At 48.2% G+C, this 288,358-nt stretch overlaps 4 protein-coding genes and 1 pseudogene across 12 annotated transcripts; all 5 read left to right on the top strand.

Moving 5' to 3' along the window:
• Nucleotides 1-13,156: 13,156 nt before the first annotated feature.
• LOC142588805 (uncharacterized) lies at nucleotides 13,157-15,533 on the top strand (annotated as a pseudogene).
• Nucleotides 15,534-50,344: 34,811 nt separating this feature from the next.
• On the top strand, nucleotides 50,345-174,386 carry LOC142587806 (kelch domain-containing protein 3). 7 transcript variants are annotated; one of them, XM_075699079.1, is made up of 12 exons: nucleotides 50,345-50,462; nucleotides 56,773-56,960; nucleotides 94,578-94,631; nucleotides 141,002-141,191; nucleotides 144,170-144,328; nucleotides 145,415-145,602; nucleotides 147,654-147,867; nucleotides 151,539-151,625; nucleotides 152,264-152,372; nucleotides 154,496-154,593; nucleotides 157,199-157,277; nucleotides 158,312-174,386. In XM_075699079.1, exons 1-12 carry the CDS (start codon nucleotides 50,348-50,350, stop codon nucleotides 158,373-158,375), a joined length of 1,545 nt encoding a protein of 514 aa, XP_075555194.1. In that variant the 5' UTR covers nucleotides 50,345-50,347; the 3' UTR covers nucleotides 158,376-174,386. The 7 variants fall into 7 exon arrangements, with proteins under 7 accessions (XP_075555194.1, XP_075555198.1, XP_075555197.1 ...); XM_075699083.1 differs by lacking the exon at nucleotides 56,773-56,960 and having other exon boundaries at nucleotides 50,411-50,462; XM_075699082.1 differs by lacking the exons at nucleotides 50,345-50,462; nucleotides 56,773-56,960; nucleotides 94,578-94,631 and adding an exon at nucleotides 129,220-129,518.
• A 4,281-nt stretch (nucleotides 174,387-178,667) lies between these two features.
• Nucleotides 178,668-198,460, top strand: LOC142587805 (kelch domain-containing protein 3-like). Of its 2 annotated transcripts, XM_075699077.1 has the most exons (10): nucleotides 178,668-181,084; nucleotides 181,350-181,533; nucleotides 184,343-184,501; nucleotides 186,739-186,926; nucleotides 189,773-189,980; nucleotides 191,471-191,557; nucleotides 192,278-192,386; nucleotides 193,976-194,073; nucleotides 196,612-196,690; nucleotides 197,900-198,460. In XM_075699077.1, exons 2-10 carry the CDS (start codon nucleotides 181,386-181,388, stop codon nucleotides 197,958-197,960), a joined length of 1,137 nt encoding a protein of 378 aa, XP_075555192.1. In that variant the 5' UTR covers nucleotides 178,668-181,084; nucleotides 181,350-181,385; the 3' UTR covers nucleotides 197,961-198,460. The 2 variants fall into 2 exon arrangements, with proteins under 2 accessions (XP_075555192.1, XP_075555191.1); XM_075699076.1 differs by having other exon boundaries at nucleotides 178,668-181,533.
• An 8,732-nt stretch (nucleotides 198,461-207,192) lies between these two features.
• LOC142587804 (uncharacterized) lies at nucleotides 207,193-279,902 on the top strand. 2 transcript variants are annotated; one of them, XM_075699075.1, is made up of 16 exons: nucleotides 207,193-207,391; nucleotides 216,294-216,572; nucleotides 225,222-225,357; nucleotides 235,935-236,219; nucleotides 237,414-237,638; nucleotides 237,915-238,149; nucleotides 253,236-253,636; nucleotides 257,847-258,219; nucleotides 258,634-258,692; nucleotides 262,112-262,173; nucleotides 265,124-265,250; nucleotides 269,333-269,455; nucleotides 272,608-272,791; nucleotides 275,930-276,297; nucleotides 277,081-277,296; nucleotides 278,546-279,902. In XM_075699075.1, the coding sequence occupies exons 2-16, from the start codon at nucleotides 216,313-216,315 to the stop codon at nucleotides 279,071-279,073; spliced, it is 3,582 nt and encodes a 1,193-aa protein (XP_075555190.1). In that variant the 5' UTR covers nucleotides 207,193-207,391; nucleotides 216,294-216,312; the 3' UTR covers nucleotides 279,074-279,902. The 2 variants fall into 2 exon arrangements, with proteins under 2 accessions (XP_075555190.1, XP_075555189.1); XM_075699074.1 differs by having other exon boundaries at nucleotides 257,784-258,219.
• A 5,791-nt stretch (nucleotides 279,903-285,693) lies between these two features.
• LOC142587046 (uncharacterized) lies at nucleotides 285,694-286,995 on the top strand. Its single transcript, XM_075697930.1, has one exon. It carries the CDS (start codon nucleotides 285,708-285,710, stop codon nucleotides 286,881-286,883), a length of 1,176 nt encoding a protein of 391 aa, XP_075554045.1. The 5' UTR covers nucleotides 285,694-285,707; the 3' UTR covers nucleotides 286,884-286,995.
• Nucleotides 286,996-288,358: the final 1,363 nt, after the last annotated feature.

The raw sequence follows: 288,358 nt of genomic DNA, 5'->3' as shown, positions 1-288,358 counted from the left end.
CATCCTGGACCCCACCAAAACCAAAGGAGAAGGACACAGGGCTCTGGAACGGTTGCTACACACCTACCCAGGTAGCCAACAAGACCTCATCGATGCCATCAAGACCAAGTGCTATGGAGATCCCACTCCCACACAAGCATGTGGAACACCCTACACAGGACAACCCAACCCGCTAATGGACGAACCTATCACCGAAAACGAAGTGAGAGCGGTCATCGCAGCCACCACCCGTAACACAGCGGCGGGCACGGACCAGATCACGAATTCGATGATCAGAAACATGAGCGACAAGTCTATCTCCGCGCTCACGGCCTTTGTCAACCAACACTGGGAACAAGGTACGGTGCCGGCGATGTGGAAACACGCACGAATAATCATGATCCCCAAACCGGGCAAGAAATTGGCAATTGAAAACTTTAGGCCCATATCGCTCACGTCCTGCCTTGGCAAGGTGTACGAAAAAGTTATAAACGCGAGACTACAGAGACACTTGGAAGATAACAAACACCTGCCGGACACCATGTTCGGTTTCCGCGCAGGCCTGTCCACACAAGATGTGCTACTCCAAATCAAGGAAGAAGTCCTCAGTAACGTTTCCCGCAGTGGCGAACACGTCCTCCTAGCAATCGACATCAAAGGGGCTTTCGACAACGTCAGCCACCAAGGAATCCTAGAAGGGCTGGCCAACACCAACTGCGGCGAGCGAACGTACAAGTATGTTGAGAGCTTCCTGAGCCACCGCACGGCGGAGCTGAAGATGGGAGAGATCCAGACTCCAGTGTACCACCCTCCCAACAAGGGCACACCACAAGGTGCTGTCATCTCTCCCACGCTGTTCAACGTCGCCATGATCGGTCTCGCAAGCAAACTGCAGAACGTAGCAGGTCTTCGGCACGCAATCTACGCAGATGATATAACACTCTGGGCCAGAACAGGGTCCCTCGTTGAAAAAGAAGAACGGCTGCAAACTGCAGCAGATATCATCCAGCAATACGTCAGCCAACGGGGACTACAATGCTCCCCCGAGAAATCTGAGCTCCTACGAGTCTGGCGAGCCCGGGGTAACCACACAGTCCCCACAGACCCAATAAGAAGACTAGAGGTACGCCTCAATGGGGGCCTCATACCAGAGAAGCCATTGCTGAGGGTGCTGGGCATGTGGCTGCAGTCCAACCAGCGGGCCACACACACCCTTACACTCCTCAAAACCAGTGTCAAGGCGATATCACGCATGATCTCCCGCGTAACATCCAAGAACAGAGGCATGAAGGAAAGCGACACCCTGCGACTGGTCAGTAGCCTGGTGGTGAGCAGAATCACATACAGCCTGCCTTACTACCACCTCACACAGTCCGAGACGAAGCAGGCCGACACACTTTTAAGGATGGCTTTGAAGACCGCTCTCCGCCTGCCGATGAGTACATCGACTGAAAAATTATTGGCGCTAGGGTTGCACAACACCCTCAGCGAACTGGCAGAAGCCCATTACGTCTCGCAACAACAGAGACTTGCGCGGACTCGCACGGGCCGGCAGGTCCTACAAACCTTGGGGTTCCCAGCAATAACAACACGAACCCAAGAAACCTGTTCCATACCTCGTCACGTCCAGGACAGGTTTCACGTTGCCCCGATACCACGCAACATGGACCCTAACCTACACTCCGGCAGGAGGAGAGCAAGGGCCCAGTACATGGAGAAAGCGTTCAGATTCAATACCACGGCCCGTTTTACGGACGCTGCCATGTATGGTACGAACAACAAGGGCGCAGTTTCAGTGGCATGCGACTACCGAGGCCACGTTACCTCCGCTGCATCGACCCGCCCCTGCACGATTACGGAAGCCGAGGAGCTGGCCATCGCGTTAGCCATCCGCGAGGGCCTACACGCAAACCAACCACTGACGATCGTCACGGATTCCCAGCAGGACTGCCGCAACTTCCTACAGGGAAGAATTGGAAGACCTGCTGCACAAGTCCTAGCCGGAATACTCAAGGAGGACCCTGAGGACTTCGCCACCCAAACCATCATCTGGATACCGGGCCACACTGGCATCACGGGCAACCTGCACGCCGACAGAGCAGCTCGAGGATTCGTACATAACCGAGCACTCAACACGCCGGCTGCAGAAGACCTGGACCCTGTCGACCTCGAGTATTCAGCCATCGTGAACTACCACAGAGGGCGTCGCTTGCGATATCCACCACCCCATCGAAATCTAAACACAGAAGATGCCGCTGCCTGGCGTAGGCTCCAGACAGGCACTTACACGAACTTACACATATTACATAGGATACACCCCACAGCCTACAGGGACGAATGCCCAGCTCCGCCCCCCTTTCATCCCCCCAGCGCTAGCAGCGACCGACTGATACCGCTGGATGCCGCTGACGCCGCTAGAGAGTCAAGATAACGTGACTGCATAGAACACCGTCGCCGCCATGCAGAAAGAGGAGGAAAGGGTCCCCCCCCCCTGTTCTTGTGTGGCGGATAGGGTGCTCTTCAGTTGCCGACGCGCCGGTTATTCGTTGTCTCTGAAACCAACTCCGCAGCTGGGGTTGACTCACTATCGGCGTCAGCGGCATCAGTCAGTCGCTGCTATCTCTTCCCTCCTCCCTTTATCGTGTTGTCCGCTTGCTGCGCGCGCTTCTGCCCCCATCGTTTGCCGCTGGGTGTACACGCCGCCCCCCTCCCCCCTCTTCCTGCGAGTCTCCGGTTGTCAAAGCGCCGGCTCGAACTTAATTCCTTTCTTCGCTCCTCCTCCAATGCAACCCCTGTGCGGTGGCAATCAGAGAGCCAGATCGGTGGCGGCGGATCTGTATATGTGCACCGCCCGAGCCGAAATTGCCGCTGCCGTTCGCCCTGTGCGGTGGCAATCGGAGAGCCAGATCGGTGGCGGCTTGACATAAAGACAAACAGCAATTTCCTAACACTTATGCGGGAGAACATCCCGTTCCTCTCGCTCGTAACGCGTCCCACGGCTGTGACAACCTCGCGAGGCACTTGTATAGATCTCGTCTTTGAGAATCAAGCATTGGCGTACCAAGTCGAACATATATCACTCTATTTCTCCGACCACAAAGCTTCCTTCATGACTGTCAAGAACTGTTAGTGGAGTCTTTGTTAAAGGAATACGTGTGAAAAATAAAAAAAAAATTCTGTGATAGCGCATACATGTGTTGCTCGATTTCTTTGCTTCAATCTATCGAAAACGGGAAACAGCTTATTTGCTGCGCTCAAATTTCGCATTAGGAAGTAACGTAATCGTCGGCAATTTTTTTTATTATTATTTTAATAAAGTTTATCTATCTATCTATCTATCTTAGCACACGCCACAGAGGGTGAAGGCGAAAGCCTGCGCGCTGAAGAGACATTCACTAAATTACTTGACATACTCATTCGAATGCGTTGTTACATTTTATTACCTGTTTTTCTCCCACCAGAGGTCGTGGGTTCGAGTACGTATATTAACTATACATTAATTAACTGTGCCTTAATCACCTTCATCCTAATTAACACAAGGCACGTGGCTTCGGCTCCCACCAAACGTCGTGGGTTCGAGTGTCTTTATCTTAATTACCTTTGCCTTTTTTTTTGCATGATGAGCGACGTCGCAGATAGCAGCGGAAGAAGACGACGAACGCGAGAGCAGGGGCACGAGTGCGTGACTGCGCGAGATCCCGAGCGAGCGTTCGGTGAACAAGGTCGGCTCCCGTCGGATGACGGCGAAAATGCATGCTGCTGGCCGAGCGGTGTCGATGCGATAAACAACGCCCTGCCGATTCCCCGTCGCCAGTCACGATGCAGCCGACCTTGTTCGCCGAACGTACGCTTGAGAGCAGCACAATACCACTGCGCCCAAACGCCCTGTCACGTGGCTTTCTTTTTCTTTATTTCTTTTTTCATATTTCGCGGGCTTTCTCTGCAACCCGGAAAAAAGGGCTGCGTGAGACTTGTCGTAATGGAAACAACTCGATCGATGGTTTCTGAAGGTGCTCTACAAATTTGCGTATCATATACCTGGGGTCCTCAAGCAATAATTAGAAAGTTGGGTAATTAAATTTAATTAGTGAGTTATGGTGAAAACAAAAGGAATGTCTGAGTTAATATAGGCTATTGCGAATACCGTGCGTTCGGTTCAATTCGCTACCGACACTCCTTTCCTTTTTAAATTCTTGGCTCAAGTTATGTGGGACACCCTGTGCGTGTGTGCGTATATATATATATATATATATATATATATATATATATATATATATATATATAGTCATATCATGAGAAGCCAACAAACACTGACACCAAGGACAACATAGGGGAAACTACTTGTGCTTAATAAATGAGATAAAGAAACGATAAACTAATGGAAATTAATGTGGAGGAAAAAACAACTAATGCGAAGGCTGTGGGTTCGGTGCCCACCTGCGGTAAGTTGTTTATTCATCCACTTTAATTTCCATTAATTTATCGTTTCTTTGTCTCATTTATTAAGCACAAGTAATTTCCCCTATGTTGTCCTTGGTGTCAGTGTTTGTTGGCTTCTCATGATATGACTAATAAAAATCGGGACCCTCGGTTAACCCCCTCTATTCTCATATATATATATATATATATATATACATATATATATATATCGGTCAGTTAGCTGAGACTATCCTGATAACGAGAAAGGAATTTCCAGAATAAAAAAGGATTGGAGCCCGTACGGCAGGCATTGCCAAGTCATGACCGGCGGGTTACCGATATCATTGAAAACAGAAGTGAACATGATGATCGCATTCTACCGGTGCTGTCACATTGGGCAGAAACTTGGAGGTCAACAAAGAAGCTCGAGAGCGAGTGGAGGACCGCGCAAGGAGCGATGCAACGAAAAATGTTCGGTGCTACGTAAAAGGGACTGACAACTGGCCAGAACATGCTGTGAAACGCTTATGGAAATTAAATGACATTGATTTATATTTATAGAATCCAGCACGCTGTTCACGATTTAAGTAGGAATTAAAATTTTAAGTTCGAAATCAAAGTCTCAGAAACCACTGTCGACTGTTATTAAGTACAGCATAGTTATCGCTTAGAATTGCATTTGGTGTATTATTAGACACTCGCGCTTTATTCTATGCTTCGGAAACTAAAAGCGCACGCGTGACTACGGCAACACGCTGAACTGCGTATCACCTGTAAAAGCGTCGTTTCGTTTTCAATGCGATTGGTTTCTTTTTGACAGGTTTTATACCAAAGCTGTTGGACAGGAAGCCATGAAAACACGTATTCTATTATCGCATAAACACTTTACCAATTCGAAAAACATGAATCACAGGAACATCGACTTGATAAACAAAATCATACTTACACATTCAAATCACAAACACAAACAAATACACAAAAAAAATCACATGGTCACAGTTGTCGTCTGCCTCCCACTAATGCCGGCGTATAATTGTTATCGCGCTCACCTATCACCGTTTTCACCATGCTTCCAGTGAACGAATACATCCTCGCTGCAGATAAAACAATCTTGATAAAAAAATGTTCCACGGCGTTTTCCGCGTTACCACTCATGATTAGACACTCTGACTGGTAAGCTTTCCATTGCACTTAAAGAAAAAGAAATGGGTGCCATGAAAATTGGTTGTCAGCGCTTTTAAGCGACAGGAAAGGTGGATCAGCGAGCAAACGGGGATAATCAATATTCCAGTTGACATCGAGAGAAAAAAGCTGTCAGCCCAAGCACTTCGTACAGATGGTTATAACCAGCAAAGCTGAAAATTGCGGCCCCAGTGTTTATCAGTGGGTAAATCCCGACGCTTCATTAATGTTTTTCTCAATTATTGTTTACGTGTTTGTGTTTCTAAATTAATTAATAGCGACGACGAACGCGAGACCAGTGGTATGAGCGCGTTCGCGCAGTAACGCTGAGAGGAGCCAACGAGCCAGCTGTGGAAGAAGGCGGAGCCAATGCTGCTGATGATAGCTTTTTACACGCGTACACGACAGTGGGGAAAGTAGCCTTTAACAGCTTCGCTGTAGAAATGAAGCTGGGCAGGTGATAACCGGCGGACGAACAAAGTTACAGAACCGGTGCCAAGGGAAGGGAAGCGCAGTCGAGGATGATAAGAAGCTAGGCGGGGTGATGAAATTGGAAAATTTGCATGCGCCGGTTGGAATCAGCTAGAGCAAGACACGGGTAATTGGAGATCGCCTTCGTCCTGCAGTGGACATAAATATGATGATAATGATAATGATGATGATCTGTAACTGGTGCTTCTCCTACCTTAAAGGATTACGCTTGCCAAGTATGAATGACGGGAAACACTATATAGTATTGTCACGAGGCGCTAGAGCAGCACAGCTGAGGATTAGAAGAAAGAGGAGGGCCGCACAAGGGCATTATAACCGCTGGCTACACGGGGTCGTCTCTAACCTTTGTCTTTACAATTATTTTACCGTTCACCCCTGTAAATCACTCCCTTCCACATCCGTAACAATATTGTTACGTGTGGAAAGACACAGACAAAAGATGCTGTTTACACGCTACTTACACTGGAGCCAGGCAGCCAGGCTGACACTCGCTCGTGCCAAGGGCACCGACCAACTTCTTCGTCGTTCTCGCGGCGGCTCGTCTCTTGAGCATCGCTCAATGATATTGTAATATTACCCCCCGGCGGCAAAAGCACCGTCACGGTGCTGTGAAATATCCAAGGTGCATAAAGAGTTGTAGGGCTTGAGTCGGGCAACGTGGACAATGTCACTGGTTGTCACAGCGGAGGACGTAGTGGGCGTGGCTAGAACGATTTCATATGTGACATCGGTCACTTTGCGTATCACGCGATATGGGCCTGTGTAACAGGAAAGTAGTTTTTCACAAAGGCCGACTTTGCGCGATGGTGACCAAAGCAACACGAGGGTGCCGGGCACAAAATGGACATCACGGTGACGGAGGTCGTAGCGTTGCTTCTGTTTGTCTTGAGACACTTGTAGACGAACGCGCGCAAGTTGACGAGCATGGTCAGCATGGGCGATTGCATCACGGTCATAATCGCTAGTTGAAGCTGTGGCGGACGGAAGCACAGTGTCCAGTGGTAGCGTCAGTTCGCGGCCATACTGGAGGTAAAACGGGGAAAAGCCAGCAGTTTCGAGACGGGAAGAGTTGTATGCGAAGGTAATGTAAGGTATACAGCCAGGTCCCAGTCACGGTGGTCGTCTGAAACGTATTTGGATAGCATGTCTGTAAGGGTGCGGTCCAAACGCTCAGTGAGGCCGTTCGTTTGGGGGTGGTAGGAGGTGGTAAATTTATGCTGTATTGAGCAGGCACGCATGATGTCGTCAATGACTTTGGCCAAAAAGGTGCGGCCGTGGTCTGTAAGCAATTGACGCGGAGCACCATGCATCAAAATTATATCATGTAGGAGGAAGTCCGCAACATCAGTTGCACAACCGGTCAGAAGAGCACGGGTTATGGCGTAGCGGGTCGCGTAGTCCGCCGCGACTGCAACCCACTTGTTTCCTCATGTAGATTCCGGATATGGGCCGAGAAGGTCCAAGCCGACACGATGGAAGGGCTCGGAAGGGATGTCGAGCGGCTGCAGGTAACCAGCGGGGAGCTGGGAAGGCTTCTTGCGTCGTTGGCAAAGTTCACAAGCGGCGACGTAACGTCGTACGGAACGGGCAAGGCCCGGCCAGAAAAAACGCCGACGTACATGGTCACAGGTTCGAGATAGGCCGAGGTGTCCTGCCGTTGGTGCGTCGTGAAGCTCTTCTAGAACGGTGGAGCGGAGGTGTTTAGGTACTACAAGCAGGAACTCAGAACCGTCCTGATGAAGGTTACGACGGTACAGAGTACCGCCGCGGAGGACGAAGAGGCGTATAGCAGCATCGGCCGGAGAGTGTTCAAAACGGTCGATGAGTGCTCTGATGTAGGCGTCACGGCGTTGCTCGTCGGCGAAATGAAGCAGCTGGGATACAGAGAATACGCAAGAAGCACTGGCAATATTGGAGGAGTCAGAGTCGTCAACAGGGTAACGCGACAAAGAGTCAGCGTCTTGGTGCAGGCGGCCAGACTTGTACACCACGGAATATGAAAATTCCTGTAGCCTCAAAACCCATCGACCAAGCCGGCCTGTAGGATCGTTTAGCGATGAGAGCCAGCAGAGAGCATGATGGTCAGTGACTACGGAAAAAGGGCGACCGTAAAGGTAAGGACGGAACTTCGCAACCGCCCAGACAACAGCAAGGCATTCGCGTTCCGTAATGGAATAGTTGCGCTCCGACGGTCCTAGGAGGCGGCTCGCATAAGCAATAACGCGATCCTTGCCACGCTGACGCTGGGCTACCTACGCCATGACCGCTGGCATCTGTACGTAATTCTGTAGGGGCATCAGGTCGAAGTGGGCGAGAATGGGTGGTGAGGTTAGAAGAATGACGAGACGAGAGAAGGCGACGGCTTCTGCAGTACCCCACGAGAATTGTACGCCTTTCTTCAAAAGATTAGTTAGGGGCCTAGCAGTTGTCGCAAAATCTGGAACAAAACGACGAAAGTACGAGCACAGCCCTAAAAAACTTGGAACGTCTGCGGCTGTCTTCGGAACCGGAAACTCTCGGAAAGTGCGAGTTTTGTCGGGATCAGGCTGTACTCCGGAAGCGTCAATGAGACGGCCCAGAAAAGTAATTTGTCGGTGGCCAAAACGACATTTGGATGAGTTAAGTTGCAGCTCCGCCTTTCGAAATACATGAAGTATAGTTGTGAGACGCTCAAGGTGAGTGTCGAACGTTGGCGAGAAGACGATGACGTCGTCGAGGTAGCAGAGGCATGTGGACCATTTGAATCCTAGGAGCAAGGAGTCCATCATAAGCTGAAAGGTGGCAGGGGCGTTATAATCCAAACGGCATTACTTTAAATTGGTATAGGCCATAAGGTGTGATGAACGCGGTTTTTTCTCTGTCCATATCATCAACAGCAATCTGCCAATATCCCGCACGAAGATCAATAGACGAGAAATAGCTGGAACCGTGCAGGCAGTCAAGGGCGTCGTCTATACGTGGGAGCGGGTAGACGTCCTTTTTAGTAATGCTGTTCAGATGACGGTAGTCCACACAGAAGCGCCACGTGCCGTCCTTCTTCACCAACACCACAGGTGACGCCCAGGGACTCGATGAAGGCTCAATGATGTTTTTATCGAGCATTTTGTGCACTTCATCTTGAATTACTCGGCGTTCCGACACAGAAACCCGATACGGTCGTCGGTGAATAGGCGCAGCATCGCCAGTAAGAATTCGATGCTTGACCGCGAGCGTCTGGCCTAAAGGGCGATCGTCGAAGTCGAAAATATCGCGGTAGGACGATAATACTTCGCAAAGGTCTTCAGCCTGGGTAGAGGACAGGTCCGTCGCAACCATTTTCTTTATGTTGGGATCGACGCCTGAGGCTGGCGCGAGGGGCATGCTAAGCTCGCGAAAACCATCGGTCGATAACGCTGCCACGTATTGGTCGCTGAGACAATCAATGGTGGCAAGGCAGATAGCTTGCGGTAGAATTTGCTTTGCCAATCTAAAGTTACAGACAGGCATGCGAGTGTGGTTCGCAGTAATAGTAAGGATACTGTGAGGCACGGTGACGTCATACTGCATTGGGATGTCGGGCAGAGGAGTGACGAGGTACTCGCCATCAGGAACTGGTGGGAAAGACAACAGTTCAATGTAGGCTATGGACTTTGGCGGCAGGCGAAGAAAGCCAGTGGAGCGTAAGCGGCAGTGGGGTGCGTCAGAAGGTTCTGCGAGCATCGGCAACTCAAGGCGAAGGGTACTGGAAGAGCAGTCAATAAGAGCAGAATGGGCGGAGAGAAAATCGAGGCCGAAAATAAGGTAGTGGGGGCAATGAGCAATTACGGTGAAGAGGACAGCAGTGTGGCGGTCGGCGATGCTGACACGTGCCGTGCACATGCCGACGATAGGCACAGTACCGCCATCCGCAACGCGGACGACGCGTGCCGACGCTGGGGTGAGGAGCTTGTTCAGTCGTCGTCGGAAGGCAGCACTCATAATAGAAAGATGTGCTCCTGTATCGATGAGTGCCGTGACAGGATAGCCGTCAACGTCAACGTCAAGAAGGTTTCGGTTCGTGTGTAACGTTAGCAGAGGATTTGAGGGCAGGGTCGACAACGCAGCTTCACCTCCAGAAGCTGCAGTGCCTAGTTTTCCGGCTGGGTCCGGGAGGCGATAGGCTGCGAAGAAAAGCGGCGGGGTTGGGGTGAACGAGACTGGTGGCGTCGAGGTGAGGGCGAGCGGCTGTAGCGAAGGTTGGGAGCAGGGGCATCAGCGGTAGTGGGTGCATGGCAGGTGGCAAGGGTACAGAAGGTCCGAAGGTGCGGGAATAAGTGGCGGCGTAAGTCCGAGGAGGTGGTGGCCATCGGTTGCGGCAGTGACGGGCGACGTGGCCGATGCGACAGCAGTGGAAGCAGATCGGCCTGTCATCAGGGGTACGCCATTCGGACGGGTTGCGGCGAGATGTGGCAGAAAAGGACTGTCGGGGACGAGGAGGGCCGCTAGATAACTGGGAAACGCTGGATCGAGACGTGGAACACACGGTGTTCAGACCCATGTTTTCAAATTCCTTTCTGACGATGGCCTGAATCATCGCAATGGTGGTTGCTGGCGGATCGGGAGGCGTCGTGGAGAAGGCTGGCGAACAGGCGGCCTCGAGTTCGCGGCGAACAATACGGGTGACGTCGTCACAGGTGGTGGTCTGATGCGGTCGACCCTCACATGTCGACGTAGCGGCAGTGTTGGGTAGCCGCGCAATGTGGTGTGAGATACGGCGGCTCTTAGCCTGGTCAAGGCGACGGCATTCTTTTATAATGGCGTCGATAGCCGAGACGTTGCCGAAAACAAGCAAATTGAAAGCGTCGTCGGCGATGCCTTTTAGCACATGTGCCACTTTATCTGCTTCGGACATATTATCGTCAGCTTTACGGCATAGAGCCAAGACGCCGAGGATGTAGGAAACGTATGGCTCTGTAGATGACTGAACACGAGACGCAAGAGCCTTTCTCGCGGCAGCCTTGCGCCCAATGGGGTCGCCGAACAGTTCCCCTAGCTTCTCTTTAAAACTGTCCCAACTGGTTATCTCGTCGTCATGCGTTTGGTGCCACACGCGTGGGGTGCCGCCGAGATAAAAGATGACACTGGCGAGCATAATCGTTGGGTCCCAACTGTTATTAGCGCTCGCATGTTCATAGAGCTTGATCCAGTCGTCGACATCCTGTCCCTCCAGGTCAGAGAACACACCTAGGTCACGGTGTGGGGCAACCGTGACGATTGGAGCAGTCGGACAAGCCGAAGCCGTTGCAGAGGCGGGCTCGTCACCGGGAGGCATGGCGACAAGCTCGGTGTGCCGACCCCTTCGGAGTTCCGTGGTGAGTACGGGGATCGCTGACCTCCACCAGAAATGTTACGTGTGGAAAAACACAGGCGAAAGATGCTATTTACATGCTATTTACACTGGAGCCAGGCAGCCAGGCTGACACTCGCTCGTGCCAAGGGAACCGACCAACTTCTTCATCGTTCTCGCGGCGGCTCGTCTCTTGAGCATCGCTCAATGATATCGTAATAATATGTTAACTCGATGCTGAAGTCTTCTCGCAGTGCCGGACCAAGTACCATCGACATTGTCGTGGTGCCATGACACGGACAAACGTTTGCTTACGTCTTGTCGAGCAGTAAGGCTGCGTATGATGACGTTGCTAATAATAATAATAATTGTAAGGTCGCTCTGATTGTTCGTGTTCTTAAGTGTCACGAATCGGCCACGTGCTTTGTGTATAGAGAGGGGGTTCACTTCCCCCCATGTCAGCCGGGCGACAGTTGCTGTGTTATGTGGGGTCACAGGCACCGTGCGGTGTTGGGTGACGCGTCGCGGCAGGTGCCAGGAGGGCGAGTGCCGATTCCGGGAAGTCGGCATTGTGCGCACGGTGTTGGCAGTCCGCCGACGGTCACACGAGTCCACACAGACCAGCCTTGAAAGGGACCGCTGTACAAGGTATTGTGGGTGTGGCTCCCGAGTGCCTGCCTAATTGGAGGCGCCGCCGAGGTTAAGAAGGGCTTAGCAACTCTGACCCCGTTCCGCATGCAGTGAGCATGGACCTAATCTTCTACGCGTCCGGAACGCAATCGCCAGCCTTGTTGTTGGGTGCGACTGCCTGTGTGGTGTCGAAGGCCAGCTTACAGTGCACGCTGTAGGAATGCGGTGCACACGTAAAGAGTGCATTCGGACGACGGCGTCTTGGAAACACGCACTCGGAGAACTTTGTCTTGTAGACAATAAGTTTGAAGGACAAGGAGGGCCATCAGTCTCCCACGCGGACAAACTTTGAGTACGGCCGCACTACGTGGTATCGATGCCCCTGCTTCCGAGACAGTTGCGGCCCAGAGACGCCCTTGGGATTTGAGGCGGTCTAGCGATAACTTGTTCGGGCCTGGCGTGTTTTGCTGAGCCCGTCACTAACTACGAAGAAATGAGAGGGCATCGGAGTTTTAGGGAAGAAGGAAAAGAGCTTTGTTTTCCAATATGTTTATTTTGAAGAGTAAGCCCATCCCTGTGGGTTGTGGCTTAACAAACGGTTGACTCTGATTGGCAACGGAACCTGTGGGACGGGCCAACGGCCCTACCGCCTTTTTTTTCTTTGTGTAATTGGGCTATAAAAACCGGGACGACATGCTGTCCCTCAGACTTGGCTGAAATCAGGATTGCTGATAGATCAGTGAGCCTCCGTGCTATGTACGTTAAAACGAGTCTGGGCTCTAACAGTCATTGAGACAGTCGAAGAGTGAGACTTTGTTTCTCAATTGCTCAAATTTGTAATGTATTTGTTTTACCTGCCATGTATATAGAAAAGTTTACGTATAAATATTTCTTGTACATCTGATCTCATCGCTTCCTGCCTGCGTTTGATCAACAACTGCCGATCATCGTCCGAGAAGCTTCAAGTTCCAATGGTGAAGCGAGGACAGAGAGCGAACGAAACTTTACTGGCGCAGCCGACAGGATCGGCAAGCCCCACAACGAGCAACGAGCAGCGAGCCAGGCGCAAGGCATCAGAGGGCCACCAGCCAATTCCGCAAGGGTTGCACTATATCTGGACGAGGACGTCAGGCGGCGCCCCCAGCAGCAACGGGTGAGCGGGATTCCTTGCGTTTTGTCTAGGTTGGCATGGCTGTTGTTCAGTGAGGTTAATGGTGTTCACGCGCAGAACAGCAAATGCGATTGAGGCTAACATAAACATTGATACTGCATCTGAACAAACAGAGGGTCAGAGACGGCAGGAGCTGCAACGCGTCGGAGAGACCGAGTCTGAGACGTCGGATACTGAAATGGATAGTGAGGCGCAAGGCGCTGCGCAGGCTCCGAGCACGACGGATCCAGAAGCCATGGCGGTGAGACGCCTGGAGCTGGAGCTGGAAAAGGTGCGCCTACAGCTAGAGTGCGAGCGCATTGCTCTACGGAAAGTGGAGCTTGAGCAGTCGGGCAGGCCGCCTTCGGTGTCGGAAGGAAGCGATCTCCGCCGTGCCAGCACGGATGGAATATCACAATGTGCTAAAGTGCTTAAGGCATACTGGTTGCCGTGTGACGCTGACGTTCCGATATGATTTGATGAGGTTGAAAAGTTGTTTTCATCTTTTCAAGTACCAGAACACAGCCGTGTACATTTGATCATGCCTGCGCTGACTGAGCGGGTCCGTTATCTGTTGCGTAGCCTCAATGATGAGGAATGTACGGATTACTAGACTGTAAAGAAGGCGGTACTAGATGAACTTAAGCTCATGCCAGCTGAATACTTGGGGAGGTTTGAAAAGGCATCTAAACGAAAGGAGGAAACTTGGGCTCAGTTCGCGTCCCGCGCTAGAACTTATTGGGCCTATTACCTTCAATCTCGCCATGCAAACACAAAAGAAGCTATGACGGAGCTTATGGTCGCTGACCGTATGAAAGCCAGTCTAAGCTCAGAAGCCCTTGAATATGTTCTTTTGCGGGAGGGCGAAGAGTGGTTTAAGCCAGTGGAGGTGGCGAAAGTGCTGGAGACTTTCGAACAAGCTAAAGGGAAAGGACGAGCAACTAAGCCAGCCGCAACAGCCTCATTGACACAGCAAGCAAAACTAGCTAGTCCGCAGAGGACAAAGTTAAAATGCCACGTGTGTCATATACAGGGACACCTAGCCAGAGACTGCCCAAAAGCTTCAAATAAAGAACAACAGGGGAAGGCACCGACTGTGCAAAAACAAAGGGTACAGAAGGTTGCTGTTGTAAGTGAAGAACCTCTACCAGAGCAAGAAAGGGTGCTTAGCGCTAGAGTAGAAATCTTAGCTCAACATGCTAGCTCAGGGAGGTCAAAGCTGGACCTAATCCCTATCATGTGCGGGGATATAGCAACGGAAGCTGTGTTGGACACAGGTAGTGAGATAACGGTCGTCCGTAAAAGCATGTTGCCCGTCGTTTTACAGGAGCCATCGGGAACAGTAAGGCTCGAGTCGGCATTCGGAAAGACCATTCGAGCTAACCTAGCTACGCTGCCCGTGGGCATGCATCGCCCGGGCGCTGTGATACAACTGCAGAGGATCGATCTGGTGTGCGCGGTTACAGACGAACTTGCAAAGGGGGTTGACTGCCTGTTGTCAAAGGAAGATTGGGAACTACTACAGGCGCAGGAAAAAGACGAGTTTGGACGAGAAAGTATTCCGCGGGTAGCCAATTCCGTTGGAGTTCGATCAGTCGAAATAGTTGATAACACTGAGCCAGACTGCGGCCTAAGTTGTGAAGAAACGACAGACAACATACCGGTATTGCAAGAGAATAGTTTCATACAAGATGTCACTGGGGTGCCCAGTCAGCGGGAGAAATTTCGAGCTGCTCAGCTTGCCGATGAAAGCCTGAAAAAGGCCTGGAATGATGCGAGAAACGGTAAAGCTGGCATGTTCGTGTCAGATGGACTTTTGTATCATTGGGATTCCTTAGCGGGAGTCAAGGTCAGACAACTGGTCCTACCAGAAGAAAAGCGCAATGAGGTATTGCAGCTCGCGCATGAGTCATTGTGGGGTGGACACTTAGGGTCGAAAAAGACCAAGCTCCGGATAAAGTACAGTTTCTTCTGGCCAGGAATGGAGAAGGAAATCGCTGGGCATTGTCAGACGTGCCACCAATGTCAAACACGTTCAGATAGCCGTCAGAGCGATAAAGTCCCCATCACGCCGCTGACGCGACCGGAGCATCCATTTCAGGTGGTCAATGTGGACATCATTAGGCCTATTGAGGTGCCATCTGCGAGGGGCCACAAATATGCTTTGTGTCTTGTCGATCTTTGCACGAGATGGCCTGAGGTAGTGCTGCTCCTATCCCTGACAACGAGGGCCACATGCGAGGCTTTACTGGAGATTTTCAGCCGTACTGGAGTGCCGGAAACGATCTGTTCAGACCAAGGCACGAACTTTAAAGCTCAACTGACACAGCTAATGTTGGAAAAACTGGGTTGCTCACCCAGGTTCTCCACTGCTGAACACCCTGAGAGCAATGGAGTGGTTGAGAGATGGAACAGAGTCCTCAAAAATATGTTGTATCATGTAATGGAGCGGGACCGAAGAAACTGGGACAAGCTCATCCCATTTGTTCTGTGGGCTTATCGCGAAGTGCCGCATGATACTACCGGGGTGGCGCCGTTCAGGCTATTGTACGGTAGAAACCCAAATGGGCCCCTATCAATATTGCAGCAAACTTGGACGGGTGAGATCGCGGTGCCCTCAACTCTGAGAGAGAAACCTGCCAAGTATTTGCAGCAGCTGCGGGAGCAACTAGAACTAGCCGCGAGTGTAGCTGAATTGACAAGCACCGGGCGCCAGAGCAAATATGCTGAAGTTTACAATAGGAGGGCACGGACTAAAGAATTTAAGGTCGGGGACCAAGTACTCCTCTTTGACACAGATCGGGCAACCAAGATGGCTGCCAGGTGGTTGGGTCCTTTCACAGTTATTGGGAGAGAGAGAGAACACTCGTATCGCTTGCAAATAAATGACAGAAAGACTTCGGTAGTGCACGCTAACCGACTCAGGCCGTACTACGCTAGAGTGAGTCATGTGGGGGTAGTGTTCGAGGAAGACGGAGAATTTGGTGAGGTGGAATACGCGCCGCAAGCTCTATGCACTTCAGTGAGCAAGCACCCAATAACTGAAGACAAGCTAGCTCATTTGGGTTCAGATGCGCGCACGGAAATCGAGGCGGTATTTGAGAAACATCGCTGCGTCTTTGACGGAAAGCCTGGGAGGGCACAAGTAGGGCGGCACCGCATCGAACTGGAGGAAGGATGTAAACCAAAGAGGACGTTTCCTTACAGAGTCCCTGAACTATTAAAGAAAGAGGTTAGTAGGCAAGTGAAAGAGCTTCTTGAGTTGGGCCTGATATATCCGGTGGAGAGCGAATTTGCACACCCGGTTGTGTGTGTTGGTAAGAAGGACGGGTCAGTGCGCATGTGCGTCGATTATAGAACGCTTAATGCCGTGACCAGAATAGATGCCTTTCCAATGACCAATCCACGGGAGCTGATCTTCAGAGTTGGTCACTGGAATTTTATAACAGTCGTTGATCTGAGGAGAGGATACTGGCAGGTACCGATGGAACCCCAAAGCGAACATCTCACGGCATTCGTGACACATGATGGGCACTACGCATGGAAGGTAATGCCATTTGGGCTGAAAAACTCTGCGGCTACCTTTCAACGGATGGTTAATTCATTGCTGGCTGCACACCAAGCTTATGCGTCAGCATACCTAGATGACATTGCAATCTTTTCAAATACCTGGAAAGAACACCTGCAGCATGTAGACATAGTGCTTAAACTGCTAAGTGATGCTGGGCTGAAAGCCAGCTCTGAAAAATGCCAGGTAGCGCAAACTCATATCCGCTATTTGGGACACATAGTTGGCTCTGGAACTCATGCACCAGACCCTGAGAAGATAGCTGCCATAGAAGGCCTTGTGCCACCTCACACAAAGAAGGAGTTGCGAAGTCTGTTGGGGCTTTGCGGATATTATCGGGACTATGTCTCAAACTACGCCGACGTGGCTAGCCCGCTTACAGCTTTGACAAGGCGAGGGGTTCCTAATTCAATTCCATGGTCGGAAGAAGCGCAGTGCGCGTTCGAAAGTCTGAAATTAGCTCTCTGTCAGGCTGTCGCCATGAACACTCCTGAGCCTCATCAGCCGTACTGGCTATTCACTGATGCGTCGGCGACGGCGGCCGGTGCCTGTTTAGCTCAAATGTCAGCGGACGGAAAAGAAAAGCCGATCGCTTTTGCTAGCCATCGCTTTAACCCGACACAGGCGCGCTGGTCGACTATAGAGAGAGAAGCCTTTGCTATTATTTGGGCACTCAAGAAATTTGACTACTGGCTTTTCGGAGCAGTGGTGAATGTTGTCTCTGACCATAACCCATTGTCATATTTGACAACCAGCACCCCGCAGGGGGCCAAGTTAGCAAGATGGGCGCTTTCACTACAGCGCTACAATGTAACGGTGCGTCACCGGAAAGGAACAAGTAACGCCAACGCTGATGCATTGTCAAGGCTCTCGAATCGTTCATGGGAGCCAACCGAGTAAAGAGCAGAAAAGAAAGGATAGACAGAAACAGCCATGCCAGCTACGACAGGCGTGAATGTTCCCGTTCACCCGAAGGACGTGTGCGTGGGACAGTTCAGCCTTGATGGAACTTTCGGTGGTTGTCGTCGTCCATGTGTGTGAGGGTTATAAGATTGTGTACATACTATGTATATACCCTGTATATGTCACTTTTCTGCTGTTGTGCAGTGCAGTGCGTTGGAAAGTGTTCCTGTACTTACATGAGTATTTCTTTTGCATGCCCACTGCCATGAATGTGTTGTGCCTTCGCCCTTTTCTTTTATCACTGTGAGAAAATTGTTTTTTTTTTTCGTGGTCCTTTTAGTTCATTTTCCTGTTCCTCACGGGCTCCGCAGCACCCGTGTTGGGCAGCGTATGTCAATTTTCTTTGACGGAACCTTCAGAGCCTAAATTTTACGATACAGCGCCCTTTGGCTCTTGTAGTATAGCTGGGCACATTGTGAGCCCAGTATACTCTTTAGGAGAGACGTGTAAGGTCGCTCTGATTGTTCGTGTTCTTAAGTGTCACGAATCGGCCACGTGCTTTGTGTATAGAGAGGGGGTTCACTTCCCCCCATGTCAGCCGGGCGACAGTTGCTGTGTTATGTGGGGTCACAGGCACCGTGCGGTGTTGGGTGACGCGTCGCGGCAGGTGCCAGGAGGGCGAGTGCCGATTCCGGGAAGTCGGCATTGTGCGCACGGTGTTGGCAGTCCGCCGACGGTCACACGAGTCCACACAGACCAGCCTTGAAAGGGACCGCTGTACAAGGTATTGTGGGTGTGGCTCCCGAGTGCCTGCCTAATTGGAGGCGCCGCCGAGGTTAAGAAGGGCTTAGCAACTCTGACCCCGTTCCGCATGCAGTGAGCATGGACCTAATCTTCTACGCGTCCGGAACGCAATCGCCAGCCTTGTTGTTGGGTGCGACTGCCTGTGTGGTGTCGAAGGCCAGCTTGCAGTGCACGCTGTAGGAATGCGGTGCACACGTAAAGAGTGCATTCGGACGACGGCGTCTTGGAAACACGCACTCGGAGAACTTTGTCTTGTAGACAATAAGTTTGAAGGACAAGGAGGGCCATCAGTCTCCCACGCGGACAAACTTTGAGTACGGCCGCACTACGTGGTATCGATGCCCCTGCTTCCGAGACAGTTGCGGCCCAGAGACGCCCTTGGGATTTGAGGCGGTCTAGCGATAACTTGTTCGGGCCTGGCGTGTTTTGCTGAGCCCGTCACTAACTACGAAGAAATGAGAGGGCATCGGAGTTTTAGGGAAGAAGGAACAGAGCTTTGTTTTCCAATATGTTTATTTTGAAGAGTAAGCCCATCCCTGTGGGTTGTGGCTTAACAAACGGTTGACTCTGATTGGCAACGGAACCTGTGGGACGGGCCAACGGCCCTACCGCCTTTTTTTTCTTTGTGTAATTGGGCTATAAAAACCGGGACGACATGCTGTCCCTCAGACTTGGCTGAAATCAGGATTGCTGATAGATCAGTGAGCCTCCGTGCTATGTACGTTAAAACGAGTCTGGGCTCTAACAGTCATTGAGACAGTCGAAGAGTGAGACTTTGTTTCTCAATTGCTCAAATTTGTAATGTATTTGTTTTACCTGCCATGTATATAGAAAAGTTTACGTATAAATATTTCTTGTACATCTGATCTCATCGCTTCCTGCCTGCGTTTGATCAACAACTGCCGATCATCGTCCGAGAAGCTGCAAGTTCCAACAGTGAAGCGAGGACAGAGAACGAACGAAACTTAACTATAATAATAATAGTAATAATAATAATAATAATAATAATAATAAAAATAAAAAAGCTAAAGGACTGTGCTCGTCGTGTTTCTTCAGTATGTACTCGTACACGTGGCAGACGCAGCGACAGCAGGAATGGACGAAGTCACTGTGTCATGACATCATGACCGTGCACAGCCTCCCTGGTTAAAAAATAAAAAAATAAAAAAATCTGGAGTTTTACGTGCCAAAGACAGGATCTGATTGTGAGGCACCCTGTACATGTATTGACATATCCCGAATTAATTTCGACCATCTGGTGTTCCTCAACGCACGCGCACCGGATGCACGTGGACGCAGGATAGGTTATTCCACTCCGCCCTCGCCAGAACGCTGCCACCGCAAACCTCGTGGGCACCGTAAGAGAATGTGGTTCGTAGAAACGAGAGTTGCCGCAAATTATAAAGTGTGCTCTAACACGTGTCATTATTTTTTTTTCGCTGTTTAAAGGATTCGCGCACCTTCACTTAACATCTAATAATAATAATAATAATGCCAAGCCCATAAGGCCCCGCAAGTGCTCCTGGTCGCAAATCGCATCTCCACGGTTTATCAATGTGAAGCATTCGCGCGAGCCTTGATTATCCAATGGCTCATCGCGCGCCGCACCAAGGCGAGCCAAGGCGATCCGCGAGCCGCCTTCGCACATGCATGCACGACGTTCTTGAAGGGTCCGTGGCGTCGATCCAACGCCTTCACCACTCCGTCCTCCCATGCGGACAGAGATAAAAAAGAAATAAAAAGAAAGAAAGGTTATGAAAACGAAAACGAAGCAGACGACAAACAAAACGAAACAAAGAAACGGGTACACTCGGAACGAGGACTACATAGCGGTAACCCTGACGTAACCGCGGTGCTCTTGCGCGCGACTTCGCCCCATCGCACTCGATCGCGCCGCGTGGAACGTCGGCTGAGGCCGCGTGCAGGCGTTCTCGGTGTCGACCTCGAGGCGGGAGGGTTCAATGGCGACCGCCTGCAGACGGCCACGGCTGCGTTCGGTCAGATCTTCCGGCGCGATATGCAAAGCCGCGAACTCACGCAGATCAGCCTCGACGCGTCCTCCCTCTATATATACGTATACGTGTGTCAAGTAGAGGAAATTTCGTTAGTTTTCATTTCCTCGGCGCGCTTGAGAGATAGAGCGTCGATCGTCCTTGTTGTTCCCGCTTCGTTTTTCCCGCTTCGTTTTTCTTTTCTGTAGCTAACCTTTAATATTATATAACGATACGAGGCCCGCGTTGATCCTGTCTGGAAGTTTCGCCTTCTTTATATTACCGCGCCCGCAGGCCGCTAGAATAACCCGTGGTCGCTGATAAATCAACATCGCTGGCCCTGCACTACGTGTAACAGGCGTTGTCCTTGCCGGAGAGCAGAATGAGCTGGTTTGTGCTTCCTGTTATTACGAGGCCAAGCCGACGGGTTCGTAACATTTCCTCGGCTGTATTTCAAGGCTCACTTATGCTATGGCTTCCGATTCCGATTCTGGCATGGTAAGCTTCTAAAACGCATATATAGTCTAAAACGCATATAGTCTAATAGACACCGTCGTTGATGAATACTGCTGTGAAATTTCAGTTGTGGATAGTTCACAAATCTTGTTACAAATTGATTCCTGTATGCTAAATAAATTGTAACTAAAATAACATATCAGTATTGTTTTTCACAAGGGTTTGCTCTCGAAATCCACAGGTACTCAAAAGCGAACAAGTTCTAATTTGTCGTGCTGCGTAAACGTGTTTGCGAATTACAGGGTTAAGAACATTTAAGCAGGGGCGCTATAACGTAAAACTATTCCAAACGTTTCTATTCCAATTCTAGTTATCAGCCCTCCACGATCGGTCACACACTTTTTTCGACCACCCCCACTTCACCTGTCTCTCACGCGACGTCACGAAAACCGCGATAGCTCCCCATATGATATGACGTGTCCACACTGATTATGCATGATTTGACAGAAAAAAGAAAAACAGTTATTTCTGATTCGACCCCTTTTCGCCATTAGTCCTCGGCTATTGGTAATAAGTTTTCGGGCTGCACCCACTTCACCTGCCTGTCACGCGACATCACAAAACCGCACCACCTCACCGCGTCAAAGTGACGTGTACGCGATAAAGATGCATTAATATGCCGAACGAAACTGAATTTTCTTCGGAATAGCCGCAGGCTGCCCCTTTCCGGAAGGAATAGAAGATGGCTGCCGCCGATCGCTGAGACGCTGGTTACTCGCACCTGCTGGAGAGCATGGGTGTATTTGCGTATAATAAAACTTCTTGCGTGGCCGTGTAACGTTTTCGAGCACTTTAGGCACGTTTACCACCTCATTCTTCCAACTATTCTTTGCTGAGGGTCAGCTTTAGCGTCATTCTTAAGCTTCCGTTGCATGCCGCCGCGATTTTCGACCAGCCAACACAAGCTAAGTAAGAGAAAGCTGACCAATCGCAGGCGCCGGCACCACCCTCTTCATCCGGTTATCGATTTTCAGTGCACTGGCTCTGCCCCAGCGGATCCCTCTCCACTTGAGCGTTCTCCTCGCCTCTTGTCAGCCAATTAGATACGACAAGCCGCTCAGTGTAGGCAATGTTATTCGTTTTTCAAGCAAACAGAAGTGACCGCCTATGAACGAGGAGAGTGTTTGATTGGTCTGTACAACAACCCTGCGGGTGACCGCCTGGTGCTTGCGTCGGTGGTTACGCAAATTTGACGTCAGGAGATTGGAATAGAAATATATTGGAATAGTTTTACGTTATAGGGCCCCAGGTTTCTTTTATTTAAAGCTTGCCTTGAGCACACGTAGACGTTTTCTGGAATACGTATGAATGTTAGTAACCGGGGTTTATAGACTGACAAGCAGGCATTGTTATTATTATTTTTTCATGTCACACTAATTCTTTTAACGACATTGCTGTTACGAATTTCGCCCGCTTCAGGTACTTCGTTTTGTCGAGTTGTTCGAAGCAGGCGCCCAATTTGCAACGTTTCACCATAGGAAAACTTCCGACTCAAGGTACGGAGTCTCGCTAGTGAAACTGTTTCTTGAACAGGATTTTTTCGTGAAACTTGAAGCAATATTTAAGAAATCGTAAAACGATTCCAAATTGGTAAACTTTTACGAAAAATTCGGTAGTGGCGGCAGGTACGCATTGTGCAGTAAATGCCGATGAGGTATATATTTCGATGTGTCGTAAAGTGGACTGCAACTTCTGCCGCTTGACATATTCCAGCTGCTTGTTGCCACGTGACAGTTACGAGGTAAAGAATTACTCCTGCTACCGCATCATATGTGAATTATACTGCCACGATGTTGATTATTCGGCGATACTCCTTTGCTGCAACTCACCCTTTCCGTTTATTTTATTTGTATAGTGACTGTTCAGGGCAGGAATTTGTTATCACATCATTAGCCTATCTTTACATCCACTCCAGGATGAAGGTATCTCCATGCGACATCCAATTATTTCTGTCTTGCGCTAGCTGATTCCAACTTGCGCAAATTTTATCATTTCGAACATCAGCCCACCTAGTTTTCTGCCGCCCTCCACTGCGCTTCCCTTCGCTTGGTACCCATGCTGTAACCACCAGTTACCTGCCCTGTATACGCATGCCATGGCTGTCCAGCTCCATTTTTTTTTCTCTTCATGTCAATTAAAATGCCGGCTATTCTTTTCATTGATAATGCCGGCTACACCTTTCTTTTCATTGATAGTGGTAAGCTTACAGTCAGGATCTGGCAATGTCTGCCGCATGCGCTCCAGCCCATTTTTATTCTTCTGTAAGTTTCCTTATCATGATCAGGGTCCCATGTGAGTAATTGACCTAGGTAAACGTACTCATTCGCAAACTTTAGAGGCTGACTGCAGATCTTGAGTTCTTGTTCCCTTGCCAGGATATTGAACATTAACTTTGTCTTTTGCATGTTAATCTTCAACCCCACGCTTACACTTTGTCGGTTAAGGTCCTGAATAATTCGTTGCACTTAGTCCCTAGTGTTGTCGAACAGGACAATGTCATGTGCAAACCGAAGGTTGCTGGGATATTCGCCATTGATCCTCACTCCTAAGCCTTCCCAGTCTAATAGCTTGAACACTTCTTCCAAGCATGCAGTGAATAGCCCTGGGAAGATTGTGTCTCCTTATCTAATCTCTTTCTTGATAAACAACTTTCTACTTTACTTTTCTTGTGGAGAACCAAGCTAGCTGTGGTATCTCTGTAGACATTTCCCAAGAGCATTAATTAATTAATTAATTCAGGCCCTTGGGTCCAAACAGGTGGGCAGTTCCAAAGTTACAGCCATAATACAAAACGCAACAATGGAAACTGTTTTAGAGATTCGAGTAATAACTTAGATAATAAAACACAAAATAACAGTGCACTCTCTTTCAAGATTAGTGTAATAAGATGTAATATAATAGAAATAAATACAAAACAACAACGAAATCTGCTGCTAGATTAGTGCAATAATAGTGCTACAATAACCGAGATGTGAAATGGCGCAACCGGGCTACATTGGTGTGGTAGGAGATGCTAAAAAGATGCCTGGATAAATTCGTTCCAATCTAAGACCGTGCGAGAAAAATAGGAACATTTATAAGTGTCAGTTCTAGCGAGATTAGGTGTGAGAGAGTTAGCCTGATGGTGTCTTATGGCTGCAGTTAGTTAAGGTGATAGACACGGTGATGGAGCTATCGCAAGCTCGTGATTAAGAAGCAGTTAAATGAAGTCAATTCTGAACTCATTTCGACGCGTTTTAAGGAGGGGAATATCATTGGCCATTATTATTTCCTACGGAGAGTCAGTTCGTGAGAATTTTCGTAAGTAAACCGGATGGCTTTCCTCTCTATTTTTTCAAGGCTCTTAATGTTTAGTTGCGTATACGGGTCACATGCTGCACTGGCGTATTCTAATTTTGGTCTCATTAAGGATAGCATAGTAAATTAAAATTGCTTGGGGAGGTTTGAAGTTTATGCTTTAGAAAGCAGAGCTTCCGAAATATGCAGATGAGCAAATACTATCAACATGTGTATTCCAGGATAAGTTAGTTGTTAATGTAACACATAAGTATTTGAAATTATCGACTTTTTCACAGACGATGGACCAAGTCTGTAAGTAAAAGACAAAGGTGCTTTTTACGTGTGATAGGGAGGAATGCAGTTTTGTCGGTGTTAATAACCAGCCCCCATTTGTTGCAGCACTTCAATATGTTATTCAGGTTGTTATTTAGCTACAGGGTTGAGTCAGTGTCTGTGATCCGGACTGAGTGACTGAACGATATCCCCAGTGGACTTTCTCTTCTTCTTTTAATCTTTCCGTCCCCTTTTCTCTTTCCCCTGTGTAGGGTAGCCAACCGGGCCCAGTCCTGGTTAACCTGATGAAGTGGTTCTTGAAGGGGTAAGGAAAGGTTGTCGCTGTTTTCTGCAGCCCTTGCGGGAGCACGGCTCAGCGCCAACGGGGGTGAGGGGGGATAGTGGGAGCAAAGGAGATAGGAGAGTAGAGGGTTAAAGGGTCGCCATGGCAGCGGATGAGTAGTCCGGCAGGAAGGGCCCAGTGGGTCCGGTAGGATTGGTGATCTGGTGAAAGGCCAGGGAGCGGTGATCCAGCAGGAGCCAGATGATTGGGGCAGTTCGAGTAGCCTAGAGTGGTTTGGGTAGCCGTGAGGCTATGCGTCTTTGGAGAAAATCCTAGAGTCTCGCCGAGAGCCCCGACGAGTCGAGGTACTCGACGACACTCAGGAGGGCTGGTAGCTCGCTACGACCAGGGAAGAGGATGTCTTCCTGTCGTGTAGAAGGAAGCCCCAGTCGTCGGAACTCCTGCAGGAGACGGTCACGCTGCTGCAGGTAGGCAGGGCAGGCCAGCAGGAGGTGCTCCAGGGTCTCGGGCTCCCCACAGGAGGCACAGGCTGGAGAGGCGACGAGGCCGTGCCGGTGGCGGCGAGCACCCGTCCAACAGCAGCCAATCCTCAGTCGCAGAAGGAGGGAGGTCTCCCTGCGTGCGAGGCCGCGCTGTGGAAGTGGTCGCGGAGGGCGGCCCAAGGACATCCGCTTGTCCGGATGGCAGGCCAGCAGATGGCGCCGAAGCCTGTGGCATGTGAAATCACTGGCTGTCACTGCCAGGCTGGGCGGGACCACGCAGTGGTGGGCACGCTTTGCCAGTGCATCTGCTTCCTCGTTGCCCGGTATCCCTACGTGGGCTGGAAGCCAGTGCAGGGATACTGAGCAGCCCGCCTCCTGGAGCGCCATCAGCCTTGACGAGAGCAGGGCAACCCCGAGGCTGGCCCTTTCTGGCCTCTGCAGGCTGAGGAGTGCCGCCTTGGAGTCGCAGTAGATGGTCACTGGGGTCACTGGCAGCTCCTCTGCGAGTAAGTCCACAGCCAGGTGAAGGCCTGCAACCTCTGCTGCTGTTGACGTCGCATGGTTGGGGAGGCGACACTGCTTGCTCTTCCCCAAAGCGGGCACCACGCAGGCCGCAGTCGACGAGCCTGTGTCCGGCATTACCGAGCCGTCAACGTAGATCTGCAGGTTTCCACCGTGGTCCTCATGCAGGAGGGAAGCAGCCGTCTGTTGAAGGGCACGTTGGGGAGCGCCGTTTGGAAACGCCGGGCAGCTCTGTGGTGATGGGTATGGGTGGTCTCTGGGGAGGAGGCAGTTGTGCGTTGTTCGCTGGAGGCCTCCCAATCACCTCTTCGTACAGCCCACAGAGTCTGCCCATCTGTGAATGGGGCCGTGAGCGCAGTCGGGAGAGCAGGGCACTGCCGTCTGGTCCATGGTGGAGGCGGTCAACATGGCGTAGCCCTTGCTGTAGGAGGAGGAGTGACAGGGGCCATGCTCCCGCCTCGGCCAAGGTTGCAGCGACTTGGGAGCTGCGGGGAGCGCCCAGGCAGAGCCTAATCGCGGCCCGATGCTGCAGCTCTAGCTTCTTGAGACGGGCTGGTGGTAGTGCCACGAGTGGGAGGGCGTACCGCAGGCGTGAGGTGGCTGCTGCATCGTACAGCCGTAGTGCCCACCCAGTGGTACAGCCCTGTCCTCGGGAAAGAAGCTGGGAGACTGCCTTGCGGACACGGAGGACCTGGACATGCAGGGTCTTGACAGCAGGCAGCCAGGACAGTCGGTGATCAATGCGCAGCCCCAGGTACGTCACTGCAGTGCTCCAGGGTAACTGGACGCCTTCCAGGTGCAGCCGGGGTGCTGTGCGGCGGGCAGCTGCTCTTGGGTGGAGCAGCATGGCCTCCGTCTTCCTTGCCGAGATGGCAAGGCCAATGCTGCTCAGGTAAGCAGCGGCGGTGTCAAGAGCTCTTTGCAGGGCTGAGCGCGCGCTGCGGTGGTTGTGTGGTGGGCTTCGCACCCACAGGGCGATGTCGTCCGCGTAGATGGAGGCACTCACCGGATAGTCGGGGTCGATCGGCAGGGCAGCAGGAAGCCGGGCCAGGGCCAGGTTGAACAGGAAAGGGCTCACCACTGACCCTTGTGGCACGCCCGCTGCCACCGGACGAGGGGAGCTCTTCGATCGGCCCACTCGTACCCTGAGGGTGCGTTCCTCTAGGAACGACGAGATGAACCGCCGCAGATTCCCGTTGATGCCAAGTAGGTCCAGGGCCTGCTGAACGACTGGGTGGGGCAGGCCGTCGAAGGCCCCCTTGATGTCGATAAGCACCAGGAGCACGGCGTCACCGCAGGCCTTGGCCTCTTCCAGCGTGGAGACCACATCCGCGATGGAGTCCGCGGTGCATCGGCGCCGCCGGAACCCCGTCTGCTCATCGGCCAGGAAGCCACGGGCACGGGCCACCCAGTCCAGTCGGACCAAAGCAATGGCCTCCATCACCTTACAGGAGGCGGAAGTGAGGGAGACCGGCCGGTAGGAGCTCACGTTTCCAACCGGCTTTCCGGCCTTCAGGATGGGGGCCACGATGGCTGTGCGCCACTGCTCCGGCACCTGCCCTGACCTCCAGATGTCGTTATAGCAGTCGAGCAGGCGCTGCTGCTCGCTGGCGGCCAGGTTGCGGAGCATTTGGGTCGTCACTCCGTCGGCTCCTGGTGCGCTGCGGCGCTTCCCCCTCTTCAGGGCCACTTGGAGCTCGTGCAGCGTCAGGGGGTCCTGGCAGATAGCAGTGATCTGGCTCGATGTCCACCCCGGGTGATGGTTGTGTAAGCAGCTAGGCAGGCTGAGGGAAGGCTGTCCTACCGGCAGGATGGCTGCAGTGCGTGGTACAGCCGGCGCGAACTGGTCGGCGAGGAGCTCCGCAAGGGCCTCTTCGCTGATGCCCAGCGTGATGGCAGCGGCGAGGACAGGTTGTAGGTTTGTTCTCCTGCCGGTGAGAGATTTGAGGAGTCTCCAAGCCAGGGGTCCCCTGGATCTGTCCTCGATGGCAGAGCAGAGGCTCCTCCAGCTCTGGCTCCTCCTGCGCCGGGCCTGGCGCCTGCAGCGGGCATCCGCGCGTCTGTACTCGGTCCAATGCTCTGCCTTGCCCGTCCGGATTGCTCTGCGCTCCATACGGCGCCTGGAGGCGCGGAGGTTGAGCAGGTGGAGGTCCGGAGCGGGGGTATCTGGTTGGGCAGAGCACTGAACGGTGGCAGCCTGAGCACAATCCGCAATGGCGCTGAGGAAGTCACGGCCATCGTCCAAATTGCTGCAGTGCTTCCGGAACAGGGACCAGTCTGTGACGTGGTAAGTTCTTGTCCTAGGCCTTCTCCCAGACACGGGGCTGATCACGATAGGGAAGTGGTCAGACCCCCATGTGTCCGGAGTTGTGGCCCAGGAGTAGCACTGCTCGGTGGTGAGGGAGAGGTCGATGGCCGTGCGAGCTCCGCGGCGGACGTAGGTAGGCTCCCCAGTGTTCAACATCAGCAGGCCAGCTCGGCTGATGGCGTCTGTGAGGTCCTTGCCTCGGCGGGTGCAGCTGCGGCTACCCCAATCCGTGTGGTGTGCGTTGAAGTCACCGCACAGGACTGCATGGCCACCGAGGCGAACAGCCAGCTGTACGAGGCTGGAAGGATCCCACGGCTTTCCTGGACGAATGTAGATGCTCGCCACAGCGGTGTCTTGGCTGCCAAGGCGTACGGTGACGGCACATGACTCCAGGGGGCCACCCGCGATGTCAGCAACAGGTAGAACAGCATGCGCCAGGGTGCTGCGGACGTAGATTGCCGTGCGTGGCTTCCCTGTCTTGTGGGCTCCATCTAGGCAGGGTGCTGCAGTGCAACTGCGTGTGACACAGGTGGTGGCGCCCGAGTAGCCAGTGTAGCCGGGGAGCCGTACGTTCTCGGCCACGGCGTATACCTCCTGCAGTGCGAGGACGTCGAAGTCGCACCGCAGGAGGTACTCACACAGCTCGCCGTGCCGTCGCTGCAGCGAGTTTACGTTCCACTGGAGCACCCTCGGGCGGCGGCGGCGGGACCTCGATGAGATGCTAGCCATGCTGGTGTTGGGTGGATGGCACGCCTCCCGCCTGGAGGCAGAGGGCTCGGAGTGGGCTATCAGCAGGCAGCATCTCTCCGATGGCCTTCAGCGTCAGCTGCAGGCTCGCGATCAGCTGGTCGCGGGGGTCTGGACAGGCCTGCGGTGGTGGTGTGGCTGGTGCCTCCGGGGTTGTGGTGGTAGCTACAGGTGGTCCGGCTCGGAGGGTCCGTGGGGCTGCTTTGGGTGGCTGGCCAGGAGGGAGCATCGCCGACTGGTAAATTTGTGTGCGGCCGGTTAGGGCCTGTGCATATTGTTGCGTTTCGCCTGCGACACGTGGTTTTGCCGGCGCGACTGCGGCGGGGCGGCAGACATTTTGGCCCGATCGTCGTCGCCGCAACACTCATCGGCAGGTGTTTCCAGGCGCGACTGCGGCGATGCGACCGCAAAGGATCACCCTCTCATTCCAGTCATTGTGCCCGAAACAGGCGATGCCAAAGCAGGGATCATCCTCTCATTCCAGTCATTGTGCCCGAAACAGGCGATGCCAAAGCAGGGATCATCCTCTCATTCCAGTCATTGTGCCCGAAACAGGCGATGCCAAAGCAGGGATCATCCTCTCATTACAGTCTTTGTGCCCGACCGGCAGCGCTACAATAGGGTGCTACGAGATCGTGCTCGACATGGTGCTACGGCAGCGCTACAACAGGGTGCTACGAGATCGTGCTCGACATGGTGCTACGGCATCGCTACGACAGTGTGCGTCACCATTAGCCCATTGTACATTCACGTGCTCGTCTTTTGAGGGGTTCCTTCTTGCCCTCAACTGCGAGAGTATAAAAACAGCTGCCCCCGGACGCCAAAAGGAGGGCTCCGATTTCTTCTGTTGAGTGAAGTGCTCTCCCGTCTCTCTACTTCGGTCAAACCTGACCGCCAACTCTTTGCGATGTTAAAATAAACAAGTTGTTTTGTTGTTACCAGTCGACTCATGCTTTGCCGGGACCTTCGGATGCTTCCAGTTGTACCCCAGGCCGCCAGGCCAACGCTACCCTTGGGGCTTGCGACCCAGGTACAACCACGGGCGTCAGCGCCGAGTTCCCAACAGATCGTACCAGCGGTGCGATCCAAACATCTGGTTGGCAGCGGTGGGATCGCCTCCGACTTCAAACATCTGTCTGCCAGCGGTGAGATCGCGACAACGGAGGCCAGCAGCAAAGAGATGCAGTTGACTGTATGCTGAGCAGCTCAACGACGATCCGGGAGCAGTGCAACGAGCCCTGTGTGACGACTGGTTGCCTGCGCGGAATTCCTGCCTGCGAGGTTTGGTGAGTGCGGGACTTTCTTCTTCTGAGCTTTGCCAGGCTTTTTGTTAGTGTTAGAAACAGAGCTGGTAATTGTGGTTGTCGTTGCTGCCGGGTTAGTTTGCGGCAAGACAATAGTAAGCAGTAGAGAAAGCAGCATTCAGAGCAGCCATGGATTTGAAGTCGTTGCGCAAACCGAAATTGTTGGAGCTTGCAAGAGAGTTGGGTCTGGATGTCTCAGACAAACTCAGAAAACCTGAACTGCTAAGGACTATTCTTGAGTTAGAGGCTGAGGATGACGAGCTGTCGGAATGCCTTGAGACTATTGAGGAGAGGTCAAAAAGACAGGAGCGCGAACTTAAAGAGCAAAAAGAGAAACAGGAGCGCGAACTTAAAGAGCAAAAAGAGAAACAGGAGCGCGAACTTAAAGAGCAAAAAGAGAAACAGGAGCGCGAACTTAAAGAACAGAAAGAGCGAGAGCAACACGAGCGTGACCGTCAACACGCTTTGGAAATGAAGCGTCTTGAGGTAGAGATGGAACGCGCTCGTAATGGAAGTCAGGCACACGGTGCAGGAGAACGCGTATTGTTCAAAATGACTGACCTGATGCGGCCGTTTAAGCTTGGAGAGGACATTGGTTTGTTCCTGGTTAACTTTGAGCGAACGTGCGAGAAGCAGGGGTTCTCTCGGGAAACGTGGCCACAGCGCTTGCTCACTTTGTTACCCGGCGAGGCGGCCGACGTAGTCGCTCGCTTGGATAGAGAGGAGGCAGAGGATTTCGACACAGTGAAATCGAGTCTTCTAAAAAAGTACCGGCTGTCTGCGGAGGCGTTCCGTCGGAAGTTTCGGGAAAATGAGAAAGGCAGAAGTGAGTCATATACAGAGTTTGCGTATAGGCTTATGTCGAACATGCAGGAGTGGCTCAAAGAAGAGAAAGCGTTTGGTGACCACGATAAAGTTCTGCAGTGTTTCGGGCTAGAACAGTTTTATAGTCGGTTACCGGAGAACGTGCGATACTGGGTCTTGGATAGGCCAGACGTTTGTACGGTGGCTAGAGCCACTGAGCTAGCCGAGGAGTTTGTGACGCGTCGAGCTCGCGGAGCTAAGGACGGTCAAAAGGGTGAATTTGGCTCGAAGTTTGAGAGGCCGAAGTTCACACCCATGAGAGCAAAGGGGAACACGCGTAGTGCGGATGCGAGTGGAAGCAGTGCGACCGAACCTAAGGAGACGGCGGCAGCCGAAGCCGAACGCAGAAAGCGGTTCGAGATGAGGCGAGCGGGCGTTTGTTATACGTGCCAGAAGCCGGGTCACTTTTCGGCGCAGTGTCCGGAAACAACACCAAAAGTTGTGTTTTTTTCAATAGGCAGCACTGACGAGAACATGAAGCTTCTCGAGCCTTACATGCGAGACCTCCTCGTGAACGGGAAAGAGTGCCGAGTGCTTCGCGATTCCGCAGCTACGATGGATGTAGTTCACCCGTCTTATGTAGAACCCCATATGTTCACGGGCGAGTGCGCATGGATCAAGCAAGCCGTGGAAGCTCATAGCGTGTGTCTGCCGGTAGCAAAAGTGCTTATTGAAGGACCTTTCGGAGCGCTTGAGACAGAGGCGGCAGTGTCATCTATGCTGCCACCCCAGTACCCGTACCTATTTTCAAACAGGTCCGATCACCTCCTGCGCGAGAAGGGGCTTTTGTTTGGTGAAGCTAGTGTTGAGGCCTTAACCAGATCGAAGGTTCGGGAGCTCGCTGCAAAGGCGGTGGTTGCGGGGCCGACGTTATCAAACAACGAAAGAGGGTCAGAGGCGCAGCAAGCTGATATTCAGAGCACGCCCGAACAGAATAAAATTGAGTCTGTAGCGTTGAAGGCGCCAGATACTGGAGAGGAAAATCCCGATTCGGGAAAGTTAGAAGAGCTATCTACTGATTTGCTCATCGCGCCTACGTCAGACGGACTTGATAGGTTGCTAAAAGTCAGCCGGTCGGCTTTGATAGCCGAGCAAAAAAAGGATGGCAGCCTGGAAAACGTGCGCTGCAATGTCAAAGAAGGTATCGCCAGGAAAACTGCGCGTTTTGTGGAAAGAGGTGGAGTCCTGTACCGGAAGTATCTAGACCGCCGAGGAGTGGAGTTCGATCAGCTGATCGTGCCTCAATGCTATCGTCAGGATCTGTTGCGCTTGTCACACGGGGGTTCGTGGTCCGGACACCTAGGAGTTAAGAAAACTAAGGACCGTCTCTTGCAAGAGTACTATTGGCCAGGGTGTTTTCGGGACGCAGACCATTTCGTGAGGACATGTGACACTTGTCAGCGGGTGGGCAAACCAGGGGACAAATCGAGGGCGCCGTTGAAATTGGTACCTATCATTACGGAGCCTTTTAGACGGCTCGTTATTGATACTGTGGGACCTCTGCCGGTAACAGCCACGGGGTACAGACACATTTTGACTGTGATCTGCCCAGCGACAAAGTTCCCTGAAGCAGTGCCGCTTAAAGAACTCAGCTCAGTTGAGATAGTTAATGCACTACTGTCCATATTTGCGCGAGTTGGTTTTCCTGCAGAAATTCAATCAGATCAGGGCACAGTGTTTACTAGCGCTTTGACGACAACTTTTCTCGAAAGGTGTGGGGTAAAGCTGCTACACAGCTCAGTGTACCACCCACAGTCGAATTCCGTTGAGAAGCTCCACTCCGTCATGAAGCGCGTGTTGAGAGCGTTGTGTTTTGAACATCGAACTGACTGGGAGCTGTGTCTGCCTGGGGTGATGTTTGCGTTAAGAACCGCGCCGCATGCAGCTACGGGGTTTTCGCCAGCTGAACTGGTGTACGGTCGCTCGCTTCGATCTCCGCTTCGCATGCTTCGAGAATCGTGGGAAGGTAGGGGCGACGACCCAGTCGTGGTGGAGTACGTGCTTAAGCTCCTCGAACGCTTAAGAAGGGCACAGGAGTTGTCAGGTGAAGCAATGACAAAGGCCCAGCAGAGGGCCAAGGTTTATTATGATCGGACAGCCAGGGCCCGTCGTTTTGAGGTGGGCGATGAGGTCATGATATTGCGCACATCGCTAAACAACAAACTAGACGTGCAGTGGGAGGGCCCAGCACGAATTGTTCAGAAACTGTCGGACGTTAACTACGTGGTAAGTCTGCCAGGAAAGCGGAAAGCACAGCAAGTTTACCACTGTAATCTGCTCAAACCTTATAGACAAAGGGAAGCAGTGGTGTGCATGATGGTAAACGTTCCTGAAGAGCTTCCGGTCGAGCTTCCGGGACTAGGCTCAGTGACGAACAGGGAAGACACCGGTCAAGTCATTAGTGACCTTATCAGTAGAGCACCGCTGTCGCCCGAGCAGAAAACCGAACTACACCAGCTATTACAAGAGTTTCAAGGTCTGTTCTCTGAGAGGCCTGGTAGGACTTCTGTACTTACTCATGATATAGAACTTACCTCCCCAGAGCCAGTACGATCCAAGGCGTATCGGGTGTCACCCCGCCAGAGCGATATTATGGAGGCTGAGGTAAAGAAAATGCTACAGCTCGGTGTTATTGTGGCAGGTGAGAGTGATTATACCTCCCCTTTGATTTTAGTTGAGGTACCGGGCAAGGAACCTCGTCCTTGCGTCGACTACCGCAGGCTTAATTCCATCACTAAGGATCAAATTTATCCGATCCCTAACATCGAGGAGCGCCTTCAGAAAGTTAGTAGCGCTCAGTTTATTTCCACCCTAGATCTTGTCAGGGGTTATTGGCAGGTTCCACTTACAGAAGAGGCTAGTAGGTATGCGGCGTTCATTTCACCAATGGGAACATTCCGTCCTAAAGTGTTGAGTTTTGGTTTGAAGAACGCGCCATACTGTTTTTCAAGCCTCATGGATAAAGTGTTGCGGGGACAGCAAGAATTCGCTTTACCGTATCTAGACGACGTAGCGATATTCTCCGCATCCTGGTCTGAGCATATGGCACACTTGCGGGCAGTGCTAACCCGCCTGCGCGAAGCGGGCTTGACAGTCAAGGCTCCTAAGTGCCAGTTAGCACAGGCCGAGGTTGTCTACCTCGGTCACGTGATTGGTCAGGGTCGTCGCCGCCCCTCTGAAATAAAAGTGGCCGCTGTGCGAGACTTTCCGCAACCGCGCACAAAGACCGATATTCGGTCGTTCTTGGGTGTCGCCGGCTACTATCAGAGGTACATCCCTAGGTACTCTGATATCGCGGCTCCCCTGACGGATGCTCTAAGAAAAACAGAGCCTCAAACAGTCGTCTGGGACGAGACAAAGGAAAGAGCTTTTAGCGCCCTAAAGAGTGCCCTAACAAGCCAGCCTGTGCTACGATCGCCAGACTATACAAAAGGGTTCGTTGTTCAGTGCGATGCTAGTGAGCGAGGCATGGGCGTTGTACTGTGCCAACGGGAAAATGGAGAAGTAGAACACCCCGTCCTGTATGCTAGTCGTAAGCTGTCCAGTCGTGAGCAGGCGTATAGCGCCACCGAGAAAGAGTGTGCGTGTCTCGTGTGGGCCGTTCAGAAATTGTCATGCTATCTAGCCGGCTCGAGGTTTATCATTGAGACGGATCACTGCCCTCTCCAATGGCTGCAGACCATCTCTCCCAAAAATGGCCGCCACCTGCGCTGGAGCCTCGCTTTACAACAATATTCCTTTGAGGTGCGTTACAAAAAGGGGAGTCTCAACGGTAACGCCGATGGCTTAAGTCGAAGCCCCTAACGTAGGAATCAGCCTCAAAATTGTTTGTTACTGATGTTTTTCTTCCTGAGGCAGGATTTTTTTTTAACATATTGCTTTTGTTTAGTGTTTCAAAGTGATGATATGCTTTCTAGTGCAATTTTTCAATTTGTGGACGCGTTCTGAGTGATGCTAGACTACTGTAAGGAACTAGGCAGTGGTATAAAAAGGGGAAAGAGCCTGGCAGGGCTTAGTGAGGGTTGTGCCGTGCTTGCTGACTGAGCGGTTGAGTTTCAGCGTAGTTCTAACGCTTGCCGGGAACGAGAACAAAAATGTGAACTCTCCCGAAGTCACTTTGCAGTGTCCCGTGCGAACCTGAACAAGAGAACGAGGCCTTCTCTGTGCGCTGCGCTCAAGAAACGTCGAGGGACGCCCGACTTCGGTTATGAGCATCATCGAGCGACATCCCTCCGGACAGCGGATGCAGTCCCCTGTCCATCGGGATCTCCTTCCCCCGGCGGGGCGGTCTGTTGCGTTTCGCCTGCGACACGTGGTTTTGCCGGCGCGACTGCGGCGGGGCGGCAGACATTTTGGCCCGATCGTCGTCGCCGCAACACTCATCGGCAGGTGTTTCCAGGCGCGACTGCGGCGATGCGACCGCAAAGGATCACCCTCTCATTCCAGTCATTGTGCCCGAAACAGGCGATGCCAAAGCAGGGATCATCCTCTCATTCCAGTCATTGTGCCCGAAACAGGCGATGCCAAAGCAGGGATCATCCTCTCATTCCAGTCATTGTGCCCGAAACAGGCGATGCCAAAGCAGGGATCATCCTCTCATTACAGTCTTTGTGCCCGACCGGCAGCGCTACAATAGGGTGCTACGAGATCGTGCTCGACATGGTGCTACGGCAGCGCTACAACAGGGTGCTACGAGATCGTGCTCGACATGGTGCTACGGCATCGCTACGACAGTGTGCGTCACCATTAGCCCATTGTACATTCACGTGCTCGTCTTTTGAGGGGTTCCTTCTTGCCCTCAACTGCGAGAGTATAAAAACAGCTGCCCCCGGGCGCCAAAAGGAGGGCTCCGATTTCTTCTGTTGAGTGAAGTGCTCTCCCGTCTCTCTACTTCGGTCAAACCTGACCGCCAACTCTTTGCGATGTTAAAATAAACAAGTTGTTTTGTTGTTACCAGTCGACTCATGCTTTGCCGGGACCTTCGGATGCTTCCAGTTGTACCCCAGGCCGCCAGGCCAACGCTACCCTTGGGGCTTGCGACCCAGGTACAACCACGGGCGTCAGCGCCGAGTTCCCAACAGATCGTACCAGCGGTGCGATCCAAACAATATGAGACTTGCGTGGAGGTCTTCGCCTGCAGTGTCTCTTCCCGCACAGAGGCCCGGACGGCATGACGAGAGAGGGGAGTAGGGGCGGTCGCCATGATGGTTGCCACCCTACGTTCTTCCTGCCACCTGGGACAGGCAGGAGTATTAGCAGGGTGATTGCCACCACAATTGTTGCAGTGGGCGGCATTTGGGCAGCTTTCTCCTCGCACGTGTGACCTCCCACAGTGCAGGCAGCTGGTAGGTCTGTCGCAGGTTGCAGCCACGTGCCCATAGCGGCCACATTGCTGGCACTGCAGTGGACGCGGTCTTCCAGGCCTCACCCGGAACTGGAGCTCCCTACCTTTCATTTATAATTTGCTCTCTCTCTCTCTCTCTCTCTCTTGATCAACGGAACAAAAAACTTCTTTGAGCAAAACGCAGTCACCTGCAAAATTTGCACATGAGTAGTTATGACCTGCAATATCGTTAATGTAAACCAAGAAAAGCAGAGGGCCCAGGACACTACCCTGTGGCACCCCTGACGTGACTGGGAGAGTGTCAGAAAGTTGTCCTTCAATGTCAGTGTGTTGCTTCCTGTTAGCAAGGGATGCGGAAATCCAGTTGATAAAGATTTCAGGGATGTCAGGGATTCTAAGCTTTAAGAGAGAGAGAGATAATTTAATTGAAAGAAGGCAGAGAGGTCGGCCTGAGCAAAGGTGCTCTAGCCTGCTACTCTGCACAGGGGGAGGGGGAACGGGGACATAAAGATGTGATGAGAGATGATGATGACATAGCAAGAAGGATGCGCAAAGGTGAAAGCAAGTTCAGCACTCTGATGATAAACATTCACAAATGTCGTCCATGAAAATTTGTTTATCAAGTGGGACCTTGTCAACGGCTTTACTGAAACCCAGAAATATTACGTCTATTTGGCCGTTATGTTCAAGAGATAAAGCGAACGAGTGAACTATCGTTATTAGTTCGGTTATTATTGAATATACTTTTCGAAAGCTGTGCTGGTACTCTGTTAATGCACCATTATTTCCCCAAAAGATAGGTTACACAGTTCAGATAATATGTTCTACAAGTTTGCAGCATTGGGAGGTTGGTGATATTCGACGATAATTCTGTATAAGTAACCAGTCACCTTTCTTAAACACAGGGACAATCCGAGCAGTCTGCCAGCCATTTGGCAATTGTGCTGTCATGAGTGAGGCACGGAATAAAATCACAAGAAATCTGGCATGAAGTTCAGCACATCGCTTGAGAAATACGTTAGGAATTTCGTCAGGACCACAAGAACTCGTCGTTTTCAATTTAAGCAGCACTATAAATACACCAGCAGAACATATAAAATTCACATCTGTTAAATAGGGCAATGTGACGTCGCATGCGCATACCGTTGCACCAGAGGACAGGCTCTGAAGAGAGAGAGAGCAAATGATAAATGAAAGGTAGGGAGGTTAACCAGGCCTGAGCCCGGTTGGCTACCCTAGACTGGGGAAAGGGAAAAGGGGACGAGGAAGAAGAGAAAGTCCACTAGGGATATCATTCCGTCACTGAGTCCGGATCACAGACGTTGACTCAATCCGGTAGCTTTCAAATATCGCAGCAGCACTTTTGTGGCCTTTTGTAGCGGCGAAGTAATTGTTAAAGTGCCGAGCTGTGATACTCCGATCGGTCACTGCCTTCCCGTCGGCTATTTGCGAAACTGTTTTTTTTTTCTTTGATGTACTGCCAAGACTAATGAGGGTCTTTTTTTTATATGAACTTAGGAAGCGATATCATGAAATAATAATCTTCCGCAGTGCGAACTGCACGTGCGAGATTCTCTTTCATTTCTCTTATTTTGTTGCAGTGCGCACGCTTCGTTTAAAATCTTTTTCTTTTTATCCTGCGTTTTATTTGAATGACATTTCGGTTCATCAAAGGTGTTTGTTTGTCAACATTCTTTAGTTAACCAGACAACGGTGACACATTTCTTTGAACCTGTTCTGACATAATTGAATATTGGTGCTATCAAAATCAACCAAACATGTTTGCAGGCATTTGACAAAGCTTGCGTCATTGGCACGAGAAAAAAGTATAATGGGCAAGGGAGCGCTTACACTTATCTTAGTGGTACTAGTGATAGCGACATGTTTACGAGATCGCGATCAGAGAGCCCTTGCTCGAGTTTCACAGAGTAAGAGAAGAAATCTCGACTGATGAATACCCTATAAACACCGAGCTGGGTGCGTTTCACACACCAGTTGGTTCACTGACTACCTCCATAAAGTTGCATCGTAACATAATATCACACATACTGTTCACATGTTTATTGTGTTGAGTACTATACTGGCAGTGAGGCGTTCCCAATTTACTCCCGGCAGTTTAAACTCACCAAGCAGAACAATCTTATTTCTTTCATGCATAGACATTTCTATATTTCGTCTCTCTAATATTACGTATGCGTATAATATATCGTATAATATATTCGATATTCACGTATGCCTCCTGTACTCCTTGACAATGTGGAATACTTAGTAAGTTTACCACATCCTGCTGCCGCGGGGCACTGTATGCCTGCCTGAAAGGCGTAATTTCATAGTTAGGTCAGTAAAATCTTTTGCTAGAATGGGACCTTTACAAAGGGCCGCTCCCCTTAGAAAGCATCCATTTTGACAAACCTGTAGGAGCCTGTTATATAGACGCATACTAACAAGCATTTGCGTGCAGTTTAGTTTGCAGTGCAGCCGAGTTGTCGATGTTCCTGAAGGAAGCTTTTGAAGCACCTTCTAGCGGCTGATACAGTCCGATGGCAGTACCTATGTGGATCACACGCGAAAACACGCACTTATATATCACAAGTACAAGCTTCATTTGCAAGTACGAAAGAAAGAAAGAAAGAAGGAAGGAAAGAAAGAAAGAAAGAAACTTGCATCTTTTTTCCTCCTCCCCCCTCCCACTATTTGACTAATTTACATTTTCTTGACTACCACGCGCGACGTAGAGGCTGTTGCTCGTCGACGTGAAAATACGCAAAGCGCGCATGTTTGTTCAACTTGGTTGCTGCGAAAGCGTGGGAGCCAATCTACCTCTGTCCTTGAAGCAAAACAGGGTCGTTTCTCTCGCCTCGCCTTTCTTTTTTTGGACAACTCGCCGCGGGGGCTCGGTGACTACGGCGTCCACTTGCTGTCCACGAGGTATATACGCTTGCATCGTGGAATGCATTCACGGTTGGGGCAGCCGCACTCTGACGTGGGTGGAACGCAAAAAAATGCGCTCGTGTATCGGGCTTTGGGCGAACGTGAAACGACTCCACTTGGTCAGAGCTAACCTGCAGCCCGCTGCTGCGGCGTCTCTCATAGCAGGTGCGTTGCTGGGACTTGAACATTCGTAATTAAAATGTTTTGAGGCAGGAGAGCATTTCAGCTCCGATCGGGGATGTTGTGGTCTGACAGGATGTGTGCGCACGCGACAGCAGCTTCGGCCGCGACGCCAGCTGCGTCACTTTGCAGCTGATCGCGACGAACAGCGCACAACAGATGAACTGAAATTCGGCGTCCCTTTTCCTGTCTTTCCTTTTTTAAGCACTATTTGCGCTTTCCGGCATAAGCTTTGGAACTTGCCTCACAAATCGTAAGCCCGAAGGTTTCTTTACATGCTTCACAAGGAAGGAAGGAAGGAAGGAAAACAAGAGGTGAAATACAGAGAGGTTAACTAGATTAAGTGTCCCATTGGCTCTTCTGCACAGGGTGATGGGGTAAGGGGCAAAAAAGATAAGAAAGCAAGAGAAGATAAAAAAAAAGGAAAGCATCAGTTCGCACATTCCACAGTTTTTCAACGAGTCCTGTTCCGTTTAAAAAGCATACTAGCGCTTTCAAAGCAGTTCATGCCTCGGCGTCGTCTGGGACCAGGGTCCAAGAATTCTGCCTTCTTTAAGGGGGCGGTTGTCAGTCCTTTCGAGCGTGGTGCTGAGGACTGACTGAATGAATAACTAAATAGGATGAGAAGACACAGGGAAAGCGAGGTTATGCAACATGATGATATCCAATGTTGCTGCCCCCGAGTACACATTGCTACGGTGACAATAGTTCGAATCCCAGTGGTGCGACAGAGTGACGGTTGTGGACATTGACTCTTTTTTTTTGGGGGGGGGGGGATATGGCGATGGTTAAGCTCAGGATGAAGAGGCGGTCTGATAACAACGCAGTAACATCTACGTGACGACAGCAGTCTTCGTCAGCGTAAAAGAATGGACGGACAGACAAGGCCAACGAACTTTCGAGCACCGAACTGCTGTCTCCGTAAAAGAAAGATTAAATTTAAAACGCATGCACCTTGTGAGTACTTCGAGGCTAGGTTGAATTTAACGATGAAATTCCGAACAGCCCATAGTTGCCTCCTTGCAATGTCTGCAGGAGGCCACGATCCGAGGGTAAATCCATAAACAGGAATTCTCCATTGTTCTAAGCATGACGAGCAGTGCTCCCCTCTGTTAACTGGGCATAAAACTGGCTTGTTAACAGAACATGCGAGATTCTCCGTCTAATTCGCCACACTTGGGTGACGATGACTCGGCGCGTCCTGTTTATGCAAGAAACGGCTGTCGGAAGTCACATCTGTTTCCGTGTCTCCGTAACGTAGGAATTACTTATACTTTGGTGATATCGGAGGATCTTGAGCAGCATTTGTCGCCGGCCCTAGAGTATGAGAGTCGGCAAGCTTAAGGCAACATTGCATCTTTATTGCATCTAGATATAAGGTAGACAGTTGGAATATTGACTCACGTATTACTGATTTTGCATGTAAATCTGGTGCCATCTGTGCTATATTACTATATTTACCTTAAAGGAACTCTAAAGAGAAACGGTAAGAGTGTCTAGAGTGCTAAAGTATTCTTCCAACCACCTATTTTCGTTAACTTTGCGCTGAGAGTGTTAGCCGGAAGAGAAAATGAAGCTCAAAGTTCTGTTTGCTTGAATTTTGCGTCCGATCCTTCAGCGCCGGAAATTTATTGTGACGTCACAGATTTAAAAGCGTTTTCTCGTATTTGCGCCGTTCTGGTGCAGTAAATCCTTCTTTCAAAACTCGCTAAGTTCTGTCTTTATATTCTTCACGTACAACGCACTGTCGTTCATCTTTATCGGCAAAAAAAAATTAACGAGATCCAACCATACGTCGTAAAGATCAGTGACGTCACAGGGAGTGGGCGTGGGAGCTTGAAGACTGTGTCGACGCCCGGCTTCCCTCTTTTTTTGTGTGTGTGTCTTTACTGGCTTGACAAGCCTCTTCGCCCTGTAAGGGCGTTCTTTTTTTTTGTGTGTGTTGCATTCTATGAATATGATCTACCGATAATGCTGAAGTTATTTTTTTTTAATTTAATGTCAGTTTGAAGTGCGGCGGACTGGTAGGGTAGGGAAACCAGCTTGCAAATGGAAGCATGTTTGGCTCGATGGAATGGAGTTTAGGTTTCGTTTCGTTTCTTTTTTGCACTCATTTGTACTCATTTTTACTCAACTGTACAGTAGAAGGAACCTTCCTACAGATGAAAAGCGTTGCTTGTGTTCCATTTTGGCGCGCGGAATACTAGCTTGGAAACAGTCAACGTTTTCGAGTTCAAGGCCGCGTGTTCCATATGCGGCTGCGTGTACAGTACTTCAGTAGAGCGGAATGCAAAAAAAAAAATAAAAGAAAGGAAATCACCGCCCAAGCACTCCCGTAGAGATGGTTCACCAGCGAAGCCGAAACGTGCGTTACCGGTGTTTATCACTGGATTAATCCCGACGGTTCATAAACGAACGATTGCTAGGATGCCGCATCCTCGGTACACAGTTGCTGCTTGCGCTCGTCTGCACGAGCCTGTTCTTGTGCCGGGGCTACAACATCGGCGCGGCGTAGACGAGCTCGTTCCCGGTTCTGCTCGCGGCGTTGCTGATTGAAAGTTGCCTGCTCCTCAGGAGTGCGTATGAGGCGTGGCCTACCCATTTCTGAGCCGGAGAGGAACTGCTGCGCGCGCGCTCGGCTACACGGAGAACAACGACGTCACTACTGGCGCAACCAATCGCGCGGCCTCTCTTTCTACTTTTTTTCTTTTCGCGCACGCGCATGGGGTTGCACCGGAGTTTTCGGCGTACAGGCGACAGACGGACGGACGGACGAATCGGCTAGCCATATACAGCTTCGCTGTAAAATGTTGGCGTATTCGGATTTCGAAGCACTTTAAAGGGACGCTAAAATAAGTGTTGTAATGGCGGAATGCGGCAGCGTACTTTGAAACAAGGACGCAACACAGAGCGAACAAACACGAGCGCTGTTTTATTCATTCTGTGTTGCGTCCTTGTTCCGAAGTGCGCAGCCACATTCCATCGTGACTAACCAACAAGCGCACCGGTACGTCTTAGGCGAGATATATTAAGTAAAAATTACGCTCCTGCAATAGCAAAATGGCTATTTTTACTTGGACAGGAAGCTTGGCAAAGTAGAGAAGAATAAAAAAATGATAATGATAATGGTATTGAATATCCAGCGACGGTTATTGTGAATGTAAGTGAACAGGCGAACGCTTCCAGAAAGGTATTCGCTTAATTAAAGGAGTATGATGCGTTTGAATGCGTATGTTTGTTGCAGCAAGAATATGTAGGTAGCGTTTGTTGTTCACTGCATGAATGCGTTGTGAAGAGTTCCAGTTGCTCCAGTTTCAGTTTATTATTCGTTCGTACACCTCGTTACGATAAATAATGTACAGACAAGGGTCCCATGGTCAGACTGCACGTAACAGGACCCTTGATCAATTGTTACAATAATAAGAGCAGAATACAGAGCAAAAAACGTGAAAATATATAGTACGTTAATAATAAATATGTAGTGTGAACCCAAAGCAACGCAGAGAAAGGAAAATTACATACGCAACTAAAATTACACAACCAAATCTATTTAGCAAAATAGCCTCGAAAGATATAGTTAATCATAGAGCAAATATTGCTTTAGTTAATACTTAAATGAACATACTTAAATGAACATGTCGTGGAGGATAATTTAACGGCATATGGTAAATTGTTCCAAAGTTTAAGTGCGGCGAAAGAGGATGCCTTTCTTTCCGCGATTAGTACGCCATAGAGTTAATCAAAAATTACCTTGTGATGCAAACCTTACATTATTGTGATTAATAAGCAGTTCAGATAACATAATAAGTCGTAAGAAATTTGTTTTTTTTTAACTGGAAGAACATGATCCCTGAATGATAGTCGAACAAATCTTGAACTTCTAGAATCCGGTTTTATTGTACGCAGTTGTGGGGAGGCAATAGAGAGCAAAAAAAGAAGGCTTCAGGCTTAATGCCTGATTTTGTACGTGCTGAATATTAGAGGAAGGATGACAGTGACAAGCATATATAACCCAGGGAACATAGACTACCATAAATGATGCGACTATGAATGAAAGCGAAGTGTAATGATAATTGTGCTTCATCGCAAAAAAGAAAAAAAAAGATGCTCTAGATTTGAGTAGTGCTCTCGTGCCAAATGCGGTTTCTTTTTTTTTTTATGAACGCAGTGTGATGAGAAAACTTCTGGTGGAAATCTAATTTAATTCTATCACAGAGAGTTCGCCGTTGCCAAGGCCGTTAGCTTGCTGACGCAATACTCGATCCTTCCTGTTTTATTTTTCTTCCTCCATGATCTAAACCGCGTAAGACTTCCCGAAGCACTCGCGCAACAGAGCGTGCGCCTCAGATGCAGCTGTAACAGTTGGCGCCGCAGCCAATTTTTACAACTGCCGAAAGTACAAGCGGCATACCCCCCCCCCCCCCTCCCCGCCTACGCCTCATATACCACTCCTCACACACATTCCTAAAGCACCGCCAAATCAATGCCGAGACTTGACAGCTACTCGGCGGTCAACATTTTGATGCCTTTTCCACTCTTTCTGGATGGCGGTTGTTAACGGCATCTCCTCGGCTGTGAACGGGTCAGTTTTCTGATCGATTCGGTGCCCGCGCGATTAACTCTAGATGCGTTTAGTTGTCACCATCTATTGCAACGGTCACGCGTGTCGCTGTTGCTTCGTTAGTTCAACGTTCTTTGTTTAAACTGATCCAGGGACCAGGAAAGGGGTTCGGTTCGCAGTTAGCTGGTCTGTATGCTTGTGGAACGAGTTGCGGCCGGCAGCGGCGTAGCTAGGTCGCCTGGCACCCGGGACCCATAGGCCTTCTGTATTTGCTAATCAGGCAGTTATTTAAGATATCCTTAATAATTATCTGCCATATTTTGCACGATACCGAGTTTCTAGTCGTCGCAAAGACACATAACCCGATAGAATATCGGGAGATATCCCCACAAAATGCACGTTTTTGTAAAACTCCGTGCAGCTGAAACAGGACACTGTATTTGTGACATGAAGTGCAACAACAACAACAACAACGACGACGACGACGACAACGACAACGACGACAACAACAACAACATATGCCATCCCACTTTCATGCGGAAGAACGTATATTGGTCAAACCGGCAGATGCATCAACGAGAGATTAAAAGAGCATCGATATAACGTCACTAGGGTAATCTCGGGTCATTTGGGTATTCACTGCCGAGATTGTTCCTGCAAGCCCATGTTTGAAAGCACTTCCATTCTGTATAAGGCTCATAGCAGGATGACGAGGGAGATTGTGGGGGCCTACGAGATTGCAAAATTAGAGCGAAAGTGCATAAGCAAGCTTTCGGTGTCACTATCGAAAAAGGAGATACGATTCCTCGGTTTATCTTTGTGACCATTGCAGTACATGTTTTCCCCATGCCTTGCACACGTGTACGGTTCATCAAAATGCACCACTGAATGTTCTTTTTTGATGTTGCGTTTGTTTCCGCTCGCACGGTATATAGTTATCGATGCGTGCGAAAATAAAATCTATAGTTGAAAGTGAAGCGCTGTACCTGTGTATCTGTTCCTTTCTACGCCCTCGTTCAGTCGCGCTTATGACTCCTAGGGCGTTATAATTAACGTAAAGCTATTCCTAACTCTTCTATTTCAATTCTGTAATCAACCCTCCACGGTTCGTGAAAAAAATTTCGGGCCACCCCTATGTCGCCTATCTTTCAGGTGACGTCACGAAAGCCGCGAAAACGCCTCATCTGATGTGATATTTGCACATTTACTGAGCATGATAAGACCAAACGACAGAAGGACGATTATATCTGATTGGAATCTAGAGCTGATAAAGTTTTTCACTCACTCACTCACTCACTATATCTGATTGGACGTCTTTTGCGCCACTAGCACTCTGCTATTGCTCAAACGTTCTTGGGCCGCGCTCACTTCGCCCGCCTGTCACGCGACGTCACAAAACAGCGAGAACTGACCGCGTCAAAGATACAATAATATACCGAACAAAACATTTTTTTTTCTGAATAGCCGGAGTCTGCTTCGTTCCGAAAAGAATAGAAAATGGCTGGCAGCCGATCGCTCTGGCACTGGCTACTCAGATATGTCAAAGAGGATGGGTTTATTTGCGTGTAATAAAATTTTTTTGCGTCGCAGTGCAACGTTATCGAGACCTTTCGGCACGTATACGAAATCGCTCTGCAAACTCTTCCTTGCCGAGGATCAATCCGTTTAAGCGGAATTTTTAACCTTCCGTATAAGGCTACCAGCCAACGCAATCTAAGTAAGCGGGAGCGAACCAATCGTAGACGCCGACATCACCCTCCTTACCCGGTTAATCTACTTTCACTGTACTGCCTTTTTTTTTTTCGGCCTCACCTATCGCATCCCTTTGCCCCTCCCCCGGTACAGGGTAACCAACCGGAGACAATCTCTGGTTAGCCTCCCTGTCTTTCCCTTGCCTTTCTCTCTTTCTCTCTGGCTCGGCCCCATCGAAACCTTCTCCACTGGAGCATGCTCCTCGCTTCTTCTCAGCCAATCAGATAAGCCGCTTAATGTAGGCAATGCTATTCGCTTTGAAAGCAACAAAAATAAGGGGAAAAAGACTGGCCCCTAGAAACGAAGATCGCGTTAAGGCCGGTTTACATTGAGCGTTTTCACGGCGGCAAGTCTGCGATTTTCGGCCGACGACGCGCATTCGACGCCCGGCGTCGAGAAAAACGCCCGCCGCCGCCGCCGCCGATCAGGAAACCGCCAGATATTTGACGCGCGTAGTCAGACGCTGCCGGAAGCGGCCAGCGAGGGCAGCCAATCATGGCTCAGTGGACGACACCTCCGTCACTTCCGTCTTCCTCGCCGGCACATTCCTTTCGCGCGCGCGCTTCTCTGCTCGCGGGCGTGACACTTTTGCGTTAGCGACGTGGCCACGACTTCAGAGGCAGCTCGCGTGGAATTCAACGATAAGCTTATCTGCGCGGTGCAGAAGCGTCCCATATTGTGGGATAGTGGAAGGGTCGATTATAAAGATTACAAAGACGGAGGCACGTCTGTACGTCGATCTTTTCCGATTACGCACAGCGTGGCCGTACGCTTATTTCCAACGCAATCTCTCTGCTAAACGGGCACAAAATATGCCGATACATTATTAAAAGCAACTGAAGGAGCTTTAGACAATGTTTTAGGGTTTTTATTTTGTATTTTGTTGTTGTAAAGAAACAGCAAAGGTCTACAAACGTTATTTGTGCATCTCATGTTGACTAAATCAGTTTTGCCTTGTCAGGCCACACTGAGGCGGCACCCGCCGCTTTTTCGCTCCATGTACAAGGCCATCTATCCCCAGCCGGCGTAAGTGGGACGTCACGCCGCGGCGGTGTTTTCTGCTGCGCGAAATTCGTCGAGAAAAAACGCTCCATATATCCCGGCGTTAGATTGGGCTTTTCAAACAACGCTGCTGGTTACCGCCTGACCCTTGCGTCGGTGGTTACGTAATTTTGACGCCAGGAGATTGGAATGAAATCATATCAGAATAGTTTTACGTTATAGGGCCCCTGAATGAGCAAAGAAATAGAAAACTGTGCATACGCTCTATAGAAAGGCGTCGATGGGAAGTTTGCAGACGTCTGAATGCCATGGGGCAAGGTGTATACTGCGAGCTAAACACGGGAGAAGCGATGAGTAGAGGCATCACAAGGACGCTTGACCAGCTGCCACGTATACTATTCTGCGCATACACAATAAAAGGCTAAGAGAGAGAGAGAGAGAGAGAGAATAAATTTTTATTCTGAGCAAGCGCAGTCTGCGTCCAAGGTGGGTGTTCCCCTTATTCCAGGTAGCCACGGGCCACGGCCATCTCCCGTGCCCATTCGATCAGGTTTCGCTGTTTCTTCGGGTCCGGGTCTGTTAGCTTGGCCTCCCGCTGCTCCTCGCTTAGTGTTTGGATGTCCATACTGTGCCATGTTTTCGCACACATCGCCATACCGTATGACGTAGGGTGTCTGGGACATCACAGTACTCGCAGATACACGAGTGCTCAGATGGTGAAATTCGGTGGAATAAGATACCGTGGACGTATAGTATTGGTTCGCAATTTCCTAAGTGGTATTACTTTTTCCCTACTTAGGCTGGGATGAGATGGCGGGAAAGTTCTTCTGTCTAGCCTGTATCTATAGCCTTGTAGGGTTGCAAAATATCGGTGTATTCTTTTTCGGGCGTCAGCCTTCCTCCTTAGCGAGGCTAAACGAGTGAGTGAGTTAGTGAATGGGTGAAACAACTTTATTTGGTTCACTATAGACGTAAGCAAACTCAACGTCACCTGGCTAGGCCCACTCGGGGACCATGAGGTAAAACCTGACCGCCCTCTCGCGAGCCCTCCGGACTGCCAGGATTTGAGAAGTCTGATACCGGGCCCTAATTAGCCTCATCATTTCCTCTTGGGTGAAAGGGGGACCGGCAGAGGCACAGCCCCACAGGACATGTTCGAAGTCCGCATAATCACCCCACAGAGGGCAGTCCGGGCTTGGGAACCATTCGGGGTACATTGTGTACAGCGCCGCGGGGCTCGGGTAAGGGCTTGTTTGCAGAAGTCTGACAGTGACTGCCTGGGCCCTGCACAGCGATGAGTGCGAAAAAGGCAGGAGTTTTCTTGATAGATAATTATGATTGCAGATCACTTTGTGCGAGCAGAGAGGCTCGGGTCACAGGGCGCGTTACCCGGCGCACGGTCAGTCAAACCTCGTGCAGCCGAGTGCGCCTGCTATATATTATTGCTGCCAAGCAACCTGTTCTGTGGTGTGTGGTTCTCTGTGTGTCCTTGTTTAGTCGCGCTGTTTCAGCTTAGTTATACAGATGAACCAGCTGTATAGTCCTCACCAAGATGTTTATAACTGATACTCCCACTAACACACGCACACGTACGCACACGTACGCACACTTACCGCGCCATTATGTACGGGTGGTAAATGTGCACTAACTGGCTTAAATTCGGTGTTGCACGTGGTAGAGGTTGCGCATAGATTTTAGCTACATGGGTGGTGGTATAAACGAATTTATTTAAAGTTCAGATGCTGGCCTCCGGGCCTAGGTCGATCTCGCATCTCCTACAACAGGAAGTCCAGACCAGAGCCCAGAGAGAGAGAGAGAGATAGAAACAAAGGAAAGGCAGGGAGGTTAACCAGCACGAGCACGGTTTGCTACCCTGTACGGGAAAGAAAGAAAGGGTATTTAATGAGATAGGAAGGGAGAAAGATAGAAGGACAGCGGTGATATACGCGCTAAAGGCAGCCAGAGCAGTTGTTCGCTTTCGGCGTTGTACGGGCCTGCGAGATAGAACGAATGCCACTTTAATTTTGTGCGCCTTTTCTAGTACATTGCAGAGATGTGAACTGAAATTGGTACCGAGAACCCACGAGGGATAAGCTGGAGAGATTGCAAGCATGTTTTTCCTGCTGCACCGTTTCATTTCCGTATTGGCTAAGCCGCTGAGTCATGAAAATTATTTTTAAAAATGCTAGCGGATGCGGAAAAAAATTGTAAACGAAGATATACAATGGAGAGCGGAATGTCGAAAGCGCGGATTTGAAAAAATAAAGTTCGAATGTATGCACTGTATCCGGGCTGAGCCGGGCTTTGAGCCTAGATCTTACAAAAGAAAAAAAAAAAGAGAAAAAAAATGAAGCATTGCGCATAAATTTGTGCAGTGGAATGTATACCTCATGTGTTTGTATGTATATTTGCATTGAATCCTGTATAAGTTATTTCTCTCATCGCAAGGTGACAGTCATTCGACAGAGTTGTTTTGAAGTGTTTTGAAGTGTAGTATCCGGGATGAGCGGGGCTCGGAGACTAGGTTGTACAAAAAAAAAAGAAGCATTGCGCATAAATTAGTCCAGTGAAGTTCATACGTACCTTATGCATTTGTATGTACATTTGCACTGCATCCTGAGTACGTTATTTCTTTCATCGGAAGGTGACAGTCATTCAACAACGTTATTTTGAAGTTGCCCCTGCCCATTTGAGTAACCTTCTCATTACTATATTTTTAAAGAGAGCAGCGGCGGTTCCAACGCAATTTGTGGGAATCCGTATTAAGCGAAGCTTTCTTTGATATTTACTGATATTATCGACGCCTCGTCGCTTAGAGCACGCTCTTTCCTGGACTTGCTTGCTTTAAATTCTCTCTCCCCACTCATCTTCAATGTTCTGTTGCGGACTTCTACTACACTTGTTGCCTCTTGTTCTGCTTGTCTACATATCCAGGCACCTGCCAAGTGGCACATACCCATCCCGGAGGATTCGCCAAAGATGTTCGCATACACAATTTGGCACATGCCTGCAGTCGTACGTACCCTATTCGATCGCATATCCTGCGTTACATGCTCACTTGCACACATTCGGTGACCCAGGTTGTCAATGCCTGGACGGCAGAAGCCAGTACTCGCAAGAGGCAAGGAAAGGTGCGCCTTAAATGCCATTCCCCAAACACACGACGCACCGCACAACAACACGCGAAGGAACTGGGGGAAAAGATATAGGACAGGGCGCAGCCCATATCTCCCTTTTCTACCCTTCTTCGTGTGTATTCCTTCTTTTCTATGTGCATTGCTTCTTCGTCGCTTGTTCAGCGTGAACCGTGCCAGTCCGCAGTTAGGTACACCTCTACTGTTCCCTGGCTCTCTCCATTTCTCCCTCCCTCCCTGTTTGCTTTAGATGCGCCCTTCGCGCCGAGGAGTTTGCGAGCCGAGTTGCAATCGCGTCACGGTACACGCGAGGCTTTTTAATTGACTCGGGGTTCCCGCTGTCACTGCCTCGCGCTGCGCCGAAGCTCGTCGATGTTTTGTTAAGTCGTCGTTGGTTCGTGCAGCTGGGCTCGCTCGGTGAATGACTCCGCGGGTGTCGCAGGTGCGCTATTGGTGGCCGACGAACGACGGGTCGCCGGCCAATTCATCGACTGCTTTTCATTCGCTCCGCTGCAGTTCCACCGCTTCTGAACAGGGTAAGTCGCGAGCGAATCGCATTCGATTGGCATCGGCTGCGTGTATGTATTGCTTAACGAGAACTGCCCCGTGTAGCTTAGGTTCGGCAATTATAGGTCTCCGCGTGGAGTTCGCAGATGCCTATTCAAGGCCCAAATGCAGCTGCGCGTTCGGCTCACCAAAGACATCAGCGGGATCGTTACGCCAATTTCGAGAACTGGTGCTGCGCGACAAATGCGATCTCTTCCTCGCCACATCACGCTTCTGCGATGGAATTCACCGTGTTTCACCAACTTCACGCTTGCGCTCTCTCGACCCTAACTTGCGACTTCGCATGTCGCCTATACTCTCCCGTCTCGAAACAACTTTACTGTGTCGCGTGTGGTTGGGCGTCGCATTTACAAATTCCTGTTCATTCCTGATGGGAATGGCCAACAGCGCGGCGTGCAATTTGTGCGGGTGAGATGAGACTCTAGAGCACCTTCTGTTTCACTGCCCACCCTTTGGCACTCAACGACGTACTTTACAAGCCAAACTCAACCTGCTAGGCAATAGAGCGCAGAAGAAAAGATCCTTAGACCATGACCTGTTGCATGCAGAAGGCCACAGAAAGCCCTTCTGCGTTTTTTGAAGAACACCGGATTGTATGAACGCTTGTGACAATGGAGGTTCCTCAGCGACTGAGTCTGAATGACTGTCTATTATTTTTCTTTTCTCTCCCTATCTGTTCTTCCCTTTTCCATCTCCCCAAGTATAGGGTAGCCAACCGGACGCGTCCTTGGTTAACCTCCTATCTTTCCTTTTTCGTTTCTCTCTCTCTCTCTCTCTCTCTCTACTCAAGGCATCTGTAGGAAGCTTTTTTTTACGTTCCATATCAGAGAGGCCTTGATACTCCCGTGATAGAATGAAGGCAGCGCGAAAAAACAAGGACGCGTAGAATAAGAGACACCACGACCGATCGCCGCGTCTATTCTTTTATATTACTGTTTCTTTTTTCTCGTTCTGCCCTAATTTTACCATGGATCCGCACAGACTCGTCCAGATGTCGACCTTGCTGCAGCTTGATTCTCTGGGGCGTTCCTCATCCCCTCTATTTATTAACATTCTTTTGTCGCACGTTTGCTTTCTTTCTTCTACGCTATTACCTCCGTCCTTACTTTCCTCTTTACCCTTTCCCCAGTGCAGGGTAGCAAACCAAGACGCTTCTTTTCCGGGGTTGTTCTCCCTGCATTTTTCCATTTCAGTTCGCTGTCTTTAGTTATGTACTATGCAACGCGGTAATCCGCTGTGCCCCGTACAGCTAGCCGTGGGATGGCGTATTTTCGGCTGCGCTTTCTAGCGGTGATTTCCCGGCGACACTGTTTTTCCTTTTTTTTCTTTTTTCCCCTTTTTGTGGCATGTAACGTCCAAAGCCAAGCGCATCACTCGAGCGACGGTCACCCTGTCGACGCGAATATATAAGACTTACATGGTATCCGCCGTTTGTTTCGTCCTGTCTTCTTCGATCAGGGCCAGATATAATATTCTGGTGTATTACGTGCCGAAACCACGATATAATTATGAGGCTAGCAGCAGTTGGGGCACTCCGGATTAATTATCACCTGTAGGGTTCATTAACGTGTTCCATACTCTGTAAAAATGTTTGCACCCGTAAGTGTGTTTTATTGTTGCACTGGTAGCACCCTTACCGTTAGGGCCTTACAAAAATATATAGACGCCGACAACGGAGCGCAAGCTAGACGTGCGATGACAACAAAAGACGTGGTTGAAAACTTTTGTAATCATTCTGACAGCCTTGTGCGCACAGAAACATCCGTCAGGACAGTTTCGTATCTATCCCTGAGAAATTCTCCTGTCGGATATTTCTGTCTGCCCAAGGCTGTCAGAATGATAACATAGTCTTCAACCACGTCATTTGTTGTCATCGCACATCCAGTTTGAACTCCGTTGTCGGCGTCGACATATTTTCGCGAGGATCGACATTTGGGCGAGTTGGTACCGGTTGAACATCCTGAAGGCGCCATTCAAGATTTTTGTGAGGCCCTAACGGTAAGGGTGTTACCAGTCTGACAAGAAAACACCCTTAATGGTGTAAACATTTTTTACAGTGTAAGTATACACGAGCGTTTTCGCGTTTCTCTCCCATCGAAATGCGACCGCCGCGACCGGCACCGAACCCGTGACGCGGAGCTAAACAGCGGTACGCCATTGTCCCTGGGCTGTGCATGGCGGGTGTGTCGGTGCCACATATATCCAGCCAAGGCCCGAGTCACGTGCCCAGAACGCACGAAGAATTAGCCACCGATCGCGAAAGCGGCCCTTGGTCATCTGTTTATCGTATCAGCTAGAAGCTCACGTTATCACGAGTTTGTCCTGGAAACTTGCCTTGGCAGTCTGCCCTAACGGAAGCTAATCTTAACCGAGGTGTTGTCATAGCTGAAGCTGGCCTTCGCGGAAGGACATTGCGTGTTATGTGCGGCTAAAAAAAAAAAAGGAGGAAAGAGTCCCTCAAGGAATTAATCTCAGAAAATTAGTTCAACACAGTCTGCTTTAAAGGGAGCGTACTGTGGTTGTGATCTGTTAAAGCTTTAAGGTTATCGAGTGTTTTCACAGATGCAGTTTTGCAACCCATTTATGCCAAGGTTGGGATTACTGGGAAAAACTGGCGCAGATACAGGTTGCAAAGAAAGAAATCGTGTATGATATGGTTCATAACTGTCTATATGTCAAAGCACATAATTTTTTTTCTTTCACATATTGCATGGCAGTTCCAATGTGGACATTTAAATATTTGTAACATTGGATAAGTCGCAACCACGTACAAAGCATGCCAAGCACATGACGCCTTTAAAGTACAGGCAACAGAATATTTCAAGAGTTCGTCTCTTCTTAGAACTGTGCGATGCGTGGAACAAACTGCCAAGGGATGTAACAATGCATAATTTAATAATGCAACAAAATTCGAAGCTTCCCTATTAATGCATATTTGTTTGTGTGATCGTACATCGCGCTGGCATTAGCATGTCGATTACGACACACCTGCGACAAGACGCGAACCCGCAAATTTAGTTAACGAAAACGGTGTGGTGTATCTTATGGGGCCAAATTCATCGAAGCGCAATAATGACAGAGAAAAGAAAAAGTTGCAACACGGAATTACCTTGTAAAACGGCAGGGTTCTAGCTCTCTTCGACCCAAACGTGTGGCATAGAAGCAGTATCCCGGCGTTTGTTCACCCAAAACCGGATGTTTAGCCGACTGATAATTGTCATTCGCCGCTCAAATCAATGTATCTCGGGTAAGCATAACGCCAATACGGTGACGTAGTAGCTATATGTACCAGAAAGAAACATGTTAAAAATTATGCATGGTAGGGAAAGAAAGAAAGACAACATGCCTTGTGAACGCTGCCGGTTTTCCTCAGACCACGTGGGACCAGGATCAGCTGAGTGTCAGGCTATTCCAGCGTCCATTAGAAATATCTCACCGGCATGAGAACAGAAAGAAAAAAAAATATGAGCAAGTGTGATACTGCCTTGAATAACTTCTTTTTTTTTTTTTTTTCGTTTGAGATTCCGCAGTCGCTTGAAAGCAACGGACCTCCGCAAAACGATACCATCTCTTCGGCGACATCGCAAACACCGCTGTATCTAAACAGAAAAACAAGTTGACGTCCTCCGCGGGCGAGAGGAACGCAGCTATAACCCCGTCATTTAATGATGTTATTTAATGATACACATAACGGAATCGTTCCCTGTCACGTCCAGGAATGTAGCGTATATATATATATATATATATATATATATATATATATATATATATATATATATATATATATATATATATATATATATGTGCGACATTCCTGGACGTGACAGGGAACGATTCCATTCGGTGCGCGATTGAACAACATAATTAAATGACGGGATGGGGTTATAGCAGTGTTTGCGGTGCCGCCGAAGAGATGACATCGTTTGCGGAGGTCCGTTGCATTATAAGCGACCGCGGAATCTCAAACGAAAAAAAAAAAATTATTCAAGGTAGTATCACACTTGCTCATATTTTTTCTTTCTGTTCACATGCTGGTGAGATACTTCTAATGGACGCTGGAATAACCTGACACTCAGCTGATCCTGGTCCCACGTGGTCTGAGGAAAACCGGCAGCGTTCACAAGGCATGTTGTCTTTCTTTCTCACCCCCCCCCCCCCCACGGCGCACAATTTTAACATGTTTTTTTCTGGTACATAGCTCTGCTACGTCATTGTATTGGTGTTATGCTTACGCGAGATACATTGATTTGAGCGGCGAATGACAATTATCAGTCGGCTAAACAAGGCGGTTTTGGGTGAACAAACCTCGGTACACTGCTTCTATGCCACGTGTTTGTGCCGAAGAGAGCTAGAAACCTACCGTTTTACAAGGTAATTCCGTGTTGCAGCATTTTCTTCTCTCTATCATCATTGCGCTTCAATGAGCTTGTCCCCATAAATTACACCACACTGTCTTCGTTAACCAAATTTGCGGGTTCGCGTCTTGTTGGAGGTGTGACGTAATCGACATGCCAGCGCGCTGCCTGCAGTGTCGATTTGGGCAGCGGACAGAGTACAACACACACGTGCACGATCACACAAACAAATATGCGTTTAACAGTGAAGCTTCGAATTTTGTTGCAATATTATATTATGCATTATTACATGCCTTGGCAGTTTGTTCCACGCATCCATAGTGTGTGTGTCTGTGTGTGCGTTTACGTATATGTATATTGTAAACACTCGGTCGCGCAAATGACGTATACGATTGACCGGTCGCGTCAGCTGTAAATTGCGCGACTTTCGGTGAGCGACCTTTCCGAAGAAAAAAAGGGTGTGGCACGCCTCCCATGTAATTTAATGTGCTGCGTCAATCGGCGTTTCTATGTTAAGCCCTATTCTGCAGACACACGGATGGATGGATGGATGGATGGATGTTATGCACGGTGTGCCGGGATCGTACGCCGCCTGGTGAATAAAATACTGCGCAACGAAGCAGTCTGCGAGGCAAACTAATGAAGCCAGTCATAAGAGAGCATCGCCTTCAACTCCTCCTCTCTGCAGCACTACAGTCAAGCACCGAAACGCGTCCGTAAACATCTACTAGGCGCGGGCGAAGTTGCTTACATAAAGGGAGTCAAGGCAAGCGCGTCTCGCGGTAGGAGACAAGCGTTTACCTCGGACCGTTTTCTTCCTTCTTTCGGTTTCTTTTTTTCCACCCCCAAGCGCCGTTCTCACTCCCCGCATTTCTTTCTTCCACACTCCGTATTTCTTTCTTTCTACCCGTCGGTGCTGCACCCGGGCTTTCCAGCGTTCGAATGTTATTACGCTGCCGCCTCGCACGAGGAGCGGGCAACCCACCAAACATTCCGGCGAAAAAGAAGCAAACCTCGCGCGCCAGTGTTCGAGATACGGTCTAATCTCCCCGTCGTCTGCGAATATAACTTTCGGGAAGCAGCGCCCTCTCTCTCCCGCAGCGCGAGAAAAAAAAGAAACACACAACACCCTCGGATTCGTTTCATGGAGCGCGCAGACGACGTCGTCCGACCCGACCCTGACATCCTTGGGCGATTGCCGTTCGCGGTGGCGGCGTGGCTGCTGCTGCTTGGACTTCAGTGTGTGAAACGCTGCCGCCGCCGCGAGCACCGAATCGCCGCCGAGCGCGCTTTCTTCTTTCCCCCGCTGTTGTAAGCGTTGTATGCGCGCACGAGCTTGGAAGGGAGAGACCGGCTTTTTTACGTTCGCGCGTGCACGCCTTCTCCTGGAAAGCGCTCCGCTACTACAAGCGGCGTCGTCTGCTACAACGCCGCCGCCAACCAGCGTCGTCTGCTACTGAAGTCGTTGCGTCTGCCGCCGTGTCGTAGATCGGTCAACGTCGTCGCTCGAAGCCTGTCGTCAAATATGTAACGGCGCAGTAACTTTAGGCATTAGCGAAATTAACGGGTGGCGACAGCAGTACCTCTTCAAGCGTGTGCTCTTCAACGACGGGTGCCGGACTCTATTTGTAGGATGCTGTCGACTCTGCGTGAACGTGTTGTACGGCTCCAGTGATGTTTCAGCTTTCCTACCACCACAGTCGCCTTCTGTAGGCGCACCTCATAACCGCTGCTGTCGTTTTTTAAAGTATTGTGGATAGTCGTCGTGGACACTTCCTTTGAAAACAGGATCGAGGACTTTTGTGACTATTTTCATATTCGTTCGTACATAAACCTGGTGTGTTTTTCCACGGTGCGTCAAGTTCTTCAGTTCTCATCCTCGTCTCCTCATTGCCACATCTCTTCATTCTGATCTACATCACAGACAAAGGAGGTCTGCTTCGAAGCGCGTCGTCCGGAACACATGTTCGTCGCCTGCTAGCTCCCGTCTGCGTCGTCTGGTTCCTACGGTGGTATCACTTGGTGATGGTTCCTGTGACGGCGAAATTCACCGGCTGGCTGTACCGCCTGTTCAAGAAAATCATCTGCCATGTGATCCGTGACTCGTCGCTGGTGAGTTCACAAGGGCACGCTTGTCCCCTCAGCTTAGAACATCCTCAAGGGCAGAAAACACGGCGTTTGTCATGTACTTCGTTCCAGCCCTCCGGTCTCTGCCGTGACCACAATACCGTGAAGCGTAACGCAAGTGGTTTACAAGTGGGCCACGTTGCTCATTTTCATTTTCAGTCTGAACAGTTCGCTTATGACACTCATATTTGCATGCTTTCGTTTTTTATCATTTAATTTTCGTAGAAGAAATAGGACGTATCTTTCACTGCTGAAGGGCGAAAGTAAAAAAAAGAAGAACGAAAGAAAGGAAGTTCAACCTTAGTTTAACGTTGCGAAAACAACAGCAAACGGACTTGAGCGGAGAAGATACGTCAGCCCACATGTTACAACGAAATAACATGTTGTGCTTTTAGGAATCTAACATTACAGCAAGGACGGTGTACCAGGTTCTCTAAAGACTAACATTTCTGTGTGCTATGCATGCGTAAATTTTCAAGCAGAGTAAATAATTTACCGGTTCAAAAAGTCGACTTCACGACACTCTGCTCCGTCATTCGCCGAGTGAGAATCAAGCGGTGTTATTTGAGATGTTTGCTTTCATTTGGAAACATACAATCCAATTCAATTAAAACTAGTGTCACTTGCGCAATGCTTTTGTTTCCAAATTAGCTGAAGGATATGTTGACACTTATGGTGTATCAGCAGTGCTTAATACTCGAGGCGCGTGGGGGGTGGGGGTTCACGCATACATGTGGGCTGCTTGTATACGTGTAGTATAGGCATGCATGGGTCGGGGCGAGGGCGTTGTGTGTGTGTGCATGTATTGCTGATCACCATGCAGGAGGGGGGGGCGGAGACACTTTAAATTCTGATGAGGGAGTTAATTAATGCAAATATTATGCTTCGTTATTGAGTCATATCTGATTACAGCTGGCGCGAATTATATGTTGCCAAAAAAAAAAATTATGCGAATCCCACAGACTGTTGGAATCGATGTAAGCGAAGCTTCCTGTGCTGTTTGCTTTGATTGACGATAATTAGCGGTGATGTTGACGGCGAATGTTTCATTTCTTCAACGTTTAGTCCAACACGAGAGTGGTGCGTTGATATATGAAACGTTACCTTGCGTGCGCCACGGCCTTTTATCTGCGTAAGTACACTGAACACACAGGGAGAGGTGTTTGCTTGGTGCGTTGTTGTGCGCCATTGTTTACAACCTCGGAGAGGGTTGGTCATCATCGTTGACTCTCACATGACATCTCGCATCGTGGCAGAAGTGTCAAACTTTAACTGAATTGTGGGGCTGTACGTATACCACAACCGTAATCGGAAAAATGAGGCACGCCATAGTGACGGACTCCGACTTAATTTTTCTAAGTAAACGAGAATTTTTTGCACTTCACTCCCATCTAAATGCGGCCGCCGCAGTGGCGATCGAACGCGCGACCTCGAGCAATGCCATAGCCGCAAAGCTGCCGCGGCGGGCACAGGCTTTCCACTTGAGAAAGTTGCATTGCGTTTATATTCCAGAAATAGCAGAGACTTGTCGTACCGTAGTAGTAGCGTTTCCTTGCCTCCTCACGTCAGCTTTCCCCTCCTCCTCCTACTTTCCCCCTTTCCCCACCGTCCTTGTGTGGCAACTGCGAGCGAAGAGTGGCAAGGCTGTTACTCGTTTCGCGACTGCGTCGGTTCTACCCATTCACTGCCTCCTCTCCCTACCTCGTCACTACGATTATATCATCTTCCCCTCTGGGCTCGCATGTTAATAGAAGGGCAAGCGCTGCAGTTTCTGGAACGCTTCTGCGGGGAGTCACGGATGATTATAGCTGTTGAGAGGCTAACGTGGCGACGCCCAGGGAGCTCTAGAGGGCACTGTGGACGTGCGACGCGACGGGAAAGTTCAAACGAGTTTCTCGCGTCGCCTTTCCTCTTTGCCACACGCTCTGAACCACCTCCCGACGCGGCGAGCAAAACAGAAGCAGCGCAATAGTCGAAGACGGAGAGAAAGAAAGCTTGGCTTTAGAGGAAACCTTTCTCCCTAGTGCGTTGGTCTCTATTATTGCACTGACCAAATAAGTGACGAGGCGGCAAAGTCAAAACTGTGGAAGCAAATTATCTTGAACATTAGCGCACTTCTCGGCACATTTCATGTACGCGTTATTTTTTACCGGGAGCTAGGCGTAGAGTTTACAACAAAGATTTATGCCTTCAACTCCTTTCTTTCTTTATCTCTACTTTGCTATCACTTTACCTCCCCCTCCCCTCTCTCTCCAGCGTGGGCTAGCAAACCGAATTTTCCCATCTGGGTAATCTCCCTGCCTTTCCCCTTTCTTCTGCCTCTCTCTCTCATTATGCCTTCAATACTGCGCGGCTTCTACTACACAATTGCATCATGCACGTTATAAAGCACCTAATCAACAATAATTAGTGGCATTTGTTGCTAATTAGTAATTATTGCTTATTGTAATTATCATGCCTGCCGCTACTGTGGACCTTGACGGTGCGGGCAAAAAATTATCATTTCGTGACGCCTCTCCTATATTTAATAATCTGGGATAATCGCCGCAGACGTTAGCTGTCTGGTGCCAAAGCACTGGTACCCAAAATTGACACGTAGCATGGTTTCCGCAATCTTCCTCCCTTGTTGACGCAAATTCGTCGGAAACGCTGACGTACGTACCACCAACAGCGGGAGTGCAATTAATTCACGATGACCAGCTTGTTTCCTTACTATATTTTTTACTTATTCATAAGGAATAAAAGGAAGCGCCGACCATTAGCAACGAGGCGTGAGAACACCTCGTCGATTTTTATATGTCCCCGCTAAGCCGCTGCGCTTAACGGCCTGCGAAAGGCGGCGATCCTCGCCAACGTCGCCTTAGGCCATATCACGTGACGCTGCTCAACGCGCACACGACGCAACAAGACTTTCAGGCGTGGACAATTAAGTAAGCCGGCTAGTCTACCTGGAGCTGACTGAATTTTCTCGCCCGATTTACCCGGCGCCTTGGAGACACAGCGGTCGATTGCTAAACTGAAAAAAAAAAGAACAAAAACATGACACGTGGATGACGCTCGAGCTACGCCTGTAAGAGTGGAACGTGATAGCATTCAAATATTCCCGACTGCTTCTCACGCTCTCCGACAACCGCAGCTTATGCGACCGTAATGCTTACCGGGAAACGCTGGTGGCGAACGCCATGTGCGAAGGCGGGCTTTCTGGTAGGAAGCCTCTCGCGTGGGCCGATCACGGAAATAGTCTGCACAGCCGCGCCAAAAATAAATTTAAAGAATAATGCGGATCCCACGCACTGTGGGTGTCGATGTAAGCGAAGCTTTTTGTCTGCTCTTTGCGTTCATTGGCGTTCTTTGGCGGTGATATACTGACGGCCTACGACAGTCGTGAAATGAAGTCGTGATGTGAAATGTTACCTCGCCTGCTCCACTTGTGCTCGCTGTTCTTGCTCCGTCCGACCCTTTATGCGGGCCTTCGTCTCGTCGGCAGTAAGTGCGCGCTTCGGCGCCATTCTGGGTTGTAGCGTTTTGCAGCCACGGTGTAAGAACAAATATTCTTACACCGTGGTTGTAGCTCGCAAAGCTGCCTCCTCTCCCTCTCTCTGTATTCCCTCGCTAACGTTCTCCCCACGTCCTCCCTCCACTGCCGTTACTGATGCGGGTGCGCACGGAGACAAGCGTGGCAGCTCCTGCACTGAACTTCCGTAGGGTCGTGCCTAGTTACGGCGTCCAGAGGGCATTGTGCACATGCAACGCGGTGCAAATGTTGACACGAGATACTCGGGTAGTCTCTCTCCTTTGTGCCGCACTGTGTACTAACGAGATAGCGCGCTAAGGGCCCCCGCGTCGCAGAAAATCCCGTGTCGACGCCGTGGGCGTCGCTTGGCGAATAATCCTTCTGAACCACAACCGCGCAGGCCCTCCGGTTGGCGCATACCTTGTATTACATTCCTTACAAAGCTACTCCTCGGAACTTCGAGAATGGCGGCTCATAAACAAATGTCATGAAAAAAAGAAAACACGGACAGCGCATGCCTTTTATGTTTTTGTGACATGGCCACGTCTCAACCACATCCCGACGCGTCCGGCGTTAGAGGCGTTCAGGACCACAGCAGCAGCAGCAGCAGCAGCAGCAGCAGCAGCAGCAGCGGAAAGTCGAAGAGGAAAAGAACGCTTCGGTTTAAAGGAACACATCATTTTCTGGTTTCTGTTATTGTTTCGCACATTTAATATTTCAGCCTGGGAAGATAAACGAGAAGCAATGGGGTTTACCGAGGGGCCCGATATTTATTAGTCATATCATAAGAAGCCAACAGATACTGACACTAAGGTTAACATAGGGGAAATTATTTGTGCTTAATAAATGACGTAAAGAAAAGATTAATTAATTGAAATGAAAGTGGTCGAAAAAAACAACTTGCCGCAGATGGGGATTTATTCCACAGCCTTCGCATTTCACCTGCGATGCTCTACCAATTAAGCTACCCGCGGCGCCTTTCCCCATCTATTTTCTTGGGTATTTATGTTTCCTAGTAGAACCCTGGGAGTGTCAGCCAGCGCCACCACTCACAGACCTTGGCGGCGGATGTGGAACATGCTTTCTGCCGCAGAAGTAACATAAGATGTAGCATAAAAGGCATTTTGTTTTGTATCATGACATGTGGTTGTGTGCTGTCATTCTCAAAATTCCGAGGAAAAGCTTTGTCAAGAATGTAAGACAGGGTATGAGCAACTTTCGTGATAGAATGGTGTGGCAGTATAAGCGGCATGTACCGCACGTCATATAGTAAGGCGTGGCATATACATATACCTAAGTATATGCGGAACTTTTCGCTCACGGACGACTCCGCCGACACCGACACCGGATTTTCGGCGACACGGGGTCCTTAACGCTATCGCGTTAGAACGTGGCGTCCGAGATCGGGCACTCGTGCTCTCGGAGGCCATTCTTGAAGCGAAGAAGACGTGGGAATAAGGACGGACGAGCTTTCACCTGTGCCTTGTGGCGCACCTGTCCCTTGGATCGGTCGGTGAGGCGACCGTACACGAGACGAGCCCGTCCCGCCCATTCCGCTGGAAATGCGGAAGTTGCAGGGCTTCTTAGCCAATAGGAAGGCCAAAAGCCCCTCGAGACGTGTTCATACGCGCCGCGTCGCCTGCTTAGCGCCACAGCAATTCGCGGTATACGACGCGCATGCGCTAAGGCCCTAACACGTCGCGTATCGTTAGAACGTATCATGTACTAAGCAAAAATAAAGCTATCTAATCCCGCCCATAAGGAGACAGTTTCTTCCGGAGCTATGTTTTGCTGCGCAAGAAGAAGTAACACAACCAACGCCCCACATTGTGAAGTATCTTCAAGCGCTTCCATTCTATTGCCGTAAGAAATGAGTGTGACGAAGGTGACGCCGGCCGAAGAGTGACCGGGGATCCTGCTTCGAAGCTTAACTCGCGAGCTTGTAATTAAAACACACGGGAACGGATAAATCTTTTTGCTCGCGGATCCACTACACCGATTTCGGTGAGATTTGTTACATATTAAAAAAAGAAAGAAAGTTAATATCTGCTGTCAGCAGGAAGCATACTTGTGAGTTAGGCCATTAGTCTTATTAGAAAGGCTCTTGAAAATCAGAAAGCTTTAAGAAAGATTCTAGTCTCTAGATTTCAGCTCTGTAACTTGGCAATAAATCACGATACCACAATTATGTAAAATGCACTTGTTAAGACATTTAAAACACAGGTTGAATTGATGTAATAGACCACTAATCTTTTAGTGGGATGTATACGATACCTTCGTGACCAATGTAACAGTTCTGTTTAAGCTGTAAACTCATATATAAAATTCGTTTGGTTTAGAGACTCACGGCGTTTAAAGCGGAGAGTTTCATACAATAACTACTAGCACTCTGTCGCTGCGATCGTTCAGTCACCATAGGAATGATAGGAAGTACATGGATTTGTGTAATCGTAGTAGTTGTGGATTCAAACGCTATTGTGGGTTTGTTTGTTATGCTCTATATGTCTTCACTGCCCTAAATTTCAAAGCGATCTATACTTCTCTAAGTGCAGAACGTTCCGCGAACACGCACGATCGCTATTGATTACAACGACTCAACCTGTCGAATTGGCTGTCCAAACTGAAACGCGCCAAGCGTCTCAACACGGTGGCGTGCCCGCAAGAAATTCGTAAAAGCGTTCTGTGGCGCTTGTCGATGCTTGCGCCCGCATGGAATCCGTTATCTCGCCGTCGAAAACGACGATGGTGTACCTTTTGATCTTGTTATGCTCCCGGGATTTCACAATTTATGGTGAACTCGGACTGCTGTACGCAACGCAGATGTCGACGTTAGACCAGTTCGCGAATATTTTTGCGAATCTGTGTCCCATTTTGTCGAAGTGCAGAAGGTGCTGACGTATGGTACCGGAGTGGGTACCCAGATTGGAAATGTCGTTGCACATGCCGAAATAGTGATGACTTGTGGTCAGCAAACAGCTGACAGTTCTCCGTACTGTGATCTTGTTGTTCTGTTCTTCTGAGCTCGTAAGCTCAGTGTCAAGCGAGGCAACAAAGAAAAAAGAAGCGTCCGTGGCGTAACGGTTTAAATATCGGGCTTCTGTCCTGTGTTCGAATGCGGCCGTCGAACAATTGTAATAATGTTCATTTAATTATTTGATACACAGTACTTTGTTGAACGTGACGAATTTGCAAAGTCGTGGAGCCGTTCGAAGCCAAAAAGCCGAAGTTTGGTCAAATCCGCGTACTCCCGATAATTCCCCTTCTGGCTGAACCGCCCCCATTGCAGCTCACGTAGACGCAAGCGCCAGAGTTCCCGCTAGTGATTATTTTACGAAGTCTGTGGTTTCAATAACTGCGATAATTGTCTTACAGCGAAGCTGTGCGTGGCTAGGATCCCGGGATTCTTTTGCGTCCTTCGACAAAAAACCATCATCATCAATGGCTCTTACCCCCGTAACGACTAAGCACTCGTACCCCTGTACGCAAGCAAAAAATGCAATGGCTCATATATAGCCCAAAAGGCAGATGCAAGCACCCAGCAAAGTGAAGCTAACAGCGCTTACATTCTTTGGAATCACGCATGCAACACACAGAACAGCATCTCCAAAACTATACTGCGTAAGCAAGCACAAAAAAATGCAGTGTCCCATACCCCCCTGAGGCAGAGGCTACAAGCATTCGTCAAAGTGTAGCGAACACTGCATACATTCTTTGCAATCACGAATACATTGTACAGAACAGCATACGTTTCGATAAAGAACAAGCTCCAAAACGGGCATACCAACCACATAATTGACGATAAGGCGCTCGCGATAGCAATGCGAAGCACGTAGCGCTCCCCGCATATGTTTCCCGGCAAAGATTACTGTTGCTTAGGCTACCGTGGTGATGCCAGCTTGCGACGCGGGGTGTGACGTCGTATCGTATATAAAAATTACCAGCCTAGCAACTAATTTCGATGTCGCTGCAGCACCGCTAAGGGCGGCGGCATGCTGTCAAAATTACTGTTACTCCCATTCCTAACATTACCCCAAAATAGCCCTACTACCATCACTCTAAAGTGATAAAGCATTACATGTCCCCCTCGGCAGTTGTAGTGGTGGTTTTGAACAGCTTCGCTAGAAATCCGCTCTCGCAAAGCGGGGATAGCGAGTTTTTTTTTTTTTTTTTTTTTGCTTGTTCTTTACTGAAACGTACGCTGTTCTGTATGTTGTACGCGTGATCCTAAAGAATGTATGCACTGTTCGCTACACTTTGCTCTGTGCTTGTAGCCTCTGCTTTACGGGGGTATGAGCCATTGCTTATGGCGGTATGAGCCATTGATGATGATGACAGTTTTCGACATGCTGTTCTGTATATTCTATGCGTGATTCCAAAGAATGTAAGCACTTTTCGCTTCACGTTGCTGTGTGTTTGTAGCCTCTGCATCACAGGGCTATGAGTCATCGCAATTTTTGTTTGCTTACGGCGGTATGAGTGCTTACGGGGTACGAGCCATTCATGATGGTAGTCTTCTGTCGACGGTCGCGAAAGAATCCCGGCATCCTAGCCATATACGTACAGCTTCGGCGTATAGTAGAATGCAATCATTGCACACTTTTCATTTCAAAGATAACGCTGAAATGTCAGTCATGGCTCCGTAAATTGGGTCGTATGCGCTACAACTCAATTTTATTCTTCTGTAAATTTCCTTCTCATGATGATGATCTCCTGGAATTAATCGAGCTATATATAAACGTATACTCTTGCACACATTCTACAGACCGACTCCCGGTCATGCATTCTTATTCTCTTTCCAAGATGTTGAACATTGCCTTCGTCTTTTGTGTATCAATCTTCAACCATGCTTTTTTATGCTTTGTGGGATAAGGCCTTCCCTCATCTGCTGCAAGTCATCTCCAGCGTTGCTCAACAAGATGATGCCATCTGCAATCGCAGGCCGCTGAGAAATTCGCCATTGATCTTCACTCTCAATCATTTCCAGTCTAATAATTTCAATACTTCTTGGCATACGATGAATAGAATTGAAGAGATTGTCTCCTTGTAAGGCACCCCCAACCTTTTGTTTTCCTGTTCGCTTTTCTTTGGGGAGAACTAAGGTAGCCGTACAATATTTATAAATATGCTTGCTAGATATCCACGTGTGGCTTCTGTACTCCTTTACTGCGCAGTGCCTACGTGACATCTGGTATCTCTACTGAATCAAATGTGTTTTCTTAATCTGTGAAAGCCATGTAGAAAGGTTGGTTGCGCTCCGCAGATTTCTCGATTACCCGATTGATGACCTGAATGCGATCCGTTGTAGATTATCCCTTTCTGCAGACGCCAGTCTGTTCTCAGGGTTGACCGTAGTTGAGATTACCTTGGTGAATGTTTCGTTCGTTGACGTCTCTTTTGATATGGATTAATATGATGTTGGCACTGTTCCGAGTCCCTGCTACTCTGGAAGCCATGAAGCTTTGTGAATAAAGGGTCGCAAGCTTTTCGAGTTTGGGGTCGCTGGTTGGTACCGTCCCCTCACTTTGGATCGCCTCCGAACTTTACAACAGTGGTGGCTCTGCAACTGAGGGACAGCGCCGCCGAGTCGCAGAATTGGCGTAGTGCTAAAGGTTTGAGCTCCAATACCGGAACTGTCCGTCATCCTGTCCTTCTCTTGTTGTCGCGCTTTCAAATCCAGTACTTACGCAGTAGCAATAAGCCCGTTCTTATGCTTTGCTCAGGGCAGCGCAATTAACGGCTCATTACTTATTCTTGTTTTCTTGTATGTGTAACGCGTTTTAATAGCGGCGGTCATAAGGAGACCTGGGGCAAATTGGCTATTCGCTGATGAACGCAATACTCGTTTATTATTCCATGATTATATTGTAATGAAATTAGGTCTCGTGTTGGAAATGCTGAATGGAAGATTTACAGAAATCTGCAAGTCACAGACAGTATGTTTAAGTTGTTGTTTTTTGTTAGATCAGGGGAAACGAGAGCGTAATGGTTTGAAAAGGCAGGCCGCACCGTGCCTGGTCAGACAGGAAGTGCAAATGGGACCCATCGCCCAAGGCTAGAGCAATTATATCAATCCGTCCCGTCATCATTCGTTACGCGTCATTGTCAGCTGGGAAAGGAACACAGCATCTGGAGGTACTGTGCCCCGGAGTTAGCGTACTCATCGACCCATCATCATCCAGTACGCTGCTTCCTGCAGTGCTATTCCTCCCCCCCTCCCCCCTCACCGCGCTCCACGGATGGAGCGGTTTGCTTTGGGCGACGATCCTAACCGGGAAGTGGGAGAGGGGGCGAGCTCGGCTTTCGTGCTTACCCGCAACGGTTCAGCTAAAGGTGCTTCAGGCGACCACCATACGGCGAGGCGCTTTCTTGAGACCCCATCGCCCGCTGGTGCACAGACGAGCATGCGCCCGCGGCTCCTGAGTGGGTTGCGACGTCTTCTTCTTGGTAACTGTCAACCGATATCTAGCTGAACATCGGGCAGCAGGCAGGAAAGGTGACGGAGCAAAAAGTGAACAGCGTAGGATAAAGAAGAGGGAGAGTGAGTGAGTGAGTGAGTGAGTGAGTGAGTGAGTGAGTGAGTGAGTGAGTGAGTGAGTGAGTGAGTGAGTGAGTGAGTGAGTGAGTGAGTGAGTGAGTGAGTTAGAAGGGGGATAAGAGAAGATGATCCTCTCACAATGTTTGCAAAAGCGCGTTCTTCGAACCAAATATCGTCTGCAACGTACCAACTTGCGCATTTCGTTTCAGAACAGGAAAGACTAACGTCTAGAACGATACAAAACCGAGGGGTCGTCGGTAATGGTTTGAAACGGCTTGCGTTTGAAAGGTTAGCGCCGCCTTGCCTTCCTGTTTCTCCACGATGTGAGACCCCTGCCTATACTTTCACGCGCAAAGTAGGGGGTTAATGAGGTAGAAGGGGCAGAAGAGAGGCCGGATGGCTTTGCACAAAGGAACGAGTGGGTTGCATGGTTTTGAAGAACCAGCGCTTCCCGCAAAACGGAACGCGAAAGCGCGTGGTAGATGGGGAGCGATGCATATTGTAGGAGAGAGGGCACTTTAATGAATACTGGAGATGCTTGCCTGGTGAAGTAGGTATATCACACAAAATGAAGTGATATGCACGTTGCACGACAGGAATACACAACACACAGACACTCAATAAACTGAAGTGTCACGCTTTTTTAAAGAACGCTGATATTGCCTGAGTAAGAACTCCCCCTCAAAGAAAAAGAACAAGAGAAAGAAAAAAAGAACACGTGACTCGCCAACCGCATTGTACTCGCACTTCCGCGCATGACTTATCAGTTCCACACGTTCGAGTTTGAAATCTTGTCCGTGGGACGACAGCCCTTTTGTTGGAATTTGGGCAACCCCAGTGCATGACAGTATAGGCTTTCGACAATTTCAAAGGATATCCCCACCGAAGCCGGTCTGTCGGCCCAACTTAGGAGATGCAGCGAGAACGTCGCATGTCTTTCTGGGTCATTCGCTCGGCAGAATGCGTTGTTGTTGACGCGACGCGTGTGTACGCGGTGGGCTTGCCGTGTCGCTTTGTCCCGTGCAGCGCCGGAGCGAACGGCCTTGCGCGAGACGCACGGAACGCGAGAGCGCGCACAGCAACGCTTAATCGACGTGCTTAATTACTGATGGGGACGTGCATTACGCAACTGTGTGGCTCGAATTCGGCATTTGATGCACATGCTTAATGTAACTGAATAAGACATTCGCTTCCTTTATTGCTCCGTAGCCGTTGCAACTTCGAGCGTTTGGTTATCGTGGTGTTAAATACCCGTTTGTCTGTCTGCCTTCGGGCGTGCGTGACACGTGACAATGATGTAAAAGTTGAGCGTTCGTTTGTTGTATACCCATAGCAGTTTGCTGGCACATACGAGGTACAATCCATAGTAGTCGTTTCCTGCTCGCCTTTCCCTCCTTTATTTGCCTCAAGGTGGCCAACAAAACCGCAGCTCGATTACTGCATATTATGTGGCCGTATGGGTAACGAACGATTACCACAGTTACGTATGCCACCCCGTCCCCTTTTTCCCTTCAGATTTCAAACAAAACGAAAGCAGAAATGACTACGTCGAGTGCAAAGAGAAAGAGAGAGGGATATAAGGAAGGCAGGGGTGTTAACCAGTCAAGGGTCTGGTTGGCTACCCTGCGTTGGGGGAAGGGAGAAGGGGAGGACAGAGAAGGGAGAGAGAGAGAGAGAGTATAGAGACGTGCACAGACAGTAATTGATTCAAACCCGCTCGTGCAAACCAGACGTTCTCAGAAAGCACAAAGGTGATTTCACTGCCTTGTGAGCCGATGATCGGTGGGGACGGTCCTCTGTAGTACTGTCTGTTCACTCAGAGGACGATCATCTAATTTCCTCAATGTGCTGGACAAAGATCGTCTTTGTGCTTGAAATTGAGGTCAGTGGCACACAAAAGTGGTCAACGTTCTCCTCGCATCCGCAAATATCACATGCAGGACTATATCAGCCATTCCAATTAGTGCTGCGTAAGCTTTCCTGAAGGGAACTCCAAGCCACAACCGACACAGAAGAGACGCTTCGCGTAGATGCAGTCCGGCCGGAGGTCTCAGTCGAGCGAAACATCTCCAATAAAATTAGTTACCTTCGTTAAAGCGAGTATATTAAGCCAGATATTGAATCGGTGCGGCGAGCAGGTCTGCCACTGGAATTTGACCCACCCGGCAGTCATGCGACTCTATAAGAGGCATAATGCAATGTGCGCGTGCGGGATTTGACTGGATTTATGCGTGGTTGCACAATCACTGTTGGCGATAATCTGTACTAGAGATTACACCATTACGCATGCCGGCCAGCTTTTACGATGTTATTGTAAGATGCCCGGTTTTTTTTTTTTTTTATGGAGCTTGTTTACGATTGTCGTATTGACGCCAATAGTTTTACCTTTCTTTTGTTACTTGTGGTCCGCTTAGGGTGAAACTTGTTTCGCGAGAACAAAAATACGGGGAGTCGCTCACTGATATTACGGAGGCAAATTTTCGGATGCGTTCTCTTATTTTGACCTACCAGGAGCAAAGCCGTTGTCTCACAGAAACAGTGCGTGTCTGTAACTGAACTTCCAGCCTCTGCTCTGTACATATTTCACGAGAATGTTCATGAACATTTCCGTTAGCCTTGGGCGCAGATGATTGTTCAACTGATATATACACGGTGCGTTCTTTATCTGCACCAATTTTTTTTTCGAAAATTCACTTTGGCAAATAGCACAGTTCTAAACCTTGTTATAAATTACTCGATGGGGCGGCCGTTACTTCTCCGAGAAATGTAAATCCTTAATTGATTAATATAATTCCGATAATTAACATTCTAATTTATTACTTTACGGCACATACTTGACTACCTACGAATTGTAAGTAGTGAGTTTGCAAGGCATATCGACTTGGAACAAATTCTGAGGATGGCACTGGTTTCGATATATGCGCCAAGTTGTGGCAAAAATGCACTGTTGCTCCACTTAATCATTAAACAAAACGACTGTTTTAAACACTGAAGAACGAAAGTAGCCGGAACGCCTTTGCATTTCGTAGGGCAATCTGAAAATTAATATATTGAAACTGGTGGTGTTCTTAGAATTGGTTCCAAGTGGATCGAACTCATCTCGAAATCATCAGCGAACTTATCGGTTACAATTCGTAGATTGAGATATGTGTCGTAAGATAATTAATTAACAGTAATTGTCTAATATTGTTAACTATAAAATTTCTCGTAGAAGTAACGGCCGCTTTGTCGGGTAATTTAGATCACTGGTTAGAATTGTGCTAACTACCACAGACAATTTTTATAATTTGGTGCAACTAAAAAAAAAATACCCTGTATAGCAGCTTGTCTGTTCACATCTCCAAGAGAAAAAAAGTGTGACCATTTGTTTATTATATACAGTTTATATCTTCCCGATTAAAACAATCGTAGCATTTTTCACCAATATTTTGTATTTTTTGGCTTCGACACCAGTCTTCCTGAACTGTTAAGGCTGGCAGCTGGTCTGGTTACGTTTTTAATCCTGTAAATGAACGCCTCTATGCAAATACATTCGCTTTCACGCACCCGTGGACAGAGCGCAAGAGCATGGCTTGAAATCCTTACTTGACGTACAATCTGTAGAAGTACATTTTTTTCTCGCTCAAATGGTTGCCCGCTGTTGCAAATGAGTCGCAAGCCCCAAGGGTAGCGTTGGCCTGGCGGCCTGGGGCACAGCTGGAAGCATCCGAAGGTCCTGGCAAAGGATGAGTCGACTGCTAACGGAACAACTTGTTTATTCTAGCATCGCAAAAGAGCGGCCGGTCAGGTCGGCCGAAGTGGAGAAACGGGAGACCACGTTACTCGACTGAATAAATCGAAGCTTCTCTCTTGGCGTCCGGGGGCAGCTGCTTTTATACTCTCGGAGTCGAGGGCAAGAAGGAACGCCTCGATAGAGGCGCACGTGACGGCGGCGCACGGACACGTTGTGACAAGAAGTGACGTATCCGCCGGGCCGGCGCCGATCAGACCTCCTCGCTTCACAGTTGGGGAGCTCCTCTACCCGGCTGCCGCGCTTTGACAAGCGTGGGCACCAACATGCACACACACACACACGCGCACACACGAAGACACGTGGCATTGAAACATGCCTGGACGCGCTCGGTAGGAGGCGTTGGGGCAGCGCTGAACTGGCCAAAATGTCCGCCGCTGTAAACAAAGCCCCGGCGTCCGTTGCATCCGCGCCGGCTATACCGCACGTCGGAGGCGAAACGTAACACCACGGAGTGGCGCCTGACGTCATAAGTGTCCTCCATTCCCTCGAGCTTTCACGTCGTGCGGGAGCTCGCATTATTTGCATTCTGAAAGCACACCGTGGTGGGCGACGTGTATCAAGCTACCCACAAAGCTATCTTATATCAACCAAGCTGAGTGGTGCAAGTTCCGTGTCGCAGAAAAAAAAAAGCAAATTACACGCACTGTGGAAATCGACGTTACGCGAATCATTTTTCCAGCAACCGGCGATGCAGCATTGCTTGGGATTCCGCAAAGTACCCGCCGTGGTTGCTCAGTGGCTATGGTGTTGGGCTGCTGAGCACGAGGTCGCGGGATCGAATCCCGGCCACGGCGGCCGCATTTCGATGGGGGCGAAATGCGAAAACACCCGTGTGCTTAGATTTAGGTGCACGTTAAAGAACCCCAGGTGGTCAAAATTTCCGGAGTCCTCCACTACGGCGTGCCTCATAATCACAAGGTGGTTTTGGCACGTAAAACCCCAAATATTACTATTATTCCGCGAAGTGTTAACAGGATTGCTTAAATGATATTGCGCGACATAAAAACGACACGGACGTGAAAGAAGACGACACACCAAGCGCTTGGTGTGTCGTCTTCTTTCACGTCCGTGTCGTTTTTATGTCGCGCAATATCATTTAAGCAATGGATTACCAACTTGCCTGGAATGCTGCTCTCGTTAACAGGATCACCAGTGTGCTTGCATAAATGCAGCATCTGTGTATGGGACGTGAGTACTGCATCGAACTGAAATTAACGCGAGTGCCCTGGTGTGTGACGACAGCACTGATGTAAACGAACGGCCCGGAGGTGCGAGACGGGTGGGAAACGCGGAAACTAAATGCTCGCTGACGGCAGCACGCGGTGTCGCTTGGAGAACACAAACGAATGACTTGACGGCGGTACTAGTACAGCACAACCTGAAGCTTTTATAGCCATCAGGACGAGACCACGTGGTGCGGCTGCTAGCCTTGGCCGAGCCGTTGGCGACGCTGCCACGGTGGAATTCGATGCGGCGTGGTCGTGCTCGGACACCCTGTGCACCGGGAAAGAGCACGCCTCGATGTGGCCTGCAGTTGTGACCTGAAGGACACTGAACGTCTGGTACGATCACCGAGACGAACGAGTATACGCGGCGCTCGGCGCTCGTGGGAAGCTTGGCTTTCAATCGCGGTTTGAACGGGTGCAACCACCAGCCGGTGTTCTGCTGCCGAGATGCCGGGATCCTGCCACCTGGACCGAGAGCAGATGGCCCGCGAGAATCAAGAGGCGAGAGTGGGGATTACGTAGCTGGAATGACGACGCAGCGACCATTACGTCGTCACGAACACGAGCACAACGTCATCGGTCCAAGTTGGTAGGCAACTTTGCCCGCCGGGTCGGCATGAGTTCTCGTCGTGGTAGTGCCATGCCGTGCATGCATGCGTGTCATGACATTCGCGGGAATCACGTCATGACTTGACATACAAGTTGTACGTCATGATATTCGTGACATGCATGTCATGATGTGATTGTCATAGGTCACATAATTCACACGAGGCGATGGCGTCGTGGTCATTTCTTTAACGGGATATGTATCAGGCATTTGGAGCAAGACATATGCGTGCATTGCGTCACAAGAATTGGGTGGAATGGCATGCTCATGCATGTCTTGTTACTAATGTCATATCGTGTCATTGTGGCACGATATATCATTCATGTGATGACATTTATGTCATATCATGCATGCCAGGTCATGCCATTCATATGCAGACGTGTATCGACTAAAAAAGAAAAGACTACGATAGCATCATATTATTCATACCATTGAGACAGTCGAGAGAACGGCGCGCCCGATTGAGACTTTCCCGTATTTAGCGTACGCGAAAAAGGACCGTTGGAATAAGCCAAATAGATCTGTGAAACTTTCCTTGGTTGTAGGTGGCCCATATTAATACGGCAAACTTTCCTATGTGGAGCATCACGCTCGGCCCGCTGACTGTTGGCAACCGCCGATCGCTCGAGACGGTAGGCTTAAAGCCCCTTGAACTTCGTAAAGTAGTGCCACGCTTTGACGAATGCCGCCTCCTCCTCGCGCGCTCTGGCCGAGGCCGACGCCGCGTCGCTATTGGCCCAATAGCATCACGTGGGCCCTCGCGCCGTGCATCAGCGCCATTTTTGCTCGAGAAGCGTCTATGGAGTGGCGAGGAGCGCATGTTGGCGCCGTTGCTACGATCGAGCAATGTAGGCGGCGCCACTGTCGAGGAGGGAGCGTGAAAGAGAGGAGACACGAGGGGGAGTGAAGGCAGAGGAGGAGAGTGTCACTACTTTACGAAGTTTAAGGGGTTTAGGTAGTCCTATAGCTCCCGGTTGTCGAAGCAGCAGCTGACGGCGCTTGCGATGAAAGCGCCGCTTGTAATAAAGCGTCTGTTTTCGGGAGCATTTTAACGTCTGGACAATTATGTCGCGGTTAAAGGAACATAGGGTTGGTTCTCTCTATACTCTGTCGGCGGCAAAGAGCAAGTAACGCGCAAGCCGCCTTGCCCGGTGGTCGCCGCGAGCGGCCAGTCTGCAAAAGCAAGTGCGGTCACTCGGCGATACATCAGCAGTGTGTTTCGACGACGTACACTGTTATCTTCGTTGAAGGAGTGCATGTCGCTCGCACCAGTCCCGTGCTGGCAGCAGCAGTCGCCAAATATGTATCTTTAACGTAGACTTTTTCCTTGGGTGCCGAGCCTCGATGAGCCTGGCGAACAGCGATAATTTCAGGGAGCAGGTGCTACAGCACACGATCAGTTTGAATGACACGCTTCGAGCAGTCGGAGGTCCGTGTCATGTACGAAAGCGGGAACGGAGCGACGGCGTCTTCGGTTATTTTTTACCGCAGTGAAGAACACACGCGGCTGCCGCGGCAGAAGCCTAGAAACGAAACTCACTTTCTGACCACATTCTCCCCGCACGAAGAGCGCTGCAGCTTCGTCTGTTACGCGACAGGTGGCGCTCGCTATTTTGCAAACCGGAAACACAGGGAAAACCAATAACAGTAAAGGGGAACCACGGAGGAAGGAAACTAAGGAGAGGCCCTGACGTCACTCTTTGTGAAGCAAAAGTGAAGCCGGAAGTTGGCATGGCTCATGGCGATGCTCCGCCTTTTGGGCCACCTTCCTCTCTTGTTTGCATCTTTCGCGAAACCACGCCGCGCTGCGCGTGGTATCGCGCGCGGAGCGCGCGCGCTCGCGCAACATCCGGCAGAGCACGGCGCAGGTAACACAGCGCAACAAGACACGGTGACTAACGCAAACTCGCCCACACAGCGCCTTTGCCACGGCACGAAACCTACCAGAGAAACACGTGTGAGCGCTCAAAACCATAACAACGCCGCCATTGTGGCCCAAGAGGCGTGGCCATGCAGCAAAAAAAATGAGAACCCACTACGTCATTTCCGCCACACTTTTCTCCTAGCGCGCGGAGGGGGTAGGGCCTCTCCTTAGTTTCCTTCCTCCGTGAGGGGAACAGAAACGCAGCCATAATGAAACACAGAGCGCTATGGCCACACAACAGCTACGAGGTGCTCCAGGGTATGTGGAAAGGTGTAATGGTTCCAGGACTTACTTTTGGAAATGCGTTTGTTTGCTTGATATCAGGGGTACAATCAGGACTCGATGGCAACCAAAGGTCAGTGGGACGCCTCGCATTGGGCGCTCACGGGAAGACTACAAATGATGTGCAGGGTGACATGGGCTGGACAAGTCTTTAATGTGAGGGAAGCTCACAGCAAAATTGAGTATGAAGAACGAATGAGGGGGGGGGGGATATGGAAGAAAGTAAATGGGCTGGGAGAGTGTTGAGGTATTTGTACAGGAAAAACATTGATTCACAGTGGAGGAAAACAGCTAGGAAGCTTACCAGCAAGTATGCTGCCTGTAGGGTGAGCAACTCAGCAACAAAGAACGTCAAGCGGAAAGTCAGAGAGGCTGAAATAATCTCATGGGTGGCGGCAGTGGAATATGACCTGTTATGAGTAACTACTTAAGAGGGAAAAACGAAATCAGGAAGGAAACAATTTATGATAACTAAAAGGGAAGCTAATTACTTCTCGAAGCAAGATCAGGATGCCTTAGAACACGAATCTATAAAGCGAGGTACAAGAAGGAAGAGGAAGCATGTGCTTGCTGCAGTAAAGCTGGGGAAACGCTGGAGCATGTTTTAGTAGAATGTGAAGATATCTGCCCAGCGGTCGATTTAGGCACCACTGGCCTCCTTGAAGCCCTTGGGTTCAACAAGAGCTGAGGAACAGTAAACATGCCCGCAATAGATATTAGTAAGAGGTGGTATGAAGATTGATGGAAGAAAGGTAGGCAAACGACAAAAAAAAAAAGGGAGACGTACAAAAACAAAGTTCACATTAGAGGGTCAGAAAATTTGGTTATGGCAATTGATCGTGGGTTTATGTTTTATTTTAATTTTTTTTTACCTAGGTAGGACATTAGGCATGGTAATAGCAAGAGCTTGGTGGCGCAACGCACCTCCCCGTTCCATAGGGAACTAACATCCATGCATCCATCGACCGTCAATCGAATTTCTCAAAGTAAAATGTGCCGGAGCATTCGTAAAGTACGAGTTACGCACAATCCACAGGCATGATAGCGTCGGATAGTAATTTGAATATAAGATAATGCATAATTCTGTCATGCTGAAACTGCCACTTCTGGGTGAGCACGCCACAAAATATCCCGACCAAATGGAAGCTGAACAGTTTCACAGTAAAACAAAAAAGCATTGGCAGTTCACGGCCGAAGGCAAATGGTGGTGGTTGCTTTTAGTAACCGGCGGGTTTAACCTGGCGACCAAGGCGGAGAATCTCGACGGTGCACGAGATGAGACCTAACGAGATCCTCTCCGCGTTTTGTCAGCGCCCAGCGAGGGAACGAGGCGTATCTAGCTGCTGCCCCGTTCCGCTCAGATCACGTGTACATGCACCCAGGTGTTACGATCGGCCAGCGGGGGAAGCGACCTTCCAGCCTCTCGTGCCCTACTGCGACGATCGAATCGCTTGAATACGTCGAAGCTCACAATACGTCGCCTCGGAGAGACCAGAGGCAACGCCAAGGCGAGACACGTTTGACGGCTACGGGGTTGATGGATGGCACTTGGTCGCCGACTACGACGCTGAGAATCAAGGAACTCCTGGGAAAGCGCGTTCTACGCCGTTTCGTCGGGGCCGCCGCTAGCCGCCGAGGACGATTGAGAGGCAACCAGCTAGCTCATTGGAGGACCATACCATGGAGCCAAGACGCGCAAATGGATTCAAGCGGGACACCCCCGTCTACGCGCATTCCCCTTCTTTCTCCCGGACCGTGAGCCGTGTGCGCCCGGGGGTATTTTTCTCCGATGGCGTTCCGTGCCGGAGTGTGCTAGTGTGCGCTGATGTGCGCTCGCCAAAACAGATGTAGCCTTCTGACCTGTAGCTTGTGCTACGAGAACGTTGCACTGCGCTGCGTGCTCCGGCCAGTGCGAGTACCCCGTGTTCTGTGCACGTAAGTTTGCCGTTCCAAGGTAAATAAACCCCCTGTTCCGTTCCTCACCCTCTCGACCTGGTAACGCTCTTCGAGTAAGCTCGGACGACGGCGTGGGCCCACTTAAGCCTTCGTGTGACGCCCCGGTAGCGTGGGCTGCAGCTACACGTCCACGAGGAGCACTGGCGGCGTAGGCTAGAGAGCGAGACCTCTGCGTGACGCCAGACTCCGAGGCCGCGACCCCCGGCTCCTACAGTGTATACAGTATGCACAGGGATGCCCAGCAGGACCGCTATATAACGTGTGCGCGTGCAGAACGCCCGTGGCAGGCAGCATGCACGAGACAGACCGCTGCCCCTGCATGGCAGAGGCAATTGAGCAGAGCGTGGCGGTGCACGTCACTTTTGGCATCGTCGTCGTCTCTCTCTCTCTCTCTCTCTTTTGCAGCCAAACGCACTGCGTGTCTCTGGAGGCCTTGATGCCCGAGGACGCGGGATTGAATCCCTGCCGTGGCGGCCCCATTTCGGTGGAGGTGAAAGGCAAAAACACGCCCGGGTGTGCCACGAATCGATCGATCGGGTGCACGTTAGGGAGCCCTGGGCGTCCAAAATTATTGGGGAGACTCCACGACGGCGTGCCTCATGATCAGATCATGGTTTTGGCACGTAATACTCAGAATGTTAATTTAGTTTGAAGGCGTTCTAACACGGCATGCGTGCATGCCGCACATACAGCGTCGATACCTGGGGCGCCCATATGATTCATATCATAATAAAGAGAAATCACCTTACGACAGCCTTGTTCATCGCTTCGTACGTCCCAGAAATCCGTGCACGCTGGACGTTGATTAGGACGCAGGAAAATGGCCGCCATTCTAGGGGACACAAAGGGAAACTAAGGGACACTAATCCGATCGACAGATTATTTGTCTAGATGTCTGTCATCGATTTGTGCGTGCCAATGTTTGACTTTGCCGAGTAGAAAATTGCCACCGAGGTTCAAATCGCTCCTGCTCCACGATTTCAATAACCGGCGGCAGAACCGGTGAGCTGACGGAATCCTCACTCGAGCGCCCTCTCTGCAGTTCCCCGCGAATCAGCCAGTGCCGAAGTGGCATGAGAGGTACCATGGCACAAAATAAGAGGTACCATCCTGTTGTTGTTTTTTTTTTCGCTTCCAAAAGCTCTGTTCTCGCTACGAATGACGAATTCGCTAATACAGAAGCCTGAGCTTTGAATCTACCTTCGCTCAATATGTTGTTTTAATGTGCCTTTAAATCCAGGTTTGTGGTGCTACATAAGCTTATTTTATTTTATTTTTCTTTAAGACGTCGAACCTTTGACGCCTCGATGCTTAAGACGGCACTCTGCTCGAAACCACCAGGCTGTGTTTGGTCGAGCTGCGTACTACTTCTTCGGGAGTCGCATGAGTTCCAGTAACGGAAAGCGAAGTGCGACCTGACGATGGATTTGTCCCTGAACGCAGGACAGTAGCCGTATACTGAGAGAAAAGACGTGATAATGGTGATGACGCTGCTACTGCTGCTGTTGGTGGTATGTCCTTTGTAACGGGTTTTCATTCAACTTACCTAATGCAGGGCGGAGTCACAATAAGGATAAGAGATGAAAGGAAAGTTATGATGATGACCAAAGTAGGAGGAACTTGTCTTCGCTGGAGGTAAAAGAAAAATGCCAGGCACGCGTTAAATATACCGTGCGACTACGTGAAAGAAGGCAACGAACGAGGACAAAGGCAAGAACACGCAGCAATACGACAGCGTGTTGTCGGGTATTCTTGAAATGTACACGCACTTTCATGTGTCTTTCTTTTTTTTTTCGTTATTTATCTTGAACACTCATTACGGTGGAAATGAGTGCCGGGGGGAAAGGGAGAGAAGGAAGGTGCCTAATATAGAAACATCTTATACGTAAGCAAATATAAACACATATGATACAAGTGCGAAACAAACTTTCCCATGAACAACTCAACGTCAGAAAGTATACAAACAAGCAGAAAGCCACGGGGCAGGTGTTTAGAGGAAACATTCGTTGTATAACGTGGGAAAGCACGGGGGCATATATGCATGTAGCGATCGAAACTTACGTTTTATAACTGAAAAAAAAAAAGAAATATAGAAAGAAACCCGAAGTTGCGCATTTGCGATAATTGCCCAGGAAAGTTGACGTGACCTTGGTGTAACACGAATAATTTTATGCTTGCAAGTCGTCCCTGAATTCCCAAAAGGCCAGCACTGATTCTTCTTTCTTCTTCTTTTTTTTTCGCGTCTCCCGACATCGTACGAGCGCGAACGGGTTTGTACTTCGTCGCCATAAGCAAATACGTGCAGCATGGAGCTGCCCAGAACACTTCATATCCGCTACGTTGTGCTGCACAGTCCGGCTTGGTGGGCTACAGAAATCATATGCTTCAGCGTAGCACACTTTCCTTGATACTCATTCTACGTTATGTCGCGTATTTCCTTCGGTCATTTTCGAAAATGAACCCGGAAGCATTTGCGTGGTATATTCATCCCGGCTATGAAATCAGATGAACGCTCATTCGTGGAATGTGTTTCGAGAAGGTCTGATTCGGCGAGCACAACTTGCAGCAGCATCCAGTGGAACCCTGGACTAAGGGCAACCGACCGTTGTGCAAGAAGATCGACGAAGCCATCTGAATACCGCAGAAGACGAGCGAATCTAGAGCTCAGTAAAGTTTTTCACTCACACTCGGACACCACGAGTTGTGGTGAAAGTGGAAAATGCATCCCCAACATGGGGACAACCTATACTACACACCATTATACACCTTCGCCTCTGTGTTTAGGCAGAGAAAAGCGGTTTTTGCGTCAACAAACGCGAGGACACGATTACTTTCCCCACGTGTACGCGGGGACTCAGATGTCACCATCTAGCGATGGTACTTTAAGGGCCCCTCATCAGGCCGCATAGAAAGTTTCAGTTAAACGCTGGAAAGTGTTGCGTGCCCTCTAGGGAGCGTTTTCATGCAACAATTTTTCAAATTGGTTCGTTAATAGCCGAGATGGAAATATTTCAGTGCCGCTAACCCGCGATTTCAGGAGGCGAGCTTCACCGCCAACATAGAGAGACACTCCACGTGCCCCATCGTCCTCCCATACCGGAGCTCGAGGAACACGTGATGACTACGTCACGACCCCGCCTTTTTCATCTTTTTTCTCTCGTTTTCTTTTGTTGGTGTTGTTGTTTGTAGTTGACTTCTGCTGACGGCGTCGCGCGCGAGCTGTTGCGTTAAGTCCGTCCTACGCGAACACTGAGGCTAGAAAATTACTTTCGTGGTCTGCCCGCGCGACTGAACGACGTGGCAACAAGCAGACGAAACGGAAGTGTACTTCTCTCACGACACAGTACGAAGTAAAACAAAATACGCGGACATTTGGTTTGTGTGTTTTATTATTTCTCTAAACTTTAATTCGTCTATTGACGCAACAGATTGTGCAAATAAAAGATGTTGCCTTGAACAATTTTTCACAAAGTCACGTGTAACCATGACCGTTGTCACAGCACACGGACATGTGCACGTAGGCGCACTTGCGCATACACGTCACTTCTCCGGCTGGGAGCGCAGCGCGCGCGAGGAGTTGGGCAAACGGCGCATGGTTTGAAATTTCAACTCTTTTAGCGACGCGTTGCCATTTAACATTTGGTAGACACAATCGTTAGCGCGCATTGTATGCGCAGCGCTTGTCAGCTCAAAGTGGCCAGGCCTGGCGAGGGGGTTTTTCACTTTCATAACATACGACTTAGTAGTAATATGAAACGACTCGAAAAGTCATTCGAAAAGTCAGTCAGACCCGAAGAGACCCCGAGCTCTCTTCGGGTCTCAGCAGGATACGTTGGGAGTGTTTATTTGCTGGGTGATGCGCTCCAAGCCACGCAGACTCGTTCCAGCGGGCGTGGAATGCGAGATCGATTCATTTACTGTTTCGACGCACGCCTAGGGAGGCGTTTGCGGCTTAAAATGCAATCCGTACCCTTTCACTACACGTCGTTGTATCTCATAGACGGGGTGTGCGCAGACGTCATCGCGGCCCTGCCATTATGTTCTATGAGGATTACGTTCGATGGAGGCCTAACAATGGGCCTGCTGTTCTGCCTTAGATTGCGCTGGCCCGACCCTTCGTCGGCAGGACGTAGGCGGGGCGAGTGCTGATGTCACCCGCGTGGCATTTCTCTTTCGTCGCGGCAGAAGTCCCGGTGCGGCGTACCACCGGACTCCACGGCAGGGGTCAGTAGTTCCGCGGAAGTTCAGAGACTCTCAGTGGGTTAGTCTTTTTTGCTGCTCGCCGTCGGACTCCTCAATTCGGTCAGACTCCTCAATTCGACCCAAACGGTTTCGTGGAACTTTGAAGGTTGTCAGTAGATGTTTGAAGCCCAGCACAAGGGCAACCATTTCAGAAGAACGAGGAAGGGGGGGGGGGGGAGAGGGAAGGAGCGCCCGTTTCCTTGGCGATAAGCACGCATTGTGGCTCCCAAATGGGATGCAGAATAAGCGTCCTTTCTTCTCACCTGAACAACCACCACCACCGCACTCGGCAGCTGATCGCACGGCGATCGTCACACATGTTCCGCTAGCGTCGTCGTCGGCACGAAAGCCTGTCTCACTGCGACGACTCGCTGTCGTCGGTCGTGTCGTCGGTAGCGTATTCGTCATACTTTAGTGTATGATAGGTCTCCCACTTGGCACAGTCTGCCAACTAGTCGGCCGAACGTTGGCGTCGGCGTCAGGTCGACTTCGACATGGGTGTCGTGTCGGCCTATACTGTGACGTATGGCACGTCAGCCGAATATCGTTGTGGACAGCTGGGATTTCCAATGAAACACAGCGCACGTACCGCGTCGTCGGCACTGAGCCGACAGTGCCACAGCCCGGCCGCGCATTTGCATACGCAGCTTTTCACTCGCAGTTCTCATACAAGGGTGTGTGTATGTGTGTGTGTGGGGGGGGGGGGTAATAGGGAAAAGGTCACGTGAGAAGGCAAGGAAACGCTACTACTATAGACACGACAGCGGTTGCGGAAATGGGATAGGCTTAAGTTCAAGGTACGATACCGTGCGTTTCTGCTATTTTTTAAAAAATAAACGTCATGCAAAAGTGTCAAGGGACAACTTACGCACGGCGTGCAAACGCAAAGCCCCGTTGATGCACCGTAGGGCGCACGCGATGTACTGCGGTAGCGCTCGCACGTCAAATCAACGCTTCTGTGCCCGCCGTGATAGCTTTAGGGCTATGGCATTGATCAAGATCTCGCGTTCAGTCCCGACCGCATGCAGTCGCATTTCTACGGGAGCGAAATACAAAATCGTTAGTGTACTTAAGTTTATAGGTGCTCGTTAACGAACACCAGGCGTCAAAATTATTCCGGAGTTCGCAATACTACGGCGTGCCTCATAATCAGATTGTGGTTTTGGTACGTAGAGTTCCATAATCGAATTCAAGTTTATTACTTCTGCCACGATGCGATGTGCCATGTGAGGCGAGGACAACGCTCAACCCTCTCAGAAGTTATAAAATATGGCGCAAAACAACGCCTGAAGCAAACACCTCTCCTTGTGTGTTCTGTGTACTACGCAGACAAGCAGCAGTGGTGCACTCAAGGTAACGCTTAATATCAACGCACCACTCTCGTGTTGGACTAAACGTTGAATAAGTTAAGCATTCGCCGTCAACATCACCGCCAATTATCGTCAATCAAAGCAAACAGCGCAGAAAACTTCGCTTACATCGATTCCCAAAGTGCGTGGTATCCGCTAAATTTTTCTCTCACTCGACTTTGCATTTGCAAAGAGGCGCACAGGAAAGAGCAGATTGGATGAGGGAACTAACGCGAGTTAATGACATCTTAGCCGAAATCAAGAAAAAGAAATGGGCATGGGCAGGACATGTAATGAGGAGGGAAGGTAACCGATATTCATTAAGAGTTACGGACTGGATTCCAATGGAAGGGAAGCGTAGCAGGGGGCGGCAGAAAGTTAGGCGGGCGGATGAGATTAAGAAGTTTGCAGGGACAACATGGCCACAATCAGTACATGACCGGGGCAGTTGGAGAAGCATGGGAGAGGCCTTTGCCCTGCAGTGGGCGTAACCAGGCTTATGATGATGATGATGATGATGATGATGATGATGATGATGATGATGCACTTCCGCTGATGGTGTCGTGCGCCAGTTGTTGCGTTTGTCTCGTTTCGCGCAGCACACGATTTTGCCCACTGTGCACGAGAACACTTGACTAACGGCATAAGTCAGTGCTGCACGAACACTGAGGCTGACGCAAACGGATCACAGAGCACGATCGCGCGCTGGAACACGGTAGAAAGTGGCATAGTTTCGTTGTCTGCGCGTGCGACTGCATAACGTGAGAACAAGCAGAAAAAACGGAAGTATACATCTCTCACGATACTGTACGGAGTAAAACAAAAACACGCAGACATTCGGTTTGTGTGTCTTGTTATTTCCTTAGACTTTAAGTCGTTGCAACAACAGATTAAAGAGATAACAGTTGTCGCCTCGAATAATTATCGAAGTCACATGTCACTGTGAGTGACGTCGCAGCCCACTATTGCAATTCGTTAGAGGGCCCCTCACCCGGTATGGCCATTTTAAGCCGACAAGCGTAGTGTTGGCTTAAAATGGCCATACCTGGTGAGGGGCCCTCTAGAGAATTGCAATAGTGGGCTCAGACATGAACATTTAGTATGATTCAAAGATTTTTGTGTTTGCAAAAAAAGAAAAGAAAATTTAAAGCCACGAATGGCACTTTTGTGTACCTCAATTCTTGGCCATGGACGAAGTATTTTTTTTTCAAGGCCAACAGTGTAACAACACTAATTCAGCCTTTCATCTTCGTCCAGCAGTACGGGGTTGCGCGCATTCGTGAAAGATACGTTTTATATCTTTGTCCGAGTATCCACAATGGCACTAGGGGCTAGAGTCACGCATTGAGGTCTATGCAAAAAGTGGCGAGTATGTGTAGCGCCAAGTTGCAGGCGGTGCAATGAGAACTTATTTATTGTGGCTCAAGTTTGACGTTATGGACAATTTAATGTAAGAAGTTACGATCATAATTGTGATCATTCTGAACTCCGATCAAAGCGGATGCCTGTGCTTAGTCGACAGGATATCTGTCTCAGCGAGCGGCGGACTTCATTTCGCGTAAGAGCGAGATTTACCCGAAGTGGGTGGAGCTTTCATCGCCTCTTCCTTCGACTTTCCTTGCCGAATGAATGGGCCGTACTAAAAGTAATGCCGTCGTTACGTCGTCTTCGACGTTCTATTTTCCTCCCTGCTGGCTGCTGGCCAGTCTTCTGCGATTGGCCGGTGCCAGATATAATGCGAATCGAGACGGCCTGCGGCGACTGGCGATGCACGTAAGCGCAGACGTGGGCTCCAATGCCAACACGTTGTCGTCGTGCGGCCGTCGTGCCGTCATCATGCCATTGTGATCATTCATTGTTGGCATAGTCGTCGTTCCGCCGTCGTCGCTCTGTCGCTGCCACTGTGCTGTCGTATCGTCTTCGTAACGTGGGTGGTGACGCCGCCCAGGTGCTTCCGCAGCAACTCGCCGTGACGTCACACATTTTTACAGTCTACTCGATCTGCCAAGTTACGTATCGGTAGAGAAGTAGTACGTCGCCGGTTGCGCTTGGCTTCTGACCACAGGCGCCTCGAAGGGAACCAGCTTAGAGCGACAAAGCCCGTGGTTTTATTCCGAAGGATTCTTTTAATTACCTTGACGAGAAATGGCTTATCCCTATACCGGTGTCACACGGTGCACTTTTGATCAAGCCCGATCCGGACCGAATTTCTCGGTCGTGATTGGCTCCTTTGCGCAAGCTGCGCGAGGGAGCCAATCGCAGTAGGGAATTTCGATCCACATAGGGCTTGATCTCAATCAAAACTGCGCCGTGCGACACCGCTATCACAGCGCAGAATGAAAGCGTTTCTCTTTATCTCTTCTTTTGGGAATTTCGCTTCCAAAGGTTGGCGGCAGTACGTCAGAGTCAGGTCGCGGATTTTGAAATATTTTCACGCGCTTGGGCCGTTTTGAAGCGAGAAAAATTCTGGAAAATTACAGTCGGGGGTTTCGCGTCCCACAACCACGATACCATTATGAGGCACTCCGTACAGTGGGGGTCTGGGACGCCGGATTAATTCTGACCACCTTGGTGTTCCTTAACGTGCACCTAAATTGAGTGCACGAGTGTTTTTTTTTTTTCTACCGCCATCGAAATTTGGTTGCTACGGCCGGGATCGAACCTGCGACCTCATGCTGACAACACAGCGCCGTAGCTACTACCGCTGCGGGTTACAAGTTCTAGAAGCTTTCTAGAGTTTTAGTGATTACTCACCTCAGACTGCAACGCAGTTCATCCTTAACGGTAAAGAATTAACTAAGCCGAAGTACAGACGCTGTAGAAATACATAACCTAGCGCTGACGCGAGCTCGTGCGCGGGAACTTCAAGGCGGCGTCAGGAGGCACCCGCCTGACATATGTGCACCTTTTTCTGGATCACTAAGCTTCGTGTCATCGTAAGAGTGAATGTTCTGATATTGCGAAAGCGCAATTGACTAATGCAGTTTAGCTTACTGTGCCGAAAACCCCGAGCCTCATCTGACAGGCTTAACACCACGTATCCCTGCTCACCTGAAGTTAACGATGCCAAGAACCGTTAACTCGCTCCCGTGAAGCGAGCGATCCCCCCCCCCCCCCCCCTTCTCATCGCTTTGTTGTCCACTATTAACTGAGGGGAAAACATCGCACTTTCTCCTTCCTTCCCGAATGAGCAGTTCCGGGTCACGGCTGAGGCGTTGGTTTGATTCACGACTAAGGCGTGCTCTTTTTTTCTTACTTATTTGTGCTTGTGCGAAGAATGAAAATAAGAAAATAAATTTGCCGGCCGCATCGTAACCTCCTAGCCGACGGCTGGCACCTGAACATCGGCCAGGGGTGGGGTAATGGGGTAGCGTTGGGCAGAAAGGGAGCATCGTGGGAGAAAGTATATAAAGGGTTAGATAGATAGATAGATAGATAGATAGATAGATAGATAGATAGATAGATAGATAGATAGATAGATAGATAGATAGATAGATAGATAGATAGATAGATAGATAGATAGATAGAACGCTTGTACTATCTACACGACGCGCGCATCTCGGGCTCCGTTGCTTTTTGTTTTACTCTTCCCCTGTTGTTTGCGAGTTCGAATCATTTGTGTGCTTTCCGCCGCCTACTTGCTTAGGGGCAAGGGGGCGACCGCGCGAACACTTGTACGGGTTGGGAAATCACGAGTGATTTGTTGTGGGTAAAAGTCGGGGTTTGCCCCGCAAGGTGGTCTTAAAAGGGACAGAGGGTATTCGAGAAAAATAAGCAGAGATGGGGAGGAGGGGAGGGAGTGGAGGGGCGGGGTTACTACAGACGCGCGAACTATTCTCGTCGTTGGCTCCGGTCCAACGCGTGAACGCCGAGAGGAAAGACGTCCTGTTCTAAACTCTGGTCCACTTCATCATCGGTGTACAGTTGAGAATTACAGTGACCACCCTGGTAAAACAAGACCGGGTGATCTATTTCAATTTGAAAATATCTTTTAAACAATATTTTCCCGATGCGAGGATGCTTTCTTCAGTATTCTTACCTTCAACGCTGCGTACAGTGGGTGGTCGAGTAGCCGTGGCAGTTGGGCGCTAATTAACTAAACTTAGTTAATGAATTAACATTTCATTTGTTTTATTGAACGCTCATGTTGCAAGACAGCACTGCAAGAGAGCGCCACGCGAGGCAAAAGCAATGCAAGATTTTAGAAGGGCTACCTTTTAGGACATTCGTCGACAAAAAAGACTGTCACGCTGTCAAATAGAGCAATACTATCGCGCATCACTGGCGTTAAATATAAATCATTTCAATGGTAAACCAAATGATAAACTAAATTCACTGAAATAGCGATTGGGCCGGGACGGCCACTCGACCAGTTAGTATACGCCACGCTGTAGGGAGGAATAGTGAAGAAAGCATCCTCGCATCGGAGAAATCTTATTTAAAAATTTTTAAAACCAACTATTTCGATTAAAATGGATCACCCGGTATAATATTGGCGAAGCAACCTGGTCTCCCCTGGCTCTCAATGTGCCGCTACTGTTCACCCAACCATTACGAGTCGCTCAAGGCCGCCACCATCACATTGCTGGTCAACATCTACCGTTGCCAGTTTGCATCGGTTCATCTTAACTGCCGCGGTAGCGTTGTGGTCCGTAAGGGCAACAGAAATGGGTTCCAAGGCGTGTGCCAATGAAGGAAAGGGAATGCTGCAGGTGGCAGAATTACAGTGGGGAGATTGCAAAGTTTGCAAGCACACAAACATATATGGACCTGGCGCGGGACTCACTTAGGGGGTGTGTCTATCGGCAGATAGGAAAACACGGGGAATGCGGGGAGATGCAAAATTCAAGGCGATGAGCAAGACGAGAAGCAAGGTGAGAGCTGGAGCCAACGTTTCGACAAATAGACTTGTCTTTTTCAAGGCAAGTCCACTTGTCGAAACGTTGACTCCAGCCCTCACCTTGTTCTCGCGTAGGCGGAAGGGGATGATCTAATCATTATGAAAACATACAGAGGGAGAAAGAAAAGATAAACGTACCTACTTCGCTACCCTTCACTGCATGGACGAGAAGGAAGATGGCAAAAAAAAAAAAACGAGGAAAGGGGAGGGAAAGGAAGAACGAATGATATGCACGCGCTGATTGAAGTGATTAACAATGTGTGATTCAATCAATCTGTGATCAACACAGATTGAAGTGTTAACCGTGCCCAATTAGCGGCGCTCGCAGAGTGCAGTCGTCTTCGAAAAGTGCACCGCGAAGAATCACCAAGGCCATGCGTGGCCCCAGTGTTGTTTCTTCCGTGAACGCTCGGGTCATCCAGTCGGCTTAAAGCGGCGCGCTCGATGTCCTGTCTTGCGTGGTTTCTCGTCGCCGTGCACAAATGCCGCGCGCGAGGCTCTGTCAATCACGCCGTTACGGAAACAGCGTGCGTTACGTCGAGGCGACGCCCAACGCCGAGCGACGCCGTAAACTTGCGTCGCATCGCGATATGCGGTACTCGAAGCTGCAATGAAGGGGGAAAGAGAGTTCAGCATGTAGATCTGGAACACGTTCCGGTACCGAAGGACGACTTCGTGCAACTTCGTACGCTGTATACGTGCAGCAAGCAGGGTGAATGGCTGAGCGTTATATCAATTCAGTTATATTTCGTGGTAAGCGCAGCTTTGCGGAAGCTGCGCAAGGGACAGGTATACGGGCACCCGCGAACGTCGCCGGACTATATGAACGAAGGTGCTGCTTCTCCGACGAGCGTATTACCTTGAAAGGCATTATCGCCACAAAGTCTGTCCAATGCCGGAGAGCTGGCAAAGATGCAAGTAAACGCAATCAAAATGATCCCCGAAGGCCGAGGACGGTCCGCTCTGGACCTCTCAGCGCGCGGCTAGAGCTACCCCGCATTGCCGACCCCGTATACAGTCAACCACAATAGATTGCGGACGACGCAATCGAATACTGCGCTGCGTTTTGAGGCTGCTCAGATATTCAGCTTTTTCTCAGACTTCCAGAAGGGAATGGTGCTGCAGGCTTTCGCTGTAGCCTTCATCTCCCTTCGGTAGCAAAGATTCGGCCGTTATCTCGGCGTTCTTCCCGAGATTGGTTTTCGATATTGCGGGGCGAAGGCCTCGCTTACGGTAACACACGGGAAGCTTGCCGTGACGCTGGCTTGGACTGGCGGCAGCGTATATGCTCTTCGTTTCCTGGTAGTTCAACGTACGCGTCGAAGCGAATGAATTGATGCACGCGAACGGGCATCAAGACGTTTAAGTTTACGCAAGGACGTACGTCCCGCGTCCGGAACGCCATCTTCAAGATGCCTTGAGTGCGAGGTCTACGCTACGCTACGCTTTGTGGCGTACGTTCTATGTGTCGTTACGTCCATGTTCATATCGCGCGCGTTACAAATACGTACTGAATGGACCAAGTCGGGGAAGAGATGCGCTAACACTCAGCGCGTATGAACGCTTTCGGTTCTTGTTTGCTCGCGGAAGCGCTAATGCGAGCTCGCAAACGCCCTCATCACGACGGGTGGCTAGGCACAAACGTGAAAGGTTTCAGTGTGGAGATTTCCGATTTCTAAGCCACAGGGAGGCACCTGCTTTTGCGGCGTTTCATGACAGCACGCCGCGGATCTGTGGCGAGAGAGAGAGATAGAGAGAGAGAGAGAACGCTGCGCAAACGGCAAAGAGCGATCAACGCTGTGACCGCGCTCGTCAGCCAAACTGGACCCTCCGCGATGTGCCATAGCGACTGCCATGGCCTTGCGCTACTGAGTTAGAGGTTGCGGGTTCGATACCGACCGCTGTGGCCGTATTTCGATTGAGGCGAAATTAAAAAGAGAGAGAACGCTCGGTTGCTTAGATTTACTAAGTGCACGTCAAAGAACCCCAGGTGATCAAAGTTAATCTGCAGTTCTTCCCACTACGGCGTGCGCCTCACAATCAGATTTTCTTCTTTTCTTTTTCGGAAGGGGGGGGGGGCGTAACACACCAGAATTTAATTTTGAGCCAGATTGCGAGACTACGCAAACCTTCTTGTGGATACTTTCGTCGTTTATGCAGCATTGGTCCGCTTTTGCCGGTCATCTAGCTTGATTTCGAAATCAAACATTCGTAATGTTCGTTTGTTGTTCACGCAAAGCCGCGACGGTTGCGCTAAGGCACTGCGCCACAACACACGTACGTTCACAAGGGTAGGCCTCCCACAGGGGAACTACGCCTAGATACCTCTGTCTGTACATGACGCGTCATTACCACTTAAAGGAACACTAACGAGCAGCGCAAAGTTAGCTTATTCTGGTTAAGTTTATTTTTTAATTGATTGCCTTTATTTCGCGTAAAATGGCTGCTTGTTAGTAAAAATAAAGAGCAAAGTTTCACTTTTTTTTTTTTAGATATCGCTCCCGAACCAGTGTCGGTACGGTACGCGACGGGTTTGAGAGGATTTTCGCACGATCTGCATGGTCATTATTTTTGTTTTAAGAAGTCCTCAAGACTCACTAGGTGTAGTGTTTCGTTCCTCTCGATGTCAACATACACCTTGTCCGTCGATAAACTATAGTCCCGAGCGTTCGGTTCTAGGTAAAGCGGCTGACGTGTCTGTTGTAGTCCAGAAGTGTAACTCGCCAATCGAACGGTAACATTCCTGCCTGTACTGTTGCTTCAACCACCAAATTCACTGGATTCCGCTTGTATACTGACTACATATACTGGAGAATTGTAATACAAATATAGGCGCGTCCATTAGCTTAACACGCGTGATTTGCAAGGGCAGCACCGAGTATTCTCTAAACGTTTATAACGGCAGGAGACACACCCGCCACGGTTGCTTAGTGGCTATGCTGTTGGTCTGCAAAGTACGAGGTCGCGGGATCGAATCCGCCCATGGTTGCCGCATTTAGATGGTGGCGAAATGCGACAACACCACTGGTACTTGGGTGGACGTTAAAGGTGATCGAAATTTCCGGAGTCCCCCACAACGGCGTCCTTCACAATCAGATCTTAGTTTTGGAACGTAAAACGCCATAATTTTCTCTTTTTTTTAATGGCGGGAGACTCGCCTGCGCATCGATTATCAACGGGCATCTGAACTACGTGTTTGCCGCCTGTGTCGCTCGAGGTCTTTGCGATTGAATACACTGTACAGCCGCGTGTACAGTGTACACTGGCGCCTTCAGGCGCGTTCCGACGCACCTTTGTGTGTATGAAGGTTTCCTAGCACATCGCTTGTTCTGCGTGGCCAGAGATCTGTGTCGACGCATAAGCGACCTCTATCTGTTTTGTCAGGCAACCTCATCGAGCAATATGAAAGGGAACGCTCAAGTTGCTCTCTAGAGGGCGAAGCGGTCGAATATACGGCTGCATCCCGCATTAAATTGTTCGATGCGAGAGAGGGAGGGAGACAGCCCAGAGAGAACAATATATTTAAACACGGCTGTCCGTGGAAGTGATTAAAGGGAAGGAAGCTAATTATGGCTCACTATACGTACGTACGTACATACATATATATATATATATATATATATATATATATATATATATATATATATATATATATATATATATATATATATATATATATATATATATATATATAAGTGCAGGTATAAGTGTACGGTGACGTCGTTTGACGACGGACTGGATCCGGTCACAGCGCTAACGTCAGAGAGAGTCTTAACTCACTATATGTACCTCGACCTGTGAAGCTTGACGACGGACCGGATCCAGTCCGTCGTCAAACGACGTCGCCGTATACTTATACCTGCACTTTTCTTGGGACGTCTTGAGTCATTCGCATTCCACCGCTAGACTAAGTGAACGACGGAGCAGCGATCTTGTAACATCCGCGAGCTCTCTTGTCAGATTCGAATCCGCACATCTCGAGTAATCGTTGCTAAAAAAACGAATACAGTGTCTCATCCATCCACCAATCTGATCACATCTTCTATCTAAAAAGAAAAATCGCTTCTCTGGGAAACATCTTGTTGAACTACTAGCTTTCTTTTTTTTTCCGAGGGCCACTAATGAGTAGAATAAGTTGCCAAGAGATGTGCATGACTGCCAGACTGCTCTCGCATTCAATTATGATTTCTACCCCCCCCCCCCGCCATAATGCACAGTATGGCGCTGTCGGGCGCGTTTAAGTGAGTGAGTGAGTGAGTGAGTGAGTGAGTGAGTGAGTGAGTGAGTGAGTGAGTGAGTGAGTGAGTGAGTGAGTGAGTGAGTGAGTGAGTGAAATCTCATGACTGCGCGAGTGGGGCTACTGCGCATCTGTTTTTTCCGTACCATTCACAGTTCACCTTGGGGCGAATGCAAGTTCCGCGTTTCACTAAAATGCATCTCATTCGTTCGTACAAACACGCGTCTTCGTCCACCTAATTCAGAGTCCGTGGCCTGGCATCCCCGCACAGTACAACTGGAGCGTCCCCCCCTTCCACTCTCTCTTTTTATCCCCCTTAACCCTTCCCCCTGCGCAGGGTAGCCAACCAGAACTTCCTCTGGTTAACCTCCCTGCCTTTCTCTGCATTATCTTATCTCTCTATTTCTATCCCCCCCTTCACTCTGTTTCTCTTTTTATCCCCCTTAACCCTTCCCCCTGCGCAGGGTAGCCAACCAGAACTTCCTCTGGTTAACCTCCCTGCCTTTCTCTGCATTATCTTATCTCTCTATTTCTATCCCCCCTTCCACTCTGTTTCTCTTTTTATCCCCCTTAACCCTTCCCCCTGCGCAGGGTAGCCAGCCAGAACTACCTCTGGTTAACCTCCCTGCCTTTCTCTGCGCTATCTTATCTCTCTATTTCTATCTGGCCTTTCCGTATAGCTACCTAAAGTATCGCACCAGGGCGCAAGCGACCAAGGCTGGAGTTCACACGAACAGTATGGCTGATGTGGCATCGCGCGATGCCGTCTGTAGACCGCTCTCGTCATGCTTGGGAGAGAAAAAAAAGGATAAGAAAGGTTGCCGCACGAAATGCGAGTGTTTTGCGGCAGTGACATGGTCTTGTCTCTCTCTATGCTCTCTCTTTCGAATCCGAATATGCAAATTCACTTTTGTGGAAATCGGCGAAGTGGAGGAGGTTTCGCGAAAGGAAAATATTGTTCTCCGCCCGATGCCAGAGCTCCAAGCTAAGGTGGCACCGAGCTTGTCCTTTCTTATTCTTCTTAATAAATGTTTTTCCTCCTCCTACTCCTCGTCTTCGAGTTATCGATCGCTGTGCGATCTGCAACCCCCCTTCATATAGCTCGGCTCGTAAAGCCACCGGCCCAGAAGGGCCTTGGTCGTCGGTTCGGTTCCCGGATTCGGACAAATATTGCTCTCTGAGGAATCCGCATGGGTTACCTTAATAACTCCGTGCTGCCCACTCGTGTGGGTTACAATATACTTTCATACTCTCTATAACGAAAAAAAAAGAAAGAAAAGGCAAGCTGGTAATTTCCGGGCAATGTATAGCCAAAACAAGGTGACACAAAAGAGGTTCAATCGTTCTATTGTGGCAGTTGTTTACAGCTCATTGTGTCTGAAATGGAAGCAATACATAACTATACGCCTACGGGCAAAGTACTCGTTATAGGAAGAAATAAAATTAAGGAAAAGCTAGAAGACAAGACAATGCTGACCGTGCTGTTACCTTAGAAACTCTCGCCCTCATCAGATGTGCAGAGGGGCTCGCGCGTGAGGAGCGGTATATGTGCACGCTTTGCACCCGTGCGAGTCCCTGGCTGCTTTCTCGTTGCGACACCGTTTCCTTTCTGCGTAGCTTCCGCTTACGGCTATTGTTCCGCTGGAGGACGAGGTGAGAACAATGACACGCCGCGCCGATGCGCTATGTTTATCGTTCTCGTCGACTGCATTGTGTGGCTCGCCCGGTATGACGTCACGCCAGCGCTCCGGATGACGTCGCGCGGTTGCCCCGGGTGACGTCACGCGGGAGCGCCGTGACGAAGCAAAAAGGCGTACGGCACGATAGCAACAAACTATCTTTTGCTTTGTTTAATGAAGTGTTCCTTTTTAAATGCCGACGTGGCGTGTCGCAAGCATTATTATTATTTTTTTTTTTTTGAAACGAGCAGTGTTTCTTTTCTTTTTTCTTCTTCTACTGTTGTCGTTGTTCTGTTGATGATGGTCAGCTGCCCGCTGTGACATCACGTGTCGATTGCGCGACGTGACCAGAATCTGTGAGGTCACGATATGCAATTGTCCGCTATCTTTGTTGCAATTCTTCTGACTGTAAACACATTTGGGTGCTTCACATGATGTCGCATGGTCTTAGTTGTAGAAGTGAAGTTCTTTTTTTTTTCTTGCCATCCTTTTCAACACGAACGTTACAATTCTTGATTGTGCCAAACTTTCTCCAGTGCACTCTTATGCTAGAGACAAGAAAACTCCTTACATGGTGAGGAACTTGGCATCGTAATTCCCAACGTATAATTTTGGCCATGTTGACTTTGATGCCTCGCAATTCTGATTTAAGCGAGGGAAACTAACGCATAGCCTATAATAGCGCTCCTGATAGGCTGGAGAGAGTGCTGAGTTGTGAGTAGTTCAGCAAAACAATTACTGTATACTTAATTACTGTCATGACTATCTTGTTACCAAAATAACACTGTATTGCTTTTTTTTTTGCCAATGTACTTTATATGGCGAGAAATGAAATTCAACACGTTGTAGTTTTACTCGACCCGGAACAGTGTTTTTACTTTACAGAATAAAAAAAAAATCAAGCTTTACCTTTTACCGCCATTGTCACCATAGGCGCCTTGTTCTTGTGGCGAATTGTTCGCTTGTCTGCTTATGCGATGTACGACATGTTGTTCAATGCATCGCCATTGTTTGCACGTCGCCGTGTGTTGCAAGTATGCATATCTGCATCACTAGCCACCATAGCTATTTATGAAGTTGCTGTCCGTAAAAAAGACATGAACAAACTGAATAGTACGTAGAATAGTTAAACAATGACCGCCTATGACAACGCGTTAAGTTAGGCAGGACACAAATAAAGAATGAGCAGACACGGCAGAAAGTAGGTACAATCGCAGTAACAGACATCCTGAAATAACATCGATGTCCCGAATACTCCGGGGCATGTCATATTTGCCGCCTGATCTGTCTGTATCTGTGTCCTCCTCACGTGTGCTCTGATTCCTTTATGTCACCCTATCCGATCCGCTATGTCGCAGGTCCCTTTCCCGGACCACCGAGACGACGGGACTCCGGGTGATGCAGCGAGACCCGTGAGTTTGTCTCCTATATGCCTGCATACCTGCACGTCTCCCCTCCCCGTATCGCTTATTTTTTTTTTTTTAGCTCGCCATTGTGACCTAATGACTATGGCTTCTGGCTGTAGCTGTCACCAAGCGCCAACATCACTTCTCGCGCGACGTTTACATGAAGGCGACAAGTGGCGAATCGCCTGGGACTTGTGGCGTATCGTCTCCGTGTAAACGGCGGTAACGCGAAGGCGAATCGGGTTAGTGCGACATGCAGGAGAAGGTAGTTCTAGAAGGGAAAAGTCGTCTCACACGGCCCTTGTAGGCACTAGGAACCGGTATACAGGTTTGTTTCAGAGGAAGGGGGATGCGCGTCAGGTGTAAACGCTGTTGCACAGTAATTACCGTCATGCGCTAAGAAATGCGATCCTCTCTATATATATACTGCTGTGTTCGAGAGACAAACCGTACAGGGTAATGACCAGGGTTGTCTATATATATATATATATATATATATGGTGTGTTTGTTCCTCGGCGAACTGAATCATCCGTTGGAAATGCCATGTGCACGTGATGTGTGCTTGTACGGCGTCTGTAATGGAAATGAATTTCGTTCACGGGCTGGTAGGCACGTTGAGAGCCAAGTGGGTACACTTGCATCGTGGGTACAAGCAGGCCATGGATGCGCGCGAATGACGCACGAGGGCGCGCTGGCTTCCGACTGTTCATTTGTAGAAGGGTCAAATCAGCTGCTTTGTGCTCACGCGCGCGCCGTGGACAGCGCGGGCGCTGATAAGCACCGTTACCCTTCAGCAGCTCTGCCCACAAGTGAACGTGCGTTCTCGCAACCGGCCGGTTTGCATTTGCGGCCAGTGGGACATTTTCGGTGTGCGGGCCTACATATACGGTGGTGTTCAAACGCTCAGTTGAAAGTTAGCGCTCGTCCCGCTGTTTCGCTCTTGATCCTTGTTTTCCTGACCTATGACCCCCCATTGCTTCCCCGTAAAGGCGGCAATGGTGCAGGGTTCGAGTCCAGGACCAGTATACGCGAAGCGTGCTTCAGTATGCGAGGCTCATTTCTTTCGCGGGATCCAGTGCGGGGTTTCCTGCGCAGCTTCGTGACTTTGCATTAAACGACTGTCTATTTTTCTTCCTCAAGAGAGCGTGCGCGAACAAAAAATGAAGCTGAACGAGCGTCCTGTATTCATTCTGCACGAGGTCAGCAGCCGACTGATGCCACTGTGAGACAAAGGCAGAGATCTTCGATTACCCGTCCAGCTTGAACCGAATCCGCCCTGTGTATCCGCAAACAATTACTAATCTCATCGCCCTCGCATAGAATTGTTTGCCGTCCCCGACCGCGTTTCCCTTTCCAACGGCAATTGCCGCCACAATTACACTTCTTCCCTTCGCCGCCAGCTGGCGCTGAGGTCGACGCGCACACAGGCACAGTTACCGCCGACGAACCCGCAATCGTGGTGCAGTGGCTATTCCTGCCCGCGGTGATTGCATAGAGAGGCAAGGGCGCTTTCACGTTTCGAAGCCTTGTCGCTATGACGCATACACAGTACAATGCACGCGGGCAGTCTGCTTCAAGTGCGCACAGGCTCAGTACGCCTTGGAGTGTTTATTATACGTATGCAGTACGGCGGACCTTTTACGTGGCAGCGACACAAACACAGTGTGCCCACCTTGGGTCAAGAATCACGTGGCGCAAGTGTGGTTAGAGCATACTTAGGTGTTGTAAGTTGAACACGAGTTGAGCGGCGATGGGCGAAAAGAAAAACAAGAACAAGTAACTCGAGAGTGCACAGAGAAAGCCAGAAATGAGAAGGGAAAGGGAGGATGTTAACCGGTTAATAGATAGTTCTGGTTTGCGAAGAGAGGAGGAGGGAGAGAGAGAGAGGAAATTGGAAAGGCAGGGAGGTTAACCAGAGAAAAAGATCCGGTTTGTTACCCTACGCTGGGGAGAGAGGGGAGGGGGAGGTAAAGTGGTAACAAAGTAGCGAAGACAGTATACACGGCATGGCGAAAGGTAAGGGGAAAAAGAAAGACGGAGAGAATGCCGAAGCTCCACAGACTCTAAATGGGCTACAAGGGCTTGTCCCTCGAGGCGTCGCCCCGCAGGAGGCGGTGGACCTGACTGCATGGTAGCCCAACGGCGCCTCCAGCGCTTATGCAGCGCGGCAATCTCCCGACCGTTTCAAAAAAAGAGAAACTCCGCATCGCAGGGCCTCCAAAGGGCTCTGTAATCAACGCGCTCTTCCGGTTTGATACAAACTATATGGACACACGAATAGTACAATGAAATGGCAGAGGCCTCTTCCGGAACCTCGATGATGCGCAGGAACTCCTCCGTGAATTTGGTCCGAAGGTAATAGGTATGCACGAAACTCACTTAAAAGGCAAGCGTACAAACTTTCTCCGCCAGCACGTTATGTTTCGTAGAGACCGCGACGAGCCAAGCGCGTTGTCTGACGCTGTTAAGATCACGCTTGATAAAAGTATTGCGCGCCAGCGCTTAGAACTCCAAACAACCGTCTAAGCAGTTGCCGTTCGATATGTGCTTTTAAATAAACTCGTTACTATATGCTCTCTCACGTGCCCCTTCATTATCAGCTCCATAAACAAGAATTTCAGGCATTAATATACGAACCACCTGAACCCTACCGGTTTGCGGGATATTTAAACGCCTACAACGCCCTGTGGGGAGACTCGCTGATATGCAAGGGGCCGATTAATCGAAGAAAAAAAAACATCTTTTTTTTTTTTCACTGGGGCGTGGCTTCTAAATGAGATGGAACGAACGTTTTACAGTATGCTGCTTACAAGACACACCCTTCCGTAGGTTTGAGCATAGCATTTCAATGATGCACCTCCGGTGGAAAGTTACTAAAATATCCCTACGGCAGCGACCACTTTCCTACACATGCAGTGCTCAACACAACAAAACAGGATAAATGCTCGCCACACATTCCTCGGCTGAAGGTCGAATCGGCCGACCGCACGCTCTTCCGAGAACTCGCACATTTGTCGTAGAACGACATCTGCGCCCTAAACATATTTCGCCCCCCCCCCTCCCCATCCGAAACATACTGCGAAACGCATACTTCGCAGCTCTAATTGCCGATGATGTACGCTTCCCGGCGACTGCAGCTTATGTAACCGTAATGTTTTCTAGGAAACGCTGGCGGCTAACGCTATGACGAAGGCGAGCTTTCTGGTAGAAGCGCGGCCTCTTGCGTGCGCCGATCCATCCCGGGGGTAGTGCACTGCCGCGCAAAAAAAAAAAAAAAAATCACATCATTTTTAGGTTTCTGTTATTGTTTGGCACTTTTAATAATTCCGTCGGAGATTATATAACATAAAAGGCATGCGCTGTCGGCGTTCTTGTGTCACGGTGTTTGTTTGTGGGCTGTCATTATCAAAATTCCGAGGAATAAGTTGGCCAAGGATGTAACACAAAGTACGACCAACTTTAGTGATACAGTTGTGCGGCAATATAACCCGCATATACTGCATGTCATGCAGCAAGGCGTGGCGTACACATGTACCTAAATATATACGGGAACTTGCGCTCACGGGCACGCCGGACGCCGATGCCGGAGGAAGAGGAGGACGGAACTTTATTATTGCAGAAACCGTTCAGAGTTACTGAACTACCACAGAGGCAAGAGTATTAGATACTCCCCGCCACACAAAGCCTTAACACAGCAAGAAGCGGCTAGTTGGCGGAGGCTGCAAACGGGAGCCTTCTCTAACTTACATATACTAAGCAAGATGTATCCTACACAATTTAGGAACACTTGCCCGTGGTGCGGGGCAACCCCCACGCTTTACCATATAACCTGGGAATGTAAGCGTAACTACACATTCCACCAACACAAAACCCCGAGTGCGGAGCAGTGGGAGAGCCGGCTCATCAGCTGCGAGCTCGCTGTCCAAAGGGCAATGGTGCAGCACGCAAGCGAAGCAGCGTGGCTCAGTGGAGCCCTGGACTAGGGGCCCAACCCTGCTAAGAAGGTCAAGCGTCTGCAGCGATGAAGACGAAGACCGAACGCTAAACCCTTCATGGACCAAATAGTTTTCTCTCTCTCTCTCCCGGGTGGTTCCCTCTGACAGGGCTCCACTGGCGATCTCGGCTCCCCGGGCCTGGTAGATGGTCGCCAGTTGGCTTCCCAGGTCCAGTTCGGAGAGTCTTGCCTTCCAAGGCCACCTAGTCAGTGTGTGTGTGTTGTGACTCGTGGCGAAATTGTGTCGCCCGGACGGCGTTATGGATTCGTGTGTTATGTGCGCGAGTTGTTGCTGTGTGGTTGCCGCACCAGGGACATGTCCGGGACGTATATCTGTCCGGGGACGTCGGATTTTCTGCGACACGGAGCCCTCAACGCTATCGCGTTAAAATACGATGCACCGAGGTTATCACCTTTCGACTTAGAGTCGGCCACGCTCATGGCACGCACTCGTGCCTGTTGGCTGGTGATCAGGCGCCTATCTGCGGTAAATACTGCGCGACGTTGACTGTCCTCCACGTGATGCTCGAATGCCGTGAATTAGAATCTCACACGCAAAAAAAAGAAAGAAAATAATTTCCATTACCACGCCGTCAACAAGTTCCACTACATCCAGCAATGTTCCTAGGTACTGACCCGGTCTTTTACAGTAAATTAGTTTTAGTTTGTTTTTTTAAATGATGTACGTGTACTGTATCTTATGCATGCAAGTGATCCGTAGCACGTTCTCTTATACGGAGGCTGCACTGGAAGTATTTAGAGCCCGTGCTCCCCGGCCGTTGCTCTCAAGGGCACGGGTGAGGCATTAGTGCTATGCTTGTATATACATTCTTGCGTCTTTCTTGTATGACCACATCGCAGCGCACAATATATGGCCACAGCACACCCTCACTGGTCATCGTCATGTCTTTAGTACATGCATACACATTGTACGCATATGCACATCGACTGACTTTAGGCCCCTTTACAGCCATGGTGCGTCCTCGATATCGTGTACATTGTCAGCTCGTCGCACCGTGGGTTCGGCGCGCTTTGGTCGAGCTGGCCCTTGCGCCATCAAAAAAACCCATTCATCAATCGGTCAACGCAAAACCACCATCAATCGTGGAATGAATATATATATATATATATATATATATATATATATATATCGCATATGCAATTAGCAACTATCTGCGTGGTTAGCACTAGTTTTGTTTAAATTACTTATGCTTTAGCTTTAAAGAACTTTTATGATCTGGAGATAAATTACGGCGTTTCGACAACACGAAAGAAATAGCAAAAATAATCGTCAATGCCATTTAGCGGCGTAAAGAAAGAGAGGGCGCCTATTATACGAGGCTTTGCAGTATAATCGACTCAACATTGTGTTTCAAAGACTGCTCCCTCTTAAAGGATACATTTATGGCAGCGAGGTCACGCTGCAAGTTCTGAAAACACCGCCGAAGCCTGCGCGTAGCCCGCCCAAGTGTTTGCGCGCCTTCATAAGCGACTGAAATACTTTTTGAGCACATCTTGCAGGACACTACACAGCTTCGTTGCAGTTCATAGTGAGGACTGCGATGTAGCTGGAGTGTCATTTTTTTAGCGCTTGGATTGAGGTTATGAACCAGCGACCACTCACCGCTTTCACATGGCTTGCCGACTGTAAGCGCTCCATATAAATGCATTTTTTTTTTGCAATTGCTTGCATCAGTGTACTCCGAAAGCCCATTTCTTACTGTTCCGGAATGCATTTTTTTGCTGCTACAAACGCTGCTCCGAAATGACACTGGCTTACGTCACAGGAGCATCTCCGGCATCGGTCCACTTTGCTATTACATGGTCTTTCCGGGGTCCGCTTTGCTAGGCCAACACCCGACCGAACAGATGCGCCAAACTCGAGGTAAGAAAGCACAGAAACGTATACGCTTTGATAAAGGAATCATGCGATTGGCCTTGACGGCGTATACTTGTTTTATGGCGGGAGATGTTCAGGCACCGCGTTATTGGTTTCGTCGTTGCGTAGTTCCGTAGAGATCACCGCGGCGAGAAACGCATCCAAATCACCTGCCCCCCCCCCCCCCCCCCGCTCCTTAAAATAGAAGGGCATGAGGCGAAGCAAGCTTCGCCTTATAAAACCTTCGCACATGCGTCCACATCCGAGCAACTCGTACATCGAATAGTGCGAAGCTGTGCACGCGTGACTTCTGAACATCCTTCGGAAGTCGTATAGGTACGTCTATACGCACCCGAAATGTACTTTTTAGTCTTCGCAAACGCTCTACTATATCTGATGCTAGTATTTCGCTATAGCCGAGATGTCTTCCAACGCTTCCCGATGTACCAGCCTTCATGGTCGTCTGCTATTTATCCCCGCCCAAGCGCCTGTATATGCCGTGCCAGCTCTGCATGCCGCCGCTCGTTGCAGTTAGCACAAAAACCGCCGCCGAACTCCCCCTGTACAGCTTCGCTGGAAAAAGAAAAAAAAAACAAGAAGGAAAAGAATAACGTGAGAGAGGGAGAGAGAAAGAAAAGAAAGAAAAACTGCGGGAGGGAGTCAACAGAGTCGATAACGTGCTGGTATCTCTAGACGATCAACGATCAAGACGAATTGAGATGCGAACGGCATGGGAAAAAACGAAGCAGTGAGAGCTATACACACATACACAGGATTATACCTAACAGAGAGTGGCGCGCAAATACATTGCAGGGTGTTTCTGGGCGCCTGAAGTTTCAAAGCTCCATTCGATGCGACGTGCCAAGGGTCAGAATGATGGCTGTCCCGGTCAGTTGGAACCAGTTCCAACCTGCTAGAACCTGTCGTATGTCGGTAGGCACGACAGGGATCGTATATGTAAGGATCGTATATAACACGGTTGGAGTCTGCAGTTGTAAACATCAACATGAGACCTAATAATCGAAACAGCTGGCAAAAATAATGGCGTTTAATATTTTTTTCGCGCTTTTCAGGACACGGCTTGCTTACTACACACACTGTAAAAAATAAACAAAACAAAAAACTCCTATTTTGACAGAAAACTTCTGTAAACGAAACCTGCACAGACTCTTCGAACTTAAAAATGATTTCTTTCTGTTTCGTATGAAAGGAGACCGTTGCTTGATATTAAAAATATTTGCCCTGTTACGTTTCGCCTACGACGCGCGGTTTAGCCGGCGCGACTGCAACAAAGCGGCAGACATTTTGGCCCGTTCGGCGTCGCCGCTACGCCTCCCCGCCAAGCGCGTCCAGGCATGTTCCGATGCCACGTATCTTCATGTGCGTGTGTGAGTGTATGTGCATATTGTGCCCGACCGGCGGCGACACGACAGTGTGAGCCACCTTCTCCTCCCCATTGTGCCCGACCGGCGGCGACACGACAGTGTGAGCCACCTTCTCCTCCCCATTGTGCCCGACCGGCGGCGATACGACAGTAGGAGTCACCTTCTCCTCCCCATTGTGCCCGACCGGCGGCGACACGACAGTGTGAGCCACCTTCTCCTCCCCATTGTGCCCGACCGGCGGCGACACGACAGTGTGAGCCACCTTCTCCTCCCCATTGTGCCCGACCGGCGGCGACACGACAGTGTGAGCCACCTTCTCCTCCCCATTGTGCCCGACCGGCGGCGACACGACAGTGTGAGCCACCTTCTCCTCCCCATTGTGCCCGACCGGCGGCGACACGACAGTGTGAGCCACCTTCTCCTCCCCATTGTGCCCGACCGGCGGCGATACGACAGTAGGAGTCACCTTCTCCTCCCCATTGTGCCCGACCGGCGGCGACACGACAGTATGCGTCACCTTATCCCATTGTACAGTCACGTGCTCGTCTATAGAGGGGTTCCTTCTTGCCCTCAACTGCGAGAGTATAAAAACAGCTGCCCCCGGACGCCAAAGGGAGGGCTCCGATTTCTTCTGTTGAGTAAAGTGCACTCCCGTCTCTCTACTTCGGTCAAACTGACCGCCAACTCTTTGCGATGTTAGAATAAACAAGTTGTTTTGTTGTTACCTGTCGACTCATGCTTTGCCGGGACCTTCGGATGCTTCCAGTTGTACCCCAGGCCGCCAGGCCAACGCTACCCTTGGGGCTTGCGACCCAGGTGCAACCACGGGCGTCAGCGCCGAGTTCGCAACAAATCGCGCCAACGGTGCGACCACAACAACCGGTGCCATCGGTGGGATTCAAACAACTGTCTGCCAGCGGTGAGATCGCGACAACGGAGGCCAGCAGCGAAGAGATGCAGTTGACTGTATGCTGAGCAGCTCAACAACGATCCGGGAGCAGTGCATCGAGCCCTGTGTGATGACTGGTTGCCTGCAGCGGAACGACTGCGCTGAATTCTTGGCTGCGAGGTTTGGTGAGTGCGGGACTTTCTTCTTCTGAGCTTTGCCAGGCTTTTGTTAGTGTCAGAAACAGAGCTGGTAATTGTGGTTGTCGTTGCTGCCGGGTTAGTTTGCGGCAAGACAATATTAGGCAGTAGAGAAAGCAGCATTCAGAGCAGCCATGGATTTGAAGTCGTTGCGCAAACCGAAATTGTTGGAGCTTGCAAGAGAGTTGGGTCTGGATGTCTCGGACAAACTCAGAAAACCAGAACTGCTAAAGGCTATTCTTGAGTTAGAAGCTGAGGATGACGAGCTGTCGGAATGCCTTGAGACCATTGAGGAAAGGGAGACGGCAAAAAGACAGGAGCGCGAAATTAAAGAACAGAAAGAAAAAGAAGAGCGTGAACGTAAAGAACAGAAAGAGCGAGAGCAACAAGAGAAAAAAGAAGAGCGTGACCGTCAACACGCTTTGGAAATGAAGCGTCTCGAGATAGAGATGGAACGCGCTCGTAATGGAAGTCAGGCACACGGTGCAGGAGAACGAGTATTGTTCAAAATGACTGACCTGATGCGGCCGTTTAAGCTTGGAGAGGACATTGGTTTGTTCCTGGTTAACTTTGAGCGAACGTGCGAGAAGCAGGGGTTCTCTCGGGAAACGTGGCCACAGCGCTTGCTCACTTTGTTACCCGGCGAGGCGGCCGACGTAGTCGCTCGCTTGGATAGAGAGGAGGCAGAGGATTTCGACAAAGTGAAATCGAGTCTGCTAAAAAAGTACAGGCTGTCAGCGGAGGCGTTCCGTCGGAAGTTTCGGGAAAATGAGAAAGGCAGAAGTGAGTCATACACAGAGTTTGCGTACAGGCTTATGTCAAACATGCAGGAGTGGCTCAAAGAAGAGAAAGAGTTTGGTGACCACGAGAAAGTTCTGCAGTGTTTCGGGCTAGAACAGTTTTATAGTCGGTTACCGGAGAACGTGCGGTACTGGGTCTTGGATAGGCCAGACGTTTGTACGGTGGCTAAAGCCGCTGAGCTAGCCGAGGAGTTTGTGACGCGTCGGGCTCGCGGAGCTAAGGACGGTCAAAAGGGTGAATTTGGCTCGAAGTTTGAGAGGCCGAAGTTCACACCCATGAGAGCAAAGGGGAACACACGTAGTGCGGATGCGAGTGAAAGCAGTGCGACCGAACCTAAGGAGACGGCGGCAGCCGAAGCCGAACGCAGAAAGCGGTTCGAGATGAGGCAAGCGCGCGTTTGTTATACGTGCCAGAAGCCGGGTCACTTTTCGGCGCAGTGTCCGGAAACAACACCAAAAGTTGTGTTTTTTTCATTATGCAGCACTGACGAGAACATGAAGCTTCTCGAGCCTTACATGCGAGACCTCCTCGTGAACGGGAAAGAGTGCCGAGTGCTTCGCGATTCCGCAGCTACGATGGATGTAGTTCACCCCTCTTACGTAGAACCCCATATGTTCACGGGCGAGTGCGCATGGATCAAGCAAGCCGTGGAAGCTCATAGCGTGTGTCTGCCGGTAGCAAAAGTGCTTATCGAAGGACCTTTCGGAGCGCTTGAGACGGAGGCCGCAGTGTCATCTATGCTGCCCCCCCAGTACCCGTACCTATTTTCAAACAGGTCCGATCACCTCCTGCGCGAGAAGGGGCTTTTGTTTGGTGAGGCTAGCGTTCAGGCCTTTACCAGATCGAAGGTTCGGGAGCTCGCTGCAAAGGCGGTAGTTGCGGGGCCGACGTTGGCGAACAATGAGAAAGGGTCAGAGGCGCAGCAAGCCGATATTCAGAGCACGCCCGAACTGAATAAAATTGAGTCTGTAACGTTGAAGGCGCCAGATACTGGAGAGGAAAATCCCGATGCGGGAAAGTTAGAAAAGCTATATGCAGATTTGCTCATCGCGCCTACGTCAGACGGACTTGATAGGTTGCTAAAAGTCAGCCGGTCGGCTTTGATAGCCGAGCAAAAGAAGGAGGGTAGCCTAGAAAACATACGCTGCAATGTCAAGGAAGGTATCGCCAGGAAAAATGCGCGTTTTGTGGAAAGAGGTGGAGTCCTGTACCGGAAGTATCTAGACCGCAGAGGAGTGGAGTTCGATCAGCTGATCGTTCCTCAATGCTATCGTCAGGATCTGTTGCGCTTGACGCATGGGGGTTCGTGGTCCGGACACCTTGGAGTTAAGAAAACTAAGGACCGTCTCTTGCAAGAGTACTATTGGCCAGGGTGTTTTCGGGACGCAGACCATTTCGTGAGGACATGTGACACCTGTCAGCGGGTGGGCAAACCAGGGGACAAATCGAGGGCGCCGTTGAAGTTGGTACCTATCATTACGGAGCCTTTTAGACGGCTCGTTATTGATACAGTGGGACCTCTGCCAATAACAGCCACGGGGTACAGACACATTTTGACTGTGATCTGCCCAGCGACAAAGTTCCCTGAAGCAGTGCCGCTTAAAGAACTCAGCTCAGTTGAGATAGTCAATGCACTACTGTCCATATTTGCGCGAGTTGGTTTTCCTGCGGAAATCCAATCAGATCAGGGCACAGTGTTTACTAGCGCTTTGACGACAACTTTTCTCGAAAGGTGTGGGGTAAAGCTGCTACACAGCTCAGTGTACCACCCACAGTCGAATTCCGTTGAGAAGCTCCACTCCGTCATGAAGCGCGTGTTGAGAGCATTGTGTTTTGAACATCGAACTGACTGGGAGCTGTGTCTGCCTGGGGTGATGTTTGCATTAAGGACCGCGCCGCATGCAGCTACGGGGTTTTCGCCAGCTGAGCTGGTGTACGGTCGCTCGCTTCGGTCTCCGCTTCGCATGCTTCGAGAATCGTGGGAAGGCAGGGGCGACGACCCAGTCGTGGTGGAGTACGTGCTTAAGCTCCTCGAACGCTTAAGAAGGGCACAGGAGTTGTCAGGTGAAGCAATGCCAAAGGCCCAGCAGAGGGCCGAGGTTTATTATGATCGGACAGCCAGGGCCCGTCGTTTTGAGGTGGGCGATGAGGTCATGATATTGCGCACATCGCTAAACAACAAACTAGACGTGCAGTGGGAGGGCCCAGCACGAATTGTTCAGAAACTGTCGGACGTTAACTACGTGGTAAGTCTGCCAGGAAAGCGGAAAGCACAGCAAGTTTACCACTGTAATCTGCTCAAACCTTATAGACAAAGGTAAGCAGTGGTGTGCATGATGGTAAACGTTCCTGAAGAGCTTCCGGTCGAGCTTCCGGGACTAGGCTCAGTGACGAACAGGGAAGACACCGGTCAATTCATTAGTGACTTAGTCAGTGGAGCATCGCTGTCGCGTGAGCAGAAAATCGAACTACACCAGCTCTTACAAGAGTTTCAAGGTCTGTTCTCTGAGAGGCCTGGTAGGACTTCTGTACTTACTCATGATATAGAACTTACCTCCCCAGAGCCAGTACGATCCAAGGCGTATCGGGTGTCACCCCGCCAGAGTGATATTATGGAGGCTGAGGTAAAGAAAATGCTACAGCTCGGTGTTATTGAGGCAGGTGAGAGTGATTATACCTCCCCTTTGATTTTAGTTGAGGTACCGGGCAAGGAACCTCGTCCTTGCGTCGACTACCGCAGGCTTAATTCCATCACTAAGGATCAAATTTATCCGATCCCTAACATCGAGGAGCGCCTTGAGAAAGTTAGTAGCGCTCAGTTTATTTCCACCCTAGATCTTGTCAGGGGTTATTGGCAGGTTCCACTTACAGAAGAGGCTAGTAGGTATGCGGCGTTCATTTCACCAATGGGAACATTCCGTCCTAAAGTGTTGAGTTTTGGTTTGAAGAACGCGCCATACTGTTTTTCAAGCCTCATGGATAAAGTGTTGCGGGGACAGCAAGAATTCGCTTTACCGTATCTAGACGACGTAGCGATATTCTCCGCATCCTGGTCTGAGCATATGGCACACTTGCGGGCAGTGCTAACCCGCCTGCGCGAAGCGGGCTTGACAGTAAAGGCTCCTAAGTGCCAGTTAGCACAGGCCGAGGTTGTCTACCTCGGTCACGTGATTGGTCAGGGTCGTCGCCGCCCCTCTGAAATAAAGGTGGCCGCTGTGCGAGACTTCCCGCAGCCGCGCACGAAGACCGATATTCGGTCGTTCTTAGGTGTCGCCGGCTACTATCAGAGGTACATCCCCAGGTACTCTGATATCACGGCTCCCCTGACGGATGCTCTAAGAAAAACAGAGCCTCAAACAGTCGTCTGGGACGAGACAAAGGAAAGAGCTTTTAGCGCCCTAAAGAGTGCCCTAACAAGCCAGCCTGTGCTACGATCGCCAGACTATACAAAAGGGTTCGTTGTTCAGTGCGATGCTAGTGAGCGAGGCATGGGCGTTGTACTGTGCCAACGGGAAAATGGAGAAGTAGAACACCCCGTCCTGTATGCTAGTCGTAAGCTGACCAGTCGTGAGCAGGCGTATAGCGCCACCGAGAAAGAGTGTGCATGTCTCGTGTGGGCCGTTCAGAAATTGTCATGCTATCTAGCCGGCTCGAGGTTTATCATTGAGACGGATCACTGCCCTCTCCAATGGCTGCAGACCATCTCTCCCAAAAATGGCCGCCTCCTGCGCTGGAGCCTCGCTTTGCAACAATATTCCTTTGAGGTGCGTTACAAAAAGGGGAGTCTCAACGGTAACGCCGATGGCTTAAGTCGAAGCCCCTAACGTTGGAATCAGCCTCAAAATTGTTTGTTACTGATGTTTTTCTTCCTGAGGCAGGATTTTTAACATATTGCTTTTGTTTAGTGTTTCAAAGTGATGACATGCTTTCTAGTGCAATTTTCCAATTTGTGGACGCGTTCTAAGTGCTGCTAGACTACTGTAAGGAACTAGGCAGTGGTATAGAAGGGGAAAGAGCCTGGCAGGGCTTAGTGAGGGTTGTGCCGTGCTTGCTGACTGAGCGGTTGAGTTTCAGCGTAGTTCTAACGCTTGCCGGGAACGAGAACAAAAATGTGAACTCTCCCGAAGTCACTTTGCAGTGTCCTGTGCGAACCTGAACGAGAGAACGAGGCCTTCTCTGTGCGCTGCGCTCAAGAAACGTCGAGGGACGCCCGACTTCGGTTATGAGCATCATCGAGCGACATCCCTCCGGACAGCGGATGCAGTCCCCTGTCCATCGGGATCTCCTTCCCCCGGCGGGGCGGTCTGTTACGTTTCGCCTACGACGCGCGGTTTAGCCGGCGCGACTGCAACAAAGCGGCAGACATTTTGGCCCGTTCGGCGTCGCCGCTACGCCTCCCCGCCAAGCGCGTCCAGGCATGTTCCGATGCCACGTGTCTTCATGTGCGTGTGTGAGTGTATGCGCATATTGTGCCCGACCGGCGGCGACACGACAGTGTGAGCCACCTTCTCCTCCCCATTGTGCCCGACCGGCGGCGATACGACAGTAGGAGTCACCTTCTCCTCCCCATTGTGCCCGACCGGCGGCGACACGACAGTAGGAGTCACCTTCTCCTCCCCATTGTGCCCGACCGGCGGCGACACGACAGTATGCGTCACCTTATCCCATTGTACAGTCACGTGCTCGTCTATAGAGGGGTTCCTTCTTGCCCTCAACTGCGAGAGTATAAAAACAGCTGCCCCCGGACGCCAAAGGGAGGGCTCCGATTTCTTCTGTTGAGTAAAGTGCACTCCCGTCTCTCTACTTCGGTCAAACTGACCGCCAACTCTTTGCGATGTTAGAATAAACAAGTTGTTTTGTTGTTACCTGTCGACTCATGCTTTGCCGGGACCTTCGGATGCTTCCAGTTGTACCCCAGGCCGCCAGGCCAACGCTACCCTTGGGGCTTGCGACCCAGGTGCAACCACGGGCGTCAGCGCCGAGTTCGCAACAAATCGCGCCAACGGTGCGACCACAACAGCCCCTATACGGTTATAAAGGGAAGTTTGTCATGGATATCGTGCATGAGCCAAATGAATTTTGTTGTTTCTTTACAATCTTCCCTTAGTGTCTCTGTGCCGCTTACCACCCCCCTAAGTGTAGGAAGACACGTCTCACATGCATAATTATTATTTTTAATTTCTGATAAAAAGAACAAATACAGCTCCTTACCGGGCCAGTCGTGTCAATCACGGCATTGTCATACATACTCGCGTATACTACACTGGTAGATAGATGATTGGATGTGTCGCGTGGTGGTCTTGTCGCTTGTCGTGTGTTCTGCGTATAGCGTGTTTATCTGGGCTTGTACGGTGCGTTACAACCGTTTCGCGGCATTTCACTCTTTCAAACCCTTCTGTACTCCCTGATAGCCGCAGCCATCACAGGAGTATAAGGCGGCGTTCACATGTACCGGCGACTGACACAGGTCGCGCGACCAACCGCGGCTGGCGACAGAGGATGCGTTCACACCGGCGACCGACCAGCGCACCGGCAAGCGCGACTCCGCTGCCCTCCCTCCCTCCCTCCGTCGAACAACTTTGGCCGCGTCAGCCATCGCCGCGTTCAGACGTCCTACTCCGGCGCCGCTGACTGGTTCAGCGGCTTTGCGGCTCCAGTCGCATAGCTGAAAAACCGATCAGTGAGCGGCGGCTTCACGGCCAAAGCGACCATTTCTTTCAACCGATTAACTTGGTCGCGCGACCTCTGTCACCGGTGGACAATGCTCCAGTTTTTTTTTTATTGCGAAAGCAATACTGCTCGCACTTTCGGCCCATCGGTGGTCGTGGCGCCTCCTTACACAGCTGCGCGTCACGTGACCGTGTGACGTCACGCCAGACCGAGAGACGGGGCCCCAGCTCGCGGCATCGATGGTGGAGGCGAAGCCTTGCGCGCCGCTCCTGCGGCGCTACCGAGAGAGGGCGCTCGCTGGTGTGACGTCACACTAGGAGGATAAATGGGGCTACAGCTCGGCTCCTCGCAGTGGTCGGCGTGCTGCCTTGCGCTATGTCGGATGACGTATAGCCATAAGTTTAACAAAGGGCAACCATGTCCACACCATCAGCCGAACCGAGGCGCAGCCAAGGGTGTTGCTTTCGCAATCTTCCAGGCTTAACCAAGCTAAGCCTTCAGCCAATTCTTTTTTTCACTGGCCCTGTCGGGAGTGCCTGCTCCCTAGCCCCAGCAACAACGAAGCGCTGCACTTCATGCAGAATCCAGGCCCAAGCATCGCGGCATTGAGTGACCACAATCTTTTGAGCAAGGTGCTCGTGCGTTACTACGCAGCCTTTCTCTCCAGCGCACACATTAAGCGAGAGTTGAGGGTCGCTGCGGATGTCTTCACAAGAAAATGAAGGAATATTACCGAATAATGAAATATTGAAAAGCATTTCCTAATGAAGATAAACAATGTGTAAACGGCTCCATAAAACGCGTTGAAGGAGCCAGGCCAGCAGGCTCTCGTTACTGTACTTCTGCAATGTTAATAAAAATCAGAGAGAAAAGTGACGTTATACTAATCAGTTACTGTTTTCTTAGTAAGTTATCACTTACTTTCGCGCGGCACTAATTAGTAACTGCAATCACTTTAAATTTCTGAACGCAGTAACTGTAATCGGTTACCTTTTTTTTTTTCTTTGCGGTAACGTGTACAAGGGTGCGTCGTATATAGTGGGGGACTCCGGATTAATTCTGACCACCCCGGGGCAGTGGCGTAGCTAGGTCGTCTGGCACCCGAGGCCAATAGCCTCTTCTGTCATCCCCCCCCCAACCCTGGGTGTAGTCGAGGAAGGTGAGGATATCGACAATGTTCGGGTGTCTTCAGGCGTATCTTGTCACGTGCCAGATTCTTCCATTCGTCCCTCGTGACAGCCAGCCCTCTGAGGCGCTGTTGTACTCAACGAGGTTGGCTAAGCTGCAATATCTTGGGGATCGGTGCATGTTTTTTTTAATCAGACGAACGTTGTTGTCGTAGGACGGCAGGATGAACGCCTATTAGCAGTGGTCTCCAGTTACCCCTGTTTCGTGCTGTATGATTTCAACTTGCGCGGGCAAATTTCTTAATTTCATCGCATCCGCCGAATTTTCCGCCGTCCTCGACTGCGCTTCCCTTCCCTTGGCACCCATCCTGTAACTCTATTCGTGTACCGGTTATCAGCAATTTTGGCGATGTATAGTAAAAGCAGCAGAAGAATTCTACACTGACCTGCGCAGTATCCGCAGCTGCCAGGTAGCCTTCATTGGAATTTGGAAGTGGCGATGAACAGGATGCAGGAGGCTCCTTCTGTAACTGGCGATGAAGTTAGAAGGGCCTTGCAAGGCATGTCCCCGGGGAAAAGCGACAGGAGAAGCTAAAATAACGATCGATTTAGTAAAAGATGGAGGATATATCGTGCTTGAAAAGCTTGCGGCCTTCTATACGCAATGCCTCGCGATTTGAAGTGTACCAGAGAGCTGGAAGGATGCCAACATTGTACTAATGCATAAGAAGAGAGACGCGTTAAAGAATAGAGGAATTAAAGCCCATTAACTTGCTTTCAGTGTTGCATAAAACATTAACCAATTTAATTTTCAATAGAATCAGGGCAACACTTCAATCAGTCGAGCGAACAGGCTGGCTTCAGGAAGGAATATTCTACGACGGGTCACATTCACGTCATCAAGCAGGTAAACAGAGGAGCGTAACACCTCCCAAGTGGGGGAAGCCCGCCTGTAACGCCATCTCCTTAAAGGGACGGAGGTGGCGTGGCTTGTGATTTAAGCGTTGTTTAAACGTGAATAAGGCGATTTAAACATGATTTAAACGTAGTCTAGCTTGGGGACGCTGGTCGTGGCAAAGGGGGGGGGGGGGAACCACTGGTGCGGAGAGGGTCTCTCGTTTGCTCGCTTCTTAACAGTTTATTCGCGTTTATCTCCGCTGCGAGATCAATAGCGGGTATATAATAGCGCTATTGTAATGGAGATAAACATCTGAGTGAGCGAGTAAAGACTTTATTTGAAAACAAGGTATTGACGCGTGACCTTGTTGTTAGGCAGCCACGAGCCCCTGGGCCCGGGCGGCTTCTACAGTTATTTTGATGACCTTGGCTTGCAGGTCAGGGTCGGAGCTGAGCGACACGGCCTCCCACTGCTCAGTACGTGTTACTTCTTTCGTGATTTGTGTGATTTTCCGCTGGGCACGACCACATAATATGGAACAGATCCACTTTTTTCTTACAATGGTTACATGTATTGGGGTATTGGTCCGGGTAGTAGTAGTGATAGGCTACGGGGTTTGGGTAGGTGTTCGTCTGAAGTCGTCTCCAAGCTACTTCTTGTCGCTTCTTAAGCGATTTGTGTGCTGGCGGGTACACTGCCCTGGCTAATCTGCAGTGCTGAGTTATTTCCTGGTAACTGACCATGCGATCCCTCTCTGATCCCAGCGTGAGCCATCCGGGTGCTCGGTCGGCGAGTCCTCGAGCGGCGGTGTGGGCGGCATCGTTGCCGGGAAGGGAGGAGTGTGCTGGTGCCCAGATGATCTGGAATGGTCGTGGGTGTTGGTTGGTGTCTAGTATGTGTTTTACGGGAGCCGAGACCCGACTTTTCGCAAAGCTGCGAACTGCTGCCCTGGAATCGTTAACAATGTGATGACAATGTGTGGAGACTATTGCCAGAGCGATAGCCGCAACTTGCGTTGTTTCAGAGCTTCTGGTGCGGATTGAACCACCAGCGCGTATTTGACCTGAGGAGTCCACCTCTGCGAGGGACATACAGTTGCGTTCTATGTATTCTGCTGCGTCGACATAGACTACGTGCTTGAAGGCGTGGAATTTCTGATGTAGGGCTATGGACCGCTCGGCCCTCCTTTCCTTGTGGAATTCGGGGTGCATGTTTTTAGGGAGTGGATTAGTTTTGAGATGGCACCTCTGATCGTGAGGAATGTCTACTTTACTGCTTTGCATCGACTCGTAGTTGACGCCGAGATTCTGGAGGATGTTTCGCCCTGCGGCACTCTGAGCTAGCCTTTCGTATCGAGATATAAGGTGCGCTTCCACAAGTTCCTCGAGGGTGTTGTGCACACCTAGGGCTAGCATCTGTATTTGTAACATATGTAACGTCTGAGCAATTTTTGCGTGAGAACACTCAACTTTCGAGCGTTTGTGTACATATTATGAAGCGCGTTGGACCACGGCACGATGACGTCGCCCGATGGTGTCTATGCGGATGCATTACACATTGATCGCGATTCACGTCTCGAAACGACAATCTGGCGACGAGAGATTTTGTAAGCGAGCGGCTGCGGGAATAATTTCGACTATACCACGTGCACGCAAAGCTATTGGCACACGAGCGATATTGCATTCATCTAACCCCCCCCCCCCGCCCCAGGAATACGTCCGTCGCAGCTGGCAACCGCGCCTTGCGACCTCGTACGCATTCCGCAGTGTAACACGTTACCCACTGAGTCACCGCGGCAGCTCTACGGCGATCTATGGTCACCCTGATGCACTTGGAACGGCGCGTATCTATGGCCGTGAGATTGCTGCACGATAGTCCCGCGTAAGCGAGGGCGTCTCCTAGTGGCTATATACTTATCAATTGGAAGGGCTCGCGAGCGCAGCTTGTGATAATCGACCTTCTGTTGCATACACGTTTATATAATCGCCTCTGCAGCCTTTGATTCATATCGTGGATTAGAATCGGATGCAATCTACGTGTCCTCGCGGTTACTTGGTCAAGGTGACGATTGAATCCCTCTCCGACCTTGATGGAGGTCGCTGGGCCGATTTAATCGAGCCGCCTCTTGCCTCTCTGACCTACACAGCGCCTGTGACCTTCAGAAAAGTTGTATTTGTATAGGATCTCTGTCTTTGCATGTTTCGTTGCATGTGTTTGTGTGCGCGTGTGTGACTTCGTGCAGGAGTGCGCGTCTGTGAGCAGCGATAACTGAATTTTTTTTTCATTTCTTGAAGTGTTTCCTTGACTGGGATAACTGCATTGGAGCGCTAAAAAAAAACGCGCGTGATAATATTTGTTCTTGTCATGGGATTCCCACACGATCTGTCTACTGCGTCTTAATATTATAATTTTTACAATAACGACAGTTTGACGTAATTGAGCTGGCAAGGTGTTCTATATATTGAAGGTCATTGCAAACTCAGCGTACATTTCTGTCTCGGAACCATTTTTCCTAATTTAAATATGATGTTTTGCAAGCCGCCGTGACAGTGCCGATATTATTTAGCAGAAATCTTTAGAAACACCGTCTGCAGTTTAGGGATATATCAATAGTCAAAATGCGCATACGAATTCGATCCGTCGGCATCGCAATGTTCCAGGAGAGCGTTAAATTTATATTAAGTTAAAGATCCCATTGTTTCCCATGCGACATTTTCACGAACGATATCCGGAGAAGTAGTACTATTCTCAGGATCCGTGGTAAGCAGATATGGCGTCACTAAACAGCTCCAGCTTGCAGGAAAGAAAAAGGCTGTATAGAGGAAGGAGAAAAACTGCCTTCCTCGACGGAGAAAACTTATAGATGGGAGTATGATGTTAGGAAGTTAGCCTACGCTAGGAAAATCTCCTCTCTGACGCCATTTTTATTTCCTCCTTTCACCCGCCATATGCGTACAGTGCACGTTGAGTCTGCTGTCTTGTCTGTGTGTCTGTCTTCTTCGTGATTTGGGAGAGGGAAAGTACGCTTAATTCTGCAGCCCATATGGGAGCACGGCGCAGCGTATTGGGGATAGGGACGGGTGATGAAAGATGAGGGGATAGAGGGGGAAAGGGAGAGCAGGTTTCAGGCAGCATACGTCAGCATCATCCAGGGGCGATGGCCCGCGCGCAAGGCAGGGGTCCATGGGCGGCCGAAGTCACGTGGCGATCTAGGAGCCCGTGTACGTGTGTACACGTATTCAAGCAGGCTTGCCAGTGCTGGAAGGTGGTAGCGGCCTTCCACCTACAAAGTATCCCTCGACCGCTCGCGCCTCCGACATACTAACTTCGCTGCATAGACCTTTTCATCGGGCGAGGAGGAAACGGTTCGCGGCGAGCCTTTCCTCCTCTCTTGCTTGTGCGATCCGGCGCGGCGTTGCTTGAAAGTATTGCTGTCGCGTGCTGCGGAACGATTTAGAGATGCTTTAGATCGCACTTTGTGAAATTTACGCAATGTCCGTTCATATAAGGTCGTCAAGGAAGCCTGCCTATCGGTGCATCGGTAACTACAGTACGCGGAGATAACTCTTGGGGGCGCAAGCATGCAACGGGGATAATCAGCCGCGGTGTGTGTACGCGTTGTGAACTATTTGGTGTGTATCGGTTTTAATTCAACGAAGAGAACCGGCGTCTCTGTATTGCTACATGAAATGGTAAATCTGCTCACTATCTGATCCCTTGGCCTAGGAACTAAAGCATAAGGAGCACATGCTCGTGTACGGCCAACCTAAGGCACCCACGAAACATCAAAGCGGCAGGCGCTATCAAATATTTGTGATACACCGGCATCGTTCTCACGCATTTCAAGTCTAGTAGGCTTGAAATTACTATATGTCTACGCTAGCCTCCTGCATGAGGCCCATGGCGCTGCTCATCACAGCGATCACTGCGGTTGGTGAACCAGCATGATACATATTATATAAGCTCTGTGCTTCGGCATTGCTTTTTTTGCCCTGTAAAGCCATAATATCCGAGATGGATCGCATAAAAAGAATGCAATGGCTATATTTCAGGACAAAATTTCCGTAATACGTGTGAGTGCGTCGTAGAAAACGGAACGAACACAAGCGAAAAAAGAAATTCGGTTATCATCTTCTTTTTCGGAAAAGAAAGAGAAAACAGGCTAGCGCCGCAGTACGATCTCGCATATTCACGCCGCACAAAGTTGTTGCGATTGGGAGACCGAACGTGGAATTCACTTTGCTCGTGGATGAATAAGGGAACGTGAGGCTGGGCCCGATATTCAGGACGTTTCACAAACACGTTTATATTTACATATTTACAAGAAAGTTCAAAGTACTACAGAAAAACTTCATGATGAAGTTGTATCAGCCGATCACTGCCTCCACCCGTTGCTCCTTTTATGCCCTGCGCGGTCATTGCTTTGCCACCTCCCCCAATCCGGCGTCAGGAGACCGATGACATCAGGTCCCACCAATCCGGAGGTCGGTTGCCCTTTCCCTCCGAAGCGAGCTTTGTCGGAAACGTACGCACATTACTCGGCACAAACAGGGAAAGGGTAAGCGTGCGCCGACTCCGATCGCACACTGACTCCGTCCTGGGCGTGGTCATGCCAGTTTGGGAGCGGCTGACAGGTCATGGCCGTATCATTGCACTGACCGCGTCTCCGGCGGGGACGTGCCAATTTGTGCCGTTGACAAGTGATGGCCGTATCCATGCTAATTGCTCAAACATCTCCGGAACGAGGTACTCCCCGCGCTGGTCACAAATCATCCGTTTTCAAAAACCAATTTGACGAGGCCGTCGGTCCGTTCACCATAATCGCGTGAGCCGTGGCCGGAGGGTGTCGCGGAGTGAACGGCCGATCACAACAATGTTTATAGATAATTAAACGCTGATGCCGCATGCTTGGACCATGCGCTATATAGAACAAAGATATCTGTAATCCGGCACCTGCCAATCCTTAGGATGCTCGCGCAGTTCGTAAACGGTCGCTTTGCTGGTCAAGTATAGTTCACACTGTAAGGTATGCTGCTATTACTAACCAAAACTATTTTATTCATGGGTGGAAACTTCATACACCGAACCAAGTAGTCACGTAATGTAATCTGCAGCTAACAGTTTGAACGCTTGTCACAGTATAATAGCACAGCTCATATCGTAGCATAACGGTACCCACGTTGTTACGATCGTCGGGTATGTTTCATTGCTCCTGAGCCGCAGCTTAGAAATAGAGGATAATACTACAATAAGGTCACATTAGTGAATGGAACTTTCACAAATACACGACTGATATCCGAGGCTGATTGTAGGCTCAAACATGCGCGCGCACATCGCGCTGCAGGTTCCACGCGCCTCAACGCCAGCACAGAGTCCGCCCATACCGAGTAAAACCACTTCAGTACGTCTCACAGAACCGTTTTCCACGCACAAGACGCCACGTCATACTAAATAGACCGCACGAGCGCGAAAACAAACGCCAGAAACTACCACTGAGCGTATACCTGCCATATAAAACGGAGCGCTCGCCCAAGCCAGCATGCCGATTGGCCATAGATGGCGCCACTGCGCAGCAATATGAAGGCGCCGAAAAAAACGGTCTATACCACGACCTACTGTATAAAGGGCCCCTTATACAGTAGGTCGTGGTCTATACTAACGTCAGTCATGCTAGCCAAGTCGTAGGCCACTGGTTGGATGTTGGCTGACGCTAGTCACGTGGTATCTCCTTCTTGGAAAGCCTCCTTTGTGCGGCGCATGTGCCTATTTAGCACCCGCACAGGGAAGTCGATCATTCGTTTCCGCCGCAGTTCAATGACGGGACTTCACTCATTCTGAATCCGTTATCGTTGTCAAGTTGTTTAATGCGTTTTACACGATAAGTCCTTCAGCGCATACCATGTGAGAGTTCAAGTTCATTGTCAGTTTTCACAATACCTTGCACGTCAAAGATGAAGAGCGAGACAGGCGGCACTAACGGGCAAAGCCGTTTCAACACAAGGTCGGCGGCCGACGAGCCACGAAGTCTGGCGGGATGCGTCTGTTGCATACATCATCCATGGGTGTATTGCCCTCCGTGGTATTTGATCCTTGCCAGGTCGTGAAGGATCGTCGACGAAGTTCTTCGCGTGGCATGTTGCACGCGAGGATCGATTGATCACTCCCGCGTTTCTCAGCAGAGCCAGTTACTTTTAAGTCTCTCTTGTAGGACTGTTTATGAGGAAAGTATCGCAAAACGGTACCACCCAGTTGCACGGTATAGGATAGTTGAACACGCTTCTTAGAGATAACGTTTAGTTTAAATGATTCTACTCTTGAAAAACATTTATGATCGAGGTGAGTGGCATCCTCCATTGACGGAAGTGTCGTTTACTTGCCTCCGTTTTATTTATCCACATACTTACATGTCGCCCGAGCGGGCATTACAGCAGGAGGGACTGACCAATATCCTATGACCAACACGCATTGTGCACTATTCATCACAAAATGTGCACAATACAAAAAGAAAGAGACAGAGCATATAATGAACCTACAAAAATTTGATAAGCCGGGACCTACCAGTGGCAGTGGATAAACAAGGCCGCATGGAACGCGAACCGCATACACGAGCAGTGAAGTTTCTTGCTATAAACTTGGAGATTGCACCGAAACCAGCGATGTAGGGGAAAGTGAAACCCTATCAAAGCATCAATACAAGTGGAAATGTAGCGTCATATGTAGCGACTTAACTCACCGAAATCACTGCACCGAGTGGCAGTGGGCCAGTGCCGTCAGCACTTTCGTAGAGGTATGGGCTAAAGCTTTAGGAGGGGCAGTATGGGAACGCTGACATGATGAGCGGCATCGGAGCTAGCTGTGGAAGAAGACGACTACAAACGCGCGAGCTGTGGCACGTGAGCGCGTCTCCGACCACGTGACTTTTTGTACCATCTCCGGCCTCGCCACCGGATTTTTCGCTGCACGAGACATGTCATACTTCCGCATTAATACTTTTAAAGCGAAAGCTTCACTGGCCGCGAACTTGCGATTTCGCATTGGGCGTGCTTCGAGGAGGCACATGACGTCCCACCATGTTCCTCGTCACACCACGTTTCTCGTCGTTGGCAGCTGCGTCGCATGTTTCTCTCTCTCTATCTCGCTCCCTAGTCACCACTGCGCATGCGCCACTAGTAGCACTGAGCCACAGGTGTTCCGCCGCTGCGCAGCGCAGCGCCTTTCCGCCGTCGCCGTTTGCTACGACGTCACACCGCGTTCCTCGTCATTGCACTTGCCTCCGCTCGCTTCGCCAGCTGCGTCGCATGCCTGATAACATGGAATATTGAAAAAGAGAGCTCGCATGGCGCCGCAAGCACAGTTGTAGCGGAAGTATGGACTGCGACAATTCTGATAAGCAGGAGGAGGCCTGGAATTGACATCGGAACGAGATGAAGAGGGAACGAATCGCCCAGGAAACGGACGAACAGCGCGCCGAACGGCTGGCTAAACGCCGCAACATACCCAGACAACCAGACTAACCTGCACTTGCAATCAAGATTAACCAAGGCTAACCATGCTATGCCTTAGCTTTCGCTACGTATATCCTGGCATAGCCTAGCTAAGCCACTGCCAATATTTTAATACACTCTCAATACGACACTGCCGTCGCAAAGAACAAAAGAATAATAATGTAATGCCATATCGCAGGACACTGTACGCGAGAGCATGCATGATCGATAGTGGTCTTTACAAAAATTCGCGCAATGAATTTGATTTTGAAAGGTAACCATAAGCTCCTTCGCACTCGGTCACAAATATATGAACCAAGCGACCTATACAGGAGAGGCCGCTGTCTAAAAATACGCCAAGGTATTTTATCGACTTTGCGTACTCTACGGGAACACATTGACGAGAGAAGCAACGACAGTGCAGGAATAATGGCAAGTCTGTAAACATCGTTTTCAGTGGAATTTTAAAGCACTGTTTTTGTTGCTTCTTCTTTCCGATCTTCGGACAAGCGGTCGTTAGTACACCAAGTCATACCACCGTATACACTGTCTTGAGTTATTGATAACACTTTAGAATTAGAAAAAATTTTTGTTAACAAGGCGGTGTCGTCTGCATACTGAAATACAAGATATCTGGGTTCATCATCATCGTCATCATCATCGTCATCATCATCATCATCATCAGCCTGTTTTATGTCCACAGCAGGACGAAGACCTGTCCTTGCGATCTCCAATTACCCCTGCCTTGCGCCAACCGATTCCAACTAGCGCCCGCGAATTTCCTAAGTTCATCGCTCCACCTAGTCTTCTGCCATCCTCGACTGTGTTTCTCTTCTCTTGGTACCCATTCTGTAATCCTAATGGTCCACCGGTTATCTAACCGGCGCATTACATGACCTGCCCAATTCCATTTTTTTTTCTCTTAATGTCAATTAGAATATCGGCTATACCCGTCTGCTCTCTGATCCAAACCGCTTTCTTTCTGTCTCGTAACATTATACCTAGCAGTCTTCGTTCCATCGCTGTTTGCGCGGTCCTTAACTTGTTCTCAAGCTTCTTTGTCAGTCTCCAAATCTCTGCCCCATATGTCAGCACTGGTAAAATGCACTGATGGTACACCTTCCTTTTCAATGATAATGGTAAGCATCCAGTCGGGAGCTGACAATGCCTGTCGTATGCGATCCAACCCATTCTTATTCTTTTATGAATTTCTGTCTCATGATCAGATTCCCTGTGATTAATTGACCTATAGGTAAACGTACTCCTTCACAGACTCTGGAGGCTGACTGGCGATCTTGAACTCTTGTTCCCTTGCCCAGCTATTTATCATTATCTTTGTCTTCTGCATATTAATCTTCAACCCCAACTCTCACACTCTCTCTGTTAAGATCCTCAATCATTTGTTGTAATTCGTCTGCATTGTTGCTCAATAGAACAATGTCATCGGCAAACCCAAGGTTGCTGAGAAATTCGCCGTCGATCCTTATTCCTAAGCCTTCCCAGTTTAATAGTTAATAGCATGAATACTTCTTCCAAGCACCCATTGAGTAGCATTGGAGAGATTGAGTTTCCCTATCTGACCCCTTTCTTTATAGGTTTCTTCCTGCTTTTCTTGTGTAGAATTTAGGTAACTGTGGAACCTCTGTAGATATTTTCCTAGGTATTTACGTGAGCGGTCTGTACTCCTTGATTACGTAATGCCTCTATACGACTGCTGGTATCTCTACCGAATCAAATGCCTTTTAGCAATCTATGAAAGCCATATAGAGGCTCATTGCACTCTGCGGATTTCTCGATAACCTGATTAATGACATGGATGTGATCCATTGCGAACGGACACAAAATCCTTTATAAATACATTAAAAAGAAGGTGGGACAAAACGGAACGCTGTGGTGCTCCAGCTTTCAAAGGTAATTTGCTACTGAAATGTAACTGGTTGTAGCGACATTTAAGAAATACATTAAGAAACCCAATACAAGATACACGGGCGTTTCCTTGTTTTCTTTATTTTTTCATTTCGCCGCCATCGAAACTGGGGCCGCCTCGGGCTGGATTTGATGCCACGACCACGTGATTATGTATACGAAGCCACACCATAACCGCTAAGCCGCCACGGCAGGTAGATAGATGCTACGCACGGGAGCAACTGCTCAGATAATTTTCACGGAACTCGTAGAATGGACGCTGAAAACCAAACAGGCACAGGTTTTTCAAGTAAACTGTCACGGTCAGATCTGTGGAATGCTTTCTAGGTGTCTGGAAACAGAGCACCTCGAACACCTCGTTCTGCATTCAGACACAAGCGACCGAAAAGATGCTGCTCTAAAGCTACGCTCAGTTCGTCAGAGAATTCCTCCAGATCGAAAAGATTGAGTGCCCTGTCAGGTGATAAAACGAAACTGACGGCTTGAAATAAGGAATATTCTTTTTTTTCTGGAACTGATGTGATGCATTCTAAAACAGCTTTTTTTAGGCTTAGCGGAAAAAAGGGAAATAGGGCGGTGCCTGCAGCGTCAGTCATGCTAGCCAAGTCGTAGGCCACTGGTTGGACGTTGGATAACGCTAGTCACGTGGTATCTCCTTCTCGGAAAGCCTCCTTTGTGCGGCGCAGGTGCCTATTTAGCACCCGCACAGGGAAGCCGATCATTCGTTTCCGGCGCAGTTCAATGACGGGACTTCACTTATTCTGAATCCGTTATCGTTGTCAAGTCATTTAACGCGTTTTACACGGTGAGTCCTTCAGCGCATACCATGTGAGAGTTCAAGTTCATTGTCAGTTTTCACAATACCTTGCACGTCAAAGATGAAGAGCGAGACAGGCGGCACTAACGGGCAAAGCCGTTTCAACACAAGGTCGGCGGCCGACGAGCCACGAAGTCTGGCGGGATGCGTCTGTTGCATACATCATCCGTGGGTGTATTGCCCTCCGAGGTATTTGATCCTTGCCAGGTCGTGAAGGATCGTCGACGAAGTTCTTCGCGTGGCATGTTGCACGCGAGAATCGAGTGATCACTCCCGCGTTTCTGAGCAGAGTCAGTTACTTTTAAGTCTCTCTTGCCAGACTGTTCATGAGGGAAGTATCGCGAAATTTACGACCCGGTTGTACGGTATAGGAGAGCCGAACAGGTTTCTTAGAAATAATGTTCAATTTAAATGATTTCGCGCTTGAAAAAAAAAAAAAACATTTATGATCGAGGTGACTGGCATCCTCCATTGACGGAAGTGCATGTCGTTTACTTGCCTCCGTTTTATTTATCCACATACTTACATGTCGCCCGAGCGGGCATTACAACAGGAGGGACTGACCAATATCCAATGACCAACACGCATTGTGCGCTATTCATCACGAAATGTGCACAATACAAAAAGAAAGAGACAGAGCATATAACGAACCTACAAAAAGTTGATAAGCCGGGACCTACCAGTGGCAGTGGATAAACAAGGCCGCATGGAACACGAACCGCATACACGAGCAGTGAAATTTCTTGCTATAAACATGGAGATTGCACCGAAACCAGCGATGTAGGGGAAAGTGAAACCCTATCAGAGCATCAATACAAGTGGAAATGTAGCGTTATATGTAGCGACCTAACTCACCGAAATCAACGCACCTATTGGCAGTGGGCTAGAGCCGTCAGCACTTTCGTAGAGGTATGGGCTAAAGCTTTAGGAGGGGCAGTATGGGAACGCTAGCATGATGAGCGGCATCGGAGCTAGCTGTGGAAGAAGACGACGAATGCGCGAGCTGTGGCACATGAGCCCGTTTCTGTGACCACGTGACTTTTTGTACCATATCCGGCGATGCCTTCGGATGTTTCGCTTCATGAGCCATATCATACTTCCGCATTAATACTTTTTAATACACTCTTAATACGACACTGCCGTCGCAAAGAACAATATGATAATAATGTAATGCCATATCGCAGGACACTGTAGGCAAGAACATACATGATCGATAGTGGCTTTTACAAAAATTCGTGCAATGAATTTTACTTTGAAAGGTAACCACGAGGCCCTTCGCACTCGGCCACAAATATATGAACCAAGCGATCTATTCAGGAGAGGCCGCTGTCGAAAAATACGCCAAGGTCTTTTATCGACTTTGCCTACTCTACGGGAGCAGATCGACAAGAGAGGTAATCACGACCGTGCAGGAATAGTGGCAGCTCTGTAACCATCGTTTTCAGCTGAATTTTAAAGCACACAGTGTTCTTGTTGTTTCTTTTTCCCGGTTCTCTGACAAGCGGTTATTGGTACATTAAGTCATACCATCGTATACACTGTGTTTTATTGCTGATAACAGTTTAGAACTAGAAATTTTTTTTTGTTAGCAAGACGGTGTCGTCTGTATACTGATATACAAGATATCCGGGTGCAACGGACACACAGTCTTCTATAAATACATTATAAATAAAATCATACAAAATGCAACGCTGTGGTGCTCCAGCTTTCAAAGGTAACTTGCTACTGAAATGCAACTGGTTGTCTAGATCTAGGCATTACAAAAATATCTAGAACATCTGGGGTCTAACGCGCCAAAACCCCGATTTCGTTATCAGGCACGCCGTAGTTTGGCAGATTAATTCTGACCACCTGGGGTTCTTCAACGTGCACCCAATACAAGATACACTAGCGTTTTTTTTTTCTTTTTTCATTTCGCCGCCATCGGAACTGGGGCCGCCTCGGCCTGGATTTGATGCCACGACCGCGTGGTATACAAAGCCACACTATACCCGTTATGCCGCTACGGTAGTTGTCTCTCTATAGGGATAGATGTTACGCATGGGTGCAACTGCTCAGATAATTTTCACGGAACTCGTAGAATGGATGCTGAAAACCAAACAGGTACAGGTTTTTCTTGTAAAATGTCACGGTTCGACATGTCGAATGCTTTCGAGGTGTCTAGAAACAGAACACAAGCGATCGAAAAAATGTGGTGCTCTAAAGCAGTAGAGCATACCGAATGATGTATGCAAATTGCACATGATGTTTTTTTCCGGGTATAACTTAATACCAGAGTTATTTCGAAGCATTTAAATGCACCTTGTGGTTTCTGCGAAGTTTGAGAATGATATAATCTCTTCTTGGAGGTCAATGCAGTTGTGAACACTGTTGGCAGACTTAAATTGCTTTAAGTCATCAGTACATAGAAGGAATGAAGAGAGCTCAATTGCTGACGAAATGTCACTTGTGAGCTGTAGGAAGAGAAGAAGGCCAAGAACAGATCCTTGAGGAAGTCTGCTTGTAACCTCGTAGCCAACAGAACTCTGTTCAGTAATACCAACGAAGAATTATCTGTTGTTTAGGTAATCAGATTACAGGGCAGTGATGGAAGAAGGTATGTCCTCTTGCAGGAGCTTTGTGATGAGTATCTCATGGCAAACTGCATCAAATGATTTACGTAGATCAAAGTAAGGAGCGTCTAATTGGCCCCTACTATGTGCCACACTGGAAGCAAGGGTTATATATATGTAACCAGATTCTTTGTTCTGGAGTGCTCTGATGCAAGCTATGATGTTCATCTAATAAAATGTTCTTAGCACTAACAGATCACTAACAGAAAGCAGGGATTGCAATACAGATTAATAATAATGATAATAACGATAACAATAACAAGAAAAACTTTGCCCCATTCCATGCATGTGACGATTATCATTTGCATGGTGTCCGGAAATCTCAAGTAATGTTTTATGAGGCACGTTTTATGTTATACTGTGGTATGTTAAGCTATGCTATGCCATGTTGTGTTATGTGCTGTGCTATGTTGTATTATATATGTTATATATTGCAAAACGCATACGTATAGAATCTGGGCTTTTAATTTGATTTTGTTTATATATATACAGTATATGTGTGTATGTATCTTACGCTATTTCTCACGTGCCAAGACCATCAGGTTGCTCTTGGGCAGGTTAACTAGATTTATTTATTGATTGATTTATTGATTGACCGCAAAATCAAAAAATGATATGAGAGTAAATTCGGAAAGAAATCTATCCTAGATACCAAGATCTACAACCCCGACGCCCACACGCCCAGATGTAAACTGAAGCACCAAGCTTTCAACTCTGTAACTCGGTAATAAATAACGGTTTCACAACTATCTAAACTGCGCCTATATGCGAGTCATCTAAAGCGGACAAAATTAACATAGACGTGCAGCGCAGTTTTACCGCGTTTTCTTGGATGAATATATTTCAAAAGTCGCGCTAGTCCTATACATGCTAATCAGATCTGCATGACGTGGGTGCTGGTCGTATAGCAGACATGACTAGCGCAATGCCCTTTCGAAAAACATTCGTCTTGAAGCCGAGCGGTATAGGCGAGCGTCTGTAGCCATATCTGCTATACCGCGCACCGCAATGCTCAAATTCAATTGCGCCCGTGTGTTCCCGGAAATGAATAATTTACACAGTGAGTTAACACTCGCAAAAAAGCAAAGCTAGAATCGTTCCGTTACATGCACAACTGCCCGAAAACAATGCAAGAGCGCCCCGCACTTCTTTTCAAACGCAATTGTCTTGGTCCGCAAGGCCACAGGATCACGTCGAATCCAGAGAGGTTAGGCACACCGTTTAACACTTCGAATTGTAGCTCTTTGCAAGTGTTACTTCTTTCGTTGATCGTGTGATATGCGTGTTTTCGCTGTGAGCCCCTTTGCTTCCATCGCCCTTCCCTATTCCTGCTCGTTTTATTTCTCTAGGGAAAGATAATGCTGCTTGATTACTTTTTCACCCATGAGTCTGTGAGACTCTCGCGGTAATCATTCACTTCTATAGCAGAGCCGTGGCTTCTATGGTGGAGTTACTCTATATGGTAGCACACACAGTAATGTATAACTTCTTGCGTCTTCTAGTGCCCCCTGTACTGGTCACTCAGACTGATATCCCGCAACCGGCCAATCGCCCGGCTCCCAACAGGTACACCAGTTACTCCCGTCGAATTTGCCCGCAGGTTGACTCTCAACCGACGCACTGTGCCGTGGCTGCGCCTCAGTTTCGACAGAGTCCCTATTTGTTCATTTTGCTACTAAAACGTCCCCTAAAAACATACATAGTACTGAAGCCCGTGACACAAGTTAAACCATTACTTAGGGCTATTCACTTTGGACACACCCCCAACAAGCAAACAAGAACCAGTAAATCGAGATTACTTATACTTGGTCATTTCGATTTTTCACGCGGACAATTTCACCTGCTCTTCCAGAAATCCTCCTCAAAAGGCAGAACATCGATTTATATTTTTTCTCAGAATTGCCGGCACCAGAAAAATGAGCGCCACTCCACTCTGTGAAGATGGAATGGCAGCGAAAGCTGACGACAGTCAAAGCTCTCCAACGAAGAGCAAAGTGCTTTCGCTGCCATTCCATCTTGACACGAGTGGAATGGTCGCCTGGGCTTGCGACTGTCGTTTTCGTTCAGCATCGCGGTAACCGAACAGAAACTGCCCGCGCTTGCCGGCATACCGGACGCACTAAAATTCTCTAATTACGGACATAGTGAGAGCGTCTCGTCACTGCTTGATCGCCCGACACCAGACGGCTGTGGCAATCGCCGAGCTGAGGCTCACCAACCGCTACCTATTGCTGCGGAGAACCCATCCTATAAGTAAACGTCTCGGCAATTCTCAGAAGGGACGAGTGTCAGGAGACGCGACACTTTCAAATCTCTCGGAGCTACGGGCCCTCATTTTACTGCGATCTGCGGATGCCGTAATTTTAACAAAGGTTTCTAAACAGGAAGCAGCCCTCCCTCTGTCTGTCTGTCTCATCAATTCTCGAGTGTGATCAAATAACAACATGCGGCGCGTGATGACTACAATGCCATGTTCGCAAGTTACTTCCAAACATCTCTTCAAACAAGTCGGACAGCAGGTCACCGAAAGTGAGTGAAACTTGCATCATATGATACTTTGGAAGCTCAAGCGCAAAGCTTCGTTGCTTCTTTTTTAAATCTAGACTAATATAGCATGTCCAGAACGCCGAAAGCGCGATTGAGTGATAGGTGACTTACAAAATAGTACCTACCCTTTTCCGTATTTAGCCGTGGCCGAACCACATAGTAGAAGATTTGGCTGGAAAACAACGGTGTACCTCCACCGTTACCTAGGCTGCAACAAGTCTGGCCTGCAAACAAGAAGACGCACGATAGTCCACTGTCTTGTTTTCTGTTTGGCCCCGTTTTTAGCGCTGTTCGTTTTTACAAGTCATGTACCAGCTAGGTCATCGACATACATTATATAAGTGCATCAATTCGTAAACGCATTTATTTTTTAAATATAATCATTTCTAAAAATAGCATAACGATGATAGCATAATTTCATGCGAAGTGGCTACACGCATTAGGAATGAAAAAATTTAGTCAGAAGTTAAGCAAAGCATTGTGACTACGTAAGAACGTGCATCTAGATGAGAGGTGCTGGTAGAATTCGAAGAAAGGAATAAGATCTGAATAATGAATACCTTCTTCAGGACGCATACCAACAGGAAGTGGGCCTTGAAAAGATCTAATGGAGAAACAAGAAATGAAATAGATTTCATACTTTCTGCCGATCCCAGCATAGTGCAGGGTGTAGAAGTATTATATAGGATAAAGTGCAGCGATTATAGGTTAGTGAGGTCTAGCACTTACCTCAATATGAAGAGAGAAAGAGGTCAACCTAGACGCAGTAAGGCTAAAAGCAGACCTGTTCAGGCTGGTGCTTGCAAACAAATATTCAGCCTTAAAACAGAGGCATGAAGATGACATAGAACTAATGAAACGAAACCGTAAGTAGACTGACTTCGGAAGCAGCAATTGAAGTAGGAGGTAAGGCACCAAGGCAACCGGTAGGCAAGCTCTCGCAGGTAACGAAGGACATCATAAAAAAACGGCAAAGAATCAATGTGTCCAACCCAAGAGATCAGATAGAATTCGCGGAGCTGTCAAAGCTGATCAATCAACAAGAAGAAAGTAAAGGCTATTCGAAATTATAACATGAGAAAGACTGAGGAAGCAGTAACAAATGGACGCAGTATGAAAATAGTGAGAAGGAAACTTGGCACAGGACAAGCCAAGATGCGTGCACTGAGAGATAAGCAGGGTAATATTATCACCAATTTCGATGATATAGTAAAAGCAGAGTTCTATACTGATCTGTACAGTACCTAGAGCAGCCACGATGCCTCCATTCGAAGTAGTAACGAATAGGATACGGAGGCACCTTCTATAACTAGCGATGAAGTAAGAAGGGCCTTGAAAGACATGAACCGGGGAAAAGCGACAGGAGAAGACGGAATAACTGTCGATTTAATCAAAGATGGAGAAGATAGCAGGCTTGAAAAGCTTGCGGCCCTTTATACGAAACGTCTCACGACTTTAAGGGTTCCAGAGAACTGAAAGAATGCCAGCATTGTACTAATCCACATAAAGGGAGGCGTTAAAGGATTGAAAAATTATAGGCCCATTAGCTTACTTCCAGTATTGTATGCAATATACATCAATTTCCTATAAGGGCAACACTAGACTTCAGTCAACCTAGACAACAGCCAGGCTTTAAGAGGGGATACTCTACAATGGATCACATCCATGTAATCAATCAGGTAATCGAGAAATCTATAGAGTACAATAAACCTCTCTATATGGCTTTCGTAACTCATGAAAAGGCCTTCGATTCAGTAGAAATACCAGCAGACATAGAGGAATTACGTAATCGAGGAGCACAGGAGGCATACGTGAATATCTTGAAAAATATCTACGAAGATTCCACAGCTACCTTAATTCTCCACAAGAAAAGTAGAAAGATATCTATAAAGAAGCGGTCAGGCAAGGAGACAAAATCTCTCTAATATGCTATTCACTGCATGCTTGGAAGAAGTATTCAATCTTATTAAACTGGGAAGGCCTAGGAGTGTGGATCAACGGCGAATATCTCAGCAACTTTCTGTTTGCAGATGACATTGTCCTGTGAGAGAGAGAGAGGGTGAAGGAGGGGGAGAAGTGGCAGCTGTCAGCGGAGAACCTCCCTTCCGAAATAAATTTCTGGCTACGCCACTGATTGTCACTGTGCTTTATCAGCACAGCAAGCAGGAACGGGGACAAAAATAGCCTCCCTTCCTGCTTGCAGAACCGATATAAATTCAAGATGCAGATATCGGCACGGGTGTTCCCACGTTCGTCGTCACGAGCTAGTAGTACTCACCTTCTGCACGCGAGCTGCCAGTGCCCACGTTTCAATTCACGCGCGGTCCGCCGACTCTGGCGGCGAAACGAGCGAGCGCCTGCGCTGGCCACACTGCGGCTGCTCTTTTAATATGGCCGCCGTCAGCACCGAGAAATCGAAATCGCTCCAGGGAACGCGCACGGTGCCCTCCTAAAAGTGTCATCACCTCTCAGTTTCGCGATCGTTTGCTTTTCTGCCGGGATTGGGCCGAATACGCGAGAAGGAGTTTAGTGTTGTGTGCAAGGACAAGACAGCGACAGTTGGCGCTTCTGTGCGCCATCAAGGCCATCTGTAGAAAGAAAAGAAGAAAACCACAACCCAATTTGGAATCCCCCTGCCTGGCTGCCTGCGCTCGCCTAACGGAAAAGTAAGCGGCCGTTCTTTGGCTATCCGGAGTTTTCTAACAAGCTCGGCGACGGTATGTGTGAAAGCAGGGGGGAGGTGGTGAGGGGGCGGGGTTGTTTATTTGTCTGAATTTGTCCGGCTACGTGGGAACGTCACTGCCTCCAGAGAACTTGGTTTCGCGTTGTGCGTATTCGGTTTGCGTTCTCTGTAACCGCCCCGCCTCCTTAAACCACCATCGATCGGCGCCTCACTCTCATTTTCGCCTAAAACTTCGCTGTGCATGTAGTACTTAACTAACCGCTCCGCTGGAACGTGCTGCTGGGCCAATGCATCTCGGAAGTGGGCAGTGTGCGCATCGCTCCAAAATCTGTGCCCCAACATACGTTGGCTGGGCAACTTGAAAGGTCGCTTGCCCCCACCCTGTGATCCCTCCCCAAGCAGGTTCGGGGCTTCTATTCCAAGGGTAAATCAACTATGCATGCTGATAGTTATCTCGCGTGCACGCTTTCTTTTTTTTTTTTTCGAACACGGCGCGTTCGTAGCACGCATGCCGTGTTGTGACGCTCGCATATCTTTACGGTTCCTGATATCGCGGTAAGCCGTCGGTACGGCGAGGTTGTTTGCTAATTAAGGATTAGTTCTCTGGTCACGCGTTTTGCTTGTTCGCGTTTTGCTTGTTCGCGCTTTGCGCATTGCTTGTTCTTGTGTAAGCGGACGGTGTCGACGGGTGCTAAGCAGTCGCGAAGGCGTTTCGATTTTGCGGTGAAACTTATGCACGCGTATGCGATTTCTTACCTTCAAAGTGTGTAAATGTGGGATGCGCATCTGCACCTAGTTGAATTTCGAACTAACAATATTTCCGTGCGATCGAGAAACTGTACCGTTGCTCGCGTATTTCACTTTTTTCGTGGCATCGGACATTTTCAACGCATAAAACAGTCGCCAAGCAAAAGCCTGCCTTGATTTGAAAGAAAGATCACGGGTGAGGAAACCTTGGAGTAGTGTGCGAGTTTAGAAGATAAAACATACTTCCAAAGCTCCTTTGCATGCGGAAATCTTTCCAGTGTGGCCTGCTTGTTAGGCGCCTGTGTACTGCATGCAGGTATGCTGATAAGAAGATTGTTGTCTTAACCAAGAACAACGCGTTTCTGTTACGGTGCAGAAATATTCCGTTGGTGCAATCATTGCAATCGCGTTTTTTTGGCCAAATCTGACTTGTTGAGCGAGTGTCTGTCAATTCGTCTGCCATTTCGTAGTTTTTGCGCAACGGACAAGTTTGCACTTGGAAACTCGCGTCATTGTGGGGCATGGATTGGAAGTCTTATGACTTGCGTGAAGCGTATAGCTTCAAGTTGCAACCATGTCCGTATCGCATAAAAATAAGTTTTGCTTAAGCATGAAGAAGTTAAAGGAAAATGTGATTCGACATCGTCGTAAAAAGGAACAAACAAACACGCCTAACAAAATTATTCAAAAACGTCGTTTAATATTGAATTGAATTCGGATGTTTTATGTGTTAAAAACTACCATTTGATCACGAGGCCCGCCGTAGTAGGGGACTGGATTAATTTTGACCACCTGGGAATACTTAACGCGCCCCCAGCGCACGAAACGTGGGCGTTTTTGTATTCCCCCTCCCTCCCCACATCAAACTGCGGCCATCGCGATATTCGGATTCCATTGTTGTCACTTTTGTCCACGCCATGCATGGCTCGCGTTTCAGAACAGCTCATTGCTTTTCTTCTGTCATTCGTGCATTACATTTGTGCTTTTGTAGGGGATGACGGTTGTTCGTAGAGCATCGACGTTGAAAACTCTATACGTGCTGATCTTTCGAGAGTTTAGTTAGAAAACTGAGCAATTTCTGCCACCCAACAACTCTTGCGTTAAAAAAAAAAAAAAAAGAAAACCAGTGAACGAGTGTTTTTCCGCATTCAACGCACTTCTGCGCCTCAGTCTGTAAAGAGCTTGAAATACACCACAGTTGTCAGCCATGGTGTAATGTTTATTTCATTTTATTTTCCATGCTTCTTGTACTTTGTTGCTAGCGTCATCGTGCGAATCTGCCGCTCTGCACGAAGGGTGATAAGAAGAGACATAATGTATCGTTAGAAAATACGGCCCCTGCCATTTCATTACATTTGCGATCTTATCCTCTCTGATTGGCTCAGTAAGCAAGCGTGGTGGAACTTCACAGCGTCCAAAATAGCACCTTAGTTTCTGCATAGTGTAAATAGATTTCGGCTTCACCGTTTGGGGCTCATGTTGGCCCCAAACAAGAATTGTCATCCATGTCGCGTACTTTCGTTACTTTAACTACAGTGGCTTTAACGCTGTGCGACGGTTACTTCCGGGTCACGAAAGGCATGCGCGTTATCAGCGTGACGTAGCATTCTCGACAGGAAAGTAGCCACCGCATCGTTTTCAAGAAAGGCAACGCAAGCAACTCGGATGATGATGGTTCGGGGGCAAGGTACGCCACAATGAGTGTAAGCTTATTTATAGTGTACACTCTTAAACAAATTCACACCCTTTGGGGCTTATCTTGCCACACAACGATAGTCGTCATCTCTCTTGCTTGCATTTAGGTTTAAAAGCTGCTATGGGGAGATTAATTCACAGAAATTAGAGATAAGTAAGAGGATGTAGGAGTATTACTAGAGTAAGGGTGATAAAATAGTTTATTTATTTATTTATTTACCCTCAGGGCCTTTGGGGTGTTTAAATTGATGTCTATGTGCGGACATCAATTTAAAGAATAGTCAAACCCGTTAAATAATTGTGCGAACTTTCTTTGTGTTTCACTTCTTGAGTGCGCCAATTGACCTGAGGATGTTACGTAAGTGCCCTCTGTGGCAAGTCGACACCACCTCTCTTCTAGATAGGGTCAGGCTTTCTGGATCATTAATGTGTTAAGGCAAATTTAGCTGTCTTTCCAGATATGTAGAGACATTTTTAGGTATTGTGTGCTTTTCTGCCGGAGCTGTATTGCTAAGTTGCTTGGTCAATTTTTCAGTTGTACTAAGCTTTCCAGGAAAATTCTTGCTGCACCATTATGGCTTTCCCACTGAAAATAATCTTTTGCTGGTCTTTCACTGCACAGAACTAAAATGCAGGCTGCAGTTGTTGTTGTTGTTATTATTATTATTATTATTATTATTATTATTATTATTATTGCTAGGTTTCAACAAACATGAAATGTGTATTCTCCCTATATTTGCATATTTCATTGCTCATTTCCTGTTTTCCTCTACTGGTATAAATACTCATGTGATAATTATTTTTCACTCTCACTTGCCTGCTTTTCTTTTTTCCATCAGTCGTTCCTCTACCTCCACTGTAAGTTCTGTCCCAGTTTTTTTAAGTGCACGAGTACAGAGACCTTATAGCTGTTCCTGGGCACTGTAGTAAATGTTTGGTGATTATTATTATTAGTATTGGGGTTGACATCTGTGGCCTGAATTGGCATTTCTGAGCTCCTACCATAAGTAACTGTCCTGCAGCCATTTATCCAAGATAATGCAAGGCCATTGCTTGGGTCCACACCGTAGTTGTTCCTTTTGGTCCTCCCTCCATCACCGGCACAATTCTGAGACCTTGTTGAAAAGATGTACCTTTGGAGCCTGCGGTCCATGTGCGGACATCAGTTTAAAGAATAGTCAAACTCGCTAAATAATTATGCAAGCTGTTGATGTTTCACATCTATTGTGTTTCTCTTTTTGAGTGTACCAATTAACCTGAGGATGTTTCCTCATTCAAAGAAGGCATCTGTCGTGAAAACAATGCAAGCCTTAAGAACGAGGAAAATACATGTCGTTCTCGCATCTAAGTGACATAATGACACAGAGTGAAGGATTCCAGTAGCCACAGAAACATTGAAGTTAAAGAAGAACACAGTAGGCAACCAAAGCTATCAAATAAAGTTGTAGGTGGACTCTGCGAGAGGGTTCGACACTGTTTTGCCTCTGTATTGTATTTTTGCACCGAGAAGGAAAGCAAGCACTGCATTCATTGTTCCTGCTGTAAGGTCATTAGCAACGACATCCATGCATAGAGGGACGAAAATGGTGGTCATTTCGCATTTGTCCTTTCCATCTCGGCCATTCCCCTTCTTCACCATTCTGCTTTGGGGCCAAGGTGTAGAAAAAAAATGGTTGCCTTGTCCTACAATGGGGCTGGCTCTGACTTTGTCCCTTAATTTCAGCCACAATTCACGGTCAGTGATTGTGTTTGCACATTGTGTGTATGCTTGTGCTATATAGCAGTGTGCCAAGGTTGCCTTTCAAGGAAGGACAAGCCAACACAGTATCTCATGGTGCATCAACAGACTGCCTTTTCAAGTGTTGCTTTTAGAATAGACTCAATGTTATAGCCCAGCGGCTAGCTGCTGCAGGGCATAGCTTGAGGTCGTGGGTTCGATCCCAGTCGTGGGGACCACATTTCAATGGGCGCACATATGCAAAAGAACTCGTGTACTTAGCTTCAGCTGCACACAAAGCGTAAAAGAACTCCAAGTGTTCGAAATTAATCCGGAGTACCCCACCACAGCATGCCCCATAATTGGATTGGGTTTTGGTGGGTAAAACCCCAAAATTTCTTATGTTTTGTAATAGGCCATTCAGAATGCTGAAGCATTGGCATTTGAGCATGTTTTAGTTACAAAGGTCATCATTTGTTGCACTCTCACAATACAGACTCCGTGCAGGGGGAATAGCAAAAGAGCTGAACAATTCGCTTGTTGAACCGAGCGTCTAGCTAGGCATGTTCTACGTGAGAAACTGTGTCTGTACACCTTTTCATGACAGACAGACAGACAATGAACTTTTATTCAGGTCCTGAGGGACTAGCCGGTCGAGACCCGTTGGGGCCCCCGGCTCGCCGCTGGCTGCTCCCATGTCGGAATGGGGAGGCCAAGCCTCTCCGCTCTTTCACGGGCCCTCTGGACGGCCATGGACTGGAGCTTAAGTTGCGTGCTAGATATGGCCTCGTCCCAGTCCCGTTCGCTGGTGAGGGACGTATCCCGTAACGCAGGACACTGCCAGAGCATATGAGGTAGAGTGCTAACCTCCCCACAATCCGGGCACTGTCGGTCAATTTCTGGAGAAATCCTGCTTAAGAAACTTCGGGAAGGATATGACCTCGTCTGAAGCATCCTAAGCGTGATCGATTGTGATCTGCATAGATTTGGATGCGGAGGCGGGAAGCGCCTGCGTTCCTCTTTATAATGGGAGACGATCTCGTGAAATGTTAATAACGGGTCGCTGTGGCCGAGCTCCTCCGGATCCAATGTAGCCCCATCGCCGTCGCGGCGCGTTAATTCTCGCGCACGGCGGTGAGCAATTTCATTGGGGTTCGGGTGGCCCGGCAGCACGTTGTCGCCCATGTGAGCTGGGAACCATGTAATATAATGCACGGGGTCACAATTAGTTCTGGATTTGTTTTTCAGAATCACCTCCACCTGTTTCGCAACCATTCCCGTAGCGAATGCCCTGACGGCCGCGCGTGAGTCAGTGTAGATATACGGCCTTTTTGAATCCTGCATCGCCAGCGCCACCGCCACCTGTTCTGCCACGTCGGCCGTCACAGCGCCTACCGAGGCCGCAGATAGGAGCTCGCCCTTTTCGCTTACCGCCGTGACCGTGAATTTACCGGAGCGCCCATATTGAGCTGCGTCCACGAAGGCTTCCATGCCGACCGTTTTCTTCAATATCGCCCTGGCACGAGCTGCTCGCCTGCCCGCATTATGTTGCGGGTGAACGTTTCTAGGGAAGGGACTGACGACGTAGGTCCCTCTGGAGTTCTCGTTCAGCTGAACCACCTCGCTGTGACTCAAACGCGGCTGCAAGCCCGCAGCCTCCAAGAGGCGCCTACCGGCGCTGGAGCCCGAAAGCCTCGTGATCTGCGCCGCTCGTTGTGCCTCTATGAGTTCGAGGGCCGTGTTATGAACGCCGAGCTGCATTAGCCTGTCCGTGCTCGCCGTGATCGGAATACCCAGTACCTTCTTGACGCTTTTCCGCATCAACGTGTCAAGCTTGTCCCTTTCAGTCTTTGTCCACTGCAGGGCCGAGACCACATAGTTGATGTGGCTCATAAGAAAAGCGTGATGCACCCTAAGTAGGTTGTCCTCGCCTAGGCCCCCCTTCTTATTGGAGACTCTCATGATTAATCTGAGAATATTCTCGGTTTTGGCGGTCAGATGCGCAATGGTTTTGGCATTACAGCCCCTGGCATCGAGCAACAATCCTAGAACTCTAATCGAATTCACCCTGGGGATCTTCTGGCCGTCCCGCGTGTATACATCTATGGGGATTTGCTCGAGCGGCACGAGCCCCCGAACCCCCTGCCTTGCCGGTCTGTATAACAAGAGCTCTGACTTGGTCGGGGACAGTTGGAGACCGGTGCCCTCCAGGAAGGACTCGGTCACGTCCAAGGCCTCCTGGAGTGCCTGTTCCACGGCCGCCTCCGAGCCTCCCGGACACCAGATCGTAATGTCATCGGCGTACAGCGCATGTCCCACGTTTGGCACGGCGGCCAGCCGCTTCGAGAGTCCGTGCATTGCAATGTTAAATAGGAGGGGGGAGATCACCGCCCCTTGTGGCGTGCCTCTGTTTCCTAGCGGGAATGGTTCTGATTTGGTCTGCCCCACCTTGACGACCGCCGTCCTGCCCCTCAGGAAGGACTCCACAAACGCGAAAAATCTACCTCCTAAGTTCAATGCCGAAATCTCATTTAATATGAAGTCGTGCGACACGGTGTCGAAGGCTTTGGACAAGTCTAGTGTAAGAATGCCCCTGACGTCTCTAGTCCTGTTGTCAATAACCTGTCTTTTTAGCAGTAGCATGACGTCCTGCGTGGAAAGAGATGGTCTAAACCCTACCATATTGTACGAGAACAACCCCTCCCGCTCTATGTGTTTTGAGATCCTGTTATGTATAACGTGTTCGGCAACCTTACCTAAACATGACGTTAGCGAAATGGGCCGGAGGTTGTCCAGGCTTGGGGGCTTTCCAGGCTTAGGAATCAGTACCACCGTCGCCTGCTTCCACGAGTCCGGAACACTACCTTCCTCCCATACCTTGTTGATTTCCTTTGTAATGGTGCTAATGGACCGGTCGTCCAGGTTCCTCAAAACCCGGTTGGTTAAGCCATCCGGCCCAGGGGCCGACCTACCATTGAGATTGTAGAGCACCTCCCTGATATCTGCCTCAGAAAACGGATCATCGAGCTTTGGGGCGTCCTCCCCCACGTATTGAGGGCATTCCCGTAGTTCATCCTTTCCAACCGGAAGATACTTTCTTGCCAGGTCTCGGAGAAGGGACGTATCGGAATGACCTTCCTGTTTTTGCTTATGCACAAGTCTATCTACGGAGAGTCTCTGATTACCCTTGGTCTGTTTATCATCGAGCAGGTGCTTAAGAAGGTTCCATTTTCCCCCCGTGCGCATTCGCCCGTCTGCTGCAGAGCAGGCTTCGTTCCATTGTTGCCTGTTGAGCTCCAGACAGTGTGCCTCTATACAGCGATTAAGCTCCGCGATCTTCGTTCTCAGCCTGCGGTTTAGCCTTTGCGTTTTCCACCTCTCCAGCACAGACCTCTTGGCCTCCAGGAGATGCGCCAGGCGCGCGTCCATCCTGGGGGTCTTAAGGTCCGTGGATATTTCCTTGGTGGCCCTTTCAACGTCTATCTTGACCTGCGCGAGTAGATCCTCCAGTGCACCGTACTCCGACTCATCTTCGTCCCGTATCTTTCGAAAGAGATCCCAATCAACGTACTTAAATATCCTAAGCGGGGCCGCTCTGATCCTGATTGATAACGCCACAATGTGATGGTCGCTCCCTAAGTTTTCTTGCAAGTTAGTCCAGGCTGCGTCAGTGTTTCTAACAAAAGCCAGATCTGGCATCGTGTCCCTCGAGACCGAGGTGCCTATCCTTTTCATGAAAAAAAAAAAAAAAAATATATATATATATATATATATATATATATATATATATCTGCAGATCCCATGCATTGTGGGAATCATTTTAAGCGAAGCTTTGTGTGCTGTTTGCTTTGATAGATGATAATTAGTGGTGATGTTGACGGCAAATGTTCAATTTCTTCAGCGTTTAGTCCAACACGAGAGTGGTGAGTTGATGTTAAATGCTACCTTGCATGCACTACTGCTGTTTGTCTGTGCTGTACGCAGAAAACACAGGGAGGCGTCTTTGCTTGAGGCGTTGTTGCGCGCCATTGTTCAAAGCCTCTGTGAGGGCTGAGTGTTATCATTGCCTCGTAAGACACCACGCATTGTGGCAGAAGTGTCAAACTTTTAATTGAATTATAGGGCCATATGGTACCAAAACCATAATTGGATTATGAGGCATGCCGTAGTAGCGGACTTGGGCTCTGTCACCCTAGGCTTTGTTAATGTGCACCTGTATATAAATGCACGAGTATTTTTGTATTTCGCTCCCATCTAAACATGGCTGCCACAGTAGAGATTGAACCCGTGAGCTCGAACAATTCCCTAGCCACAAAGCTATTGAGGCAGGCACAGAAGGGTTGATTTGACGTCCAACATGTTGATTTGATGTGCACGGAGTGTTGCCCAGACCCTACGGTGCTTTAACGTGGCTTTGCGTCTGCACGCCGTATGTCAATTGTCTGCATGGGAAATTCGCATGGCGTTTATTTTTCAGAAACGGCAGGAACATACCGTACCATACCTTCAGTTTACCCGCAACCGCTGTCTTGTCTATAGTAGTAGTGTTTCCCTGCCTTCTCGTGTCATCTTTTCCCTCTCCTGCCCTCCCCCCTGAATTGCAACTCTGACGCTCCCAGGGTTCTGCTAGAAAACATAAATACCTGGAAGGGGATGGGGAAACGGCACTACGGTAGCTGAATTGCTAGAGCATCGCATGCGTAAGGCGAAGGTTGTGGAATCATTCCCCACCTGCGGCAAGTTGTTTTTTTCATCCACTTTCGTTTACATTAATTTATAGTTTCTTTATTGCATTTATTAAGCACAAGTAATTTCCCCTATGTTGTCCTTGGTGTCAGGGTTTGTTGGCTTCTTATGATATGACCTTTCAGATAAGGAGTTTAGCTTTCCTAATTTCCCATCTTAATTGTGCATGTCAAATGGGGATAAGCCACAGTATAAGCAAAGGTGACTGAAAATAAGCCTTTGTTGGTAGTTGGGGCTAATGCATATCTTCTGTTTGTCTGTATGTCTTGACATAATTTATCGTATGCTTAACCAACAAGTGTAAACATCCACAATTTCGATTCTAAACATCTTTGTCTACATTACACATGTATGGGTAGACAGCTGCTTCATAGCTCCTGGCTTGTTCATCGTGCTACACATTGTTATTGAGGCAGCTGAAGCTGGCTCCTATCACTGTTTGGCCTGGTTGGATCTATCAACTCTTGAGTATTTTCACGGTCAGGAGCATGTATGTTTGCAGAGAGCCAAGTCCTTCTTCTCTGCGTCATACCTTGATAATGTTGTTTGGGTGCCCTGTACCATCGTAGATAAGCACTCAGCTGCGTTGTTAGCAACCATTGTATTCTTTGGTGTGTTTCTCATCTCTTCAGGGTGACACACGTTTGTTGTGTGGATTCGCACTGCTACGCCATCCGAGTTATCATTGCATCACATGTATGTTGTTGCCGTGGGCATGGACTTTTGCCACTTTCATTTCATTGGGTAGGCTACGTTATATTTTTATGCTGGCCCAGACCAGGTGACCCAGAGAGGTCTGCTGTGTCTTGGTGCATCACTGGGATATGAAGCAGGTGGAGGCTGGAATCGAAACTGTTCGTACACTTTCTTTTTTGTGCGAGTCCAGCGCAAGATGTTGCTTGCAATTGCGTTCTGTGCCTGCCGGAGAAGGCGGCATTGCAGGAATGTGCCCGTGGTTCAGCACAAGCCAGACGAAAACGAAGTAGTTTTCCTTCTTACTTTTGGCACTTTTCTTTCCATTGGACTTTTAGTTTTGCCTTGATGAATTTGTGTCTTGCAAATGAGGTGTCGAGCTAGTGGTTAAGCCGATTGCACTGTCAGGTCAAAAGTGAGGTGAAGTAGTGAAAAATTTTGCCATCTTAAAGCACTTCTTGCTGCATGTTTTGAGCTGTTTTTTTTTATGTGTTCTTCCTCTGGGGCTTACTTGAAGAAATTTACTGAGATTTGCGGTGTGAGAATTTACAGTCTTGGGTATATATATTTTTTCGTTCGTTTGCGTATGTAAAAACTGACATGTGAGAGCCTTGTGAAAGATTTTGCATATTGTGTGGTGCAATTCATTCCTATGACAATCATTGTCTCTGAGAGAGCATGTCCTTTCAATGATGCTTTGACACATTGTTTTTCTTTCATCACGCTGTGCTGGTATGAGTGGCATTGTGGAGCCTATAATGTGAGGATGTGACACCGAGGGTGGCAGTGAGAAAAAGTGTGGACAGTGCAAATGGTCACAGGCAGGCTCAAATATTGTAGTGGGCCCAGATACCATGGTTGAGTATCTGAAGGAATTTAATACTTTGATTTTTCATGCTATCAGATTGCCCCTGAACCTTCCATGTATGCACCTCTGTCACAAGGTCACTGCAGTTTGCCTTTTTCGCTAGCTATTTATAGTACAATTTTCCAAGCTTTTAAATTTTTGTTCTTTTCCCTGCAATGGCTGCACCACTCTGGCTAGTCAACTCCTCCAGTTTATGGTACCTTTATGTGAAACATGATTTTAGCCAGTCCTTCCTACCTGTTGCCGTCGATACCTGCAAGAAGCTTCATGACGTTACTGTCGATGAACACAACCCTGTTAAATCTAGACAGCTCACTGGACAGTTTTTCTCTTCTTTTTCTTTGCTGTACCACACTGCAGTGAATTTTGTCGCTTTAGTTTCTGATATGTTTTTTATATCTCCTCCCATGTCTGATGCCCTGTCGAGGCCTTTAAAGAGGCCATGGTGGCCTCTTTCTGTCGAGGCCATGGTGTAATGGCCACTCTTGTCATCAGAAGAGACTTCAAATGCCAGAAAAGATGCAAAATCTAAATACTGGGGGCAATGGTACCTTAATGTTACTGTACCCGCTTGCAGCAGTGTCATGGGTCTAATTAACTGTTAAGAAGGACCACAGTGCATCCTAGAGGCACTGCGGTCCTTCCTAACCGGCATATAATTAACTAGACCCATGACACTACTGTAAGCTGGAAAATTTTCATTGGTAATCGACCATTTTCCACCAATTAGGTGAAAATAGAGCTTTGAAAGAATAGGTACTTTACTAGCCTAACCTGATTTACTGTTCCTATTTAGTGTTTACCTAGTATTATTTGGCATATTTAGTAGTTAATGTTAGAAGGGCACAAGGTGACCACTAAGTAATGACGATATGGAACAGAACTTATTCAGCTTTTGTGCCAGACGTGAACTATTTGCGCGCCTCTACTAAGCAGCAATACATTGAACACTGTTGCTACGCCTGACGCGCAGTGTTGTTTCTGTTTCTTGATCACGCAGGGGGCAGTGGCCAGCCGGAGAGGTGCAGGTTGCCACGGCAAGATGTGGACAGTGCGCCTGGAGGGAGGGCCACGCCGTGTGAACCACGCGGCCGTGGCCATCAACGGCAAGGTCTACTCGTTCGGCGGCTACTGCACGGGCGAGGACTACAACACTCGCAAGCCCATCGATGTGCACGTCCTCAACACAGGTAACAAGGCTCCTCTTGTTCTCAACTCGAGTTGCTCGGGGCGTGCGCTTCTCAGTTTAAGTCGGCGCTCGCACCTGCTCAGCTTGTGAAGATTGAAGGCCAGCTGCGGCAAAATTTTTAAGCTGCGTAGAAAGCAGAGATTCAGACAGCTTTGATGTAGAGTAGCTTCTATACAAAATCTTGTGTTTGAAATGTGAGTGGAGGCGTCGCGAAAAGCTTGCAGAACTGAATGTTCCTGATGCCAAACCTGAAGACAATGCTGCCGCAACTGCTTGCTGGACACAATGTAGAACACGGAACATTCAGAGCCAATATGCGGTGCTTTGGTGTGACCTCTGAGACCAGCTGGCACACGCGGAGTGCTAAAAAATGTTGTATGCGCTAACCACCACCTGTGCACATCATCTACTTAGGTGCTAATTTAAAGGCTGCTAAAAAAGAAAATGAGACAGCTCTGCCAAGGTTGGTTCAATAGTGTGTACTACCCCACATTTCAATGGGGGGAAATGCAAAAACACCTGTGTACATAGATTTAGGTGCGCGGTAAAGAACCCCAGGTGGTCCAAGTTATTCCGGTGTCCCCCACTACGGCTAGCCTCATCAGATCGTGGTTTTGCCATGCAAAACCCCATAATTAAGTTTTTTTACTATGTACTACTGATTTATAACCAATTTAAGCAAGAGCAAATTTTGTTTGAGCTCACCTTTATGTGATCGAGATCCTAACATCATATATGCAAAAATCCGTGATAACTCAACATGGTAATGAGTGCTGATGGCAGGACATGAGATATACAAACAGATGATTACTATCTCTTGTCCCATCACCTGCGCTGTTCACCATGTTGAACACAAACCAACCAGCGCAGCCTCTTGTGCAGTTCATAGCAACATTTGAGTGCTTTAGAAACAAGTACATAATGTATCAGTTATATATATAAAATAAGTCTTCAAATCCTGCAGCCACCATTTCTCATTTGTAGTAGGCCTCAGATAGCGGCCTTCTTATGTATTTTTCATTTTCCATTCAGAATGCAAGTATTAGACGTTGCAATTGAAGAGTAGTCCATCACATTTCTCCATTGCTTCCATACATTGCTCTCATTTTATTACATTTTTATTACTTTCATGCAGGTGCAGGTCATAGTGTCATTTATTCTTCTCCTGTTTAGTCACATCTTTTTTGTTCATGTTTTCAGCCTGAACTTGCGTTGTTTTCTCTTGTGTGTGATGTATATGTGACACCATTATTATATCACCTTTAATGTTAACATTTGGCAGTGAGTCTGTTTGGCAAATTAGTCAGATAGATGGCTAACTGACAAGTGGATTGCTGCCCCATGACAAGCTCCAAGGGAAATCGCAACATCTATCCAGAAATAGGCCAAATAAAGTGGGTAGCTTCATCTAAACGATTGATGTACTGGCCACTTTACATTTTTCAATATTGCGGACAGATTAAAAAACAAAAAGTGTGTTGTAGATAACATGGTTTTTACTCCGCAGTTCTGCTGTTTAATGTGTTAACTTGATACATTCAGGGCACACACTGCACTTGCTGAATAAATTAGAGCAGAACCATAGTGAAGTTGCATTCATTTAGCAGAAATCCTTAGAGCAACAGAGTCTTGAGATATCCAAAAGTGCCTAGCAGATGAGAGGCACATTAGCCATAGTGGAGAGACACACCATGGCACTAGACTGCCATGGTGTTAACATATGTTAACACCATGGCAGTCTAGGTCAGGCCACAGTCATGTTAGCCTACGTTCAACTGCCCGCATGACACAACATTGGCATTCTGTCTGTTCTACGGCACGCTGTTCCTTTGATAAAAGATGAAATAAACACGAGTTTTATATGTGAGGTTCTTTGTACCATACTTGTGAGCTGAGGTTGATGTGCTCGTAATAGGCTTGCATGCGCCTTCAACTCTCTCTCCAACCCAGTAGCAGTGCACAAGGGACAAAGGACAGTGGAAGACGCTGTCCCTGTGTGTCTTTCCTACGACCCAGTTTATTTTCACTCGAACGACTAACTAATCGCCTCATCACTTTTCTTGCATTAGTGTGGATAAATTAAAAGGGATCAGTGTAGGGCTAACTACAATATATTGTTTTGTTTCCACTTGTAGCACTTTGTGCGGTGTTGTCTTGCGGTTGTGTGCTTATTTGGAGACTACACTGTCGGTGGTGGGTGAATACCTAACTGTGTGAATGTGTATGCGTCCCTGCTGCTGTTCCATGGTGCGTCTGGCTGGGTATTTAGTGAGAGCACACACAAATGTGAAGCGCATGATTGAGCAAATTAATAAAATATGGATGCTTTATCACGTTGTAACTTGGCGCAGTTGCAGTGCATGTCCGTGATGTACGAGGTGTATTAGCGAGCATTTTTTTTATTTTCCTGGTACTGGCACCTTTTGTTTGAATCACACTAACGCATGTTTTTTACAAAACTTACAGGAAAAAAAGAACAATAATCAAGCCCAAAAATAAAAATTGGGGCCATGATGGCCCATATCTTGTATAGGGATACCATGCAAGATAGCAGCATGACCAAAAGTTTAGCATGGCCAGAAAGGGGCTGTGACGTATTGGAAGGGTCTTACAGCTCAAATGTTGCTTCTAAAAAGCTGTACGTATTACCAAATGACAGCATAAGTAAAAAAAAACAAAAGAAAGGAATTGAGTGGCTTGCTTTTCTGTCTTGTCTTGTTACTAAAAGCCATATGCAGCAAGCAGATGAAATACACCAGGGAAAGCATGGGGGGACATGAATTGTTGTTCCATATTGAAACATAAAATTAGTAAAGAAAACAGAAACTAAGGTGAAGGAAAAGATGGCTTGCTGGTAGTTGTAAGTTGTCTTTTCTGGCAAGAACTCTGGCTGAGGTAGAGTTATAGGAAGGGGTGGGCTTGGTTTCACTCGGCTGGCACTGGAGCACAGGTGTTGACTCGGATGTGGCTTCCATGCAGTATCCCTCCGGTGGGCACTGGTGCAGACGCAGTCGCACCCCGACGACGTGCCCTTTCAGAGGTACGGCCACACTGTCGTGGCGTACGGGGACTATGCCTACCTCTGGGGCGGTCGCAACGATGATGGAGCATGCAACATCCTCTACCGGTTCGACACCAGTGAGTCTTGGCGTTTCTGATGCAGCCACTGATTCTGCCTCTGTCAGCATTTACCGTGCTGCACTCCTCATAAGCGTGATAAAATTCACCTGTACTTCACTTAGTTCTGTTACGAGACTCGAGACAAGAAAAGTGGCAGGCGAGTAAGTGTTATGTTGGTGTTGTTCTAAATGTTGGAGCTGGTGATAATACTTATTGGGGCTTCTGTGGTAGGGTCTTGTCAGCAGTGGCTGTCAGTCGGCAAAACAGTGATCTTGGTTACACTCGACTGCGTGATTAGGCGTGGGCTGCTGTGCTTTTCTTTGAGTATAAAGTGTACGAATAATTTCGATATTGTGGTGAAGCAAATGGAGCCACTTCTGCACTGTTCCATGGTGCTAATTTATTCCTACTTGCCAATTGGGCTTGCTATTTCTTAGGTCCTGGGTTTGAGTCGTACACAGTGTCAAAGCCTAATGGGGTTTATCCTTTGTGCATGTACAGTAGTAACCTACTATGTCTTTGGGTTCCCAAAGAAACTGAAACTGAACAACCTGACGCAGGGAAAAACAAAAACAAGCTATAATCTTGCAAGGGTGTGTTTCAGCAACTCAAATTGTAAAATGCTGTGTTTACTTGGGGCTGGGTGTAAAACATTTCTGTGTGAAATTTTGCAATGTCCCTTTGTTGGGTTTTGCTTAGCTTGGGAACCTGAGTCACATCATAGGAGTCTGCCAAGCTGAGGCATATAGCACATACAGCACAGACAGCACAAATGTAATAAATAGCCTCTGCTTAATTTGTGGTCATTTCTCACTACACATTCAGGATTGCAAATTTAAAGTAAAAAGTGCCCCATCCTATGTAGAATATTGCAAATATTCATTGTAACAAATGTCTTTGATATATTGCAAAATATGTCAACAGAGAAATTAAATTTCTCTTTCCGTTCATTTCCGTGTTCAGGTGCACAAAATAGAAATTTGTTGCTTCGGCATTAAAACCTGGACCACAAAGGGCTAGAAGCGGTTCTCAAGTCCCTCAATCTTTAGTGCTTGCTTTGGGAGCTATACCAAAGCTAGGGATCTTCTTCGCACGCGCACGCAGACACCCTAACATGGAGCCGCCCGAAGGTGTGCGGCCATGTGCCGGGAGCACGGGATGGCCACTCGGCGTGTGTCATGGGCTACCGGATGTACGTGTTCGGCGGCTTCGAGGAGCAGGCTGACCGTTTTTCACAGGACGTGCATTACCTGGACCTGGAAACCATGCTGTGGCAATACGTGCCAACCAGGGTGAGGGAGAAAGGTGGCAGCTTACACTTGACCCGTGCCTGTGTGTGGGTGTGTGTTCCTTGCAAGGAGTGCAGTCAATATGTTACTTATCGGAGGAAAACTTTCTTTGTGAGCCTTGTCAGACTTTGCTGACTTTGGCCACTGCTTTCGTGTCAAATAGCGCAACACAGAGAGTGCATAGCTGTATAAAGTTAAAATACATGCATAGCTTATCTGTTCCACACCACTACAGTGTAATGGTCACCGGCTCTGACCTCTACTTTATGGAATTACGCAGTGAAACAAAGAAACGCTACCTAATTATCCTCACAGCAAAAAATATACGACTTCAAGCACACAATTCCTTTAAAAAGCCAAATTGATTTCTTTGGCTCTCTCGCCCAATTTTAGTGGTTAGACTTTCTCTGCTGAGGGCTCTTGTGCCGCACATTTCCCAGGTGCATTCGTCGACGAATGCCAACTATCTCTTTGAGATGCAGTCATGCGAGAGCTTTGTGGCATCTGATAGTTTTGATGCTGGGGTCAGTGGTGGCGCTGTGTGGCATTTCTCAGCTGCCTGGGCTGGCGGTTGCGGGGGCACATTCGTCCCTGAAGCTTGTTGCCGGTCTCTTGTCGAGATGTGCTGCTTCGCCTCGCTGGCTTAGCTCCGTGCTTCACTTGGAGAGATCCTGGAATCTGCATGAATTTTTTGTTTACTTTGCCCTAAGGGGAGTAGTGAGTACTGAAGCCTTCTTTAAAGCCTCCTTTACCAAACTTGGCAACACTGTAGTCTTGTTCACTTGTGCCAATTTCAAATGTGCAGCTGTCTTTTTAATACATGAATTAGTTTCCAATGTAATTAAAAGTAAATTACTATTATTTCATCAGGGAAATATGGCGCAAACACTACTCACCAAGGTATTGCTTTAGGCACGCGGCTAGATACTGTACAGCACTTCAAAGTGCTGTGTTTAAAATGTGGCTAATTAAGTTTTTTATTGTACAGCAAAGAAAAAGAGAATTGGAACCCGAAGTTCTAAATCTCCTCCTACCATTGTGTGCATTATGCACGTAGCTTGTGCGCTCACCCTGTCTCCCTGCAGAATAATAGTGAAATGCTGTTCTTCAAAGTTAAGCCCGTGTCTACAAGAAAAAAAACACAAAAGTCCAGTGGAGCAGCATCTACAGTTCGGAATCCCATGCCAGGCGCCACTCGGCCATCGAGTGTCATCTATGCTTTCTCGTGGAATGCGTATCCGACACAGAGGCCTTTAGTGTTTCTTGAGGGACAGTTGCGATCTGCTCCTTCCTATAACGAACGGCCACAGTTTGCATGAGACATCCACATGTGCAGAGAGTGAAACTGTGATCATCCTGCTCGTTCTTCCTTCTGGCATGTTTTCCCTTCAGATTCAATCTTGTTTGACAGCGTCTGCCAAACAGAGCTCTTTCACATTCGTCGACATTAAATACTTTGGAGAAGTGAGAAGTGAAATGCAAGAAGTGATTGCGTCACCATTAGGAGAAATGAACTTGCAGAGGTGCGGCATGGCGCAGCATTTGATGTGTCGAATGTGGCGGTGAACAGAAGTTCGATGTCCGCGTAAGAGTACATCGCTATAGTTTTGCATGGGATTGTAAAGGGGATTTTGCAACTGTGCGATATAGACTATAATTTCATATATCCAAAGTGTTATATATCTGGGATCGACTATACAAGCAAAATGTGCTTGCACATGCTGTTTGCAAAAAATATGACTATGCCGCCAGCAGTTGGGCGAACTGCTTAGCACGAATTAACATCTATGAAATGGGTCTGTTCAGTTTTATTTGCATTCTTGCTTAAAAGCAACTGGTACATAATGTGCTCGCCCTTCAACGCTGTCGCCAAAAAGTGACACTTTCCTTTCCCACGTAGCAGCGCGCCGCCAGGTGGACCACTCGCTGCGACGGATGTATGCTCACCCGTAGCGTTGCCGATCTTACCCGTGCGACTGTGTTAATTGAAATACCTTGCCAAACTTGCGGCTGGCCGATCGAACGGGCATGTGTTGTGCGGGGCCTACCCACAGGGCCAGCCCCCGCAGTGGCGGGACTTCCACTCGTCCTCGGCCATTGGAGGCCGCATGTACGTGTGGGGCGGCCGCGGGGACAGCCAGGGCCCGTACCACTCGCAGAGCGAGGTCTACTGCAACCGCATGACCTTCCTGGACACGGCCACCTCGTGCTGGGTGCACCCGCGCGTCGACGGCGTGCCCCCCGAGGGCCGTCGGAGCCACTCGGCCTGTGAGTAGTGCAATCCATGCACGCTTGTATTCTCTCGTGTCTCTACCTGCCAGCTGCGGGGTTTTGTTGGATAAGGTGGCCGTGTGTGATTTGCCCAAGTGCAGCAATATGGTGCGTGGGAAATGACATAGTTAGGGCATGGATCTGCCCAAACTTCCTGCTCCTGACTCTAAATGGCTTCGTGACTTTAAAAACAACTGATAATTTTCACCAAAGCACTGTGTTTTAAATGAATAGAAATAAACAAATAAAATTGTCCGATGGATGAATTTGAGCAGGAGACCTCTAGCACGGAACCCCAATACTGAATAAAAAAATTGAGGAAATTAAGAATCAATCAGCATCGCACTCAGAAGACGCGATTATTCCAATACACAATGATCGTGGCATATATTTTTTTAACAGATGGATGTATTTCTTTTTTCGTTTTATAAGCACACGCTTGCTAACCCCTGCGGGGAGGCGTACCAACAGGCGTGACGTTGCACTTACCCGCTGCAACAGCATACTGATGCGGACGTGCGCAGACACCCAGTGCTTGGCATAGTCTGGCTGATGTTCACACGCCATGTGCTGTGGTGTGCAAGCACATAGAGAGAGAAAGAAGAATAAAGGGAAAGGCAGTGAGGTGGACTGAATACAAGTATCTGGTTTTTTATCCTGCACTTGGTGAAGGGGAGAAAAGAGGAAGAAAGTGCACCATCGGGACGAGCGCAGGTGAAGAAAAAGAAGAGCTCGCTGAAGTGTAATCGCTTGCACTTGTGACCACCTAAGTACATGCAAAAGGCTAAGGAAAGCGACGGCACGAGCGGAGATTGTGACTCCGATGTAAGTATAGGAGATGCAAGGTATGATGCGGCGTTCAACTTGTGCCAACCACCACGCACTAGCAATTCACAAGTTGCTACAGGATGTGGCCTTGTATTGGGTGCCGAGCAAACGACCAACTGCCCAGATGGCGTCCTAAGACATCGGAAGCAATCGGATGGCTGCAGCCAAACACAGTGCAGAATGCGTGCGAAGGTGCCTGCCACGTAGCCGATGCTTTCTGAGTGCCTGTTCCTCACTGGTACGACCTCCCTGGGTGAGGCCGGGGTGATCAGATTATGCATAGTTATGCAAAATATGCAGTTACGTAAAATTAGTAAGGATTATGCATGTTCTCAGATTCTCATTGCCTTCTACATTTAGAAAAGTAAAGATTGCTGTGAAATTTAGGCCAGTAAAGGTATATAAGGCGTAGTAAACAAAACCACTAGAACGTCTGAAGCCTCAAGCATGAAGATCAGACAAATCCACGTACTTCTCATAATGTTGAACGATCGCAGCGCCAGAAGCTCCTCTAGTAATTTTAGTAGGAAAGGCTACTGCCTGCACAATGTGTGATGGTATGAATTCTTGGAGGCCATGGTTTTGCCGTACGTCATCACTGTGTGCCACCAGAGGAGGGGAACACCTTGTTTGCAAACAGAATTGCACCGTGGAAGCAAAAGTTTGTCCAGCTACGTAAACTTCTTTTCATTGCATTTTATTTGTGGCTAGGAGCAAGTAAACCCCAAGAAAAATACACCCGATGGCATTTGCACAGAAAGGGGATATGTACAGCAGCCTGGTGTACAGAAACACCCAAGAGCCCATTTATTGGTGCCATGCATTGACACCACCTAGCGGGAGCTGAGTTGCTTACTATCTATGTGAGTGAGCACTAGGAAAATAGTTGTAATTCACATCGTAGGCACTGCTAAGTTATGAACTGCAGCTTACTGATATCCCTGAGAAAAGTATGCAATCAGTGCATTCTACCTGTGCCAGCCCTTGGCGGCTAAAAAAAGCTTGGAGGGCAAGAAACTACGCAAGCTCCGTCATAATTATGCGGCGATTGTGCATGAGCACTACAGCTCTGGAGCAGCGCCTTGCAGTGCGAAGAATACTAGGCTTTGGAGAAGCACTGCACAAAAGTGGCTGGTTGGCACTGCGATTGGATGCTGCTGTACATGTAGTGTAATGTACTCTTGCATCCTTTTCATGTGTGCGGAATCCCCGCCGCAGCACCACGGCAGCAATTACAGTTGGAGTAAAGCAGATTTAAATATTGTTACGCCAACAATGGATTGAACACTGAAGACTGTTTACAAAGTGTATTTACAGAAAACAACTGCAGCGCTGGAAATTCATTTGGAAATTCAAGTGTCCAAACAAGGCTTGCCTCAGCCTCCTCGATAGAAATTCTGAGTTGTGTATCATCTACAAACCCTATAAGGCCCAGGCCAAAGATCCCAGCGCACTTTTCTTTTGTCCCTGTTGCTGCTTTTGTTGGGTATGCCAGTGTCAGTAATGACTCGGTGGATTAACCTTAGAGCTGCTTCAAATGCCAAATTTGAATTGGTCCTGGACCAGGAAAAACCAGGCACACTTGTTAGGTGCACAGCTGTGTTGGTGATCAATGACAAATGCCTTTCAGTGGTTCACTTGCACCATTTGCAGGTTTTCATGCATGGATGCACAGCCCAGTATAGCTGTGAAGTGCGGATGGTGAGAATAATGAGAACTTAAGCTGTAGAGTTTAACAGATATGCAAAAACATGGTGTCTGTGAAATCCTTTGCCAAATTTTTTGGTGGCTTAAGGGGGCAGACGAGTCCTTGAAGCAAACAAACGAAAAAATTTTGCAAAAGAATGTAATTTTCATTGGTTCTTATTTATCTGCATATCATGGCGAGCCTATCGGCAAAAACTTGTTTGGAAGGACTTGTTGAGGGAAGAAAGATGCTGTATTCATACTTCAAGATTTCCAGTTTCGCCCATGAAAGTGGTGGAAGTGGCATACTTTGCGCTGTTTGCCATTTCAACACCACTTGTCAGAGCCGCTGCCTTAGTTTCGTTTGAAAGAGCATCTTCCCGGCTTGTAGCTGTCCTGTCAAACACAATCCTTTAATGCTGCTTCAGTGATGTAGTGCTTTAGGACATGGCAACATTTTGATATTTTGTTAAAATCACCAGAAACAATTCACTTCTGCAATGTTGCAACATTTATTTTGTCTAATTATTTTGTTTAATTTATATATATAAGCAATAAAATCACTAATTTTACTCTTTGGAGGTTCAGAAATAGACCTGCCTAATTTTAGTTCTCTTGCTGCAGTATATGTTTTGAAACTCGCCTTCCAAATTTATGATGAAAACTTTTTGCAAGTGTTAATAGCATAGTCCTAGGAAAAAGCTAATTGCAAATTTACAATGAGAACTCAAGATCGCATATTGGGTGAAAATTTCAGGTGTCTGAAGTAAATACCAAAAACTGATTTTGCAGAACCCACGTCCCCCCTAAGTACATTGATGTGATCGCTCAATGAAATTCTAATTTGTGCGATTTATCTCGTTAAAACTGTATGACATGCTTTTATTCACCCGAGCGAAGATTCCATAGTAGTGCATAGATTTGAGGGGTCACAATTTAGACGTGATGCCTTTTCTGTTGCTAAAATGGTTGTCACTTTTTAAATTTCCTTGTTTTTTTCTTCTTACTGTAAGCTTTTGTGAGTGAGCAGAAGCTAGAGCGTTCTTTCTTGCTTCTTGACCTTTGTTATCTGTGTCTTGGGGCAACCAGAACCACCTGTCCTTTTGATCCTAGAACCTGAATCTGGCTTAGCAGTATTCACCTTTTGCATGCAGTCGTCTACAGCGGAGAGCTGTACATCTTCGGAGGCTACAATGGGCTCTTGCTGACCCATTTCGGCGACATGCACAAGTATGATCCAGGTGAGTGGAACGAGCATCTTATGTCACTGGAAACTGTGTTGGCTCTCTGGTGTGCACTCTCGTGACGTGTTTGATGTGGCAAACTATTTGTTTTGGTGTTGTGGAGTGCATTTTTTTACTTGCATCAACAAAACCTTTCTTCCTTGCCTAGAAATATCTGTATTGTAAGGCACAGGCAGCATATCGCTGTGCGTCCAGAATTAATTCCGCGTTAGTTAGCGCTGCTGACCTGTTTGATTCACAGTAAGACCAAAGTTGGCGTCCTCTCTGGTGACGCAACTCCCAGAATGTCAGTTTTTCTCTACAACGGAATGTCATTGCTATCTGTCACCTCTACGTTGTGTTCAATCGAACCATTCTAAATGCGTGAAATGTGAGTGGAAATTCTCTACTGGTTTAGCTTGAGGAGCCATGTGCGTGCACACTTGCCGCTATTACTTATGCAATGCTCAGTGTGATGTGCATGTGTATACATATGCGATGCTCTATAATATCAGTCTTTTTGGGAAACCTTGTGCTTCTGTCTGGCTGATATCCCTTGCATTTGTGCTAGCCTAACTTTCTTTTTTTTTGCCTCAGGTGAGCTAGTGGGCTTTTGAGAAGTGCCTTGAAAGAAAACAGATAAATGTATTGCGCAGAGAACTCATGCTGGAGCCAAGTGAAGATCCAGCGGGAAGGCCCCTGCGCCAGGAGGCGCCAGTGCTGCTGCATGGTCGGCGACCGGCTGTTTCTCTTTGGTGGCACAAGGTGAGCAGGTGGTTTGACCGCTGTCGCTTTTTGTCTACGAACGATCCTGTTCGTTGCATGCCGAAAACTCGTTGTCAGGTCGTCGCAGCTGAACTTTCCAGAAAACTCCATTTGTCCCCCACGAAAGGTTTCCATTCTGGCTGTCTGGTCTGCGAGCTGTCATGCTGTTGTTGTCCCAGCCATTGTTGTCATTATGGGGCCACGTGCTCCTGCCACGCCGTTTTGTGGTCGCATTTGAGACTTTTGCGTGAGTAATTGTTTTTATCGTGATAGAAATCATGTGGGCACACAAGGCGCATTTGCACCATTGCTACCATGCTCTGACAGTGTCGATGGCACGTGTGTGGGCTGTGCGTGGAGAGTTAGAGAGTTAGGTCTTGATAGATGCAAGAAATGAGCAGTGCGTTTGGCTGTAAACGAAAAAGAACAGCGAAGCCAAGTGTATGTGTCATCGCACTTCTCTTAGTCAACCCTGCCAGGGCACGGACAGTGTATGTTAATCTTGAATGTTAATCTTCTTGAATGTTAATTCTTCTTTCTATTGTGGACTCTGTAGTAGGGGCATGCTATGGAATTCACTTGGTCACCTTGTTAGCAGAGCAAACAAAGCGTAAGCGCACAATATGGTGGCACGACCTCTGCTGCCCTTTTTTGTTTGCTGCTTCCCTACTGTTTGATCATGACCCTCAGATTTAAAAATGTTGCAAATGCAAGGTCGGCCATCTTGTGTAGAAAAACAAAAAATGGGGGTAAAGCCTGCTTATCAAATTTAACATGCCCCTACTTGTAATATTTGTGAGTGCACGTTGCGCTTGGTGCTAAAGAGAAAGTGCACGTAGGAGAAGCAGCCCAAGTGTCAGCGCTCTAACTTGGGCTTGGTGCGCACAAGTTGCCAGGCCATGCAGGTCATGGTCAACACACTCCGAGCACAGTGTGATGTCACTCGTCTCCCTGTAGGCAAGTGCAAGGGGTTTGAGACTGACATAACCCGATGACTCGACTGAACCCGATGACTCAACATAACCCGATGACCATTGGGTCAATCCACAGGTACCAATGGGGCTTGCCAGGTCGTCTTTTACGCTGCCATTGCCTATCCGATCAGGTCACTCTCATGGCAGGAAATGAAGTGCTGGCTAAGGGAGAAAGCAGGGTTGTATTTGTGACTTTGTTGACAAACGTGGTTCATGATGGGCTGAACTGACTGCTTTCGTCACTGGGATGTTCCGATCCTTACACGTTGGCTCTGCCCTTGCTGGCGCTCGTTGGTTGTCTTCTATGTCTTTGTTAATCTGGAAAAAATTGTAATAGTCGTTTCATGGTAATGAGGTTTCACTCTAATAGCACGGCCACTCATAGTATGGCAAGAATGCCTTTCTAACCTGTTCATGCCCCCACCGTGGTGGCTCACTGGCTGTGGGTTAGGGTTGCAAGTTCTATTCAAGGATGCGGTGGCCATATTTCTACGGGGATAGTATAAAATCCCCAGGTTTCTTCCGCCGGTTTACTACTCACTGAAGCTAGCATATCTTTGTCAGTGCCAAAGATCATGAGGCACTTCTTCTTGTGGAGTGAATACACTTACAGTATTTGCATATTGTATACAGGGTGGCAAATGGAGAGGGTATGCAGTCATTAGGTAGGGGCCAGCTTGCTTAGGCGACGCTTTGCCTGGCGTCCGCTGCAACCCTCCTCCTAAAGCGACCAACTCCAAACTAGAACTGAGCACTTGCATGGGACTATTCGTGCCTCCGCGTCCCATCTCCCTCGGTCAAACCCACCCACTACTTGGCGAACGAGTTTGGGGGTGGCTCCCGTGTGAGTCGATCGGTCAACTCTCTCCAGCTGACCACACTGAGGACGTTGGCCTTTCGAGGCACATTCCCGACTCTCTCCTCTTCAACTGTGCGCCCAAATGGAGCAGGTTTACAGCGGACCTTGCAGATAGAATGCAAAAAGGCTCGTGTGCCAGTGTTTTGGCACATGTAAAAATAGCCCCTCCCCAACTGCACGTTGTGTGGCCCATGATATGCTTTGGGATGTTATACTTCATAGCCAAATTAATTGGCCCATTCGAGTTGCTCTGTGTTTAATGCCTTCTACCTCACTACTCTTTTGTGCAGCCCAACTCCCAATCAGGTAGCCAGGCAGCGGATGGAGGAATTTGATGCCAATGATCTGACGCTCATGGATCACTCGGATCTGCATGTCCTTGACTTTGGTGAGTTGTTGACACTGCAATGCGCTCTTCCTTGCAATGATAGTGCAATGCACTCTCATTGCAAGGGAGACCTGAGGCTCTTAACATTGCACTGGGATTGTCGTGAGTTCCTTAGGTGGCACCAGGGTCCTTCAATACTTTTCATCTTGTCACGAACCATCCGCGTAATCCTATGGATGAGCTTAATTTAGTGCCCGCAGGGGACGCACTGCGGAGCTGGAGCAAGTAGAAGGTGGAAGGGAGCAGGTGTCGAACGGACGCCGCAGGTGTTCTATACGTACGCTCACTATTGCGCGAGGGTCGACTGCCTCTATCGGCATGTGAATATTGTCGACACAACGTGCAAATTGCTGCCGTTTCTGTACAGTGTTCAAAAACTTAAATGCGAACGGTTTCAAAACAACTACAACACCTTGTTTCATTTCCAGGTTTAACTGCATTCCCATAGCAGATTAATTCATGATTCATATTGTACACTTGGACTACTTCATCGTTAGAAACTAACCATTGAGAAAGTTAAGGTTGCACTTTCATGTAATTGCACGTAAAAAAATCTGCGTTTCAGTCGAACCTGGCTAACCAACTGATTAACTAACCAAACAAATAGGTAATTACTAAATGAACAAAGCTAAGCAAGTCATTATTAAATTACCAACTAAATAAATAAGGGAACTAACAAAACTAATCAATCACTAACCAGCTAATTAAGTTGTCTAAATGAAATAACAAAATTATTACCTAACTATAATCACTAAGCAAATGCAATTAACTTGCTAACTAATCAACTATTAACTAACATACTGAACTAGCTAACCAAATATAACTTACTTATCCAACTAACTTAAATGCGAATAGAGACAGCCAAACGAAACAGTCTGCAAGGAAGGCTGCTAGGGGGAGGGAGGCAAGGTCAATCGTAAAACGGTGCCGTTTATAATTCAGACACAAATGGATTGCACATTAAAACGTTTCGCCAAATGTTCACTCCGCAAATATGCTCAAGTAAATGTGGGAGAGGCACCTTTTCTCGTGAAGGATGTTTATGATCGCGCAGCCCGGCTATCGGGTGCGGCAGATTGTTCACCTTCTACTTACGCCAGTGCCTCTGGGGCCACATTCTTTACCTATATCAAACTTTTTAAAGTATTCTTTGAAAACTCTTCTTTCAATAATTTTGTGATAATAAGTTGAATATTTAAAAAAAATGAAGGTCAAAGTAAATTTTTCTTGAATTTCACCCCAAAACCTTAGTTTTAGTAGGTTAACAATAGCGTGACGTCATGGATTTCAAAGCATTTTCTCATATTCGTGTCATTGTTGGCCGAGTAAATGTTTCTGAAACTTTCCATATTAAAGCTTTTGCACCTTCAGAACACAATGTACCATAGACAGCAGACCCTCATTTATACGTTCTGCACTAAAACTGAGGAAGCATACAATCCAACGTCGCACAAAAATTTGGCAGACCGAACTGCAGTTGACATCTACTTAATTATTTGGTGAGGTTATGTTTGCGCTCCTTGAGTTCGACCTGGGTCAGCAGCTTGTTGGAACGTGCTATTTTGGCGGGAAGTTTTGAAGTGCCTACTTGCCATGAATAGTCGCAGCATGAGGTGCGGTCGCGCGTCGAGCTCGTTAGGTCCGAGCAGCCTGAGGCGTGCATGTTTGTTTTCCTGTTGCGCAGTGTTTTAAGACGGCAACGGTAAACCAAAACGACATCGAGCTGATGGATGACAGCGGAACTTGATGCCGCCAGAGCAAAACATGACGCTCGTTTCATGTTGTCAACAGCATGGCACATCTGGATTATTGCCTATTAAAACCGTGCAGTATGCTTGCAATGGCACTGCGTCACCCGTGCTGTGACGCAGATATGTGAAGATGCTTATTGCAGTCGGATTATTGGCACTGATTGCGCGCAACAACCTTTGAGGAAATTCGCTGGTACCGAAATAGGAAACTGAGTTGGTGCAGGTGTTTTCACGTGACATGGGCAGGCGAGTACCGCGGGGAAGCTGCTGCCGTGGCAGGCGGCTACTGTTCTCGACCGCACACGCCTTGCACATTTTCTTGTTTACATGGGGTCTAGCAGTCGGAAAACTTACCATATCGACCGCAGTTTGGCCATGTGCTGAAGGTCGGTGCCAAAAGATTGTGTTTTCCACGTATGTATCAACAGTTAAAAAAATGACCCAGCAAAGTTAGCTTCTTTTTTTTGTGTGTTCATTGTAAACGGTGGTATTGGGAAATCGTATGAAACAGGATGCCATCAACGAGGTTCTACTGTAGTCCATTTTTACCGATAAAGAAATGACTAGGCCATAGGAGAATCCATCAAAATCGACCACGTCATGGCAAGGTGGTTTGGAAACTTCAAGGTGGCATTGCGACCCATCTTTCCGTTTTGCGTCTTTTCTTCCTTGCGAAGCCTCTTCTCACAGTGGGACTGGCAGGTTCGGTATTATAGAAGGGTGATTTACTAATACAGGCGAAATCATTTTTGTCGTCAGTGTCCCTTTAATAACTGCTGTTTGCAGTTATTCAGTGAAGGTAATCGAGGAATCGGCAGAGTAAGAAGAATTTATTTTTTTCCGTGTCATTGCAGCACCAACGCTGAAGACCCTATGCCTGCTGGCTGTCATAGATGCACGTATGGACATCAGCCACTTGCCACAGGACATCAGGTGAGCTGTCACGTGATTGTGATTGCCACACGTATGGGGGCAGTGGTCTTGGGCACCATCATTTATGTCCTCAGCTGTAACATTGAGACCGTGGCAGTGGTCATGTTAATTAAAGAGATGTATTCGTAATACGACTACAGAATGTGAAAATGCAGATGCTAATTGCACATTTGGCCCGCTGTAACTTCACTTGAGTAATCGTGAGTTTTAGCATTGAGGGGAAAAAAGTTATTCGTTACTAAGGGCTGTCAGGGCAGAAGCTTAACATTAACAGCAGTCATTGTTAGCTTACTTGTCCTATGCGGCAACTTTTTTTGCTGGTTTTTCCCCTGCGACTTGTCACTTACGGTTACCTTGTATCTATGGTAACCATATGTATAGTGCATAGCGAGTTGGGGAAGCAGGTTCTACAGTTAATGGTGGTGCTGCAGTTCCCCTTCACTGGCTCTCTATAATTTCCATACTGGCTTTCAACACTTCAACAAAGTATGTAAGTGTTATCATGCCCTTCTAGATCACTGTAGCATAGTTGCTCTAACTTTTCCAAGGTAGATGTAAACATTTACTTCTACTATTGCAGTTATTGCAATGATGAGGATTAATCGAGCAAGAAATGTTGCTTTTAATCAATGTTTTGCCCAGATGACTTGTCTGCGTCATTGAATTCTATTACAGCCACGTTTGGGCTCCATTTCCTCGGTCACCTCGTCGTGCCAATTTTGGCATGACTTTTTAGCACGATGCTGCTGCTCACAATATCAAACACAAGACCAAACTTTGTGGTATGCCGGTATTAGGATAAACATAGAGGAGTGAAAGAACTAGGAGGGAGCATCACAGGACAGAGCTCAAGTTAGAAAAGAGTCGTTCCTATACGTGATCAAGTTGGGGCGACTTTTAGTGCATTCTGCTCCCGCGCTCGGCACAAACTTTCGAAAAGGCCACGGAGTATGACAGTAATCTGTGGCAGCCACACTTGCCCGTTGCAACGAAGATGCCAAGTGCGTACGCTGCAACAGAAGTCGCATTTGCAGGTGGGAGATCAGTGCCATGACGACAAACAACAGCATCTCACGCCCGTCGCAGACGACGGGTTGATTTGCCCCCACTGCTGCAGCGACGCATTCCTGTGGGCGTAGCCACCGGCGACGGGTGGCGAAGGCTGTACATAAGTGGCGGCGCGCATCACCAGGCCATCTCCTCCTCCTCACTTGGTGGACGAGACATGGGGCTCTGGAACACCGCGCTCGTCGGGAAGCGGATGGTCACTGAGCTGATCTCGAGGAGGGGGGGGGGCGTCTGAAAGAAAAGAATGTGCAAACATGTTCCTCAAGCTCTTGGAAAGGGTTGCGTCTTTTTAATGTTCCAAGTGTGGTTGTGAAAGCAGCGATTGCTGGCGATTGTTGTTCTCTCGAGCTGGCTGAAATTTTTTGTTGTTTTCTGTTCCCCATTGAGGTCTCGCGGCCACCATGCTGTTTACATGTGTTTTCTAGTGCTGAAGACGAAAGACACTTTCGCTAGGAGTTCTTTTGAGTTTTTATCCCTGCAGGAAGTAGGCGCAGTGGTATTTTGGTGTTCTGTACATAGTCTTGTTTTTTTTCTCCATTTTTTTCCTTTGGAGGTAGAGAAGCTCAATCAAAGAGAGCTGTAGGACCAGCTTAAAATGTGTTTCTTTTCGCAGAATTTTCGTGTCTAACAGCCCATTCCTCTTTGCAGTTTATTTGCAGATTTCTGTATAGATTTTTTTTCATGAGAGGTACCCCATTTAAATAGCAGAGGTGTGCAAATATTTGAGTTTGGCCTTCCAGTTTGCCATTAGACAAGTGCTAACCATCAGTTAGATGGCATCATGCAACTGGTAATAATCTGTGACAGATCAATCATTGCAAAGCTTGCTTTATTTCATTAATTGATGTGCTTCCAAATCATTGCATGCTAGATCAGTATGAACTATTATTAAGTATGAAATTATGTCACTGTAGCTAATAAGGAGGTTCATAAAGCATGGCTAAATTCAAGTGGCAAGTCCTAGGTTGGCTTGATTGGGTGAATCTATGGTTGGTTTAAACACAATGCGAATGGGGAGGCAGGAGCTTTTTGCTGTTGATCAAAATTCATGCCTAAGGTCATTGTGTGCTATGTGAAAATTAAGCATTAGTGTCAAGGCACATGACAGACGGACCTGACTGTGTTGTGAGTCGTAATTCTTGTGAGTCGTAACTTATAGACATGTAAATAGACTTTGTTCAGACGAGGCGCACAATTCCTTGCGGCTCCCGTGGAGTTTCTTAGGACACTCAAAACGGGGGATGCCATGGTATGCACAGAAATGGTAGGAAGTGTAGGCTTTGGACTGAGACCTTTCTCTGAGAGCCAAAGACCTCTTGAGGACCTCATGGGGGGACAAATGTTAGTCCTGCATGAAGGTTAAGTGGCTATTAGGGCCCTGTTTAAGTTATTAACAGTAGGTGTGGTTATTAAAACATGAGTATTCATGATGGCTTATGTTTGCGCTAAATTCGAACACTACCTCTGGCAAATTGCTGAATTTTGAGGAAAGATTAGTTCAGGGCTCATTATTAATGTGTCATTTGTTATTGTACATTTGTTTTCTTCATATACTTGAGCGAACATCAGTGCAAGGCGAAATACAAAGTTTGACGGCTACCTGTCTGGCTGGGAAAATACACGTTCTCCAAAGACAGAAAATCAAGCACAGACAAAAAGAGTAGGGAAATCTGGTGAAGTCTAAGAGAAAATAAAGACTGAATTGAAGTTTAGGCTGTCAATACTGGAGCCTTGTTCACAATTTAGTGATGCTGAAACGTCATTAAATTTCATCACTCTTTTGGCCAGCGCTTCACTTCGTGTCTTTGGATAACATCAGAGCAAGGCGTACCATTTGAAAAGGGTCAAGTAAATGTTGAATTCCAAAAACTCCTTCATTTTCATAACCACGACCGCATGCGAGGCCAAGCAGTGTCCAATCTAAGTCTTCCGCGTCCCGGCATTTTTGTTTCCACAGTATCCTTTTAAAAATGAAAACTGGCGTAGATGGTCATGCCGCATTTCTCTCTGGGCTGTATTTTATAAACCTTTTCCCCAACATCTCGTGGGAGGCCTGACTTCTTTGTTCTGCTCCAATTGTACAAGTTCATTTGGTACGGTGCGTTGCTCATTTTCTTGATTTGGCAGGTGGAATTGTGTTCATGTCAGTAAATAAGAAGATTATTGCATTGACCAGTTGGCCACAAAAGCAATACACACAAGTATGTGTACGTGTGTTCTGTCTGTGTACAATTTTTGTAGGGGCCTGGTTTATGCAAGAATGCTCTTGTTTACTTGCTATGCGCTAACTAACCCAGCAACGTGTCCTTCTTGTGTTCATGGATTAGAATTGAAGCAAGGGTCCTAGTTCGAGTTCTAAACAGGAAGGTTATTTCGAGGTTAATTGTATACTGGTCTCTTAACCCTTTTACTCCCAGGCCCGACATATAGTCATCCTAGCAGTTTGTACCAGTATTGCAGTTCATACCAGTAGTACCAGCAGCACTTTATGCTGGACATCTAGCCTTCCCTAAAGACAACTGCTGCTTGAATGGTTTAAAATTGCTGGTACTGGTATGGTAGTACTGCTTCTACAAGTCCTGTTTGTCCAGGCCACAATTATTATTTTTGCTTTTCTCGTCAAAAGCGAAACGCAGTCAACTCATTTGAAGCCGTGCTGTTGGCACGTGTATTTAGTGTGGCTATTTCTGTTTTGATTATCACGTGTCTACACAATCGGAGCAGAACCTCATGGAATCACATTCCCAATTCACGCAACTTCACAATTTGTGCTCTCATGGCTGAGGGCTCTGGAAATGTCCTATTTAGACGATACAATCCAAGTATGTTTTTCCTTGCACAGTTTCTCGGAGCGTATCAACAAGGCCCTAGAATGTATTCAAAACTTGCACTTGTGCTGAGGGAAAGCCCCTGTACTGTGTTTTTCTTCCTGAATATTTGGGATGAAATCAAGCATAAAACTGTGTGTTGAGTGAAAAAAATTCTTATAAAATAAAAAAATTGTGAAGTTTTTTTACGTTTATTTGGGAAAAATTTTGGGAGTTATATGGTTCGAATAATATGTAGCATTAGTGGCTTAAATGGATTCAGGTGTGGTACCATCTTGAGGACATAACATTGTGGTGAATGAAACCATGGCAACGTGAAACGTTTGCTTCAGGATATTTTGTTGTTGTTATGTTTATTCCTGTTTAAAGCTATGGTCTTCCAAGGATTGTCAAAGAAAAGTAAACATTCACTGGAGATCCGTCAAATGTGCTCTGCAAAAGTATGTGGGATGGAATTTAGACTTGAAAGTTTTGAAGACGTTCTATCTACTTGATTACTTCTACAATATAAGCTTTCATGTTTTTCTCGGAAACAAACTTTGCAAATGGAAAAAAAAAAAGAAAAAATTATCCTTATCCGGCAGTCGAGCCTAGGACCACCGCTCTGCTGCAGCGCTTGCTATTCCAAGGGAGCTTAATAAAGCACTGCCACAAAATTTATAAATTGGCGTATCGGTGTTGTTTAATTAACCTGTACACACGCGTACCTTCGTGTAGGTATTAATGGAAGCGTGCATGCAGTAGACATCAACCTGTAGAACCTTGCGACTTAAAGAACCAACGAGGCATGAAGGCATAAAGTGCCATTGTCACGCTTTTGTGACGTTCAGCCTGGTTTATCAAGCCATCAGGATGCTTACACGTGCAAAAGCTGGGGACAATAGGACAGCTGCAGTTATCTCCCAATTGACCTAGAGCTGCACATTTCCTTCGAATATTGCCACTCATTTTCTATTTTTAAAGCTGGCTTGCTAGGAATGTGAGGGAAGTAAGAGTGAAGGAAAGAAAAGTAGAGGAACTGTCTTGTTTGCAGAGGAAATGTCTAAACTCGCTTTTGAATACCGTCTGCTGATTTTTAGGTACCGTTTGCCAATCCTCGATGTTCCTAGTATAAGATACGCAACTTCAGCTGTAAGCGCGAATGAAATCTTGCCATACAGTTCTATTCATTTGTGATGAAACCATTTATAATGGCAAGTGCTTGTGTCGATGGGACTTGTTTGTTGCACCCTGTACGGTAGACTTGCAACAATTCAAAATAAAATTATAGCCGATTCAAAGAGATAGAAGTTTTGCTTCGCTTATTAATGCATTTTAAAGCAGCATGATTGAGAGTTGCCCAAAGATGCTCAAGCGTTTTGGCTTCCCAGAGCTGATTAAAGTGGTAAACACTGCTGATGAGGGAGCATACGTTAGGCACGAAGAGTTGAAATTGGCCTATATTTGATGTCCAGGCTTCTCTGGTGTAGACAAGTGTCTCTGTAAAATGGTCTCACTCGCTTGGTCTCTGAGAAAGCAAATATATCGTGCATGTATCTTTTCACCTACATATTCTGGTAGTATCAATTTTGGGAATCAATCAATAGCCGTCTACATATCAGTGTGCCATAACATATAATTTTGTCTTGGAAAGTGTCTTATTCAATTTTAAAAGATTGGAATTTAGTTTGCAGAAATTTTTAATTGATGCAAGTTGGTGGCATCGAAGGTGTCTGAAATCAGCCCAAACACAACATTAATGCAGCTACATGCAAAGAAGGGAAATTGTAGAATTGTAGAAAGGCAGTAGTCCCTCTTAGGGAGGCAAGCTTCATTTGGAAATGCGCCAGAAAGAAAACATCGCCATAAGACTCGCTGTCCCGTCCTAAATACATAACCATTCCACCAGACAGCTCTGATGGCTGCAGTCTCTGATATTACGTGTTGAAAAGTGTGCGACGACGATCGCATGGTAGGCAGCTATAGTGTTTCTCCACCAGGTCTGTGTGTTTGGTTAAGCCTAACTGGTTTGTAGTTCCAAATGTGAGTTAGCTGGCTCAAACTGTTCTAAAAAGAACTTGGAAGCCAGTTTTGCAGTAAGATTAAACAAGAGAAGCTGTAGGCACTTGTGTTTGCACTTGTAGCTGGATTTCTTTTTTGGCTTTATAATTTAGTGTTGCTTTGAAAAAATTAGGTGCTAGTTCCTCGTAGTCATATTATCATTCCTTCATGTGCTTGTGCCTGAGTGATGATTTTTGATGTCTTGCATGTCCGGAGCTCCTGCAGGATCACAGAAAAAAAAAAGGAAAATTCTGACTTCGTCAGTGGCGAGAGTTCAGTAGCACTATTGTTCACGCTTGCGTGTGCTGGGCTACACATGTTTATTTGTGCTAGTGCAGTCATTTATGTTAATGTGGCCATCCCATAGCTGCCAGTCATGATTCCATATTTCAATCTAAGGTATTTGCAAGTTGCAAAGCTTTTCTCACTGTGCTTGGTAACCTTCGTTTCAGACTGAAGGTGTAACTCGAAAAATGAATGGACTGAAATGTTTTGTCGTCATGCCACGTGATGATTCTAGTGACCACATAACTGTGCCAATTGATTATGTTAATGGAGGCATGGTGTGCAGCCAGAAAAATGGTCCATTTTCCCGGATCGTTTCAATTGGGCAGAAATTTCCGTGCTTATGTCAATGATGTCCGCTTTATAAGTGCGAAGTTCGCCTGTGACTCCATTATTCTTAGCAAGATGCCAAATTTGCAAGGTTTCTGTCAGTTATGCACTGATTTGTGCACTGATCAGGTGTGTCAACGCATCTTAACAAGTTTACTTATGGAAGAGTGCCAGAAATCTATTCAAATTGAACAACGGAAGTTCCACGTGATGACAATGTTTTTACTTTCTTGCACACCCTTGGGTTCAGCTGTTCATGGTCGGTTAGCTGCCCGGTAATTCTTGAAAGCGCATAATTCTAGTGTCGCGTGTCCAGAACGACCTCGTAAGAGGTGTCGCGTGCACAGGTCGCAACGGGGCCTAATGTCTTGCGAGAGGTTGCTCCCGTTTAGAAGGTTGAGACGAGCTGTCATATAAGCAGTGAGAAAATACATTGTGCAAGAAAGTATGGGTCTTAGTACAAGAAGCAAGCAGTTTCAGCGCCAGATATGTCGGCAAGTTTACTAGTGAAAGGCCCACTATAAAGGCAAATGCAATGTACAATGAAAGCAGCATCAAAAGTACAAGAATGGGCATCTCAGTGATGTCTGATTGACGAAAAAGTTCACTACTGAGGGCAGTTGCTTCCTCATCCCCAACGTAGTCCTTGCCAGTTGGCACTTTCCACTGCACTTTCCACTGCAGTATCTCAATGCCGCATCTGTCAATTCTCACTGGCTCATCTGTTATTTTTTTTTTATCATGTGACACTGTTCTGTTCAGATGGACATCGCCATCTTTTCTAGTAGAGTTGAATGACAACAATGCAGGGTTTTATTGGACCGCTGGCCAGAGATATCACTCGCATGAAGTGGGGATTGGGTGTTCATTGCCTTTCCGAAGGATTTGTGGGCTGCATTTTGACAATGGTTGCTATGCTTGTCAGTTTACTCTTGTTGCAATATGTAAATTAGCAAAGCCCACCTTGGCAGATTTCTTTCTTTTTTTTAATTTTGCAGTCTCTAAAACGTTTGTTGTTCATCCGTGGCTCAAGCTTTGCTGAAATACATTTAGAAAATGCAGGGAAGCTTATTTCAGGCTGCATTTCAATCAGCAGTTTTTCTTTTCTTTCCTGTATCTTCCTCTCTCTCTCTCTCTCTCTTGTCTTTTTGCTGCTTTAGTATTGATAATATTCAGGAAAAACGAAACATGCCATCTGATATAAGGGATGCTAGAATGTTCTTGCAAGTATTCCATGGCTTAGTCTTGAGTTTGAAAGCGTTAAAGTTATATATTTCACTTCGTCTTTGTTGGATGGTGTCTGCTGCCATTGTGGTGCTTGCTTGCAAACCAGTTGTGTTCATGCCTAACTATAAGCCCAGCAGCTTTTGTAAGATTTTATCACATTCTTGCAGAAGGAGCTATGAGAAAACAAAAGCCCATACATCTATTGTCTTACGAGGAAGGTTTAGCTCGGGCGCTCCTATCTAAATAGATGTAAAAGGAGAGTTAGCTTTTCTCGGTAACCACTGCACCAAATTTGGCGAGGTTTGTCGCATTTAAAAGAAAACTTAAAATCTAGTGACTGTTGGTTTCGAGTTTTTTATATAGGCCGTACATTATTAAAAAGCAGCAAAAATCGAAAATGTTCAGGAAACGAAACTATCAAGTTTACAACTCTTTAACTTTGCAATGAAAAGTTATATCACAATTATGTGAATTGCATCTGATAGTACCTCTAAAGCAGACAAAATTGATATGTTACACATGAATCTCAAAAAATTCAGTAATATGGCAATACAGCTTTTGCAGAACCCTTGTACACAACGTAACAAATTCATGTAAGATGTAAAGTGATATATCAAATGTGTCCGCTTTCAATTATCTAGTTGATGCTGTTTACAGAACCGCGATATCTGTTCTTGATGCAGAGCTATTTGTAAACTTCGTGCTTCTATTTCTTCCTAACTTTCAGATTTTTTTAACAATATTCAAGCCCTAAATCGAAATTCCGATTCCAACAATCACCAGAATTTACCTTTTTCTCTCAAATGCAACAAACTTCATTAAGATCGGTCGAGGGGTTGTCTCAAAAAAATGTTTTTGCGTTTTACATGTGTTTGAATAGCTACGTCGGAGTTGGGCCCGAGCTAAAGCTTCAATGCTCAAAATCTCCTGGCTTGATGCATCAGTAACACATTTTGTCATCAACTCTCCTAGTTAGCAGCTTTGCTCGCTTACTTAGATTCCTCATTGCACGCACATTGTTTGCACGTTTTGCAAATTTTGTAAAGTGGAATTGAGTAGTGGTGTCCTCGGCAAGTATTTCGTTCAACACGATTATAGCACTGCATTTTATTGCTGACTACATTGCTGTAGGACATTGCTATTGGTCATTAAAGTAGGTTATAAAGCAGCTGTCTTAGTGACCAATACAAAGGTCTCTGTGGTTATATTTACCTCACGTTACTGGCGGCCGCTAATTGAACGCAGTGACAGCACAGAATTTGCCGAAGTAGGCTAGCTGTTACTGGTGAACTGTACCTGCCTTATTAGCTGCTTGATTTAAATGCAACAATCAGTACTTGTGTACTTATTATTGACATTGCTGTCATATTGGACATCATGAAGCTGTCAACTGGCTATGCGTGAAACATTTACTTGCTCCACATGTAACTGTGTAGATGAGGCACATACGTGTAGTGGAGTACAATATCGCGACGACTGCACAATCGCTGGCTAAATAATTCGTCAGCAATTGCTCAGCCAGTACGAGCACAGACGTTGGCTTCTGTTATCTGGCTTGCAACTTTCACGTGCTTGACCTTGTGGGGCTTTTCAGAACATAGAGAAACACTAAAGAGAAATAATTTGAGCTGTATAAGTAAGTTACTCCTCTACAATACGAAAAAAAAGGACGCTCTTACCGCGAGTGGAGGCTTGATAAGTCAGAAAAAGATGCAAGAACAAAGGTGGGTGACAACACCACCTTGAAGTTTCTGCACAAACTAACTGCGACATGATGCTATTGACAGAATCGGCACAATCCTAGTGAATTTCTTTATCTGTAAAAGTTCATTGTAGAGTTGAATCCCGTAACAACGAACGAAGTCGCGTGTGACGTAAAAATAGCTTTGTTATACCCAATGTTCATTATAAATGCATAGCGCATGTTACACTAATAACAATGACATAATTTGTTATTTACTTCACTATATCCGATAATTCGTTATGTCTGTGTTAGTTATATCGTGGTTCGACTATTATAAAGGAGCCAAAGGCTGAACATGGCACGTTTCAATAACTTTTCATGAGCCATAGCAGACCCCCGTGATGCATGACCTTGTTTTCAAGGGTACACTGGGGTTTCATGTGCTCAAGGACGTTATTCCTGTGTTAGTCTTATGCCACTGTAATAGTCTACATCTACTATGCTATTAATACTAATATTAGTACTATTAAAGATAGAATAATACTGTTCAGTATAGGAAGGTGGTAGTGTGGATTAGAGAGCAGGGGCAGCTGATATTTTAGCTGAGATTAAGATGTAGAAATGTAAGTTGGACAGGGATGTAATACATAGGGCAGGTTACCCAGGTGGTCTATTAGAGTTCAGAATGGGTGTAAGGCAAGGGCAGTGCAGTCGGTGACAACGGATAATTAGGTGGTGTAATGAAATGAGGAAATTCGCAGGCATAGGATGGGGTCAGCTGGCACAAGGCAGTGGCGATTGGAAATCAACAGTAGAGGCCTTCGTTTTCCAGTAGACATAAGAACAGGCTGGTGGTGATGATCAATCATCATACCTTTACATTCAGTGATGCACATGTTACTGAAGTACATTTGGAAGGTAAAGCAGTGAAATAAGTCCCAATGATAGGGGGTGGGGTGCCTAATATCATATTGATTGTGTGCAGAATTATGTGTGCAGAAGCAGCGTCAACTGTGTTATACTCAATACCACGCTTTGTAGTGTTTCGCACTGCAAGAATGGCAACTCGGGCTATCGTTGGGCCAGTTTTACTCCTCGAAGCAGTAGTGCCTCAAGAACAATGACTGGAAAATGTAAATAACTTAAGTGCCCTGTGCTCCTGCACAGCGCAGGTGTGTATGATCGGTTTGGTAATTGTGCAACTCGGACTGATCGGTTGACCAATATCGGGCTGTACGAGGGGAGAGAGTAGAGAGATTTTTGTAGAATGCAAGGTGAAGTGAAACAGACACGCATTGAATAATAACTATTCTCTACGTAAGTATTAATACCTTGTCAAAAGGGAATACACTACAGTTTTGCATCTTCCAGTCCTTGCCTGTGTGTTGCTACTGACCTCATCATTTCGTTTCCAGGTTGCATGATTTTTCTGCAGATATTTATAGAAGGAAGCAGAATTGAAACTAAAAGCAACTTACTGCAGAGGTTTACTTATAGTTATTGTTTGGGGAGACTTGCACTCCATCTCACCAATTCTGTGCAGCACAACAAAAAGTACGGGTTGAGTTGGCCAACCAGAACAGAGAAGGGCTCCCCTGTTGTCCTGCTCTGATCAACCTCTGTGCGATGCCAAATGAAGGATTAGCAGTGCGCAACGGGTGAACCCTCCTTTCTTGAAACACACAATCGGCTCTCGTTACTGACTGGCTGACAGGAAAGCTCTAGCCTTTGCGGCATTGTGCCGAGTAGTTCTGAACAGGGTGTAACAGCTAGTCTTGAGCCTCCTATTGGAGATTACGACAAGAATCCAAATGATTGTGTGTGTAGGCCCCATGTTTCATAAAGTGTTAAACAGCTTGGTTGATTTTAGTCTGTATGGCACTATCTCTGGTTGTCCTATCGTTTATTTTTTCCCCCTTCTTGGATTCTGTTCAGGTGTCTGTGTTGCGTAGAGAGATGTTAAATGTGATCACATTGCAAAATGTTCTTTCGTTTGCGACTACTGCCTTGAGTGCTGTATCTTTCCTGCGTGTTGAGTGCAAGTTGTGCTCTTTTAATGCCGCTTTGACTACACAGGCTGTCAAAAGTATGTACGGTACAGCAAGAAAATGTTGCATCCCATTTACATTACACAATAAGTGAAACGTGCTGATCGAAGCTAACAAGACCTGGCTTGCAGCCATAACGTTAGTAGTTTGGGAGGTTGTAATCCTTTGTTTTGTAGTGCAGGGTTGTTAATTTCATTGCTTGCTACTTTTGTACTGGCTTCCCTTACAATGGTCATCATAGAAAGTTTGTTGTCATTCTGTTTACTTTTCGTTGTACTGGGTAGGCATTCTGTTGAGACGATGCAGAATACTGTGCATGATTTTTGCCCAGAGTTGTGCCTCTTGATTCACAACCACATTTTACACGGCCAATTGTGAGTCAACCAGACTTGTCAGAGTGTCTTGTTTTGAGAACAAATCATGCTGACAGCACACGTCAAGCACCCTGTACTCTTCTTACTGTCATGCCTGCAAGAGCTGCGCCTTCTGGATATTCTCCATAGCTGTGGCTTTCTTGACTGCTATTACCCACATGGGGCTACACATGCACAGGTATCTTATTTTGTACTGGCTCTGGCTCCCAATTCGTAAATGATGTAACGGTTACTACTGTCAAGGGTTGTCTTGGGTCCTCTTGTATTTCCTTTGACGTCTATTTTGGTTTGCGAAGGAGAGTTTATAGTGTATATAGCGTATCCATTGGCCCACGGTCATGTTTCGCCAATGCAGGCGAGTGTGATGCCTCTTCTCATCTATCTTGGTATTGATCCGTGTGTTTGTATATGGTTAGCTAACGCACAATGCGACATATGTATAGCTTGAAAGTGCGAAAGAAACGACGTATATGTGTGCACAACATGGTTGAACCTGTAACTGTGCGTGTTATCCTGTTTATAGAAGCAGGTTGCTAGAAGGTGCGGCCTCAAACCTGATGCTTAGCATAGTCATAGTGGGTGTTGTGGGGCTGTCTTGATTGCTGTTCTTGCTGCTGGCAGTTGTCGGGAGTGTGGAAGCTGCTTCCAGGAAGGTGTGCTTGAGGCTCTAACAGCTGTGCAGATGATATTTAATTAGTGGTGTGCAAATATTTGAAGCTTCAAATACTGATCAAATAGTCTTTGCTTCGTATTTGATTCGAGAATTCACTATTCGAAGGTGTAGAATATTACTTTCTGTCCAAATACTATCAGGGACAACAACAGTTGTCGCAGTCTACAAGAAGAAAGACCAATGTAATAAGTGCTGATTAAATCATTACTGTTATAGTCATTGGTGTACCAGATGCATTCACCTTTTCATTGTTTCTCATTTACAAGTCTCTTAATTGACCTGACATCCAGCTGTTAAAGGCAATATGTGTGCCACATAATGTAAATGTTTTGTTTTGTTGCCAACGGAACTTGCAGAACCTTTATATTTTGCTTTGTTTAGAAAGAACATATTTCGGTATTCGATTCGACATTCGAAAGTTATTTTTCTTTCATATATGTATATTTAATTAGAAAGTTTCGCTGTTTGTTTCACCTTAATTATTAATATGTGAAATTAGCTGCTTAAATGCTTCAGGTGGTGCAAAAATTAGCTCTTTTTTTCTGTGTTATAAACTTGCCATTCGTTTTTGGCATTTTGTTACATTGCCTCCAAGTTTATTGACTCGAAAGGTTAAGTAGATGCAATGCGTAAAAGCACGCTGTACCAAGATTCTTTCTTTGTTTTTCCTTCTAAAGGTTAGCTAGGAGAATCCACGATCCCAAGTGCTTTGTTTATGCCATCGTGATCCATTCGGCTGCAATCTGTGGGTCAAAGTTGAGGAGGAGGACGTTTGCGACGTGGCATCCACTTACATTAAGCCAAGATGCAGCTCAGGTTGGCATCTTCAAGTGCACATCTTCCTGGGAGCAAGCTCCTACCTGGTGGTTTCCCATGTTGTAATTGACTGTCATGCATGTTGAGTGGATGTGTGGTGCCCCAGGCATCCTGGCTTAATAGCCTCCTATGTGTCGACGTGTATCCTCTGGGTGTTCCATCTAGTGTAAAGTTTGTTGGCGTAGCGCATGTGGGCACTGTCTGTATGAGCGGCGCTGTGTTTAAAAACAAGGTTGGTGTTTGCTCTTCTTTTTCGTTTTGTCTTACCAGTGGGATGCATTGCACGGAACCACTCTAGTTGCTGCTTCGCTTTGCAGGTACCATTGTGGTCATGGCATGCTTGCAGCACGAGGCAAGGATTCATGTTAAATCAAGCTAATTGCAGTCAGGATGCATAAAATTTCTTTCACTGTGATTCTAGATGTGATAAGTGAAGTTAAGCAACCCTTGCAAATGGAAATTTTTGCCTCTTGTACCCCTAGTGATGATGCACACCGCATAAGGTAGCCAGTATCATTGCAGACCATGTCGGACGTCTCAGAAGTATCCATGCGAAAAAGTAAATGAGCACGAGATGAGGTCTAAAGGCTCTGCATGAGGGTGAAAGAATGATTTCTGCGTTTACAGCACTGCACTGCAGTAATGCCCACCAAGCAGTGCAACATTATACACATTGGCCAGAGGACTGCATAATGTGCCTATAATATAATGCCCGAAGTCTAGGCTGGTTGCTTGCGGGCTGCACAGTTATATTTGCACGCTCTTGTATGACAAGACGTTCTGCCCGAACACCTGGCACAAGGAATGAGTAGATTGCACATCCGTCAGGCTTGCACTGAACGCTTGAAATACGTTGCTGGATGGTCGCATTTCGATTATCTGCTAAATATATCTGTTTTCAATATTGATGTATCTAATGTTCATGAACGCCAATGCCGTATACATGACGGACCCTAGGCCAGTCTAGCTGCTGCGGCAGCTTTTTGCCCAGGTGCCCCACCTGGGCAAAAATTCAATCTGTTCCGAAAAATAAAATTGTACGCACGCACACACACGTGTGCGCACGCGCACACACACACAAACACACACACACACACACACACGAGGACGATCACCTGGTAGTAAGTCAGCCATAGCGCACACAAGTCGTTGGCATGAACACTAAGTGGAACTGAACGAACTTATTCTGTCATGGGGTAGCGCTGTCGCAAAGTATATGCACCATGGAAGTGTCAACCACTGGACCGGCATAAACAGACTGGGCAGCACACACGTTTTGCCGTTATCACAACTTTGAAACCCATGGTTGCACTTGTGGCACCTTTGCTCGTGATCTCTGGACTCGGCAGTCATCGGAGGTTTTGCTCTCACGAGCATCGGCTCGCTTCTGTGCAAGGAGCCTGCTCAGCCTGATAATCGGCAACCGTGGACTTGTACTGGCTGGTTTCGGCGTGTTGCTGTTCAGTACATACTAGTTTTGCATTGCGCTTATATACGTGCCAAATGCACCTCTGGAAACACTGTCGAGGGATATTAGCACATAGGAGAAAAAAAAAAACGCCCACACAAAAGGGAGAGAGAGACTCTTCCTATGTGTGCGTCATTTTCCACGCTACTTCCCGTCAACGGCTATGCAAGATCTAGTCCTTTGGGAAAAAATTGTGCACATATTGCACATCTGCTTACACTCGCCTCGTAGAACTTGTTCGCCCGTGAAATCTTGCCGTATTATATCCTGTGTTGCCATGCCGATGTCAGTATTTTCCAAAATAGGCTTTAGTGAATGTGCATTCATTACCAACTAGTATCAAGTGTGAATCACGAGAGCTCGAGCGCTTGTGGAATCGTATTGAGCATGCAGGTAATATCATCACAGAAATGTGTTAATTCCACGCACATGCAGTGAAACGAGTGCAGAAAGGCACGTACCTTTCTTGGAAGTTCGGAGCATATAAAAGAACCCTGATGATATCAGTTCCTACGAGAAGTATTGACACATGCAGTGCATCGTCTGTATAGTTTTGAATAGTTAGCGCACCCTGATATTCTGTGTCGTAGTCACAACTAGGTGAAATGCTCGTATATATGTCTTCGTGTCGAGCAGGATGTTGCTGTGGCAAGGAAGGCAGCTGAAATGTACTGTGATCACGTACAAGTAACCACGCCAGAGATTGCCTGACTATGTGCCCCTGTATTCCGTTTTCATAGCAGGTAAACATCCAGGGGCGTATGACCAAAGAAGGTGCTTAGAACCAGACTGGGTCTTTGAAACATGAGCGTCATCGTTACTACTAACCTTTAACTGTCAGTTTAGAGAGTTGATGGAAAGACACCCGTTGACTAGTATATGTACATTAACGTATCACAGCGCATGCACGCACATAAAAAGAAGGCAGACATACGAATGGATTTCACTGAAAGTCGGGATATATTGATATATATATATATATATATATATTGATATAAATGATATATTTCTATGAAAAACGCTTAAAAAAATCTAGGCTTTATTTATGTTATACAAGTGTTTATCTGAAAGCAACAGTAAAGACTCTTTCCCAAATCGTGCATTGTTACATGAGGAAAAAAAAAAAAGAAAAAACGCTAAATCGGAGTGTTTCAAATTTTGAGGTCGACTGGTTGGCCGGCAGTCCAGTTCGCTCTTGTGCATGATATGTGTGCTCTTTGTGGAATTTAATTTTTCTTTCATGTGAAACCATAAGCACGTCAGAAATTCTACTCGTCTAAACTTTTCACAAGCGGCGCCGACTGTGCCTTTCCCGAATTTTTGTCTGCTGTTCCATATATTTTTCACCTCCACTTCCCTAAGAAACAACAAATTGCAATCAGGCGCACGTGCAGGCTATAGCGCAACAAAGCATTGTGGCAATGTGACATAAAAGTAGAGTAGCACATTTCTTGTTCAGGGCAGGATAGTTCTTGGTTCAAACCACGACTGGCCCATCGAACTTCCATACCTTCCGGTGCTGCACCGTTGTAGAGAAAGGGACAGACTGCCGTACTTACGAATACCCGTTCTCCTTCCTCTAACGACCTGTTCTTTTTTTTTCTTCACTCCTCTTTTCTGTACACCTAATCTTTATAGGTTGTCCCAGCTAACATTAACCAAGTTGTTTTAAGAAGAAAAATAAACAGAAATAAAACACGGTGAAATATGCGGTGTTCGTCACAGGTTGGACGACCTAACCGCAAGTCTTATAACCGTATCCCTCAACGTGCTTTTTTCGTTTTCGTTCTTTCTTCTAGCACCTTGGATAAGGTTAGCTGGGACACACGGTATATGCATGAGCAGGTGACAGCAGGTAACCTCTTATCACACATTTGGGTGTTCCCTATAGCTGCTGCGTAGTCTGCAGACGCAGGCACCCACGTGCAGAAGAAGCCGCACTCGCACCGACAGTGCCCACACGCGCAGGGTTTTTCGTGTTTCTCCGCACACGTCTTGCGCAGGACGTAGAGAGTGACGCAGTGTTCCCGACGATTCTCTCTCGACGGGTGGCTCACTCGCACATATGTGGCCCGAAAAGCGTGTTTATCCGCGCTCATCTATACGCGGTGTTGTTTTCTGGATCGACGGTCATTTTCGATACGCGTCTGTTGTCGCGGCCGCGCCACCTCTATATGTGACGCTGCGGCTTTCTTTTCCTCGTTTAATTTATACAAGAAAGGAGATGAAAACGAAGTAAAAAAAATAATAAAAGGAAGGAAAGTTTGATGTCTCGAGTCATTTCCTTCTTGCGTCCATGCAAGTTGTTTGTGTCGTCCGCAGAATCGGACACACAACGAACGTGCACGGGTTTTTGCTCCAGAAAGCCTACCAGCCAATTTTCGAAGTGCCGAGAAATATTATACAGGGTGTCTACCAACCTGGAAAACCGGGAATTTTCACGGATTTTGAATAGTCTGGAAATAGTCAGGGAAAACTCAGGGAAGTTGTGCTTCTATCAGGGAAAATTAGCTGTAATTTTATTGAAATGGAACAAAAATTCGCGGTAACGCTGGCTGGAGTAACAAAGACGAATCGTAACGAATCTGCTTTGAAGCCGTTTCGTCGGCTGGAGGAGTTGCCAGTGTACAGTCAACGACCGACCTTCCGGACGCCCGATAATTCGGACAGCTTCGCGGCACCACCACATACCCCTAGAGTCAATGCATAAGAACGTCTGAAATTTCGGACGCAAGTACCCTTCGCCGTCCGATTTTTCGGACATTTTGCCATGACCGCAGGTCCGAAGTGGCATTAATCAAAGCCACCACTGCCGCCATTTTGATTACCTCGCCGCCTCGAACGGCGCTCTCGCACGCGGTCCGCTTGCAGCCGTAGGTGCCACCACCGCGGCAGCGCTAGGCCTAGCTGCTTCGACGTTCGCTGTTAAGCTTCTTGCCGTTCGGTGCCGTGTTTTTCATTGAAAGAATTCGCCGCTGTCAGCAATGCGATTCTGCCATTGTGGTGCTCGCTATTAGCTTTGAAGCTCGGAAAGCACGGCGCGTAGCATAAGGCAGGTTCCTGAAAGTTGTCTTCGCCTTAATTAAGTGATGTTACGTAGTGAAGCATACGCGAACGTATTGCGATGAAGCATAACGCGTGGAAAGAGGCAATTGTCACGGGACGCAGTATGATTCCTAAATTATACACGCGTGCACGCGCCATCTCTAGTCACAGTATGAGCACCGATATGCCTAATAACTGTACTGGCAGGCGTTCAGAGCGTTTTCAGATGTGCTTGTGGCGATTTTAGCCCGTAAGGGAAGTAAAAGACATGCGTTCATTTTGTCGAACTGCCAGATTTGTCGGATGTTTTCGCGGCCCCTAGGGAGTACTAAAGATCGTACGTTGACTGTACAACTGACCAAGAGGATGGTTCAAATGGTCCGTGGGCAGTGGCGTAGCTAGGTCGTCTGGCACCTGGGGCCCATAGGTCTTCTGTCACCCCCCCCCCCCCACCTACGGGTGTAGCCCGCGGAAAAAGGGGTGTCTTCAGACGTATATGACCTCCCCCCCCCCCCCACCACTGGCCCTTTGCACCCGGGGCCCACGGCCCCCGGCCCCCCTCGTTGCTACGCCACTGTCCGTGGGGCAAACGCGCAGGGGAAAGAAGACGACAAGAGAAAGGACCTACGCATTGAGGAATGAGCGGGAAAGGAAGCGTGCTGCCGCCGTTTTGAAGGAGCTTGAGCTCAAAAAACAAAGTGTTGGCTAATGCAGAGATGCAGGGGGCCATCACCCAAAGCAAAATAAACTCTTTCGAGCGGCGAAACGCAACACTGAGTCTTTGTGTGCGGGCTGAGAGGATGTCTGAGAGTATGAGGGTGACTTTCCCAGCTGTTGAGAGAGAATCTCACTTGTTCGGACATCATACCAAGGAGCTTGTAATCAACCTATATAAATAGCTCATATTCGAAAATATTTGCTTCTGTATGCATCTCATTTTTATTCGTGTTTGAGAACGTGTGACTCGATTCACAATAGCTTTTACAATCTTTTTTTCGCAAGTATTTTATTTGCTGAGCATTTCGCTAGCCCCCCCCCCCCCCTTTTCTGCTTTCTTATTGAATAAGATAAGCACTACTCGTTATTATGACAACTGCATTAAGTAGCTTTTTTTATTTTTTTAACATGCTTACTAGAGAGTGACAGCATCGGGCGACATGGTGTCAGCCCGCCTTGACATAAAACAAAGTTCTGTGTCACTCAGGAAATTTTGCAAAGGCGCTTAGGGAAAACCTGGAAAACTCGGGGAATTTGGAAATGTGAGCTTGGTGGACGCCCTGAATATAGTATATTTTGAAAGCCTCCTCATCATTTGGAGCATGAAAGGAATCGGTGCTTTTTTCTTCATTTTTCTGTGTTTTACCGAGGAAGCATGTCATTTACCTTTGCTGCTTTCCTACTTGGAGAGTCCGCGCTCTGCAGTAGCATCTGAAATCGTGACGTGCCTGGGGGAAACTACCGATTTTTTCAATACATTCTCTTTCAAATATTCTCTTTTAGATACCCAAGTTTAACCACTCCGTATTGGACATATACAGTCGGACGGCTCTATATACAACAAGCGACACTACAATTACGTAATTACCCGTAAACGAAGTATCTCCCGGCCGATTACCTATCGTTCATATGTATTGCGAACGCCGCAACAGCGAAGCCAACTACAGCGAATTTGCTTGTACAGCGAAGGAGCTTAGGCTTCCTCCACGGCTGATTTGTTATTCTATATGCAACTAACGCTCAATGGGATCGGTGCTCCCACAGCACTCCGCATTACCTATGTGGCATGCATCGTCCCATCCCTGGCGCAACAAGAAAAGCCCGGTGGGCCGAACCCTTCGACGAGGAGTGCCAGTGTGCGTCTTAGCCGGCACAGAAGAAAAGGCAACACCAGTAGTCGCAAAATTCTTCATGCTCCCACTCGGTGGCGGTGCTAAGTTTGTATACCGAGCTGTAGGAACTGCAGCCCTGGAAACCCACGCGGGCGAACTCTGTGAACTACAAGTGCACGCTACAAGGGCAAGCACATCGACCAAACCTGAATGCGAGCTTTCTAGTAGAAACGCGGTCTCTTGCGTGGGCAGATCTCCTGTTACTGTTTTGGACCTTTAATATTTGACACTGAGAAGATCCAATATAAAAAGGCATAACATAAATGATCTTGCCGAAAAGACAGTGGACGCCGGACGCGGGGCGCCGGATTTTTCCGACATAGGGCCCTTAACGGTGTCGTGTTAAAAGGCCGCAAGACAACTAAAGACGTGAGTAAGAAAGTCGCCGCTATACCGCTTCCTCCGATTTGCGTGATCGCCTACGTCGACACCTCGAAGAATTTGAGTTCCACACTCAGGCAAAATCTCAATGCTTAGAGAAATGACCCCTCAAAGGTTAAATGCAGTCCGGTTGAATACCAGGAAAACGAAAGTGTCTATTGACGTAGCGACGCCCTATAGAAAAAGAAAGACCAACCCTTCCCTTATCGAAAAAAATAGGGGTAAGCGAAGCTTGTCCTGCGTGCACCTGACCTTCGTTACGGTTAGTAACTCGCAGGTAACGGTGCTAGATTGCTTCGGCCTCCCGCTCCCTTTGCTCGGTATCTTCTCGTTGCTGTCGGATTACCTCGGCTCGGGCGACTCTAACGGCTGGATCAGCGCATCGACGGCGAGCCCTTTCACGGGCGAGTTCTCGCGGCCGCTCGTCGAACACTGCCCGTTCCTCGGGGGAACGCGCCATGCGTGGCCGTCCCATCAGTTTTCAGAGACTAAACTGAACGGAAACGAAGCCGGCGCAGCGCACGCGACGCCCTTTCCTGCCCTTTCCCTCCCCGGCAGAAGCGAAATGGCTTTGATTGGTTGCGTGCGTGACGTGAGCGCGCGCCTATGCAGCTGGAATGTTTGCTAATGACACGCTCTGGCGCCGGCGCAGCTGTCGACTCATCAAACCTCCATTTCCCACAGCTGCTCTGCTCTGAGAGCAACTGGATTTCTGCGTGATCATGACAACCGCACTTGAGCCAATACAAGCTTTGCTTGGGAATGTAAACCATGCACTTATACTTACGAGCATGTGGAATTCTGCGGGTTTATTATGTATGGTAATCGGACTATAGGGCCGGTGTCATCTCTAATGTCGTCGACGACAAGGAGTCGCAATGGATGTCGCCTTCAACAGTCAAGATCACTGACCTTATTCACTTCGGCCGCTCGACAAGTGCTAAGCCAGTTTTCGAGAGCACCGCCCTACCTGGTCACGCCCAGGTGGGCTATGTTAGCAGTGGTGTAGCCAGAAATTTATTTCAGAGGAGGGGGGAAGGGGTTTCCCGCCGGCAACTACCACTCCTTCACCCCCTCTCTCTCTCTCTCTCTCTCTCTCTCTCTCTCTCTCTCTCTATATATATATATATATATATATATATATATATATATATATATATATATATATATATATATATATATATATATATAATATGGAGGTAGTACACCACGCAAAGACTAACTCCTACCCCTAGCACTCCCCAGTCAATAATTCGTTAAAGAGGAGGCACGTTTTTGCGTTGCCGAAACAATACTTTGCTTAGCTTGTGACAAAAGTTTTTTATTGCTAAGGTGTGCAGCCACTTCGCATCGAATTATGCTATCATCCGCATGCTTTTCTTGGAAAATATTTAAAAAATTCAATTTTGTTTACGAATTGATGCAAGTATATAATGTATGTTGATGACCTAGCTCGTACATGACATGTAAAAAACAAACAGCGCTAAAAACGGGGTCAAACAAAAAATGATAGTCATTGCACTCTGTGAAGATGGAATGGCAGCGAAAGCACTTTGATTTTCGTTTGAGAGCTTTGGCTGTCTTCAGATTTCGCTGCCAAGTATACAAGTACACCACAAGATTCAGTTCAACTGATTCTAGCCAAGGGTGGCAGTCGAACCAATAAGTGTATATCACAGCGATCACAAAGCAATCACGACCACTCGAACAATATAAAGATGGAATGGCAGCAAAAACACTTTGCTTTTCCTTTGAGAGCTTCGACTGTCGTCAGCTTTCTCTGCTGAACGTCAATGGGCACGTTCACGACTTGCCCCTTGACTCCGTGCTGTCCCCCCGCCGTGACTCGGGCGCCTGATGCACATGAACGGGATCCGCGGTGCCATCGGGCGTTCCTCTACCGCGTTTCAATTTCGGCAGATGCTCCGGAATCCGAGGGTACACGTATCCGTTCGTGGTCGAGCAGGGACACCACACCTCTCAGCAGAGATTCCTTGTACGTCCCGCACACCTTGAAGTCCACCACGTGGGAACGCACAGGACAGTACCTGCATCGCACGGCCCCGATTAGTCACGTCTCGTACATTTCCGTTCATCCTCGGGTCGTTCTCGAACCACAGACGGTCGCACACTCTGCAACTAAATCCCAAATGTTTATCCAGAAACATATGTTCTTATCCGCGTGCCTAGGGCCTCTTTGGGGTCCCACGTGCGACAAGAATAGTGCAAGGGCATGTCACAGGTCTCCGAGTCCACAGGGGTATGTGCCATTGAGCTTGGACCCTTTCTGCAGTATCACCAGGATCAGCCCACACGATGATATTTACTGTTGCCGGGCACCGAAAAAGACTACGGAGGGTTAGTCCCATATACAGCTTTCTTTCTAAAAACAAGACAGCGCGCTATCGTGTATCTTCCTGCTTGCAAGCCGTACTTGTTGCAGCCTAGGCAACAGTGGAAATCACTGTTGTCTTCTAGCCAGATCGTCTAGTGAATGGTACGGCCACGGCTACATACGGAACAGGGAGGGCACTATTCTGCAAGTCGCCTATCGCTCAATCGCGCTTTCGGCGTTGTGCGCATGCTATATTATTCTAGATTTAAAAATATGGGAACGAAGCTTTGCGCTAGAACTTCGATAGTATCACGTGATGCAAATTTCACTCATTTTGGGTGATCCGCTGTCCGACATGTTTGAAGAGATGTTTGGAAGTAACTTGCTGACGTGGTATTGCAGTCATCTCGCGACGCATACTGTCATTTGATCGCACTCGGGAATTGACGAGGCCCGAAGCAAGGGCTACTTCCTGTTTAGAAACCTTTGTTAATATTGCGGCATCCGCAGTGCGCAGTAAGATCTTGATGAGGGCTAGTGGGTTCATATTTAGAACTGAGATTAAACAGCGCGAATAAAACAAGGACACAAGGACACGCTTCTCTGTGGTATTTGTTTCCTTGTGTCCTTGTTTTATTCGCACTGTTTAACCTCACTTCTTCCTTATAGCGCGGAGTTGCAGGCCAGAGAGCCGCATCACTCAGACCGACGGCCTCTCTACCTTTCTCTCATTAAAGTTCCTCTCTCTCTCTCTCCCTCTCTCAGAAGAAAGCTTCGTCCATTGTGTGCAGCTTCGATTCCTCTCCGCGCGACGTCGGAAGGCAGCTTCGCGGAAGGACCGTATACCTCACACTGGCCCCTTTGTAGCACCGGTAGCCGACTGTCGTTGCTGATTTGCTTACGCGAATCCTGCAGCGTGTAAACGAACACTACAGCCGGGAGTGTTGCTGCACCGCGCGGGGCTGTAGCGAAACGCAGTGTTGACAGCTCGCCGATAAGCCGGAAGAAAAAAAAGAAGAGCCTCGCGTGAATCGGAGTGAGCCGCATAGCCCAAAAGTCACATTCCATGGTCACTCGATCATTTTCCTTCGTACGTGCGTGACATTTTATCCTGACAAAATCGTCTGCAGCAGCGGCAACAAAGGCACACTCGCGCTTAGGCTGCCACAGTCAGGCGACAAAGAAGAAGAGCGGGTCAACGTTTCACGTGCCACCACGGTTCCGCGACGGGTTGCTTCTGAAGGTTCCTACTTGTCCCGGTTCCTGGTCCCCGCGTTGTCGCAGGCGCCCCACCTGAGTGGACCTCCAAGCGCGGCGTGAGTAAACGGCTTTTCTTACATAACGTGGAAGCGCTTTAAGTATACACACACACATGATGGCGGAAAGTAAAGGACGATCTAATCAAACACAAGGACTAGCGATTCTGCGCCAAGCTGTATCGCTCTGAATGTACTGCGGATCGTGGATGGCCGGTGAAGTTTCTTTTCTTTTTCCCCGACTGGGCCTGGTATAACCATATAACCTAATAAATTTTCGCCATTGCGTGCATCTTTTATGTCTTGTTGCTGTTTTCTCGCGCAGGCTCCCGAACCGCAAAAAAAAAAAAAAAAAAGCACAATGTGGACGGCGCGCGTGGAAGGAGGACCCTGCTGCAACAACCACGCGGCGGTGGCCATCAGCGACGAGGTGTACTCGTTCGGCGGCTACTGCGCCGAGGAGATGAACACCATGCGCCGACCCATGGACGTGCACGTGCTCAACACGGGTGCGTTGTTCGCGCGCGCCGGGCCCCGCCTGTATGCGACAACGTCTGCGTCTTATATTCGCGCCAACTTCTTACGCGAGCTCGTCCCGCGAGAATAGGACGGGACTGCGTGCCGGTTGGCACGCGAGCTGTTCTCGCGTTACAAGCCGAAAGACAAAAAAAAAAAAAAGAAATCACATTGATCATTTCGTAATAAGTTGTACTTCGCGATCTAGGAGCTGTTTTCTGTTTTGTATACCCTCTCTTTTTTTAAATTCCGCATCTCGCGTTGTTTCTCGGGGGGATAACATTTGTAACGTTGAAGGGGTACTGCGCTTTCGAGTGACATTCGCCGATCAACTTTAGGATGCGCAGTTCGAACAGGCACACGACGGTCGCGATACGCCATCGTTGTGTCCACATGCTGGACGAGGGCCTCTTCCAGCGTTCTCCGATTACCCCATGTCTTGCGCCAACGAGGGACCCCATCGTATGCCTGCAAATTTCCTAATTTGATCGCACCACCTAATTCAGTGCCCTCCTCGACGGCCCTTATCTAGACCAATTACTCGCAGGGATGCCCTGACCATGAGAAGGAAGTTTACTGGAGAATAAAAGTGGGTTGGATCGCATACAACACGCGTTGCCAGATCATAACTGGCGGCTTACCGCTATTCTTCAAAAATAAAAGAGTTCAGTTATTGCATTTGCCAGTGCTAACAATACGGGGCAGAAACTTGGAAGTTAACGAAGCAGCTTGACCGCGCAACGAACGATGGAACCAAAAAAAAAAGATATGTTAGTCGTAACGTTAAGAAACCGGAAGAGAGCGATGTCGGTTACAGAGTGAACGAGGGTCGCGATACTTAAGCGATGTCAATGATTTAATAACTATGGAAACAACCTTTAGAAAATTATGAATAAAATTATGTGCCATTTGCCCGTGACGATTTCCTCCGCTATCAAGCGCGGTACATTTCGTTTTATTTTGGCGGACCTTCATTCGGGAAATCTGCGCGAGGATTCTGGTACTTCTCCTAGTCGACCAGGTTAATGTGCCGCTAATACAGGCAAATTTTGTTGAAATAGTGAAATACCCGCTATGTTGCGTTTAACTGCGACTAGTTGGCTTAAGCTTTCTGAGTCTCCGCCTATCGGCACACAAAGAAGAGCGGCGAAAAGAACGTGACTTTTGCATGGCCGCCGATAAACGTGAAGGGAGAAGGCAATCATCGCTTTACTGCCAGCTGTAAACATTGTACTTGTGTTAGATAATCTGCTTGCGAAAACAAGAGTTTTTGTTGCTGTAGTGGTAGGACACAGAAAACATATGCCGTAAGCTTACCGTGCAGAAAATTATTTAATGCAAGGTTTTATTTGTGCACTTAGCCGCTAGTTAAATGTGCGATATGCATTCCCTTTTATGTACCATTTAAGCTTCCATACGCCGATCGCTACCGTCACAGAAGTGTGAGACTGTTTTTAGACACGCCGACTTGTGGAACGCCTCATGCCTGTGGGCGATTTAACAGAAGGGCACACTGAGACCGTTAGCTGCTAAGCCTGCATACCGCCACCTGGTGTTGTAAGGTTCATGGAAAACAAGATAGCGAAATGTCTCCACACTCAAGCTATGCGCGATTTCGCGCACCATTGCCCGTCCTCTGTAGCCTAATGAAAAATGAAACATTTCGAAGCGCGACTACGCCACAATATAAATAAGAAAGGAAAGCGCCAGTTTTGTCGATGTTCACCGCCAATAAACCAAGTATAGGGGCCCTATAACCTAGAACTATTTCAACGTGTTTCATTCCAATTTCCTGACGTCAAATTTACGTAACCGCCGACGCAAGCATAGAGTGCTTACCCGTCGCGTTGTAGGAACAGCCCAATCAAACGCTCTCCTCATTTAAAGGAGGTCGCTTTTGTTCGCTTTCAAAACGAATAACATTGCCTACATTGAGCGGTTTTTGTTATCTAATTGGCTGACAAAAGGCGAGGAGCACGCTCACGTGGAGAGGGTTTAGATGGCGCCGAGGCAGCGCAGTGAAAATAAATAACCAGATAAAGAGGGTAGTGCCGGCGTCTGCGATTGGTCCGCTTCCCCCTGCCCTTTTCGACCAGCTTGCGTTGGTTGGTAGAAAATCGCGGCGGTGTGCAACGGAAGGTTAAGAATGCCGCTAAAACGGATCCTCGGCAAAGAAGAGTTGGCAGAACGACATCGTAAATGTGCCGAAAGGGCTCGATGGCGTTACACGGCCACGCAAAAAGTTTTATTATACACAAATAAACGCATGCTCTGCGGCAAGTGCGAGCAGTTAGTGCCTGAGCAATCGGCAGACAGCCATCTTCTATTCCTTTCGGAACGGGGCAGTCTCCGGCTATTCGGAAAGCAATTCAGTTTTGTTCGGCATGTTAATGCATTTTTAACGCGTAACGTCACTTTAACGTGCGACTTTTCTCGGTTTTGTGACGTCGCGTTATGACAGGCGAAGCGAGCGCAGCCCGATAACTTTTGACCAATAGCAGAGGGCTAATGGCGAAAAGGCGCCGAATAAGAAATAATTATTTTTCTTTTGTTTGGACTAATCACGCATAATCAGTGTGTACACATATGAGATGTGCAGCTATCGCGGTTTTCGTGGTGTCGCGTGACAGACAGGCGAAGTGGGGATGGCTCAAAGAAGCTTTCTACCAATCGCGGAGCATTGATTGCAGAATCGGAATATAAAAGTTTGGAATAGCTTTGCGGTGTTGCGCCTTAGTTCATCCTACCTACAATTCGGTTTCGTTTGCGTCGTGCCGATCACTGAATGGCGCGGTCGCGCAGGCTCTCTCCGGTGGACGCTGATCCCGGTGCAAAGCAACCTGGAGAACGTGCCATTCCAGCGGTACGGTCACACTGTGGTGGCGTACGGCGAGCACGCCTACCTTTGGGGAGGTCGAAACGAGGACGGCGCTTGCAGCATCCTCTACCGCTTCGACACCGGTACCACACTCGCTGCTCGTTTTTTGTTTTTGTTGTTTAAGCTAAACTTATACGAAGTGAAAGACAGTGAAGCCTCAGAAAGCATAGCAAAAAGTAAATATTATGTGACTATTTCAAATGTAGAAAGAATAACGTAAGTAGAAATGAAAATGGACGAAATGACAACTTGCTGCAGACGTTAGCCGAACTCGCATCTTTCGCCTTACGCTTGCGGCCATCCTCCCTAGCACCTTCTTGGGGAGGTGTGCGTACATGTGCAAAATTTATCCTTTGGAGCGCTAGCCAGCGCCGCACGCAACCAAGGCGGCGGATGAGGTCTTTTTAACCGCGAGTGTCACGTAGTACAGGGGTTTAAGAGCAAGCAACTGGCAAACAAACCGTCGTATGCCACCTCAAGACACCAAGACTTCCATATTCGAGAACCTCATGAGTACGAGGAATCTTACAAAGGAGTCCCTGAACAGGTTCCAATAACGTACAGTGCACAAGCGATTGGCAATCATTTGAATCCCCCCCCTCGTCCCCCCCAGTCGCGTGCGATAAAGCTCCTATCGTTACCCAGCGCTTTCATTCGTACTTCTGCCGCGCTTGGCCTCCGCAAGTCCTCTTGAAGATAACACTGCAGCCTCGCGTCAAGGACGCAATCTCGACAGTTATTATGTGCCGCTCGCGAGGTAGCTAAAGAGCTGTCCATCTGTGCGTGCGTTAAAGAAGGCGTCTTGTAAAGTTTTCTTCTCCACAGTAAGCGTCATATTGGGGAGAAGCCCGCTTCTGCGATTACTTTCGTTGTACAACGCGGACATGTGATACATTATGTCTGCATGCGCTAAGAGCATGAAGTGCTTCGCGACTAAAGCATGTGGTATGCGTGCTGCATGCTGAACGCTGCGGATTGGAACTATCCGTTATCGGGCCACAGTGGTTTAACGAGGGAGACGCACCGTAGAAAGGCCAGGTGGGACTGAGACATAAGACCGTACATATACATGCGGTGAAGTTTACACAAGTACAAAGGCTGATTGTAAGCTTGTCGGGAGAAATGTGGAAGCTTTAGAGCGCAGCTCTTTAATAGCCCGTTCGTGCGGCGAGCGTCAACGGCGTAAAGAGCGAACAAACGCCGCGAAGAATTAAAGCGAACGCACAACGCAGTGGTAGATGAAAGGAAGGCCATAGCGAGAGAGGAGGAGGAAAGCGCAGGAGTAGGATGTAGCGAAACCATGAGGCGGAAAGCGGAGGAGGAGTGGAGGGGAGACGGCCTGCACATGCGCTGAATTGCCGGCAGCCTAGGCATCCGCAGCCGCGTGGGCGATCTCATCTGCGCTTCCGAGGGGGAGGGGTGAAGCAGGGTGCCGTGAGGCGGGGACGGCTACGCTCGTCCGCGGCGTCTGCTGCTGATGTCAGTCCGCGATACAAGCGTGTGTGACTGGGAACACTGCTCCTGCAATAGGAGACGGCGAGTGGCTACGAGTAAGGCTCGATGTGACGCTCCCTTGGGTGTTGTGGCCGCTGACACCGGTGGCACGACTTTCCCGCGACGAAGGGACGCTCTCGTCGTCGTTGGAACGAAAGCGCAGTGTCGCGCAAGACGGGCTGTGCGGCGACGATGAGTACGATGTGGCGCCAGAGTAGCGCGCGTCGTTTGTATGGAAACAAAGCGCTGCATGAGCGGAGGTCTGGCTGCAGCGGCTTCTGTGTGTGTGTGTGTGTGTATTTATATAGCATGAATTTGTCTAAACTTCGCCCTTCTGGCTTCAAACGGCTTTGTGACTGTGCAAACTGACAATTTTCAGCGAGGTATTGTTGTATAAGTAAATCAACAATTTGCTACGATCATGGATATGCTCGGAGTCATATATTGCCTTCAGCGCTTACAAAAATGGGATCGCTTTGAGGTTTGGGCCAATAGAAAGGCACATAAAGCGTAATGAACGAATCCACAAAACCGTCTCAAGCAACGCGCGCGATGATTGGACAAATCCACGTGGTAATCTTATTTATTTATTTATTTATTTATCACTCTATGTCCGGGAATCCCTACGAATTCCTGTGATGGCCTCTTACTGTTGCGCGCTCTACCCTTTGAGGCAAGAAATGAGATCCCCTTTTCCTTTGCATATATTACTGGTATGTACCCCCAGCAGTAACGCCTGCACGACGCTGCAGGTTTTCTGCAGTAAATAAGTAACTAAATGGATAGATAAAGCTAACGTCTTCACTGGCGCGCCCCCTGGCGGCAGCGTCGTTGACATGGCTGCGTCCCCGCACCACGGGCGAGACTCCCGGCGCGCGCGAGGGCCACTCGTCGTGCGTGCTGGGCAGCCGCATGTACGTGTTCGGCGGCAGGGAGGACGAGGCCGACCGCATCTCGCAGGACGTGCACGTGCTCGACCTGGACACCATGCACTGGAGGTTCCTGGCCACCAGGGTGAGAGCGCGGTGTGTGTGCGTGTGTGTGGCACGCCTGTGCGTGTACGATGAAAACCTATGCACAGCGCTGGTTCGAGCGTCACGCATGGTTTAGCTGGAACAGCAAAAGAAGACGAAGACTGCAACATTCCCGCAGAGGTACCCGCTTGCTTCGGCCACTTGACGACGCCTGAATGCACCCGCAGTTGCGTTTCGTTGTGTGCGGTGCTCGTAAGAATGCCGGGGACATGGTGGAGACTGGTGGACGATTCTCGCGCTAGTTACTGTTGCCTCGAGTTTCCTTTACTGATACGGGCGACAGCAGTGTGACAGTCACGTGGTAGCTCGACAGAATTCGCGGCAGTTTACGTATAAGCGACTGTCGTGCGTCTTAACCGCGGTTAGCAAGCCCGTGTAACTCTGGTGCTCGTTCTACCGTATGTAGTAAACTTAGGTCGGCAAAGCTATATACAGCGTCAGTTCGCGGTTAGCGCTTCGCCTTTCGTGTAGAAAGCCTTCGAGACAAATATCCCGCTAAAGAATTTTTTTCTTCTTGTTTTGTTCATGCGGCGGACAATCAGTCGCCACCAATACAGCTTACTTCGAGGCAAGGCATTCGTCCTCAGCCTGGTAGCACCATTTGGACGGGGCGACTTTCTTGACTGTTGGTTAAGATTTGTCGCTCCACTCGTCGAAATACGGTCACTTTGTTAATCGGCGCACATGTTCTTGCTCGCTTGCGGCTCTTCAACTCGGCGCCAACTCCAAGTGTTATTCGAATACACGTCAAACGCAGGAATTGTCTCGCCTCTACAATGAAATGACCTGTACAACGAAGGAATAATTCTGCCCCGGTTCTGTTGCGAGAAGTGTGGTGCGCGACCTCTATAACTAATTAACTAATGAATGCAGAAGCCCCAAGTACTTCGTTATAAAGGCGTTAGACTGTCAATATATATATATATATATATATATATATATATATATATATATACACAATAAGAAAGAGCGAAAGAACATTAGGGACATCATCAATGAACAATTAAATGCAACAGAAAAATTGGAAGGAAGGCCTGAGAGCGCTGGAACCCGTGGGCTTATCTGCGGAGTGAAAGTCGAGAGTCTGATCTGAATAGCGCCGGGCTGCTGGTTCCTGGCTATACGGTGGTTGCTGCCGGCCACGGTGACGGGTTCAGGCCACGCGTCGGTCTTCCCTTCAAGGATTCCAGCTAGGGGAACCTAGCCTGTCAGAGGCACTATACTTTGCTGACCACCCAAATACTCACCCAGGTTTGGAAAACAGCCGTGCCCCTATCAGCGCGCCGACCATTACATGACGAATCGATCGGGTGGCTCGCGGGACAATAGGAAGAATCCCCTCCTCTTTTAACTAGGCCAATGCCGAAAACGGCCACGCACTTCGGGATACCGCTTTAATTGTATTCGTAGGTGCAGTTTACAGAACTGCGATGTTATTTTTATTGCGATAGCAATTATATGGACACTGCAGGTGCATTCTGCCGTCGCCGTCGCCGTGAAGTTCCGTGTAAAGTCCAAGGGCGATAACACCGTCGCCGCGCGCCCTATACGCTGTATGTGCGAGTGAAAGCGTGCGAGGGGAGACGACGATCGCGTGGCAATCTTGCCCTTGCGAAAGGCACGGAAGCGGAGAGGAAGCGCGCCGTCTTCCGTCGAGCGCGGGACACCGAACGTTGCGAGGCGCCGGGGGCTGGGAGAGGGCAACGGCGTCCTACTCCGGCTGCAACTGAGCATGTGGCGCCTCCGCGCGGTTCCATCTTGAGATCGATCTGCATTGGGGGCACAGTCTAGGTGCGTCGGCGGCTTGTAGATTTGTGCGTGCTGTGTGTTCTCGTCACTTTTTTAGGCTTGTAGCGCAGCTCAGAACGAGCAAAAAGGAAGGTGGAAGGGGTAATGAAAAGGAACGGAGAGCAGGGTGGAGCGCTCACCCTATTCTCCGTTCCTTTTCATTACCCCTTCCACCTTCCTTCTTGCTAGTTCTGAGCTGGGCTACAAGCCTAAAGCCTAAAAAAATCACGACATACCAACTCACCCAGACTGCCACGCTTCTCGGCGCTGTTAGCGTTGAAGCGATAGACAGCACGAAGGTCACTTCGGTCGCTGCTTCCGCCACGTTTCCTCATGCCAGCGTTTTGACAGCGAGTGTCTGCGGTCATCGAGCGTTATGCGTTCACGTTTGCTCTGCGCGCTGACACCGCGCTTGTAAATTTAGTTAGCGAGCGAATGTTTACAAGTTGATGCGGCCGATAAAAGCACTGTCCTTGCTTCGTGTGGCTTTATGCTAATTTGCTGTCGAAACCGATGCTTCGCCTTTCGGGCGAAACTGCGACCTTTTATTTCTGGGTCAAAGAGTTGCAAACTTCATACTCTAGTTCCCTGCGAAATACACCCGATAATTTTCCTAAACAAAATGTCATGGCATTCATGTCATGACCTATCATTTATGTTCGTCATACAGCCTTGTCATACTATTACAATTTTGGTACCTACCAAGTTAGCAAAATGACCATGAAATCACCAAGACGTAGGTGGCTAGATAGATACTGTAAAAAGTGTCAAATGTTCGCCAAGAAATGGTTCGCATTTAAGAATCCATTTTCAAGTACTAAACTAACTTCTTCTTTTAGTTGCAACAAACCTCATCAATATCGGTGCAGTCGATGCGGAGCAGCATGCTTTCTCACTGCCCACGCATTTATGTAGATACGGGCTCCTTACGTGCCACGGTGTTGCGGTCATCATCAGGTTCGCCGGAAACGCGAGAGAAGCTGCCGCGAGCACGTGCTGTCAGTGCGCACCTGTTCCTTACACTACACACACGTGCAGGGCAACGCGCCAGAGTGGCGCAGCTTCCACTCGGCGGTGGCCATCGGCCGGCGCATGTACGTATGGGGCGGCCGGCGCGGCTCGGCCGACACCCAGGAAGAGGTGGCGTACTGCGACCGGCTCGCCTACCTGGACACCACCAACGGTGCCTGGGTGCACCCGGTCACCAAGGGGACCATGCCGCTGGGCCGGTGCGGCCACGCTGCCTGTGAGCAGGTTTTTTTTTATTGCGATAGCGATTATATGGGCACTCCATGCAGGCGCGTTTCGGCCGTCGGCGACGCCGTGAGGTTCCGTATGAAGTCCAAGCGTGATAAAATCGTCACCTCGCGCCGCGTGTGTTATGTGTGAGCGAAAGCGTGCGTGGGTGAGCCGGCGATCGCGGTTCAAACTAGCGTACGCAAGGGAGAAAAGTGGGGAGTAAGCGCGCCGTCTTCCGTCTCGCGCAACATACCGGGGGGGGGGGGGGGGTAGGGATGGAGTGGCCCGGGCGGCCGGCCGGGCCCCTACATCTTGAAACTAACCTGCGACGGCTACAGAGTCCGCGCTGTGCGGTGTTTTCGCGCCTTACTTCGAGTTGATACATAGATACATAGAGATGGAGTACTTTTTTTTCGTATTGGTTTCGGAGTTCGTTAGTCGAGGGCATCGCTGGTGGCGCTTTCCCGTGTGCACCCAATGATTTCCGCCGGTCACCTTAATTTTGGGTCCCAGCAGGTCGTCACCTGAGCCGACCACTCGGCGGTCAGTTCTGGGGAACACAGTGAGTAAACTGCGATGAGAAAAACGGAGTAACATAGGGGGACACGTCGGGAGTACGCGCGAGCTGTTTCAATGGCCCCACCGTATTGTGGAGGCCATGGCAGGGAGTCTTCTTTGACTACACCGGGAAGGAGGTGCATGCGTGGTTGGGTGAAAACCACATAACAGCAGCATTGGTAGCAGATTGTTGTTGAAACGTTTAACTAAGCAAATAGCATGTATTCGACTAGTGGTCCCAGCCATAAAGCGCTTTAGGAGTGCAACTTGAGGTGCGAGACAGATTTAGAGATGAGGGAAAGAACGTTCGAAACACCATTGACCAGGATTAGGTGACTTATCGGGATTAGAGGGCCATTAAAACCACAGATAGGCTTAGTTGCTGCTTTGCATGACCGCTGTGGCGCTGCGGGAGCGCTCTGCAAGATAGCTGTCGAACAAGCCGTATACGTTAGCTCGGTCTGGCAAGGTACTCCATATTGAAACTCGATTTTAATTTACTCCGAGCAACAACGTTAATTTTTTTAGTGGACGGAAGCGAGGCTTGAGCCCTCCCCTTCATTTTCGCCCCCTCCCACTCTTCTTTAAAACCGACGCTCTGGTGGTACGTCAGTGTGACGTCACGGATCTCAGGAAACTCGCGCATGAATGCGCAGTTGTTGTGCAGAAAGAAAAAGAAAAGTTGTCACAACTCACTAGCTCGACTCTTCTTTCGTCTGCTTTGACGAAGGCGCATTGAAGCCTATACCGCTGGATCCCACGCACGCTCCCACGTGACATGATGAGACGATAGTAGTAGTACCCTTCAATTTTTGTCACGTGACGCTCTCTCAGTATTATCTTCCTGCATGGTCTTGACAGTCTGTACGTGCTCTTACCTCCACTGCTGTACAATGCCTGAACACCCACTGTTAACGGCTTAACGGCGTCTCCTTCCAGTCGTCTACAAAGGCGAGATGTACGTGTTCGGCGGCTACAACGGTCTCCTGGGAACCTTCTTCGAAGACATGTACAAATACAGTCCAGGTACCGGCATACGTGTGCTTCGGGAAGTTCTCGCTATTATGTGGCGACTTTGTCACGACGATAACAAACACATAGTCAAACGAAATAGAGCTTTTCGCCACCTTTTTCGAGTTTTAAGCGCTTCATAATCTTTCCTTAGTCCGACCTGTTTACGTCACAGCGGAAACAATTACGTCGTCACATATGAAAACCATCGTTAGAAGGTGTGTCTATCTGGGGAAGACTGGAGGATCAGCTTAAAGGCTTGTGCCTCCAAAATTTTGCTCGAGACCTCGCTGATGTTCCTTTTCCCGAATTAAGGGGCAAGGGAAGGGGACTAGAGGGGGGCGTGAAAAGTTTTTTTTTTGGAGGGGGCGGAAGGGGGAATGACGTTTGGAGCACCCTTGTGTTCTCGCCAGAGGGATATAGGGGACCATGTCCTGGTCTCATAATTCCACTAAACGAACAAACTTAGTTTGCACCCTTTTATAGCTAGCCGTTAAACTAAGAAAACTTCCTACTGAACTTCATTTAGCTAAAAGGTTTTTTGGTGACTATTGCAAATATCTATGACGTCCACTGCCACGCGCAGTTTGCGGCCAAGAAATAGGCTCTCCATTTTAGCAGCCCATTTTTTTTTTTTTGAGGATCGCTTAAGCAATTTACCCTGTTTTCTACCGTCCTATGTCTGCTCCGAAGATTTCTACACCGGTCGCTGAAACACGCGCCCCGCGTTTCCAGAATGCTCCCAGTGGACCCAGGTGAAGCTCCTGCGGAAGGGGCCCTGCGCCAGGAGGGGACACCGCTGCTGCCTAATCGGCAACCGGCTCTTCTTGTTCGGGGGAACCAGGTATGCTCTCCCTGCCGACAAAATGGGACACAACAGATTTAGCGAGGGATCGGATTGTTTAGGGGTAAAAAGCATGTTCTTTCCGCTAGTTCCATTTCACTTAGAATAAAAATAAGAAAGTATAGTTTAAACGCGTTTGCACTCTCGGTACTACCAAGCAAGGAAACTAAACAACAACAACACAACAACAACTCACAGCACATAACGCGCTCTTTTCATGGAGTGGAAGGCTGTAATCCGTGTGTTTGAGTAGCCTTCAATATATACTGCGGTGCAGAGCATGTAAACGTACATGCCCGAGATGACACTGAGAAAGAAACTTGCCGCACTTCATCCGACTCTTTGATCCCCTTAATTCAACCGCTGCGAACAGGCTTTACGAGCGTCCAAGTCGCCTGTACGTGATCTTGAGGACAACCTTCCGGTAACTATTGTGGACCAGTGCCGCAGGCGGGACAAAAAATAGCTGAAAGTTGAGGAGCTTCATAAAGGTCCCACCAATCGGTTGGCGAATTTCACAAACAACCTGTCGAAAGCGACAGTCCTACGCGTTCCCTTTTAGCGAGGGAAGGGTCAACGGATTTGGACTTGCCCCTGCCAGAGCTCATCCCCCTTCATCTTCCGTCTGCCTGCATGGTTAGCTGATGCGTCTCATATCTCACAGCTGCGTCACTTCGCGTCACTCGTTAGCGCGCCCGCACTGTCGCGTTTCAGCACTACCAGTTGCTATAAGTTCTATCTGTGTGTGGCAACATTAGAAATTTCGTATACGAATCGAATGGGCTTCACTATTCGGGAATTTACTATTCTAAATGGCCGAACATTCGTTTCAGTTCGAGTGACAGGATTAATAATACTTACTGGAGTCTCGAGCCACAGAGACCGACGGAAGCGGGGACTGTATACTCAATGATTCTACTGCAGGAGAGAGCTGCAGAGACAGCAGTTCCCGAGCGTGTGCACGGGGCAGATGTAACGGCTGCTCGATTATGTCGTGTCAAGAATACCTCAGTCTTAGGCCGTCTATACGCACGAATTTTTTTTGTCTGGATTTTGGCGATGCGATTTATTACCTTGTCAATCTCACTAAGTTTGCATCGCTTTAAAGCAATGTGCAGTGTTGTAGTATCACATTTCCTTCAAAGAGCACATCACTCTGTGTGCATCCGGCGAAGCACTTTTTCCTCGCTCTGTATTACTGCCATTTTCATTCTGCGCCAGATAGCCGAAAGCAATTGTCCTCCATTTGCCAGCTTCTCAACTGACCGGACGTCAAACTGAAATCGGCGCAGTACATGCACTTATCAAACAATATGAGTAAGGTTAATTTGTGTGTGTTTGCGTTTTTTTTTACAAAGCGCACACCGTACATGTATGATGCTTCAATTTGTTTAGAAATGAGGGAAAATTTGATATTCGATTCGACGTCCGGAGGTTGTTTTTATCCGACGTAAATATTCGATTATATTCGGCAAATTCATAATTCGAACATCCCGAAACTGCAGCCCCGTTTCCTTTTTCTTTCGCGGCATGTTGAATTAAGGAACACGCGTCCTCACTGTGCCTCATTTTTTTTTTCGTTTGTGCAGCCCGGTGTCCAGTAAAGGCAGCATCCTGGACAGGTTTCGCGAGTCCAGCGAGACCGTGTCCCTCGTGGACCACCCGGACCTACACGTCCTGGACTTTGGTGAGGGAAAGCACGTGGTGTGCACGTAGGCATGCATACGCTAACTGCGGTAACAGAGCTTCATTGGTGACTATATCAATGATTGTTTGACTTACGACGAAACATTGAAGCATGAGGTTTACTACTCCACCATGCCTACTACGCAAAAAAAAAAAAAGGAAAATTCTCCCAGATCTGCCCAAACATCTAGCAAACTTTGTTTTTCAGAGAGCCAGTAACCTCTTCTTGCATTTCTCCCGTGGTGCTTTTGCTTGTTCCCAATCACTAAATTAGTAAAAAATATTCAATAAATTTGCAGAGACGATAGCGATGCGTGACTCAAATGCCTTTTTTCGTGACCACTTGACGTGTAGCATCGCGGCGACGGTTAGCGTGCGTGGCTCGACTCAAGTGCAGGCGAGGGCCTCCGAGATTTCCGTTGGGAAGCAGCGCCCCGCGTCAGAGATTTCGGAGGCGATGTCGCTGCAAAAAGTATATTTTCGGTGCTTCATCAGCTGCGGGATCACAGTTCCGCGGCGGAATGCTCGTTTCCCACGCCGCGGTGCTAAGTTCGAGTACTAGCCTGGGTGAACTTTCTTCGGAGCGTCATTACGATATATGAACAAACAGTTATTCGCAGTAGTAAAGGTTGTTCTGTAAGCTACATCTGTTAACGCGTCCGAAGCGTACAAAACTGATCTACCATATGCGATTTTAGAAAGCGCTAGCTTGCGAATGGCCTATCGGCCGGACCTCGCTTAAACGGACTATCGATTTCACGTAAACATAAGCTGACGTGCTACTTTTACCCGCTTTAACCTGGCGCCAACTTTGGCGGGTCGTAACTTTTGCGCAGGCATCTTTCGACACCATATATGCTACTGCTTTGCAACGATATCGTGAGAAATGGAAATCATGTTGTGAAAAACAAAACAAAAGGAAGAGAAATAAAATTGGCAACCACTCCACTCTGTGAAGATAGAATGGCAGCGAAAGCTGACGATAGTCAAAGCTCTTTAACGAAAAGCAAAGTGCTTTCGCTGCCATTCTATCTTCACAGAGTGGCGTGGTTGCCAATTATCGCGTTGCGAGTCTGGCGTCATTGCTCGTTCGGAAGTGTCCGGGCTCGCGATTGTCGTTTTCTTTCAGCATCGCGGGAACGTTCTTCGTCGGTGGTCGTTTCGCGCCAACGCCGTTTACATTCTCGTTTCTGTTCTCTCCGGCACTCCTCGTACGCATGCTGTTCTTCGGGTGTACGAAGTAAACGTCTCCTCCACATCGATAACGCAGCTGTTTTTGGCGTCGATACCTCTCGCGATTATATAATGCGATGACCTTGACCTCATGCTATTTTTCACGGTGAGCGTTCTAATCTGTTCCGCATTTTGACACTTGCGCCGCCGCACTGCACCCGTACGTGATCGCACACAAAGCAAACAATGAAACCCATTGTGTATGGGTTCGTTGTGAAGCTCTAAGTCTGTTTCCGTTTCCGGATGCCGAAAAAACTACGGAAGGTTAGTCATATACAGCATTCGATGTAAAAACTTGCTGTTAGGTTGTTTTGGTAGTTTCGTTACTGCCTGCTTAGGCACTCTTCGACATAATTTGCTCTCAGAACTCACTGCATGCTTTCATCTGTTCGTATGCCACTCGAAATTAGGATCCCTGCGCTCTATCAATGTAAAATACAAAGAAAGAGAGAAAAAAAAAACAAGCGTGTTTTATGTATAGCAGGCGACGCTACAAAAGCTGGTGAAACTTCCCTCACTGCTCGCGCTCGCGACCAAAAAACAGCGCATCACAAATTAAAAGAAAGGTAATTGAATTCTAGAGTTTTACGTGCCAAAACCAATATAAGATTACGACGTGCGGGAAGGGGACTCCGGAATAATTTCGACCACCTAGGGTTCATTAACGTGCACCCCCCATGCACGGTACACGGGAGTTTTCGTATTTCGCCGCCATCAAAATGCGGCCGCCGTGGCCGGGACTTGATCCCGCGACCTCGGGATTAGCTGCGCAACGCGATAGCCACTACGCCACCGCGGCGGGTCACACAGGAAAGAAGGTTATTCTTCTGCATCATACAATTTGTTGTAATATTGTCTCGTACTGCTTTACGTTACAAATTAATGACGTATTTATTACGATGAAGGGGGTTGCAAATAGCATATTCACCATCGAACGAACCGAGTGACACGTTTCTGCGACCCGCGCGGCCACAATCTCGTCCTGGCTACCCAGCGTCACATACTGGATGTACAAAGTAGCACAAATGATACGTAATTTGATGTGTAACCTTACGTCCACAAGTCGCAGCTGTAACGTGCGAAGTAATTATCTCGTAGAAAGCGTACGTCGCAGATTTAAAAGACAATTGCACTGCGAAACGCGCAGAGCGAGACATCTATGACCGCACTATAGTATACTTGTGTACAGCTTCCGCGGCGTTTCTTGCATATAGTACAAAAGGGAGTGAAGTGGCGTGTGCTTTCTCTGCCGAACTGTGTACGTTGATGTTAGAGGGGCGCTGCGCTTTTCTGCTTATCCTTGCAGCGCCTTCCCTGAAGACGCTATGCCTTCTCGTGCTGATCGACTCCCGCATGGACATCAGCCACCTCCCCGACGAAAACAAGCAAGTCACGCACGCATAACTTTCAACTTGTGCGTTTGTTTACTTGCACCGCGTCGGGCCAGGTCGTGAAAAGAAACGAGCACAGTAGCCAGGATGTCACAGGGTTCCTTGTGCCATGGTTACAGTTCTTGTTGAATCAGTGTTGACAGCAGTTGTGTGAACGCAGGGATCGACGGGTGCGACGAGAGAGCAAATATCGATGTGGCCAAGTGAATTTTCCTCGTTGGCAGCTTGTGCTAAAGCCGCAGTGAATTCTTGGTAGCAGCTAACACATTCTGGCGCCTCTGGGTGGCTTACAAATCTGCAGCAGACGACGTGGTGAACATGGCACTGGTTTCGTTTGTGACACCAATAATGATATTCGTTGTCGTAAACTCCGTAATTGATGTTCGATTTGGTCTTCTTAATGCTGCCGTCCTGCTGCCAACGATGTTGCAAGCCCCCGTGTGTACGAGTCAGAGAAACAAAATCACGCCGACGTTACACGAAGTCTGAAAAGCTGAAACGATCGAAACATTCCAGCTGTATAGCCCTAACTTGTTCGCGCATTTCAGTTCTGCTCGATAGTGCCACTGTTCGGTCACTGAATGACCATCTGCGCCTCCTCTCTCTTCGTATAATCGCGCTTCTGCGCCTGCATGTACAGTTGAGGTTTATTAATTAAGGAGAAGCGGAGACATCTACCAAATCGTAGCAATTGCCACAAAAGAAACCCGTACGGGTTCCTCGAGAGAAAAGCCTCGCAGTTGAAGAAAAATTCGTCCTGGCCCGGGACTCGAACCCGGGACCCACCGCCTTTCCGGGTTAGCCGCTCTAACATCTGAGCTAACCAGGCGGCTAGCAGATGGCAGGGCGAAGTGGAATTTGCCACCAACTCGTAGCAAAGGCAATAGTTTGATGTAATTGTTCTGCGGAAACCCGCAAGGTGGAGACAAGTAATTAAGCGAAAATGAGACATCCACCCAATCGTAGCAATTGCTACAACTGCGAAGCGTTTCTTTCGACGAACCCGTATGGGTTTCCGTTGTAGCAATTGCTACGATTGGGTGGACGTCTCATTTTCCCTTAATTACTTGTCCCCACCTTGCGGGTTTCCGCAGAACTATTAAATCAAAGTCGGGGTTTATGTTTATGTGAGGTTGGTGCCGTACTTTTCAGTGGAGATACATGTTTCTCGTGGCTGATTTCAGTCTCGTGTTTCATTCGCAGGTGGGAGATCAGCTGCATGACGTCGAAGAACGCCGCGTCGAGTCCGCGTGTCTGCCAGTGAACTATGACGCCTCATCGAGGGCTCGATGCTGTATCAAAGAACGGCGCCGTTTTTCTTACGCGAAATATAAAATTTTGTTGCTTTGTTTAAGTGGCCATCATAACATTTTTTTTTTCTTGCTATAATAGCATGAAATTTTAGTCTTCAGTGTAGGCGGCAGCTTTGACGAGCTCCCGAAGGGGTTTCGAAACACTTACTAATAATTTTCCCGCGATGATCCGAGTGAGTTTTCGTTCCTTCTATTGGCGGGGGAGATAAGTGGCGTCATGCACCATCGTGCGTGGTGCGAGTCTGTTTACACGCAAAAGAATCGACATTTGGGCAAGCGTACGCAACGCGAACTGCTCTGACTTGGGGGTCGGCCCATACGCACCTTACGAGGGAGACGCATGTTTTAGCAAGAAACATTAACAAAGGCCGAAGCATTTTGTAGCGGCTTGATTGACAGCCGCAGCTTCTCGCATCGTCGTGTTCAGGGAGGTGCGCGAGCCGCGTTCAGATTTCGGCGTGTGAAGGGCGGGCTGGGTGAATCGGGGGTGGGGGGGGGGGGGCTGCTCCTCAACTCCACACCTTAATTTGTATCGTTACGAGTATGACGTGACTTGTAGGGCAACGAATATGTAGCATTGTAAATACTTGCACAAAGCGTTGTACGAAGTTGCACAGCATCGTATGTAGTTAGTTGTATGGCGTCTATACCGAATCCGCCAGTAAAATTATTTAAGTAGCTTGAAGACGGGCATAGTTGTTCTTATAGTAGTCGAAAAATACACTGAAGTAAACGCTTTTTTTTTCATGTGTCCACTCAGCACAACTCCTAACTTTGGCATGAATTTCCGGGCATCAAGGTCTGCAACATAAGTGGAGCGTCCCACTTGCCACCAGAGGACAGTTAGATTATTCTAGCCACCCTGTAGCTCGATGTCTTATTGTATTTCGTTCGACTCTCGCTGGATTCCAATCAGCTTTCCTTGGATTCTGGATTCTGTGACGGCCTCCAACATTGGTAAGAAAAATGTCCCATAAATATATTTTGGAGCGCCGCAAGCAGACCTGCAGACTTCCAAGCTCAGTTTACAGACTACACTCAGTTTTTTTTTTACTTTGGGACGTCCTTCTGTACTACATTTCCTTTGTAATTGTAATAATGTCTAAGAATAATAAACTGACAAAGCTCGTGCTCCTGCATTTGCGGTGACACCGAGCTCTTGCTCGTCACCTCTAATATTTGTCGCAATAAACTCTGAAGAACCGGGCACGCTTCGGCCTCGAAGGTGTCCACGTGACGTCACAGACGCTGCATTGTTGTCGCGCGTCCACAGCTTCCTCGACGCTATTGAGGTAACCGAACCGAAAAAAGCGTCCACACATTCACCGTGCTAAGTGCACAAAATTGGGGGCGGCGAGTACGCAACCTCCACACAGAGAGCGTGCTGACGCAATCGAGAGGCAGACTTTGCATCGGCCGCTAACTGAAGTTACGCTGTATCGCACACTTGCGATTATCGTGACGGCTCGAAAACCTCGCGCGCGTACTTCACGGGCGACGTTGTACACTCATTTATATTAGTGACGTTTCTTATATATACTTCATCTCTATCTATCTATCTATCTATCTACCTATCTATCTATCTATCTATCTATCTATCTATCTATCTATCTATCTATCTATCTATCTATCTATCTATCTATCTATCTATCTATCTATCTATCTATCTATCTATCTATCTATCTATCTATCTATCTATCTATCTATCTATCTCTCACATACACACAAACATAAACACACACACAGACTTGCAGTTTCGCGCACGCTGCGATGCACTCGCGAACGCACAACGCACCTCGAGTATTTTTTTTGCATACATCTACAGCGGTTGAAGTCCGTCCATAATGCTATAAAGAAATGCCCGACTGGTGGTGGGCTCCAACCTCCGTCTCCCAGCGCAGCAGCCCATAAAACACGCTGATCATTCGGCCATGTGCGCACGCATCCTTCTTTCGTGCCAGTCGCCTTTGAAAGCGTCTCTCACGTGCGTCATATGCCACGGACTCGCATTGTTCGTTCGTGACAGCTATATATGGCGCTTTGGGACGCTGTGACAGACTGCGCTGCCTTCGGGATCGACCCACAATTTTAGAGGCCAGACGATGATGCCTCTAAAAGGGGGTGAAGCCAGCCAATAATGCTGTCGCATTAAAATGTCAAAGCTCGATCCAGCGAAGCTCTGGTTACCTTAACTAAATTACTGCGATCAGTTCTGAAACCCCCAGCTCCTTCATCTAGAAAATGCCGCGCGATGTCCAGAAAAACTGCTCGGTATGCTCGCGGAGAAAAAAAAATGCGAAGGCTACCGCCGGGTCACCGGCATTGCTTCTAGAAACTTCTGGTCAACGTTCACAAGCGGCTCTCTCAGAGTCTGACGAAGCACATGTGGCTCGCATTTAGCAGCATACGCGTACTGTCTTGATCACTGTAAGGCTATGGAGGTGGACCTGCCGCGGTAGCCCAATTGTTATCGCGTTATACGCTGCTGAGTACGAGGTCGTGGGTTCGATGCAAGCTCGCGCACAGCGCGTTGAGCGCACGTTATAGAGAACCCCCAGGCGGTCAGAATAATCCGTAGTCTCCCACTCCCACTGCGGCGTCTCTGGTAACGAGGTCGCGGTTTTGGCACGTAAGAACCCAGAATTTTAAGGCTAAGGGCGGGTATATGCTGTGGCTTATCACGTCGTCGCGCCACTGAAGTGGTGATGGCCCAGTTAAGCGACTTCCCTTCCCCTCAAAATAAATAAATAAATAAATAAATAAATAAATAAATAGATAAATAAATAAAACTTATTCAGTGCTGCAAGTAGAACGTGTGCACAAACGCAGAGAGGCCGAACCTCCAACACCTTGTGGGAGAGTGCTCGGGATTATAAACATCGGCTCTAGGTACCATAACAGCAGCACGACATGGCGTCCTTCTAGGACTGGACTGTGCCACACTTAAACGCTTGATGAAGCAAACGAGTAACTCACTTTGGAACTCCCGTCCACGTACCCTTGCCCTCTCTCGGACTCGTGTACTGAACTGTGTGCTATAGTTCCAATTTTTGGTGTAGCTTGGGTTGCCACGCGGTATAACTTCAGTTTGAAATTAATTTATCTTCATTTTGTGCTTTGAGAGAAGTTCTTTCCGTAACCGGGTCTTCACATTAGGTGTCACTTGCATTTTTTTGACGATTTAGTACGGTATGAGAACCCGGCCTCTACTGCATAGTGCTCTGTACAGTGTAGAGAGAGGACTCTCCTTTTTTGTAAAATTGCAAGGAACGCTTGCGGTCGCAACTTTCTTAGAACAACGGCGTTTTTATATGCCATGGTTGTCACACCGCTTCATATCGAGTCAACCGGAAACAACAGATCACCTTTTACTTTATTGCTGGGGTGGGGTTTATTTCAGGGACGTTTTACAGCGCACATTAAAGATCTTCCTTTAGATTTTCAGGGTATCAGGTATTTAGCACTAGATAGGGAAAATGGAACACCCTCTTACCTTGTAATGCTGACTGGCCTCTTATTATTTATGACACTCCCATATGGCGTCGCCAAGTCATATATGCAGATGACATTGCCGTTTGGACAACTCGAGGCTCGGACGGAGAACAGCAGGACGCCCTACAAGCGGCGGCAGATGCTGTCAGCGAATATGCCGAAGTGTGCAGCCGCAAATGCTCCCCTGAAATCTCCGAGCTCCTCGTCTTTAAAAAGAGATCCAGAAGAAAAAGCGCAAGTAGAGAGGCCATTGAAACACACCTCAACCAGAAATCTAACCCCAGAGTCCAAACACTCCGCATATTAGGTGTTCACATGCAAGATAATGATCGCAATAACCACACTATAAACGCACTCAGGCAAACTGTCTACAGCGTAGCTCGCATAATTATCAGAGTCTCCAGTCGCAGAGATGGCATGAAGGAAGAATACCTACTAGGCTTGCTTCAGGGCCACCATCATCAGTAGAATTGCGTCAGAAAAACGACCTAACATAAAAGAAAACAGGCAAATACACAAATTATTACGGAGAGCGTACAAACAAGCCCTCGGCCTTCCTCTAGACACGGGAACAACAAAACTTCTATCCCTGGGCACCCACAACACCTTAGACGGACTAATTAAAGCACACCGACATGCGCAAATCACATGCCTCATCATGACTAGAAGAGGCAGAACAACTCTTCGAAGATTACAATAGCTGGTGACGACAGCCAACAGGGAAGAAGCACTCCTCAAGTCCCTACATGAGGAAATAACGGTGGCCCCTGTTCCGCGTAACATGCACCCGTTGTGTCACTTGGGCAGAAGAAAAGCGCGAGCCAAAGTACTAGAAAGAGAATACGGCACACTATCCACTGCTCGCTGGACAGATGGGGCCGAGTACCCGAGTGGTGAGGGCATGGTTATCAGCATGGCAGGACACGGACACGAAGAAATGGCATTCGCCAACGCTCGTACGCACAACGCCATCGCAGCAGAAGAGGCCGCCATTGCCCTCGCAGTCTGGACAACGAGGTAGGATGAGGAAATATGTGCTCTTACAGATTGCCAATCAACATGTCGAACGGCCATCCGCATAAAGTAGCGTGCGATATCCACAAACGCCTCAACTATATACCCTGCACTACGATAATCTGGTCACCAGCACACGAAGCCGTCACCAGAAGCCATCGTGCACACACAATAAGGCCGAGGTCAGTGCAGCCGGGCCCTACAAGAGAGGGCAGAGGACCAAAGTCCACAAGCACAGCACACATACCCTCAAATGCTTCAACACCGTTCTTCTACAGAAGAACGATGCCGTCATTGCACCCAAGCCTCACCAGACCTGAAGCCACGAGCTGGAGGCAACTCCAGACAAATACCTATCCTCACCTCACGCTCCTCCACGCGATGTACCCCGCCCTTTATCAACACTTTTGTCCTTTCTGTACAGAGCGAGATAGCCTATGCCTTAATTACCGCATGGGCCTGCCAAAAAATTGCTAATAAACCTCCCACCGAAACGCAGCGCACAAGCAGTGGGAGGTGGCGCTCACCAGCTCGGCATTGGAAGCTCAGAGAAAGCTGATCGCCAGAGCCGCAAGTACTGCCACCACCCACTCGGGCCCTGAACTGAGGGTTCCACTCAGCACGGGGATCCACCAGTATCCGTGCCCGATCAAAATAAAGTGTTTTAGGACGAAAGCCTTAGATCTCTATGTTTAAGATCGCGTTGTGAGGTACAGAAAATATCACGTGCCCTATGGAAGGTCAGGAGCGAACCAAAGCATGTCCAGCCGTGTATGAGAGATGATTAATGATTCGCAAAGTTATTTAGTGATTTATTAGTGATTAGATTAAGGTGGATTAGGGTGGATTAAGGTAGATTAAGTGGGATTAAGGTGAATTGCAGAATACCTTACAAGTCTTTCTGCTTCACGTCTCGTAGGCGATAGCTAAGAGCACCTGGAAACTTTTTTTACAGCGAAGCTGTATTTGGCTAGGGTTCCATGCATATTTAGTGTGAATCAACAAAAATTATCATCGTCAGCAATGGCTCATACCCCCTATGCAAGCAAAACTGCAATGGTTCATCACCCTTGCGATGCAGAGGCTACAAGCACTCAGCAAAATGAAGCGCACAGTACATACATTCATTGGAATCGCGCATACAACGTACAGAACAGATTCATTATTTAAAAACTTTTTGTGCGCAAACAGACAGGGGCAAAGAAAAGGGCAACACAAGGACGAGCGCCTTTTCTTTGTCCCTGTCTGTTTGCGCACAAGAAATTTTTAAATAATGAATCTGTTCCAACTAGGCCGACTCGCAGTTGTACAGAACAGCGTACGTTTAAAAAAAAAACAAGCTCAAAACAAGCATCTATCATCATCAGCGGTGGATCATGCCTCTGTAAGCAAGTAAAAATGCAATGGCTCATACCCCCGTAAGCAATGTCTCATACCCCACAAGCAAGCAAAAAATACAGCGACTCATACACCCGTAAGGCAGAGGCGCTACAAGTGCTCAGCAAGCAAGGCTACAAGCACTCCGCCAACTTGAAAAAATAAGTTTAATATGTTGGGTCCAAATAAAACCGGCATCACACATTAGGCTGATAAGAGCAGATACCACACTTTCCCCTGCGCCGGCCATGTCTACGTCCGCATTGCCCTCTCTTTGTCGGCGTTCCTAGCGTTTGCGTATTTCTTTTCCTTCCGCTCTTGCGGCGGTCCCGTCGAAACATCACGCGTGTCTGATTTCCTTCGGCTCCTCGCGGTGGCGGACCTGTCGTCCAGTCGAATGAATATGAAAATCACGATAAATGAATCTTTGTTCAAAATTCTGTGTCACCTCTGTGTCCTGTTCTAAACAGCTTCGCTGGTCATTCGCCTTCACAGAGAGTAATGGCTCATGATTTTTTTCTCTCTCTGTCTCCTATATTGCCCGCTTCAATTATAATATAGATAGAAGACCAGCCGGCACGCATTTTCGAAAGATTATTAGTCGTTTTACAGATGTAACTAAAACCCACGATTGTCTTCCACCATAGCTAACCAGGGTAAAACACCTGGCAACATGAACTTTAACGACAATGCCAATCGTAATGTGCACGACTGGTGGCTTTAGGCACTTCCTGTTTGCGATATCAATTATGTTGCCTTCATTGTACACAATTCTGTATACGTTTTTACTACAGTATCCAGTTGAAACCCGGCGATTGGCGAAGGGGCGATTTAGCAGTAAATGCGAGAGTAGCGGATCCATGATGTAAACCACCTCGACCACATTGCAAGTGTCGTCCAGGAGTTCACTCTACACACGTTCTGTATATATATATATATATATATATACACCCCGCACCTCCACCAACATGTTACGGGGATTGTTGCAGTATATAAAAAGTATATTTACAATGTATGTACAGGATGAGTCAGAATAGTTAAGATGGCTGACCACCAACAACACGTAGCCAGCCAGCGTCTCCGCTCCGATCTTCTTCTTCCTCTCTCTTCTTTCATCCTTCTGTAACACTATATATATATATATATATATATATATATATATATATATATATATATATATATATATATATATACCCTCTCCTACCCTCTCATGCTATATATATATATATATATATATATATATATATATATATATATATATATATATATATATATATATATATAGCATGAGTGGGTAGGAGTTTAATGCGCCATTTGTTAATTGAAGAAGTGTTGGCACAATGGAAGCGTTGCCGTAAACAAAAACTTCACGTTTATTTATGCAAACAGTTTCGAGAGATAAACTCTCTTCGTCAGAGCAGTTTCAAAGTTTGTGGTCTTTCCTCGTGGTAGTGGTGTCTCCGTGGCGACGACCCCATTCACCCTCGAGCACACTTGAAGGAGAGTGCATTCCACCCACCCAGCCGCTTTCGGTCCGCTTCTATACTGGAGGCTACACGACTGGAGGCCACATGACCGGGTTCACACTTCACATAAATACACTTTTTTCACTTTGACACTCGTAATGCTAACGCATTAAAAGAATTCGCAGTTCCGCCGGAAAGGCGAAGCACCGATTGCGATAGCAAATTCGTAGTTAGCTGTACGAAGCAAGGATACGCAAAGCCGTTTTATCAGCCGTAGAAACTTGTAAACATTCGCTTACTAACCAAATTAACAGTGATAGAAGATGTAAGCATAACTCAGTGGGGACGGAGAAAGAAACAGACACACGGAGACAGCGCTGTCTTTGTGTGTCTGCTTCTTTCTACGTCCTTGTCCAGTCGCGCTTACACATTCTACCATGGGTTCAAACCAACTAGCCCGTCCACTTGTTTTAAACTAAATTGAACAGCGCGGTGTCACGGGCGCACAGGTGAACATGCACACATCTCGCTCGATGAGCTCGGAAACTCGCTCTCAAAATGCTGGAGTAAGGGATCGCGGCAGCAGCAAGACAATTGACTTTCGTGTATCTCTCGCTTCAACGCGAACGAAACGTCGAAAGCAGAGCGCAAACGAAGCTACAGGCACTACGCGCACTCTGAAAACATCGCAGATCGCTTTGAATATGAGGCCCGCGCGGGCGTAGACTTTAGCCACGCCGCAGATCACTTTCTAGACACGCGAGCGCCGTAAACGCGTCCCTACGACGTCCGCGATTCGCGTGGCCAACGCCGTAGTAGACGCCGCGGTTGTCTCCACTCTGTAGGGAATGGCGGGCGAGGAGGACATCGAGGCACCGCAGCAGCCGCCAGAGAAAAACGCCCCTCCTCCGTCCCCTCACCCCCTCTGCCTGGCGCGCCACAGGAGAGGGCACGCATCCGAGCCGCGTTCCACGCTGGCACATGCAAGATTGAACCGCGTTCGCCGGCTCACCCTCCCACGCTTTCACTCATACGGAACCTCACGGAAACGCCGACGGCGATGGCAGAAATGCGCTTGGAGTGTGTATATGATTGCTATCGCAATAAAACGTTTCTGTATCTGAGTGGTTATACTACCGGATTCCGAATTCCGTGGAGCCAGGTTCGTATCTCGAGAGAAATGATAAATTTTATATTGTGTCCAAGAACTGCAGATTGAATGAGCACGTAGAAAAAGAAAGCAATAAATCCTAAGAGTAGAACGTAGGGAGGGCAACGAGGAATAAATTCTGAACGCGTGGAACGTACTACTACGGCTGTTCGAAAATAAATTTTGGAGAGCGTTGTGGGGTCAATTGGCACATAGGTTTCAATTGTTTAATTAGGGTCTATTTTATGCATTAACGTGTAGCCATCGCAACCAGCAGCCGTGATACGTCACACATGCAGCGTCTGCTGTGAAGCAGAACACTGAGGCGAATTCTTTACCGCAGAAAGCCCCATACTATGAACACCATTATTTTTACTCCGGCATAGTGACAACAACGGCAAGGCGTTAGCTAAAGGATAGATTGTAGCAGTTTTATCCCGTTTAATAGCGTTAATATGCTCAGTAAGTCCCAAGAGTTTTTTCGGCTAACCTACAGCAGACGACTCTCGCGGTGGAGACAATGGTGCAGACGGTGCCGAGCCGCGCCCTACCGAAATCGTCTGCGGCGCCGAGCCGGCTTGCGATATCGCTAAGTCATCTTGATATCGAAACGTGCGATCGAAAGCTTATCGCTTCTAGCCTGTCGAGCGCGTGATGTAAGGGGCAAGGGTAGTTGCTCGCCGCTGGTTGCGCGCCAGGAACCCGTGAATCCTCGCGTCAGTCGTGATTTTGTGAGCGTACGCCCACGTTCGTCTGTCTTAACAGCTACGAACGGCCTTCGTCCGGTCCACATTGCTACGGCTGTGAAGCGGTTCTTGTCAGCGTGGCTTGTGGCCAAGTGGACGGCGAAATTTTGCCTGGGCCCATTGTTACGCAAGGCGTGGTAAGTGATATTTAACTCCCGCTCTCGAGCACCAGTTTTGTTGATTTCGTCGTTCATGGCGTGCTTGCCGAGTTACTCGGCATTAGTTCGACGTGAGGTGATTCGTTGGCTCGTGCGACTGTCTCGCTTGTGGGAGTTACTGTATTTACTGGCCTGCATGTTCAAAACTTAGGTCTACTTGTGCGATTTAGGCCAGCAGGCATCGTTGATTAGATGGCCAACGATGTCTTAAGCGATTACACGTATTAGTTCTCACGGTCTGAACTGTTCGGGACACGCCTTTACCGTTTTTCCTTTCGGTTCGTTGTTTTCCCGCCACTACTAACTTTGTTTCATCTTAGCTCGGAACAAATGCGTAAGCAATTATTCTTCAAGCTCTGTTGATGTGGCCCTTTCCAGTGGCTTCTCTGCGTGGAGCCCGTTATGTCTTTGTGGTTTTGTTTGTTAACAAAATGTATGCTAAAGCACTTACATAACTGCACGCTTTGTGCGTGGATTATCAGTACTTGTTTTTTGTCTTTGATCGCCATACAACTCGCCGAGAGCTTTGTTATAGCTTTCTGTAGGTGTTCGATCAAATGTATTGACAACTTGACGCTTTTCAAGTTCTGGCTTCAACTCCAGTGTCATTGTTTGCTCCATTGAAGCCCGCCTCCAGGTACGTTCTCCGCGTTGGCTAATATTTGAAATTTGTTTAAAATAAAGGTGTACAAAGAAGGCGGAGCGCGCGTTATGCAACGTCGGGTGTAAACGGACTAAGCGAATTGGTACAAAGAAGATGGTTAATTATCTACAATCTACAATATACGACTATCAGAATATATAACATCGCAAACATCTCAATAACGACGTGTGCTAGCCGTTCTTGTGCCCCATAATTTTAGCCTGTATGACGCGTACATTCGTTTCGGCTACACGCTGAGCACGAGGTCGCGGGATCGAATCCCGGCCACGGCGGCCGCATTTCGATGGGGGCGAAATGCGAAAACACCCGTGTGCTTAGATTTAGGTGCACGTTAAAGAACCCCAGGTGGTCCAAATTTCCGGAGTCCTCCACTACGGCGTGCCTCATAATCAGAAAGTGGTTTTGGCACGTAAAACCCCAAATATTATTATTATTATTTCGGCTACACGATAAACAGTAGCTCTATACCGGGCGTCTCTAGGTATGATGAGGCTGTTGGAATTCTCGTGCTTTCAACGGCAGTTTCGTAGAGTTTCGTATGAACGAAAATTCTGACAGTTAATTGGAAGTGAACACATAATTGTTCCCTACACTGCCGACTTTAACTTTGAGGGGAGGAAAGGATACAACGAGAGTGACGGTGCTGAAATTTCGCTGCTCCTTAACCTTCTAGGGGTCGTGCTTGACCCACGGTCATGCACGACAGCATTTTCAGTTTATGGCGCATAACTCTTCGGACGTTTCGAGAGTCCTATAGAACAAGCGTTCACACCCGAAATTTTCTCGTGTTTTTGTCTTGTGTGTTGTGCCGCCATCCAGCAAGCATTGCAGTCACCTAGATCCTCACTTTAATTTTGTGTGGTATCTAATTGGGCTTTCCCGAGTTATTGCGGTTTGCTAAATTTAAGAAGCCGTACCTCCACCTTCTAATGACTCCCCGCAGAGCCTACAAAACATGGCGTTGTTGCGTCTATTGTACACTCATACAGCGTGAGCAGGATCCGCGCATGGCAGTCGCATGACGTCACGCGAAGTAAGCGAAACCGCTCGCTCGAAATATCGCGTTTTCTCCGATATAAGCATCCTCTTATAACCTTTTTTCTTCTGCTATTCTCGCTATGGAAAATCCCGAAAGATCGATCGCTGACGCAGTTGAAACTGAATAGAAATGAGTGGACGAAACATTGTTCGGGCAAAATCAAGCGAAAGGGAGGGGGGAGGGGGGAGGGCAAGGGATTATGCTGCTGTCACAGTGCCACGAAGTTAATGCGCAACTGCGAACTTCTGATACTGTTTCCATACAGGGTGTCCCAGCTAATGCGCAGCACGTATTGAAGGAAAATGAAGCTTTCGAGGCGAGTGAAACCATGCCACGCTGCTCGCAGACGCCCGACGAAGCGTCCAGTGTTTGTTGCGCTCTTGTTAATCGTTTACTGTTAACTTGATTTCTAATAGCATTACGGCCATAACATCGATACTGGACTATCAGTTTCAATTATTTGAGGTGCGTTATACATTGCGTAGCACCATGTTTAAAAAGTAGCCCGCAAAGTTTGAAGAACGTCGACACTGCCTCCCGCTTGCAAGCCTCGACAGTGCTGCTGGTGCTCTTTTAAGGTATACGTTGGGGAAGCACATAACACCATATTCCTTTCTCTATAACACGCTTTGTGCCTAACCGGGCGTCTTTATCTTGATGTGGCGCTCCTGTGAATTTCAGTTATGTTGCGTCGAACCTCTCGTATGCCTCGCGCGACACCAATTGCCGTTGTGCGATGACTCTGCGAAAGCCGAGCTGTCGAAAAACTGCGGCACGCGTTCTGAATTTGCCGCATCGCGCAAACACCTTAACAGGTGGCACAAATACGACGGGCCACCTCGGGGGAAATTGCCGCGTCATATTTACGGGCCAGACACGCCGTTGAACTGATTGCGCGGTGGAATTAGTTCGTCACGGTCACGTGTTGCTGTCACGGTCACCACTGCTGTTGCGGCGCACAAGCGAGACGCCTCGGCGGCATTTTCGATTTACAGCGAAGCTGCAAATGGGGCTGGGGTTCCATGTATTTTTCGTGTTTGTGATTCAATAAACATGACTGTGGGCCAGTCCCGGAGATCGTGCAATGCCGGGCCGACCCGCAGGGGAGGTGAAGCAGGCTTCAAGCACTACGCCCATAATAATAATAATAATAATAATAATAATAATAATAATAATAATAATAATAATAATAATAATAATAATAATAATAATAATGAAGAAGAAGAAGAGAAGAGGCATTGTTTCAAGTCGATAGATATACTGGAATGTATATACTGGACATGGACTCACGAACAGGAGGCATTGCCATATATGCAGAGGAGAAAATGTATGTACAACCATACACCCTCGACTCGCAAGAGGACGGGGCCACCGCTTTGGGGTTGTCTGTGGCGCACAAATGAAAGACGGAATTGTGATATCCACTGTGTATATATCTCCAGGCATACCCAAGTGTGATATCGAGAAGTTCGTGACCACGTTCTTTGCGCGGCTTAGCCGCGGTGACACTACCCCTGTGATCATCGTTGCAGACCTAAATCTGGACATTTCAAAACCAGACAAAAAAAAAACAATAGTTCCCTCAGTTTGGGCCAGAGGATTTTGAGGTTGAAGTGCCACACCAATCCAAGTCACTCAACTACTCAACAACGGTCGTGTATAGGTTTAACTTTGGCCAAGGATCTCTCTAAGGTCGTAATCGAACGAATCAGTGCATATCACAGTAATCGCAAAGCTATCGTCACTATACCATTACCAAATGATGAAAAATAAATACATGTATCCTTGGGTAACGATGTGTGGTGTGCTGCAGGTTAGCTGGTCATCCACTTGCACAGAGTGGACTGGCTCCTCAATTTATTTTATTCGCTTAAAATTTCGCAGGTTGTCTCCTTTAGGAGGAAGCTTTAGCTCGGAACCAACACCAATTGCCCCTATTCAAATGCACGTAAAACGCAGACGTGTTTTTATTATACAAGCGCTTGACCGATATGAATGAAATGTGTTGCATTTGAGAGAGAAAGTAGAACTCTAGTGACTCTGGAAGCAGAGTTTTGACATAGGGCTTGAAATTGTTTTTAAAAATTCCTATATATTGATGTCTAAGAAAAACGAAAGAAGCACGGAGTTTAAAAACCCACAACTCTGCACCAATAGCAGGTACCGCAATTCTGTAAGCTACATTCCTTAGACAATATAAAGGGGGGTGGGGGGAATGTGATATGCAAGTCTACATCATTTGTGAATTTGTTAGTGTTTACGAGGGTTTCGCAGGGGTTCTACTAAAAAAAGAACTATTGGTATATTTCAGAGCGGTGTGTAGTGCATCAATTTTGTCCGCTTTAGATCTCTTAATTAGCGTAGTTTATATATTTGTGACATCGTTAATTATTAATAAGTTACAGAGCTGAAAACTTGAGCACTTTAGCTTCTTTTCGATTTTCAAATTTCCATAATTCTTTTATTTGACAGCCTAAATTAAGAACCAGCTCCCTCAAGACATCAGACCTCAACCTTTTTCTGTTTGTACGACGTTGTGCGGCTCAACCAGAAACGTATATCTGTACGACGCGATGACCGCGCCAGCGTTGGCGCAAGTGCGAACAGCCGCATTTGTAGAGCGTGCCAAACCGAGTCACGAAGTGGCTGAGTTTGGTTGAGTTGTACTGGTTCAGTTTGTAAACAATGTTGACCTCGCTGTCACACGTAACTCAGACGGACACTGTTACCCCCGCATTCTCCAACGATCCTCGACTAGAAGCTCTTTCTCCACTCCATGATGATGATTTATTGGCATCCCCTTTGAAACAGGGACGTGACAGATAATCACCTATAGCTTGCTTGAGTTAGTCATGTATGCTATACATGCCTTTCGTTCTAGCATTTTTATACGCATCTCTTTAATCGTTTTTCTCTTCCTCAAAACTTCTGTCATAATAATAATAATAATGATGATGATGATGATAATAATCCTATTTTATGCCCACTGTCAGGACGGAGGCCTCTCTTCGCGATCTCCAGTTACCCTTGTCCTGCGCCAGCCGATTCCAACTAGAATCCGCAAATTTCCTAATTTCGTCGCACCACCTACTCTTCTGTCGTCCTTCACTGCGCTTCCCTTCTCTTAGTGCCCATTCTGTAACCCTAATGGTCCAACGGTTATCTAATCGACGCATCACATGACCTGCCGTGCACCATTTCTTTTTTCTCTTCATGTCAATTCGGATGTCGTCCATACCCGTTTTATGTCTGATCCAAACCGTTCGCATTCTGGCTCCTAAAGTTATGCCATGCATTCTTAGTTCCATCGCTCTTTGCGCAGTCCTTAGTTTGTTCTCAAGTTTCTTTGTCAGTCTCGCAAGTCTCTGCCCCGTATGTCAGCACAGGTAAAATGGACTGATTGTACACCTTCCTTTTCAATGATAACGATAAGCTTCCAGTCAGGAGCTCACGATGTTTGCCGTACGCAGACCAATCCATCTTTATTCTTCTGTGAATTTCCTTCTCATGGTCAGGGTTCCCTGTGATTAGTTGACCTAGGTAAACGTACTCCTTCACAGACTCTAGAGGCTGACTGGCGACCCTGAATTCTTGTTCCCTTGCCCGGTTATTCATCATTATCTTCGTCTTCTGCATATTAATCTTCAGCCCTACTCTTACACTCTCTCTGTTGAGGTCCTCAATCATTTGTTGCAACTCGTCTGCAGTGTTGCTGAATAGAACAGTGTCCTCGGCAAACCGAAGGTTGCTGATGTATTCGCCGTCGATCCTTACTCTCAAACCTTCCCAGTTTAATATTTTGAGCATTTCTTCGAAGCACGCAGTGAAGAGCATTGGAGAGATTGTGTCTCCTTGCCTGACTCCTTTCATTATATGTATCTTCCTACTTTTCTTGTGTAGAATTAAGGTGGTTGTGGAATCTCTGCAGATATTTTCCAAGGTATCTACGTAAGCGGTTTGTACTTCTTGATTACGTAGTGCCTCTACGAGTGCTGGTATCTCTACTGAATCAAATGTTTTTTTTTTGTAATCTATGAAAGCCATATAAAGAGGCTTATTGTGCTCTTAAGTTGTACTACTTACTATCCATGTAAGAGACCCGGTCGTATCAATGTCTTCACTGCTTTTTCCCCCACCAATACTCTAAACGTCTCTTGCTTAACTAGACTGCTGACCGGCTGATGCTTCCGTCCACTTTAAATTCAAGCGCTTCTGGAAGGTGTACGTTGCGTACTGGTCTCACTGGGTGAATTCCTTCGCATTCCATTAGGATGTTTTCACTGGTCTCCATATTTTTGCTGCAGCATACACATGCCGCATCTAATTTCGAATATTTGCTCCGATATGGTCTTGGCCTTAAGCAACCAGCTCGAGCCTCAAATAGCAAGGCACTTCCCTTCGTGTTATCGGGCAGCTTTTTCCTTTTAGTTTCTTTCTTCTCATTCTTGCAAATCTCCATTGTCTTTTTTTTGTTTCCGCTTTTTGCACCGACATGATAACGTGCTGCCAGCGCCGACCGCTCGGACGCAGAACCGTTTGTAAACAACGCTGACCTTTTTTTTTTTACGTAACGTACGTAGCACGTACGGAAACGACCACCCTTCTCATTCAGCTTTTGAATGCATCACGTCGTTCCTTAAAAAAAAAGATCACCCGCAACCTGATACCAGCCGTCCAGTTGAGCCTCTACGAGCTGTCTGCTCTTTCAGCTGCTACTGCTATCGCTGCGGTTGAGACGCCGAGCGCTGTAGCTAAAGTTCGCTTAACAGATTGTAAGAGAAGAATCTACGCCACAAGGCATATCCGTCGACTTACCGGTCATGTGGATGATTTTGACTGCTTCGTAGATTATGTCGTTCTGGCGCGATGGAACGTAGTAAGTCCTGGCCCGATTGACGTCATTCGTGTCCTCCGGACCATAAGACCCTTGTAGGAGAACAGCGAACACGCGTATGTTCGACTGCGATGGTCTTGAGGGAATGTTCGTACTCCACATAGATGTACATGATGTATTATCGTCAACGAACACCGACAATACTATCACGTCGTTGGGCGAAAACAAAGCTACCCGTCTGTAAAGCAAGCGGCACGTGACTACACGTAACGACCACAGTGCCACCTCTCAGTTGACTAAAGCGTTAGGGTTCTCAAGCGTTGCTGCGGTCCATCATAGAAGCGCAGTGACCGTGGGCGCGATTCAGAGCAGCCGCAGCAGACAGACCTCCACTCATGCTGCGCTTTGTTTGCATACAGACGAAGGCGCGCTACTCTGGCGCCATCTCATAGACATCGTCGCCGCAAAGCCCGTCTTGCGGGGCACTGTGCGTTTCTTCTCATGCTTTCGCCACACCCTCCTCTCCCGCTTTCCTCCTCCTGGTCCCGCTGCACCCTCCTCCTCCGCTTTCCTCCTCGCGCTCTCTTCGATGTCGCCGTATTTCTCCTCCCGCTGCGCTCCGCGTTCGCTTTCACCCGTAGCTGTGCTCGTTCGCTCGGGTACGAGGGACAACGCCGACGCTTGCCGCTGGAAGGGGCGCCTAAGAGCTGCTCTCTAAAATTCTCGGAAACTTAGAGATGCTCAATCTGTATAGATAAATAGCAGCACACCAAATAGAGGGAATGTTCTCGTGCGCATAGCGACATTATTACAGCGAAGCAGCTGTAATAATGTCGTCCGCGAACTAGCTCGTTGGCGCCCCGCGGTGCGAATGCGCTCGTACCACTGCTCGCGCATTTGTCCATCTATACACGGATGCCATTGATACAGCGTCGCTGGTCATCCACCTTCACAGAGCGTAATGGCCGCCGATTTTTTTTTACTTAGACCGCCATTCTTTTTTTTTTTCAAGTATCACTGAAAATTGTAAAACTTAAGAAAGCTGAAAAACCAAGTTTACAACTTTACAATATCACAACTCTGTAAAATACACCTGTTGAGGCACTTAAACGGGGCAAATTTGATGTACTGCTCTAAAATACACCACTAATTTGTCAGTATGAGTTTCGCTAGACCCTTGTAAACATTGTAAAAAAAATTACAGAACAATTCACGCAAGCTGGAGCCAACTAAATAAATAAATAAATAAAAAATTGATTGCTTAATTAATTAATTAATTACTAAATTAATTACTAAATAAATAAATTACTTAGTAAATGAACATTACGGAAGACCCTTTCTCACGATGACTGTCGATGGTAATGGGATTACCATTCCAGCAATGTAGCGAGACCGTATTTCTGAAATCACGTTTATTTACCACCTCTAATTTAACAACGTTTATTTAGCGAGGTCGTTCTGATACTTCCTTTGTTTGAGCTTTGTGCGACGTACTCCGGTATCGTCCCACTTTGATGTGGCACTCGCTTTGCCAAGTTCGCCCACGAGCACGGCGGCATGACGACGAATGTATGATGCCGAAGCAGTGAGGACGATGGAATGATGAAGTAGGAATGACGTGGGTGGAACGGCAGAGGTGGTATGACGACGACGGTGTGACGACAGGGACGCGACGAGAGTCCGATGACAATGCTGGAACGACGACGTTGCAACGACTACGACTGGATCACGACTACGAGCTCGCACATAGTGGCGCAATCTATTAGACAACTTGGGCCAGTGGGTCGGCATAGGGAATGTGACGATGACGGCACGATGATAGTCAGATGACGAATCTGCAATGACTACGATCAAACGACCACGACGGCATGACATCCGCCTGTCTCACCTAGTGGCCCAAGCTGGTAGACAACTTGAGCCACTGCGTTGGTAAAGAGGCTTTGTGGCTAGACGGACGGATGGATGGATGGATGGATGGATGGATGGATGGATAGATAGATAGATAGATAGATAGATAGATAGATAGATAGATAGATAGATAGATAGATAGATAGATAGATAGATAGATAGATAGATAGATAGATAGATAGATAGATAGATAGATAGATAGATAGATAGATAGATAGATAGATAGATAGATAGATAGATAGATAGATAGATAGATAGATAGATAGATAGATAGATAGATAGATAGATAGATAGATAGATAGGCAGCCAGGCTCAAAACGCCTGAAGTAAGCAAAGAATGCCAATGGCTATAACAAGTAAACAAATAATGCATGTATGCATTGCATGTAGTAGTAATAATATGATCTTTTTCCCTTCGTGTCCCCAACCGTTTCAGACTCGGGTAACAGCGAGAGATGGAAGTGCCAGACGTCACAGGCGCGGCGCAGCCTTCTGTCGATGGCGAGAGCGGTGCGACCCACCAGGCGGTCCAGCCTCCAGGCGCCGACACGTGGCCGGAGCCTTACGAGCCTCCGCCGGAGGGCACCTTCGGCTACGGTCGCTCTCAGAACTCGGCTCCGACGATGGCCCCGGTGGACGACAACGGCTCCGACGCCTTCGCGCCGCAGTCCCACTCGACTCTCTTGCAGGACGCGGGCCAGTCTACGTCTTCCAGGTGCGACCCTGTTATCTCTCCCGTGTTGAGGTGACCCTTTCGAGAAGGCGCCTTCCAAGCGCTTAACGACTTGCACGCGAATCTGAACCCCCGTGGCTAAGAGGAAGCTTTAGCTCGGGCCCAAATCCGACGCGGCCTCTTCAAGTACAGGTAAAACGCAAAAACGTTTTTTCTGAGATAACCCCTGGACCCATTTTAATTAAGTTTGGTGCATTTGAGAGAGAAAGATAAATTCTAGTGACTGTTGGCAATCGAATTTCGATTTAGGGCATGAATCTTGTTGCAAGAATTTTCAAAAGTGAGTAAATTTGAAAAGATATACAAGCACGAAGTTTAAAAATTCATAGCTCTACATCAAGAACAGACATAGTGGTTCCGTAAACGGCATCCATTAGATCATTGAAAGCGGACAAATTTGATATGTCATTTTAGATCTTACGTGAGTTTGTTAGGTTGTTTACAAGGGTTCTGAAAAAGCTGTATTTCCATATTACAAATTTTTTTGAGATTCATGTGTACCATATAAACTTTCTCCGCTTTAGGTGTACTGTCAGATTCAATTCACAGCATTGTGATATCATTTTTTCTCGCTGAGTTAGAGCTGTAAACTTGATAGTTTAGGTTCTTGAAAATTTTTGATTTTTTCGAATTTTTAATAAAAGCTTTACCACCTAAGTAAAAAACTTGATACCAACAGTCACTAGATTTTAAGTTTTTCTTTTAAATGCAACAAACCTCGTCAAACTTGGTGCAGTGGTTGCCGAGAAAAACGAATTCTCTTTTTACATGTATTTAGATAGGAGCACCCAAGCTAAAGCTTTCTATGAATCTGGGGCCCTGCTGAGGTAGGAAATAAAAGGAGACATGACAGGCGTACGAACGTTGCATATTAAAGGTTATTTAAATGGACAAAGAGAGCACAACAACCCGTACATTAACGAGCACTAAAGACGTAACACAAATAAGCAGCCAAAATAAACTTAATCGTAACGTTTTCTTCAGAATGCATTCCCGAGTCATTCTTCGGGAGCGGATTCCCCACGTCGCGCGGAAAGTGGACTCTGATCTCGCTCGGTGCGAAGGCGTCCTTGGTTACGATCGCCGCCGTTCACCAATCCAGTTTTCCCGGTCACCAATGGTCACCGCGACTCGCCTCGCTGCCGTCTGTCTCTGTCTGTTCGGTCACCGCGGAATAATATATCTGCACTTATTGCTTGTTTCCTAGAGTGTATGACGTACCCAATACGGGGGATTGGCCAAAAAGGCGGCGGTTAAACGGGCGGCGGGAGAGAAAACTCGATGGAGAAACTATGTCACTGTACGGTTGAAATTGTACGAGGAAATTAAAGTGGACAAACTAACGTTAGAGACATTTCTTTTCTTTAGAGGAAAGCGTGTGCTTCATGAAAGGATAGCAAATTTGAAGGTAATAAGTTTTAATCAATCTAAAATAGGAATTTTGTGAAATATTAAATAGAGATCAGTAAGTTAACCAGGTACCTCTTCTTGCGTCACAAAGGAGCTTGCAGACGGCCATGCAAACGTTCCTGCGAAAAAAAAAAAGCACAATGTAGATCTGCCCAAAACGAGAGAATATTTTCGGTGTTTACAACAACGCCTAATTTTCGGAATCAAATTTTGAGGTGCTTTTTTTCTCTGGATCGTAAATCGACTCCTCTCCCCCCGGATATAGAAACCCATTCATTCATTTTCTTGTCGCTTCCAGCCTTCCATGATCACTTGCATATGACATCTCGCCGTTCGGGCTGCGTCCTCTTAAAAAGCGGAATTAGTTATCAGTGGCATTTCGTTGAAAGCGGAGATACTTCAAAAAGAAAACATGGTAACACGGGAGGCGAACCCCAACCGCGTGGTAGCCCGTAGAACGTTGATTGAGAAGCACTTGATGGTGGCAACATGTTGGCGGTGAAATTTTGCAGGCTCCCGTGAAGAGTTGTCTCGTTTCTCGACCATCGTTGAAGATTACAGTTATTCTCAAAGAGCTGCTGCCACTGGGCAAAGTGTCCTTCGTCGCGTTATTGGCCTCTCCAAGTTGGTACGTTGAAAAGCAGTGGGTAATCACGTGGGTTGCATCGAGTGGCCCGGCGCGAATTTCTAGCTTCTTACTGCTCTAGTGATCCGATATGAAATGCATGCATTGCAGGCAGGAGCACAAAAAACTTCGAATAAAACGGTGTTTCGAAGGAACCGATATGGTTATAACGAGGGTTTATCGTATAACGTCAAGCCAGTTGCTAGTAAATGACGCGCATTGCCAGCGCGAAAGTGTCGCTCGCGTCTTGTGAAGTGCCGTCTGTCCCGTTCATACTTGCATACTCCTTCTGTTACTGCAATAGGCTATCACTGATCTGCTCTGCGCATCACGCGGCCTCTCCAACTCCACTCCTGTACCTCTCAGTCTAAACTAGAATATCAACTACCCAAGTATGCTCTCGAATCTCCTGTCCCCAGCAGTGACTCAGTGGACATATCGCTCTTCTACTGAGCGTACGAGTAGGTCGCAGGTTCGATTGGGGACATCGGCCATCGCATTCCGATGGCGACGTCTCCCGTTACCCGGTATTCCGCAAAGGGTACCACGCACGCGTACGAGCTAGATCATTCCATTGACGGCTTACCGGACGCAGAAGCGCGTGACAGCGTTGGTGGCGCCATGTTGTAACGGCGAGATAAGCCACAATCGACGTAGTTTATTTCGATGGCAAAGGAAAAGGAGGGGGAGAACTTGTTGGAGGAAAGGCAGAGAGATCGGCCTGAGCTAGTGCGTCCCTCTTCTGCGACTCTGTACAGGAGAGAAAAGGCAAAGGGGCAAAGGGGACAAAAAAGAGTGATGAAAGTTGATGACGCGTTCGGAAAGAAGGGATGCCTTATTACAATAACCACGTAACACACTGGTCTCCTTAAAGTCACCGCCCTAGCCCGATGCCCTGCAAGTAGTAAATGATAGCGCCCTTGTAGCGGTTGTTGCTACTGTGTGGTCAGTCTGAGGCCAATAAATATAATTAAGTGCCGACAATGGTTACGTTCTGCAGGACCTTTAATAAAGTTTATCCAATCCAATGGTTGCCTCCCGCTGCCTTCAAGTGTGGAGGCCATCGTCTCCTTCGGTGGCACGTGGCCAGCGCAGCTGCAAAAGGCACGCCGCACCATCGCAGAGTCTGAGGCACTTGGCAGTGTTCACAGTTGTGGCTGTCCGCGCGGTTGATCGGACGGGTCGAGTGACAGCGACGTTCAGGCGAATCCAGTGAGGCGTAATTCCTTGGCTTCGCTTCTATACGTTCTACTTAGCGGCTCTCGTAAAGGCGCGAGCAGCAACGTAATAAAATATAGTGGCTTCGGCGAGAACACTGATGCAACGAAATGTTTTCAGCGCGTTGTAACTGAACAGATCGTCACAAGATGCCGCTGTCAGAGCAGCTGCTAGTCAACGGTAGAGAAAACCAAGAGATAAGCAGCTTTGGACGCTCCTGGGGACAAAGAAAGTCCCCAAGAGTGTACTTAAAAATGTGAAGTTGAAAAGTCACCGTCTTGAAGGCTATAGAAAATGGCTCAGGGACAAGGCATTTTATCAGCTGCTTTTGCAGTATTTGCGTGAAGCGGGCCGACATACTAATATTTAATTTCATTTAGAAGTAATGCCGACGTAACCCAAGCGAATGAAACATATAACCAATGTGACGAAATAGTTCTGCGGAAACCCGCAATGTGGAGAGAGGTAATTAATAAAGGGAAAATTAGACATCCACCTGTTCGTAGCAATTGCTAGAAAAAAAAAACGCATACGCGTTCCTCGAAAGAAAAGCCTCGCAGTTGAAGTTTTCTTCAACTGCGAGGCTTTTCTTTCGAGGAACCCGTATGGGTTTTTTTCGAGCAACTGCTACGAACGGGCGGATGTCTAATTTTCCCTTTATTAATACAACCAATGTAGGCTTAGAGTATTGGTGAAAACAGAAAAAAAAAAGAACGCAGGGAACAGAAGGAGCAGAGGCCGCAACAGGCATAGGTAACTTTGCAAGCTTCTGTATAGATATGTAAAATGCCATAGACTGCAATAGGTGTAAGAAAAATTGGTTAAATCAAGCTGGCTAGGAGACTATTTGCCACCACCCCGTTTCAAAGGACGATACCGTTTGAAATTGTCCTCAATCATTACCTGTCATTTACACCTACTATGCCCCGTAATGATGTGTAGCGCATGGGTTTGCCTAAATTTAACCCTTCTGTCTTCAGGCGGCTTTGTCAGTTTCCAAATTGATGACTTTCAGCAAAGTATTTCGTTATATACTGGGTGTTTCAGCGAACACTTTCAATTTAAAAAAGATTGTCTGTGGCAGATAGCACAATTCTAATCCATGAGCTAGTCTACTCAGAGAGGCGGCCATTACATGCACAAAAAACTGAAATGTATAATCAACTAATTACTAAAAATTCACTAATGATTTTAGTACATTACGTCATGGCACTTATTGCACAAATTTTAGTCGGGGAGTTCGAAAGACGGATCCACTTGGAACGAATTCTCAGGATGACACCATCTCGGTATATTAATTCCCGAACATTGCTGTGAAATGCGTTGGCGTTCCAGTTACTTTTGTGCTTCAATGCATAAAAAGACGTTTTGTTAAAAAAGTAAGTGGAACGACAGTGCATTTTTACCGCCAGTTTGACGGCGAATAGCTCGTCAATGTTGTCATCAACTCAATTCTTTTCAAGTGGATATGCCTCGCAGACTCACCCGCTAGAATTTGTAAATTAAAATATGTGCCATAAAAAAATGGCTAATGAGCTCGAATACTGACAAGTCATTCCTTTTATCTTTCCACCGCAGGCCTTCCTATCCCGTCCGTAAATATTTAATCAATGATGTTCCATTATTTCCTCAGTTAGCCCTTACAAATACCTCGGTATCAGTCTATCAGATATGTCATGGTTCACACACATTAACAAGAGAACTCACGATGCTAACCGCATGCTTGGCTACTTGCGCCGTAACCTCCGACTTGCTCACGCCCCTGCCAAACGTCTAGCATATTGTACTTTAATAAGACTTAAAGTCGAATACGCATGTGCTATATGGGACCCTTATCAAGCTAACCATATTAACGTGTTAGAAGGAATTCAAAATCGCGCGGCGTGGTTTATTTTCTCCTGATTATTCTTTCACTTGCAGTACTGCAGAACTTAAGTCCCGGCCTAACCTACCTAACCTTGTACTTTGCCAGAAAGCTACCCGCCTCTTGCTATTCCACAAGCTCTTCCATCCACCTCCCCGGTCCTCCAACATTTGTCCAGTTTACCGCCATTCCGACCGGACCAACCATAACAAAGCCATGTATCTTCCTCCAGCCCGAACCACTCTGTCTTCATTTTTTTTTTGTTCGTACCTCAAGAGACTGGAATGACCTTCCCGCTTCAGCTGTTCTTCATGAGAACCCTCTTCATTTTAAACGCATCATCGAACATACGTTATTTAACATAAGTTATTATGTTAAATAGTATCGCACTCCTCATGTAAGACCCCTTCGGGGGCCTTTTAGGTATCGGAATAAATAAATAAATAAAAACTATATTAGTGAATTTTTGGGTAATTAGTCGTTCATGTATTTCAATTCTTGTGCATAATGTCAGCCTCTGAGTAGACGAGCTCATGGACTAGAATTGTTGTATCTCCACTGGCATTTTCTAAAAAAAAAATTTGGAAGTGTTCACTGAAACACCGTGTATGCTACGATTCCCAATGATTACGCGTACGCACACAGGCTTGTTGCTTTGCTCTGTTTAGGGAACTACGATTCCTCGGAATTTTATAAATACAAAGGGTAATAAAGAAAGCCACGAGAACAGGTGAAGTCACAAGCGCGAAAACTAGACAAACCCATTTACGAACCACCGATTCCTTTGGTAGCAAAACGGTCCCAGCGCCAGAGCTTAATGATTTTTATAAACAGTGTGCTACCAGGATGGGACTGTCTAACATTGTTCTCACTTCAGGTGTATGTGGGATGTCGTCGTCCGTGGCCTGAAAGTCTTTTTGTGGGGCCGTTGCGAGTTTCGCGCGCTGCATAACGTCTGAATTCAGCGATAACAACGCAGCATTGAACTATTGACTACCGAAGGATTAATTGTATGATATTTGGACGCGGTGGCAACTTTCGTCACCCGTCTTTTTTTTTTTTCACATTTGATTTTCTAGCGAATACAGATGAATGAGCAAAGAACATACGCACGCACACACGTACGCGCGATGTCAAACACTTATCTCGTCGGCGCGTTTGGATCGACGAGTAACGCGGCCAAGCTTTTGGCTGCCAGCCTTCGCGCGCGGGAAGTTAAATACGTGCGAGCAATGCGTATTCTCGGGGCTCGATCACGCAAAACTTTCAAAGCAGGGCCGTCACGAGCTATTTATACGGCGTGGTCGTGGTTCGAGCTTTCAAATGGCCCAAAATATTGAGAAGCTGTCGCACTAAAAAAAAAAAAAAAAACGAAAAAAAAAACGGGGGTTTTCAGGGTTGGCCACCGCCATTGGCCGCAACCGCCTTATACGACTTCGTGGGAAGTTCTTGAGTGCGTTCAAGATTGAAAGATTAGGCGTTCAATTCCCAAAACGTTCTGTTTAAAACACACTTTTTTTTTTCATTTGGCCGATGGTCTTCGCCAACATATCGTCGTGTTTGCTGCAACGCTTCGCTGGCGTCTGTTCTCGCAACAGCTATAACGTAGAATCTGTTTTGTATGCGAGACCGGTATTGTGCAACATTCGCCCTTTGTGACAATGGTGAAATGTTAGAAAATGCACCACTGACCATCATTCTTCCGTTGTCAATAGAGTACCATCGCCAGCGAAAAGGGGAAAAAAAAGAAAGGAAATGAAGCGGCGGTGAAATTGCGCTTGGTAGGTACGTACAATCAGCGCCAAAGTTTGTTGACCGTGATTGTTTGCGTAATTTCGGCACGAATCCAGCCCGGTCATCAAATAATTAAACCGGCGAATTAAACGCATGTACAGAGAAAATAAATGCACAGGACGACCAGCAACGTCCTGTGCACTTCTTTTCTCTTTGCATGCGTTTAATTCGCTGGTTTAATTCATTGTATACCACGTGTTCAAACTCGCCTAACTGAATTACTGAATCCTTCTCGTACTCAGATTTCCAGTCCTTTCCGGTATGTGCGAAGAGCCACAATGACGTACGGTTTTTGCCGTCTACGGTCTCGGACTTCAAGGAAATTCGCGCCTTCTCATATCGCGCGACCTGTCAAATTTTGACATCGACTGTTGCATACGCCCCATTCCCACAAAACAAGCCAGCCTTCCCGATTATCAATAAAGACGCGTGTTCTTTCATCGCAGGTCGGCCCGTTGATTTATTATCGTCTTGCTTGTCGCTTCATAAAATGTTGCTTGGCCGTCTAGACGCTCCGCGACAAGCAAAAAAAAAAAGAAAAAAAAAGAAGAGAAGTGTGCAGATAACTCGTTGCGAGGGGTATTTATGACCTGTCGCTTGCACGTAGTTGATCTGCTTTAGGGCCAAGGGAACATGGCACCCGATGCTCGGAAGCTATTGGAATCTTTGTGAAGCGATCATAGCATATATGAATGAGGCTGCAAAATAAAAACAACGCAGAAACTGCCCTGGGAGTTGTTTTAAGTATGCCTAAGCATTGTGCCACTCGCTCATCCCCCACGCAGCCCGACGCCATTATCAGTGTTATCAAACTTGGCCCTACCAGTACAAACGACGGCGCCGCGGCGGCACGAACTGCTGCCGACGGCGCGGCGCAAGGCGAACCGATGACGCGAGCAAACTACTGCAGGTGGTGGCGCCGCCAGTTGCGCTGATGACGTCCCGATCATTAAGAGCCGTTATCGCTCTTAAGCGCCTTATCCATCCGCGTCGACCGATAATGAACCGTGATCAACGAGACTCCGGCTGCGTCTTGCGCGGCCGCGACAGCCGTATCTTGCACGCGATCTGCGATGGCGGCAGAGAGCGCCGACCGGGCGCCAAGGCGAACTGTCCACTTCTCTACTCTTGTGTCCTGTCTGCACGCCTCACTTCTTTTTTGCATAACGAATCCTTACCAACTAGCTCAGCTTTCTGTCGTTCTACGTCGACCGCTAACAGGCTCGTGCGCTCCGCGTTCTCGCCGTTGAGTCCGCGTTGAAAAGAGGCGCACGGGCCCCAATCTTGAAAGCGATCTGCGATGGGGGCTCAGTGTGGCTAGTGCTGGACAGCTAGCTTCGCGCGCTCTGTGTTCTCGCCGCGTATCTCGCGTTGGAGCGAGAGGCAGCACGATGGCGAATTCGCTCGCTGCTGCGGGCGCTATCTCGTATGTACGACGCTTCGCCGTGTAACTTTAAGGGGTTGCGGAATCGAGCATCGTTTCCTTCCTTAGATCGCTATCTTGAAAGCGATCGTCTTACGGGACGGACGATCGGGAAGCATAGAAATGCTTGCGCATTTAGAAGCGCAGGAAACACACGCGCGCACGCACACACAGCGATGACGAGGCAGTATTGGGCGCTCTCGCTACCTTTCGCGATAGCGTGACGGGCCCACTTTTGCCGAACGTTATCACAAGCCGCGCGAGCGTAGCGTTCACTCTGGCGATGTGGTGTTACAGCGTCAGCCGGCCGGCGCCCGGCTGCCCCCCGGACGATCAGCAGGCGCCGAGGCGGTTCTACACGGGCGACATAGCGGACGCCTACGACGAGGCGTGCAACTTCTGGAACTTCCTGGACCAGGAACTGGAACCCAAGGTGCGCCCGCTATGCTACGGATGCGTGTCTTCGCCGTTGTTCTTTTTTATACGTTGCTTTGCTCGCCGCTTATGGTCCATAGATAAACGTTTGGCGTCCAGATGCCACGAAAACGTTACGAAAGGGGGCCTTGGTGAAAGCTCTTGCGAGGGAAATTTTGACGTGCTCTTGTTCTTCGCCGCTCATCATAATCGATATAGACTGAGTGTTTCTTTTTCTTTCTTCATCGTACGTGCAGCGATTAAAAAGAAAAAGAAGGAAGAGCTTTGTGCTGAGCCAACCACGGCGGGTAGCCCTTTTGGAGCACGTGGCGATAATATTGCTAATTTGGTTCGTTTCATACTGGTTTGATATAGCACTGAACGGATGAGTGAACGCGATGCTTCGGTATAAAGCAGTTAGAGTTATATCACCCACTTTTTTATTTCACCCGCTTTATGGGATATAGTTCGCAATTTTTTTTTTTGGATGCGCATAAATCTGCGTAAAGGCTGCTGGAGGCCATGATTTGTGGTGAAGGAACCGGCTGCTTGTTCTTTCATTTTTTCAAGTGATTGATCCAACTCCAGTCTTGTTACGTGAAAAGAGCATACGCCTTCTTTCAGTAAGTCTTTAAGAGGAAGCTTTAGCACGAGCCCAACTCCGACGCGGCCTATTCAAATACATGTAAAACTCAGAAACATTTTTCTGAGAGAACCTCTGGAATGATTTTAATGGAATTTGTTGGATTTCAGAGAGAAAGTTAAATTATAGTGACTTTTGAAAGCGGAATTTCGATTTAGGGCCTGATTTTCGTTAGATTTCCAAAAATGCGAAAGTTTCAAAAAAGGAAATAAAATAGAACCACCAAGTTTACAAATAGATCCGAATAAAGAACAGATATCGCGGTTCTGTAAACGGCATCCGTTACGGTTGTGTGCAAGGGTTCTGCAAAAGCTGTATTTCCATATCACTAAATAGTTTGAGATTCATGTGTAACATATAAATTTTGTGCGCTTTAGATGTACTATTAGATGCAATTCACATAATTGTGATATCATTTTTCATTGCTGAGTTAGAGTTGTAAACTTGATCGTTTCGTTTTCTGAAAACTTTCGGTTTCCGCCAATCTTTATTAAATGTGTGAGGAGCTAAATCAAAAATTCGAAACCAACAGTCACTACATATTAAGTTTTCTTTTATATGCAACAACCCTCGCCAAATTTGGCGCAGTAGTTGCCGAGAAAAACGAATTCTTCTTGTAAATGTATTTAGATAGGAGCACCCGAGCTAAAGCTTCCTCTTAGTGACTATTGCCTTCTTGACCATAATTTTTTTTTTACTAATGTGCGCAAGTAAGAAGCCCGCTGCTATTTATGTGACTCTCACTTCGCTGCGCGCCGCATCATTAATGAGCGGCTGTAAATTATCGCCTGTATTAATTATCGAGCTGAATTTATTCGCTCAGATGTTTTGTTCTGCAGCACTGCTTTTAATTTCATCGCGAACGCAACCAGAACGGTGCGTTGTGCGGCACGGCCGTTTTATTCTGGTTTCCTTGTGATCGCGCTGCATCTGTGGTTTATGCTCAGTGGCTACGGTGTTAGGCTGCTGAGCACGAGGTCGCGGGATCGAATCCCGGCCACGGCGGCCGCATTTCGATGGGGGCGAAATGCGAAACCACCCGTGTGCTTAGATTTAGGTGCACGTTAAAGAACCCCAGGTGGTCGAAATTTCCGGAGTCCTCCACTACGGCGTGCCTCATAATCAGAAAGTGGTTTTGGCACGTAAAACCCCACAATTTAATTTCATCTGTGGTTTAGAGCAGTGCACTGCGTGACTTATCACCGAGAGTTGCAACTCGGTCGATTTCGGTGATAACAAAGGAGCGGGACTGTAGCGTTCATCGGTACACACTTCCGTACGCCATGAAATGGAGGGGGGGGGAGAGGGGGGGGGCATTCTTGCGGGACGCGTTCTCGGACGATAACTGTCGCGAAGATTTCGCTCCAGTCTGCACTGGGCGCATGCGCGCAGGGGTCGGGCTCACGTGACTCGCGCGGACCGAGTCTCGGAAAAAAAAAAACAGCGAAGCCATCGCTGAAAGTGGTCGTCGGAGGAGTATCGCACTCTAGCACCTTTTAACGAAGTCAGCGAGATTTTTTTTTTTTTTTTCGAAACTCAAGCGCGGTAACCTGGTGGCTTTGGCGTTGCCCTTCTGAGCTCGTAGGTTCGATCCCCGTCGCAGTTGCCCGCATTTCGGCGAAAGTGAAAGGCATAAAAAAACTCGTGCGCTGTATGTAATTTAATTACCCAATAAAGAATCAATCAGGCGGTTAAAATGAATATTGTGTCCCCCTTTACGGCATTTCTTATAGTAGGATCAGGGTTTAGACACATAAAAAAAAAACTTCTTCTAACTTTCTGAATCGAGTTGCTGCGCTCAGCCGCATTGTGGTGGGGGGTGGAAGGCAAACGCGCTTGTTTACCGTGCAGTGTGTGCACGTTAAAAAAAAAAAAAAAACCCAGGCAGTCAAAATTAATCGGGAGTCCCTCATTATGCCGAGCGTAATAATCATACCGTGGTTTTGGCACGCAGTGCACCCGTATTTCATTTAATGTCACTTCTATATTTGGTTTCTTGCTGATCGACTTAACGTCAAGCCCCAAAGCGACACTGAATGTACTGGAGAAGCTGGGCTAAAAAAAATTCCCCGACGATTGCGGTGCTCCCTAAATTCTGAGCGCAACTGTACACGTGTTTTCGCGATACATTGGCTGGCGCGGACGATCTGTGTCGTGCGGCGCGTTGCAAACGGAGCGAAGTGTGGCACGACTGCCTCGCTAATCGGGAGATCGCGTGAGGCAGCGCGTGAGGCAGCGCGTGGGTGACGCGTGGGCGCGATTCACGGCCGCTAAAGCCCCTCCATACACGTTTCCGCCGACCAGGTTAAGTACCGCCAACCTGCCCTCCTCCTCCACGCTCCTCTCCCACTCACCCCCTTAGCTTCCGGCGTCAAGCGGAACTTACGTAGCTGCAGCTTCCTGTTCCGAGTGGAAGTGACACTTTGTTTTTTAGCGTTGTTTAGTTTCGCGCCGCTGGAGAGGCTTTACTTGCACGAGTTGCGGTTGAAACTGTGAATGCGATTCCATCCAAGAACCACCGCCTACTGTAACCAGCGATCTGCTCGTGTTCGCTGCTTCGCGTCGACCTGCGACGGGTTGTGGCACGAGCGACAACATACAGTGGAATGTAGTGCCAGGGCGCTTGGAGATCGCTGCCGTTTTTCGTGCATTTGGACAACAGTGACGGCGAACTACTACTTCAGCGGAATACAACAGCTTGTCCCCTTTGCATTCTTCTTATGGTGACTGCCACAGCTCTGCTAAGCACGCGCGGGCGTCTCACCATCGTCTAACAGCAGTCAAATCGGAAATTCCCGCAGCGCAACTCCAGGAAGCGGAAACGCCGGAACCGGAAATTTTTAAACCAGAAATGCCGGAACCGGAAATACCGGAACCGGATTTGGTGTGAGGGAAAAAGGCGGCGCACAACAAAGGTTGTCGCTACTTAAGAAAGCGGTGGTGGCGCGTAGATGCAGGGACTTTAACGGCCGCCGCCGCCGACGAAGACGACGGACCACCCAGACGAAGCGCGCCACTGTGGCGCCATCTCGTGGCCATCGTCGCCGCACTGGGCTTTTCTACTCACGCTTTCGCCATGCCCTCCCTCTCCGCCTGCCTCCTCGCGACTCTCATCCTCGTGCTGCGCTCCGCGTTCGCCTTCACCTTTCGCTGTGTTCGTTCGCTTGGTTACGCCGACGCTCGCCGCAGGAGCGGGGCTTAAGAGCTGCGCTCTAAAATTTACGGATTAATATCAGTGACGTCGGTTTACTCGAGGTGAATCTATAAATGTTGGTACACAGTTGGTTTCTGGTTCCGTCGCCACTGCGATCTCCGGAGCGAGCGATCGATTGGCCGTGACGATAGTCGGGAAGCGAACTCCATATATTACACTTGGCGTAGAGAAGTTGTTAATCACCCGCCACAGTGAATTAATTATAATAGCTACGAGCGTAATTAGAAATCACATTCTTGTACTTGTAAAAAAAACACCGCTGAATGCGCCTCCGGCAGATACTTTTAAAACCTCGTTATTGGCCGTGTGATACGGCCACAACTTCCTTGAGGTGGAACTCCCTTAGGAAGCCTCGCGGTCTATTATCCCAAAGGAGTTGGTGGGTGCCCGTGTGACACGGGTATAAGCAGCTATGGCCTTCTCTGTTGCCGAGCTCGAAATCGCTTACTTGAAATCGACTTTGGTGGCCGCATTATGCGCTTTTTTATATCATGCAGAATTTTTAAAAATCGCCTGTGGCAGATATCGTAATTGTAGTCCTTGAGCTGGATTACTCGAAGCGGTGGACATTATTCACCGGAAAGATGGAAATGCATCGTTGAATAATTAAAAACTCTCTAATTTTAACCTTATTACTTCACGGCACATAGTGCCATTTGAGAATTGTATCCGGTGGGTTTGCAACGCATATGCACCTGCACCGAATACTGAGCATGGCAGCAGTTTCAAGATATGCGCCGTCATACATGCGGTAAACATAATTGTACCATTTCTTTAAGAAAGAGGTTCTTTTGTGCAGTGGAGCACCAAAGTAACTGGAACGCTCCTCTATTTTGTTTCCACCTTCCGGAATCACCATCTCGAAACTGGTGTCATCCTGAAAATTCGTTCCAAGTGGATACGTCTTGCGAACTCGCCGGCTAAGATTGGTAACTTGCTATACGTGCTATGGGGTAACGAAGAAAATTCAATAAGCTAGTCTTCGTAATTACTCAATTATGCATTTAAATTTGTTTTGCGAGTAATGTAAGCCTCCTTGGAATGATCCAGCTCAATGACTAAATTTATCGTATCTGTCACAGACAACTTAAAAATAAAAATAATAATAAAAATAAAATAAAAATAAGTAAGGAGAGCACCGGTCAGCCTCCCCCTCCCCCATAGAGCACCCCTTTTCTGCCGCAAGGCTTCGCCTATTAAACGCAGAAATAAAGACTCATAAAAAAAAGGTCTGTATGATGTAAAAAAAACATAAGCCACTCCACTCTTGTGAAGGTGGTTGACCAGCGAAGCTGTTTAGCACATGACACGCAGCTCACATGGAATTTCAAACAATGGTACGGACGCAATTATTGTCCTGATCGGTCGTCATCGTGGCGATAAGTATGCATACACATTCTGGTAACACTTCTGTTATTAAATACGTAAGCATTTCTATGCCCACCAAACGAGAAATTTGACCTTCACGCAAGACAATAAATGGTTCATAGCCCCCCTCCCCCACCAAGTTATCTACCTGAGAGTCTATTGACCTCGAAAATGGTACCTACTGATAAATAATCTTCTGAAGAAGTATATCCAAGTGATGAGACTTATAAGCTTTCGCATAAACCGAAGCGATTTTGCATCAAATTCGAGAGGCGTGTTTTTGCACACGCACATTTGTTCGTGGACACGAAACATCCACGACACCCTAGCTATAAACAGCTTCGCTGTAAACTGTCGGAGAGTCAAAATTCTTTCGGGGAGAATTTCACTAATGCAAGGGGTGCGTTAACTGGGATTAGGCTGAACTTCACTCGATCAGTTTATGTCACTCATTCGCTTCACGTACCGTGAAGCGTCCAGACACCGTAGAGGGAATGACGTTGCTTACATACATGACAAGCTGTACACTACCGTTGCCAGCAGAATAAATGTGGTTCATTGCAGTATGCATGCGTGCCTTCAGACAAGTAGCCAGGATTTTCGTTCTAAGGGGGTGCAAGCCTCCTTATGGTCCGCACAAACTTGCCTGGTCAGCACAAAGCTTACCAGAACTTCATATATATATATATATATGTTTTTTCTGAAGGTGGCTCTACAAATCTGCCTACCCGCCGTGGTTGCTCAGTGGCTATGGTGTTAGGCTGCTGAGCACGAGGTCGTGGCATCGAATCCCGGCCACGGCGGCCGCATTCCGATGGGGGCGAAATGCGAAAACACCCGTGTACTTAGATTTAGGTGCACGTTAAAGAACCCCAGGTGGCCGAAATCTCCGGAGTCCTAAATTACGGCGTGCCTCATAATCAGAAAGTGGTTTTGGCACGTAAAACCCCATAATTTAATTTTTTTTTTTGCAAATCTGCCTGTCATACTTCAGGTCCTCAGGCAATACATAATCAGTTGGGTAAAATAACTTAATTAGTGAGTTAGCGGGAAAACAACAAGTTGTCTGAGTTACTATAGGCTATTGCGAATAGTATGCGTTCGGTTCAATTCGCTTCCGACGCTCCTTTCATTTTTAAGTTCTTCGATCAAGTTATGTGGGACACCCTGTATGTGGCTCACCTGAAGCGCCCCCATGTATAGCTGAAGTACTTCCGTGATTCCGCTGTTTTACCTCTTGTCGGTGACTGCCTTCGTGAATTTATCGCTGTTGATTTATCGCTCGGCAGCAAGACGCATTTGCTGTTCACAGAATTTTGCGATCGTTGTCGCCAATTCGATATCGATTCCAACGCTCGTCTCGCGAGCGCCAACGATTGCTCTGGAATGTGCGGTGCCGCGAGGTGATGAAGATAATCAGTGAGATAAGATTGGGCGATCGCCGACCGTGCTTGCCGCTGTCGTTGTCATTTAAAGGGACGCTATATAAGGGTAAATGACAAGCCAGTTTAGACAGATCACGTATTCTGTTAATCTCGCAATTTGTGCGGTAATGGACTGACTAATAGAAAAGAAAGCTAAGGTCTAAGTTTTTTTTTTTTTTCGCGAAAGGCATCGGGATAAGTTCTTTGCAGGACGTTCCATGCCGGCGGCGGCAACAGCCATGTAGCACCAGATAGAGCACGCCTCTTATTTCTTTCACGCTTCTTTCTGCGGGAAGCAGTTTACATATACTGTGTGATTTGTTCCTGCGAGATCATTTAGAGTGGGAAATCGAAATTAACACCGGTGAACGGAGGTCTCGAAAGAACGTCTGAGGCTGCAATGAAGCAGGCGGCGCGGGACCTCCAAGGAAGCCAATTGAGGGGCAGCAATGGGACCGAAGCTGAAACCAGGCCGGGTTCCAGCTTTGGTTTCCCGTTTGGCGCTCTGGAGACGTTGTAAAAGTACGCTAAATAATCACACGTTGATTACTTGCGTTGGCGGCTCGATTTGCGCGCAGCCCAAAAGAAGGAAGGCCCTCTCATTGATGTCTTGGTGAGTGTAAGACATAGGACATGCAACGTATTTTTTTTTAATCCGGATATAAATTATAACAATGTTCGGCAACATTTTCGTGGCATTTTTACGTGGTATCCTGGTTGAATCGGAGCTACATACGGAATGAACCACCGGGCTGTCGAATGTGTCTTTGAAAGCCTGAGATTGATCATCTTTATTTGCACCTTGAACTAAATTATTTTCGTACACGTTCATTTCTAGGACGCTGCATCTACGTTTACTAGCCTTTGTTTATTTGCACCTTGGATGGATGGATGGATGGATGCAAAACTTTAATAAGGTCCTGAGGTACGCGACTCAGCGCGCTGCGGGCCGCTCCCACGTTGGGACAGTCAGGCCTTGCCCGACCGCCGCATCGTGGGCCCTCTGGACAGCCCATAGTTGCGCCCCGGCATCGGGGCTCTTGATAGCGGAGAGCCACTTGTCCACATTGATTTGTTCCGTGCCTCGTAACGAGGGGCAACGCCAGAGCATATGGTCTAGGCTAGCGATGTCATTGCAGTGCCTGCAAGAACTAGTGGCATAGGTGTCGGGATAAATTTTGTGGAATAAAGCCGGGTTGGGATATGAACCTGTTTGCAATAATCTGAGGGTCAATGCCTGCGCTCTATTTAACTTCTTGTGGGGAAGGGGAAAGCCTCTCCTGCCGAGATAAAAGTGCTGCGCAATTTCGTTGTATGTGGTCGGTTGATCTCTATTCTCCACCACTGCGGGCCGGCGTTGGAGTTCTCCATGGTCGCGGAAAGCGAGACCTCGCGCCTTGGAGTGGGCCAGCTCGTTGAGGTTTGTGGGGCCTCCCATGATGGATCCCATGTGAGCGGGGAACCACGTGAGAGTGTGGGTGGCGATGCTTTTGCCTTCGAGGATGCGACAGGCTTCCTTACACACGGCGCCAACGCTGAAGGCGCGGATGGCTGCCCTGGAGTCGCTAAAGATATTGGCATGTCCGTCGTCCAGGAGGGCCAAGGCAATGGCCACTTGCTCGGCCGCATGCGACGACGTGCTTCGTACCGAAGCGGCGTTAACGGTCGAACCTCTGTGGTTGATTGAAACTACCGTGAAATTGTTGCTGTTTGCATACTGGGCCGCGTCAACGAAGCAGCTGCCGCCAGGGAGTTCGGCTGCGCGGCGTAGGAGCGCTACCGCTCTGGCCTTCCTTCTTTCCGCGTTGCGCTGGGGATGCATATTGCGCGGGGCGGGCGATATGATGATGTTATCTTTCTGCTCTTTCGGAAGGCCCTGGTAGGCATCTTCGACAGTGGCCGGGGGGACGCCCATCTCAGTTAGGAGTCGTCTGCCCGCCCTGGTGCCCGAGAGCCTGAGAATCTGTGCCCTTTCTTGTGCTTCTGCAATCTCTTCCAGGGTATTATGAATACCCCACTGCAGGAGTCGGTCGGTGCGTGTGTAGTTGGGTAGTCCGAGCGCGCTCTTGATCCCCCTCCTTATCATGGCATTTAGCTTGTCTCGCTCGGCCCTCTTCCAGACGTGCATGGCCGCTACGTACGTAAAATGGCACAACAAGAAAGCGTGGACTAGCCTTAACAGATTCTCTTCGCTCAGGCCTCTCCTTCTGTTAGCTACCCGCCTGATTAGACCGATGACGCTGTCCGTCTTTTTTGCTAGTTTTTGAATGGTGATGTTATTCGAGCCCGCCCCTTCGAGTGTCATTCCCAAGATTCGAATGGACGCGACTTTGGGAATGGGATCTCCGCAATTGGTGTAGAGATTAATGTCAATTTCAGAGGGGGGTTTCCAGTTCTGTGGCTTGCGGCCCTTTCTACTTGGGCTGTAGAGTAGGAGCTCCGATTTCTTCGGGGAGCACCGGAGTCCCGTGTCGGTTAGAAAACGCTCTGTAGTGTCGACAGCTTCTTGGAGAGCGGCTTCGACTTGACCGTCACTGCCACCCGCGCACCAGACAGTGATGTCGTCCGCGTAGATCGTGTGACCGATGCCCTGGACCTTGCCTAGATACCTTGAGAGGTCGACCATTGCGATGTTGAAGAGGAGTGGTGAGATGACTGACCCCTGGGGGGTGCCTCTTCTGCTCAGCTCCATTTTCTCCGATTCCAAATCTCCAGCCTTGAGGATGGCGCATCGTTTGTTCAAGAAAGACCTGACGAAGGCATGGAAGGACGAGCCCAGGTTGAGTTTGGAGATGGCGTCGAGAACGAACTCGTGACGGATGTTATCAAAGGCCTTCTCCAGGTCCAAACCAAGGATGGCTCTCGTGTCCCGAGTGCAGCGTTCCAAGATTTGGATCTTGATAAGCTTCATGGCGTCCTGGGTGGAGAGGCCTGGCCTGAAACCTATCATGTTGTGAGGGAAAAGGTCGTTGGTCTCGATATACTCGGCAATTCTGTTATGGATTGCGTGCTCGGCCACCTTCCCTACACATGACGTCAGTGAGATTGGCCGGAGGTTGTCCAGGCTCGGCGGTTTACCGGGCTTTGGGATTAGGATGACCTTCGCCAACCCTGTCTGCCCAAGTGGCGCCTTGTTTCCCAGCACAGGCTGGCTCCTCGAACCGGACCCTGTTCTGTGGGCCCCGGCAGTGGCTTCCCGATCTTGAGCGGCCCCGGGACCTGGACCTGGAACGGCTCCTGGACCTGGACCGGGAACAGCTCCTGGACCTCGAGCGGCTTCTCGAGCGGGAGCGCCTGCTGGAAGGTTTAGCCGGTTCGCTGTCGGCGCTTGTCTGTGCTGGTGACGGGTCTCGATTCCTGGATTCCGGATTTCTTTCCCTTCTCCTCCGCCGAACGATGTACGGGAGTTGGAATCTTTGCTTGCAAATCTTGTCCGCTGTGGCGTGCGGGCCCCCGCAGAGGCTGCAAGTAGGCGAGCAGGTGTGGTTGTCGTCGGGGTTGTTGGCCCCACACTTCCTGCATAGCTTGTCCTCCGGCGATGGGCAGACGTCGGCTCTGTGGCCTAGTCTACCGCAGGCATAGCAGCAGTCGTGCTGCCTGAGGTACAAGGAGCACTTGACTGCATTGTTTTTTTTTTACAGGTTTACTTACTTTTACACTGTTCATTTGTTCCACGCGCCCAGTACTCCTGCGATAGCCCTGCTAAAGGGCTGCAGCATGTAGAAACAAATAAATAAATTTGCCGGAATAAGAAATGAAGGTAACGATTCTTTAAGCATAGAACTTGAGGTGTTAAGAGGTTCGAAGAAATCGCACACGGTCGGAGCGAATCCAGAGCTGCGACGTCATCCGTAGCTTCAGTTTTTTGCTTTTCGCTCTTGCGAATTGCCGTTTGTGAAAACCGCTTGTGAAATCGTTTCTCTCGCTCCCGCTGCTCTTCCCGGCAGGACATAAAGGTGGAGCCGTCGTCGCCCTCCTGGCCGGAGGCGGACTCGACGTCGTGCACCCCGTACGGTGGCGCCGGTGCCTACTGCTCCCTAAACTGCTCCCCGGCGACCCTCGAGCATCAGCCGACGACAGTCCGGTACGACGAGCCGCGCGCGCCGGCTGTTACCGCGGACTCTGCGGCGATGACGAGCTGCTGCTACTACGAGCTCCAGCCGCCGCCCCCGCCGCCTGCCCCCACGGGCTCCAGGGACCCGATGATGTGTCCCTCGCCTAGCCACTGGCCGGTTAGCTCGTTGGTTCGATTCTAGTTTGCTCAGACTTGTTTACGACGTGACCGAGAGATGTGACCGAAAAGGTGGCACAGCACTGCGTCCCTCCTCGCGAAGGTCGACATCCCGGGTACGTGCATCGATTGGGCAATCGGCGGCTAGGCAACGCAGAAATGTAAGAAGCAGTAGTACAGATAACGTATTATGAGTGGGCTACCGTTTCAAATAATAAACCAGGCAAAGGATAATCGAAATACCATCGGATTGCAGGCCGAAGCTAATAGGGGATCGGATTTTTGGACGAGTACAATAATTTATGGAAAGAGAGAGAGAGAAAGGCAAAGGAAAGACAGGGAGGTTAACTAGACATTATCTCCGGTTGGCTACCCTGTACTGGGGGAGGGGCAAGGGGATGCGATAGGGGAGAGAAAGAGAAGGATAAAAAAACAAGAAAGAAAACCTAAACACACACACGCCTTTAAGAGTTGAACGCGACAGCATTCATAGGTCCCTGACTGCTGAACACGCTTCCCGGCAACTGGAGCGTATGTAACCGTAACGTTTACCGGGAAACGCTGGCCGCGAACGCTATGCTATGCCCGAAGGTGGGCTTTGTGGTAGAAACGCGGCCTCTTGCGTGGGCCGCGATGCGGCGGTGGCGAGCGCCATCTGAAGGTATTGCAAGGAACCGGGCGCGCTGCTCCGTGGCCCCCGAGATGCCCACGCGCCGGCGCTTTCAGCTTTCGCGTAACAGAATTATGTTTTCTCGTATAGCCAAATTACAATCCGACGCTATCATGTCTTTAGTTTGTGTGTAAGTCGTACTTTATGATTTTTCTACATATTTTAGCTTGAGAAATTCAATTAGTTCAGCAGCTTCCTTGCGCCACATGGAGGGCCTGGGTATTACTGGCTCGAAGATCTTTCATGCCGCAACGATGTCCGACGCCGGACGCCGAGGCCGGATTTTCTGCGACGCGGGGCCCTTAACGCTGTCGCGTTAAAATTATTGAATACTCGACATACGGTGTCACCTGCGTCTGGCTTTGTTACACCAGCTTATTTTAGCCTATCGTTCCTGGCTTAACTTAGAAAAATGATGAAAGCTGTTGTTTATATATACGAGGGTACGTGGACCGGGGGGGGGGGGGAGTGTCTGAAGAGAATATATACCGTACAACATCCGCGCCCTTCGGGCGTTGCCTGCAGATGGATCTCTCCCTTCGCCTGTGCACCACCGAGCCCTACTACCACTGCCCGCTTCCGGCACCGCATAGGCCTCGTGCTGCGGGCGGGGACTGGAACCAGCAGCAGTCGCAGCAGTTTGCCGACGGCGGCCCCACTAGACTGCCACAGATGGGACACGGAGTGCGCAATTCGGTTTCGGTATTGGACGACGGGCCCGATGCGGCTGCCGGCTTGTACCCCAACCAGGTAAGGCGTCTGCACGGGCGAATAGACAGGCTTCACGAATAGCTTATCAACGCCATCGCGCTGCCGCATTGGATACCATTATAGCTCTAGTCCCTATTATAGATAGACTGAAACCACAAGCTTGGTTTCGAAGCACCTAGTTTAGTGGCGTACCCCTTGTGGCATAAGCCACCACCTGGCGGTCTCAGGAAACGTGTAGCTGCTAAAGTTTGACATGACACATCCGCATTTGAAGACGAGAGAAACTGAGTCTAGTTTCCTTCCACTATCCGGCAGGCCTGGCACGGACAAGAGGGCATGGTCCCTCGTTTGACCAGCGACGTGCCCGAGGTGCCGCTTTCTCCGACCGGTGCTTTCCTGAAACGCTTTCCCTACGTCGGCCCACGAGACGATCCCGTGGCAACGCCGCATCCACCCGTGCCCCCACCGACGCCGCTTCCGCCAACCTCGTCGCCTCATGTCGCTTCCGGTTCACAGGTTCCGGATGGCGCCAGGATCTACTATCGCAATGGTAGGAGACGCCAGAACTGTCTGGCGGGGCAAGCACGTGTACTAAGAGTTGCATTACTGACACCACCAACATGCTCGCCTTCCCATTCTTAGTTCCTTGTCATTGGCGACAGATTTGCTAATAAAGTTCCTCCGTTCATTAATTCATTCGATTAATTTCACTCGCTCACTCTCGTCATTCGTGCACTCTCCTCCTCGCCATTTCACACTCTCTGTCAATCTGACTCACTGTCACTCTATTAGTTGGTGGACGTTCATGATTGTGTTGCGCTTAGTGTTACACTGACGGGAAGAACTAATGGACGAACATAAGAAACAAGACGCGGAAGTACGTGGCACTGTCACTCACTTAAAAGCTCAACTAAATAATATTCCAAATTCGCGCTACTCTTGGAATAACAAAGTCGGTGCTATTGACCGCCCTCGGCTAGCTTTTCGCGCGCTAGCTAAGTCGGGTCGCCGCTGTCATCTGCATGCACGCCGCTGTCATCTGCAACGACGCTAAGTAGAAATGTTCCTGGGCCGGTAGAGGCAAGCGCAAACGGCTCTGTACTGAACTTTTCTAACGGAACAGTCTTGAGACAGAGAGAAATAGCCGAATTCTCGTAATATGTTTAGAGAGTAAGGTTTCTATTTCAGTGCTCTAATGGCCTTGGCGATGTCGCTGCTTCACCTGACCCGCGCCTTCTTAAGCTGCGGGATTCCGTCTCGTAGCTGTTCAGGTCTTGGGTGGAGTTGGTGCAGGGCTGTGGTGTCCATGCGGTAGGCGTTGACGCTCCAGCGTTAGGTGAAATAACGTCTCGAGAAAGAGTGCTCTTGACCTTGTTCGGCCTACACACCTCACAGCTTACGAAATGACGTGAGGGTGCGTGGACTACTCGAGCTTTCCCTGCCGACAGTCTACAAACGAACGCAAGTGCCAGCCAGAAAAAACTCGAGTGTGTAAAAAGGAACGTTCGGTGCTAGTAAATGTTGGCTGGAATATCAGTGAATTCGCCACATATTTTGACTACGTGCGAATTGCGGTGGATACCTGCTGATTGTTTATGAATTCTTTAACGCTCTGCTTAAGTGCGTTAAAGGGAATAAACGCAGAATTAACCGGTGAAACTTTCATTGGGGAAAGCTACACTGCGCCTTGTCTTGCGAGCAACCGTCTGCTCGAGGAAGTGAGCTGATGTGACAGAATGCTACCGTCTACCGCATGCGACTTAAATAAGCTTGTCTATAAAAAAAAAAAAGTTGGTGTGAGGATGCACCACCGTTGTACTCTACGTTACGAGAACGTGTTATAGACCCCTAGTTTTCTGGTGCCACTGTAGCATGAAGCTGTTCTATCAACACTTGCGAACAGTTTAATTGCCACAGCCACACTTGCATGACTCCCAGAAAACCGTTCGTCAGAGCTGGCTTTCCCGTCACACGACTCCTCGCGTGGAGAAGCCCACTTCAGTAGTTTTGTTCGTTTCGCTGACGAAAAACATTCCATATCGCAGTACTATAGAAGGTTTTTTTTTTTTTAACCATATCTTCTAAAAAAAAGATCCCTTGTGTTCGATCGCGCAATTATCGCCCTTGAGAACTGCTTTGCTCTGAGAGTTGGGCATGCGCAAGAAATCGATATGCATTGTGGACTACATGCAAGTGCGTAAGCAGGCTTTCCGACACATCTAACTTGCCCTAACCAAGATGGCCGTGTTACCTCTAGTAGCACTATAGATCTTTTCATTATGTGAAGAGGAAAGGGCTCGCGGCGAGCCTTTCCTCCTCTCTGTCTTGTGCGATTCGGCGCGGCGCTGCATGAAAGTGTTGCTGTCGCGTGCTGTGAAACGATTTGGAGATGTTTTAGCTCGTACTTTGTGAAATTCACGCAATATCTGTTCATACAAGGTTGTCGGGCAACCAGTGTGTAGCCGTTCGGTGCGTCGGTAACTACAGTATGCGGAAATATCTCTTGGGGGCGCAAACATATGACGCGCGTCATCAGCCGGGTCGTGTGTCTGTGTTGTGGACTGTTTTGGGCGTGTCCATTTAATTCAACGAAGAGAACAGGCGTTTGTGTATTGCTAGGAAGGAAGGAAAAAGTGGAGAAGGAAAGGCAGGGAGGTTCACCAGTTTAGCTGAACAGGTTTGTTGCCCTACACATGGGAGAGGGATGGGGGCGATGAAAGATGGGGAAGGGGGAGAGAGAGAGCACATAGCACAGCACACACACATAGTCCGTTAGAGTCCATCAATCTGGCATGGTACGTGATATCACTGTCACAGCCGCTTGTCCAATCCCGTCTCTTACAAAAACCGAAGTAGTCCCTTCGTCGCTTTCACCTGCGATGTCTTCTGTCGGCGGCATATGAAAATCGTGTCGAGGGACAATGGTCTAGTGTCAAGGTGCGTTAGAACGGATGCCAGGGACTGTCGCTGAACATTATATTCAGGACAGTCGCACAAAATGTGTTCCAGCGTCTCCTCGCAAAGACAGGCATTTCAGAGAGCGTTGTCGGCCATTCCAATGCAGAATGAGTAAGATTTCGTAAAAGCCACCCCTAGCCATAAGCGATAACGCAGAGTCGCCTCTCTTCGGCGGAGTCCAGTTGGCGTATAGAGATGCATCAAAGAGGGCAGGTGGTATTGACGGTTCCTCTGGTTGGTCTGGCTGTTTCGTGTGCACCATAGAGAGAGCGTGATCTCCTGTGCAAGCACTCGAAGTCTGCTAGCTGCGTCGGATCTTGAAAGCGGTATGGCCTCTTCTTGTGCGTCTTCAAGAGCTGCCCGAGCGGCATTATCGGCATCTTCGTTGCCAGTGACGCCGCAGTGACTTGGCAGCCACTGTAACGTGACGTGGTGTCCTTTCGCCTGTGATGTATGGAGTAGGCATCTAATATCGAATACGAGCTGTTCGAATGGCCCGCGACGCAGAGCTGATAGTACAGATTGTAGGGCTGCCTTTGAGTCGCTGAAGATTGACCATTGTCGAGGTGGCTCCCGATTGACGAAATGAAGTGCAGCGCGAAGAGCAGCTAGTTCAGCAGCTGTTGATGTTGTTGGGTGGTCAATCCTAAAGCTGATGGTAATAGCTTTTGCTGGGACAACCACAGCACCGGACGAACACTGGATGTTCGTGGAACCATCAGTATAAATGTGTTCACTGTCCGCGTACCTATCGTGCAGAAGAAGCAGAGACAGTCGTTTCAGCACAGGCGACGACAGTTCACGCCTTCTTATAGAATCACGCCTTCTTTATAGAAGAGCGCGCGGTAGCGTCTAGGTTCGGGTCTTTGTAGCCGCCTGCTCCAGCAGTGCTTGTACAGGGCATGCTTCGTTTCTACGCACCCGGCCCAGTACGCGTTTGAAGCAAGCGTAAAGGTGCTAAGCATTACCATACAGAACTGACCGCGCGTTTAACGGTGTGCTCTCTCATCCGCCGTCTGTGCACGATGTGAGCTGTCGCAAGATGCCGGCGGCGGTCAGTGGTCTCGACGCAGAGCGCCGACATCAAATGCTGACGTCTACGGGTTATGTAACAGGTGCTCCGTGACACTTAATCGCAAGTATGCTCGCTGACACGGTGACCCTGGTGGATCTTTCTTACTGAGAGTACAGCGTCGCTGCCGCATGACTCGACTCTCTTCGTTGCGTGCCCAAAAATGACAGGTTCTTTCAAGACATATTCGAGACCTGCGAAAGCGTATATACTACGCGATGGCACAATCGCGCCGTCAGCGCTGTCAGGATTGATCAACTTTGTAGGTTGGAAGCGCCAGCTGTCGTAGTTTGAAGGCAGGCACGAGTGCACTGCCGCAGATCGGCGTCCGTCCTTTGACGTATATTGCGGTTGCAGCAGTCGTCCGTGAACCGCCGCCGTGGAGTTGAACAGCCTATATATCACTGTCGCGTGGCGTCAGCTTTCGACGTTCCACCATTCACTCATTACTCACATACAACGCAGCCGTCCTTGCAGCTGGCTTATATATATATATATATATATATATATATATATATATATATATATATATATATATATATATATATATATATATATATATAATTGTCTGTGTGTGTGTGTGTTCCAACGGTTGTAAGGGAATCGGCTTTTGCTTCTGTGAGTAATAAGCTTGCGTAGCGTACACCCGCGTGTTGATAAGTGTCCGTTTAGATTAGACTTCGGAGACGTTTCTTTCCTTCTCGAGAGGTCGTTCGTTAATTGACACGCCAGCTGCAGGAAAATTTTCACGTCTTTTGTAGTTGTCAAAAATGTCTGTGCGTGAGAAGCGTGACCTGCAAGGACGACGTATACAACTCGGGGCTTGGTGTACCGTTCGTTTCGTCCAGAGCTTTTTGACATTCGCTTTGCACAGCGAAGGGACGTCGTCGAGTCCGGTTTATTACCCCAAGAGCAAACTCGTTGCTCGCGGCACACGCGGGTTGTTCGACTTGCGTTGTGCACGTGATCACACAGAATCCACTCGGCACTTCGTGCTGAAGCTTTCCACGGTGACAGAAACGCCGTAGCAGGAGTGCCTAGCGAGCCGCGCGGAAGCGAGAATCAAGGGGCGCGATGGGGAACAATCGCGCTGACAGCTCCGACCGCTTACCGCGAAGTCAAGTGCGGACGCTCTGCATATGTGATGCCGATTGTGTGACGCTCTGTACCAGAGGCGCGAAGATTCCCAAGCATGGGCTCGGCTCGTAACACTGGCACGCGCGGTGGTCTCGTTTTCCTTGTGACCCTATAGCGGTTTGTTGTCGGCGACACTGGGGTGATAAATGAAAACGTCGTAGCGCCATCTGGTCTGTGCAAGGTGCCCATACCGCCGAGAGATGACGCGAATATGTCGCAAAACAAGAACGGCTTGTTCAGTTGGTATCTTATATATAGTTACATATATCTTTATATAGAGTCATATTGCCATCAGTTCTCTCTCGTCTACTAGGACATGTGCGGCTTCTATAGTGATCGGTCAAAGGGCGTTGAGACACCTGCAAGAATTGGCTCTTCATCTCGGGGTTATACACTTATTAAAGAAAAAGAAATGTCACGTAGCCCACGGGCAGCATCGGTTCTTTATACACTGCCACAGAGTTACTGCCCTAAGTACTTCTCGTTTGGATAAAACACCGGAACGAAACCGCTAAATGGCGCTGTAATAAACACGGCGCGTTAGTGGGTCGAGGATTACACTTGGGGATTCCAACTGCGGAGAGGTATGTGAAACAGAACGCAACCGAAAACTGTGGCGCCGGGGAATATTCTTTTGCAAAGATTTGCCGCTCACTGGCGTTGCAAACAGCTCTCCGAAACGCATCGAGCTATCGCTGGCTACCACGAATCGTTGAGCAGCCAGCTGGCATTTCGGGTATTCCATACCTACACCGCGATGGCACGGAAGGCCCACAGACCCGAAGGGTCCAGAAACTGTTTGGCGCGACCGCGATCGCGCCGGGTTTGATTTCCCTGAACTCTGAATCTGGCATCACTAGTCGAGGAGCTTTTCGTTGGTCTCCCGCTACATTTCTCCCCCGCCTTCGCTTTTTATTTTTTCTCTTCTCTCTCCTCCTCTTTCACTGACCTTCAGGCGATAAGCGCGCAGGTCTTTTTTAAACTCTTCGGCCAGCCGTCGAGGCTGGGAGTGCACTGATCTGGATCGAACCGGTACGGTTCGGGAAAAATAAGCGAACATGGCGCGTCGGCGTTTCTCGCGGGCAACTCGACGAAGTGTCAGAAAAGCAGCTTTTTTTTCCGCGCCGTATATACGTGCAGTGGCCACTGCAGCTTTTGGTGTGCGCGAATATAAGGGCCGCTGTTTACCTAAAAGAGATCGCTAAAGCAGAGAGTCGGTAAGTCGTCCTCAGAATGGTAGGCGGCGTTTGCTTGGTGCACGCCTTCAAAGATTCGGCGTTCGGCTGCATAGCGAGGTGAAGGCAAAGGGATTCAAGCGGGAGCGCCGGTTTACGCGTGCTCATTTTTGGCCAAACGGGGATGGCGAAAAGATGGCAGTCCGGAGTATACGATGCTTGCGTCTCTGTGACAGGACGTATACGGTCGCGTTAAATATGAGCTCCAACGCGGTGCTCACGGTGGAACACCAAGACGGAACGGCAGCGCCAACATCAGAAAAATTGTAGAGCACCGTTCCAGTTAGCGCGGTATATATAAAAGCAATATTTCTTTAAGTGGGCGAGGCCGTGCAGTCTTGGAGCCATTTCGGCCACGTTCTATTGAACGACACTGTGTATTCGAGTCATAATTTGGGCGACACGATGAAGAACTATAGGGGCCACCGCAGACAGAGTATAGTTCGAACCACACTTGGTGCTGGACGCACAAACTGAGACGCTGCTTAAGGTATACGCACCACTTTTGAGTTATTTACTAACTGAACGGCTGTTCCTTGCAATAGTATGTATAGCCACCGCAGTGGCTAACCGGCTATGGCTGCTGAGCATGGGTTCGAATCCCGACTGCGGCGATCACATTCCGAAGTTGTCTCAACTGTTGTTGATCACAACCGGAAGTTGTGCACCGTGATTTTGCTGCGCTTCAAACAACGCCATGCGGTCAAAAAAAAAAAAAAAAAACACCGTGGCACCCTCAATGACGGGGTCGTCTCTAGTATCCCGTGTCTCGCTTCGGCATGTCAAAATCGGACGACCAGTTCAGTTTCATAAAACGTGTGCAGAAAGTCCCGTCAACCCTTCCTGTGCTGATGATTAAGGAAAAAGCGTTGCGCTGCCAAGCTCGAAGTCGCCAGTCCTGTCGTGAATTTCGATGGGGGCGACACGCAAAACAAAAAAGAAACGCGCTCGCGTACTTAGATTTGCGTGCGCCTTAAAAGCACCTTAGGCGTCAAACTTAACGCCTCGTCACCCCCCCCCCCCCCTCCCTCTACGGCGTGCCTCATAATCCGATCGGGGCTGTGGCCCATAACGACCCAGAATCTAATCTCCATAAGGAAAAGCGTGAAGCCGCGTAACCAGATGACGCGTAACGTGCGGGTAACTACACTTCCGAAAACAAGTTCTTGTGTGCGCAGCTTGCCACACGAGAGGGCGACAGCGTCTGCACGGTGCAGGTTCACCGTGCCCCGTCTCGACTCCGTCGTTCGTCGGCAAATATGCTTGCACCGCACTCTCTGTGCTGAGCGCATCACCGGCGCAAGCCGGATCGGCTTGTTTTTCTTGGCAGCCGAGTTCGAATAAAAGCCGGTACTTATTTTGTTTTCCCCCTGAACCCGTAAATATCTCTCGCTGCTTTGTTCCTCGTTTCCGAAAGGAAATAAGTGCCGCCTGGCTCTCTGTTTACGAACGCAAGATGCCGTTTTATTTCGTTGCTCCACTAGCCGGATTTGGATACGGCGTAACTTGGCTCGTGCTGCTGTTGAACTCGGCCGTGCTCGCCGACGCCAGCTTCGTCCTTCTGCTCCTCGCTTATCGGGGTTCTTATGGTTGTCCTGCCGTTCGTCTTAAAGCCGCCCCGTTCACACACTCTCGCGAGAACGTATCCGATATTTAAACGGCTTCTGGCCTGATTTGATAGGCACTCATTGGGAATAGATCGACCGTTACAGTAAGAACAGTGGGCGACGCACTTCTATACATACAGAATCAGAAACAGGTGGCGAGGCAAGCCCAGAATAATGGTTTCAACGGCAACTTCGGGCTATTTTTTTTTGCGCCAGGTAGTTTATTCGCTGTCCACTCGGGACACGCTTTGGTAGGAATGTCAATGTTTCGTCCACGACTAAGGTGCACGCTTTTCAGTTGTCTCAGGTGATGCAGGTCAGAACGCTGTCGCAAAAAAAAAAGAAAAGCACTCCGATTCCAAAACAATACGCAGGTCCCTCGCACTATGCGTATCACTGTCATTGCAATAGCAGTTAAACTACGACTTCGTTGTCGTCGTGCCGCTACCGCCAAGCTATTGTATATAGTCTGCCAGTCATCGTCGTTGTGCGATCACCTACGTGTTGTCGTCGTCGTGCCGTAGTCGTTGTTATTCGCTTAACTACGTCACGCGATTACAGTTGTCGTGGCGTCGTCGTCGCCTGGTGCACCTTAAAAGAACAGTGGAATGCGCGACTTACGGGGGCAGCGGATACTCGCAAAGTGGGACAAGCTGGCCGCATGATATCGCATGTGGACAGAGACGTCGTATAGCCCTAGCTCGTTGTGTGGCGTGGAAGCACGTTGCCATTTCACCAGTGTGTGCGCTGCGTTCATATATATAGTTCTATTACTGCGTGCTGCTTTGCTTTATTGTTTTTGTCTCCCCCCTTACCCCTTCTGCAGTGCAATGTAACAAACCAGATGTTTGTCTTCCGGTTAACCTCCCCACCTTTCGCATATCATCTATCTTTCCGCGCTAACGCAACTATTTTTACAAGTTTACGTTAACAGTATCACACTCGAGTGTACGCGTGTGCGTGCCTCTTTACTAGTGCTCGTTGATTAATTTGGTTCAATGTGTTTGGTTTGGGCTTGTTTTTTAAGGTGTTGTTTGTAGCAGGCTGGATCATACGGCAGTTTGCAGCGCTGGCGAGATTGCGAGCTTTAAGGTAGCGCATTCTCCCGTTTTTCTGCAGTGGGGAGATCGGCATGGAGTGAATAACGCTGGCAGCGCAGACTTGTAAAACACTGCGACTTTGGAATCCCTAATTTTCTACAGCGAGATCGGCGTATCGCGGGAGGGGGGGGGGGGGGTAGGCTCTGGTGAAAGTACGTCCTGCGACACGGTATGCAGAGCGTGTCGGTTAAAGCTCTTTCTATCAAACACATGCTAGCCGTCACTATACCTTTTCAGCGCAGCGGTTGGTGTTCTTCTGGAGAAAAACCACGGTTCTCGGGTAGTTCCTAAATAAAGCGTGCGATTTTCCGGCGCCCCAGTCTTGACGCCGCACGTTTCTCCCCTGTGCTGGACGTGAAGCGGGCAGGTTTAATATAATGTATGTGCGAGGTGCCCTCGTACGGTTTAGCACAGACGTCTAAATCGAAGACGTCGAGGCGACGCCATAAAGTCGGTTGGCAAGCAGTGACGGTGCGAACGGCTGCGTCGGTCCAAATAACTTGTACCGCACTGGGCGAAATCTTATTATTGGCTCTGCAAAAGCCCTTTCCTCGTGACGCAAACTCTACCGCCGAGACGAGAGCGCGGTAAAGCTTTGTTTTTTTTTTTCCCCTCAGACTACGCAAGGCACATCTCTAGTTGGAGAGAGATGGCACAATTACTTTCGAAACTGGCGTTTGTGATGTAATGGCACGTTCTCGCGAAGTCAGCCTTGGTTTTTTTTTTCTCGTATGGGCGTGTTCTTATGCAACTCGATATATTTCCTAGAATTTGTTTGCACACACGATGCTCGCCTTATTCAGTGCTTGTCACAGAAGCCGTCGCCCCCTACCGCACCAGGCAGTTCGACACAAACTGCTCTTACTCGCCAAACTCGAAAAGTAATAAAGAAAAGAAAAAGAGGATTAACGAACAGGTCAAACAGCTGGTTACGTCGCCGTGAGCATGGTTCGAAGCCTCCACGACGCGGACAATAAAATAAAGGATACGTAGTGTACATGACACAGGGTCGAGGGAGCTTTGCCAGGCTCCCTACGTAGCTCGTTAAGAGCGGTTATATTTCCCACTTGTGCGACTGCGTCGCAAACATTGCGACTCGGTTATTCTCTCACTAGCAGTTTTTTTCTCTCTCTTGTGTTCTCTGGGACGGCTTTTCCTCTGGACGCACGCGCGCGTAGCAGTGCTCGTATTCTGATTCAAACGAGACAAATGGGTAGCAGGGATATGGATACTCGTATGAAGTGAGCAATGATGGACGAGCAAATGCCATGACGCCATGACGCGTCATGACGCGTCTCTGCCATGACGCAAGCGCGTCCCCTCGTCGAAGCGTTGGCTTCAGACTGCCGAGGCATCCCCATCGTTTCCAGTGTTGATTGAATCGGTGCTACTATGTGTGCCAGCCCGGAATGCAAGATTTGCATAACAGTTAGGCGTGGTTTAACTGCAGTTTACTTGCGTAAGAAGCTTAATTCTCCCCTCTGCTCTTCACTCTTCACCTTTATATAATCTATACGTATGCATGCATGTTCCGAGATTTCTTGCCGCAACCTGCAGGTGGCATAGGATGATGGCTCCTCCGTGGCAAGGGCTTTTTCCCCCCCTTCTTTTTTTGTAGTGATGCCGTCTGGCCCCCATTTCTTAACAGAAAGTACCTGTGTCTGGCTCCAAATAAGTTGCCTTCGTTTGCATTATTTTTATTTGCCTAAAAGGCGACCGGAGTTCAATCCGGGACAGTGCATGCACCTGAAACAAGCGGATTGGTGCCAAGAACTGTGTGTCTAGTTGATGAGATCTAAAATTATTCTAAAAGCAAACGGGCGTCGTTGACTGGGACTCGGCAGCCATCATCGCGAAAGAGGAACACTTAACTGCCCGTTCGCTTATAGAATCATTTTACATCCACTCAACTAGACGCACGATAAACAGGACGCGGGGTAATCTTCCCGAGATATACACCCGAACGCTGCACCACCTCACCCATAAATATCCGCGCGCCAATGCTTACATCTTCATTGTGATGAAACCTTTGATGAAACCCGAAACCTTTGTTCTTTATTTTTCTTTTATTATTGGCGTGTGCACGTTTTTTGGCACCAGTATGTTTCCTCGCCAGACGAGTTTTCGTCGAACACCTGATTATGAAACTAGCGGATATATCGCGAATAATAAAACTAGAAAAAAAATAAGATTTGCAGCTTAAAGGAATGTACAGGCTCGCACATCACGGGAACACTAATAGTAATATCCCGCAGCGAACAGGGAATGCAAAGAATGCAAGGGAATGCCAAACATCACGTCGTAACCAACGCGAATGAACATATCCGGGAGCTGTGTGCATAGTCATGTTCGGCGTAGCTTACCTATGTCTGAAAGTGAAGGTGAAAAATGGATATGCATAACTAGTTTCGGGCGCAATTTCTCGTGCTCAGTTGCATCTGTCTTAAGCGGCGAGGGCATTGCATACAACTGCTGCCCTGTGAAAGACGGAAGAATTGAAACGGTTAATGGTGCTTGTTCACAGAGACCCTGAATAAAGCTGTGCCAACATTGCGTGCTGCGCACTCGCGAGTGTAACTCCAGTGTACGAAGAAGCCACCAAAGGGAATCGCCGAAGGTGGCTTCCCCGTTCAAAGCGTCTTATTGCTGCAAAGCCAGCTTTGACAAGCGCGCACACAAACAGATGTGTGCGTGTCGGTACTAGTATGCTTGTCAAGGCTGGATATTTGTGTGGCTCCCGTAGCTGCTTGTGGATATGGGCGAACGTGCATTGAAAGTACAATGGAGATAACAGCAAGACATACCGACAGGCATGAACGCGTGTATGAGGGTAGGCACGATTGACGCCATTGGTGCACTGGAGGGTGCCCTTTGTCACTCGCGCACGGGAAAGCAGAGGAACATTGTTCTTACGTGTGCGCAGCTGCCTATGTGAGAATGCCAAACCGAGTAGCGCCTCATTTTCGCCTAGTGCAATCCACGCACTGGCTATTCTCGTAATAGGCGAGTCCACGCCCTTTGTTTGAACTGTGTCCGAAGGGGTGTTTTGCTGTGAACAGCAGCAATAACCTGATAAAAGATGCGGCGATCGTGTTCGTTCCCTCATAACGCTACGAACGTAGGCTCGCAGCGACATAAAGTAAAACTAGTGTCCGAGCAATTTGTACCTTGGAAGTGAACCAAGTCTCACTGCAGGTTTTAAGCACACCGTTGCAACCCCTACACCATGGCCGATTTGCATTAGTCGACAGATTATTTTCAAAATTGTTAGATTGTGTTGTAGTGTCGTTCTTCTGTATAGCAATCTGTGCACGGTAAGCCCAATTATTAGCGTCTTAAAATTTGTTTCGCGTATAACTGCGTGAAACGAGGTTTGTGTATAGGGCACATTTAAAAATTGCGTTCGACGCACCAACGGCTGCTTTTCGCAGCAATTTGTAAGTTCGCGTTATAGTCACTGCAGTCATTTCTTTCTAAGCTTAACATTTTTTTTTAAAGAGACTTTCTTTGTCTGACCTGCCGGGGTTTCGAGTTGCTGATGGATGTGTGGTTATCCCGTCGTGCGTGCGTGGACGTGTGAAACGAATTAACAGAAGCAATCTGCCGCAGCCGATTCTTGCAAATATTGTACATTTCGGGGAAAAAAAAGCTTATTTTTAACCTTGAGAGCAATGAAAACTCTGTTAGAGCTAGCAACTCTGCTATAACATCCTTCCACTTTAGAATTTGCGCGAGACTGTAACGGCATGGCCACTTTCACAAATAGTGCTGCGAATGACATGTAGGAAAAGAGGCGCGATATTTCGTAATACTTTAGCGAACCATTTTCGTAAAAAAAAATAAAGAAGAAAAAAAAACGGCCGTGGCTTAGCTTGGTTAAGCCTGGTGATTGCGAAGCAATAGTGACCGTAGCGCCCCTGGCGAGAGGGGCGGGAGTTAGGCCGCCGTTGGTGGCCACTGTACTACCGCCTCGCCTCGCGACGGCGTGAGATGGGGCCCCGTTTTTACACAGCTGGTGTGACGTCACACCGACCGTAGCGCCCCTGGTGAGAGGAGCGGGAGTTAGGCCGCCGTTGGTGGCTACCGCCTCGCCTCGCGACGGCGTGAGATGGGGCCCCGTTTTTACACAGCTGGTGTGACGTCACTCTAGGTCACGTGGTGTGACGTCACGCAGCGAGGTCACGCTAAAGGTCAATGGTGCCTACCACCGCCTCGCCACGGAACGGGCTGAAGTGCGACCTAAAGTAGTATTGCTTCGCAATAAAAAGCGAATTCACTGAACTTACGACCTGCAACTGATACTGGGACGCCTACACACGGCTATTCGTTGCCTCCGCACTATAGTATCGGACGCCCTGAAGACGAAAGCGAACTGTCACTCATACAATCCAGGACTTTCTAGCGGGTGCGACGCGAAGCAGCCAGGACTCGCACCCCTAGTTAAGCTGCCGGTATGTCTGCACGGCCCGGATGATTTTAGCGGAAGTGAAACATACGAGGGCGAATCAGAATGTCCCTGCCCATATCTTTTTTTTATAAAAGCCAAATTACGGCTGCAAATGCGAAATCAACATGTCCATTCCCAGCGGTGGACCTTTCTTGGACCGGCCCAGCCTTATCTGCCGGTACCTCCGCGGCACGGCGCTGCTGTCGGTTTTAGGAGATGGTGGTTGTATACATCACACGTCCATGGGGTACGAGCAACGAAGTGCGATTCGTTTTATATGGAGCAAGGGACGAACGCCCATCGAAATCCACAGGGAAATGCAGCCCATGTATGGGGAAGGGTGTCTTGCTCTGTGAAGTGTGAGGTGGTTGTGTTGCGAATTCGCAAAAGCCCGTGAAGACTTGCATGTCAATGACCGTTCTGGGAGGCCAAGCACGTTGCTGACTGACGACAACATGTCACAGAGGCATTTCAAAATTAGTGCTGCGTTGGGACATTTGTCTGAACTGGCCTGGCTACTTAGTAGAAAAAATAGTGTAAGGTACGTAAAATAGGACGCCATATATGTAATTACCTGTATGCACCTTATTTTGGATAATAAAATATAGGGGTAAAATATAACGTATTAATTTCGAAAATTGCAGCGCGATCAAACGATTCGACTACTTGCGTTCTTGTCTACATCGTAACCTTTCTTTCTTTGAACTGTTTTTGACATATCTTAATCGCAGTGATGAATTCTTCACATTCGGTATAGCAAGCCGTTGTGTGGCCTGTTATCCCAGGATCTCGTCTTCAGCGAACCGTAACAACAAACAGCCTGATGTATAAGTGATAATGTGTTTTGTGTTCCGAGCAGCGGAGCAAATGCTGCCACTGGCTGCCACGCTAACGTGCTTTCTTTTTTCTTAATTCACTACTATTCTTAACTTGTCATTTCTTTGCAGATCTGTACAGATAGACTATCGGTACAGATAGACGTCTGTACAGATAGACTATCCTAGAACCGCATGCTTTGGCTAAACCTTCGCATGTCGCCGGTGCAGCGCGCTCCAACGGCGAACGTTGTATATAGATGCTGTGCCCGATTTAGCCCCGCGTCCATAGCTCATTCGCTATGGCATTGCGCTGCTGAGCTGAAGGGGTACATCCCGGCGGCCTCATCTGGATGTTGTTGAAAGGAAAAAAAAATGCTCGTGTATTTGGATTTAGATGCACGTTGAAGAACCCCTGCTAAAGTCGCAATTAATCTGGAGCCACCACATCACCCCCCCCCCCCCACCTTATATTACTAGAGCGTGTCTCATAATCGTATGATGGCTCGGGCACGCAAAGCCTGGGATTGCATTTTTCAGTCAAGTGTTGCTTTATTTCCCGCTAATTATTTTTCCCACCTTTGTTACATTTTTTTGCCTTTTACAGCGAAACTGTTAGCCTCTAGTTAATCGGAATTTTTCGTGTCTGCGTGCACGGTGCTCACACGAAAATGTGGGCCCGTCCCGGAGACTGTGCAAAGAAGTGGGAAGCGCACAGTGTGCTGCTTCTCCAAGAATAATCACATGACGTCATCAGGGCGACATCACTTGAATAAGTCATCGCGTGACGTCACGTTTGACGCGATGACATCATCATATTACGTCACCTGGCGATATCGTCACGTGACGATGCCCCTTGTTCTCGTATATTCCAATTGCAATCCGAAGCTATCATGTCTGCAGCTTGTGTGTAAGTCGTACCTTACGAATTTTTTCACGTAGTTTGTAAAATCTGTTCAGTAAGTCACTTGCGCTTGGCGGAGGGCCTGGAGGAATGCGCGCGTGACGCACATTGCTTTTAGTGGTGGTGCTTGTGTAACGTCGGCAACAGCTTCGCTGTCTACTCACTTTCACAAGGTGGAATGGAGGCGGATATTTTCCTTTACATTCCTAAGGCGCTGCAGTTCACTTTTGTCGATCCGGATAGCCGCTCCTTCGGCGGCTTATTTTTCCCACGTTCTCATAACTTAATAGACCGCAACCCTTGACACAGCACGACGGTCCTCTTTGTTCACTGCCACCGGTTCCGCGCTCGAACGCCGCAGGTTCCCCAGCGGAGGTCCGCGGCCAAGCGTCGAACGCCGCGCAGGGCCGGGTGAACTTCCAGGAACCTCCGTCGCCGCCTGCGACCATGACGACGCTGCTGTCCGCCGTCCAGCAGAAGCAGCAGCAGCAGCAGCAGCAGCAGCAGCAGCAAGCGAGCACCGCTGTGCCCGCCGCTTGCCACCAGAGGCCTCGCAGCCTGTTCCAGGGGCCCCCCGCCTTCGTGCAACTGCAGAGGAGCCCCAGGGCCCGACCGGCGCCGGTCGCCACCCACACCCTGGTGGCGCTCAACCCTCGCTCCTCCTCCGCCGGGACGCCGTCGGCCGCGGGCTGCGCGTCGCGTTTCGCCGCGGCCCCCACGTATTACAACGCGCTGCTTCAGCCTCTGCCTGCGATCAACCAGGTGAGCGAGTCTGTGCCTTTTGAAGTATAAACCCCGTGCAAGCGATCTTGCGCGTGACAGCGACAAGCAGATGGCTGTCGCGTTCACTCGTCGCCTGCAAGTCGTACCCCGTGCGAGCGATGACTTCGAGCGACATCTCCCCGCTGTTGCCGGTATGACGACAGCAATATAGGCGCCAAAACTGGCGTGACGCGTGCTTTATTAATTTAAGCTGACATATTTTACTGTAAAAACCAGCATAAAATATTTCGGAAGGTCTTCCAGTAGGTCCTTATCGTTGCACTATAAAAATTCAATCATTTGCTCGTTCCGTGCCACAATCGGTAGTACTTGAGTGAGGTACATCTAGTTCCGGCTTCGCGCTATTGGCTAGTCGCTCATAGCACTTCCGTGCGACGAGCGACGAATTCTAGATTTGTAGAACCGAGCGATCACGCGACAAGACCGAGCGATCTGTTCATGCGACGGCCAAATCCGTCGCTCGTCGCTGTCGCGCACAAAATCGCGCTCAAGGGGTTTAGCCCATAAAGCGAAAGCTTCACTAAGCTCGCCGCCCCGAGTTCCGCCGCCGCCGGGAATTTGACCTTCATTTGACCGCAGCTGCGCTGTAGCCTTGGCAACTCATCACGTGACTCGCCGCCCCGAGTTCCGCCGCCGGCTTAGCGCATGCGCTCTCTGCAGCTGGGTCGCCGCCGGATCACGTGACTCGCCGCGCGCCTGGCTCAGTGCGAGCTTGGCCATGGATGAAGGCGAGGCTGGGTCGTCCTCTCTGAGCGTTGCGCAGCAGCGGGAGGCTTTGAGCCGTCGTCGCTAAGTGGCGTTCTTGTCGTTCCTCTTCAGGACCCAGTTATTATATGCCTGTCATACCTTCACTATTCCGCAAGTGGAAAAAGTAAGGTACCTTGGAATTATTTATGATAGGAATGTTAACTAGCGTCATCATATTGAGCATATAACTTCAAAAGCTTCCCGTGCAATGGGGATACTGAGAAGGATATGCAATACGCCATGGGGCATGTGCAGAGACACGCTCATAATGATTTACCGCATGTATATCTGATCTATACTAGAGTTCGGCTGTGCGTCATTCTCCGGCACCCCTGCTTATAAATTACGTCCACTAGTTTTGCTGAAATTCTGTCCACGTGGTTATTGATTCAATGACATCTCTACGAATTGAATGTTTTCGATATCTAATCGCTGTTATTTGCGCCACTACTGGAAGAACAGACATATCGGTCCGCTCATGATGCTCGTGCTAATGAATTCGCCATGGTCATTTAAATGTAATCCGCGGTGACCTGCATGGTATTTATTTATTTATTTATTTATTTATTTATATATACTGCGATCTTACACAAGATCTTAGCAGCATGGTACACGAGTAAGTTCACAAAACAAATAAATACAAAAATGGGGAATTGCACTAAAGAAATTCGTCACACAAGCGCTTCACACAAGCGCTTCACACAAGCGCAAAAAACAGGCGCAAAAGAACAGGCGCAAAAATACAGGTGCAAAAAGGTATTATGGTAACCATAATAGTATTACAAAGTTCAACTATGGAGGAAATAATGTTAGAAACGTCTTTAGAATTGGTGAATTGGATGTTGTCAGTGAAGTACAGCCCAAACGGGAACCTGTTATAATAACCACACCTATGGAGTTTCCGAAGCGCTAAAATCATGGCCAAAACTCATCGAAGATATGACGCGCACTTCTTTCTTTCTTGTCGTTGCCCGCCTCTTGCACTGTACCCACTACTACATGTGACAACATAAAAAAGGCACAGAAAACATCGCATGTTGTAGCTGCGTGTTGGAAAGGGTCAATGAAGAGCGACGCTGAATAATTTTAAACTGGTGAATGAACTATTCTTGCGACAATCCGTTTTCTTTTATTTCGCAAGAAAACGTTCATTACTGGTGGAGAACAAAACGAAAACAAAACTCTGTTTCCTTTAATTTCGCGTCGAAAACCTCACCGCCGTTATCATCAATGTTGATGTCACAGGTTTCGGCGCATTTTCTTTTATTTAGGCCGGTATTGTGCGGGAATGTTTATCAACATTCCTATACTTGCGCTTTTGCATGGCGCCGTCAACCGGGCAAAACATCAGCTAGGCACTAAAATCCTTCCTTACCAGTGATATATAAGATATATATATATATATATATATATATATATATATATATATATATATATATATATATATATATATATATATATATATATATATATAATGTATATGACAACTTTATGGACACTGACGCTGTCAAGTGTCCGTGAGACGTCCGCAGTTTCTGGTGCGGGAACTGCAAGGCAACATTGCCATCTACTTCTAGTCTATACTTTCATCCGCTTCTTTTATTGCTAAACACGCCCTTGCTCATGCGGTAAGCGTGACCTTTCGGCATTCGACAAGGGTAATCTGCCAGATGAGGCTTAACGTGACGATCCAGAAAACTGGCCTTTAGCGCAACACATGTTGAGACGAGGAGATACAGAAAGTTCGGACGGAGCTCGTCTACGGTGACTATCTAAAAGCAGGCGGACAGCCTATAGCACACAATGCGCGAGAAGTGTACCGCAGACGTGCTCGTCCCTCGCGCTTCACTCTGGGCACGCTGCGCCTTCTGGTGGCGCCGCCATGAAGTACGCGTACGCACCCCGTGGCACACACACCGACCCAAATTGGTGTGGAAGAGGTCCATCGAAGATCGGCGTCATGCCCAGTCGCACATACCCGCCCGAATTGTCCCACATGGTTTTTTTTTGACGTGCACTATACACGGGATCGGTCCATATTTTCGGTGGTGTAGCTAGATTGCCGCAAAGAAAAACTGCCCTGATAATGCCAAGAGCGCTACTCGCGTTAAAATATCAACACGCGAGCGTCGACTTTCAACGATCGGCGTTGATGGGAATCGGATCACCGATCTACTACGTACGGCGAATGTCGTCGGATCGGCGCTTATGCTCGCCGCGCTGGCGCATCGGCTGTGGCGTTTTGCTGCATGATGAGCACGAGGTCGCAGCGTTCCTGCGACAAAAGTTGTTGCGTAATGCGCTTTTGGGGGTGCGCCATATAAGGAACAGCAGGCGCTCAAAATTAATCCGCAGCACCTCAGTCACGCCGTCCGTCGCATCCCACTGTGGAGCTTTGGAACTTTAAACGTCCTCGGTCGGCCATTCCATTAACCAATCGGGCGTGCGCGCACTACGTAGCAGCAAAGTGCGACCAATTCAGTCTGTGACAGCGACAATGGCGGCGTGGTTGTGCATTCCAGGTCCAACATTTTAAAGTCTCGACCGCTTCAATAATGAATCGAGTCACTCAATTCCTCCTTTGTCGGCACTTAAAAGGCGTTTGTCTAACAGCCGCGTGCAAACACAGGCGCTACGACGTAAGGCTAGCCACCCATGTTGGCAGTCCTGCTATGCTCTATAGTATGTCGTTCTGGCAGCGCCGCATTTGCCCCATGTACATACTATAAGCACCTTGGAAATGACTCGTTTCTGTGCAAGTTGGCGCAGTTTCTTGCGCTACCAGCGGAAGTTATAACGCGAATAATTCCGAAACTACTGCAATGTACGTTGTTTCTGGATCTGTAAGTGGCATAATTTGATCCACAAAACGGCCACTTGGGATACTCCATGCCTGGAGACTACCCACAGACTGATTACACGTCTCACTTCGGTGTATGCAGTTAGGCATAACAGGCTTTGGAAGCAAGCAACGCTAAAGAAGTGGAGAAGAACAAGGCGCAACGCACTGCGCCGACTACCGATCGCATTGCTTTACTGTTCTTTAGCTGCTGTTATCTCTCTTTGCTTGCAAAGTATGCGTTGACTAGCTCATCTAATCACGTTGTTGCCGCGTAACGGGCATTTTTTTTACCGGCAATTTACATTCCACACTGATCTCTACTTTCGGAAGGCGACTTTTCTCATTTCAATTTATGCGGAAGGTAAGCGCTTCTCCGCGTGTTACCTGCTTCGCGCAGTCGAACGGTATCTGCGGCACTAAACGGCAGTTTCCATGCCGTACCTACGAACCCGTAACTAACCAACCATTAGTGTTCCTCCCAAGTTTTTTTTCCCCTTCAATTACGCTCGGGTACGTGCCTCGCCCTTCCGTGCACAGGTACCTCCAAGGTCCGGAACCATCGCCGTCTCATCCGCCTCCCACCCTTCGTCTAACCCGCAGCAGCAGCAGCAGGCCGCACAGGCGACGGGCGAGGGTCAGCAGCAGCAGCAGCAGCAGCAGCAACAACAGCAGCAGCCGCCGGCCCCGCAACAGCAGCAGCAGCAGCAGTTCCGGTTTCCCAGGTCCAACCTGACCCTGCTGCTGACGCCGACCGTGAGGCACGGCGGCGCCACGTCTGCAGCGCCCGGCATCAACCTGGCCACCGCGGCCCCCGGGTCCATCCTGCTTCACTCGCCCTCTGGCGGACAGTTCCGCCACCCGCTGGCTGCCGCAGCCGGCCTGGTGCACGTCGGCCGCTTCCAGACGGCGCAGGCCTCGACGTCGAGCTCGGCGATGCCGGACTCGGCCACCAAGCCGCGCAGGACAGCTGCCGGTGCCACGTTTCTTCTTATATATATTTAAATCTCTGTTCAAAGAGATGCCGGTTTCGTTAAACGGCGCCGGCAGCTCCTCTTAATTCATAGGTGTGCTCGTAAAAAGAAGTTTCACGCAAGGAAGGTAGAAAATACTACAGTTCTACACTTCATATACACGCAACACAAATACTCAAAAACGAGCGTTTTAAGCAGTGTACAAGATCACGAATGTTAGTGTTGAAGGTATTAATTGGATCACTCATTGACGAAAAATACGGCGCTCATGAACACGCGCACATAAAAAAAGATGTAAGGCACTGCTGCAAACGATAACCGCACCTGTGCCACCTTGAAGCACATTATACAAAAGCTAACACACAGGAGGCGGCCAATGGAAGCGCACTTGACTTTCTTTCCCTCCTCCCCTACAGAACGGTCTCATCCAGCTGTCAACTACGCGCTACGTTCCCTGAAGATTGGACCTTTTATGGTTAGTCATGTTTCCAGTATTCTTTATGCGTAAAACTAGACACGCGCGTTTCTCTCGCTACTTTAGCAAAAAAAAATTATAATGGGGCATACGCAAAGAATATCAGTGTACACTGTCATATTGGAACTAAACACATCATGGATCAATAGTTGCAGACTCTCCAAAGCTTTGTTGTATCGGCGGTGACGGTTTCAAGTAGACGAGCATCAGCTTGGTTGGTAAACATGGAGGAGTGTTAAAATAGAGGCATGACTTGCAAATTTTCGCTACAGTCGTCACCAGGCATGGTAAATGAGGTAAGACGATGTGGTTTCACGAAAACTTGAGTTTCAGACTCGCATAGTGACATGAAACTTTGCATGTGAAGTGATAAGCTACAGTTGTACCTAGTATTCGTATCTTTTTACGCGTTACATATTTCTATTTACACACATTTATTTTATTTTATAATACTGTAGGCCAGAAGGCCCAAGCAGGAGTGAATGAGTATACACGAAACATGTTCCACTAAAAGCGCAAAAAGGAAAGTATGTTCAATCGCAAGAACACTCAACAACAGAAATTGAGAATATAATGACAGGAATTGATATCGCAACAGAACTAAGGAGTATGCTTGCGGGCTACTAAAAAAATAAATTTTGACGTTCTTTGCTCATGTCAGTGGCATCAAAAATGACCGGAGGAAGTGCATTTCAATCAGTAATAGTCCGCGGAAAAAAAGTTGCTTTTGAATGCACTTGTTTTAGCAAAAGTTGGTTTCAATGCATGTTCCTGCATATGGCGTGTATTTCGTGTAGTAACAGGTTTGACATACGATATCGACATATAGAGTCGTGTGTGCCTGTCAAACCATTATAACTGCTATTTAGTTAAGCTTTCTACACTTTTTTTAAGGTTGTAATGTGATCACCAGGCACTAGTTTGACAGAAGAATCGCAATTTTTTATGCTTTTCATAAATAAACCGTACTGTTTTTCTCTGTACCAGTTACAAGTAGTGCGTTTCCTTTTTGCGGTGGTGGTCCCAAATTACGGACGCATATTCCAACTTAGTCTTGATGTATGCATTATACGCCAACTAACCTTACTAGGTGTCTTGCTTAGTTCTCTCTTTAAGAAGCACAACTTCGTGAAAGTGGATACAAACTTCTTTTATGTGTGTTTACCAGGAGAGGCTACTGGTGAGAATGATACACACATTTATTTCGATATCCGATTATCGACACCACCACTAAACTGACAACAAGGAATCTTGCAATACCTTGTGGTGTTCATTACACAAGACTTCCTTATAAATATGACAGTCATCTGGTAAGAGTTTAATAGCAAGTGTTACACAACTGATGGGGGGCGGTTAAATCATTTATGTAAATCCAAAAGAGCAGTTGCCCTAAAAAACTCCTCTTTGGTACACCGGTGGTAACAGGAAGCATATGTTAGAAGCACAGCCATCAATTCCAACGAATTGTTTCATATTCTTTAGGTAGGCCTCTACCCATTTAACGTTATGAATTGTAAGACATATGGATTCAAGATTAAAAAGTTTCCCATGCAACACTTTGTCAAAGGCTTTCCTGAAATCTAGAAATAATGTATATTTTTGCCCAGCATGGTATAACACCAAGGAGCAATCGTGAAATTGTAGTTAATAATTTAGTAGTGGTCGCTTTGCCTTTTCTAAACCCGCAATGAAAAGGTGGTAATATATCTTTATTGTCTAAAAACAGTCTTATTTCACCGGCAACTACATGTTCTATCAACTTTGAGCGTGCGCACGTAATTGACACAGGTATGCAGTTGCAAACAGCCAATTTATGGCCATGTCTTTTTTGAAATCCCTAGTACTCGTGCTGTTTTCCAGGAGACATGTGTATGTCTAGAAGACTCAAAACGTGCTATACCGACAGTGTGCAGTGACAATTTTCTAGTTCTTGTCAGTTATAATATATTTTTTTATTCGGCATAAACATGTATTAGTCTATAGTCGAGCGCTTCTACAAAGAACCCTGAACAGCGAAATTACCTGTCTAACGAAGGAATAATTCTGTCCTGGTTCTATTGTAAGCGGTGTGGTGTGCAACCATTACAACGAAGTGACCTGTATAACGAATGATCTCGCGGAGGCCCCAAGCACAACGTTACGAAGGCGTTCGACTGTATTTGTTACAATAGATTCATACATCTGTTTCGTTTCTCGGACATCAGTTATTTGCCGAATCGACATAATGTATGTAGTGTGAGAGCCCGTCATGCTGCTCACATAGCGCTTTTCTCGCACTTATTCATATCGTTGGAACATGAATATGAAATGAATTTAGTAGTCTGTGCACCCATAAGAAAACACAGCTGGAAACACCAAATTTGGGTGGGAGTTTGGAAGCATGCAGGAAACGCGTCGGTTCGAGCTTCGTGTGTGTACCTGCATAAAATTGCTGCCTTTCCCTCAGAACATTTAATCTGGTGGAACATTTCTGGGGTCTATATAGTAGATTTGTGGCCGCTAAAACCTCTCTATTGTAAAGGCGGCTGCTCCTTCTCATGCTGGTGAAAGGCAGTAGCGCAGCCAGGGGGGTGGCCCGCCGAGCACGCCGACCCCCCCTCTCCCCCCCCCCCCCGGTAATTCCTGTGTTTATATGGAGGCACCTTCTGCTCCTTCTCACCTCTGTCTCTGACGCCGATCAACAACGGGTCTACCTCCCCCCCCCCCCCCCCCCTGCTCACGCGAAAGAAAAATTCTGCCTAAGCCACTCTTGACAGGTATGCCTGCTATAAAATAAGGGGGGGGGGGGAAGGACGCAGGAAATATAGAATACTACGTGTAAACACAGCCAACCAGTGAAACTCGTGGTTACGCTTAAAGGCCTGTGTAGAATCACATACACGCAGTCAAAGTCCTTGGACTGTGTGGTACAGCGCGAAGCATGGACAAGGGACGCAAGAAAAACGAGGACAAGCGCCTCTCTTGCCCAAGCTGCGCACTGTACCACACAATCTAAAATGGAAAACCAACTAGCCCAAACCATCACCCTTCTAAGTTACACTTCCTTGGACGCGGCATTCGCCACAACACATTAACGACACACAGACTAGTAGTACTTGGCTCGAGATGAGTGCATCAGCGCAATTTTCTTTTCTTTTTTTTTTTTTTTTGAGTCGATGTATTGAGAATTTGCCTCGGCACTCGAGAGGCGAGCGCTGTAGCCCCTGTGGAAATGAGACACTCCGTGGAAACAACGACAACCACTGGTTCGTGCATTCTTTGAGCGAACTCCCCCCCCCCCCAAAAAAAAAAAATATATATATATATATCTTTACCAGTCCCGAAGTGCCTCGGTGGAATGTCGTTAACCGTGAATAACTACAAACACAACTGAGCAAACTGCTGTATGTATGTGTGTGTGTGTGTGTGGCTAACTGCAGCTGGAAGCGGAAGACCCCGAGCTGAACCTGAGCTACAAGTTCAAAATCATCTTCAGCAAGAGGTGAGTGGTGACCAAGAAAACACTCCCCTTCTCTGGCAAGCGGCGACGCATTTGGCGCCTTTTCTGACCTAGTCTAAATGTGTAGTAGTCGGGCAAACGAAAAGCTGTCATCTTTAAAGCTGCTTTTACAGGCTTTTACAAGGATTCTGTTAAGGTGAGTTCCACAGCGGTTGCCGCGCTCGTACAGATAACTCTGCGCAAATTTAGCAATTCGCAATTTTGTTTTACGCGTCGCGTTTCACCGGTTCCACGTCCCTGCAGGTCAGTCTGGAGGGGGAACATTTTGGGTATATCGTGTCGGAGTGTTTTGGCTAAAATCAATGTATCGTACGGTTCCTTGCGTAATTTTTTTGTCTTTTCCTAAAAAGAAAAAAAATGCAGGTCTCTGTACGAAGCTCAGATGTTGGTGAAGCACACATGTAAAGGTTAGGGTGTTGCGGAGCAACCGCACCGGATGTAGGAAGCATTTGCAAAGCCTCCGGCATATTTCCAACAGTGTTATGTCAGTGATAGCATCGCACTTCCGGTGCAGTTAGAACGGTTGCTATATAACTTGAAGCAGATTAAGATACCGGGCGTTGCTTCGCTACGGATTGCATCTCTCAGCTATAACGGCGACCAAGATTCAGTGACACGTCTGTTGAGCAAAGGCAGAATAAGTTTCTCGAAACGCTTATTATGCGGCAAGTAATTTACCTCTGATAAAGAGGCTGTCGAGTTTTGCTTTTAAAACGCGCGTGCGCAAGCCACGACGATCTTTTTTTTCCTCCTTCCCGAAATAAACCAGTTGTTGGAACGCCAGTGGTATTCTCTCGCTGGTCCGTCTTTTTCGCTGCGCTCATTCAATTTTTTGCAGTTATATTTCTGCGTATATAGACTACCGCTTGGTTATTTATTGTTTTAAATACTGTTATGAAAAGACGCGAACGCGAGGGAGATGAAGCGGACAACACAAACGTGCCCTGTCTTGTGTCCACGTCTCGTACGCTTGAATTTATAATATCGTGAATTCTTAGCGATCCGCTCCGTTGTTCTCTTCTTTTTGTTGTGGTTATTAAAGGGGCAATCAAGAGAAATAATAGTTTAAGCTGTTTTAGTAAATTGCGCTTCTGTAATAGCGAGATGGCCACTGTTTTCGCGAATGGAGAGGATTCGATCGCATGTGTGAAAAGAAGCAGAAACTATTTGGGGCGGATGGCGGCATCGCCTCGTGTGGCTATTCCCTCACCGACTCGCTGTGACGTCATGGGTATGACGTCTGTCGTGAACTGGGTGGTTGCTCTTCGTTAAAGGTGGATTACGTTGCGCTCTGAAGCAGCCAGATTCTGCGAGTTTCGAGAACTTTTGCTGTGCCAAAATGACCCGTGTGCGAGAAAATGCCTCGAAATCCGTGACATCGCTTTTATAATACGTATGCCGACGTAGGGATTTCGCCGCAAAGTAAAAAAAAAAGCTCTTACCTTCACTTCCTTTCTTAATAATCGCCCTCTTACTGCGAAATTAACGAAAATAGGGTTTTAAAGAAACTTCATATTAATTAGCGCCTCCCTTGACGGTTTAGCCACGTCTTGTTGAAAGCAAGCTCCAAGGGTAGTACGCATGAGAAAACTACGTGAACATTCACATGTAAAAATGTGCGTGCTGTCAGGTGGTTTCAGGTTTTTCTACGTTTTCACACTTACGGTGAGTTTCGTGGTCTGCATCATGAGTTCCGCTTGTTTTGTTGTGCGTACGTCAGCTTTGTTTTCTTTTTTCCCTGACTTTATTTACTCATAGTGGTGGCCTTTCTAGCAAAATATAGGGCGGCTCAAAAGCAGCCTGTGCATCTTAAATACAGCGTTGCATGATCACTGCCTTACATCGCAACGTTACTGTGTGCAAGAAGTGCACAACACCAGCGTGTACAACGCACCGTGTAATATCTCCTTGAGGCGCTGTCTACACATTTGTTCACGCCAAGATCGATCATCAAGAGCAAGAGCATTGGGAAAAATATTTAAGTAACTCGTGCATCTTGCAACGCTTCTGATGGGACCTGTGCTCCAATATTACGATATTTTGTGCAAAGTATAGCTAATAGATTTGTTGGAAGGTAGACGGTAGTCGGTCTTGCTCTCGGTGTCAATACGTCGTCGTGCAGCAGGTTCACTCCTTTTGTATTTCATATATCAGATGGTTTTCTTTCGGAGTATGCTATACACAAAAAAAGTCTGTGTTCGCATATTGTTACGTTCCTGCGGGGAGTTATCGCGAGAAGTCCGAATTCTTGTGAACTCATTAAGAAAACCACGCGGAACAACTTAAAGCTCCGAACCGATTCTGGAGCTCAATACGCGTTTCATGATTCCGAAGAGGCGTGAAATGTGGCGAAAGATAAACTGTAACGGTCAACATTAATAGTTCTCTCCGCGTCATTTATTCTGCCGCTCCGTGAAGCGTTGCGAGTGAGCCAAAGTGAAAAAAAAACATATAGAGATTCAAGTGCCAGTGCTACAAAACTAGTGAGAGAGAGAGAATAAACTTTTATTCTGAGCAAGCGCAGTTGGCGCCCTAGGTGGGACAGCCTCCTTATTCCAGGTCGCCGCGGGCCACGGCCGTCTCCCGTGCCCGTTTGATCAGGCTACGCTGTTTCTTCGGGTCCGGGTCTGTTAGCTTGGCCTCCCGCTGCTCCTCGGCTAGTGTTTGGATGTCCATACTGTGCCATGTTTTCGCACACATCCCCATGCCATATGACATATAGGGTGTCTGGGACATCACGGTACTCGCAGATGCACGAGTGCTCAGGTGGTGAAATTCGGTGCAATAAGATACCGTGGACGTATAGTATTGGTTCGCAATTTCCCTAGTGCTATACTGCTTCTTCCCTAGTTAGGCTGGAGTGAGGCGGCGGGTAAACGAAACGAGTGAATCTTTCTTTAAAGCAAGGCGGTCTCGGCGCTGCTTCGCGCAGGCGCTTTATGTACGAGTTCGAGAGCGTGCCATCCTCGGAGGAGGAAGGGATGCGGCTGTCCTGCGTCATCGTGCCCTTCCAGTCGCTGCAGGCCCTGCGCTGCGAGCAGGACTACATCCTCGTCGAGGTGAGCGACTCTTCTATTGCGCAGATTGCGCTCGGTGCCCCCTTTAAAACGCGACACGATATCGCATGATGCTAAGGGAACGGAGATGCTTGGATCATTGGTGGACGCCTCGTACGATACAGTATATAATACCTTGTATACATTGATTGCGGCTGTGCAAATATCCGAGCCTTTCGAATAACGAAGCAAGTATTCACCTATTTGATTAGGATTCTTTTTTTTTTGTTTCTTTTCGAATCGCAGTCACTTTGGTAGAGCAGTACAGCGATGCACTTTGTGAAAGCGAACGAGCAGGCGAGAGTCGTCACCCTGTATAGGTAGGCGGTGTCCTCAGTCCAGGAAGCCGTGGCATACGAATATCTTTCGAATGGTTTCTCCAATACTTGAAGTCGGCAACTGTGCGCTACAAACCGTAACACTGGATTTAACGGGCGATAAGTTTTACGCTTCGCGACCATCATAGTAGGCATAACAAGGCAAGCGTAGTACGTAGCTCTACGTGCTCTACGTAGTACCGCGCTCTACGTAGTACCGTGCTCTACGTCATACCGTGCTCTACGTAGTAGAGCACGGTATGTCGCTCAAGCAGCCCGACTATTCCGGCAACCATTCGCGCTCACCGAAGAGTCCCGAGCACGCGAACGCGCTGTTTATTTGTTCCCCGGTGATGTATTTGCACATTTAGTGCACAGCGCTTCACTACGTACAAAGTGATGACATAAACTCGCTTAGTTTGTGAATACAAGGATGTGAACATAGTCTTACAGCGATGGCGAAAACGGCTGTTCCTCATTTGAAAACCATTGAAAATGTATTCGATTTTGATTCAATGCGCTTTCTCATTATTCGATTCGTATTCGATTCACACACCCTTAGTATATATCGCGTGCGGTTTAGTATTTGATTTTCTATCGAGAGAACAGTCTTAAAGGGCGTAACGTTCTTAAAATGCAGTATTGCCCGAAGGGCAAATAACTGACAGTGATAGCGAACCATTAGCACTTGTGTGGTAGTATAATGAGCATACGTTGCAGTAAATGTTCGCTTACTGACTAAACAAGACTGGTGTCACGCGTCCAAAGACACGTGAGCACACTTCGCTTAGTGGCTGCGAGCACTCGCTAAAACAATGCTGGCGCAACGAGGAGCGCCGGCAGTGAGAAAAGCGCGTGTGCTTGTCCCAAAGTGAAAGTTCCGTGTGGCCGCTCCCTTCATTATGTGAACTGTGCGGTGCCTTCGAATCTCGTCGGATCACGTAACCTCACGCACTGATCACGTGGGAAGGCAGTACGCATCAAGCAGGATCCATGCCACCAGCCTTCACGGCTCGCCCCCGTGGCTCGCCCTCGCATGCTCACGGTTCGCCCTCGCATGCTCACGGTTCGCCCGCAACAGTTCACGTGACCTCCAACGCGCCGCCTGAGCCATGGCTCGGCAGCGGGCTGATCCGCTTGGGCGTTGCATGCGGCTGTGACACCGACGCCGGTGGTGACGTCCAAGACCTGTTTCTCAGATGAAAGTCCTAGTAACTCGCGATGTGGCGGGGTCGATGACTGCGATGTTGCCGGTTGTTAGAGAGGCTCTGACACAAATTTTTATCTTGTTTTTATAATGACCCAGTAATCAGTGCACAAAATCGTGTCGCAAGCCACACAAAGTGCGGCTTGCGACAGCTATCAACATGCGTACGCGCCACTGCAAGCAGTACGAACCTATCGTCTAGGACGCTTTGGGAAAAGGATATTCTGGAGCAGGGCACAAGGATGGGCAAATAGTCGGCACAGCACCATTCTTGAGGGTACATAGTCTTGGGAGAAGGTCATCGGACTGCGCTAAGCTCGGCGGGTTTTGTTAGTCAGGCTCACTCGAAATGAAGCGAGCCAATCTGACTCTTTTTCCGCGGGGTCCACTCTAGGCGTCTAGTGACGCTCACGAACTCGGACCACTTCTGCCGCTTATCGATGCCGACGGTATAGCGAATGAGCAAGCTAGGCGAGCTGGCGATCGCATGGAGAACGGTAAAGGCTTAGCTCGCTGGCCGTGGGATCCGAGGCCGACGGCCCTCGCGATCCGTCCGTAGCTTGTAATAAAGCGCCTGTATTCGTCAACACCATCAACGTCTGCACATTTATCTTGCCCATGAGTGACAATACAGTTAGTTTTACTGACGCCGTTGGAGAAAACACGCTAACCAGGCGAGCCGCTTCGCTTAGGCGATTGCTGAACGCTTGCGAGTCGAAATCACGCCAACGATTTTACGATTTCGTGCAATGTTTCATAGCATGCAAACTTTCGAAGTCGCTTTACTCTGAGTTATTTCGTGTCAGAAGCAAATTGTAACCTATTTTAACGCGACAGCGTTAAGGAGCTCGTGTCGCAGAAAAGCTGGTGTCGGCGTCAGCGGCGTTGGCCGTGAGCGATAAATTCCAGAGGGCACTTCATAAATAAAAAACATCTTGCAAGATCGGCTGGGTGGGAATCGAACCAGGGTCTCCGGAGTGTGAGACGGAGACGCTACCACTCAGGCCTGAGTTAAATGCTTCAAAGCGGGACAAAAGCGCCTCTAGTGAATGCGGTGTTGCCTTGGAAACGTGCCGTAGAAAGTTATACTTCGGTGTATATTTGTAATTATGAGCATGTAAATTACAGAAGTCGCAGTTAAACGAGTAGCGAAGTACGTTTCCGCTACATTTCTTCTGCGCTTGGCGCGCACGCAGAGCCATCTTGCGGCAAACACAGAAGGCACCCTCCTCGCAATGTACGGTGCTGCCCCGACAGTTGGCGCGCCACTAGCCCGCTTCTCCCCTTCGTCTCGTTTGAGCGCATTAGGGCCGTGCGGGATACCGGTGTGAGGATGCCCCAATGCCCTTGCGTTTAATAAGCTTTCTCGCTCTCTCCCCTTCCAACTTCCAGCGTGCGTCACTCGAACCCTCGTGTTTAGGCGACGCGGCTCCTCTTTCCGCTCACAGCGCGATTCCTAGGTGCAGCGTCCGATGCGGGACGCCTCTGACGTGATCGCCAAGCCGTAGCGCGTCTGGTGGGAACGCGCCCCCTGCGATGTGTGCCGTGCTGCTGGTGAGGAGCCATGCGTCTGCGTAGTGCTCCCAAGCGAGATAGAGGACGATACCATCGAGGCGTCAGCGCCATGATCGCGTCCGCCGTCATGACGCGTCGCGGCCCGTCTGTCCGTGCCGATCACGACATTTGGGTCGCGCTGTTCGTTTCTCCCTCCGAGACACCGAGTTGTTTGTTTCGGTCCGCTTGCTCAGGCGCACGTTTCGTGTTTTTGTTACTCAAGAGCATGCCGAGCGAATGAGTGGGCGGTGCGAACGGGGTGCGATAACGCTATCACGTTCCACTCTTGAAGGCGAAGTTTAAGCGTCCTCCAATCTTTATATACAAATCTTATAGCATCGCTGCAAAACTATGTTAAGTCACATCATTGTACATAACCATTGTGTACACTATATATTGAACATCATTTTGTGTAATGTGACAATTAGTTTACGTGTAACTGTGCGTTTCCGTGGGTCTGTGTGGTTATATGTTAGTGAGTGTGGACTTGGACACTTCTTTCAAAACATGTCGTGTATGCTATACTTCGTACTTTGTTTATGTTATCGTCCTGGCGGAATTGTTCCGTGGTTGTGACTAAGTGTTGGTATCGTCTCTTGGTGAAATAAACGTTTTCACTCGTCCCTGTTCAAACATACTCCTGTATTCGTATTTTAGCCTTTCTGTATTATCATTGCTGCATTTCTTTCGGCGTTTGGTTGATGGCTCTTGAAGAAAAAAAAAACTTTGGTATCCCTACGTGGACGAATGCGAAGGCATTGGGAAGTCTTCCCGTTGGCGACTCGTTTTACAAAACGTAACGGTATGGTTTTCACGTTGCCTTGTATCATTATCGCATCACGTTCCTCGGCATCGTTCCTGTACGTGGCGCCGTGATAGCGGCAGTGTCCTACGACTGCTGCCGTTTCCGACGAAGCATGCGTCCAGACGCGGCAGAGAGAGAGACACAAGATTTAGCGGTATGTGGTATGGTGTTTCACGGGTGCATCTCCCCTTTTCTGTCCCAGGTGCATTCGAGACCAGTCATGTTCCTGGGCCGACGCACGTCCCCTTCGAACAAGAAGGGCGCCGCCAGCGCCGCCTCCACGTCGTCCCTGTCCGACCACTTGGAGCACTATCCCGTGCACAAGGCGAGGCCGCACGCACATGCTTCCCGAGACCCGGGGAGGTATTCTGCAAGAGTCCGCCAAGTGGACACGTCCATTTCGTTTGCTGTTTAAGCTCTGTGATTGGATGGGCTGAGCTGTGCGTCCGCAGCAACCAGGCGCCACAGCCAATCAGCACTTCAGGAGCAGACGAAAGGGACATGTCCACTAGGTCGACTCTTACCGAATACGTCCCACGAACACAGCTCAGCGACATGATGGCTTTGCAAAGCGGTTCTCACTACCGACTGTTCGTCAAAAACGTGAAACGAAATATGATTTTTTGTTTTCTTCGAAAGTCACTGTTATATGACAGAAAAAGCATCTCCGTGTACGTGGACAAAGTAACCCGTCTTCTCGTGTTTGAGACGGCGAGAGCTGCGTTTCTTCGCATAAACGCAAAGACCACGACCCAACGTGGTGTGTGTGTAAGGGGGGGGGGGTCGGGGGGGGGGAGTGGGGTCGATAACGTTGACGCTGCGTCCTGGACTTCCGCATCATTTCGTGGTATTCGAAACGCCAGTTCGCGGTTGCTTTCCTTCGTATACGACGGCGCGACGGCATCCATAAAATCGCCGTCGTTTTTCTCGAGAGCTGGTCGCTAGAATGCGGTTAAACCAGTTTCGTCGAGTTTTCCGTGCATCAGCCATCATATGCGCGCATGAATGCGATTCATTACAACTTCCTCATTAATTTTGAGGTGGAATAAAGGTGATGTGCGATTTAGTGCGCAAGAAAATATCTGGCGGATGTAGTTCGAATTCGTCTCTCCAGACTCCACCTCTTGCGGTGCTCCAATAATGCTGTGGGGCTCTTAGAGGTCACTCCCTCCGTACGCAGTCGCACTCTTCTGGAAAGCACGGCAAAAAAAAAAAAAAAGTGATCTAGGACTCTTTGACTTCGGAACCAAACTAGGTTACAGCAGAAGCTGCGATCACTGAGTACCACATAGCAACAGTGAAAGTACAGTAACAAACACGTTTTGAAAGTATATGGTATTGACATGTGCATTACGAGCACATTGCGAGTACATTCCAATAGCATCTACCCTAAGGCAAGAAAAATATTTAGCGGCGGAGTAACGTGACACACCGCCCCCACGTATACCGCAAAACCTAAACCTTCAGAAATATCTCGCAGTACAGCACGTGCGTTCCAACAAGGTGGCAGCTGGCGTTCGGACGTGCCTATTCGAGTACGAAAACGGGGCGAAATAACTAAACTATTCGCCTGAAGATTCCAATTCGGCTTACTAAAAGAATGATGTGCTTGAAGGTGTGTGTACTTGTTGCGGTGAGCATGTTTGCCCAGCATTTGTTGTCTCGTTGCGTAATCCCGTAGATAGGCGAACCCACCAAACGGCACATCTGCGGTGCTGGCAGATACGCGTATACGCCGCCTGGGTATATTTATTTAGAAGCACCTTGCAGGCCCTGCATCGGGAATTTGAGTAAGGAGGGCATCATATCATGTTTGTGGGTGCGTGTGTGCTGTCCTGCAGTTGAGCCACGTTGAGCGATTAAGTAGTTTCCGTGAAACTACGCAGCAAGTCGGTCTAGTGGTCCATTTTGCGAGCAGTGGCTTTTCCTTTGGCACGCAGCCTACTTAAATTGTTTGCTCTTCATCGCCTGGCGATATCTCGAGAAACAAAAAAAAAATACTCCTGTTCTAAACAATAAATAAAAAATAAAGCATTATACTTGTGGCGAGAGTGCAGATTCAGAGCCCAATTCATTTATTTATCTTTATTTATATATACTGCGATCTGAAATCAGATCATAGCAGGGTGGGTATACATAGAAATATGCAAGCATGTAAACACTTACAAAATTCGTCACATATGCAAGCATTTTCAGACATTGGTGAAGAATACATAATATAAAAGAAAAAAAAAACATACAAGCAAATAACGCACACGAATTCATAACATTTGCAAGCATTTTTCAAACATTGATAAGGAATTCTGGGTAACAATATCATAATTAAGGTTATTCCAGTCTGTTATTGTCCTAGGAAAAAAAAGGAATATTTGACACAGTTATTCCGTGTGTTCATGGGGGTTATTGATAAAGCATGCCTTCGTCTCGTGTTATAACCTGATGAGTAAGTAAAGAACTTGGAAGTGTTCACCTTACAACGGCCATTTACAAGTTGAAAGAGGAACTTTAATCGACAGATACGGTTGCGCACAGTCACCGGGGGTAATCCACTGCGCCTTACGAGCTCACCAACAGACGCTCGGCCGTATGAATTAAAAACAAACCTAACTACCTTATGCTGTACACGTTCCAGTTTTTTAATATTGGTTAAACGGGTTGCTTCCGGTTGCTTCCAATTTCCAGTCGCAGTTTCCAGTTGCGAGCCGTGAAAAGGGCGCCCACAGACTGGATGTCCGAGAATGAGACGGGAAAAAAAATGTGGCGTCACCCACCGCGGTTGGCTTAGCGGCTACCGCTGCTGGGCTCGAGGTCGCGAGTTCGAACCGAGGCCGCGGTGGCCACATTTCGCGGGAAGCAGCGTGCAAGAACGCTCGTGTACGTAGATTTAGGAGCCCGTTAAGGAACCCCAGCTGGTCAAAATAAATCCGCAGTGGCGACCTCTACGGCGTGCCTCGTAATTCGATCATGGTTTTGAAACGTAAAAGCCCCAGAATTTGATTTATTTTTATAATACGTGGCTCTGGCTATACCTTTTGGGCTCGAGACGATAAGAACGATAGAAGAAACAATTCGAGTACGGTAACATCCGTTCTAAAGTTCACCTTCACAATGGATATTCCTGGTAGTTCACAAGATATAACACGGGCTGGCCAGCGGCAGATGAGGTCATTCTTGAAGGCACCGCTGCAAGCACTAATACTAATACTAACAACACTAATACAGGAATAGCAAGCTTCTGTGTGTTCGTGTTTCCGTTAACGAAAACATGAACACACAGAAGCGTGTAAACAGGAATATGTGCGATTCCAGGAGGAACAAGCGTAATTACGTCGGCAAATAGGAAGTAAAAGGTGCCATAATCAGATTAAGCGAATTTCTTTGTTTTATTTTCGGAAAAAAGAAGGTCCATTTCTCCAGAAACCGTATTCGCTTGCATAACTGCGTCGCAACATTCCTCTCCGCCTTTCCTCTCTGCAGGTTCAGCTGAACACCACCGACGTGGTTCGAATCCGCCACCTGCTGTGGCAGTTCAACCCGCGATTTCACGAGCTCATGTTGCGACGCATGAGCGACGCCGACACCAAGCTCGACGAGCCCCTGCCACCGTACGGGGCGCCAGGCAGAGCCGCCTGGCGAAACGAGCTCGCCAAGGCCAACAAGGGTAACGCGAGTCGATCCGTACCAGCCGTCAATCACGTTGTCTCTCGATCAGTTCGTGGGTAGCTCGGCGGGTTAATCGTGCGATCGATTAATCCCACAGTCTGTTAATGCGCCCACGAGAAGCGAAAATTACGTTTCAGTGGCCGCCCGGAGGTGTTACTTGAAGGGAGAGGGGATGGGCGCTAGGTTAGTGCAGCGACGAGCGTACAGGCTTTAGAGAGCAATAAAACTGAGGAAAACAATGGTTCAGAAAGAAGAGCTGATAAAACAAAAGTTGCATCAGTACAGCATTTTAAGGTATGAATACGCGGTGAGATATGGCAACAGGAAACAAAACAAGAAAATACAGTAATATGGTATACGGGGTGAAGGGATCCAAACGCGAGCATCCACAGTGGTAGCGCGGCCAGCATTGAGGTGGTATAGTGCAAATGTTCGCTTGATTATTAAAGTAACTAAAATTCAATTACTAACAAAATTACCGGAAGCGACTCTGGCGCTGCCGTCGTTCCGTTAGCATAGAAATGATGCGCAGCACATTGGTTTGTCCCATTTTCGTGCTTTTTGTTTATTCTCGCGGCGCTATTCATTAGGCTTTTCTTTTTCTAAATATCCGCGCACTTATGACTTTCTAAACTCGGTAAAGGAACCAGGCCCTGCGCACATGCGTAATCATTTCCAGTTTCTTGCATTTACAAGGCAGCATACTCTGTTGGAAACGAGAAAGTCGCAGCCGCAAAGCCAATCGAAGCCAGGTGGACTAAGTTTATGGGCAAACTACGTGTGCTACTCTCCATTCCCGTGCTAGCCGAATCGCCACACTTGCAGCTTCCTTACGCACTAGCGCCAGAGTTCTTTCTAGCGATAGAGGGTGAAATGAAAGTTCCTGCGCCTAGATTCAGGCACATGCTAAACAACCTTCCGCGGTCAACGTTACTTCGGAGCCCATCGCCACTACACGGTGGTTGCTGGTCCGTATGCGTTTGAATTTCTTCATTCGTCACATTTTGCTTGTGACAGCTGTAGCTGCATTTTTCTTTGGGCATTTTGCGCTTTGAGTAGATAGCACTTATTTTTTCGACCTCTTATCTGTTTCTTTTACCTTTGTGAAGGCATGTGTCTTTACGAGATACTAGGGAGTTTTAGAATAGGGGCCCCAATAGTTTGGGGCCCCAAAGAGCTTTGCGGGCGTTAGCGTTGGGGCACGCAGGAGTGAAGAGTTTTAGAATAGGGTTTTACGTTTGCGGATAGCGTCTTGCGCTGACAGCGCCAATACGGCGTCAGAGAAAAGCTATTAGAAATAATTAAATAAAATATACCATTTTATGATAGCAATAATAATCTTGACTTGCGTGTATTCGCGTTTAATTACAATTTAGAGGTTATTCTGTAAGCAGCAAACAATTAGTTGCATTTAGTTTTGAACAAACCAACTTTACTAGCCTTCACCAGCCAAGCTTAGCCGTGTTAGGCCTACGAACCATAAAATCCACAATCGAATTCAAAATCAGCGGCGTCTAATGAGTCAATCTTCATAACACACGCTAGTTGAGAGAAAGCGATAACCGCAGTCACTGCTCCTAGCTTGCGAACCTCACGCGTTACCGCGAATCGAACCCAGTTTTGTGCTAGATTAGAGCCGTCGCTTCGATGGGTGCCGCCATGTTTGCCGACGCAAAGCTTTTGGGACCGCTATTTGGGTTCCCGCTAAATCGGTGAAATAGCGTTCCCAACGCAAAACCCAAACGGAGTTTGGGTCTTGCGCATGCGCAGTGGCTTCGACGCTATTTCTTTGGGGCCCCAAAACATTTGGGGCCCCTATTCTAAAACTCTCTATTGACTGTCCCTTGCTGAATGTTCGGACTAAGTATCACTACATCACGCGCGAATGTTTGCAGAACTTGTCATCCTGTCTACTGAATGTAGCTTTTTTTACGCGATTGTTTTTTTTACGTCTGCGTGCTTGTCTGTTTCAGGTGTTGATAATTAACTGTAAGGCAATTACTTTATTCTTTTACATGTAAGTACTCAGGGTCTTAGTTGAGCAATGTATATTCATTCCTTTTACTGCGACAATTACATGACCACTCCAGCCGAACTTTCGCCGTTGTCGTCGGCGTGATGTTCCGCATAAAGTCTCAAGTGCGATAAGGTCCTACCGCGCCCCCGGGCGCGCCTAAGCTGCGGGTGTGAGGGGAAGAGTCCGAGGGTGAGCAGAGCAGGATCGGTGGCTTGGCCATGCGCGCTCACTGTTGTGGGCCGCGTGATGCAATGCGCGCGCAATCTCGGAAAGGAGGAAGAAGGGGAGGTGAGCACGCGGTATACCTTGATCGAGCGTGCGCTAGGGAGCGGGCAGGTGGCGTGCGTCTCTCTCTCTAGCCCGGCGTGCTCTGCCCTATCTTGGATATGATCTCTGGCGGGTGCAAGCGCTGCTCGAGCCGAGATGGCTGGCGGCTGCATGTGCGCTGTCTCTCCGCGCGCCTGTAGTGACGAGGGTCGTGTGATATCCTGCTTATAGGGGACGCGTTGACGCGAGGAGCAGCACGAAGCGTTCGCCATGCCCGCTGCCGGTGCTCTTCACGTCGCCAGAGTTGGGACTTAGCCCCAGTGTTCGCGATCATCCAGTGAGATCTGTTCATGTGTCCATGCAGTGTGCCCGCGTGACACTACGCTTGTCAATTTATTTAGTAAGGAAATGTTTACTTCAGTTTATGCCGCCGATGAAACTGCGCACCCTGCGCGGTGTATAGTTACCTGTCGCTTTTATATCGCTATCAGGAGCTTCTCCCGATCGTGCAGAACTGCGACTTTTTGCAGCCACCCTATGTTCTGTGTAATTGTTGTCATTTTGTATCGAGCAATTTCGACGCCTTGTCGGGCATTAATATATGCCTTCATGTCACGCTTCACGTGCGAAAAGGAGTTGCCGGCACCGTCTGTTGGCGCCAACACTTCTCTACTTGTTCATGCCAATAATAATAATAATAATAATAATAATAATAATAATAATAATAATAATAATAATAATAATGTTGATGATGATGATTGTGACAATGACAAAGCTAGCGAATTTTTTCTAGTTACGCGTCCGTTTGCGGAGACGCTTCTATCGCGTTTCAACTGCGGACGTTCACCGCAGCCGCCAGGAAAACCCCCGTAAGTCGACGCCGCGGCATCGCGGGCCGCAACAGGGCTGTAGCCGCAGCAGGCCATCCGGTCTCCGCCATGCTCGCTGGTCCGGGAGCGTCGTCGCTCGTGCCCTTCGCGGGGTTGCCGTCGTCGTCGTCGGCGGCGGCGGCGACGCAGTCGGGCGCGCCGTCCCCGACGTGCGCCTGCCGCGTGAGCTGCCGGGTGGCCCGTTGCTCGTGCGCCAAGGCCCGCACCCGCTGCGACCCTGCCCGCTGCGTCTGCCTGGCCTGCGACAACCCGTTGAACCTGCTCGAGGCTGTGGGCATCCCGCTCGCGGAAGCCCAGGCGGACCCGTGCCTCATGCAGGCCGTCTTCCAGGTAAGCGCGCGCGCGACGAAGCCGCCGATCGACTTCCCTGCCGTACACGACGTGTGGATCGTCTTTCTCGCTCCTCAAATGTCGGTTGATTTTTGGATTTTCGTCGTTGTGCGTTGTCCTTCGGAAATATCGGGAAATAGGAAGAATTTTGCGTGGACCAGACGACCACAACGGTAATAGACACATAGACGGGGCGACAGACAGACCATGGTACCACTGTTGTAGTCGTTTGATTCGCGCAAACTCCTTTATATTTACTGGCATGCGCCAACGATCACAGCAAGAGCCTAAGTTGTTTGGAAATGTGTACGCTTGGTTGTCATAGGCTTTCGTAACTGTGCACCAATGGGTAGGCGAGTCGAATCTGATGATGTTGCTTTATTTACGTGCAAGAAATAAATCAGCTTAGTCTCAAATAGGCATAAAAGTACTATAGTAAATCTTCCTTGACCAATCGCCTACCGTCTGCATATCGTAATGTATAGAGCGAAAAGCGTCGGCGTAAATTGTGAGGCTCCTGTCGCTATGTGTTAGGGTTGTAACAGGCGATGCTCGTGTACTCAGCTTTAGGCGCACTTTAAAAAAAAAACCCCTGGCGGGCAAAATTAATCCGTAATCTCCCTAATCTTGGCGTACCTCGCAATCAGATCGATGTTTTGGCACGTTAAAAAAAAAACCATAACTCAATGGTTATTTGACGCGTCGCCGACGAACGGCACAACCTCGGATCTGCATGCAACCAAATCCCCGACGTTCACGCTCCTTTCGCACTGACCTCCGCAGGTGTCCGACCTCCCGTGGTACCTGTGCCAGCAGGTTCGCCTCAACTGCTGCCCGGAGTCCGTGATGGTCCGCGAGTGCATCCCGGGCCCGATGCCGTGCCCGCGGTGCCGGCACCCCGCACAGTACTCGTGGTGCGCCAACACGCTCTTCCACGGCTCCACCAACCACTGCTCGGTGTGCGTGCGCTGCAACCTGTTCGCTGGCCAGCACTGCCAGGTATTCCGAGACTTCCGGCTCAATGCGTTGGCGGGCTTGTTGGCGCGAATCCGTAATGCAACGCAACGGACACAAGAGAGACGACAGGACAAGCGCCTTGTCCTGTCGTCTCTCTTGTGTCCGTTTGTTTTGCGCTAAGCAAAGTAATTATGGATTCTAAGTCTTCTTTTGTTTCTTTTTTGGACATGGATGCAGAGAAGGGTTGCTACCTTTCAAATGTGAAAGGGGAGAGTTGGAGGAACACTAAAGAGCTACAATAAATGACTTTGCACTGGTAGACTATCATTGCAAAGCTGTTCTTCACACACTGGGGGGGGGGGGGGGGGACAGCTTGATTTCTGTAGGAGAAAAGTGGAAGTCCGAATCTTGCCCTTTTCTGAAGTTAGTGCCACAACCTCAGCGCCGGTGCGTCATTGTGACGTCGCTGATTTCTCGTCCTTGAGCCGTTTTGGCGCAGCAAATGTTCTAGAAATGGGCTATGTTTTGAGTCCTTTGTTTGCTTAGAATACGAAAGGGCTCCATCTTTTCCCCCAGTTAACAATTAACTCGGCCCCTTAGGACGTTGCCAAGATACCTGTAGCGTCATGACAACTTGATGGGCCCGCACGGCAAAGTCGCTATTTTTTTCGTTTCTTTTTCAGAAGACTCCTCTGACGGCAAGCGTGTCCTTTGTGCTGTTGCAGAAGTGTGATTTACTAATACAGCTACACATAATATTCCTCTTCAGTGTCTCCTTAAGAAACACCAAAGAGAAACACCAAGTCAGTTTAGACTTGCAATGTTCCGCCTGGTTCCTTTAGATTACGATGCACACTTCAGGGATAACCGAATAACTTGTTTGAGCGTTGGCATACTTGGTACCGGCCTGTGTGTGTCCGTTCTGGGTTCCGTGTCTAATGTGCTAGGAAACCATAAACAAAGTACAGCCCCGATTATGCGTCGTCAAGAATAATGACGTCCCAGCGAAATGGTGGGGAAGCTTTTAGAGCCCGCGTCACCTGTCTTTCTTTTTTGTGCGTTTTCTAGCACGTCCGCCTCCCTATTATGGTAAGGCTAGCTTTTTTAGGTATTCTAGAAGCGTAACTTGTACTTTTGTCTTGAGTGTCTCTTTAAGGCACAGAAATTCGGTAATTGGTACGGTCGCGGTTAGTGTTTCGGCGCTTTAATGATGTCCGTGGCATCATGTCAGTGCCCTTTCCGAAACTGCCAGGCTCTTGCATCTTACCGCGCGTTTTCATTCGACGCGCAGGCCTGCAACTCGTGCTACTACTACAGCGGCAACGACAAGAACTGTCCCCGATGCCGCCGCACTCGGGGAATGGAGATCGTGCAGAGGCAGGCGGTGGCAGCGACCACCGTGCAGCTGCTGTCCATCCAAGCGTTTCCCGAGTACCAGCACACGCAGGCGCAGCAGTCGGAGGCGCCGGCCATGCTGCAAGCGATCGACGCGCCTGCAGCGACAGCAGTGCCGAACACCGCGCAAGCCTCCCAGACCGCGACTGTGGTCGTGGAGGAGCCTCAAGAATCCAGCAATGACGCTGCACTCGAACCCGAAGACATAGTTCCTGACGTAGTTCCTCGCGTGGTTCCTGACGTGGTTCCCGACGTGGTCCCTGACGTACTGCCTGACGTGATCGTAGTCCCTGGTGGTGACGATAGCTTTGAAAAGCCCGCTGCGGCTGACGTCATTCAAGCGGAGGACAAAGCAGCAGTAATTTGCGGCAACAGCCAACCCGGCGACAGAGACAGCGCGCCTCCGCTGGTCGTTGACATTTAATTTAATGAGATAGGAACTCGGCGTGTGTTGGTCACAGACGATAGTTGCAGCCTGCCATTCCGCTTGTGCCGGAAATTCACCTAGTTCCACGTCACGATTTCTGTCCAATGTTGGTTGATCGCGGACTTAACGCATCTAGGTCTGCTTGGCTGTGATTTCAGGGTTTACTTGTCAGTATTGTCAGGGAAGAGAATCTGATAGGTAGACAGGCGTAGCTTTCGGGATTCACTGCGTACTTGGCTAAGCCAGACTATGTTGCAGGGGTTCGGCTCGGGTAAGGTACCTCAGGTTCAAACGGTGGCGATGTCGCTCCTAACACACCGCAGGTGAAAAAGCCGAGCCTCGTAATACACGTAAGTTGTGTCCACTGAAGACAACGCGGAAAGTGCGGTAGGGCACAGCAGTTTACTGCTGATTGTAATTTTCTAAATGTGTATTGCAGAAACGCCAGAAATCTTGAATGCTGAATGGTCGCATCTATACTGTCAACGCATCGAGCGTACATTTCGGGACGCACGTGACATCTTGGAGTGTTATGTCCGAGGGTGCGTGAAAAAAAAATTATTCTAATATATTCTAGTGTTCGTGACTTGAAACCGCACCTCCTCCTCCGAGTAGTTTGTCAATGGCTTGGCTGCTACTATTACGTGCTCATTTGTACTAGCGACTTGGGGTTACCCTGACAAGCTGGACGGATTTCGCGAGAGCAATGTCATTGCGTCGCCTCTGTTTCTAGAATACTCACTTTGTATTTGGCGCTACTTAATTCTGCGCAGGTTGCGCGGGCGAGACTTGTAGTGTTCCTTTTTATACGTAGAGTGTGCGCTTCCGAGATCTCATCCTGTATTTTTTTTTTTTTTTGCCCTTGCGGAATTCTTTTTTTATCCTAGTTCATCAGTGTCTGCTTCGCTGGAAACACGTCGTTCGATCTGCTACTTAAAAAGTTCGAGTAAATTGCTCCAAGGGAGCTGTGTCACGTGCTCCACGTAACCTCTGCCCCCACCCCTCCCACGTCCTTGCTTATCGCGCCTCACGTATTGTGTTGCTCCACTCCGAGATCACTAAAGCCTCCCCCGTATATCCTAGCGCCGGCAACATACAATCTTTTTCCCGGTGTTCTTTTTAAACAAGTAGATGCAGAATCTTCACGCCGCATCTTTTGCGGCCTTCCCGATATGCTCTACAGGGAAGCTGTTTCCTTCTAGGTCTTTTCAAGCAGTGTACATACAGCTTTTCTACAGCATTCCGCTAGCCGGAGCACACGGGACCGCGTGGTATCTGAGGTTCTCCAACTTGCGTTCCGCCCTTCTTTTTTTTCCCCAGAATCTCTGAAATATGGCATTATTGTTTTCCTTATGGCACCGAATAGTTGTTACTTGCTCTTGTATCCGAGCGCGGCATGATATACTTCATCATGCTACAGTGCAGAATGCGTTCTCTTGAGGCGGACTCGTTTGCTTGTACAACAAAGCAGGGGTTTTCGTGTTCACGCAGCAATGCGGAAATGCAGTCGACGTTCCCGTCATGAGGCAATGACCTCGCTTCATGTTACGCGTTATTCCTGCTTTGCAATTCGATTAGTTGACCCATGAGCGGTCGTTAATCGCTTGCTGAGCTGATCGCAGTGTTACCTTTAATCCGCAGCCTGTTTTCCTTGCATCGTTGTTACCGTTTCGAAAGACAGAAAATTTCAAATGAAGCTGTTAGGATGACTTATTTATTTATTTATTTGTAGTTTCTGTGTTCGTTCGTTTATTTATTTGTTATTTTTATTGTTTCAAGTTCTCATTGATATCTCGGCAGATTGTTGCTACAAACGCTAGTTAGGATAAGGTATAAATCGTTCCTTCATTTGCTTTGATATGCATTCGCTCGATGCATAGCATCACAAATTTTACGTGTCAACATAAATTTCGCATCTGAATGCAGCATTGTTCTAGATGCGAGTCTTTTTCTTATCGCCCTGTTTATTTTCGTGGTCGTATGGGACAGTTCGCAGCAAGGTACAGCTTGGGAAACTTTTTGCTAATTAAGTGGAAAACTTGAAAGAAATGACTCGTACTGCTCGAGAATATGTGACTCCTTACATTCGATGATTCTGTTAAGGCTGTTGGCGAGCGAATGTTTTTTTTCCTTTTTTTCCTTTTTCGCGGCTGTAAGTTGTCATGTAATGACAAGCTACGGTTAGTGCTGCGCTCATTGGTGTATTCTTGTTTCTGCACATTAATATCCAAGTGAGATTCATTTTGTTTGAGAAGGCTGGTGTGCACCAGCCGACGTGTTTTTTTTTTCATTGTTATTATTATTTTGCGCCAGAAATGCGCCGCGGTTTCTTTGGGCACACTCAAAGTGGGCTTCATTTTGTTTGGTAGGCCTGGAAGGCACAACGGCCTTTCATATATTTTTGTGCCGCAATAAACGCACTACGTTGGTGTTAATACTGAGTGTCTGGGTCACGTGTCACTGCAAGTTTGCGATCTGGGGCCAGCGGGGCTGTTTGGAAAAAAACAATTCTACCACGGTCGCTACAGGCGCCTGTGGTGCTTTAATCTGGTACGTTATAGTAAAGTGTAAAATAAGTCAATTTAATAATAAGCAAGCTATAATGGAACGATAAAGGTTGTAAATGAGCGCCTGTCCTGTTCTTTATTCTGTACAAAAATACACGATAGCATCACTAATTGTCATTAACCAACTGTTCGAACGGCCTCTCAATAACTTGAGAGTCTAGTAACAAGCTTTTTTTTTTTTTAAGAATGAAGAGCTATTGTATAACTTTCCAAAAACACACACACAGAAATTTCGTTGAAAATAAGATCGGACGTTGGGGGTGTGGCAAAAGAAAAAAAAATGTGCTGAAGGGGCTTGTGTGCCGTAGGTATGTGATAAGTGGCCGGTTACAAGGAAAACATCACAGGTTGGCATGTAAAAGAAAGAAAATACCTACCTGACTAGACTGCCAAAAATAGTAAATGGCACGCTAAATACATGCAAAAGTAGGACGTTGTCATGTAGGCTTCCGCCGCGAAATCGAAAACAAAGCTGTCAACCCTAATTTTTTTTCCGCAATGCTCCGAAATATTTTCGTAAAAGTTCACTCCTCATAAGCTGCAATGCTTCGTTTAGCAGACGGAGAACGGTAACCAGACTTTAACATTTGGTTATCGCGAACTACTTCGTTAGTGTTCGAGTATTCGAAAATACCCAACGGCTTTTTTTTTAATACGAATACAGATAGTTCGTGTGAAATATTCGATTTGTGTTCCAACATTCGCCCAACCCTAATGTTCAAAAGAAATTTGGGTTTTACATGGCAAAACCCACGATTTGATAAAGAGACATGCCTAGTGTGGGGAGTTCGGATTAATTTTTAATCCCTCTGGTTCTTTAACGTGCATCTAAACCTAAGTATATATATATATATATATATATATATATATATATATATATATATATATATATATATATATATATATATATATATATATATATATATAGAGATCAACGCTTCCTCACTAGCCGCCAAGGCCTGTATCAAACTCGCCACCTCGAACTGAGCAGCACCATGCCATAGTCGCTAAGCTACCGTGACGGGCTTAATATTGATGTTGCAGGATTCCTTGGTTTACCGTTGATTTGCGTGGAATTACCTGAAAGCTAATAAAATTGGGTAATTCCTGCAGCGCTCGCATTCCAGCTGTGCACGAGTAACTTGTTTTCTAGCCTAAAACTAGGTTTACTTAAAGGCAGGACGGGGTGCGCGGCTGAAGGCCCGAACAAAGTGCATTTTAAGTTTTAAATCTCGGTATCAAACAATGTCGTTGGGTCCCGAGGGCCTATTTCTTTAGCTACTCGAATAGACTTGTCACTAATGAAACAAACTCAAACTAAACTCAAACGAAAAACAATATAACAGAGCTGCGCCGAATGAATGTCATGTTCGCGACCCCATCGGGAGCAGTACGCACTGCAACACGCTGAGGAGAGAACGATGGCTCAAGCTAGCCCCACACGTTATAGTCACTACCGCGGCGTAGAAATTACTGCAATTGCTAGTTATAGACAAGCTCGTCGCCTCTAGTGAACTGTGTCGGTGACCCTAAGATGGATCGACTGACACAATGCCATTCTCACACGTAACCAATGTCACCTACACTCTAAGAAAAATCCCGGGGAAAACGGGAGTAACTGCACCGTTAGTCCTAAAAAGGGCGCTTTCGTCCCTCAAAGGACTAACTGCATGAATGTGCGGGCCGTGTGCAAATTTCGGAGAGTAAGTGTTTAGTCCCTGCTCGGAAAGAGAGCAATGGGAGGACGAACGGCAACAGTTACTCCCCAGGCACTTCGCTGTTTTCGTCCGTGTCATGGAGCGATGCGGCGAATACAAAAGCTTTAGGTGAGCAAAATGGCTACCGCCTTCACCCTCCCCTTATGTGTAGCGACACTCAACGTACGTGGGCTGAGGAATATAAGGCGTCAGCAGCAATTACTACACGTGCTTAGGCAGCATGTAGTTGATGTTGGTGCAGTGCAAGAGACAAAGATATCGTCTGCTGGTGATGTCAACCTTGCGCTGCAAACTTTTCAACCTGATTACGAGGTGTGTATTAGCCAAGCATGTGGTGCTTCCGCTGGATGCTTTTTGTTAGTCAGAAAGCAGTTAAATCATTCTTCATTGTCGCTGCGTGTTGATGGGGAAGGCCGCCTTATATGCTGTGACCTCTCTTTTCATTCCCGTAATTGGCGATTTATTTGCGTTTATGCTCCCTCAAAAGTGAGTGACAGGAAGGCTTTCTTCCTCTCACTTGCTCCGCTCCTAGATACTGACAGAGATTTGGTATTGTTGGGAGACTTCAACTGTGTTTGTCATTCCAGAGACCACTCATACCTAACTAATCGTTATGATGCAAGTGCTGTTTTCCTGCATCAGTTAACGGAAGTTCACAATCTAATAGACGTGGGCGCCTACACACCATCTTGGGTGCGGTTCACGACCTTTCAAGGCGTCTCCCATGCTCGACTCGATCGTGTGTATGTTTCGACGAGTCTCTGGTCTAACATTCACAACTACGCCGTGAAGCCTGTATTTTTCACAGACCACTGTTTAGTAGCTGTTTCATGGGGTCCCCGAAAATTCCGCAGGTTTGCTCCAAACTGGGAACTGTGGAAACTTAATACACAACTTTTGCGAGAGGAAAGTTTTGTAAACAAAGTGAAAGAATTATGGCTAGAAATATCACAATGTCAACAGCTTCCTTTGTTTGCTCGATGGGAAATGTTCAAAAATAGAGTAAAAAATGAGGCGATTGCCATTTCATGTGAGCTGTCTCAAAGAAAAAAAGCTGAAAAGCATTACCTTCATGATCTACTTCACAAGCTGCACGCTTTCGAAAGCCAGGAACCAGGGTTGTATAGCGATGAAATCAACACAGTTCGCGCACAAATACAGAAATATGAGACGGAAGTGTACAAAGGAGCGATGGTTCGTTCACGCACAACTCGCTTCACAGAGGAACAGCCCACAAAAAGGGCTCTCGGTGATGAGAAGCGATACGCGCTTTCCAAGCAAATATTAGAAATTGAGTCTGGTGGGTCTATATACACAGACACGTCCCAAATAATAAGCCTATTTGAAGCTCACTATAAAGATATTTTCGCGTCAGTTAAGCCTCAGAATGGTTACGAAAAAAACGCTGATCAGTTTATTTCGCTTATGCCACACTTAGAAGAAGATGATCGACTCAGCGTTGATGGACCAATAACCCGAGAAGAAATTAATTTTGCCGTCGAAACGCTGCAGAAGAACAAGACGCCTGGTCCTGATGGCCTTAGTGCTGAATTTTATATAAAATTTCAGGAATTCCTGTGTCCTTTTCTGCAGCAGCTTTTCGAGGCAGCCTATCAATATGGTGAGCTTCCTCCATCTTTCTATCAGGGCCACACAACCTTAATACCAAAAAGCACTGATGATGAAACAATAAAGAGAGTAAACGGATATAGGCCGATATCATTATGTAACGTGGATTACAAAATATTTGCAAAAATACTGACAAATAGATTGCAGACAGTCATTACTAAATTAGTAGGTGATCATCAAACATGCGGAATTCGAGGCCGCTCTATACAGACAAATGTTCATATTGCACGTTCAGTCCTTGAGTGCATAGAGGGTAGTACGGATCAAGTAGCTCTTCTCCAGATTGACCTCGCCAAAGCCTTTGGTAAGGTTCAACACGAATTTTTATTCCAACTACTGCGACATCTTCGGTTAGGGGATGTATTATACAATGGTATAACACTTTGTTATAAACACTGCACTACAAAGTTAATTGTGAACCGTACCCTCTCAGATATAATACAAGTACAGTCATCCGTTCGTCAAGGTTGTCCGCTCTCGCCTTTACTCTTCGCCATATACTTAGAACCGCTTTGCTTAAGCGTGCTTTGCGACTCGAGCATTAAAGGATATATGTATGCCGATGAGGAAATTAAAGTGCTAGCTTATGCAGATGACATTGCCTTCTTTTGCGTCGATAAGCCAAGTATTACTAAGGCAATAATCGCTACCCTGCGTTTCTGTGAGACTGCAGGAGCTACTGTAAATTTTGATAAAAGTAGAGGCTTTTGGCTAGGCATGTGGGCGCTCACTCCCTCTGCATTCGCGAATATTCATTGGAATCAGTCTCCGTTGCGATATCTTGGAGTACCTCTCGATAACTTCCGTAATAGTGGACCTCATTGGGCGTCCACGGTAACCACTGTCCGTCGAACGGTGACAACCTGGCAGGGACGTGATCTCTCCATTTTTGCGAGAGCTAAGGCATGCAATACATTTCTCGCTTCTAAGCTTCTTTATGTTCTGCAGGTCTTGCACTGCTCACGTGTCCATGTCCAGGCATTTCATAGAATATTTGCATGTTTTATTTGGCATTCATCATGGGAAGCCATGAGAAGGGACAACCTTTTTCTCCCGCTTGAAAAGGGCGGCCTTTGTCTTGTGCATTTGTTTGTGCGACAATTGGTCATGCGCTTATTTTACCTTAAAAATGTCCGTCATCCATTCCTTCTCGCAGTTAATCGAGCACGTCTTGCGTCACACGTCCCTTTTCTTTTTGTCACGACAAACTTTGCTCAAGAACTACCGTTATGGGGCTTCTTAAAGGAACTTGTCGACACTATTTCATTCTTAAAAGCCAGATTCAACCTTGAATATTTGTTTACCGTTAATCGCACGTCGCTAAATGCAGCACTTATAGATAACCTTTTCCCTGAACCTCTGTACCGAAAGCCGTATCTGTCTCTATTTGGTCAAGATGTTCTTTGCCGTGTCCGTAGAATGTGCATTGCGCCAGCAGCGAAAACGTTTTTCTTTAAGCTGCACACCTCCACACTGCCAGTTAAAACGTGGCTTCAGGAAAAAGGACTGTATGTACCCTGGAATACAAATTGTAGGCTTTGCAATCAACCCGAGACAATAGAACATTGCTTTATACTTTGTCGTGACGCATTTCTTTTTTGGGACATTTTACAAAGAACTATCAAAAAAGACTTTCCTCTCACATGTTATGGTATCCGGTTCCTTCCTTTCCAAAACACAACCAGTAATACACCATATGATTTGTTTATGTTATTAGGACTTTATTCATTATGGAGAAGTCGAATGATCGACAGACATGCCGAGCCACCTCGCTCGACAAGGTCCATCTTCCGCGAAGAGACTGCTCAAGTCCGGAGTGTAGTGGCTACATATGATCCCGTCCCTGAATGGATTTCGCGTCTGGACGCTTGTGTTTGTTTACCAGAATTTTGAACTGTCATTGGACTGTATACTTTCTGTGAATTTGTTTCTCTTGTATGATCGTATGTAATGTAACTGCATCGGTTTGACAGTAACGATAATCCCATGCAATAAAGAGAAAAAAAAAAAAGCGGCGTGGTGAAGTGGCTAGAGTGCGTGACTTGTGAGCGAGAGAATGTGAGTTCGAATCCTGCTGTCGGGCACGTTTTTTTTTCAGCTCATTTTAATTTTTTATTAGGCTATAAATGCCTATTTTAATTAATTACACCTTTGCGGAGCATCGGAACGAATTACAGTTACTCCCTTGAGGACCATCGGGCAGGGGCAACTGTTAGTCCCCGAAGGAGTAAGCGCATGGGGAGTAACAGTTCATCCCATGTCAGTTCGTCCCCAAAAGGACTAATGGTTGTGGCAAATCAGTTAGTCCCCAAAAGGACTAACCTCCCTACCCCTTTTAGTCCTTTTTTTCTTAGAGTGTATACTCCGGGTAAAACATAGTTACGATAATGCGAGGAGGCTTCCAATGGCATCTTCGGACGGTTGCCTCAGAGCGCTCGGGCAGGAGTGTTCGGCAATCCGGACACCGGTATTCGGGTGGGAGCCAAACCCTCGACCTCGTGCTCGACGCCATAACAATGTAGTCGCTAAGCTACCGCGGTTGGTGTTAAGGTTCAACCCGCTCAAGTTTCTGCGGTTGTAGTTCCTTTCACGACACTTCATTTCCAATGCTTAGAGATATTTAACCGAAGCGCGGCTATTCGTTCCATACGACGACACAGCGGTTCATCTGAAACTGCCTGCAAGATATCGTACAGTCGCGTTCACTCTGAACTGTCACGCGGTGCCCGCGGTCGAAGGAGCCCCAAGACTGCAGGGCGGCGCCGACGTAAGAAAAAAATAAAACTGAACATCGGTATAATTACTGGTGTTTCATTGCGACAGCAACTGTAGGGACACAACAGGGGAATTTTCACCGCCGCCGTAGCACCCTGCATAAATTAACGCGCATGTGTGTCTTGGCGGAGACGTAACGTCTTGGTGAATTCGGAGATTGGCCAGCCTGCAGATGGTAACAAAATTAAAGCTCTCACTTTTAGTCGAATAAGGTACCGACATTTCTAGAACTGAGTTCCGCTGCTGTGTTGTGCAGTACTTTTATATATACAAAGAAAAGTAAAGTTATGCTCGGCTCTTTCAAGCGATTTCCTTGGATGCCATTAGCTGCTCTGTCGAGGCCTCTGCATCAGAAGTTGAAATCTGCTTCACACAGAAGGACAGACTTCCCTCAAGACATTGTTGGGGCTTGCCTGTGACAATGCAAGTGTAATGTTTGGTGAACGCAGTTCATGATAAAGAAATTGCAGGAAAAAGCAGATGAAAATTTCGTGGTCGTATGCTGCATGTCCCACTCAGTCCACATTGCTATCAACAAAGCTGCGATGAAGTTACCTAGATATATCGAATATTTCCTGCGCAATATTGCTGGT

The sequence above is a fragment of the Dermacentor variabilis genome, chromosome 7, assembly GCF_050947875.1.
Source record: "Dermacentor variabilis isolate Ectoservices chromosome 7, ASM5094787v1, whole genome shotgun sequence".
NCBI lineage: Eukaryota > Metazoa > Arthropoda > Arachnida > Ixodida > Ixodidae > Dermacentor > Dermacentor variabilis.
This window is presented reverse-complemented; position numbering and strand designations above follow the sequence as displayed.

Bases quoted from the DNA above. Each gene is read 5' to 3' on its own strand.
- LOC142587806 (XM_075699079.1), top strand. From the start codon at position 50,348: ATGACTCCGCGGGTGTCGCAGGTGCGCTATTGGTGGCCGACGAACGAC. The intron at 151,626-152,263 runs GTGAGTGGAACG...TGTATTGCGCAG, and splicing joins CATGCACAAGTATGATCCAG to AGAACTCATGCTGGAGCCAA. The intron at 157,278-158,311 runs GTGAGCTGTCAC...TCGCATTTGCAG, and splicing joins CACTTGCCACAGGACATCAG to GTGGGAGATCAGTGCCATGA.
- LOC142587804 (XM_075699074.1), top strand. From the start codon at position 216,313: ATGGAAGTGCCAGACGTCACAGGCGCGGCGCAGCCTTCTGTCGATGGC. The intron at 237,639-237,914 runs GTAAGGCGTCTG...ACTATCCGGCAG, and splicing joins CCGGCTTGTACCCCAACCAG to GCCTGGCACGGACAAGAGGG. The intron at 258,220-258,633 runs GTGCCACGTTTC...CCTCCCCTACAG, and splicing joins GCCGCGCAGGACAGCTGCCG to AACGGTCTCATCCAGCTGTC.
- LOC142587805 (XM_075699076.1), top strand. From the start codon at position 181,323: ATGTCTTGTTGCTGTTTTCTCGCGCAGGCTCCCGAACCGCAAAAAAAA. The intron at 184,502-186,738 runs GTACCACACTCG...CCCTGGCGGCAG, and splicing joins CCTCTACCGCTTCGACACCG to CGTCGTTGACATGGCTGCGT. The intron at 192,387-193,975 runs GTATGCTCTCCC...TCGTTTGTGCAG, and splicing joins TTCTTGTTCGGGGGAACCAG to CCCGGTGTCCAGTAAAGGCA.
- LOC142587046 (XM_075697930.1), top strand. From the start codon at position 285,708: ATGTGGGCGCTCACTCCCTCTGCATTCGCGAATATTCATTGGAATCAG.